The sequence below is a fragment of the Bradysia coprophila genome, unplaced genomic scaffold (genome assembly GCF_014529535.1).
Source record: "Bradysia coprophila strain Holo2 unplaced genomic scaffold, BU_Bcop_v1 contig_94, whole genome shotgun sequence".
In the NCBI taxonomy this organism is placed as follows: domain Eukaryota; kingdom Metazoa; phylum Arthropoda; class Insecta; order Diptera; family Sciaridae; genus Bradysia; species Bradysia coprophila.
In genome coordinates this window covers 10,435,637-10,722,483 of record NW_023504022.1, presented here as the reverse complement: position 1 = coordinate 10,722,483, position 286,847 = coordinate 10,435,637, and the positions used below count along the sequence as shown (strand labels likewise).

Below are 286,847 nucleotides of genomic sequence, written 5' to 3'. Positions count from 1 at the left end.
GTCTCACTATACTCAATCGATAGCTACTAGTGCTAGACATATAGTGACAAAAAATTGTATGAGTCCAAGCCTCCTGGCCCGAGATATAGCTTCTAGAATTTTTCATTCCATACAAAGGACTTTGTTCCAGAGCTACCAGATGTCAGCCTTGGACTCATGTCTCACTATACTCAATCGATAGCTGCTAGTGCTAGGTAAACACTGACAAAAAATTATATGAGTCCAAGCCTCCTAGCCCGAGATATAGCTTCTAGAACTTTTCATCCCATACAAAGGACTTTGTTCCAGAGCTACAAGATGTCAGCCTTGGACTCATGTCTCACTATACTCAATCGATAGCTACTAGTTCTCGGTAAACACTGACAAAAAATTATATGAGTCCAAGCCTCCTAGCCCGAGATATAGCTTCTAGAACTTTTCATCCCATACAGAGGACTTTGTTCCAGAGCTACCAGATGTCAGCCTTGGACTCATGTCTCACTATACTCAATCGATAGCTACTAGTTCTAGGTAAACACTGACAAAAAATTATATGAGTCCAAGCCTCCTAGCCCTAGATATAGCTTCTTGAATTTTTCATCCCATACAAAGGACTTTGTTCCAGAGCTACCAGATGTCAGCCTTGGACTCATGTCTCACTATACTCAATCGATAGCTACTAGTGCTAGGTAAACAGTGACAGAAAATTGTATGAGTCCAAGCCTCCTGGCCCGAGATATAGCTTCTAGAACTTTTCATCCCATACAAAGGACTTTGTTCCAGAGCTACCAGATGTCAGCCTTGGACTCATGTCTCACTATACTCAATCGATAGCTACTAGTTCTAGGTAAACACTGACAAAAAATTATATGAGTCCAAGCCTCCTAGCCCTAGATATAGCTTCTTGAATTTTTCATCCCATACAAAGGACTTTGTTCCAGAGCTACCAGATGTCAGCCTTGGACTCATGTCTCACTATGCTCAATCGATAGCTACTAGTACTAGGCAAATGCTGACAAAATATTATATGAGTCCAGGACTCCTGGCAAGAGATATGGCTTCTAGAATTTTCATACCATATAAAGGACTTTGTTCCAGAGCTACCAGAAGTCTCCTGGCCAGAGATATAAACTATTCGGTTTATGCATTTGTCTCTGTCGAAAATACTTAGGTGAAGGCAATGAATGGATTTTTAATTATTATCCTAACGACAAAAATGCTTGTCTCTGAAATATTCGCCAAAATCGTTAGTGTTGAATGTCTTATGCATTCCCCAATTTTAGTCATGTTCACTGAATTTCATTTATGGAATTAACATTATAAATTTACCGATTATCAGTCGATATTTATCGATTATCCATAATACATTCGGTTGATATTTATAATAATCGGTTCTACGGAAATAGTTGATATTTTATCAAACGAATGAATTATCAAACATGCTTCTTACATACACTCAGTACATACTTTTGGTTCTAGACGAGGATGCAGTCTTTTGTTACAAAAAGAACAAAAAAAAATATCTACAAACGTTTCCCCATCACCCTAGAGGTAGTTCGACGACGCGTTTTTTTTAAGGAGGTTTCCCCAGTAGGCCTAAATCCTCCTTTTTTCCTGTTACCGATGGCATTTCATCTGTTATGTGGTAAACTCAAGCATATGTCTGATTATTAAGTTTCTTAGTCGTTACATATGTTACATAAAAAGAATTTATTGTGTAGCTGTTCAGGAGCTATTTCCTCTCCCAAGCACTGAAGGTGAGTAAGTCGTGAACAAGAGCCATTATCACACTTCACCCACGCTTGTGCATTTTTCTGAATTAATATACCACAAATTACACATCTATTTCTCATTTGAGCAGAAGATCTGAGAACATAGTGCTGTAGGTGTTCGCGGAATGCGTTTGGACAAAATTCTTCTGAAATGTTACAAACGGATACTGTTTTAAGAAATTCTTTAGCACAATAAATAACAACAACACCACAGTTAAATCCACCTTTTTGAAGTGGATAACTAAAGTTTTTTATTGTCCACCCATCATTCGGGAGACTACATTTAGGATATGATGCATTATGTCTGATAATAAAATCTTTAAATGCATTCAAATAAACTTCTGTTACAGGTGGGCTCAATGGATCCATGTAACTGAAGGTCTTCTTCATTACATCAATAATGAGCAACGTGTAATGATCTCTATGTAATAGAGCTGCAACCAAAACTTTTTTCTCAATCTTAGGCAATCGCAAATTTCTCGTGTTGGGAAAACATAAAAGATTCGCTCGTGACACTTCAAATTGAATACTTTTATTCGTCTCTTCCGATTCAGATTCTAAAGTTTTGAAAATGTATTCTATCAAAGCGTCGCTAAGCCATTGTCCATCTGAGATTGTGATGTAATCATCCCTGCGAACAATATATTTGTCGAAAAAAGCAACTGTGAAGGGATACTTTAAATTCATATAAATCTCTGGATTAGCCCTTAAACAATTTTTAGATTTATTTGTCTGTTGCGGCTTTTTTCCAGTTTTTTTTGACGTCGGAGCACTTTTCTGAAATCCTTTGCTTTTGCATTTTCGCAGGTATTGATAATCAAAGTAAGTGTGGCGAGATTTCGAGACATTTCCTTTCCAACTTTCATGAGGGTCAGGGTCGTCTAAATCAATATCGTTGATTTTTCGACGTTTTGGCGTAGACTCGTTTATGTCGTCACATTTCCGGAATTTCGGAGTAGTTTGTGGAATGACAGTGTCATCAATTTTTCGGCGCTTTGGGGTTGCTACGTCGTAATTTTGACGACGCTTTAGCGATACACGGCCTAACTTTTCTTTTTCTGTTTGGTATCTATCAATACATTCTCGTAATTTTTCGGCATCATTCTTGATATCGGCAGGAAGTGAATCAACGAAATCTTCAAATTCTTTCGTCGTATTCATTTCCTCATCAATAGTTTCTAGCTTATCGCAAAAGGGAATTCTGTTCTTTGCTTTCATTTTTCTGCTTATTTTTTCTTTTCTGATACTTTTCAATATTTTGTCATCATCAAGTTGAAAATCCTTTTTTTGCTTTGGTGTACACATCCGCTTCCGAGGTGCGTTCATTTCATACTCAATAACAATTTCATCAACGAATTCACGCATTTCTTGGAGAAATCTACCGCATTTCAGCGGTGGATTTCCTAGACGCCTCGCTGCATCATGCATTCGTTTCTTTACAATTTTAAATGACACTTCTGCCCGACCATTGCTTTTTCTATTTTTAACTACAAGACAAGTCCATAATGGTAAAATGGGTATATACTTTTTCATCATAATCTCAGCGAAGCCAATTGAATAAAATTCATTCAACTCATTGGAACCATTTTCTTTTAAAAATTCCTTGTCTTTATCGTATTCTAGCTCTAAGATCCGTGATTTACATACGATGAACACACATGTCCTTAATCGTTGTTAGAAAATATCTGAAAGAACTAAAGTCGAACTTAAAGCCAAAAATTTTGATGAATTGGTATTTCGCAATTCGTAAATGTATACATTTAGATCAGTAGATGCCCTGATAGATATGATACAACAATAATTACAATAATACTCCACATGCCGTATCAACAAGCCTAGGGTACGTTTTTCTGGTATGAAGTGAAAATCAATCCAATTTTTGTGGATTTTCTTCAACGATGTTTTTAATGTCTGTGTGGCTTAATTGTAAGCAAAATTGACCTTTCAAAAAATCTTTGTCAATGTAAGAAAATATTTGTCACACTTTGTTCATTCCTTCAGAGCACGATGCCTTGAGTGATTCTCAACTGACTTCCAAAATTTTTCTCTTATTTAATGAGAATTGATGTGTATAGTTTGACATGGGTCTAAGGCTTCCTTCTGGAACAAAGTCCGTTGTAGGGGAGAAAACATTCTAGAAGCTATAACTCTGGCCAGGAGTCTTGGACTTATATAATTTGTCAATGCCTAGCACTATCGAATGAGTATAGTGAGACATGGGTCCAAGGCTGACATCTGGTAGCTCTGGAACAAAGTCCTTTGTATGGGATGAAAAATTCTAGAAGCTATATCTCGGGCTAGGAGGCTTGGACTCATATAATTTTTTGTCAGTGTTTACCTAGCACTAGTAGCTATCGATTGAGCATAGTGAGACATGGGTCCAAGGCTGACATCTGGTAGCTCTGGAACAAAGTCCTTTGTAAGGGATGAAAAGTTCTAGAAGCTATATCTCGGGCTAGGAGGCTTGGACTCATATAATTTTTTGTCAATATTTGCCTAGCACTAGTAGCAATCGATTGAGTATAGTGAGACATGAGTCCAAAGCTGACATCTGGTAGCTCTGGAACAAAGTCCTTTGTATGGGATGAAAAATTCTAGAAGCTATATCTCGGGCTAGGAGGCTTGGACTCATATAATTTTTTGTCAGTGTTTACCTAGAACTAGTAGCTATCGATTGAGTATAGTGAGACATGAGTCCAAGGCTGACATCTGGTAGATCTGGAACAAAGTCCTTTGTATGGGATGAAAAGTTCTAGAAGCTATATCTCGGGCTAGGAGGCTTGGACTCATATAATTTTTTGTCAGTGTTTACCGAGAACTAGTAGCTATCGATTGAGTATAGTGAGACATGAGTCCAAGGCTGACATCTTGTAGCTCTGGAACAAAGTCCTTTGTATGGGATGAAAAGTTCTAGAAGCTATATCTCGGGCTAGGAGGCTTGGACTCATATAATTTTTTGTCAGTGTTTACCTAGCACTAGCAGCTATCGATTGAGTATAGTGAGACATGAGTCCAAGGCTGACATCTGGTAGCTCTGGAACAAAGTCCTTTGTATGGAATGAAAAATTCTAGAAGCTATATCTCGGGCCAGGAGGCTTGGACTCATACAATTTTTTGTCAGTATATGCCTAGCACTAGTAGCTATCGATTGAGTATAGTGAGACATGAGTCCAAGGCTGACTTCTGGTAGCTCTGGACCTAAGTCCTTTGTATGGAATGAAAAATTCTAGAAGCTATATCTCGGGCTAGGAGGCTTGGACTCATATAATTTTTTGTCAGTGTTTACCTAGAACTAGTAGCTATCGATTGAGTATAGTGAGACATGAGTCCAAGGCTGACATCTGGTAGCTCTGGAACAAAGTCCTTTGTATGGGATGAAAAATTTTAGAAGCTTTATCTCGGGCCAGGAGGCTTGGAGTCATACAATTTTTTGTCGGTGTTTACCTAGCACTAGTAGCTATCGATTGAGTATAGTGAGACATGAGTCCAAGGCTGACATCTGGTAGCTCTGGAACAAAGTCCTTTGTATGGGATGAAAAATTCTAGAAGCTATATCTCGGGCTAGGAGGCTTGGACTCATATAATTTTTTGTCAGTGTTTACCTAGAACTAGTAGCTATCGATTGAGTATAGTGAGACATGAGTCCAAGGCTGACATCTGGTAGCTCTGAAACAAAGTCCTTTGTATGGGATGAAAAGTTCTAGAAGCTATATCTCGGGCTAGAAGGCTTGGACTCATATAATTTTTTGTCAGTGTTTACCTAGCACTAGCAGCTATCGATTGAGTATAGTAAGACATGAGTCCAAGGCAGACATCTGGTAGCTCTGGAACAAAGTCCTTTGTATGGAATGAAAAATTCTAGAAGCTATATCTCGGACCAGGAGGCTTGGACTCATACAATTTTTTGTCAGTATATGCCTAGCACTAGTAGCTATCGATTGAGTATAGTGATACATGAGTCCATGGCTGACTTCTGGTAGCTCTGGACCTAAGTCCTTTGTATGGAATGAAAAATTCTAGAAGCTATATCTCGGGCCAGGAGTCTTGTTCCCATGAGGTATTTTGGATTTTGAAGTCTTAATTTACAAGCTTTCAAAATATTATAAGAAGACGTCGCTCCGAGGCTTCCTTCTCATCCAAAACCAATAAAAGTAATTGGTACAATCAATGAGCCCAGATAAATACTATTCGACAATTACCGTACTTCATGTAAGAACGATTTAGCTCACATGAATTGTCATGAGCTGATGTGTGAGAGGGCCCGTGTTCGATCCCAGAGATGTGCGGTTTTTTATTTCAGAAATTCGACTCTCTCTCAAGAGAGAGCTTAGGATGCGTTCACTTTTCATGTGCTGGTTTCTCTCATGTGCTGGCGTACCAGTAATGTTTCTACAGCAAATTTTGTTGATAACTCAACAGTTTAATTAAAATTATGTTTTGTTTCGGACCGAAAATACAAATCTTCCGCAGTATTTGGCATAAAAAATAGTATGCATCACTCGGGGCAAAAGTAAAAAAATTCAAATCGTGTGATTGCCGCCCTTGCCTGCGGCGCGGGCTGCAAACTTCACACGTTTGAATTTTTTTTACTTTCGCCCCTTGTTATGCAATAGTTATTTGTGTATCTGTTTTGGACGATTGTTTTTAGGCAATTTCGCTTGTTGTAGCCCGAACGAAGTGAGGGCTACATGCGAAAGTGCCTAAAATCAATCGTCCAAAACAGATACTCAAAAAAATTTTCATGTAAGGGGTCGAAAACCTGAGAAAAATATCGAAACTCCCTCATTTTCGGCCCCGACACATGAAAATAGTAATTTCGTATGTGTGTTTAACTCTAGGCTATACTGTAAAAAAAATCTTATTGCCCTTGTCTTGTCAAGCAAATTACTATTGCCGAAAAATGAAAACAAATAATTTCTAATGGATTGATAACATGTGTTTCAGTCTTATGCAAATTAAGGCAGAATTTTTCTGAATATGGCCTTAGCATTTTGCATAACAATAGACAGCAAGCCTTAAAACATAAAGAATTTATTTGTTTCTGAGCGTTTCGAGTTTTTTTTGGGTTAAAGGTGTAAAATATCGAGTCCCAGACATGAATTTTAGTCTTGCAAGAATTTGTACTTGTAACAAGAGCTTTGGACTGATTGACAACAATCTAATCTCAATTGTTACCTCTTCAACCAAATGTATGGTTATGGCTGGTCATATCAATTTTGCCCTCGATTTTATATATTTCATATTATATAGGTCGTTCTATTGATATAACACAGCTAATCTATAACGTAATAATTATCCTCAATATTACCCAAAACGAACTCATATGAACCATTTCGGTATCAAAATTCTTTGCAATTTTCAGATCACTCCGTAGATATCGTCAACATATTTTGGTGTAAAAATGTTCCATCTGAGCGCGACGGCTTTTCTGCTCTTGTTTTTCAATGGAGTTGTGAATGCAATTCCCCCGAAACCGAACATAGTGATGATTGTTTCGGATGACATGGTAAATTGCGATGAAATAAAATTTAACTAAAATCGATGAAACATTCAGTATCATTCAAGGGTTTCAACGACATTGGATTTCACGGTTCAGACCAGATACCTACACCGAATATTGATGCGCTAGCCGCCTATGGAATAAATTTGAATCGATACTATGTCTCACCGATGTGCACCCCATCTCGAGCATCTTTGATGACCGGAAAATGTAAATAATTTTTTCTACGGTTCACTAAATCATTAAACAAGGCAAACATATCACTGGTTACGGTTCTCAAATCTGCTACTTCAGTTTGAGCATTTTTCTAGTTTTTTACTTCATTAGATCTACCACTTGTTTTACCATATAACACCAAATTAGTCAGAGCTAGTTGCTTACTTTTGTCGTAGCTAAATAGAGTACTGAATTTGTACAGTGCATAATGCAATTTTCCATGTTTGCTATGGATAGAAACGGTTCTTATGGCAACTGTGAAAGATGCCCCCGCTGTTTCTATAATGAACTACCTAGTTTATACCTATAGGGTCTGGTTCTCACTCTTACTGTCTGATCTTATCTACCTACCTACCCCTAATTTCTAAACCACATTTACTGTAATTCAGTAATTGCTTTTAGACTCATCCAGCGTTGGAATGCAAAACTATGTTATCGTATCCGAGCAGCCTTACGGCTTAGGACTGAGCGAGAAAATAATGCCAGAATACCTGAAAGAAGCAGGATATAAAACACACATTGTCGGCAAGTGGCATCTTGGTTTCTATAAGAAGGAGTACACTCCAACACTACGAGGATTTGACTCCCACATTGGATACTTGGGACCATACATCGACTATTACAATCACAGTTTAGATAGACCGGTACAGAGTGTTGCGAAAAGCACAGAGAATCTTGAGCTAATAACCATTCTTTTACAGAATCTCCCGGACTTCGAAAGTGGCTATGATATGAGAAAAAACTTAGATCTGTACCGTGAAAGTCTTGGAACATATGCAACCGATCTGTTTACTCAAGAATCGATAAAAATCATCCAAAATCACAGTCGAGAAGATCCACTATTCTTGTACATTCCACACCTAGCTCCACATTCAGCAAACGGATACGATCCGCTGCAAGCTCCGCAAGAGATAATCAACAAATTCGCACATATAAAAGATGAGAAAAGAAGAACGTATGCAGCCATGGTATGTAACGCAATGAATGTAGTCCGATTCATTCCACAATTGAAAATCTCTTATCTTCTCTGTACAAGGTTTCAGCTTTGGACGACAGTATAGGAAATGTGGTTAATGCATTGAAAGAGAACCAAATGTTGGACAATTCCGTTATTTTGTTCTTCTGTGATAATGGCGCCACTATCGAAATTGAGCACAGCAATGGAGGCTCCAATAGTCCATTAAAAGGGGTAATTTAGCATTCGGCCATGAGAAAAGAAATTTTCATTTGTTCTCACTAACAGCAAAAACAATCACCATGGGAAGGTGCAGTGCGTTCAGCCGGTGTCATTTGGAGTCCCCTGTTAGAAAATAGAGAACGAACTTCTACGCAACTGTTCCATATTTCGGATTGGTTGCCGACTTTCGGTAAATTTTTGGTCTGCGTCCAGCGAATTTCAGATAATTTTTCTATTTTACGTAGCTTCATTGGCCGGCGTAACTATCGACGAAACTGACCGCCTTGATGGTAAAAATATTTGGCCAGCCCTTTCCTACAACCTGAATAGTCCCCGACAAGATGCCTTATGTCATCTTGATGACACCGATGGATACCAATCGTACATCAATGGCGACTTCAAATATGTTAACGGCACTACGTACAATGGAATTTATGATCATTGGATGGACTATGTCGATGAAACGGAAAAGCACAGTTCGTTCAACAATTACGGCGAATCAATTATGAACTCAACCGTTGGCCGGGCGCTTTCCAATTTTGCGACAAGTAATCTGAACGCTTTGACCATTGAAAAACACCGGCAAAGCTCAATCATTACATGTAACAATGTACCGATCCCGACTGACAAACAGTACCAATGTCGTCCGTTGGAGGCACCCTGTTTATTTAACATTGTTAACGATCCGTGTGAACGTAGAAATATCGCGCCGTTGCGACCAGTCACTTTGAGGATGATGCAGAATGAAATAGATAAATTGCGGCTGAAAGCTCTGCCGATTCGAAATAAGCCAGGTGATGAACGCAGCAATCCGGCATACTTTGAGAATACGTGGACGTGGTGGTATGATGAATTAGGTATTCCAGACTATGAGGAAAGTGACGCAGCGGTAAAGACAACATATAGTAACATTCTAATCACTGCAATTTTGAATGTTTTATGTGCTGTCGTTCAACATTTGTAGACTATTGTTAGGTTATATACTGTGATGTAAGCATGCTAACTCAACGATTTAAGAGCAAAGAGTAGATTCGATTCAATAGGACCTTTGAGTCATGTTACGTTTTATATAACAAAATGAATCTTTGTGCCAATGACAGATTTTCTTTATCAATCTGCTGAAAATTTTCCATTGATATCAGTTATATAGGGTAGATAAGCAATCTCGAAGAATGTTTTTCTACCCTATATTATATCAATGAAATATTCAGATCAAGAGAGTCGATACTGGTGGCATCATCTGATATTGACAGCAACGACACAAATAAGCGATGACTCTTGGAGTAATATGGCTCTGTATAGCGAAATGTATGTTTCAAAGAAATGAAGTAATAGTTGTTTGTTCAACGAGGGAAGAAAAGTTGGAAATTTCATGTCGACGGTGGCTAGAGCGTAGCGAGTGCCACAAGTCAACTGAGAAAATGCAATTTATAACTTTTTTTCCGATGTAAACACAACGGTTTTCACAACAAAAGCTACCAAAGTTTCAGCAAAAGGGAGAAAATTACTATTTTCTCTCCTGTGTTGTGAAAAAGAATTTGTATCAAACACTAGACGATACTTTGAACGAAAGAATTAACAAGCAAATTCAGTGACTATGAAATGAACGAAAAGTGTGGTTCTTTGAGCTTCCTTTTAAAATCAAAGTTTCAAGTTTTGTCTTCTTTTTATCTTGCTATTCTCAAACTATTATTGGCTCATTTTTGCTCTTAAATCGTTTACAGTTGAGTTCATACAGAGGGATTCTTTTGAAAAACAGCATACCGAAATCGGACGCATTTTCCAGTGGACTTTTTTATATGTGCTTAGAAAGGTATTCGACCCTAGAAGCCAAAACCACTTTCAAAAAAATTCTTCGAAGTTTGTGTGGCTGGTGAAAGGTGACCAAAAACCGAAAACTTGCACTTTTCTTACGAAAATTTCTCCAGTTACACGAGCCGAACAGGGTCGTGTGGGGTGTCATTAGAAAGGTAATCACATGTACTATTGAGCCGAATAGGGACTTATTGTGTTTAAAATTCATCGACACTGAAATATGTGCAGTTGAAGTTTTCAACCGAAGACTTACACTGTTCTTACTGAAATTTCTCGAGGTACACAAAACGTACATGGTCGTGTGGAGTATCATTTGAAAGGTAATTTAATGTGCTTTTGGTCCAAATAGGGTCCTATGACGTTTGGTTGCACCTATGATGAAATATGTACACTTAAACATTTCAACTTCTATTTCATCGTAGATGCATCCAAACCACATAAGAGCCTATTTGGCCCAAAAGCACATAAAATTACCTCTCAAATGATACCCGACACCACCATGTACGTTTTTTGTGTACATCAAGAAATTTCAGTAAGAACAGTGTAAGTCTTCGGTTGAAAACTTCAACCCTGTACGGCTCGTGTACCCGGAGAAATTTTTGTAAGAAAAGTGCAAGTTTTCGGTTTTTGATCACCTTTCACCAGCCACACAAACTTCGAAGAATTTTTTTGAAAGTGGTTTTGGCTTCTAGGCTCGAATACCTTTCTAGGCACAGATAAAAAAATCCACTGAAAAATGCGTCCGATTTCGGTAGGCTGTTTTTCAAAAGAATCCCTTACAACGTTTTGTCCCGTTGAATGTAGTCACTCAATGTAATAGCCATTTCTGCTACTAGAACGGCTACATCGAGTTTCAAGTTCTAGCAGTAGTATAGGGATATATAAATCAATTTTCGTCAGCGATCTTCCATTCCCATCCATTAAACTTTACATATATCCAAGAATGTGATCGTCCCATTTTTTGCCTAACAAACAATTGCTGTGATAATTAATATGGATTAATCTAATTCGCAAAATGTTGATCTGCAATGTCTTAAAAGTTAATAAAAACATTTTGAAATATTTTCTGTTTTATTGGATGATCCATGAAAATATTGTTCTTATGAAGTAACAAAAGATCGATTTGCTGACAGCGTCAATCAGTGACTGTACTGAGAAATATTGCTCAAATTCAATTGCTCTCAATTGGTGTATACGTCACTGATTGCATCAAACGGCTATGTCATCTGTTAACGGCAGAGAAAACATAAATCTGCAATCACAGGTGAGGATGTCTTGTTAGCGCAATGTATTAAAAACAATGATAAATAATGCAAAATAAGTAATAGATTCGATAATTATGTTGGTGATGTGCTTATGATTGCCGTCAGTAGTGCTGATTTTAAAGAGTTTAATTTCTAAAATTCAAAAAAATCAAAAATTCACGAAAAAAATCTAATTCACTAAAATAGACCTGGTTGAACATTGACTTCTGAGTGCACATTATGGAATAAAAAATAATAATAATTCTATTAACAACCATTCAGCTTTGTCATCTGTTTTACATATAGAGGACAAAATTAAGCGCTAAACTGTGTGTAGTTTGATCTTATATATAGCAAAGTGTATATTTAAACATTTGAAGTAAAAGATTCTTCTTCAATGTAGGAATTATTAGGAATTTAACTTTCCTGAAATAGGCAAATCATCGATATCCTGTAACTACACACCCCTCGAATCCATCGTATACAACGAAAAAAATACTGATTCTATCAATTAGATGAATTATATGAATGAGCTATCTGCATTGATTTAAAATAGGAGACGAGTTCCGGCATATGTGCCTCGTTGTACCCTTGTATCGTCAAGAAACAGAATCACCCAATAATTACCATACACACTCTCTGATGATAACGAACACGCTTTGCACACATTGATAAAAAGCGCTCTTAATTAATTCATTGTTTTTTTATCGTCTGCCATTCATAGAACTGCTATAAACTATATTGCTGTTAAACAATTTCATAAAAGCAAATTAACGAATTTCAACTAAAATTTCAACTGAGCATAACTTCAGTACACTAGTGTTTATTTACACCTGTTACTGTATTGCCGTGTTAGACTTGATTTCCACTCACGAAAAAAGCATTCCCTTTTTCTCCGTTTACACTTTAATTTATACTATTGATTAAACAGAAAAGAGGCGTGTCTCTTAGCTAAACGGAGACAAAACAGAGTGGCTTTTTTGTAAGTTGAAATCAAACCTTAATTGAAAACATCGTTTCACAAGTGTCACTTTGCTTTTAAAGAGCTTACGAGAGTAGGGATGGGAGGCGTTCAAAATTATCGATAATATCAATCGAAAGAAATTATCGATAATCGATTAATCATATCGTTATCGATAATTTAATAATTATCGATAATTATCAAAATATCGAAATTCGATAATTATCAAAATGTCGATATTTTGATATTTATCCGAAAATTCATGATAATATACCGATATATCGGAATATATCGATAAATATCGGATTTTCGGACCGAAATATCGATATATCGAATTATCGATATCTTGATAATTATCAAAATATCAATAATTATCGATTATCGATATTTTTTTGATAATTTTCGATAAAAAAAGTCGATAATTATCGATTATCGATAATTGATGATTATCGATAATCATTATCATTATCGCCCATGCCTATACGAGAGCTTTAAGCTTCTTTTATATCCCACCAATATATTCTATTTTTCCAATGAAATTCAAAATAAGCTCAAAGCTTTCAAAAGCTCTCTAAAGCGAACGGACAATCTGATACGATGGTTTGGCTTAACAAGGCAGAGGATGACTGAGGAATCCATCTTCTCCCATATAAAATCAAACAAAGCACCATGCTACAACTTCCATACATCATTCTAAACCACTCATAGGAAATAATCGAAAATAACAATCGGAAATAACAATAGATGCCAAGGTGGAACAGAAATACAACTATTTACTGCTAGTGACGTTGTATGCAGCTTCAGCCGAGTAACAGTTGGTTAAAAAGTGGGATACGGTGCTTTGGTGATACAATATCGGTTGAATAAATTTAGTTTCAAATAAACATTTGGCTTGATCGGTTCACATTCCATACGAGTGAAGCAATCTTCTAGATTTTCATAAATGTGTTGATAACTGTGGCGATTAAAACGGATTTTTTTTAACAATTTATTGACACTATCGCCTAAGCGTTCAAAATCTTCTAAATAAAGTCGAACCTTTCAAATTTCACTGAATCGCAAGGCTTGATTTCAACTTACCAAAAAAGTATTCCGTGTGAGAGACAAAAGAGAGACAAAACTTAAACGCAAATGTGGAACTTTGCCCTTACAAAATCCAATCCACTCGGAAGGCTTTATCCCGAGCTTTCATGTATCCCATCGCTTTGTTGCTTGTTTAATATTGCAATTCGAAGTTTTGCTCGCAAAGTGACATTGCACTTAATTGTTATTATCAAAGAACATTAATAGGAATTCATCGCTAATTTTTGTTTTCGCAATCGATAACAGATGAATAGCCGTTTCTAAATTATCGAAAGACTAAAATTTCGTAGACTGGCTGGTTTTCAAATGTTAGTTGCTGTAGTGTCATTTAAGGCTAATTTCAAAATTTCAATATTTTAATAAAATGGTTATTAGACTGTTTGTTATATTTGCACGCGTTAACTTCGTATTTTCGACCGATACCATCTGCGCAAATATTTGAAAATCTTGTACGTCATCCGTTTTACTAAAAATTTTGTTGTCTAGGATGCTCTAACCGGAAATGAGTATTAAAAATCATTGTTGGATTCACGATTATTGTTGGCGTATTATGACGAAAACCGCCGAAGCCAAATATGGTGATGATTGTAGCAGACGATCTAGTAAACATCGATGTAAATTAAGACGGAAACATTGGTAACGGCACGGCAGAGTAAAAGTAAACCTGGCAGGAGCGGTTCATTATTGAAAAGTCAAATGAGGGACCTAATACACTGTACGAAAATGAACTCAAATGAACACTGACATAAGTTGAAAAATTTAATTCGCAAAAAACATAGGGCTACTAGATTATTCAGGTCCCTAGTCAAACAAGCGCTCCTGCCTGGGTTACTTTTACTCTGCCGTGGTAACGGTATAAGAATGTTTTAGGGTTTCGATGATATCAGCTTCCATGGGTCCGATCGAATACCCACACCCAATATCGATGCATTGGTCGCTTACGGTATCCACTTGAATCGATATTATGTCGCACCCATGTGTTCCCCATCGAGGTCATCATTGATGACTGGAAAATGTAACTATCGATTCGTGGAAGAACAGATTTCATTTTGAATCGAATATTTCAGATGCGTTCAATATAGGAATGCAGAGATTTGTTATAACTCCTACACAACCGTTTGGCTTAGGGCTGTGGGAGAAAATATTGCCTGAATATTTGAAGGAGGCAGGATATGCTACACATGTAGTAGGCAAATGGCATCTCGGTTTTTACAAGAAGGAATACACCCCAACGTTTAGAGGTTTCGATTCGCATATCGGATATTTCAAGGGAATGATCGACTTCTGCAATCACAGTTTACAATATGATAATATGTCAGATTGACTCTATCACCCAGCAGCTGAGTTATATTTCTTCGATGTGGACAATTACACGCGATTAAATGTCAATAACTGTATCAGTCAATCTGTTTTAAAAATCGGACCGGAATTAAATGAAATAAATTAGTAGAATTTTGGTTGCCATACTCAAGGTAAATAAACATACTGAAGGTAACGCAAATCCGCAAGAATACACGGGCCCCCACTTTCGGGTGAATAAAACTTATATTTACTTTAAATAACTTTAAATAACTCAATACTAAACAACGCAGTTCCAACAACATTATTATGTTAAACGTCACGGTTGCAACATAACAAATCTTATATTCACCGGAAACTTGGAGTCTTCTTGCTATTCCCTGAGGGTTTGCGTTACCTTCAGCATGTATATATATATACCTTGCGCAACGCTACATGGTCTCATACAATTTTAACATGGAACTAGCTCAAACGCAAGTGCTTTCATCCTTCGTTTTTCATCTACATGTCGTATATATCAATCAAAATCAAATCAATGAACATAAACTCATAAATGAAAAGACTGGCCCGAAATTCTTGTAGGTCAGAGTAGCCGTACTATACCTTATCATTTTAGTGCGAACCATTTTCCACATCGGTGAACTTGTGCAAAATGAATGCACAATCAAAATTATAAAGTCATAAAAATTATTACAGTTTAGTTTAGCAACTGTGACGATGAAGTTATCAACAAAGGTTATGGGGTGTCTGGTGTTTCTGTTCTATATCGAATACATAAATTCGGATCAGGTTAGGCTAGAGAAGACAAAACTATTTTAGCTATAAACACTCTTTGATGTTTTTCAGTTTATGTCCGTCATCCTTCAAAGGTGTTACGGATCTTGCAATGAAAAGTATTGCATCATTTCGGCTCGTTGCCGTCCGCTAAATCGTACATCAAAATGGAAATCGATAGATATTTACATACATCCAGGACTCATATTGGGACCGCCAATCAATGCAATTTCAAATCTTTTTCGTTGAGGGTATTCACGGTTGCGAATTTATGCTCGAGTACATCTAGTATATTTGTGCATATCCCGTCTATCGAGTATAAATCGTTTAACGACAACTGTCGGACGGGATGTCTAAGTGGTTACGAACTAGCCTTCCACCAAGATGATCCGGGTCTCTGTGGTGAGATTGCAATTTTACATTTGAAATTTTATTCTTTACAACTTCACCACGACCAAAAATTACAAAAATGTATTAGTTTCACCACAGAAACTGAGCGTCGAACGCGCATCTGATCCGCGCCACTTCCTCTGGTTATGTACTTTGGGTTCGAAACCCGTGTCGGACAATATCACACGGAGCTTTTCTAACGATTATATCGCATTGGAAGCGTCCTAAAGTTCACGAGATACGTTATACTCGATATACTGGATTATATACTCGAGCATTACTTTTTATCCGTGAATACCCTTAATGAATCGAATTAATTAACACAAATATTTAATTACAGATCGAAACAATTGGATATAAGAAGTTTAGAACCGTATACCGGCAGAGTATGGTGAAATTTACAACAGAGTTGTGTTCTATACTTAACAGAACAAGCCATCCATATTTCAGTAGATTTTGGGGGGACAGGATCAGTCATATTAGCGGAAATTTGCGTGATCCGTGTCCGTTTGTCGTGAGACTTTAAATAAAAACTTACAGCAACTTATATAGCAAGTAAAATATACATATTTTTCAGGGTCATCGCTTTATGAAACCGTACATTTCCTCATACGATCATTTTCCGTTAGTACCAGTAGGAGAGTGGAAAGTAGAGTACGTTATATCAAAAAAAATAAACAATTCGAATGAATTTCTTGTGTCATGGACCGAATTTTATGAAGTTAAACCTACGAGTGCTGTAGAGTTCTAAAAAAATATATCAAAATCTTATTTTTCGCAATTCCGGTCCATAATCTTCCATTTAATGTCGTTTTGAAGGTATTTATTTTACTGTATTCCCGGACACAGTGCAATATGAACTTTTTTTCGCACGCTAAAGAGAACCTATTACCTTCAACGAAGGCTAAATTTTTATAAATAAAAATCTTGCATTGACCAGAAATCGAACCTTCGACACCAATAGTATTTTTCGTACCAAGTCAGGAAATGACGATTTTTTCAGCACCAGTCCTAAGTTTCGTGTGCTGAAAAAATCCATTTCCTGTCGAGGTACGAACAACGTTTTGTGCATCGGACAACTGAAATAGACAAAACAATTTACTTGAAAACATACATACATAGAAAAATTCATGTAATTCTTTTCCCGCACTATAAATCGTAAAGAAATGAAGTTTTTTTCCCGCACGATATATAGTTCGGGAAAAACTGACATTTCCTAATGAAAAATCATGGCAAAATAGGTCGTATTTCAGTTGTCGGATGCACAAAAGAATTTTGGAACAAAATGTAGTACATGTTTTGTATTGGAAAGGTGATTATGCCCCGAAATTGCGAAAAACGTTGTATCTACCACGGTAGGTATGCCGGTATTTTTTCGCACACGACGTCTCGGCTTCGCCTCGGGTCGACAATCGACATCTAGTGCGAAAAAATACCTTCATACCTACCATGGTAGATAATAAATATTATGCACGTATGCCAAAGCGGTCGAGGCTTGCCGAGACGGCTTGTCATATGTGCATATTCTTTTTTATCGCATAAGCGAAAACGAGACAACAAGATATGCGAATGACACTTTGACAATTTACAGAAGTATAATGTTTGTTTATATATCCTAGGTGAATAATTTTTTCGGGGAATCACGCCGCGTATGCGATAAATAACTATTATACAACAAACATTTCAAATCAATATATATATATATATACATCTCTATTCGAAATAATATAAAAGATTTCTTCCAAATTATTCTGAAATGTTGTATCGCTTCGGACTTTCCCCGAAAGATGTCGGAATCAATTTTTATACATTAAGGGACTGTAAAGATGATATGAGAAATTGGTTTGGTTCGTAGAACGTTTGCTTCATAAGCAAGAGGTCCATGGTTCAAATCTCGTTGGGCGCATAAAACAAAAGTTTTATTTCGAAGTTCTCAATTTCTCATATCATCTTTGCAGTCTCATGTATACAAATTTCTTCAAATTTCGCTGTGCTGTCAAAGGTCCCCATTACACTTGCAGCGTTTGTTCGTTGGAAGACAATGCTCAACCGTTGTTTCAAGTATTGCTTTGACCTTTTTACCTTAAGTACAATATTTTTGTTATTTTGGAACAGTGGTACAGGACATGTTGGATATCTGTGCTTGCCCCGTATCTCCTTTACAATACCTATCCAATGAGCCCACACACATGTATGTCCATAGCCTGTAGCGGCAGTAAATCACGGACAAAAAACACCCTTTTTCGACTTTTGGTGGAAGTTCCCCAGCCAATAAAAGAATATTAAAATTAAACGACTGCAATTTTCGACTATTTCGGCCAAGGTCTATCTGGGCATGGAAACAAAGCGTTGCTAGAAAATAGCTCCGACGGAGCCTGATCCACTTTCAAAAAAATCCCTCCGTCTACATATTTACTCCTGATTTAATAGTATCAAAGTTGAAAAAGTCTGGCAAAAAAAGGACTTCCATGAACTTCTTATACTCCGGAAAACTTGGTTTTTATCGAATTTCTGTATTTGTTGGTTTTGTTGTATTCTAAAGGACCTTAACTTAAATATTACAAGTAACAGAGGAGTACCGACACTTTCTGAAACTCAAACATTTTCTAAAAAATCGTCTTGAGCGTAGGACTTTGGACATTTAAAAAAAAATATTGGTCCTAAATTATCTTGGGACTAAGCTCAGCTGGCTTGGATCAGCTGGGTCCAGAAGCACGACTTGTAATTTTTCAAAAACCGATCGACCCTAATGGTCAGGATAGAAAATTCTTATGGTACCAGCCAACGCACTTCAAGCAAGAGTGGTACTCTAAATAGGGTACTGAAACTTGACAGTGCTCCATACAAAATTTTACACTGTAAACAGAGTGGGGATAAAATTTCATACAAAATAGTACTCTATTTATCAGGTGTCAATCGAAGCACTTTTGCTTGGAGTGCATTGTACCAGTATATTATGTATGCTTTCCTAAGCTTTTTTTTAAGTTAAAACGAAATTTAATAAACACATTTGGTTTCGAAAAAACGTTTACTCATTTTCTTAGAAAACAAAAATACAGTAAAAAGCTATGATATGATTTATATGTCTCTTTGTATAGTGCCGACAGTTATATCTCTATAATATAAAAACTCGAAGCTTAAAAGCTAAATTTCATATATTTTGTTTTGTACGGCTGCACATATACAACTAATTTGGACGGATTATAGTAAATTTGTGTAGTAGAGTAGTGTTTCTCGTTAGACCAGCAAAGCAAATTTTTAAATTTTTCTCGTCGAAAGAAATTCTTAAAAATTTCCTATTCAATAAATGTGCGATTGTCTTTACAAATCGTTAAAATGGATTCAATGATTTTAAGATGATCATCGCGCCTAATTTTAATTAAAATTATTTATAAAATTACAAAAATCTAATGAGAATTTGAATATAATAATATGGTTGAAAGGATTGGATCTAATTACAATTAATGACAAAAGAAATGGTCCAAAAAAAAAACGAAAAATTCAAATTGTTAAAAAAACACTTTGTGCGAACCTAAACCTAACCAGCACGGCTACTCTATCATTTTGAACAACGAACACGAGAATATCATTCCAAATATTATTAATACTGCCACAGCGATGCCAGTGCCACCGATTATAGCCGCATGATCCTTAACAAAATCGGTCGTTACCTTACTGCAACCGTTCGCATACAGTGTCAGCGGAGACGGAGCATCGATGCAGGGTTTCCGTTGGCCGCCATAAGTGACCTGGCAGCAAGACTCCGGCACCAAACCATTCCAATCCCTCCAGCCGTCGATACCGCAACATTTGAGTCTCGTTTGTGTCTGATCCCAGGCCTGTGTAACTGCACGTCGATTGCCGTATAATTTCAGCGATGAATGCATTTCCTGGCGCATGGTCATTTGGACTTTTTCGCGGAAAACAACACCTAATATGCCACCGATTAACATCGTTACGAATATGATGAACATGATGATGAAATACTGAAAATTTATGTTTGCATTTAGTATGGGCCCATCAATGGAGTTTGTTTTTCAAATGTACCGTTAACAGCATGCACTTGACTTCTTTCGCTGCACCAATGCAACCGAAGAATGAAACCATGCACACCAACGCAGACGTTACAATCAGAACGTATGTTGCACCAGCGAATAGATTTGTACCCAGCAATTCATTCATAAAATTTTTGTCGACCACTGTCCAAATGCCCAGTCCGAACATAATAGCGCCACCAACCTATGGAAAATGGAATGATTATAGCAAAAACGTTTGTCAGGGTCTGACATGCTTAGACTTACGAAAATGATGAAATTTGCAATGAACATGCTGTACTTTATGCATTGGCCGCAGCCATCCATTCTGCCTCCGAAACCCATCTGGAAAGTGAAAAAAAAATGTTGTTATGACAACCGTAATATTCAAAATTACCAAAAAGTCTATATTTAAAATGAGATTCTTGAACTAAGGAACAACGTTAAGTAATGGAAAACTGTACCAAATCTCAGTTCCTGATATTATGTAGAACGTTATTTCATCTGTTAATGCCATCAACAATAAATAGCTATTTTCATAATAAGGTAGTAAATGGGATTGTTTTGCGCACTAGATGTGAGATTGCCGATACGAGCGAAGCGAGTTCGGCAATACATCGTGTGCCCAAAACCCCCATTTACTACCGTGTTAGGAACAAGGTTTTATCTCCTGTAATGTCATAATCACCATAAAAAACAAATTTAAAAAATCAAACCGAAACATAAACACGCCATTACGCCGTCACTCATTCATATTCCCCACAAATAAAACACACATCTAGTATACTGTCAAGAATTTGTCAATTTTCAGTGAATAAATGAGAAATTATCGAAGTTTTCCGTGAATAAATGAGAAATTATCGAAGTTAGCCGTGCGCAAATGAGAAATTATCGAAATTTTCAGTTAATAAACGTACGTTCTGTGAATGACGTGTTTAAATCTAGCCCATTTTGATTCTAAAAGTGACACTCAAATTGTGAATATTATGACATTACAGGAGATAAAATAAAATTAGTGAGGCGCTGCAGCTAATGTCGTCTGTTATAACATATTGTATGTTTAAATTAATGAAGTGATAGATTCCATTTACGGCCCCATGCGAAAGCTGACCATAACATAGCAGTTGTGAAGAATATTTTCGGTTAATTTTAAGTGAATTCCTTTATAGATAGGTAATCCATTAATTCATTAATGTTTACAAAAAGTTACGAAAAAAACGGAAAAGCTGAGAAAAGCCTACAAAACGTCTAACATTCTCAGTTTTTTGCTACAGTCGGCGACTTTGAAATAAGTGACGTATTCTGTTTCAGTTGTTTTTCAGCTGATTTACTCATACTAACAATATATGTACTGGTGGTGAAATAGTTACAATCACGCGCATGGTAGTGGAAAAACCGTTTAAAGACATAGTAACACTTTAGATTGTATGAGTGTATCAGTTGAGAAACAGGTGAAACGAATTGGATCATATATTTCAAAGTAATAGTAAAACAATAAATTTGTGTTCATAGCCTGAAGATGATCATCGTTAACTTTAGATGAACTAAACAATCTAATGCCATGGATGAAAACATAAACTAAATGTTTCATGTGTTATCGACAGCGACGGCAAAATGAACGAATTGGACTGACCGGTCATATAAATATAAAGTAGAATGAATGTTAAAACTAACGAAGTAACAGATTTTTTAACGGATGATTGAAGTCTATTCAAAGTTAATGCGAAGAAGAAAAATCGGAGGTGCTTAACCATCCCACGTCAGTATAATAATTAATCGATAGTTAATAATGAGGCCGTATGTCATAATACACATCGTCAGCTACAGAGGCATCTAAAGTTAGCAAATTTTGCACATTATGATGCTGAGTGGCATTACATTAGGAGAAAGTAATATTCCCTCAGAAAATTAGTTCTAGTTTCTACTGCTGACCATGGTCAGCAATGACAAAATCGGAAAAATAATTTGTATGGAAATCGAGATGATGTTACTGTACTAATGACACAAATTTTAATAGCAATTATACGAACAAGTTTTAATTAACTTATTTACTGACTCAAATGGAAATTTTACGTTAAACTTTATCATCCTTTGTCCGCATATTATGAGCAAATAAATAGCCGCCTACACCTCCATGGATTTTATTTGTTTTTCGTTTCTTTTTATCTTTTATGAGAACATAGCGAGACCACGAGACGTACCAAACAACATCATTCACATTGCAACAATTACAATAATTGTTACGACGCTATAAGTAATATTACTTTCACTTCATATCGCATCTGTAGCCCGTAAGTAACACTAGAATCAAAGTATATTATATAGAGGTTACAACGGACGTGGTGCTGAATATATTCGTGTGTGTACAATAAGCCACACGCCAAATATCATAAGTTGTTGTATATGGTTGTGGCTATTCGTTGTTTTGCCGGTAATATGATATTTTGTTGTAAAGCCATTTTACTTATTGAGGGCAAACAAATGATGGGTGATCTGGAAAAAGTTTCGCTTTCGCACTCGTTACACATATTTATTTTGGTAAAAAAGTAAATTCTGTTTGCTCTTTGAAATAAACGGCAAAAATATCGTAGGTAAAGAGGTACTCTTCGTGTTAAATATGATGGCCAATGCTAATTAACATTTCACAGACCAATTAGCGAGTTTATTACTTCTCAAGGCGTCCCTCAATCGAAATTAAGTTTTAATGAAGGATCTGATCGGATCGAGGATCGGATTCAATTGATGTCTGGTATTAGGAAAATTCGGGTAAATATGTAGAGAAATATGTCGATTTGAGAACCTTACAAAAAATTGCTAGCAAATTGTGCAAAAATCAATTGTTCGTGACAAAAACAATTCCGTCGTGTCGATCAAACCAATACCAACACCATTTTCCAGCAAGCGTAAACAACAATAATGCGAATTGTGGAAATAAAATTTTAATTTATGGATTTTATATGTAAGAAATATTTATGTTACATAACCTTGTGCGGAATATTACTTGCTTTAAAGTACACTTAAGTTTATAGCTACAATTTTTGTGTTTGTGTCATACATTTTTTCAAGCATTTTATGAGCATTGAAGATTGAAATTGATGCTAAGCTCGGTTATATGTATTGTCAATTTTGCATTATGACAAAAAACATAAACGTCTGTTTACATGATTGCCTGAGTGGAACGAAGGTAACGCATTGTAATATTTAAACGAAGAAGAAGTAGAAAACGAAAGTCTTAGAGAACATCTTTTGGTTGGGTTCGCATGCATTGCATATGGAACATCTGAAAACGGATGGGAATGGATTTACATTCTTACAGAACCTTAATGATTCTATCTGTACTTATATTCTCACAGCTAATTAATTGTAAGCTACATAATCGTTCAATTTGCGGCTCAGTTATGAGACAATAATAGATTACGTAGTGATTTGAGAATGTTTGTTTTGACGAGTGTGGCGTTTGCAGTTCGAGTCGAAGGCGAGTGATACAACCTCACTAATCAAGAAAACTATATCTAAACCATTACAACAAATTTTAGTGTTTATGTAAATGTGAAGGATTATGAATCATCTCTTATCGATGACGACGACAAAAGTGAACGAAGAGTTATATGCCAAATGTTATATGTATGTTAAAACGAATGAAGTAAAAGATTCAGTTCCAAATAATAAAGAAATAGAAATAAAACAACTGAAGTAAATAAGAGAATGATTATTTTTCGGGGACACAGTCTAACGATTTTCCAGAGGAGGGAACGACTTGGTTAAATCGTGGGACAGCATTAATAAGCTTTTTCTCTGCACTTTCCGAACATTTATTTGTTAATCTGCACTGGTATTCACTTCACATTTACCCAGACCTGTGAGAATCTTTCGGTTGGCATTGATTTTCACCACGAGTCCTTTCTTCCTCGGATTTTTCAAGAGAGAAGATGAAGATTTCCAAAAATAGCGTTCTCATCTTCAACATGTGTTGGTAAGTTGTCATCGGTCAGCGAACAAAAAGAGAAATCTTTTCTTTGCGAATTTAATTTTGGTTAAAATATCTTCTGTGTGAATCGGTAAATACCGACTTTTCTGCTCGTTTCGATCAGGTCACTAGAACAAAAAACCATTACGTACGGCTATCATCTGCTATCGTTAACGATTGCAGGAATAACCGACAAGCTCTAACCAATGCCATAATATATAGAAAAGAGCATGTTCTCAAAACAAACGAAGTAAAAGATTTGAAATCAATTACTTGAAAATACTTGAATCAAATGAAGTAATAGATCTGATTAGTAAAAACTGCTGATATGCTTGTCGTTTGTGAAATATTGAAAACCACGCCAAAATACTTTTCATTTTGAAACCTAAAATGATTGTCGTGTGGAGGTGATGTTTTAGTAGATCCCAGAAACTTTGATGCAATTTTATTAAACACAAACCAAACTTGATTGAAATTTAACGAGATTTAATGAAATTTAGTGAAAATCTTCGAAATTTATCGAAATTCAGCGAAAACTTATTGAAATTCAGCAAAATTTAGTGAGATTTAGCGAAAGTTACTTAAAATAATATTTGTGAAACCTATTTCTATGATTCGGTTCTATGTCGTGTGACAAAATTGCAGTTCTTATTATCCAAACTATAATTGTGTTAATCACAAAACAAAAATGCAAAATCAAATAAATTTTACTTCCGATCCAGTTACTATTAGATCGTTTTTCACTTTGTACGAATGCATGTTTTGCTTCCTTTTAATTTATTTGCATAAATGGCACAGTTTTTCACTTAAAATTTACCAGTTATCTGACTTATATTATCTCGTTTGACTAACTGAATCAACAAAATTGTTGATTCCAAAAGTGTTTCAAGTTGACCGATCGACGTCCGTTAAACAACTGAATTATGTGTGTGTTGTCCTTTTCATTAATTTACCTGGTTTACGTTTGAAAAAGGTACGGCACATCAGTCATTGTAAATAAAATATTCAGAAAAATTACAAAACAAAGTCAAGTTCTGTCTTTTTTGCGTCGTGAATTTATTTTTTATTATCCAATTACATAAAGCAATTATATGCATAGAGACACATCTATACAGGTCTGTGGATACATAAAACAATACCATGTTTATCATCCGAATTTCGAAGAATATCCAGCGGCAGCGCATTTAGTTATTCTTTAAATTGTTAAATTTTCCATTTTATACGAATAAAAAAGCAAAAAAAAATTTTCAACAGAGCTCTACATTGTTAAAATATTAAAATGAAAAGTCTCATTTCGTCTACATATATATATTGATATGATGTTGATATGCGACACTCATATGTGAGTATAGAGGCAATTGAAGCCTCCCATATAATGAGATGATATAATGCTGTTTCGAGTAAACGAAATGCCTAGTAGTATAAATTACAAATTTTAAGTGTATGTTATGTCTGAGAAGTCTCTAAATTTAAGTGTTCGTTCATGAAATTTCACTAGTTTCATCAATGAACGTGTTAATTTGTTGTTTTTCATTTTTTTCCTCTATTGTAGTTGTGCCTATTGTCATGTGCGTAATATTTAAATCATTGAACGTATTTCATAAGTCCAAAACATTTTTGGTTTAATTAGGCAAACACAATTTTATTTTTGTGTGTGGATACGATCGTTATAGCGCACTTTCTTTCGTATTACATCAATTGTTCGACGAGATAATGTAACGGAATTGTTTCCATGAACAAATTCATCGAAATTGTTTTCCTGGTTTCATGAAACTATGACAGACATTTCAGCAATTAGATTGGGAACCCAACCGGATGGTGGAACTGTAGACACCAAAACCACACTTTTATTTAACCGACGAACTTATTCGCGCATTAAATTCCTAGATCAAGTAAATTCTAATTTTTGTTTCAAAATCAGACCATAATTGCTCGCCAGATTCATACTTTATACGAACAACAAGTGTTACTGCACGTTAACAATTTGACATTGAATTATTTTCAAGTAGAGAAGTTAATTTACTATTAAAAAAGCGAATTAAGATTGATCGTACTGAGTGAACATAACAATAACATTCGCTCTTGCACATGTGGTAATTAATTGGGTCACGGTTGGACGTTCTCGTACAAACGGCATTAACACTTGAAATATTTGCAAAAATAACATCAACTCTTCATTCGTATATTTATAGCGTTTAAAAACATTCTCGTTGTTTGCGCAGATTGAGAAACATCAGTGGAATTCGATTAAGGACTCTCGTATAGTTTCTCATGTCGCACCTAAAATCAAAAATTTAAATTTCTTCATTTGATTTAGAAAATTACAAACGACCGTTTGCCAGTACGTCTGGATTGGTAACTATATCATGATCTGATAAGACCAAGAGAAGTAAAAGATTTTGACTCCAGTTTGTTGAAAATGTTTCGATTAAAAGAAGTAATAGATTCGGCAAATACACCAGCAATAAACTCGTTGTATGTAAAAGATTCACTAAACTAGAAACCATTTACCACCGCACTGTTCCTAGCATGAACACTGAATTGACAAGTGTGACAGGTGCCAATTTTGGAGGCTTTAATGATAAGACCTATCGCCTAGGATTGCTTGTATCGTATGTTTTAACTCATATAAAGAAAACAAGTCATTTATCTCTACAAAATAATATGTTGATGCTACGAGCGGTGCTGTGATTCTACAGTTTTGCACCCTTTGCACACGTAAAAGGTACCTCTTTTTCGTGTCTCAGCTCCCTGATGTCTATCATTTGATGCCATAAATAACATACGAAAGGAGAGAAATAGTAGAAACGGAGATTAAAAAAGCAAGAACAGCTTAGATACGAAAGTCACAGTAGATACGTTGTTTTAAAACTAAAAAAAAAACTATTCACAGTGTTCAGTACTGCCTATTGTGTATTCGAAGTGTCACTAGTTGAGTTCCATTATGACAACAAAAATCGTTGATGTGTAAAGACAAATTCTATTACATTTTGAATTAAAAATGCAAAACTAAATTCCGCACTAATTGCATAAAACAATCTAACGATGACTGAGTTAACTCATTGAGTCGAAGAGCGTGCATTCTCAATTATTTTAATTTAAAAAAAAATTCACGGCGGTTTTCGCATACAATTTAGGAAGATTTACAAGGACTTTCAATTAAGTTGTTAATTCATCATCATCAGTTACATTTTCCGGTCTATCGTTTCTAATCGCGTCGCGGAGGGAGATTTGAGTGAATTGATGTTGTTCTAAGTTTTGGAAAGTGAAAAACATTTGTTGTACGACGTTTGTTTTTGAGCGTTGACGAGGGTGTATCAGCCCTAGTATATATTAAGTCGTTACACATCGTAGAAGTTCCCAATCTGTGTCAGTATGAAGATACTGGAGCCAAATGAAGAATTTAGTTGAAATTGAAATTATTAGAAGATCTGACATGTCTGACAAGTTTCTACGAATTTTCAACTTGTCACACATTCTTCCTTTGGATCTATTACTTCATTATCAGTGGTCCTATCCACGACCCGATGATGGGCGATAAAGTGCGCTGGCTGGCTCTTAGCCTATAAATATTTCTTGGTCAGACATTATTCGGTGAACGTTTTTCTTTCTATCACAGTGATTTTTCTGATAAATCATTTCGTAGCATGGTTGATGTAGAAGCGATAACAACAATTTGCCATAATTCAAACTTACAAAACTTAAAAAAACTTATGAAAGAAGAGACGAGCAAAATTGAATTTTATTTGAAATTAAAAAAATTTCTAATTTGCGTTGAGAGAGGAAGACTTCCGTACAAGCAATTAACACAAGCCGACATGTCTTCAGAAAATTAATTAATCATTTGTTTTGTTTCATACAAAAGAGAAAAACAACTCAAGCAGCATTTTATGCACAAAACTAATTTTTTGTTTAAAACAAAAATGACCAAAGAAAACCTAATTATGGAATCTTTTTATGCTTGCTTAACCGCATACAAAAATTTTGGCTGGTGATCAGTATAATACGCTGACGCTGCATATGGTTTTGGATATATAACAAATGTGCAATCATAAATAAGATCTTGACTAAGACAAACGAATTTAAAATTAATAAAATCTAATGAGTGGGCAACAAAGGCATATGTGTTTTTTGGGTTATGAGTTAGTTGCTGGTAATAAAAACAAGCGCGGAGAGCTAAATACTTTGCTGACCAATTAATTTTTAGGAAACAGCTAGTCATCTGTTATCGACGACAATGACGATAAAAATAGGGATGGCATCAAGCTAATGCACTAGTCCCACTGAACTGAACAGATACAATGTTGATAGAACGTTAATATTTACTTAAGAAGACTTTAATTTAGTTCAGATCGAACCTTTAGACTAAACTGTACTTTTTACAGAGATAAATTTTGATTTGAAATATAAACGATAGAATGTTGTCTGGATGCCCCAGATTGTATATGTATCGTGGTTATCTTGATGTTCTTGTTCATAAGTCAATAAATACACGAGAAATTTTGCTTTGATGATTTTTAACGTCATATCATTGCTCCTAACACTCACATACATTCGGAGGTTGTTAGGTTGTCAGTAGGCACTTAGTTACCACTGTAAAGTTTGTAAATATAGATGACTTGTTTACGTTGTGTGAGTTAAAACGTACAATACAAACAATATTAAGCGGCAGCTCTTATCACTAAAGCTTCCATATTTGACGCTTTCTACAGCAGCGTAAACAACATTAATTGTCGATCTCGTCAACGTGAAATTGCTAGAACGCACCCCTGAGACAACTGCAACCATTTACTGATAGATTATGTCACCTGTTATCGATAGCGATGACAAAAATAAACGATTAGCTCTGACCGATGAGGTCATATATTGTAAAATGTATGTTACGGTTAATGAAGTAACAGAATTTGGTTGAGTACGATGAAAACACTTTCATCAAAAGAAGTAACAGACTTGATAATTATACTGGTGGTATCTCGTCTGTGAATGGTTAGCCGTATATAACTGCAATGATAAGAAGCATTTCATCAATCTCCATCAATCCGGTGTCTGAATCAAAGTTTTCAAGAATTTCCGAAAACTCTGCTTAACTGCTTCACTTGATGAACACTAACTAGCACTTAAGTTAAAATTACTGTTAATAATGACAGACTTCTCCCGAAGCAAAGTTTCTAATTTGATGCTGAGAGCAATCATTAGTTTTTTGAATATTAATTAAAAGCTGCGCCTTCAAAGGATGTGTCATTTCGGATAGAGAAATCGACAAAACTTTTGCGCTAATTACATGTTATTGAGAATTGAAATAAGAATTCTATTCGTCAATTTTGCTACGAAACTAGAACTTTATGATTATCTGATTATCAATTAGTCTTCATAGTTTCATATGATGAACAATCAACAGAGCCTATTCGTGCTGCTTTCAATTTTACATGAGAACAAGGTAATTAAATCTGTAATTAACAAGTACGAATCGATAATTATCTGTATTTTCAACATTTTTTGAGCACAGTTCCATTTTACGTAATATTAATTACAGAATTTCATAATAAGTTCAACAGGTAATTACATATCTACCGATTAGAATTTGATGTTCCTTATGAGGATAAGTGCCTTCAGATTGTGTAGCTTTACTACTGACAGCATTGATAATCACACAAAACGTTCAAGTTAAACATTAGATGGAATAACGAATCTGAATTGCCGCTAACATAAATTTAATTTTTTTAAATTTAGTTTCGTCGCTTACTTCATATACGCTGTATACTAACACAGATCACACACTACATTATATGTATACCCGATGTGGTAATTAGAATCATTAAGTCATGAACTTGAATACGCAGCGTTGATTAAGTACTTACTGTCAAGGGAGCAGAATGTAATGTGAAACGTATTTATCAGAGCCAGAGTGATACTTATTTAGTACGCAATTATGAATATAACGAAACGTAATGAGTGGTCGAAAAGTATTCTTAATTTAAAAAACAAAATGAGGATGTTTGAGGAGCGTCAGTCGTTTTTTTTTCTTGTCACGACATAATTAGCTAAATTACTTAATCCGTTTCTTTACGCTGAATGGTAAATGGTTTGTCATGGTGTAGAGTGGTATGACATAACCACTGATAAACGGGACAGGGATGTCAGCAATAAATTTACCACCATGCGAAAGTTGACCATTACATCGCAATTTGCACCCTGCGAAAATGATGAGGAAATCAACTTTAGCAGGCAGGGGCAGTAAACCAGAATATATTAGATATATTGTGTTTTTAAGCAGCAAGTAACTGTCTTCTCGACAAGTTTCGCCCTCGGTTCGGATGTATAAACTTGTCGCAAAGATGACTTTGCTTTTATCATAAAATTGTTACCTCATGTAAAACAACTTCTTTCGCAGCACCCAATGTAACCTACTACCATTTTTTGTTTTATATATTAAAACTAAAGCTGTTTGTATTACAGCCTGATCCTGCTCCTAATCATATTGTGTGATGGTGTGTTTTAGTACAGAAAGATCTATGATCCAACCATAATTTCAATCAAAACATAGCGCTGCGTCCAGCATTAACTCTCGTATGTCAGACGGCAAAAAACCTCCAAGTTTTTATACATGTATGTGTGTGCGTATACACTTGCATGCACTGACAAAAAAGAGTTGAAAATCTTACCTGTTGTAGGTAACTTTGTCTCCAGGTAATCTATTTTATCTGCTACAGCCGTATTTTTCATATGTGAAACTACAGTTGTGACAGCTATTGTAGATTACCTGGAGACAAAGTTACCAGCAACAGGTAAGATTTTCAACTCTATTTTGTCAGTTTGCGTTGTGTGTTCTAACTCACCCTAAGAAAGCATCACTCCTGTCTTAACGAAAGAAACGCAAAACTTATTTTGATACCGTCAGCCTCCAAATATTCTCTATGTTAATGCTAGACACAAAACAATGTTCAAACACACACTTGCACTATAATGGCTAGTCATCTGTCATTATCGACAACTATGACAGAAATGAACGACGACGACATGTATTGTTTTATGTATTCAAAGTTTGTTTAAACAAATGAAGTAAAAGATTCTACCGAAAAAGGTTGAAAGAATGAAAGGATACAATTCGTCTACGGAAATCTAAGGAAAAATTACAAATTTCTTTTACAATTGATTGATGACTGTTAAAGGTGGATTCTTTTGAAATCGGGCACATATTCTAGAAATGTTTTCTTCGTATTTCTAGATAAGTATTGAGCAGTGGTAGCCGAGATTATGCACTTTTCTACATGCTTGGTTGAGGTGTCATTAGTAAGGTAATTGCATGTACTTTCGGGTAAATCGGGTCGAGTCTTATTGGGTTTAAAAATCATACACACTGAGATATGTTCAAAAATGGGTAAAAATTTGATGATTTCAGTGAAATGATAGAGGTCTCTTTCCATCCGGAACACAACGAGAACATCAAGAAATTGTTTTCACTGATCGCTACTGGTCTGTATACAAGCATCAAGGAATTAAAAACAAATGTTTATGCTTGGAGCTCAATGCCTTATCGAGACACACAACGAAAACGTTTCTAGTATGTGCCCGAAATCAACAAAGTCAGTAGATACAACTAATTGACATTTATTCTCTACCCGTTTCCCTCAAATGTAAGGATATGTGCCGCACAATAATTTGATTGTTTCAATGCAAACGAATTATCATAAAACAAGCACTCAGCCAACTAATGAATGTGAGAAAAAATGGCTTTGTAATGACATTCTTGGAAGAATTATGACAACAATCTTCTGAAACATCAACGTCTGAATGGTGAATGCTTTCAAATGTTTGTGTTGGTGATTTGTCACATTCTATTGAGTGAACGAACTCTTTGGACGACAAAGTAAATACAAAACTTGCTAATTTTTCAAAGTTAAATTGTAAACCAAAAGCTCAAATTAACTCAATTAATGCTTCCGTTAACTTCATATATAAACGACATTGCATGGGTAGCAGTTTCATTCAAAACTTACTTTGCATGCGACTAAACTTTCCATCGAAGTTAGTATAACTTTCATAAATTTCCTATTCGTTTTTATTTTCTATTTATAAAATATATAATCGGTATCAAAAGGGACTGGTGTATAATGCTACTACCCCCCTGTCGAAAGGTAAGGTCAACCAACTCTATATAATGTGATTGAAAACGGACACAAACAATAAACGTTCTCTGGTTCTTTGTATAAACAACTCCCCAAAATATTCTAATAAAAATCGGAAATTATATTTGACTAGGTCGTAGATATTTTGAGTAACGCCACAAGGTGCACGATGCATGTAAGTATCCGTAATTGAAAAACGATTCTCATGAAATTTCATACAAATTCGAAGAACCGTCTATCGTCTAATTACAATTCAATATACCGATATATATATGGGTGTATACAATCGGTCGCTAAGAAACAAACAGTGAGTGTAGTAATTGGTGTGTATTCTTTTCCGACTGGTTATTTATGCTGATTAAAGAAAATGACTTTGATATGAAACAAAGGATTCAGTGGTAATGTAGGTGATGATGTCACCGCAGGTATTTTTGTACTCCTTAATCGGCAACACATCGAGAAGTAAAACATTTGAGCGGGAAGTAACCATCATATGAAAGATATTGTTGGTATACAAACCGAAGAAATTGTGTTCATGAACAGAATAAATGAAAGTAGCCACCACCTTTGAAGAGTGTTAGGAACAGGTGTCTTTCGAGCAAAACCAATGGAAACTGCCGACATTATTAGCACAGTTCGTATTGAATTTGACCCGGGAAAAAAACACTCGAAAGGAATGTTATAAGAATATAGCAGAGACAGACCAAGCCTAAATGTTACGTAAATGTATGAGTAGAGTGTAGCCGATGGGGAACTGTAACATGACGCCATGCTAAAGATATTTTCGTTGAAACATAATTTTAAATTAAAATCTACCGTCGAAGTCACATCTTCAGGTGATTCCAATGAAAACGATGATTTGTGTTTGGTATACGTCGATGCCATTCACAATATTATTGCCATCAATGTTTTTGAATTAATTTCAAAATAAATACGTTCTGGTAAACGTAATTCGATGTAATGACTTCGTCTGATCGAGAGAGAAATGTCTGACATAAAATACATAAGTAGCGATCGAACATTAAAATTATATTCGAAAAACCTGTTCTTATAAGACGTTAAAGTTTTGGTCTCTGTGTGCATAACGAAAGAAATTTGAAATATAAAAAAAATGTCTGGAAAAGTTGTATGGTGTTCGTCTTACATTTTTGCCACCTACGTCCTATATGTCTTTGCAACCAAGGATGGGAAGTTGTCTTCACTGATTTTACTATTACGAACAAATTTTATTTATTTACAATTTTGTGTAACTCCACTCGCACTAAACCACTGTCGAACGATATGAACGAATATTATTAGATCACTAATGCGAACGCCAGAAAACATACAAATTGTATCGAACAACCAGGTAACAAAAACCGATGCAATCGCTTTTGAAGTCGAATCGTGTCTGTTTACATTTCAAAACCGAAAAAACGTTGAAACTATAGAGAGGGCTACAACACAAGTTTTGTGTATTATATGGTTATACGTTGTTATGTCGTTGTGAAGGTGAAAATACGATTAAAAACACCAACACAATACAACATCGTGTATCTATATATCACAAGTGTTATACTCAAAACCTTGTCGCAATGAGCGAATGATCATTTAATAACAACTTTGTTAAAATGGTATGTGCAAGAAAACTTCCATAGCTTTAAATGTATACGCGGATAGTTAGCGATGTTGTTTGTTTCTTATTCCGCGTGTATCCAATTTTGTTATTCTTTTAACTTAATTACATTCAACGTGAACGTTGCCGGACACACGCATACATTCGATTATAATTTGTGTACGGTGGTATCGGTTTGTTGACGCCCCGCATTAGCGTGTATGGATACAATAGCGAATTTTCGGCAGAAGAATGATAACTTTTGGTTGTGCTAAAGTTCTTAAAAGTTAGATACTTGCATACAATGGCCCTCGATTTAGATTGAAACGATCAACAAATTATAGACAATCAACCAGAGTTGAATCTTTTGCACATAGACCAAATTTAAGACTGTTTTACCCCACTCAGTGGCTTTCCCACTACTGTAAAGTGCACTTTACGGTAGAACAAGCAAACTTTAAGTAGCTCTATACATAAAACTATTTATGCTACTATAACCTCAAAACGGTATCTCAGTTATCGAGGCAGGGTAAGCACTAGGAATGCGACATGCTAATAGTTACAAAATCTGTTACTTCTTTTGTTAAAAGTACTTTCAACAGATTGATACTAGTATATTATGGCCCATGTTATAACTTTGACGGCATCAAAAACACTTAAAAAAGTGAACGCAACGACTGCTTGATGAACACTTCAAAACCTCAGATAGTTACAATTATTGTAGGTGATGTCATATATAACCGATTCTTCGCTTCCCTCTATATGTAGGTCTGTTCCAAGGCCATACGAATTTTCAAATTTCATCCATAGACAACATAACCTAAACAATTTCTCATGAAAAATGAGCTGCCGAAATTAGCGCGAAGCAGCTTCAATACGTAAAATGTTTTGAAACATTCACTATAAGTATACGGCGTCTCAAAATTTTGCAAAAAACAAAGGTTATGTCGTCTATATTGTGCAAGTTATAGGATAATAATAATGACGTCACTTACTTCTGATAGTGAACGTGTTTTGTATTTTTGATTCAAAACAGAAACGTTTGGTTTTACTTTCTGCTTCACTTTCTTGATAATAAAGTTTACCCACCCTAACGTAGAACGCATATAAATTGAAAAACTGCCACACATTGACGTCACTGATGAGTTCCCCAATGTGTTTATCTTCACGGTGTCTTTAGGTACACTAGGGATAACGTTACTTGGAAAAACTTATTTTCACGGTTGCTAGGAATCTCGCACCGCGTCATTCACAATGATTCACATTTTGACACATTTTGTATAAGAAAGATGTCACTTTGTGAATTATTGTGAATGACGCGACGCGAGATTCCTTAACACCGAATTAGTCTAATAGCCTTGCGCTGTTGGTTCTACTGTTGCATTTAGTCCGTTGCCAAGTTGTAACATTAAAAAGCCAATCTATATGTCTCAGATTTACGGACCTTTGCAAGACGTTATGTAAACATTTGTCCTTAATATGGTGTTTCTGTTCATGGTGTATTTTTCGAAACGTTACTACGTTTCGTTTACAATTTCTTGTGTTACCTTACTATTATTGGTGTAAGCTCGAAATAAAAGCTTTTCTAAAACTTTTAAATGGAGATGCCATCCGTTCATGTAAACTTAATCAAAGCACAGAACATATTGAAAATGCGATGATGAACATCCGTTATCGACAACAACCACAAAATAAGCAATAAGCTTGGTAAATGCGGTCTTATATAGCAAAGTAGATGTTAAGTAGAATAAACTTAAAGATTTTGTGTAAATTTTATTAAATATCACACACAAGATATAAGATTCAATAATCAATAGCAGTACCGTCTGAGAAAACAATTTAATATTCGAACAAAACAAAAACAAATAGATGCAAGACAGTTCTGATTATCGAACTGAATCATTTCAAATTAACCTGTTCAAAATTCTTGGCTTCGGTGAAAGGTTTCAAAGGGCAAATTGTTTTAAGATCACAAAAATTAAATATTTCTGTTGAAGTTAGTGAAAAATCTGTATTCCTAACGCTTTAGGTCTGCAGATTCTGACGTATCTACGAGTTATTTGTATCGTTTGGTGCTGGTCATTTGTTATAGATAGCGAAAATAAACAAAATATATATAAGTTCTGGCATCTATTGTAAGACTAATGAAGCACAGCTCTGCTTCTAGCATTTAAATTCGCTTAATTGTAGGTAAATATGGGAAAATGTTTTCCCAAAAGTTGTCCCCTGCTTTTTGCCTATAATAAGTAAAGTTTCTGAGAGAGAAAACGTTTCCAGCTAGATTATATACAATTTCAGAATATAGTTGAAGGTAAGGACTGTAGTCTTACACTTGTTAGAAAAACATTTTCTCACCGACAGCATTCTTGATTTGATCTGATCATGGTGCATTGACCACGTTTATAGTCATCTACATAACAAGGTAAAAGTGAAAAGTCAAGGTTATCTATGAAATTTGGTTGAAACGAGGCAAAGGCGGTGTCAATACTCACACGTAAATGTGACTTTTCATTTTACTTCATTTTTAATCAACGATTTTCGACATGCAAGCATGAGAAACTATATGAGGGTGGTAGCTTGTGCAGCACTGGGTGATCGTTCAAATTGACTTTCGAAATATCTAAAAAAAGAAACTTTTCTGACAGAGTGTACGTGATGCAACAATGTGCACTTTCAAAGCTTAATTTGGAGATAATTCTTATCTGTAACGTTTTCCTGTCCCGTGTGATCATTTTGGAAATTAGCTCATTTGTAGAATTTCCTATCCTTGGATATGGACACCTTTGACGAATTGACTGTCCTTGGATGTTTTTGTGATTAATAAAAATATTGTGACTGTTACGAACAATATTCCAGAGAAATTATTCATGGAATCCAATGACAGATGTGCATCAAATATTAATATTAAAATAATTAAAATAAATATTTCATCGATTCGTCGTAAATAGAATTATTTATTTAATTAATAAAACATCGCCAGAAAGGCACGAATAGAATCGACTTTTTGTTTATTTTCAATTAATTTATAGCTTCAACTACACCATTTTATGTTTTCTATCGACATTTAATTAGAAATGATAAATGGATCGTGGAATCAAAAAAATATCGGTAATATCACTATCGCTCATACGTTGATCAAGGAACTCGATTTATGATCGAATTAACAATCATGTAAATTTTACATCACAGTTTTTGTCTCATATGGGTTTACCTACGTCAATTTCAATTAGTCAATTTTTATACGCTTATTACAATAAAATATTGTTACGAATACGAATTAAGATAAAAAAAATTGATTCGTTGGGCTGTGACCACATGTTCAAACACTGACCAGACCAGGATCTTGTTTTTGACATCAACTATACCAAAATGTAAACAATATGTTTGTAACCTCTACTCTAAATATAAAATTCTTATTATGTAAACATTTTTTATAAATTGGTCCAACGCACTGCTAGCATGAGCGGCCATAGTGACAGCTGCCATTTTGTATGAAATTTTTGTTACAAAATATTTTACAGTGCTAAAATTTGTATAATACACTGTCCAATTTCAGTACTCTATTTAGAGTACCAATCTTGCTTGAAGTGCGTTGATTGGTTCAATATGTTGGTTGAACAAAAAATGTGAGTCTAACTACTTACTGCATCGTAACTTTTTCGTTTGCGGCTAGTTTTGAGTACCGCGCACTTGACGGGGTATCGTCAGCAGTGAAGGGTGATGCTCCACCAAACCATATAAACCTGAACCGGAAAATTTAAATGCAATTTAGATTAGGTCTCTTACTTCAGATTCAGCACCAGACATGACTCGAAGTTACCATCGATAATCTAATCATAAATTAATCTTTGGATTTAAAGAGATCAACAATTTGATAAAAAAAATCTTTTACTTCTTTTTTTAAACAATAACTTTTACCATAAAAGAACTCATTGACAGAGCATGTCGCTTTTTTTTATTGTCGCTATAAATAACAGATGACACACCTGTGGAGTGGACTCTGATCCATTGTGTTTGTGGAGATGTGAAACATATGGTGTTTAAGTCTCCCTAATCATTTCTCTTCAAGATGAGATAGTACCCTTTTATATCGAGGATGTTTGAACTTTATCTTGTAATTTATTGTGGGTTTGATGCTCGTAATACAAAGAATTTTTTTTATTTTGTTTAATCTTTCGTTGCTCATGTCATTTTGACAAATTAATATTGTACGATCACTTATGGTAATACGAAAATCGTACAGAATGAAAAATTAGTGATCAAAACAAAAACAACTGGAACATCTGCTGTTCCAACATATTTAGCTTAAATTTATTACTGTGGAATGCACAAAGAATGTTTTTAGTTGACGCTTGCTATAACCAAGTGATAAATACATAATGAAGAAGTGCATCTTATGGTGTGTTACTAAGAAATGCAATCCTCGTGTGATTTCATTTTTTCCCAAACGACCGTTCTAATTGAAGTGCGAAAGACGAACAATTTAGTTTTTCATTCTCATTTTTTGCTAATGGCTTTGGTTTGTTCTTTTTCTGTTTCGATTCGAAAAAGGAAACATTTATCATTTCACTTAGCTGGCAAATGGTGTTGATAGAGACGTTTGTTTAATGAAGAGTTCATTTGCAGCTTTTTATAATAAAAAAATTGTGGTAGGTTCTTAAGAGGTTGTGGGAAACAACCTTGATTTTTAAGATTAAATCAATGTTTCGAAAAATTTAAATATTTAAATAGGAGACTACGCTGTCTTACTTCACACCAGTGCCTATATTCGTGAAAATATGTTCACGAATTTTCTCAAATTTTCACAAAAAACTTTTTGCGAAAATTCACGAAAATTTGAGAAATTCGTGAAAATTCGTGAAAATATTTCTGCTTCACACTCACCAGGGTCCAATTTTGTAAGGAAAATTTTAAAGTGGTTTTCAGATTTCAGAGCTATAGTAGACCATATCCACCTTATAACACAGACATCTCTTAAAAATCATAGGTCTTACAGGACTCCCCGCAGAATTAGGCCGACCTATTAGAGGTTTTAGAGAAAAGATGAAAAGGAGAAAATAAGGAATTCTGATCCTGAAATTAAGGAGAAAAATGGGATCTTCCGAACCAAATTTTTGAAGTAAAAAAGCATTTAAAGAAGACGAATTCTTGACTTCATTGAGTTCAGATTCCAAAGTGTATTGCGTGCGCAGCTCCAGTTTGTTTATTACAATTCGAAGGAGCTACAATCAAAATGTAGGGGAAGTGTAAATTCTACTCTCAGCTTTGATGATGTTCACTTAGGATAATAATATTGAAGGGAATGGGGAAACAACGCACTTCAAACATGAGTGGTTAATGGAAAACTGATACTGGACAGTGTATCGAACAAATTTTGGCACTGTAAAAAAATAGATTCAGTCGACAATCGGTTCAAATCTGTCAAGTTTACACTGTGGAGACAATAAGTATGTGATCTAATTATCTTGAATATGGTGATGCATAGGGTAATCTGGGGGAACAGTCACTTAAAAAATTGAGGTAATAGTCAAACTGGTGGAATGTCTGTCACTTAGAACAAAGTCGAATAAATTTTTAAATTATTTTAGATTCTCCTCTTGTTAATTTATCAGTTTCAACGTGCGTCTTGCTACAACGGAACACATAATAAGTCAGAGTTGGGCTCTTATTTTTGTCATCGAAGTCAATAACAGATGAGGCAGCAGTCTGCAAAAAGTGATGTGCGATGCATTGCTTCTTTTATTTCTGTTACTTCTTCTGTCTTAGATGCAAAATCTCCTACTTCATTTGTATTCTGCTATTCAACAACATGTCATCGCTCATTTTTGTTGTAGTTGTCGCTAACAGACGAAATCATTATTTGCTCTCTAAGCGTCCCTTTTTCTTTACTAGCATAATAAAACAAGTTCTTTTTGTGGTAAAAATAGTCTTTTTCCTTTACCCTCGATCATATTCCAGCGCCTTGGAACCTTATGGTCCGATCGGTCTCTATGAAGATGTGGCACTGGTTTGCTTTACTTCTAAAAGCGTGAATAAGATCTTCCCTTTAGACTTGAAAATGTTGAAAATGTTCCTTAATTTCCAATTAGATCACATTCGATAAGTGTCTATTTAAATCTCATTTTGTCGTTGTGTTATCCAGCGATATTCGTAGTTTTTAGTAGGTGACCGTCCGTCGTACATTTTCGTTTTGTCTACCAACGAAGTAACATGATTGTACGAACAATCTGAATGATAACATTATCTCCCATAAAAATGAATAAAGTTCTTTCATCGTCGAAAAATCATTATCAATTTTATGTAGCAACGACATCTACGTAACAGCGAGCCGATCAAAATTCGATGTATAAACGTTGTTGTTATTGTATATCGAAACCGTTCATATAACCATCCACATATACTATACAAGACTTCTTGCAAATATATTTTAAAAAGAAAAAAAAATTGTATTTGTATTTATATTCTCTATATGTATATATTAAACAAAAACTACGTCAACCAACCACTTTTAGTAATGGCAAAATCATATACACTTATTTATGCGCGAGAGACTACTTTCAAAAACTTGTTTGTTGACTTGAATGTTAAAATCATTCGGTTTTATTCACGAGTTGAAAGTTGTAGAGAACGGTTCATTTTATACATGTCTTACACATTTCAATGAATTTTCCAAAGTACAATCATTTTTGAGTGAACTGCGCGCATGAAAGAATTTTCCTACGATTTCTTTGGTTGTTGTTGTTTCGCGGAAAATTATGATCAATTGCATTCGATTGAATCGAAGGATTTTACTCAAAATTTAGATTTAATTTTGTGACCGAATTGTGAACAAAAAGGAAACGAAAAAAAACTTTTTATCAGTGCAAGATCGGACAATCTGTGCAAATATCATCAACTTATTAGGATTTTAAACACAAGAGAAAAGATAAAATGGAATACGACAACAAGACATTTATTGCAAGAGAAACGGTGAGTTTTTTTTTAAGCCAAGGAATTTATTTCGTTTAACGCAGCTTTTTTACGCGAAATCCAGTGGATTATTTTTCACATAATTGAACTGAACACTAGCGGAAAAGTGGATACTGACTAATTTTCTGATTTGAAATTTGTTGTGGGATGAAATTGTTTCCACAAAAATGTCATCTAACAAATGAACATCTAGATTCTAGTGCAACTATAATTAAAATCTAGATTCTCATTTGTTAAACGAAATTTTTGTGGAACCAATTTCAAACCACAACAAAATCCAAATCAAATATTGTCTGCATCCATTATTCTGCGAGTGTAAGCGATATTGTGTGCTAGAATTTCAATAAACATTTCATGATTTCTTCTTTCTCTCTCTCACTCTCCCATACTCAAACTCGATTCTATATTGCATTTAGCACCTTAAACGATTTATTATCGTTAATTTTGCTAAAAGAAGATGTTTACTTTAGTCATGCGCACTTTTCTTATTCTGATCTCATCCACGTCGAGATTTTGTAGATTTTCTTTTCGCAGAATGTATTTTTGTTTGCATTGTACATATTCGATTCGTGATAAATGAAATATGATTATTGATCCAATACCAGTAGTATATAAGTTGAATATTATATTCCTCAATTATATAAGCTATATTTACGATATCATACACACTGGAACATAATCTACTTCCACGAACATATTCATGCATAGAGAATAATCTACTTCAAATAATAATTATTTTGTGTATGTAATACTGTTTGATTAACGCGCTGGTGTACGCAGTGAAGTGATGCTGAAACGAACACGTACATAACATTCGATTTAATATTATAATAGCCACACCATTTTTATCGATAAAATGTGTATTTTTAATTCAAAATCATTTTCGAGATCAAAGTCAAAATGCCGATATCATGGCTTAATTATATTTGTTATTTGCACAGATTATTTTGTAGAAAATAGAAAAAAAATCAGCAAATTCAAATTGGTTTTTTTTCTTCACTCTGTTCTGTTCTTTCGATCATCTAGCTTTTGTGTTAATCAACTGCTACACGTTTATATAATTCAAAAAGCATTTAATTTTCGGGGAGCTAAACTGGTTTCCAGACGATTCAATTTACTTTTTTTTCGTAATCTGAAAACTTATTTTTGGTTCAGCTAATTTGATTAGATCGAATTAAATTATATTTATTGTCTTACAGTGAATTAAATTCCGAGAACATTTTTCGGTTTCGGATTATGCAAAACAAGAAAATCGGAACAACCTCCCTCCTCTATTTGCCATATTCGTTACAGTATCCGATGTAAAGCTCAATCAGATTCGGTAATTTAAATGATTGACCACAACATTTATAGTTGCGCGGTTTGATCAATTTGTTGTCACTTTTAATCGGTTCCAATTAGTTTTGTAGCGAATTGGAATCTAATACGACAACCAACTTATATCAAACCCAAAAATGTGTCCTATCTATTTTCTAAGGCTAATCATTTCTGCTTTAAACATGGACGCACTGGCTACACAAAGTTACTTTGAAGTTTGAATTAATAAAATTTGTGAAAAGTCTTTCATTCATATGAAAAATTGAAAGGCTCTTCTGGTATCGCCCATGGTGCCAGTCCAGGCCTGGCTTTGGACCAACTTGCTCTTATTAACAATAATACAACAAATTTATCAATGCAGAGCAAATGTTCAAAGTTCACTGTCCGAAGTAGCTGTCATGTCATTTATTATCGACAACGACAATAAAAATAGTCGAATTGCTCTCACTGACAGGTATATAGAAAAACATGCGACAGACCTAATGAAGTACAAGATTTCGGAATTAATGTGTTTTTGTTTGAGGTTTCTGAAGTAATAGATTTTCCACCAATCTTTAAGAAAAACTTTGATCGATAGCAGAGTAGACTCATTAATTCTATTGATGAGATGTGCAACAACAACAAAAAACATGACCTCAAAACAATTCTTAAAAAAATCCGAGAACCAAATTCAAATATTAAATTGAGAATTTTTCAAAATTTAAACAAACCAAGCTATACAGTAGCCGCAATAGAGATGCGTCAGTAAAACTAGTGACACTCCGCTTTCTACATAAAGACCTTGTCGTAGGATGTGAATTATCTTGTGCCTTAAAAGTGGGTTGTCACCACGTCTTTCAAACCTCAAGTACTTCGAAAATTCATCCTATTTTTGTAGAAAAGGCGGTCTGATGACTCAGTGAACTGGCTCAGCACATGTCATCTGTTATTGGCCGTAACAATAAACATAAGCGATGAATTGTGTAGCCTAATGTGTTACATAGCAAAATAAACGTCAAAACTTTTGAAGTAAAAGATTTCCAAATAGTTGAAAATTCTTCCATTAAAAGATCTAATAGATTGGGTAATTATTGCGAAAGTAAGCTTTTGAAAGGCTTGAAAGGTTGGAAAGACAACTAACTAACTAATTATGGTTCAGAACAGTAATTATTATAGATGAAACCAATTAAGAAATCGATAAAATTCGTATCTCTGATTTAGATTTTTATCATCGCTACTGTTTAATAAAAATGTATCCAATGTACAGGTGCATTCATACTGGCACGTACACACCAGTTGAAATGATTTAGCTTCTTAATATACCTATACGAATTAAAAGATTTGTTATGCCTTGGTGACTACACTCTCGAGAAATTTTAGAAAGCGAATAACCACGTTTTTTGTCCATTGAGCAATCCCTTTTCCACCGCATGCATGAAAAATGAATGTGTTTGATTTATATGTTTCATATTGGTCATTATTAGTAAGAAGAAAGAAACAAAAAAGTACGAAACTAATGGAGAAACGATGATAATTTGTATAAAACTAAAAATAAAATGACATGAGCAAGCACCATGCATTACGCGACATTTTATGCAATCAATGAGTTAAAATAAATAAATTCTGAACGACCTTCCGTTCGGGTGATCTGTCTTGACTTTAATATTTAGTTTTATAACAGTGACGTCAATCGATATGGTAAAAGAGATTTTTTCTCATTTATTTCGCTTTGCATTGGGAAAATTCCTGCGATTATGATTCATGCGTTGTGGCATAATGAATTTGATTGACTGAAAATTGTAAATGGTAAAAAAATGCGGTTTCGTAATATCCATGAGGCAGCTGTATAACTTTGAACGGAATTATTTGTCCGAATAGCGAGTGAGTTACCGGAGATTGGGTTTATTTTACATTGTAACATTTTTATTACTCGGAATTTATATTTCGATTTCGTTTTGGGTTTTTTCGAACAATTTTTTTTATGGCTCAAGATTAATAGATTGCCATTAGTCGGTGTGGATGAAATTGTGTGTTTCATTTGTACAAACACAAAATCTCATTTTTAAAAATGCTTTCTTATAAAGACGCGACGGGCGATACACCTTCGTCGAGTTTAATTATAGGATCGACATCAACTTTACGTTAGCTTCGAAACAAAAAATTATTCACAGAAAATCAATTGATAAATTTTATCGAGAGGATCACTTCACAATTTCGGAGATATTCGAACACCATTTACTGTACATCTTTCATCATAATTTATTTTTAAATTTCATTTTGGATAAAAAAGTTCGATTTATCATTGTAAATAGAATGTTGTTTGACGTAAATGTTTATTTATTATTTGGAAATAGTGAGATTAACATTCGTGTCTGAGTATTTTGCGAGTCAGATAATTAGAGTGAATTTACACGCTTTACACATTTGGAGTATTAATCTTTCACAGACGAGCATACCACCAATAAATATCGATAACTGTCCCACAGATTGTCTAGTACTTCATTTGTTATAACACGGATTTTGCTATTATAAGACTACATAAACATGAACAAATTCCTTATTTTTATCATCACTGTCGTTAACAGATGAGATAGACGTTTGAGAAAGAAAGCGTGTTATTCCTGTTTCATATTTCTCAATACTGAATCCTACCGAGCCTAGATTGCAACAAATTTTTTCGGAACATTGGGATCACTAAGATGAAATCATTCAATTCTAGAACTCATTTTAGAACAAAGTTTTTTTTTTGAAAAACGTTGTACAGTCGTTGCGGCAATTCTGAAATAAGTGATTGAATTCATGCAAACCAAAGAGTTTATACGGCTGAGACATTTGAACGCATGAACGTGGTACTGGTCAAACCGTATAAAGACGTAACAGAAGCTTTATATGACCACCTGAAAAACAACTGAAACGAATTAAATAACTCATTTCACAGTCGCCGACTTTAAAATGCTCAAAACGAGCTTTAATTTTTCACCAATATCCCAGACATCAAGACCTTGAGAAGTCAATGTGAAGAATGTCTTTTGTCCAAAAATTAGTTAGATTCTTTTCTTTTCCTTACGTCACGTTTTGAGTGATATCAATGGGCCCAAAATTGGAGAAATCATAATTCTTGTGGGAATTTTACCGGACCGAGACGAAAATGTATCATTATATGTCCGATTGATGAGTACTCTACACTCCGAAAAAAGTGAGGTAATGATTAAGGCTTGCTGGTTGTTAAGTTCCTCAATTGCACACACTGGCGATAAATTGAAAACTTAGTCTTAACGTGGACTAATTGAGCAAACAAACAAATCAAAAAACTAGAGTGATGAACACATCAGATACACCAACTCGTTGCAATTCCGAATCTGACCTGATTTCCCTCTGACCATGCAGGCAATATATATTCGCATTAGGGCGTCCGCAAGAGCTATCGATAATAATTAACGTTCAGTTATTTAATGTTGCAAATCTTTTTACTTCGCATTTTGAGACCCTCCCACTGGCAGAACAAGATTTCGAATATTTTTTTTCTCGTAAGAGAACTACGTATATAATTCTGTTAAGCATTAGACTTATGAGACAACAGCATGTACATGTAAATGGTACATTTGATACAATCCCAACTCAGATGTTAATCTTTTTACAGAATTTATTGATCCAATTTACCGAAAGCAATCACGTTAGAGGTAGACCTGTACATATTTTCAACGAAATGATTTTTTTGCTTATTAGTTCGACATAACCATATAGATCTGCGAAATAACAAGAAAATATGTTTCGAACAAAAATCAAGATCAGGAAATCAATTCATCATAATTTTCAACTCATATGCTACAACAGAGTGATATGTATCAAAGAATTGATACCGGTCGGGTTCGATAGGACCTTGATACACATACAAACGTATATGGTATGTTTACAACGAAAAAAAGCAGCAGAAAACAACGCAGAAAAAAAGTGGTTAAAGAATGTGACCAAACGTCTTAAAAATATAAATTATTGTTAATGTTGTTAAGAGTGTGTACATTAATAAAGCGCAAACATTTTTGCCTCGCCCAAGAATAAATAATCAGAAAACTGTGTGTTTGTTTAAATCTTACAGCTTTAATACTTATATTACGGCTGTGTTGCGGCCGAGGAATTGTATTTTAGTTAGTTTTGCGTCAATATATTCTAAATTGAAATAGACTAAAGTTTGCAGTAGAATTGTATATATGAATGTATAGACAGACAAAATAGCGATTACTCTAAAAACGCAATATTTATGAAGAACATAAAGAAAGAAGCTAAACCGCAGTCACTGATGATGAAAACTTTCACATTTAACCAAATAAACAGCCGCAACCAAACGTATTGAAATGAAAACCAAATATGTGTGGAGGCTTGGTATACGATTTATTACCCACTGTTTAAATACCCTCAATGCTCATTTATAAGAAATTGGTTGGATTTGTTGTTCAAGTGGAAAAGATAATTTTTTTCGGTAAATTGAGACTGATGTTGTCTTTTGATTTTGCTTATTTTGTATAACTCCGAAAAAGTTCCGAAAAATTCCGAATTCCGATTTTTTTTTTTGGAACTTCTCTCAAAACTTCTTCAGAACTTTTCGGAATATTTCGGAGTTTTCAATTAAAATTTTCAATGATAAGCCTTGGATTGACTCGAAGTTTGAGCGACAAGTCTTTAGTTTTCCTTTTTATGTCATCGATAAAAAAGCTCTCCGAACAATGAAACATTTCTTGTTCAATCATCCCACCGACTGCGATCGGGTACAAAGTAATTATTTTTTGAGATTTTGTTTGGTGATCATACACTCACCAGCCCAGCCTATCATCACGCGTATAATGTTTATATATACTTTCTAAGTGATTTTGGTGCTGCAAAACTTTTATGGATTTCATACATTGCGAGAGTGTATTTTACATAACGGTTGATTTTTTCCGTCGATAGTTGTTTATTGCTTCGGCTCAAAATGTAAGTAGCTCTCTTTTCATGCACAATGAATGGAATATGAAAATTCAACATTGAAGACGTTTTCGAACGACCTTGCGCATTTATCGTTATTATTGTTTATTAATCGGGTAAAATGATATTCAAATTAGGCACAGTCTTATGTTTCTTCAAGACGCGTTGTTTTATTGCTCCTTCTATTTTAAATATGGTAACCGGCGATATTGTTGATTCAATTCAATTTCTTTTCAGTAAAATTCAAACGAATTTTGTTTTTTCTGCCAAACCATTCATTTCGCATTTCTACACAGCGAATTCGAATGGACTTATTCATAGAGTTATTGTTAGATGTGAAGAGTGTATTGATTTAATAAATTGTTTTGCCGTTTCGCGTATTTGAACTCGACTTTCGCTGATACATTTTTCATGACTGATTGACCATAATTGTACACTCCAAAAATTGTCCACCGAAGTTATTCATTCGCCGGTTTAATCAAGTTGCTGAATTTGCTAAATTTCATTCTAAATTGCAAATGGGAATTGCATTGGTGGGAGCGAGATGAAAATATGTGTCTCTAGTGCCGGACTGGCTCAAAAAAGCCCTTCGGGCGTTGTATGAAGAAAATTTTCATCAGACCCTTCGTTGCCATTTCTTCATACAAAAATTAAAAGGCCCTTCCAATGGGTCAGAAATTAAGTTTCGGGGTCTCAGCTCGGGTCTCAGTGACTCAAATCTTGAGAATTCCTTGATTTTTTACAGTTGAAAAATTATTTTATTTCACCTTGTAAATAATGCAGTATGTAATGTAAACGGGCTGTTAGCAGAGAGATGATGTTGCTTCCACCCGCTGGATAGAAAGCAACGCCATCTGTTACCAATTCTTTAAATGTCAGTCAACGGATTATAAATTTAATATCATATTTTTCAATCGGGTTGTATTGTTGGAATGTAGAATTGGATTTTTTCTGAAAGGTCTGTTACGTTAAGGCTTTCTTCGAAATTACAAGTTCTAATATCATATGTTACTGACAGCGACGACAACAAACAAACGATGAACCCTCGCTAATGTGATGTTATAGCAAAATATCTGATAAAACCAATGAAGTAACAGATTTTCAAATCTCTACAAAATTCTTCAAAGGAATAGATCAAAAGAAGTAACTGACTCGACAATTCTATTGGTAGTATGTCTTTACCGTCTGTGCAAAGATCACAGCGATCACAGCAATTGTTGCGAGAACTATTCATCAATTATATTTATTGAAAAAAAAAACCAGAGAATTAAGTAATTTTTAACACATTTACTTTTTGACACATTCAAAAAGTGTTTGCTAATCTTCAATTTCTTGCAAATAATATTGAAATGGTTATGTGTGCAAAACAAACAATGGAATATTTTTAATTAACAAACAAATAAAATTATTGCAAAGCAAGATGAGCTCACTGTAATATTGTGAGTTGTAATTATATTGTTAAAACAATACCTTGGTGTGGGAGGCTGAACGCTAATTGATTTCCATGTATTTAATAATCCAAATCAAATGGAATTTCTTATAGCAAATAATCGACATGAATTTGTATAATTCAAAAGACTTGGAGATACTTAACACATATTAGATGTATAACGTTTGCAGTTTTATGGGAGTAGAATCCATATTTCCAGTATGTCGATTGTAGTGTAGCTGTATTATGGATTTGAGATCCTCCGCATTAGTAAAACATAATAAAAATTTGCACGACATCAATTTCGGATAGCTTCCAGGTTGACTTATATGAAGCAAAAATTATATCATTTACCAACTAGTCACATTATGTCGATTATTACGCCTCCAATGTTAAGAAAATATGAAAGATTTCTACTTCATATGGTCAACAAAACTTTGAAGTTAACATAGCAAGTAGCTGAAAGCTGATAGTGAAAGTAGCATTGTTCCGTCAAATTTTGTTTCTTTCTTTCTTGTGAAATCCGTGGTATCATAGAACCATGGACCTTTAAAATTCTTAGAAGTTATTTGAAGAAGAAGGTTCGTTGTCTAAATCTGTTTTACTAGAACTTTCTTTGCATATTACAAGCGGCTTTCTCAACTGTTATCGACGGTGACAACTATTCAGAATTTTTATAAATTTTTAGAAATTTTAGAATTTTTAAGAATTTAAGAATTGAATTTTTGATTGAAATTCCTAAAAATTCTTAAAAGTTTTTGAATTCCTAAAAAATTCCGAATAATTGAAAGTCCCGGTTAAATAAGCGACTAGATCCTACTAGTTAGGAATTGCAATCGGAAAATGTGTGTTTAACCTACTGAAGTAAAAGATTTTGTGTTAATTGCTTGACGAAAAAAAATTCCATCAAAAGACTGCATAATTAATGATGACAGTCTGCAAAAAGTTTAAAATCTAATTGTACGGACATTACCGCAACATAACTTCCGCAATTTTTGTTTTTAACTTAAACCGATACACTTCGAGCACATGAATAACATTTATGTGGTTTAAAACTCAATATCCATTTGCCACACCGAACATAATAATAATTCCAGTGCGAATATAATTCAAAAGACGTCATCATGTTGGTTATGTTCAGATTTTTTTTTGTATTCTCGACCGTAATTCTATATAACCAAATTAGTTAGGCTTCATCTTTTGCTTGTTAATTTTATAAATCTTTTTGCGTATAGTCGAACCACAAATTTGTAATATTCATCCGCTGGTACCTTATTATAAACTCTATTTATATATCGGCGATCGAACATCTTATGTAATAAGAATTCGGTGAGAAGTGAAATAAAGAGAAGTAAAAAAAAAAACATTTTTTCGTAATTTATTCTTATGCTCAACGCTATAAAATACACTTTACGCCATAGTTTAGGAATTTCCTTGGTGGGGATATGACAATGTGATTTTTTTCCCATTTCGCGTTTCTGTTTTTGTTTAGAACTTTTCAATAACAAATTGGCAAAATACGGTGCGTTTATGTTTCAATTTCATTTTTTCGCATTCGATTGCCGGTGCTGGTATGGTTTCGTTAAAGGTGTTTCGCAAACAATTGACAAACATTTTTTTTTAACTTCTTGTGAATGTTAATTTCTAAGTACATAGTGACGGTTTCAGTGATATATTGCACGGATTTGATTATCCGAATTGTATACTTTACCCGATTGGAATGCTTGATCAATATAAATAATTTGTGAAAAGTTCTTTTGATCCGTTAGAATGGGTAAGCGTTCAATTGTGATTTATTTTCTTCGATTAATTAACTTTTTAGTAATAACTAGCATATTGCAACAAAATCGTTAAATCTATTACTTCATTTGTGTTTGATACGAAATCTGTTACATTCCTTCAAAATTTATAGCTTTGATCAGTTACACAACATCTCCTTCTATCTGTTGGATTAATTTGATTGACATGGAGACAACAACGGTCAAAGTGAGTATAACTGTACATCGTTGTATAACTGGTCAAAGTTGTAAACGTGGTCAAAGATGGTATAATTGGTCAAAATGGGTAGAACTGGTCAAAGTTGATATGAACTGGTCAAAATTGGTGCAACTGATCTAAGGTATAAATTTTGATGATTCCGCTATGTAAACGCACACCATAGCTAGCCAGAGTCCAGCGCTTCATTCTTATCGTCTATGTCAGCAGATGACTAGCTGTTTCTGAAAGGTTACGCATTTCCAATACTAATGCCGTTATACCTTCACGATCGAGTTGAGCACAAACTCATTTGTACATTAACGCGATATTTTTTAGTGCAAAAATTTAATTCTACATTCAAATAAACAAACTATTTTCCAAATGAAATAAATTTATGAGCAGCAGTGGTATGCGCGTGTGATTTAGCACGGAAAGATCAGTCAATTACTTTTAATTATAAGTCGCGAATTTACGATTAACGTTAATTGTAATCGAACACAAAATACAAGTAAAGTTGATCGTAACTTTCAAGCTATAAACCTAGCTATATAGATGTTGTAGCCAACTTCAAGAGATATTTTAAAACTTTAAAGCTTGATAAGGCGGTTACAGTGTTTCTCTCAATCGCCAAAATTAAACAGTAAAATGTAGGCAGCTTACAAGCAATGGTAAAATCTCAAAGTCTTCAATCCATGTTGATCGCTAGTCGAGCGCTTAAATGGATTCAAATAACCATACTCGGTCTTATAATTAATTGCATTTTGTTGTTAAGAAAAAATTTATTTCGCGTGTTGTGTATTTATGTGTAACAATGCGGTAGTAAAACATACACAACAAGAAAAAAAAAACAAATTAAATTGCCAAGGTTGCGGTAAAGTTTTTTCTTCTTCTTCGTCTCTTTTTCTACACTTCTAGGCCCCAGGTCAATGTATTTTTATTTAGTTACGTCTATGCCGTGTATGTATAGCATTCCAATTTTATTTGTTGTTCATTATTGCTATAGTTTTCAGTTTTAATTATATCGATGACGATATTTTGTTTACGACTTTATCAGCCAGTTATTAATTAAGGTATATGGCATTTTTACTGGTTAATATCTTGATTGCTTACGAGCTGGTGCGTTTTCGTATTCGGAAGGGTATAATTGGAAATTTTAATTTAGATTACAAGTTGCGCCTCATACATGTTTCACCTAAAGCTCTTCAGTAAGAATAATAATTCCTGCATTGGCTTGTTGATATAAAGGTTGAAATTCGAGTTAAAAGTGTTCCTGTTCGGTAGGAGGTTTCACATAACCTTTATATAACACTGAGCAGATATATTGTTTGATTTGCGATCACAAATGAAAAGAATGACAATGTTCGTTCGTTACTACGTCACAAATAGTCATTAACAGTACTCGACCGAATCTTTTTAGAATTAAAATTTAACTCCCTCAGGGATTACTTGAACTTTTCCCTAAATGAGTAGAGATATTAAATTTGAATTTTATTAATATTATTGTTTAATCCTACTTTTAATTCCTGAAGGACTTACAATCTCCTCGGACTTAAAAACTCCAATCCCATATCACAGTTCAATGTAGCAGTCACAAATCGGTGGATTTTCGGCCTGATTGTAAGTCACGAAGAAACCAATTTCTATGACGTCAGGACCCCAAGCGGTTCCTGTTTTGATTTATATGTGAAGTACATTGGTGCGAGCGAGACAAATAGTTTTGTCTCACTTGCACCAGAAGGTTTGTTCTTTCTGATTACAATTTGAAAGAAAATCCGTGAATAGGTTCTCGAACTCATAACTAACACGTCACAAGTGTCGAGTAGTATAGCTATTGTTGCATGTATCGTAATTTTTACATTTTTCTCAAATAATTATTCTTCGAAAAATTATTTGGGAAAACAGCCAGGAAATTGTGTGTGGGTGAAGGATCTCGACAATATTCGATTTATTACTAAAATATTTTGACAAAATCAGTCAGTAGATTACTGAACGTCATGGAAAGCCATTGAGTAGAATTACAGATGGATTATCCACGACATTCAATTGGGTCGTTTGAAGTTGAATTCGAAAACTGATTAAACGTGTACTGCATAGATAAAACGTTAATTAGATTAGCTTGATCAAAAGGCTTAGCATTTTCATTTATCTTATCAATGCCAATGACTATGGAATATTTGATTAAATAACTAGAACAATCTGAAGTAAGTTTGATTATTAGCTGATGTCACCGATAAACCGTAACTATTTGCGTCGATGCATGCACCACATGTCGATACGTAAAGGCATTTTGAATGAAAAAAACGTTTTATTCCTGAATTTTACCCATTCAGTTGTGAATTTTGAAATCAAATTGACGTGCTTGCAGAATAAAATATCAAATGTGCGTTGCACAGTCGAGGGCTTTCACTGAAAGTATAATTAGAAACTCTTTTTTCTACGGAGTTTGTATTTCTGGTTCGTCTATCGATAAATGATTATTAATTTATGTCTAACAGTGTTGCTTCAGCAATTATCGTGTATTCCTCTTGGTGGGTTACTCGTCTTGCATGCATAATTTGTGTCTATCTAAAGCAGTAACAATTTATGGTACCTTTCGAACGTGACTTTGCTTATCTTGCTCTTGTCACACGTTATCTTTTTATATTATATATTTAAAGCAATGCGTTCAGATTATTCACACTCACTTATCATCAAGAATTTGATAGAGTAAAATTGTTGGATAGAAACGTTTGAAGAGTTTTTTTTTTAAATTTTACAATTATACAATGGAGGATACCAAAGTCGATCTTAGTGCTTCAGATATCATTTATGTATAAAAAAAGTAATTTTTGAATAACTCACCGCCTCAAAACTAATTTCTGTTCTTTTTCTCTCATTTCAGATGCCACAAATCGTACCAGCCGGACTATATTCACCTGACACATATTCAGTTTATGCGGAAAACTTCGATCTGTCTCTACTTCCCACCGACGGCGAAGTACCACTAAGTCCACAGTCTCAACTGTCCGATCAACCGACTCTCCAGTCACATGATTACATTCCAGCCACAATTTTCCACGATCCACCGATAAAACTTGAAAAACCAAATTGGTCCAATCTACCATTCACATCCGATCCGCCAACATTTCAGTACAATAATCAATTGGCACCGCCGAAACCGTTTATAACTGTTTTTCCGCCGTCGCCCACCCCATCCATCGACTACACCCAAACGCAATTCAATATCAAGCAGGAATACATGGACCTATTGCCACCATCGCCGCCAGATTCGAATTGTGCACCCTCACCACGCAGCGACATCAAGAGCGAGAACGAATTCGACACGGAAACGTGCATTGATATCGATTCGTTGTTACAGCGATCGTTTGAAGCATTCGAACCGAAGAAACAGGACCATCAGCTGTTAAGGGAATATTTGTTGGATACAAGTTTTCAGCGTAAACACAACTTAAAACCGTTGGAACTGGATTCGTTGTTTGGTGGGTGGGGTAATCGGGGCGATATTGAACCCGTTATATCGTTGGCACTGGAGCATGCCAAGAAGGATGTTGAGCAAACGTGCGCAACGCTTAATATTTCGCCGGGTAAGTGAATACTTTTTTCGTTTGCTTTTATTCAAAAATCCACATCAATTTTCAATGTGCTCCGACAGTATCGGGTGCAATGAATTTCATAACATTTTTCTATCAAATGAACTTGAAAGGTTATCACTTTTCGTCTCGTCATTTTCTTCATACACCAGTTTTCAGCGATAACAAATTAAATAAAATTTATTAAAAAAATTGTAAAATCAAATTCCGTAAAATATTTCTCGTCATAATCTGTCTCGGGGTCTCGGGTCTCCGTTGTGAGCTAGCGGCAAAATGTTAAAATATGGTATCAGTCACCAGTGTAAGCAAAATGATATTTATTCTCAAGTTGCTGGTTGATTTGTTTCATTGTGAAATTGTGATGCGAAATTGCGACGAGCTGCTGACATGTGAATCCAATCAAGATATAATTTTTGATTACACATCGTATTAACTGAAAATGTACACAAACGACACAAGCGCGCGCGATAAGAGATAACAGTGAATTTGTGTATGGAAAACGAGGTTTTTAATTTTGGTCTTACGTTCTGTTTCAGGGACTTTTTTCGGAAATTGATTTCCTAAATGAGCTAAGACTTTCTAAAACTTGTTTTGATTTTTCAAAATTTGCTAAAAATTTGAAAAATTTGAGCAAATTTTGGAAAATGTCAGGAAAATCTTTACCAAATTTTGAAAAAACTTTTAAAAATTTTGGAAAATCTTAGCAAATTTTGGAAAATTTTGAACAAAACTGTTTATTCGTGTGCAAAGCGAAAAAGATAAGAGGACCGTAAAATAGAGACTAATAGACTAATGCGAAAGGTGACCAATCCCTGTTCGATTCTCTCTTCTTGTCTCGATTACTTAGTCATTACTATTAGGTATCTGAGCCATCGGTATTTTCCTCGCTAATGTTAAACAGTCCAGAACTTTGTCAGCTTTATCAATAATTCTTATTAACACTTATACCATTGGCGACGTTCGTATATCTTGCCTTTAAATCTCAAAGGTTTTTTTAGAAATAAATTCAACTCGTGATAATAATCAGCGACAATAGATTGTATAAAATACAAACAAGACGAATGACTTGCTTAAAAGAGAATTTTTTTTCTTATTAAATAAATCCCATTTCATATTTTCGTGAATGATTTACTGTTTGGCCGGAGTGAATAAAGTAATATAACACTTGGGTGGATTTTAAGTGACGTTGAACCGAAAAACGTTTCGTATTCTTTACATCATTATTTTCAGTTGACAAAAATATGGTAATCAGAGTTTATATTAAACGTGTTACGAATTTGTTTAATAATTTTATTATGCGAATTGTATCTCAACGATGCCAGAGATTAGAACATTTTTATTTACTTCTAGAGATCCGGGTACTTTTTTCCAACTCTTCTCTATCTCTGTCTCCTTCCCTCACTCAACTTCACTAGTTAATAAGAAATATCAATTTACGATTTCGTTGAATAGACGACAACTTTATTTATGTAAATTAACCATTAAATTCTGTCAATTGATTTATTCAATTAACTGTAAACGTTTCTATACTCAGATCCTCAACAGTGGACCACGGCACAGGTGCAATCATGGCTTCAATTGACAATCAAGCAATTTAAATTGACATCAGTTCCCGAAATGGATACTCTGTTCCCTGAAGACGGTGCTGCATTGCTAGATTTAACCGATGAGGAATTTGTGAAGCGATTACCACAGGTGAGCAATTAATAAATGCATTCAAAACATTGTCTGGTAGTGTATAGGACGAAACGTTGGCAATAAAAACTGCCCTCTCTTTCCATTGTTGTAGCGTAAACGGAGTGCTTAATCCTGACTCCCTTTAGACACCACAATCATGTAAAGATAGAGATGGAGGGCAGTCTTCATTGTCTCTTTTTTAAACGGTCAGTAAACGGAGTGAACTTCGGTTTAAGCTTGAGTTGTCATGGGCGTCGCTCTTTGTAAGCAAAGCTCAGAGCGCTGCTATTTTTTTAGTTTTACCAGTTCTCTCACAAAAATTCATTTTGATTCACCGACTTTAGTATTAAGCCTGGTTTCCACTTACCAGACATGTACATTGTACTCCATGTGAAGGTTAAATTGAATTTTTTTCAATTTGTGTTTCGTTTATTTGACGGCTCTCACATGGAGTACTTTTTGTCAAGTGGAAATCATGCTTAAGTGCCAGGTAATCTGACTCATGTTTTCAAAACGGCTTAAAAGCCTCTACGCCTATGACATTCATAAATTACGTATACCAACTTTTCAGTGCTGTCAGCAAAATTCTATCCTAAATAACTCGAAGAATACTCGAGATATTAAAACTATGTTCTGCCCCCCCCCCCCCCCTAGAACATAATTTTAAATTAGCAGAACGCGTATTTTTCGAGTTGTTTAAGATTTAATGTTGATGACAGCACTGAAAAAGCGTGACGTAATTTATGAACGATCTTATACACCGATCGAGCTCTTCGTTTACGTGAACATAAGTAGAAGAGTTTTCATTTCTTAAACGAATTGTGAAGTGAATAGACAGCTAAACGGCGTAAATGCACAGAGCTCAAGTGTTTTTGGGGATAAATATTCTCTCTAGCGAGAAAGCATTGACGCAGGTCTTTATCGTCCTGAAGGTGTATACGACAAGATTGTGCTAAGCCCTGTGCTAAACACCAATCTGCTGAAAATATTTCCGTCGAATGAAGCTATAGATTGGACAAGCATACTATTTGCGCAAGTGATGCGTAACTATCACATTGAATTTACAATAAATTGGTTTATAATCACATTCTTAACTGACGTCATTATTTAAAAATTTTCGCATGAAAGTAGGCCTGTCACTTTCACCTCGCCTACAAGAGTTGAGTTACGAAAACATGTAAAACAAACAAAAAAAAGCCATCGAATCCAATTAATTTATTCACCACCATAAAAGTAATATTTTTCCAGCAAATGAATTACGAATGACGTGCATGAAGATAGATCAAACATCAAAACCAAATGTTTTTTTTTTTGTAACGTGACAAAATTTCAATAAATAATTAAAAAATGTAAATTGGTATTAATGGTCATGGATAATGATAGTAAAAATGATTTAACTCGCAATAACCACTCCACAACGCCTGTCTGTCGTAGGTAAAATTTCAAACAAGATCTATGATTGATACACATAAAATAACAAAGAAGTGTGAGGGTCTTTTGGATCACGATTATAAATTGATTTGAATAATTATAATGAGACGTGGTAATTATTAAAACTATAATCGTACTTCGAATGAAAAGGTGCGCATAAATGATTAAAAAAAAAGAAATGAAATCTAGTTTTCGTACGACATTCAGTAAATTGTGGAAAGTCACTTAAAGGAACCTTTAAGAAAGACATCGATCACCCGTGAAAAACTTTTCTTTCTTTTTTAAACAAAATGGATTCCTTGATCAAGACGAACGTCGAACCTTGTCTATGGATTGTTTAAGTTCAATTATTCAACTTAAAATTTAAGAAGTGAGTTCGTGTAGATCAATCAAACCCACGAGCTGGACACTCTATGAATCTATGCATTTAAAAAATGAGGAATAGCGTGAATAGTGTCAGGCCAGTGAGCAAACCTTTAGACTAAAATAGACTGGCCACGACAATACGTAAACGTAAAACTAAACCTAAAGTATCTATTTAGTCTAAGAATCAAACAATCCTCCTAATTAGCTCTAGTGACTCTAACAAAGTCTTGCAAAACAAAACAAAACAAAATTCTCATCTACAATTCTATCAAACGCCAAACAGAAAGTCAACATTACTAATCCAAATGCTTTTCTCTACCTATTTTAGGGAGGTGGTACTCTACATGCCCAACTGGAAGTGTGGAAGGCGGCCTGTTGTGACACAACACAGAGTTTCGAAAGCCAACCATCACCGTCCGCTGCAACCACCACTACAACAACAACAACGGCATGTAGTCAAGCAAGTAATCCATGGAGTCCAGTCGAAGAATGTCCCAGTGTTGAGGCCAGCGATGGTAATTACAATTTTGTTTTTCCCATACTAACCACAGTAATAATTTGGTTAATTTTCCACAAAATTCGGTCTAATATAGAGAATTTTAAGAACTCTTATCAAACGGAATGTTTTTATTATAACTGTTGCATTTTCTCATCTCGGCCACAATGACCATAAACATAAGTGATGAATTCTGTCTCTCTAGGTCTTTTCTTATTTATAACACAATACGTAATGTTAGTAAAGCAAAAAGATTTCAGATCAAATTCTAGACGATAATTAATACAATAGAAGCCACAGATCAATGATTATATCGTGATAGCTATTTCTTATCACAAAGAGTGTTATGATTTCGGTTGAATTTCTGTCATGTGGTGACCTCTCCCGATGATAAAATAGAAAGATGCATTCTAAATCGAAAATTAATATTTTTTATGTTGATAAGAAGTTGAAATGAAAGTCCAAAGTTAAGTTGAAATTTTTCTACTTGTCACACTTGTTCTTGGAACACACCTATTAATGAAATGGCAAATTGATAGGTCATCTGTTATCGATGTATCGACGACTTGAACTCGGGTTCTAATAATGGGGTATTTCATAACTTATATGTTGAAATGAATGAGGAAACACATTTCTATCAACCAGTTGTTTTCTAATTTTGTAAAATTTATTTTCCAAAATCTGCTAATTTAAACAAATTTTGGAAAATTTTTAGCAAATATTAGAAAATGAGTTTTTCAAAAATATGCGCCCTGAGTGATAAAATCTGCTTGCCAGTCTGATTTAAAAGGTTTAAACCCCAAAAAAAATATGCAAAAATCACTTAATAACCAAAAAACCTATTAATGAGAGAAACAAAATCATAAACTCTCGACTTCAATCCAGGCTCCGTAAATAATTGTACATACGAAATACATACAGCCAGCCATATAATACATATTTGTTAGCATGGATTTTGCGTTAAAAGTTTTTAATAAAATAATTTAACACAATACCGTACGGCCTTGGAAAGTTGAAAACTTGTTTTTTCAATATTTTTTTTTGTTCATTCTGCTTCTCTTATTTAAAACTTTTATGTATTTGATTTCTTCGACGGTTAATTTTTGTATAAATTTAAATTTATTTATTTTCAGTATCTTACATTCGCAATGCTATTATTACATTATATGTGGTCGAAGCGAATGGAACGATATATTTTATGTATTTATTTGACAATACATATGTGTGCTGTACGTTTATTATCGTTTTGAAAAGACTTAAATGTCTCGTAAAAATGATAGCAGGTTTTTAGCAAATTCCTTATTATAATTATGGTCGATGCCGATACTTATTTAACTAACTAGTTCGTTGTTTTGTCTATTGAGCTATGCAATGGAGCTGCTACGGGCTGAGCTGTGTAACAGAACATGAATTTTCATGAAATATATTGAAAATTATCCGAAATAATATTAACCGTAGGTACGGTTCGATATGCAAACTGCATGAAAAGGTTCGGTGAAATTATGCTTTACGAATTCAATTTCGTTGTATATTCAATAATTTCGATGGGGAACCCTTCCAATAGTTATATCTGTAGCCGCTTTGACTTTGTTCGTTAAGAGGATAATTTGAAGTTGAATTTGCCAACTTTTATCAGCTTTTGATAAATTTTGTTTTTGTTTATTTAGAAATCAAATTTCGAAATTGAGGAAAGTCTGTCAAGTGTAAGTTAGATAAAAATCAGCAAAATATTAGGGGGAAACAATAAAAAAAAATTTATTAAGGCCTCCTTCGCGTCGCTAGGTATAGTTGAAGTCCAAGTAGAACTTATGATCGAAACTATCAGCAGAGTCGTTTCTTAGAATTTTTTCATGGAAGCTTTTTCCGAACTAAAAGCTTTTTTTCATGTTGTGCTCAAAGCATCTACAGCCAAGCTTTGTCAAACGGAAAACGACCTTTTCGGTATATAAAATTGCAAATTTTTGACAGCCGCGTCGAGGAGTCGCTCCTGACAATTCTGTTGTACTGCCTTTGGTATAGTCATTAAACGAGCTTTAGTGCTCTCAAAGATGCTACGACTTGTATTTCGACACATAATATGTATAAGCCAAAGGTCTCTGAACCTCTCAGCCTCTCAAAACTTGATAGAGGGTTTTTGTAGCCGCGATATGAAGATATTCGTTAGTGGAGACATGCCTCGTCTCTGTACGAAAGAGAAATGAAAAGGCATGATTTCAATAAGACCCCAAATTTGTTCTATATACGTGCTTTGAAGTCCTAGAAATTGGTCTTGCTTAACGGCATCAAAATTTGTTAGCATCAAAATTCCTTGCTATTTCATCAGTAGAAATTGAACAACACGAAAGAGTGTTGTCTATCATCCAACATTTTTAGATTACCCACATTGCACTGTTGTCCAGCATGAGGTGATCTTTTATGGTCACCCTAATGCTAACAACACCTTGTAATAAGCTACGTCATACCAATCAAATCCACTGTGGTAATCTATATATTTTTCACAGTAAACATTATTGTCGCGCATGCATGTCTAAAAACCTACAACTCGGCTTTCTAAAAATGAATTCTCTTTTTTATCATTTTTTTTCATTATTTATTGTTAGATAAAGACTAAACGAAACATTTGATACAGTTTTCGTTAATAAATTGGGAAATGCCAAACAAATTAGACGATAAATCGAACAATGCCTCTGATTACTATCTCCTAATTTATCAGCATGATCTTAAACTAAGCCCAGAAAAAAATCTACGAGCAATCAATATGTATGGGCGTGTGTACTGTCTGTAATATATAACACATCATCTTGACCATATACCATTCAATAATTTGAATATTTTCGTCTTTTTCAATTTTTAAATTTCACTTTCTTCGTTGACCTAATTTCCGACGAAAGAAATATATAAGAAATGACGCAGTCCATCATAATTCTGATTTGAAATGACACAAAATTGCGAAATTATAAGAAATTTCTGGTGAAAAAGAAATATGAAGAAGAAAAAAAACTGAGATAAAAGTGGCTCTAAAATGGTGTTATACGAAGATGATGATCGGTTATGGTATTGGTTATGGTTCGCTTAAGGAATTTAAGTAACGGGTTTGTCGTTCACTTCGGTACGATTCTACATCGATGCTTTATGTTGCGAATTTCTGAGAATAGTTTCTTATTGATCTTGTTTAAAATAACAAAAAATATATTTCCAATTTTAACTCTAGAAAAATTACACAGAACAAGTAGCAGTAAGACTGATGCTGTGTCATCTGCTATCAACGATAAAAAAAAACAATGAACCCGGGTTAATGCGATTTTATATATAGCAAAATGTATGTAACAACAATTGAAGTAATAGACTTTGCATTAATTTCTCGCAAACACGTTTTGATCAAACGAAGTAATAGATTCGATAATTACACTGGTGATAATGTTGAGGCTTGTGAAAGGTTATAAAGTCAGAAAAATTATTAAATTCACGAAGTAAAACCAATTCGCCATAAAAAAAAGTGAAAAATCGAAAAACTTCCAGCAATAACGATACTAACACAACACCGTCTGACTCATAACTATTTTTGGGAAGACAATTTCTCTTTTTACCAATCAACCTTCACCACATTTTCCACTTAATTTTTTCCAGACGAAGACGAAGAAATGCCCATTTCACCTCCACCAGCTGCCACCCCGTCGCCATCCACATCGACGACATCTCAAAATCCACCAGTAAAGACCGGTCGTCAAGGCGGATCACACATTCACCTATGGCAATTCCTGAAAGAATTACTCGCCTCACCGCAACTCCACGGCACCGCCATCCGATGGCTGGATCGATCGAAAGGTGTGTTCAAAATCGAGGATTCGGTGCGTGTTGCACGGTTGTGGGGTCGTCGGAAAAATCGACCGGCGATGAATTATGATAAATTATCGCGATCGATTCGACAGTACTACAAGAAGGGTATAATGCAGAAGACGGAACGATCACAGCGATTGGTGTATCAGTTTTGTCATCCGTATTGTTTGTAAAGTTCGGTCTTGAGTCGACAAAATTCAATCAAGACAAACACAAAAAACGTTAATTTATTTACAATTTTTAATATTTATTTAGTTGAGCTTAAGTTTCTACTATAAATCATCATGTATGTGCGTGTGAATGGAACGAATTGTGAGTTGATGATGCGCATCAATCAAATAATATTTAATTTTACAAATTTAAGCCAAAAAAATCTTCCTTTAATAAACGGCTTGTCATCTGTTATTGAAAATGACGACAAAAGTGAGAGATTAGCTGTGACAGGTGTACAGGGGGGCGATACTTTAAAAGACGTTAGACGTAACAGATTTAATTCGCTATGTGGTGATTTACTTGCCGTTTATAAAAGGATAAAAAATGAATAAATTCAATTAATCAATAAATGTAAGAAAATCGCTCTCTCGTGTTGCTTCACTATGGGTCATGTGATTCGGGCATGCAACACATCAAGATGCGAAATATTAACTCAATATTTAAACAAAAGAAAAAAAAACATTTTCATTAGAAAAGCAAAAAAAAAAATATTTTCAAAAAATCAACTTTTAAAAATCCACCATTCCATCCAATTGACCGCACGGTCAATTGCAAGAAAGTATTTTAGAGAAGGTAATTTTTCTAAAATTTATTTTTCTTGTGGGGGGTTTGACTACTTGAATGCGAAATTTGTAATTTTTAATTTTTTTATTTTTAAAAAGAATTCTGACATTTGCAAGAATACTCTCGAAAAACTCTAGTTGTTTAAGATTTATATTTACCAACGGTAGTAATTTGGTTGCAGACATTTGTAGGAGTGTTATGACTTCTGCGCTAAAAAAATGGCTCCCAAATAAGCTGTTGGTGATTTTCGGTCCCATATATCTATGATATATTTAAGTAAAGTTCTATGAACGTTATTAGCTTACTAGGAATTGTGTAAATTCAATTAATTTTGGAAGGTCAATTTTCATATTAATTTCGGTGTATAAATTTGTCTAAAGTCTAAATGTTTTAGCTTTGGCATTGTTTTAGTGATGTAAACGAGATGGGAGAGGTGAATTAGTTTTTAAGGGAAAGATTCTAAAAATATATTTTATTGGAAAATTAGAAAATATTTTACATTGAGGTGAGGGGTTAATTTAAATACAAAAATTGTGAAAGTTAAAGGGGTCATCTTATAAAAAATGATTTTATTTTTAATATTTAGTCCATTAAAATTGCAATTTCTTCAACAATTTTATCTACTTATTGTCCTTTAACACGCACTAAAATTGAAAAGTTTTCATCTAGGAATAAGAGCTCATTTCTAGGCGAATTCTTTCTTTTGGTTGTAAAAAAATATTTATTTTTAAGATGAAAACTAAAAACGCCCAGCGCAATATTTCAATTATTTTAACAATTTTTAAGAATTTTTTTAAATTTTATTTACTCTTAGAGTTGATAGAGGTTGTGGTTACACTTTTATTTTATTTATCTTTTTTGTGATGTAAGTGCCTTAATAAATAAAATAAAAAATTATTGAAAGGACACACATAATTATTTACAAAAATTAAACTTTTAGTCGTTAAGCAAAACAAAATCATGTAATTATCAAAAACATTGTAAATAAAAATAGATTTAACCGTTAAAAATGCTGTGTTTGGCTTTACTCTACTCCTGCATCTCTAATGATTATCTTAAGCTCAACTTTTGGTTTGGGGCCATTCAAATTGGGTATCGGGGAATCTGGCACATCTGGTACAGAAAGAATGCACTAAACTACGTAAAAGGTGAACTCGCACACAAAAGTTTATTGCTGCAAAAGCTTTTTAGCCATGTCGTGGACTTAATGACTCCTTTTACAAAATTTTGGTATCGAATATTTGTGTGCGAGTTCACCTTTTACGTAGTTGAAAAAAGCGTTGTTTTAGCATCGTGTGCCAAATTACCCCACGCCTCAAATTGTGCGCACGCTCCGTGCCTCGAAAATTCTTATGATTCCTGTTTCATACAACTTTTTATGCAATTTAATGAGCAATCAAGCAGTTTGCTTTGAACCAAAGGGCAAATTGATTCGAAAGGAAATACTTCCTTTGAGAACACTCCAATCTTACCCCGTTCTGAGAGTGCTTAAGGAACAAAGGTCTACAAGATCTACAAGATCTGGTACCTCTAGTGTCTTTCGTTTGATTTTGTTTCATCGAAGCAAGAGCCAACAAACCGTAAGGAATCGAATCACATCCTCAAGATTTCAACCTGCAGTTGGAGAAAAACACTCCCCTCGGTTGCAGTTTCCGACTCCTTTGATAGTATTATTGCATATTGTCAAAGAAATAGAAGCAGGGCCTATTTTCAGGAATTCAACAATTATGATCTTTGGTAAATAGAGCGTGAATTTGAGCAATATTTTGATGGACGATTTTGTTGAAAATATCTTAAAGGACCGACTTGCCGGCGATACCATCGCTGATTTTGGCCACAGTTCCCACAATCTATGTTTCTCCTAAGATAGGTGTTGAACTGCCTGAACAGAAACGAGCCGAGAAGCCAACAAGAAATTTTTCCATAAACGACAAATTCACATTCCAATTAATAAAGATTGGTCTACATTCACAAATTGAACATTTTACAAACATTGAACAATCATTGAATCTGCTACTTCTTTTCTTTAAGGTATCGTTTGCTAATATTTGTCGTAGCTGACGATAACAGCTGATTGTAGATGACTAGAGACAAATAGGGACAAGAAAGTGTATAATTCATTCTACCAAATGCAATACAATGCACAAGCACATAATATCCGAGGCATGAAACTGTCAAGAAATGCAAAAATATTGAAGCATGAGCTCCGACACACATTACATAAGCATCTGATGGTATTCCGGTCAAATTCAATAACATTAGCTTGTATTGGAAAAGGAATAGAAATTTAAAATAATTCTCGTCTAACAGTGGATTCCTGCAATCACTGAATACTTAAATTAATCTAACTGTTCAGACTCTGCTTCATATTTTAATAGTTTTCAAAGAATTGATAGAAAATCCTTTACTTCATTAGTTTTAACATTTTTAACATGATTACTCTACTCGAAGCTCTTCGCTTATTATCTTCTTTGTAATCGTAGTCCGATTACTTCAACAGGGTTTTACAAATTACCATTGATGATGATGGTGACATCTGCTCAAGGAATCTGCAGTCTTTGATTATATAATTCGTAAGTTTTCGCATGAGAAAGCTTACCATTCTTTAAGTGTGATAATTTTCCGTGAAAGATGCTTTAAACTCAAAGCCGACTCAAAGTGGTGGAATATAGTCAAGTATGTGCATCTACAATTGTTTTTCTGAATGTTTCAACAAACATGAATGACAATCTCTAGGCGTTGGGTCACTCCTTCCCGAACTGTAATTCCCTGAACTGAGACATAAAGGAACCAAACCTTTAGCACCATGTCGAGCATATTAAGATCTAAGTAATGTTCAAGTAATTCTAATCACTTACCCTCGCCATGGCGATGTTATTTGTAGGTTCTTACATTTTCACATTCAATTTTTCGCGCTTCCTAAAAATACGTTTACACTAATTTTGTTCTTCGTTGTCGCTACGTTGGCACGCCTGCTTCCAATGTAAACATTCACCCGTCTATTCTCAAACGTCAGTTTTAGCGTGCCTTTTTTTGTTTATTTCGGTGTTTTTATTTACTTTCCACATTAAATTAGTGATTATTATTGAAATTAGCGCAACTTTTCATTTACAATTATCGGTTCAATTAGCATTAGTGTTTCGCACAGTGAACGCACAATATTTCGTCAATATTAAATGGCACATTTCGGGATTATTTGATAAATTTCTCTTATCTGTTTCGTTCGTGTGACGTAATTTTATATGGTGGCCTTTGGCAATAATCGTACAGGTGGTTTGTTATTTTAATAGAAATCAGATTGAAATCGCCCAAATTGAGCGTTTGTGTGCTAGTGCCCGTTTTGTTATGGGAAGAATAGACTCGTCTGAGGGAGCACAAAAAATGAATACATTAACTCCGATTGACTCACAAGCAAGTAAAATGTTGGAAGCTGCACTGCAACAAATGGATGGTATTATATCGGGTAAGTGAATATATGTGATTTTCCGCAGATGATTCAACATCAACAACAACACAGTGTTACGATCATATCTTTTCTTTAACTGTAACTGCTGTAATTGTCGATGATTATTATATTATTCATTTGTAGTCAAGTTGAAATATACGAATTCGGCATAATCAACTGCAAAGTGTCTGTTCCAAGAATGTGATTTGACTTTAGTTCCTCTTTTGTATGAAAAATGATTTTTTCAAACCCGAAAATAGCTTCAAGATAGTATGTATTCAGGCCGACCAAAAAGTCACATTCCGAACAGAATATAACAACAAATTAAACTGAGCATTATGATGTCACTTGTCTAACATTTTCGAGTTGATTATCTTATGCAAAGTTGACACAACTGAGGCGAAAAAGTAAACTTGACAGAACTCACACGAAAAAGTGAGCAAAAAAGCTGCTGTTCTGGTTTCTAATCTAGTGAGCGAACGATACATTTTTGCATACATTTTTTCTTACTACCAGTAATTCTAGGGCATGGTCGCACTTCGAGAACTTCGACATATTTCTGGATTGACCAATTTTCATAAAAAAAATTTCCCTGATTGGTACGATTATCACCTTTCACAATTGTGGGAACTTATTTTTTTCGAACACTTGAAAAACCATTCCCTGGCCTCAAAAGTGACACTTTTTCCGCAATATCTTTGGAAAACAAACAAAATTTCTGTTTGCAGTTAAAGTTCTCAGTAAAATTCTTTCGAAACCTTTCAAGACTCTGCTGAACACGTTGCCGGTTACTGCGACTTGTCAACTTTAGGCACACCGGAAAGTGCTAAGGGAGTCGAAGAATATCTCCAAATAAATTTCTAAAAATCAAAAATTTGACTTTTGATTTTTAGAAATTTATTTGGAGATATTCCTCGACTCTCTTAGCACTTTCCGGTGTACCTAAAGTGCTTGCTCGAGCATTATCCCCTACGTGTTAGTGAAAATCTACCGTACATAAAAACCTCAGAGAGGCGAATTTGTGAGAGAAAATATATGAAATTCTCTCGCAAATTCGCCTCTTTAAGGCTTTTATGCGACGGTAGAAATGTGGTAAATTTCAAGAATACAGCAAATTTTCCATCAGATTTCATGTTTTTTCAGTGTCAAACTAAGCTCAGTACAATCGAGATCCATACCAGCGATAAAGCATAACATGAACATGTATAACGTGTCTGCCTTTTCGTTACCTCCGATTCCGGTGCTCGTAGCGCCTTCAGGGCTGATTGACTGTCTGAACATATGCATACGCGCCCATCTTTGGAGTTTTAATTTAACAGAATGCAGTCTCATACCGTTGGTATAAAAGACTGTTCCATGATCGGGTGGACAAGCACCACTTGGCCAGACTTCTCTGTATGGTGTGACGACTTCAAAATTCTTGTGTAAAATCCTTTGTAATTTTATCAAATAGCATAGATAGAATGTGAAGGGACTGTGATGCATCAAACTAGGGCTTGGTATGTTCAGTCAGTCTAACGATACAGCGTTCTTAAGATACAATTCTATCGACGACATTGACCGCCTCAGTTTGTGTTAGAAAATGCAAGGGCAAGGGAGACAGGTTCAGTAAAACTTCTGATGCGTCTGTTGGTGTTGATTTCCAAGCGCTTGTAATCGATCTGCATGCTAGTCTTTGGAATGTCTTTAGCATTATCTATGTTTCCATATGTGGTTCGAAACAAAGGAGACTCAAATGGGTTTAATGACCGTTGTCTAAATCTAAAGCATTACCTTAGGAGATAAGCCCTATTTTGTACTGTACGCTCTACAACATTGTCACACCATTGCAATACTTTTGTCGTTTCTAGCAGGTTAAATCAAAAAGTAAACGTTAAATCGGATGTTCGCCCACAAACCCACTTCGCTCATCACTTCTTTCCATGATATTATCTCACTTGTTTCTTTCCATGACATTATCTCACTTATTTTTCTTAAAGAAGTTACATGCCGCACTGCAACATGTATATGGAGTATAAATAGAAGTACTTGGAACCAGATTTACTCGAGTCGTTTCTCACCGTTGAATAGTCTTCTTATGAAACTCTCAACGAGATTCTTCAAACGGTAAACTTATTAAGTAATTTAAACGATTCTGTCACAATTTCCTGCGAAAATGTAACGAACCAAAGAGATAAGAAAAACATTTTTAGGTCTTTTTTCCATAGGAAAAAAAGACCTATTGTGGGCACTTCATCTGTCCGTCCGTCCGTCCGTCCGTCCGTCCGTCTGTCCGTCCGTCCGTCCGTCCGTCTGTCCGTCCGTCCGTCCGTCCGTCCGTCCGTCCGTCCGTCCGTCCGTCCGTCTGTCCGTCCGTCCGTCTGTGTCACAAATAAAATGTGATTGATAAAAGTTAAAATTGCAATGCTACTATGAACAAACCAACACCAGGCAAATCAATTATTATTTGTTATCTGGTAACCAATCGCTCATAGCAGATATAGCAATTTGAAAGTTTGGTAGTTGTTGGTAGTTGGACCCCCAAAATATTTGCAGCAAAGATGTTTACCGTTTGAGAGCTACGCACCGAATGACGAAATTATTCTGCCTGCTTGCCTTTTTATAACTCAAATATTTGGTAGTTGACTACCACGTTGGTAAATTGCAATGCTACTATGAGCAAACCAACACCAGGCAAATCAATTATTATTTGTTATCTGGTAACCGATCGCTCATAGCAGACATCGCAATTTGAAAGTTTGGTAGTTGTTGGTAGTTGGACCCCCAAAATATTTAGTAGCAAAGATGTTTCTTCCTCGAAAGATGCACACCGACTGATGAAATTATTCTGCCTGCTGGTCTATTTGTAAATCGAGTATTTGGTAGTTGACTACCAAAGTGGTAGTTGACTACCAAAGTGGTAGTTGACTACCAAAGTGGTAGTTGACTACCAAAGTGGTAGTTGACTACCAAAGTGGTAGTTGACTACCAAAGTGGTAGTTGACTACCAAACTCATACGGAGGTTGTAGAGATGTTTAATGTTTGAAAGCTGCACACCGACTGATGATATTAATCGGCTCGCTTGCTTATTTATAAATCGAAAATTTGCTAGTTGAATACCGAAGTGGTACTTGAATAAATACCAAGCTGGCAATAAACAGAAATCATACTTAATGCTCTTAATCTATACTTAATGCGAGACCCGACCTATTTTCATAATTTATTGCTCGAAAGTAGTGACATTTAGTCTTTAGGAAAGTTTCGATTAGGGATAGGTGGTTGGGAATGATGGTTAGATTCAAAAACGATGGTGAGATTCAAAAACGATGGTGAGGTTCAAAAAGAAAAAGAAAAAAGACTCACTAGGCGTTAGCCGGTACTATTCTTGTTCTACCTTAACTACCTCATAAAACTCCTACGTTTCGCTCCACTCAACTGTAGATTATAAAAATCTTTCTGCAAAATATTTTCCTGAGTATTTCCTCGAGAATCAATTAGCGCGGAAAGGACGTGTAATGATTGCTTTCATTATGCACATTTGAGAAAATTTCATATTTTTTACATTATCCAGCACAGATGTAGTCGTCGGTTTGTGAATTGGATACAACGTTGCACATTGATTCATTTATTTTGGCATTTCTTTTTCTCTCCCGTATGGGGATTTAATTTGAAACGACTGTGTGCATGAATCTAGTTAATTATTGAACAGAACATAATAGCCGTCGTACATAAACATCTGTTTTACGGTTGCAAAATCACATGCGGGCACATTATAGCACACAACATACCATTCCAACAGACAAACAAAACAATGTCGAGTAAATCTCTGTCTGTTAACCTGTTCCATTCCCACCATGCATCATAATCGTATATGTTGACAAGCACATTGGACATTGTCAGTGTAATTTTATGAAATGGAACTCTATTCACCAGTCCCCACCGTCATTATTTTCGAAATATATATTTCCAAACACACCAGCAAGTTAATTGAATTTCGGCGAATTTTGCATGTTAAAAACTACATTTCAACAAAAATTTAATTAACCAAAAATCTGTTGTCATATCAATCAATCCACGGATCCCTTTAAATCATATTTAAAATACCTGCACAAACACAGATTGATGGGGACACATTAAAGGGTATATCGTAGGCAAACTGGCGCAGCACATAGTTTCAATCAATTTTCGTGTGGCATATTTTCAATATCTTAAACCCTTTTATTGCACCCTCCGCTTTATTTCACTCATAGCAAAGTCGTGGCTCTGGCTGACTGGTAATCAAAACAAGTACATTGCGGGGTTGGTTAAATAAATGGATGGAAAAAGGAAAAAAAGAAATTCGCTGAATCCATTCACTGGAATTTATGTGAAATTATTCCAATGAGTTGGAACTGTGGGTGGCTTACTGTATCGTATTTGTTAAAAGTGAATTCACAGTGGGGCGAGAATTTAATTTCCTCAAATTTAGCCAATTCCAAATGTTCAAATTTTAGCCGATATGCTATTGTTTGAGAATAAAAGCTATATGTCTGAGGGAGCTGCGGGAATGGACCAAGAAAACCACCTCACGAATCGTCAGTGAAATAGATATAGTTCGTCTACCGATTTTTGCGAATGAGGCTCGTTAGAAAGACATCGTAAGGTAAGGGTGGAAATGGATAAAGCTTGAAGAGAAGCTAAATCGAAAATATGACGAAATTATCATTATTTTACCCAGTTTTACACAGAGGCGTTACAGACAGCGTTACACAAATGTATGACAATTCGTATTTGCTTGATGCTAGTGCAAACATGCACTTGCTTAGCTTGTTTTAATTAAGTCTACATAAGACATTCAAATATAGCTCTGCTACGAGAATAGTCTTCGGATACTATACAAATACATTCTTTTCGATGAAAGAGGACCATCACACACAACACACAAATAAAATACCTTTCACGTTCATCTCCACTGGAGACTCTACTGTACACTTGAAGGAATTATAATGAATTACGAAAATATTAAAATAATGGTCTAAAAAGTGGGTCATTCCCGCGGCTCCCTGTGAAACGGCTAGTTTTGGTATGTACATAAAATGTAGGCAAAAATGTGATATTTTAGGTTATTCGAGCAAAAGGTTACAAAGAGTTACATTAATGCGATGTATTTGTTTTGCGTTCAGTTGTGTGATTGTTTGTACAAAGAATACGAAGAATGAATTTTTAAAGGGAATGTTTCCATGCCCGTCCATCCACCTTGTTACACTGTAACATTTCAATTTTACAAATCTCGATCCAGATTTCAATTAGTTCAAAGGAATTCAAAGTATAAAAAAGTTTGCAATTCAATGGGAACAATTTGTTGCAAGAATGTGGGTTAGAAACACAACATTTAAAGTTGAAAATATAACTTTTGTGTTAAGAGGTAAATGATATTTTCTATCTGCCAGGAAGACTTTATATTTAAATATGAAAATGAGCCCGCAGGCATCAAGCTTTGAAAAACATTTATTTAAATTGAGGTGAAACAATAATAAACTTTAATATATGGAGAAGTTGGAATTTATTTTCTTTTTTCGCATCCGGCGCTAAAACTTTATTGAAAGCGTCAACAGTATTGTTTTCTTCCGAAGTAGGTGACTGTTGGAGTTATTTATTATCACAAAGTTTTCGAATGGAAAAAAAAATCGGCCTTTGTGTTGAAGCAGTTTATAGTGCATCTATAGCGAAAGCCAGGCTTTTCCAGTATGAAGTGTCGGTGGTAGTGGTTTATGTTTTGTTAACCGGAAGCTGGATCTGAGAGTTGCTCCATTTTAAATTTGCTTATGTCTCAATAAAAACGTTCATATCGATATCAACCTGGGTTGTTATTCATGCTCCGTTGATGTTATTTTTAACTCAAACACTGTCTTTATATCGTCCACTGTGCTGGTATTAGCTCAGGGGAAATAACACCCAAAAAGTTTTTATACACCACAGAGCCCAGAGGGTATGTTCCCTTTACAAAAAACAGCAAAATTTTAATTTGTGTGGCTCACATACTAACTCTTGTACACATAGACTGTACATATAAGTAATACGTCTTAGTCGTACAATTTACGTATGAGCTAAGGTGTTGTCGTCGTTAGTGAGCAATATTCTTCTTGAAGTCACAGATAAAAAAAGCTCGAATTAAGTCAAATTCAGGTTTTCCAAAATTTACTTGACGCTTTGTAGAGGAAGACTCATTTATAGTCCAAAGTAGGTATTGTAGTCGGTTTTAAGGTCTTTCCATTACACATGTCGGGGCTTCAGTAGGATACGTATTTAATTCTAAGGCTCTAAGAAAATGAAATTCAGGCTCGACCTACACTCTTTCACTAGTCAATTCAGTCAGTTTTGGAAGAGGCATTTTTTAAGGCTTCAAATCCTTTATCAATTTTTTGGACGTTGCCGTAAACACTTCTTAGAAACATGTTACGTAGACTTTAAAAAGTTTTTTTTTATGGTATTGGACGTATACATACATATCGAATTAGTTACGTACGACGGAAAGGCCTTCATCTGTAAATTAGATATTTATAGAGAAGAGCATTAGAACGGGTAGAATCCTAACTCGAACGTGATTTCGAATATAACCTGAACTTGGCATGAACTTTTTCACTGTCAAGTTTGACCCGAAACTGACTTGAACCTGAAACGTGCAGGTTAGTTCAGGTCAAGGACGGATAGTCCGAATTTTTTCCTTGAAAATCTATGATTTCTGGTGAAAAAAGCACGCGTTACCTGATCCGATCTGAAAATTTCAGGTTCAGATCATGTTCACTAGGGGTGGTCGATTTTGTGGGATCGGAAATGGACCCCTCTAGAAAAAATTCTAGTGGCCCATAGGTACCAAAAAGCCACATACAAACTTTTTTCTTCATCATCTCCGGGTTGCGAAAAATCAAAATTTGAAAATTTTCGAGTAGCCGATTTTTTCCCATTCTAAAAACCACCACGACCAGGTTGTACTTTTTTTTCAACCTTAAAACATCATTTTATCTTTCTATGAGGTCCACTCTAACATATAAAAAAGAAAACAATTGAAAACGTTTGCTGGCCGAGTTTTTGTGAGTCATCAAGTTTCGCCGAAGTCCGATTTTCCACAATTTTCAATATGAAAAACAAGTTTTTTTTTTGGCCGAAATATTTATAAACTTGTCTTGCGATAGCTCATTGGAAAGGTATTTCCATAGCGGACGCAGAAATAGAAACATTACCGGGAAAAAAATTAAATTATTTTGAGTTATACCTGTTACAAAGCTTAAAAACAGGCTAAATTTATCAGCAAGGAGAAAATTGACTTTTTAATACAGCAACTTAATGCGATTTTTTGACAGAAATTCATAAATTAGTAGCGAAAAATACGTTTGTAACCAAAAGAGTGTAAAAATAGGCAATTTAGAAAATCCAATTTTCTCCTTGCTGATAAATTTAGCCTGTTTAGACCCGTACGAAGTACTGGGGTCTTATAGGTTTACGCATACGTTTGTAACACGTCGAATTGGACTCCCTGAGTAAGGGGAAACCTATTGTGGTTGTCCAGAGATGCCAAATCAGCAAGAAAAAAAATGTCCGTCTGTCCGTCCGTCCGTCCGTCTGTCTGTCTGCACGATAACTTGAGTAAAACGCATCCGATTTTGAAAATTCTTTTTTTCCCCGTTTGGTAATGTCAAAAGACAGGCTAAGTTCGAAGATGAGGGATTTTGGATCGACCCCTCCTGAGCTGGGGCCCAATAAGTGCTTTACGGTTTTTCGAAGATATCTCCGGACATTTAAACGCTATACTCGTAAATGATACATCGAATGAAAGATATTTACAATATCGATCGACAAAAAAAAAGTTTATGGAAATCGGATGACCGACTCGTGAGTTAGACCCCTTGGTGTGGAACAGGCACAGGGCGGCAAGCAGTTTTTGCTTGTAGGTCGACCACATTTGAACATATTTCGTCTGTTTTAGCTTTATTAGATAGGTTTAATTGTATATGATAACAAGGCAAAGAGTGGATAATGTAAGTGATTTACAAGGAAGAATAGTTTTTCAGCAGAGAAGAAAATAAAGTAAGAGAAATGAAGAGTTTCACATTAAAGGCTTTTGATACGAATAGGTGTTTCGTACGGGTCGGCGTTAGCTATGTTTTTAGGCTTTGTAACAGGTATAACTCAAAATAATTTAAATTTATTTCAGGTAATGTTTCTATTTCTGCTTCCGCTATGGAAATACCTTTCCGATGAGCTATCGCAAGACAAGTTTATAAATATTTCGGCCAAAAAAAAGGTTTTTTTCATATTGAAAATTGTGGAAAATCGGACTTCGGCGAAACTTGATGACTCACAAAAACTCGGCCAGCAAACGTTTTCAATTTTTTTCTTTTTTATATGTTAGAGTGGACCTCATAGAAAGATAAAATGATGCTTTAAGGTTCAAAAAAAAAGGACAACCTGGTCGTGGTGGTTTTTAGAATGGGAAAAAATCGGCTACTCGAAAATTTTCAAATTTTGATTTTTCGCAACCCGGAGATGATGAAGAAAAAAGTTTGTTTGTGGCTTTTTGGTACCTATGGGCCACTAGAATTTTTTCTAGAGGGGCCCATTTCCGATCCCACAAAATCGACCACCCCTAATGTTCACTTCAAACCCGAAATTCAAAATTGAGATTCGGGTCAGACGCGCGTTGAACCAACTCAGGTTTCGATCGGATGGTTCGGATGAACCCGAAATCAAAAATGTAAGGTCATCAACCCAAAATGTCATTTCAGGTTCGGGTTGAAATACCGTCTGGCTTAATCTGAATTGAAACAGGTCAACTCGAAGCCGATTCAAATCATTAGACGGCATCCTTGTATTTATTTACTAGTTAAATATTAGAGCAGCACACAAAATGTTGAAGATCGTGCTGAGTACTTCTCTTCAATAATTTCACTCGGTGCTTTGAGCATTAAATCATAAATCAGGATAACGAGCATGCAACGTCTTCCATTTTAAATTCTGATTTATGTTCGTTTACAGCCACGACATTTTTTCTTCTTCCACTTTTTTACGTTCCGATAAGTACACTTAAGATTCCTAAATTACGCAACCCTTATGCGTGAGAATACGTGACAATTGTTACAAATTCTGTCACATTCATAACAACAAAGATCAACAGGTTTATCGTTTCGATAAAAGTAAATATTTGTGCCGTTTCATGAAAAGTTCAGTGTAACATTCGTCGAACAGTCGTACGGTACGAATACCTGAAATGTTTTCAAAGTTTAAATATTTAATTTCAAAATCAACACATTCCAAACAATCCAATCCATGCATATATATAAAGCCTGTGCACATTGTGTCGTACACAACCTATAAATACAAATTAATATCGCTTCACATTTGTGAATGGCAAAACAACATATTTATATTTTCGACTTTCCAATCCAATATTGTAATTCAACGAAGCTTCTTGCTGTTTGCATCGCATACACACAGGATAATAATCGCACATCATCCCCATTTATCAAACATAGGCATTTTCGCTTCATTCCACAGAAAATCAAATTCATATTATGTTGTTGCTGCTCTGCCTGCATCGTACCAAACCACCCAACAACATTATTGTTTTCCCTTTTCCATCCAACGCATACAATAGCCGGTATGATTATCTCTCTCTAACCCTGTTGCCTACATTTATCTTTGTTGAGCTTTTGTGCCATACACACATTTCGTTGAAAAGCCGCATGCCTTTGGGGTTGGGAATTTAGTCGGATTCGTTTCAGTTGTTTAGTTTAGTCCCGACGGTCATACAAACTGCCTGTGTCTCGTATATCACACAAACGACAAGTGTTTGATGAAATTAAAGCGATCGGTTTTTTAGAATTGAGTAAAAACCAGCATCAGTAACAACAACAACAACAATACACCGCAGCCACAAATTAAATTTTAGCGATACCAACTGGATGCATGGTATTTGAAATTAACAAAGAGTGAATATTGTGGAGTTTGTAGTACTCCCCTTGTCAATGACTTTGTGTAGTGATTGTGGGTATGTGTAGGAGAAATATGAAGTAAATATTGGGGGGACATGATATTTAAAATGATGTGTGTTGTGATGATGATATGGTGTACTTATGTGTCGCACAGGAATATATTAACAAAAAAATTTCGAATAGTTAACGGTGCTTACGTATGCTGAATATGAATAAGGATCGCTATAATACATACGGTTCAAGAGGAGTTCAGTGAATTTCAATACACAGTCGACTGCTGTGAATACATATGTTAATGCCGGGATACGGGAAATATACTGTGTACAGCCTTCCGTCGCAATTAAATGATAATGTTAATCATTGCCAGTGTATTTATTCAGCTTCAACGATAAAATTGAATGCGGAATTTACAGAGCCAACCATTTTCTTTACTAATTAAATTTGACTGGAACTGTTCCGTACGAATGCAGTTTTTGTACGATATAGTCTTTCATCGCAACCTCTCCGGAATGATTATGTATTTGCACAACAATTGAGTCTTAAATACATTTCTCTTGGCGACATAATACGTTTGAATGGCATGTAGTGCGAGAATGTGATAAGAGGTTTTTCGTTTTCGGCAAGTACATTCTGTGTCTGTTATTGAAGGTCCGATGCCACACACTGTTCAAACAGCATGGAAAAAGGGGTTTCATTCGCATTTATTTTGGGTCAAGTACATTTTCGTCAAATTTTATTTAAATTAATTTCCTATTTACATTTGGTGGGGAACGTAGTGCGAAGTTAATTTATAAAATGGTTTCGGTTAAACTGGCCCAAATTTATTTACTTTGTGGTAAATGTGTTGAATGTAGTGTTCTCCGAAGTACTATGCTGATGAACAGCATACAAATGGAGGACAATTTTTACAACGATTGGGGGTGGTGATGGTCGTCGTCCAACAAACAATATCATCGTTGAGCGAGATTTGTTTTCTTTTCTTTTTTGAATTGTCATTTTGTTGTTCAGAGCTTGTACTTATATGGTTCTTCGTTCTCCATCTGATACGACTATTGTTATATTATCTTCAAAGTGGTGTGGTGTTGCGTCATTGGTTGATTAATATTGCGATTTCTCACAGTTGAATTATTCAACTTGAATAACAGAAAATCTTTTATGGATTCCACATTTGCAAAATAAATGGTTCGTCCAGATAAAATAGAAAACTTGAGTACATCTTGTCCGATCTGGGTCATAATCGTTTCGCTGAAATCAGAGGTTTATATCTAGAATGTTAAAAGTAGGAATGGAACAAGCTGATCAAAAGGTAGTGACGTTTTTCATAGATTTTGTCCGGTTATGTCTCCAGAATTCAAATTTACATAAAATAGGGATGAGCGAGACTCTCAGAAGTTAACCCTACAGTAACGGCTAATCATCTTGTCCGATCTTCGTCAATATAGTTTCGCTGAAATCAGAATAGTAAAAAATGGAAATTTACCAACTTCATCAAAAGTTGTGGCTTCTCATAAATTTTCTCAGTTTTCTCTGCGGAGCTTTAAATGTGCGATGCCTAATGTTAAAGACAAGTTTTACAAATATCCCTTATTTCACTCAATTTTGATAAATTTCACTTAAAACCAAGTGACTATTTGCTCCTGGGTGCAAAACACGATAAAACACTATCTGCACCCACAAAACCTAGCAACAGTTCATTTTTCTTTGTACATTTTTTAAATTACTTACGATTGGGTGTACAGAAACAACCTGAATCTTCCGTGTACAAATCGGCCCAACAATTTCGCATTAAATTAGGAAGAAATTGATTTTTCCCTCTACAAGTTAGCCTGACAATTAAGTGTTACATCACAGGTAAATGGGTTGTTCCTTCCACAAATTTTTCCGTCAATTTTTTTGTTAAATTAGAGACAAGTTGCTTTTTCCTTCCACAAATTGGCCATTAAATCAATTCTGTACCTAACGTGAATAACCTTAGCCAGCATAATATTTGTTATGTAAAGTGACTATTTGCCTCTGTAAGCCTAAATCCTATCCGGGTGCATTGAGCCTCTTAGAAGTTTATTTTGCAGCAACGGCTATGTGGGTGAAGCTCAACACAAGAATATTGCATTGAGATCATCTGAAGAATATTCCTGAGATAATCTTAAGAGGCATCGATGCTTTGCTGAAAAGCCAAGTGAAAACTTTTGGGCATTTTTTGAAAACTGGATTTTAGTTTACTTTTTTCCCTTAGGGACGGAAATTCCATTTTCCCTCTCTAGTAAAGGAAAACTAATTTTTATTTAAAGCTTACACATTCGTAGTCGTCATTGTGGTAGTAAATTTTTCGAAAAAGATTCTGATGAAAAGATATCATCAAAAATGAAATACGAGGCACACAAATGTAGGCTACAATTTTAGCTAAGTACCGGTGCCTCTTAAGATATTTAGAAACATTATCTCAAAATTTACTCGTAATGCTCGCATAGCGTACAAATTTCAAAATAGCCTCAGTTCGTTTCTTCTCTCTCAACCATATGCTTTTTTCCGAGAGATATCAAAACAAATGGATGAATTTTCTAGTATGACTAAGAGACTATCATCTGTTATCGACAGCAAAGATAAATCAAAGTGATATGCTTAATGTTGTCTTATATAGCAAAATGGATGCTAAAACAAATGAAGTAATAGATTTTTTTAACGTAAATTAGTCTTTAAATATGCGAAAAAAAGGCTGCTCACAATGACGCAGCCCGTTAAAAAAAGATCTTTTCAAAAATCAAAGGTTACAACATATAAAAATCAGATTTTGTTTCAAATACAACGCAGTACAAAATTAGAAGATTCATTGATTAGATCGTAAAGCTACTGTCAACCAAAATTCGCTTGACTTTCAGTTTTTTGAATGAACTTTATCGTTCAACTCTGTAAATTCATGAGTAAAATTCCCTGCGAAAAGACTTCTCATGACTGTACCATGTCTAATTTGAATAAGTCTTTTTTTTCTGCCACCAAAAGTCTAATTCCATTTTGCTGGGAATTTCCTCAATTCCTTTTTGTGCCCCTACCACTTATAAGTGAATAATAATGGAATCTCTATTACACGATACTTGAAATCAACTCAATAATGCTCTCCAACCGAAAACCTTTATTTAATAATAATAGACATTCATTATTCCGTTTAGTACATACGTATACATTCCCGTATTAAGAAAATGAGAAACTCCAATTATTGAGAAGACAACCATTTCGTACGAAAGTTTTTGAAGATTTCACATCTAACTTTGTGGATGTTCGAACATGGGACGCATGTTTAACGACTAATATATAAATTTATAAATTTGAAGAAGCGAGAAAAACTTTTACAATGAAAATTATGAACGATTCTAGGTATTAGGGAATTTAAATGCCCTCATTGTGCGTTGTATTATGATCACGAAACGTGAGACAAAACCTATGTTTTTCACTTCAAAACGACATCATGTTATGGACAAGGTCTTCCAGTTTCCGCAAACGTAAAGATATGAAAGTATAATTTATGCGAATTATTTTATGTTAAATCATCCTGATTGGCATTCAGATAGATGAAAAACTTTGTCAGATGAGAAAAAAATTCTTTTCCGTTGTGTTACCACCAGTCATAAATATTAAATTTAAGCTTCTTTGATAGGTTAGTTGAGAACTTTTGTGGTATTTATGTTAATTATTATGTGGCTACTTCGAGCTGTGTACCACAACAACAAATGGAAAGAACGAATTCATCACATGAATACGCCATTCCATGAAAATTGAATGTCTGACGAAGATTTACTTTGCTCTGATGGACACTAAAATCTATTTTTGGTTTTAGCCTCCTTCAGCATTATTCCACAATATAACGTATTCTGCCAGGCCCGGACTGACCATACATGGCTTCTTGTAAAATCACAAGTGTTCTTTTCTGAATTCATGCAATTTGCTGTATATTTGCGCCTTTCAGATGTGCCTTTTGGCGCCTTCTCTTCAAAACAAGCTCATTTTGCTACATTCTTAAGTGCTTCATTTCACAAGAGCGCCTTTCCGTAGCCAGTCCGGCCCTGTATTCTGCACTAATGTTCTAGTTTCGCACACTCCTAACGCTTTCACCTCCGACTCAACTTCATCCTTCAATCTCGTTTATGGTTTTCCTGATTTGCGGTTACCATCGAGATTTGTATTTAACAGTTTCAGGAGCACTTCTTCGTACATGACAGAGACATCTTAATCTATTGTCAATCTTCGTCAATTAATTGATTGGTTGATCGAATGATTTTTCTTTCAGACACGATCAGTGTCTGTTCACCTCGTTAAACCAAGCTTCTGATCCATATTGGATGTATTAGCGATCTGTGTTGTTCATACTTACGGTTGCGGTTGAATGATTTTAGCACTAATAGCTTTTGTAGACTGTAGTTGCTCGTGTTCCAAGCGTTGCCCAGCGATTCAAGGTAACTAAAGCTATCCACAGTGTTGAAGTTTTTTCCATACACCTCCAGGCTGTTAGATTGCATCAGACAGCGAAGGTGTCATTTATTTTGTCGTTTTCTCACTCATCTTAGGACCGAACTCATCACAGTGCCCTTAAATGTGCGTGAAATTCTCTTTAACCTGTTACAGACGGCAAACATATGACGAGTATTATTATCGGGTTTATTACTTCCATCGATCAAAGTATTTTTAATCGGTTGATGTGAAATCTATTACCTCCATTTTTTTAACATGTAATTTACTATATAAAAGACTTTATTACCGAGAGCTTGTCATTAGTTTTGTCGTCGTTATCGATAACAGATGAACAGGCGTATGTGACAGATTAACGAAACAATTCCGTCCAATTAAGTCTAGGTCGTCAGTGTAGCCGAATAATTGACTCAACGTTTGAAGAGAAGCGGGGCCGGACTGGCTACTGAAAGGCGCTCTTGTAAAATGTAGCAAAAAGTATTTGATGTTAAGAAAAGGCGCCAAATGGCACCGATGAAAGGCGCCAATATAGCAAATTGAATAAATTCAGAAAAGCGCACTTTTGACTTTCTAATTCGCCATGTATGGCCAGTCCGGACCTGAAGAGAAGATTGAACCGCTGGTTTCCACGTTAAGACATCGTTTCTGTCTGAAGAAGAGCTGAACGGAATATCTAAATATTCAATTTCAATCAACGGGGCCTCTTAATTAAATTTTGATTCAATAAAACCACATTTTCTTACTGCAAACAACGAACAAGTTTGATAATTTTATTCCTCATTAATTTACATGTACCCCTTTCTACATGATGTTACAGTCGTGAGCTTATAATAAAGTAAATTCATCGCGTAATATTTACGACAGTAAAATTCGTGTTTCTCATCATGAATATGCATTGTAACGTAGCCCACTAAATATGCCATGAATTTATGCTAAAGCTATTTACCATTACACTGCTCCTATTTGTGCATAAATATTTTTGTTCGACTAAGTGAATTACTAACTGAACTACCTTGTACATGTACACTCTGTGGATCTTTCCAGCACAACGTCTGTTTACTTGCATGAAGTTACCAAGATTTTCTTTTATTTATAAAAGGAATATCAGGGCGAAGGCAGTCACAACTATCAATGAAGTAAAAGATGGTGTAGGAAGCACTAGGCGATACTAATAAAGAAACAGATTGAATGATTTTATGGCGATACGGTTTAATGTTTCCAAAAAGTTAAACCAGCCGTAAAGACACACATACGTAGGATATTTTTTGCTTGCGCTAGAACAGAACGATTTACATGTACTGGAGCATGGAACGATATAATGAAATTATTCCACTAAAATACCCTTGGCTTTGTCTATATATGGATACGTCTATAAATCTAACATCGGTGTGAAGCTACACATTTTTCCATTTTATTCAGATATCAAACCATAGCTTTACTTCGACAATAAGTGCAAAAAAAAACAAAATTTTTAATTAACTTTTGTGCTACAAATCAAATGAGTTCAACTGTGAAATCGATTCGAAAAAAGCCACAACTCAAATGAAATTAAATTTAAAAATTAAATTCAAAAGCATAATCGGTACGGTAACAAGAAACCATTTATTTGAAATATATTTCAAGTGTATTGAGTTGTTTATCATATGACACGTTGGTGGTGGTTTCGAGCTTGTAACAGTTCTAGCCGTGAAAACGGTGAGGTGCCTTCAACTACACAATCAAATGGAAAAAATCACTGTAAGAATATTGAGACCTTAGACAATGATTGCCTACATATGTAGGAGAGGAAAAGTGTAGAAGTTGAGTTCTTGGTGCGAAATTTGTTGATCCGAGTCGAGGACAAGGTCAACTTGATCCGAGTCGAGGACAAGGTCAACAAATCACACAAAGACACAACTCTTCATTTGTATTCCCAGTGTATACTAAAGATGGCCGAAATTGTTCTTTAAAGATGAAAAGTACTCTTTTTGGCCGTCTAGTATGTAATTGTATATTACATTGGATGCGGCGAAAGTAATTCATTACATGACTTAATAGGTTTGTGATAAATGGAAACTTACCAGTCTGTTGTTTGAGCAACACAATTCGGTAACTGTCTTCTCGATAAGTGTAGAGTATAATAAAGTGTCGAAAAACAGTTACCGAAGCAAGTTCCTCAAGTGAGTTTGCGACTATCACAAGGTTGTTTTCGAGTGTATGCTGCATCCAATGTTTTCCGGTTTATTGACTGCCCCATGCGAAAGTTGACTACCACACATGAATTCACGTAAAACTAACTGTTCTTCTCGTAATAAAACGTTTTCGCTAGGAATAAACTACTCTCTAATGGACAACTTTCGCAGGGAGGCGGCAATAAAATGTATTTTGAGTTTTAAACGATTCCAAAGCAGAAAATATTCAAATTTTGTCGTGGCCTTGACTTTTTTTCATAATTTTGCCAGTCATTACCAGTTTTAATTTTCATTATTTACCTCAATAAATCTTCACTTACGATCCATTATCTTCAATTTATTTCAGGTGCTTCAAACCGTAACACATCACCGGATGGTCAAACGTCGTTATCACAATCAAATGTTTTAGCCGCCGCGCAAACACTAGCAATGATTTTACAACAGAGTGGTAATATGGCACCGTCGCCAGATCCGATAACAGCTAGTATCATAAATACATGGCTCGAAACACATTTACCGGTAAGTTTAAATTACAATCTTTCTTGTCGTCCTTGCTATCTTCGACTAGAATTAACATGTAATTCATTAACGTAATTTAAGTCAATCTAAATTGCGATCAGACTTTGTTTTCATATTTTGTTCAGTATTATGAAAAATTACTTGAAATTATTTACCTGAATTTATTTATTTTATTTTTTATACAGGGATAAAAGACAGAACACATTACCCTCTACTCTCACATTTGTCTTATATATTGGTTGCGTGCTCGCTTTTAATAAGTTACTATGATACGATGATTTATGATTCTGTAACTAACGTCGATAGAAACATCACGTTATTATACGTGTCACCGTCACCTGTCAATATTCATTTCATCCATGTCTCTAAGAATCTGTGAAATTATTTCCAATTGAAATAGTTATTTATCTACCAAGTTTTGAACGAAAGTATTTATCACTCGGCATCGCCTCGAGTTGACAATATAACATCTAGTGTTATAAAATGACCTTCATTCGAAAATTGGTTGATCGTCGCGTACACGTTTTAATACGAACGTTTCCCTCATGAATTTTTGAAACATTTGATGGCGAAATGTTGGCTGATTCTCTAATCAAAAAATGGAAATTATATTTAGGCTGAGCAACATCAACACGGCATGTTGTACATGCTGTTGCTTCATCGATGTTTTGTTATACAAAGGAATATTGACCAGAGCTCGTCGTTTATTTTTGTCGTTTCGATGAAACTGTAAATTGTTACTGGTGTTTTGGTGTTATGGAGGAAATGGAAATAAAATAGACATCAATTTCAGGCCATGGCAATGGGACCAACGGGTGGTATTGGTTCCCCTCTATTTACTAAATGTCCCAACTTTTCTTAAACATTTGTCTAGACACTCCAATTACGTGTCTATTGCTTTCGATTAAATAAGTAGTTTTAGCAGGGACTCTTTTTGAATTTTTTTTAGAGATTTTCAAGAAGTTTTAAAGAATTTTTTGAAATTTTAATTTGGGAAATCGACTTCTCAAAATGGTCTCTGAATTGAAAGTATTTTTTTACTGAAAATTGCCGAAATTCACCGAAAATTTCCGAAATTTTACCGAAAACCTTTTTCGGTAAATTTTGCTCAATTCAGCAATTTTTCTTAAATTTCGATAGTTTTCAGTAAGTAAAATTCTTAATAATTGGCCCTGGTTGTAGTATGGTTGAGATGAAATGTTCCTTCCTTCCTAATTCATTTTTATGAAACGATGATCGTGGTGTAATAACACCATGATTAATTGAAATATAAGTTAAACGAATGTCTGTCTTATTTTAACTTCCCCCATTTTCATACACCCACACATCTACCAGTTACATTATTGTCGACTTTACAGCGATATTTAATGTGTTTTGATTGAGAAGCAACAAGAAAATACAATTTTAGGCGAAGCATTGTACACATATAAAAATACGACTGTATGTCGTTAGACCGACGATTTATATATATGTGAAAAGAATATCCCACTTATTTACCACTGTACTGCAATATGCCGAGATACAGACGTAAATATTTTTATTTTTATTTTTGGGGGAGAAAATTTCTTCGTTTTTTTTATTTCATTTCATTTCTGATACGTTTCGTTCTTGTTCATTTTAACGTTAAATCCTACCGTCAGGATTCAAATGTTTTTAGTGAATTGTCGCAGTACGTCGTGATCGGAATAAGTATTTTTGATAAACTCATTCTCTTCTTATACATTATACGGCGAATGTGAATTGAATAACACAATTTTGTTGTTGTTGTTGTTGTTGTCATTTGAGCAAACGGAAGAATCGGGATAAATATTTCGTGACTGTTATGTGGAATAAAAACAAATTTTTCGACTTGTGCCTTGATTTTGAACACATCTGAATGACATGACGATATAAAAAATTCATCTTTTTGATAATTTACAAAATAAACGTATGTGCCGTAAGATTGTGTCTTCCGACAAGAGAGAACGAATTTTAATTGAATATATCGCGATACGCTTGTTATTTTGTAATAGCGCAAATAGTTAACGAATGTGTAAGTTCAGGTATAGGTCTTAATAAAAGCAAGTGGCGAGATGAAATCATTATAGAACGTTGCTGTTGTCATTAACCTGAAGCCAGTTGTTCATTGCCATTCGGAGGTTTTTCAGAATATTTTAGGGATTTTAAGAATTTTTAACAATTTTTAGGATTTTAAGTTCTTGAAATCTTTAAAAATTTCTAAAATTCCGAAAAATTGGTCCATTTTGTCTCGTACATACATCCTTGCTGCCACTGCTCTTTGATGATTGTTTGGCTTATCAAAATGCAAGACATAAACCAAAAGAAGTAGTAGATTCAATGATTAAATTGCAATACGCCTGACATTACCTAAAAGTTAGTAGATCGTCTAACATCTAACTAAAAACATGAATTTAAATTGCAATTATGTTTCTGTTTCTACATTCTGTCACACGGCATTAAAGTGATTAAAGTAAGAAAGCAGCGAAGGTTCAACAATTTCTTGTTTAACCCTAATTTCCGCAACGTGTAGCGGAAGTTTATCTGGCAGTGTTCCACATACATTGTAATTTTCATAAACTTCCTAAATTTGGGACAACATATTTTCGTCCAAATTAACCTTCATCATTCCTGTTCGTTGGTTAGGAAAAGGATCAAAGCAATTTTTTCCTAGCATAGGTGTTTCTGTGCTTTCAGTGTTTGTGTATGTTACCTTTGTGTGCACATCGTTAAAACCGATAAATTTGAAAACATTTTTGTCGATTTTCCCGGTAGTGAAAACTGTCGTGAAACAAAATTGTGCCAAGCAATAAATGCTTCGTCTTCAAGTCCATACATAGACATAATCAACATACATATCGGATCGCATGTGGTTGTGGTGGTTTGTAATTGAAACTCTCATACGTCTTCCATACGAACAATGTTCTCGCCATTGTTAAAAAGCTGTTTTCCATATGCACTCCATCCGTTGCTATATGACGAACAAAATGGTGAAAATAAAATGTCATCAACTCTGAACAATAAAAGTAACCGTAATGGCATTGCTTTCGAGACGAATAATTGTAAAAGATATTTACCACCGCCATGCGAACCGCCACCACCCACACCATTATCGAATGCACGTAGAGTTGCTGAAATTGAGTATGCTGTTCCGTTTCTCAGACGGTATGAGAATGATTGCAGAAAAGCTGATGTCGTGATGTATGAAAATTCAATGAATGTCAGTGGAACAATATCACTGCATGATGTTCAGTTGATGGAGTCTGGCTTGTCACCGTGTCATCTCGCCGAGGTAAAATGAAAACTTGTGCTTTGTTTGATGCATTTTAGGATTTTTGTGGGTTTTGATTTTCGGTTATTCAGTTCCCGGTCCTTGTCCAGCTCCAGCTAACTAGCCATATTAATATTTGCACAGCATTTTCGAAAATTGCATGTTCAACGTCACTAAAATTTATAATAGAATCATCGTGTGTTTGTATTTCGTTAATGGGTCCTTTGAAATGAGGAATGCTATAAACGACAGACTTGTGTAGAGTAATAGTAGATAATTGTGCAGAACAGAACATGAATAATTTTGTTAAGGGCAAATGCAGGAAAATTTTACTTTCTATGATGTTCGTAACAAGATACTATTACAAAGGCACTGAATTTACTGTTATAGCATTTGAAAACTAATGAATTTTCACTGTTCTGTCTGTTAACGACCGATGTTTTATTGTCTTCTGTAGCCAAAGTTAAAAGGAATGTTAAAATAACCGAAGTAAAAGACTTCGCATAAATCTGTTGAAATATTTGTCTGTACTCTGTGAAAGGCTAAGACACCACTGGACAGATTAATTTCAGAGCTGCCAGAGATTTTTAAAAAGCGGAATGCGTCTAACTTTCAAGCGAGAAGTGAAAATTCAAAATATCAAATTCAGAACACACAAGTGTGAATGTACTAGTTTTCCCGCTTAGTTAGCACCACATCTTTCACAATTGCCAGTGAGAAAACGGCAACTTGAACACTTACCACCTTTTCCACAAAAGGTAAAAAATTCGAAAAAATCAACAAAATTTTCGCACGCTAAGTGCGGGTTGAAAAAACGAGTTTTCTGACTTGATGCGCTGAATAGATTCTCGCATTACTGAATCACATAAAATATTCGTTTATTTCACTGTCGTTATCCTTGGCTTTTGTACATATAAACAAATAATGAAATTTTTATGCGGATATGCTCAAGAATCATATTTTTCATAACACTCATCATCCCTCCAGTCAGTATATAAGGCTTCGTTTCGTGACTTACATTTTATGGACTCTTGGTAACTACTATCATAAATTCCAACAACCTTTGGTGTCTATGTCTATTATATTGGGAATTCACGAAAGTTTACTTGATAATAAAGTAAATTAAACTTTTGGATTATTCATCCTTGTTCATATCCTGATTACATCCAAGTCCAATACAAATGTGATTTTCTAATTTTACATTGAAATTTACAATGTAAATGATACAAATCTGATGAGCGTATAAAATCGTTTTAATAGAGTCATTCCCAAATCATTTCAGCCCAACACCGACTGTATTATGTTTACCATTGTTCCATCATACTATCACAACCCGCAGTAGCCAGGATCGTTCCAGTCGAACAATATGTTATCTGGCATTTTCCTTTTCCACTCTTTTTTGCCATTCAGTAATCGTGTACACTTACAATACACAGCTTTTAACCGTCCCTGAGGAGTACACAGTATTTACTTCTATTATCTGTTACACGACATAAAATGTTTTCCGATAAAAAGCTGATGGTTGACAAGGGGGTTTGTAAAATGGTTTGTATTTTCGTGACTCCAACCTTTTTCAGTCGCTTTTTTCTTGGCATCTGCAGTGCAGAGCGTTTGTTAAAACCAGTGAAGTAAACGATCAGTGTCTATCTAACAAATAGCTATTTCACGACAGTTCTATTTTCATTGTTTTGACAGTGGGAAAATAGACGTTTTCTCCCCCGAACTGTCACCTTTGCTTTTGTTTTGAAAAATTGTGTCGTGGAGAAAACCGGTTAATCAGACCTCGCACATATGGCACATATGACAAACGTTATTGGTTCACCTCAAGAAGAAAATAGGAAACTCCAACTTAACCGATTCGCAGTTCTCGCTCCGCTCTGACTGCGAAACTTTGCTCTTGTTAGAATTTCCCATTTTCTTCTCCTCGGTAAACCAATAACTATTGCATCAAACATACGCTAGCCGTTTACCCAAAATGGTAATTTTAATTCACCGTAAAGTCCACACCGATTGTGATTGTAAGACACAAGCCCGTTGGATTATAGTCTTGGATTTTATGACTATCCTAAATATCTGCCCTAAAACCGTTATTGTGTCATCTTAAATTACATTCCATTTTTTTGCTGATAATTCCAGGAATTCTTTTGTTAAACAATGCAATTAATCATCATTATTCATGTCAGGGAAAAATGTTGTGGATGTACGAATTTCGCTATTTATCTAATCTCCGGTCTGAAAATAATAATACAAAAAAATTTGAATGCGGGATACCAGAACTCAATTATCTTCCATTGTGTTTTCGTGAACGAATAATTTTAATTAAAGAAACCTAATTGAAAAGGGATTTGACTGATTGTAAAGAATTATTAGTCAACGAAAGTCATTACAGAAATTTATTCGTTTTGTTTAGACACGACAACTTTGTATGTAAAATATCCGTGTGTCAACTAAAGGTGCTTTTACCGAATCAAAATTTCTCTCCATGAGAACTCTTTTTCATGACGATAGCCCGCAGTGTGTTTTAAGATTGACACTGATTGCATCCTCCACTTAATTAGCGTAATTTAATAGCGAGAAAGAATGAGGCTTTTCATCGTTTAAACAGTTGATTTTCGTCAGCTCATTGCATGATTGAGGCTGATTCCACCTCACCATCCTAACATATTTTTGTGTTTCTTTTGTTTGATTTTACTTTGACTTTAGTTTGTTTGCAATGGGTTGTACCTTCTTCTATTTTACCTGAGACATACAACCAACGATATGAACGAACATATTTTTTGAAAACAGAATCGTTACTCAGAACCACCACAGGAAGTTCTTTTCACAATTCACGCAACTGTTCAAAACTACCATTACGGGTTGACTGTAGCTCGGAAAGTATATTCTTAAATCTTTTTACACCCGGATTAAATTCTGCAACAATATTGCATGATTGTGCAGTAAAAACACAATTTTAACACGCGCTGTTACTCGCTCACATCAGTCCATGACTTGGGAGGGAAACATTATTAATTCAGCACTTCATTGTTTTCTCTTTCCCGAAAATGCACTGAAAAATATTGTACTGTACATGGCACATTATAAATGTGTAATGCATTTGCTGCAACATCACTCGGAGCTTGTTATCATGATATTTGATTGTAAAACATGTTGGTTTTAACATTGATACACAACACTGTAGACATAAACGGATGCTTTTTGTTTTTGTTGTTGATGCAATTTATGTACCGAACACCTTATTTCCGTGTGTTATGCGATCGCAAAAATTTCAATTGATACAATAAATTTCGAAGGGATTAAGCATTCACTGTACTAAAAAAGTCCATTGCTTTAGTTCAAATTTACCGCCCTTATTACGAAATTATGCACCTGGTGCAGGGGCTCTAAATCTGGTCATTTAATTTTTAATTAAAATTTATTTTTGGATGTTTAGAGCTTAGAAGTTTATGAAAGAAAATTTATTTTGTAATAAGCTGAAGCAGTGTGCAAATGCACTGTATTATGCGAATACCGTTGTACGTACATACATATGCTGCATCCAATTATTTTGCTATGTAAGGCTTTATTACACTAACAACGTTCCATTGAATAAACCGTATGCAATGTGGTTCAAGCTCGGGATATTATGAAAACTTTGAAGAGAGACCAAATACTTAAAGTTAAAGCGAAGCTTTCAATGATTTTAAAATTTGTTTTCCTGAAACTCCCATATATCCATTGTTGGTTCTATCCTGTGAACGCATGATATCAGGAAATTATAATTACAGTTTTCTGGCTTGTTTGATTGATTTATACAACACTATCATTCTTATGCTTTCAAGGTTTTCACCGGTTTTCGATTTTTCATTAATAACAGACTCGTTGAAGTACTAGATTTGGCTTTTGCACAATTGAAATGTATGATTAGACGTCATTCAAATTATGCATACATCTAAGGGGAGCGCTGGACTAATGTTTGGTCTTTAGTAAAAAATGTTTTTAAAAAATCGAGTGAAGAAACTCGATTGTGTTGTTTGAAACTCGTCTATAAAATTAACTTTTTCACTTTTCTCTGCTGTCAGTGGCTGATTACAGCAAAACATTCACATATATCTGGTATTTATTATCTACCACAATCATTTTGTTCCGTATAAACTACTCATACAACATGTGCTTATGTTATTGCTAATATTAGCCGTATCTCAGTCATGTTATCGAACAAAATTTTATTTCCATTTTTTTCTTTGCCAAAAATCATTTTCCATATAAATTCGAAATTCGTCGATAAAAGTATATTACCCGAATCAATTTCCCTCGTATACACTTCCAATCAAAAGTATATTCGTGTTCGCCTTTTTTTTCAAAAGTTTATTAAATTTACGATTTTCCTTCGTTTTATTTCTAAAAACGAAAGGCGATATCGGGCTGGTTCTAATTTAGTGCTCGAAATAAAATTGATGAAAATGATATTCTAAATCATAATTTAATTAAATTTAATTGGCAGTAGGAACGGGAAATGTTTTCACAATCGTTTAGGTTTTCTGCTTTGCTTCAACATTTTCTTCCGTTGCTGTTTCGTTAAATGCCAATGGCTTACATTTTCCACGCACTCAGGCTGAACGTAGATAATGAAGTCGCGTGCCGTACGCATATTTTAATGTCAACCCCGAAAACGTATTCGTAAATTTGTCATTTAATTAAAGTTTTTAACCTTTCACAGAGGGCAATTATATTATAAGCAGCATCATTTTCAGTTCTACTACGTCTTTTGATTAAACGAGTTTTCATCGATTGATGGGAAATCTTTTACTTCATTTATTTTGACATGCAGTTTGCAATATAAGGGTACATTAGTCAATGCATGTCGTTTATCTTCGTCATTGTTGTCCATAACAGATGAAGTAGAAGTCCACAAATTAGAATGAATTTATTTGCATGAAAACGATATCTTAAATAGGCTTTACAATGCGTAAGTTAAAGTGACAGCTCAAGCGCTGGCATAACAACATGTGTGCTCGATAAAGTAGTTCTAACATAATGACATGTGCGATTGATCAAGCAGTTCACAATATAAAGTGGGGATGCCGCCACAAGTTCAAGTAGCTCCGAAATGGCACCGGATATGATTATCCTTACTATAATGAAGAGACTATTGGCACGGGGTGCTATTAGCCACAGTGTTATAAAGCGACCATTGGCACCCGGTGCCATTAACCACAGTATAATAAAGAGACTGTTTTCTCTTCCTTTTAACAAAACCAACGCATTCCAATCCAGATCAGATTTTTTAGCGGTCCAATTGTCGCTTATTTTGTAAATGGAACGATGGAACGCAGTGGCGTTATACCAACATTGAAATAGTTATTTTCCTAACTAGTGTCAGTGATTTCGTCGCGTTTCGATTGTTGTTTTTTATGCGTTGCCACATTTCGTTGACAAATTCAAACTTCCTTACGAAGGCTACGAAGATGGATTTGTCAAAAGAGACTTCACTTAGCACAAATTAAAGTCCTTTATACAGTCGACGTAAGTGAAATTTAGACGTGAATTTCCTTCATCTGTTTTTCAGCTGATATTCTCATACAATCAAAACTGCTCATACGTGTATATACGTACCATTAACACGCGAGTGCGTGTATTCACTCGTATAAAGATGTATCAGCAGTTTTGTTGTATGAATGCACCAGCTGAAGCAAATTTACGTCTAAATTTCTCTGTTATTTGGCATTACAATGTGTTCAACTAAGAGAAACTTAATTGTAAAACCCACCGGAACCCCGGTGCTGCTATCTACATACACATACGAAACGAGGCAATCTTAGTCTATAATTTTCTTAAATCTCCCCGCTTCCGGTGCTAGTAATAAAATTGAAACTAAAAGATTCGATTTCATTCATTGAATACCTTCCTCTATATGTATGTGTGCTGTGCTGAGATTAATATATATTTTCACTGATACTTGCTCAGAAACTAATTTGGTAACGAACCATTCTTTATTACATGACCTTTTCGTTAATTAACTGAGCACTCTATTTATCAACCTATGAACTTCTTACACAAAGAGCCGTCAATTTCTATTTTTGAAATTTGAATTCTTGTGATTTATTGTGCGCACATGTCTATTACATTTTCGGTGGTATTAGTATGCGTGCAGATAGATGTATAGAAGACTTTCAACTAAAATTAGCCTAAAAAAGGATGTACATAAAAGACTGCCACTTTGTTATTATGTGTGGAAATCTCTTCAGCCAGCGTTTATTATTATTTACTTTAAGTTCATTTACACGTACACAAATGGGAAATGAAGTCTCTCAATTTTCTTGTGTAGAGTTTGTGTACGTTCACTATGTCTCGTGAACCCAACCAGTGTATTACACAGAGATGAAAAGAGCTACATTATGTCTTGGAGGGAAACGTTTTGTGAATTCATGATAGACACATAGGGAAAACAAGAAATCTTTGTAAGAATAATGTTTACACATGGTGTGAAAACAGTCTTTTCTGTATGAAAGGATTTTGTAGCCAAACAATGAGCACAATTATTTATTGTGCATTGCACAATTAAATGGCGGCTTTAATGTATTCATGCTGTAAATGTTGTTCTATTAAATTGAATTAATATTCCCGCATAATTTAAACGCGAAATTCTCGTCTCCATCCACCGCGAGAATTCCCTCTTCGAAGTTTGCCTTCTCATGTAATTATAAAATGAAATTTATTAGCGAAAATATTTAAATACAAAATAATTGCATGCCGTAACTCCAAAAATTTTATTTGAACAAGACTTGTGCACACAGTATAACCACTGGTACATACTCAACATGCTACCTCACATACTTGTGCAAAGTCCACCGCATATAATATAATCTATATAATAACAACCAGTGTATAAACCCAATGAAATATGTGTTTCCTTTTATTCATGGCATCTATGGGATAAGGATGACTCTTTAGTATTAGAACGGCTAGCATATGACGATGTAGCGATTAAATCCCTTACTTCCTTTGTTCAAAATTTTGGCAAGTGATTGATACAAAATCTATTACTTCACTCATTTTAACATACCACTGACTATTTTTGACCTAGTTAACCGGAGGTCATCGCTTATTTCTGACGCTACTGTCGATAGCAGATGATTATACGTTTCTCTTTTGCATGGTTTTGTTTGCGACGGTTGTACTTTACTGTTCATGTATACATGTCCAAACTCTCTGTTTTGTGTACGTACTAGTACTACATAAATGCGACGTAAAACATTTTCAAATGGGAAAAAGTTCAACACAAAATGTTACAAATCCTTTTGTAGTTTAAAATTAAAAATTCTTTTATTTCTCCAACAATGAAAATTAGTTTAAGAATTTTCAAATGAAAATGTTTTGACACAGCAGTTTTTCATGCTGAACATAATCTGGCTGTAATTGGATAAGCAGATGGAAAACGTGAAACGTAAAAAACGTAATCCTCAGTTTCCATTTTGATTACCAGTAAGACGTGTATGACATGTCTAAAATGATTTCTTTGCATAATTACTGTATGCATTCTGTCGTTAATGTGACACTTTGAGCAATTTATTAATGACGATAGATGATCTCCTTCATTAGTTTATATTTTACATTCGCCGCTGTAGACCTTTCATTGACGGAAAAATGAGATAAAGTAATTCCAAGAACTTTGCCATGGGGTGTGATACACCAATAATTTAATTCTTACGTAGCATCAGGGATCTTTTTTTGGGAAAACGTTTTTCGTTTTTTTACAACATTTTACTAATTTCTCGGGATAAAAGGAAAATTTTTTAAGAAAAGTGGGACAATTTATGAGAATTTGGGAAAAAATTAGAAAAGATTTCCGAAAGTAGTTCCTGCGTAGCATCTACAGATTTCATATGCTTTCTGTCACACGAAATTGCGATTTGATCAAAATGTGAAAGACAAATACTTGTTTTTGTGCGCAAAGATGGCAGTAGCGGCAGAGAATATTTCAGTCGCTTAAAATCGTAGAAAATTCACGAAGCGAACTAATTTTCATGAAAAATTAAAATTTTCATTGAAAGGTCTATCATACGCGACATGTCAATTTTCTGCCTGTCAAGCACATGACTGACGGAGTTACGTTCTATCTTTCCACAAAAGTGGTCCAGGTTCGATTCCAGTGTCAGACAATTCCACTTACACATGTAATTTGTGTAGCGATGATATTGCATTAATAACGTCGTAACGTTCACTCAAACTTCATAATTTCATAGCTCGTACGATGTACTCCAAATACGATGAATTTGTGTGAATATGTCTAGCCTACATTTAGGCTACATATCAATTAAAACATTAGCATACTTCAAGGCGCGGTTCAGAAGACTCGTTTTGCTGGTTGTCCAGACTGCACTTGTTACTGCGGTATTAATATTGCCCGAAAAAGGCTCTTAACAAATCAAATCAAATCAGATTTTTCAAAAACTTTTTGTGCTGACATAATTTTGGAGTTAGAACAAAATATCCTTTGCGAAATTAAAAACCAATTACTCAAGTATCGATCCATCAACAGATGAGAAAGTACACGTACTTTCCAGATCAATAAATTATCTTTAGTTTGGGCTCCAGTGATTTGTAATTCAAAGTAACATTTCACTGATTGCAGGCGTGTCAAATCTTCTTTTACTGTCAGCTCAATTTCTTTTTCTTTATAACAAAAATAGAAACGGAAAGTGTATCGAAATCTTGTACTTCATTATTCTTATCATAGTCATTCCACTATATATAAAAAAAACACTAGCCAGAGCTCATCGATTATTCTTGTTTTAGTTGTCGATAGCAGATGAGTAGCCGATTCTATAAGGTTAAACGATGGCTATATTTCCAAATTAACAACGGGGTTATACTCATTTCCTTAACAGAATTTGGTTCATCGTTTATTTATATATAAAATTCACATACCATGGGCGTTTCTATATTCGAATTTAAACCGAATGAAATGAGAAAAAGGAGCAAAAAACATATAACATAACAACATATAAAAGACTACATAGACGCAGAGGGAAAATGGAATCTATAAATAAAATTACAACATTTTATTATTAAATGATATGGATGATGTTTTCCGTGTTTCAGCAACACTTTCTCTCTGTCAATGTTTATTTTCTGTGTTTCTCATTATGTTTTGTGTATGTTTTATAAATCTCATCCATGCACTTAGTTTTATAGTTTTTCTATCATGAATTTTCACACATCGTTAATGCCATGTATTATACAGCATAATGTGCTATACGGGCTATGAGTGGGTACATCATATGTATCAATTTTCCTTGTAGATTCTAAATTTTTCAGCTATATTTTTGTCGACAGAAAATTAGCGATAATTGCAGGATGATTCGTTCTCATGAGGTAAAATATCATGCAAATATTCAATCCAGTTGAGTTAGTAAAAAAATGGAGGTTGTCTGTTGTCATATAGATTTGGTCTGATAGGCGAAGCTTAAAAGTCGAAAAAGCTAGTTCTTCTAGCCAGTCGTAAGTTTACCTTGGAAGATCAAACTTTTCATCTGCTGGATTTCTCAAACTGGACGTAGTTTTATGAAAATACCCCACATAAAGAATGAAAATTACACTTTCAATGAGATCTACCAAAAAACGTACCTTATTCTACCGATACTTTGAGATGAGTGGTATTTTGGAGGTTATTGATATAAAGCTTACTTCAGCTTACTTCAGCTTCTTTCAGTGCAAACTATGTAGCTTTAACAATTCCCGAAGTGTCTTACATCATCTTCTAAAGTTCATTGACCTTTCAAAATTTTGTTTAAATATTTAAGAGGGATAGATACGAAGCTGAAATTAGAGTCTACATTTGGGCGTTTTCTATTGTGTTTTCGCTGTTTTTTTTTTTTACAAAAATCGTTTTTAAATAATTTTAGACCACAATAACCACCACAATTGTGTTAGCTGTCAACAGTTTGCCTAAATTTGCATAAACTGCTGAGTTTCTCAGCGATGGCCAAACTGTTACAACCAAACATGTTTTATTGAAAGCTAACCCATCTGTGGTGCTTGTTGTCGTCTTATATTTTTCAAAAAGATATCTCCGAAAGTACGGTGCTTAATAAAACGCCTTAATGTTTCTACAAGGTAGTAATTCCTCTTAAGATGCATACATATGCTTAGCTAATGTTACAGCCTACAATTGTGTGTTTCGTATTTGATTTTCGACGCTATCTTTTCATCAGTATCGTTATTGAAAAATGTGCGATCACAATAACGACCACGAGTGTAAACAAAAAAAAATAGACTTGGTTGCAGCAGTTTGACCAACTCTGAAAAATATCTGTTCTGTATTCCACCTATTCCACCTTATCAAGTCACCTCTTGGAATGAAATTGATCGAAGTAGACAAAACTTTGATATAAATACGAGGTGCTTGTAAGAAGTAAAATCAGAATAAACATGAACGTTGAACGGGCAACATGCCCTAAATGAAGTGTTTTTCTCAAACGTAGACGGTGGTATGATCCTAACTGTAGCCAGTTAGAATTATGGTTTATTGCCGTAGCCATTCCATCGCTGAAGAAGTGTAGCTGGCCGACCGATTTTTAAAATTTCGAATAATATCAGCACTTAAACTTTCCTAAACTGCACAGTTTTCTCATATCTGGTCAAACTGCTACAACCAAGTCTAATTTTAAGTTGAAAGCTAACACATTTATGGTCGTGATTGCGGTCTTAGATTTTTGAAAAAAGATTCTGGTGAAAAAACGTTCAAATGTATGCTGTTCTGCAAAACATCGATGCCTCTTAAGATTTTTGGGCAATATTTGATTGATTAACGTCTTCTAACGTCTTGTATTGGTATAAATGTCTTGCTTCTGGCAACAAATACATCTCTCAATTATTCGCAAGATAATTTCCTGTTGCGTTCAAGCACAAACCGTTAGGCTCTTTACAATTTTCGATGCGTAAATTTCTTGTTTTTCAGGCATTGTATTGAAATTGCAATAAACTAGTGTACATCGACACACTATTTACTATATCTATTGAAGCCGTCGCTTGTAATTAAGTTTTTACTGTCGAAACTACGATCGATTAAAGTAGTGTAACGTCTTAGAAGGTATACTACTGGCTTCCATTACAACCGTCAACTTCATTCTGCCTGTTACGAAACTAACTTTGTCCCTACATATCGTTCGCGCATAGTATTTCGTACAAAAAAGAACGTTATGCTTTGCTCCGCATATATACTCTTAATATACATACTTACACAGCGCACCACACTTAGCCTCTACCAACATGAATAATCCAGAGTTAAAACAGTATAAAATCGACAACGAAAGTCTTGAAACGAAATACGGGTGTGAATTTGTTGTTCTACTGAACAATATTTTTCTTCCTATGGAACATGTGTGTACGCGAGTGATTTGATTTGTAGTTTATAATTAATAGATGCTGTTGAATAGCCGAAAAGTTATTTTTAAGGGCCTTCGTGATGTTGATGGAATATTTATGGATTGTTAGAAATTAGTTTAATCTCTGATCGTTTTTCGGTTTTATCTTCTGAAAATAATTTCTTAGTTAAGAGCAGCATTTCCGCTTTTTAAGAGACTTTGAGAGGCTGAGTTGTGTAACAAAAAACCTTTCTTGTATGCTCGTTAATATTTTATGGTAAACCTTTTAGAAACGGCTAGTCATCCGATGTCGATGAGAACGACAACCGACAATAATAGGAGATGAACTCCTGGTTAGTGTTCTTGTACACGGAAAAGCTATTCAAGTTAAAGATGTTGTAACAAGTTCATGAAACTGCAGTTAACAAGAAAAGTCATAGATTCAGTTATTACATCGTGATACGCTTGCTGATTTCTAAAAGGTTATGAAGAAAGTATTTCTTCAAAATTGATTTGCATGAGCATGCTGGTTACAAAATGTTAATTTTAAGCAATTATTGCTAGTCAGTAACATTTATGTCAAGATAAATTTGAATACGTATCTGATCTAACGTTAATAAAGTGCAGACAAAGAACTTGTTTTCACTGCTGAAATTATCTTTTTTTCGTGATGTGCTAATTTGAGTGCTTTGTTGAATTTCTTTTGTACTAAAATTCTAACGTACGCCACTTACGCATTGTTTGCTTTACGACTCTGATAATTAAAAAACGAAATTTGGAATTTTACGCTTATCTCATTTTATAGTCTGACGATTATTATGTAATCTTGTGGCCATAATCTTAATAGTTTTATCTAAAAGAAACTATCATTAATCTCTTAATAAACGAGATTCTGTTTAATTAACAAAAAATCGACGACTGCAATTGGAATATCGCGCCTCCAATGTGGCTTTTGAAATGTTTCAAATAAATTCACTCAGCCTAACAAGTTGCATACCAATTGTAATTGAATTGAATGTGCAGCCGGCATGTTTGTACACTTATCTGTAGCTGAACAATAAATTAATTTCATTGACAAGAACCGTATTGAAACACTTTGTTGATGGTGGTTCATTAATGAATTTGTTTGTTGAAAATTGAGATTATCTTATTCTCTTAAATTAACTTAGCGCAATGAATAATCTGAGCCTAATGAACCATTGGCAGTATGGGTGAAGTAAATTATTTTTCAAATCGTTACTATGACTTGATCTGGGAACATTGGATCGATTAAAGATCTAGAGAGCGAAGAAATTTTTATGATTTGTTTGTGATCATTTGTTATCGACAACAACGAGGAAAGAGTAATTAGTCTGGCTATTTCATTCATATTAGAATGGATGTTGTAACTAATGAAGTAAAAGATTTTTCATAATCCAGGCGAGAAAATAGTCATTTCTTACTTTGGGAGCCTTTTTTTCTCTCTGCTGACTAATGACAACACCATCGAAATGAAATTTTCACCTTTTTTCGCTTAGTGAACAAATAACTATTTCATACAAGTGTGCGGTATGACTAACCTTATTTTCTACACTCTCCACGCAAATGGCCATGAGAAAATGTCGTTTTGTTGACGCTTTATCTGATGACAGTTCGGGGAGGAAATGTCCATTTTATACCGTCGTGTCTTGACAGTGACAGAGAAAATCTTCTACCCCAAACTCACACCTCCGGCTTTGTTTTGAAAAACTGTGTAACAAATTGATGTTGTTGTTTCGTGGAGAAGAACGGTTAATCATGCACAAATGAGAAACGTTGTGTTCACATCTGGAAGAAAATAGGAAATTTCAAGTGGAGCGATTCGCGGTCCTCGCTTTGCTCTGCCCGCAAAACTCGCTATTGGTGGAATGTCATATTTTTTCCCTTCGGTAAACAAACCAGCAGGTATGCTATTTTGCTCGTTAAGCCCTAGGGAAGTAAAAATTGCCGCGAATGTCATCAGGTAATGAATCATTTCACTTTGTGGAATTATTTGGAACGTTGCCGGGCAGCAATAATTGGCCAAATAAAAAGTTCCAAACGAGGACGTAATGAACTATTGTATCAAGTTCAAGGCGATACTTTAAACAATAGTTATTTGTTTATCGAGGCGAGAAAAGAGGAAATTCCAACAAGAGCGACTCTAGAAGTACCGTACGTCTATACTTCTCAGAAGTTGCAATAAAACAACCAAAATACTTCCTTCAACCCTCGAAAATTTTACCTCATTTTCGACGCAGAACACTCTGCCAGCATTCTGTTCAATCCGCCAAAAGTAATACAATTTAATTGAAAACAGAATTTAAATTGATCCATGAGAAAATGCTTGTTGTCTGTATATTTTGCTAATACATGCGATGCGTAAAATTTAATTTTAGAATGTCTGTTTTTCACGAGAGAGAACATTTTCTTTCGAAAGTCCGATGCTATTACAATTTGTGTGTATTTAAAATTTAATAAACAACATTTATAATCCAATTTCAAACTGTTAGGTTAATTCTGGTGTATGTACGCGGGTAAACTGTTTTTTTTTATTTTAGAAAGGCCAATTTGTGGATTAATTGCGGAGCGGAGGTTATCTGATACTTTTCTGTTTGAGTAAAGTTTTCGAATTGAAATCATTTCCATCGCAAAATGATTGTGAAAATGAAATCAGAGATGTCTTTGTGACAATTGGTGTTTTTTATTAAAACTTACATGCTCAACGCTAATACTTTATGCAATATCAATTTACACATCCAACCTACACTATTTTATACTTCGGTAACCACATAATGCTTTCAAACAATCCATTAGATAATTCAATTCGATTAAATAAAATTATGTCGAACCTATAGATCTATAAATGATGATCTAACCACAACGCACAAATTTTCAAGTTTTTTTTAACTTCATAATAAATTGGTAAATTAAACTTTCAATGGGTCTTCAGATTTAACAAACACATTTTGCTATGAACGAGATACACTACCCACAGCTCATCTGTTCATCGCTAATTTTTGTCGTCTTATCGCTTATTCTGTTTCCTTTTTGTGACGGCAATCGTATCACCCAATCATCAAAACTCTTACAAAAGAAACTGCTATCCAATCCATAGGTCATGGCTTGTTTTTGGTGTTGCTGTTTCTCTTGCTTCTCTAGAATATTGGAATAATAAACTCGATTTTACATCACTTATAAAGAGAGTCACGAGTGACGACTATTCGCATGTCTTTATATCACATTTTCAACCATATCTTGCATCTCCACAGCACGCATGACACACTTTATAAACGATCCCTTAACTTTAGATCACCTGTTTTCAATTTGGCTAAAAATAACATGAAATAACGGATTAAAAGTGGTGACTCCTTTCTCAATAAGATCCGGTTGATTTCGGTCACATTGTCGTTACTCACTGTTGAAACCTGGCTAAGGGACTAGTCATTTTAAAGTTACTAGGCTGGTATCACTGTTGTAAATTTAAGTCAATCTACATCAGTGTTCTTGTCAATCCATATTTTTTTCACTAACTTCTACGTTGCACGATGTTTAGATCATCCTCAAGCCTGAACGGTTGACTATTCGTTCCTTTCGTAACTCCTGCCGGTCGTCAATCAATTTTATAGCAATGAAAGTTGCCTCAGGCCTCAGTACTGTTTGCAATGGATTTCTTTGTAAGGTTGTCTTATATTGGCTACTCTAAGTCATCGTAAACACATCTACAAAAACGTTTACCTCATTCGATACAGAATATTTGACTTCGCTTAAAGTTTTTCTGCATCAGAGATCTCTAACAAGTACTTTCGTACTTCGTTGTCGACAACAGATGATATAGAAGTTTCCAAAAGCTTTACAATAAAGCCCAAGACAACGTATTACGTGAACTCAAATATGAAGTTATGCGATGTTATTTAAACGTACCGTATAACCGCAAATTAATAGACAAAATATTCGGAACACATTCTTCAAAAATATTTTCAATCTCCTCTCAGCTAATTTTACAATAAAGGTACGAGACACAGCAGAATTTCGGGATGGAATTGTTTGATAGCATTTAAATATGCACTAAACTCTCCAGGGGAATAAAAATACGTTAAAACTCGTGGAAGTAAAAGTCCGCATACATGGGAAATTTAATCAATTTCGTAAGAATTTTAATATATTCAGAGTGGATGGAATATACAAAATGTTACAATGAAATTTGCAAATTGATTACGAGTTTGTTAGTAGTTTCATCCGTAATTTCTTTCTAATTAGATTTATTTGAAATGCTCTGCGATACAGTTTGAAATTCGTAATTGAATGACAGCTTATCCTCGGTTTCTCTATCGATTTCTGGAGCTGGATTTCTGCATCATATCTGGGACATGAATATTTCAATTTGAATGTAACTATGCAATTAGCTAAAACAACTATGCTGTTCCAATAGTCAGAAAATCCAATGTAGGAACCAGTGCCTCCATTTCCATGGGTAACTCCAGGGTTAGTTGCGTTACAAATTTCGTCATTTCTGAGGCATAAAGTGAGCTATGTTTTGCGGTAACAAATCAGTCTATAAATTTTCTAATACTCAGGAGACCCAGTGCTTTCATGCCAACAAGAACTGGAATTTTTAGCCTGCGAAGTGTGACTTGTGTGATTGAAGAAGTCGGCAGTTAGTTGCGTTACACGTTTGTGACTTTTCGAAATATTTTCACCAAATGAAAACTGATTTCGGTAAACTTATTTTTAGCCCCGTACGAAGTACTGGGGGCTTATAAGATTAATATGCCGTTTGTAACACGTCGAATTGGAAGCAGACAGTAAGGGCAAAGCATTTTTCAGTCTTTCGACGATATCTACCGAAATACGCACGCAATGGCTGCTTGTGATATATCAAATGAAAGGTATTGACGAGTAGAACAAAGTTGCTGAACATTGTTTTTGGGTAAGATGCAACGCGGGCTTGTTGGGAGGGCTCAAAGGTCGTTACTCGGCCCTAAGTGTTTTTTGCACATAAAGCGAGTAAATCTCATCCGATTTTGCTAGTTTTTGTTTCATTTGAGAGATAATTGAATACCCAATAGAAAGTTGGCAAAAAATTTTGGGTTTCTAAAATAATGTCGTAAATTGTTGGTTTTATTTGAGAGGTACTTCGTACGGGCTTTCGTAATTGCGCTATGCGCAATTTTAAAAATGAACACTTTCAGTAAATTTGACCATGCCCAACTTGACTTGCATTTTGGTAACAGACGCATTAGAGGGTTGTAGACGTATTAGGGTTGCGGGCGTATTACGGCTACGGACGTATTATGGTTACGGACGAAATAGGATTACGGGTCGTACGGGGCTAAGTCGCAGCAAACGCTCCGGCTGTTCTGATGCCTTGTTTTTCTGAAAGCTATGGTCAAGACGCGCAATTTAAGTCCAATATGATTGGTTGGTAGCTCAAAATTTGTGGGAGATATGTCTATAAAAGTGATATTTTTCGGTGGTAATTAATAGCCAGAATTTTTTTTTCGAAATTGGTGGCCCCACAGAAAATGTTGCTTTCGCTTAAAAACGGTTAAAAAAATGGTTACAAAATTTTTCGAGATAACCTAGACGAGTCATAATTCGAGGATGACACTTATCACCACTGGGAAGCTGATTTCACCTACTTCACTCACCCAACTAACCTGATCGAGCCAAAGCTATTTTTCTCGTGAAATCATATGCTGTAGCTTTCGTTCGAATGACACCGATCTTCAGCTTTTATGTGTAAAAATGTAATTTTGGCAACGTTTGCGTCGAGGTGATTTGACCTTACAAGCAGAATGAACCAAAAATCTTCTAAAAATTTAATTTCGTGTCATTTGGTGCAATTATGGACTTATAGCGTTCGTTTCTATAGGGAAACAAGTTTACAGAAATCATTTGAGATTTATTGAGAATATCTTGGAAAGTCGAATACAAACAAACACTTTTTGGTCATACCTCCCCAAGACGTTATGCCAATGACCTCATATTGGTTTCAAACTACGCGTATTGTCAATAGCTTTCAGCAGAAAAAAAGTTTAGTAAAATCGGTTCAGGTTTCGTGAAATAAACTAGAATTTTCTAAAATTTGCTAAAAACAAGCATACACTTTTATGGTGGTATCTCCCCGAGATTTTCGGCCACCGACCTAATATGAGGCTAATATATAACGACGCGGCTGGTCAACTGCTTTCAAAGAAAAAAAAAGTTTACTGAAATCGGTTTTCATTTGGTGAAGATATTTCGAAAAGTCTGGAGTTACCCATTTTGGCAAAAGGGTAATTGCCCTTTCCCCCATAAAAATTTGGCGCTCGACTCTGCGAATGAAGTTTTTTAATGTGTATAATTGCCGTCTATTTAAAGTCAGGGTCTGATGACAGAAAATCTGTTCTGCATTTGTCAAATCGTATAAATAAAGAAAATGTCCGTAACGCTTGTTATCATGATAACTTGATTAACTTAAGAAAATACCTTAGAATAGTACGGATGAACTTTTACACCTTTATTTTCCTCATGTTTAGGCCCTAAACATTACGGAATAAATGTAAAGAAAGTCGCTACTCTTATGCATGTGGGATTGGAACGAATAGAGCGAATGGAACGAAGAAAACTCACGATCCAATATACAGTTAGAGGCAGTGCAATTTCAGCATGAATTCGTTTCAGCTGTTTTTCAGGTGATCCTCACAAACTGTTTATACGTCTTTATGGTTTCACCACTACAACCACCCGCGTGTGTGAAGCAGCTTCCACCGTATAAACAGTTTTCATTGTATTTGTGGATCAGCTGCAAAACAGCTGAAGCAAATTCATACTGAAATTGTACTGCCTTTGACTGTAATTTTTTAATATTCATCAAAAATCTATTGAAACATTTTTCAGTCTAGCTTTATGTAACATATGTAACAACTCGTGTAGCGTATGTAAAAATGTGTTTGATTGCTTAATTGAAATGCTCTAAAATGTAATTAAATTTATTTGCACGACTAACCCACAGCACAAAGGCCCTGCATCATTCAAATAGTTATACCTTTTCAAATTGTAATTACTTTAACGTATAATTGAAAAGTTTATGTTTTACTTCGAAAGCAGATTTCTGTAAAGAATTAGTCTCAATGATACCATGAAAAAAGAATTGCTCTGAAACTCCGCAAAAAAAAACTTAAACCGAAATTGTGAAAAGTCATGCAAGAATAGCGTTCTAGTGATGTTGTAAAATTGAAAAGAAGAGAAACAAGGTACTCGTCGTTCGTGTTGTATATAAAATCAATAAACACAAAATTTTGCTATTTGTAGTTCGATAATTTTATTTACTAAACGTAAACCAGATGAAAAATTCAGTGCCTGGAAGTAGTTGAAATTTGTTAAGTGAAAATACATGCTAAGAGAGTTTGTTCTCCATCATACTTTTCCATATAATATAGCTAATAAATCAATATCGGAATAGTAGTGCTGTTAAAACGAATAAAACCAATTCGATATTCTCAGTTCCAAGTTGCATATATACTAAGCGATATAAACGATAAATCTAAAAAATAAAATTGTTCGATGCGATAAAAGTTTATGTGAAAAAGAAGAAAAACCATGAGAGAACTACCGAGGACTACATTAAAAATGGTGCAAAAAAATCTGATCCCCGATGGGAATCGGAAAAAACCTCCCATTTCGAATGTGAGTCCACCGAAAGACATTGCAACCAGAACGGCACGCGAGTCCGTTACAAGTGATTTGAGTTCGTCGCGGCCGAACAGCACAGCCTCGGAGGGTGGCTGCTCGTCGGACGATGAAAATAATGATGGGACAACCGAATGCAGTGAGTCCGGCCATGAATCCAGTTCGGATGATTTTGGTGGCGAAAATCGAACCGCTCTGGATCCGATATCCGAAGAGGCGTCGCTGGCTAAGCGATCTGAAGATGATGGTTATTTTTGTTTGTTTTTTACAGTTTAATTTTTGAGAGATAGAACATTCGTTGAAATGATGGTTTATACTCACTGAAGTCGCGACTCTGTAGAATGCGAGGGGTTCCTCACCGGTCGAAACATTGTGCCAAAAATTATCTATTTTCGAAGAATTTGGTAATTACCTTTTTTATGGCAATTTCTTGTCAATTGCACCAGACGTGTGACACCAATTACCCAAGTGAATTACCCCTCGGTTAAATGTTTTCGAATGAAAATATCAATTGAAACTTTTGTTATGGGAAAATTTCCTTCTTATTAAATACAATGAGTGAATTAAGCAATTATACAATCCACGAAACATAAATCATACGAAAGATTATTGCAATTAACGACGAGACTCGAATTAATTTAATAAAATTTCATTGCCATGCACCCATATAAGGAAGCCATTTATGTAAGCCATTGATAGAAGAGAAATTCAAGAAATTCTTCAAAGTGAAATGCCGCCCGCTCATCAAAACAATTTCATTCGGCAAACTTCAACAGTAAAATTAGATTTGTTTTCGATCAAATAAGCACACTTGCCAGAGCCACAGAATTTATGATGTAGACTCAAAAGGGACTCTCTGTTGAAGACAAAACATGCTTTCGTTATGCCATTGCATACATCTGGAGGAGATTTTTATTACATAAGTTCGTTAACAACACTTACGAAGTTTTGAGGTATTCAATGCTTTTCTGGTGTATAAACACAAACGTCTTATTGATCTGAAAAAGATTATCGAGATTAAAATTCGCTTGGTGTTGGTATAGTAGTTGGTTCGACTTAATAATACCCAAGCATAGTACTGAGACGGTATTTCTGTGTGATTATGATTCATATCACGATGTAATCATCTGCTGTCGACAGCAACAACGAAAATAAGCCATGAGTGTTAAGTGTTCGTTCCGTTCGTTCATAATTTAAATGTAAATGAAAGTCCACCGGAAAAAAGCCAACAAAAGTTCTTTTAGATGCTTTGGTGTTCCCTAAAGTCGAAAGTAGCTTATTACACACCTACAGAAAACAATAAAATTACAAAATTCGGGATAAAAAATGAAAAGTCACGTTTTCGTGTAATTGTTGACTTCGGCTTCGCCTCAGATAAAAAACTTCACACGAAAATTGGACTTTTCAACTTTTTATTCCTTGTCATAGAAGTAACTATTGTGTATTCAGAAGACAGTCCCGAAGCACAACCAACTGGCTTTAAAATAATTGTCGCCAAAACATTGGTTCATAGACGAACGTATCGAAGTGAACTGGAAAAAATTATTTTCTCTTATCTAACATGTTGTGACTTATAACCGCCTGCCCTTATTATTACAAGGAAGAGCATGTTATATAGAATTTTCGCAGAGAAAAGCCCATTTACAGATGGAATTGGAATAATAACGAAAAGAAAAATCAATTTCCCATTTCTATCGCAAATATAGCATTTGAATGTGACGTAGGTACACCGGTTTTGGTTTGAGTAATACGAAGAAAAAAAACCATCTGCGGAAAAATATTTGAAAATATGAAAAATGCGAACGATATTTTCGTTCTTTAGAAATACACTTTGATTACTTTCTCGTCTCTCGCTGAATTTATTGACTTTCCAATTATTACTTCGGCTTGACTGACTGCCATTTACAATCGATTATAACTGAAATTTGAAAGTCCTGCTTATGGAATACTCTAGCAAGTAATTGTTAATGCTAATAAGATCCCATTTGATTTGAGAGAAACTTTAATTGCATTCAAAATTAATACAGCAGGATAGGAAGTGTTATTATAGCATAATCATTCTCCGATATTTTCTTGATTTTTCACACATTTTCCTAGAATTTTCGATATTCTCCTTAATTTTCAAAAAAAATGTGAAAATTTTAAAAATGTAGGAAAATTTAAGAAAATTTAGGAAACCTGAACATGACATTACTTTGCAGGTCGACTGTTTCAGGTTCAAGTTCATGTTAAAATTGACCTGTTCCAAGTCTTACTTTCTATAACTGATACTTTACCGATATGAAATGATATGTAAAGTGTAATAGTTGTCACTTCTACCGGGAATGATAGTAGGAAAACGAAAAATATTTTTCAAAAATTTAGTTCGTCGCAAAGGAAAATTTGCATACGCGTGAGAATACTTGCATTAGGAAGAGATGAATGGATTAGTGGATTCTTACATGTGTACACTCTAAGTTCTGCTTTCTGTAAAGTGGGAGAACGGTGGGTACAATAGTTATTCTCTATTCTCGTCGAAACGATCTTTGGACGGTTGATTTGGTAGAATGAATGTGATTTGATGACTTTTGTTGTTTATTTTCTGATGAAAGCATCAGCTCAGATCACCACTATCATTATGAAATCTATTACTTCATAGCGTTGAAATTTCTCTTGTCGAAATCGAATTAAATTTTTGCCATTTCAAAATGACGGAAATCGAACTAGTGACGGGGAACGGGCTTACGACAAGAATCCAGTGAATCTCAAACGCGATGGAATGATTATGGGTTTTTTCCAATTACGTTGAAGGTGATAACACTTGCTACTTTATTGGTCAAATTTTGCCGTTTCATGATTCAAGTGCGCTTCACTTTAAAGTATCTTTTGAATCTGTACCACTTGAAATGCTGTAAATATTCTGATTGAATATGAATTTTACGGATAAAATAGTGTAAATCATTTCAGCAGACTTCAAATGCGAAATTCGGAAAAATAACGAAAAAATGTTTGGATTTCCGAGAGAAAGCGCGTATAAGAACCACACCAACTGTTTTAACCGTTTTTTGTACATTAGATCAAAAGACGATACCAACATTCTATATCCCCTAATTTACCGCTAAACGGCATTATTCCATCAACAGTTGTTTCAGTTTGAATCAATTTAGTACATGGAACATCCGAGGGCATATCAGCGAAAATAATAAAGCTTATCGACTCAAAATAGACTGTTTGTATGTACTCATATGCCGTTGCTAAGATTTTCTTTTTTTGGAATTGTGCCAATGATGAAACAATATTGTTTTTTCTGTCTTTTATTTTCTCTTCGGTTGAGTGATGTAATTGTTTCGCATACTCGTAGATCAGTGTGCTATTATATGGAAGGAAAATGGGAAACAATAACATCAACAATCTGAAACAAGTGGCACATATATCAATCAGCCTTTTTTTTCATTTAATTGACAAGCTTGCCGAAACATAATTAAGGATAATCACTATGGGTTTGTAGTGTGCACCGTGTTTGTTCGTTCAATTAGAGATATTTTAATCAAATAAATCAATACGGTTCGATTGATCTGTTTTTATCTAGAAATCAAGTAGTTGAAAAAAAAGAGTGGAGGGTTGATGTGTCCCACCTTGAAACAGTTTGGTACGGTTTGACCTGACTTAAAACCCGAGGTTTAAGAGCTGAATTTCTTCTCTTCAACTTCAAGTAACATTTTAGCAATCCTGTCATTTGTACACAAATGTTGGCGTTTTATAGGTTTCGGTACCCTGAGTTCGAAACACCAATCCATTCGTCCCAATGGCGTCTGTGGTGCCGCTGCAGTGGCTTCACAATTACTTTTTAAAGTAATGTGAACAGGACAGTGTTGTTGGTGCAGGAGTTCCTTCGGGTGTCATGAGTTCAAATAGCCACTTTATAGGTCCTCACTACATGTTGTTGGAGATCAACCTGAGAGACATGCTTCACAAAAAACTGTCCCTGTTTCTACGCTTCAGCGGAACCACAGACATCTTTGGGACCAAGGGATGCGTTGGGTAGGTCTCCGTGTCACTACTTTCTAAAGTTTTAAATCGTTGCCTAGTGCTACCTAAACCGCAACTGACGAATTTCAGGTGTCAGGTAATATCAGGTCATGTCTATTACACTGTTCTAAGTCTCACTCCTAATTATATCTAAAACCGAAAAGCAATTAACTTGTAGTGGGTTTTTGGTTGACCGATCATTGCTAAGAATGCACAACAGGATGTGGGTACAAAAGGAAAAATAAACACAAAAGATGATGAAACTTATGGTCATCAGAGCGGTAAATTTAAATCTGAAAATTTATGCTTCTCGTTCTATTTCAGTAAAGAAAAAAAAAGTCCGATTCGTTTTCTTTAATTATAGTGAAAGCACGTGCTATTGTAGTCGCGTTAGATTTTGTTTATTTAGAAAAAGAAGAGGCGATTAAACCGAAAATTAAGTGCGGAAATAGAACTTTCACATTCGATATTATTGGGTAATATATCGTGGTAATTATACGAAATTAACAAAAGTATTCGCCTCGTTCGCTCAAACCGAATACCGTATACGATTACCTATAAACTGTTTACAGAAATTTCAGTTTTTGTTTAAAATTCTTATTTCCTAATTAACAAGCCATCCAATATATCCAATGCACAACCATTTTCACCTATCGTGAAATTTATCGTTGCAACACATTTTTACTCTCAAGCAGCGTAAACAAGAACTTTATATATCCATTTGTCGGCTATATTTCCCTGACTAATCAGGAAATTAGTTCAATTACATTTTAGAGTTCATCGTTCGTTTAGTGTCGTAATATAAGAAAAACATGAACGCTACACTATGCTGTCTATGGTCGCATCGATATGTATACAAACATTGCTTGTATACTATATGAATGATGCGACACTGCATTCAATTTTCTTTTAAATTAAATGAGTACATGACCCTTTATTGGATGCCCAACAGCGAGGCAGCATGGTGTGAAAGGTTAGTGAAATGGGATTACTATAAAATCTTTTCATTTCATAGTGACTGTAAAACCGTACATGGACAAGGCCAATAGGTTAAATCATTTTGTGTAGTTCAACTAACACTACATGGGCATGAACAAGGCCATTGAGGAAAATTAAACTTTTTTGTTTGGTGACAATTCTGCCAAGACTTTTTGTTGTAAGAACACTCTAATCTGGCGTCACGTCTGTTACACACTGACTCCTACACACCGCAAGAGATGTGATGTGATGACACTGTTATTATTGGTATATGCAGCGAATCGTCACCGTCTATAATATAAAGTTGATCGTTTGTTTGTATGTCTCTCTATAGGAGCTCAGACTTAAATTCCTAGACACTTGAAACTCCAATAAATGTAATCTGTCAGGTATGGTCTAATGTCACATTGAAGGACTTTGAAAGAGGATTCAAACAAACTCGTTTGACATAAATTAACGCATTCATTTGAAGATAAATCGACCGATTTTGAAGAACCGATCATACCTGCTCATTTACTTCTATTTTTTAGAATTAAATTATTTTAATAGTTTGAAATTATAGTAATTCCGAGCGAAGCCGGGGGTACTCCACTAGTAACCATATAAACAAATAATCCACCCATTCAACTAATTTTTCTTTCTTTTTTTGATCACACGTTAAAACAATATGTGAGTACAGTGAGGATCTAATTCTGTAATGAAAACTGAACAATTTTCCCCGAACACATTTAAAAAACTTTTATGAGATGAGATGGTGTGTTTTGTTATTAATATACCGTCGTCTTTTTCGTGTATATTATTATGATGTGATGCTGCCATATGGCTTTTTTTTCTTCATCTGTGATTCCCGTCCACACATTGAATTCTAATAAAATTTCAGTCGACAAAAATTTTTAGTTCAAAGAATTTGATTTTGTTGAGACTGTGTCTGATGCTCTCGATTTTCTATTATTTTATTTACTCGTTCGGAAAGGATCCGTTTGTGATAAATTACACTTGAAGTAAACCAGACGTTCACAAAAGAAAATGTGGAAAAACTAATTTTCATTGTACATGCAAAATGCATTTCCTTTCTGTGCAATAGTGAACGAAAAAAAAACCTCAGTCCCAGAGTTTATAATTATATTCGAAAGAAGAGTAGTGTTTCTCGAAAATAGATTTTCCCCATTCAAGTGTATGAATTATATGTGTGGCATTATAGCGAAAAAAAAAATTGTGTACGAGAAACGTTGATATTTTCCTCCGTAAATATATTTATCATCTGAGGAAACATTAATTCGATTGTTCTAAATAAAAAAAAATATTATTTTTCTCGTTTGTAGTTAGAAAATAATTTTCAAATTTATGGTTTACGTACAATAGAACAGCGTGTGTGGTTTTTCTTCAGATATTATAAATGGATTCTGCCGAAAGTGACAGTTTAAAATATTGTTAGAGAGAAATGTATAATTGAATTGGTTGTCCCATATAGTGTTTCATCAAAATAATGGCTCTGGCGATTACGTTTCTTTCGTTTCGGTGAACTGGTGTAGGAATTTTCTTTTCGTTTATTGTAGATTACATTGGATGCTGCGAAAGTAGTTCATTACATGAAGAAATAATTTTGTGAAAAAATAAAACTCTCAAGTGTGTTTTCTGAGCAACAAGTTTCGGCTTTAATGCCTGTCCCATGCAAAAGATTATTGCAAAGAAATGCACATAAAAGTAGCCCAAATATTCATCATGTAATGGATCATTTTCGCATTGCGGAAACTGCTATGTAATGGTCAACTTTCGCAGTGGATAGGCGATAAAATAAGCTACCTTTTAGAAACACGGTCTTATCATTAAGTCTATTACTTAAAGCATTTTCGTATAATTTGATTCAAAATCTTTTACCTCATTTGTTGTAACAGTCATTCATTTTACTGTAAGTATAAGAACACATTAACGCTACGTCAGCGCATTTCTTCGTTCCTTGCTGTTGATAACAGATGGATTTTTGTTCCGAAGGTGTACGCTGTTCAAAGGTTGTTACTCTGGGGATTCTGACGTTTATTTTTGATTCACAAAAATTCGTGTCAGGAACAGGACACGCGTTGATTATTAAACACACGAAATTAAAATATTGTTTTTTTTACTGTTATAATCGTCCCGTTTAGCTCCTTCGGGTATTTTTTTTTAAATAAACCTTTATTCATCGTTCCTATTAATTTCTGAGTGGAACACAACATAGTCTAGTACAAAAATGAACTTCATTATGTTTACTGTCTACTATCATTCGATGGCAAACTCTATAACGAAAATAGGAAAATTCCCCTGATAGAAGTAGTTACATCAGGGAGTAGGTAACAACGGATCTTTGATCTGGGTTACTGCGTTTCTCCTAATTTATAATCGAATTAGAGATGTGCGGGCCGCCCGAAACTTTCGGGCGGGCCAACTTATTATCCGGCCCGATCGGGCTTGGACCGGTCGGATCTTAAAACCGATCGGGCCGGTTCGGAAAAATCAGAAATTAGATTTGGCCCGCCCGAAATATATTTTTCTTTTAAAAATCGACTCAATTACATGTGATTTTGTGTCTTAGTAAATTGTGGTATGGCAAATGTAGCAATTACTGATCATTAAGTAGCGTCCTACTTGCCATAGACACGTCAGTTTTTCACGTTCTCTTGTGAATAAAAACGTTTTATAGCTAAAAGTTTTGATTTTAGAACGAATTTTTTTTCTCGGACGGCCCGAAAAAAGCCCGGGCCCAATCCGGCCCGACATCGTTTGGATCGGGCTTTAAAAATGAATTTCGGACTGGGCTTCGGGCCGGACGGGCTTCAAAAAAACGTCGGCCCGCACATCTCTAAATCGAATCTAATGTAACCCCAGAAGATAAAAGGCAACCCTCTCAGAGCGGCTTAAAATGTAACTCTATTACCAGACCTAATACTCTTCCTTTTGTCTACTCTCTTACTTTCACAAAATACTGTAAGCGATTCACATTATTGATTCCGTAGAAGAAGCTTGCAGACAATCACAATAAATAAGGAATTCATTGGCTCATGAGGGAGGACTTTGAAAATAGATTTCTTGGTAGCTTGTCAGTCTAAACGGAAAAAGTGACAGGTTAGCAGACGGCGTAGGTACCTCCATCCATCAAAAAAGAGTACACCAACATTCATGGATTAAAATATCCAACAAATGTTACAAACGAAACGCCAAACTTACATAACACTTTACTCCGTAAGAGTTGTCATAACATAAATAAAAACACGAAACGGAAGAAACTCTATCCACCAGAGCCATTGATACAAATTTCTGTAGGAAATGTTCGGAACAATTCTTTGTATACATTATCCGTGTCCGTGCTATAAATACATTTCTCATTTGTAAATAAAAGAAAAACCGTGTCTCTCATCAGCCGAAATGCGTCCGAAATAACGCAACCGAAAGAATATTTTGTTATAAAACACAATCTCTGAAAATACAATGACTGAGTGCAACGAATTGTGTCGCGAAGAACGAAGTTTTTCTAGTGATGACACCGAGTTCATGGACCTACCATTACCGCCGACGCCAGTACGCGCGGTTGAAATTAGTAACTTGGACGTACATCCATCGGTAGCTGCATGTTTGTACAATCGGATGGAGGAGTTCGATGATGATGCACCTTGTCAATCATCCGAATCTTGTTCATCCAGTCCAACGTTAAACGAAAACAGTAAATGGTCAACGTCTGATGAAGAATCGTCGTTCTATCGTGAACGATCGTCACTGTTCCATCAGTCGGAATTCTCGAGTCCGGATCGTAAAAAAAGTAAATTTTTTCGTTTGATTGGTTTTTTTTGTTGTTACACATTAAATTTGCAATGATTTACGTGCTGAAATATTTATACGGCACCTGATGTCGTAAGACTCCATGAGTATAAACCGAAATTTCCATTTCTCAATATCAAATTGATTTTATTGATTGTTAATGTGTTTGACTGAACACTGAACCCAAAATAGTTGACTCTCAGTGGTGATGAATAATATATCGGCGGATATCCACGCTACATATATATACTACATGATGGGTTGCATTTAGAGAAATGAAATCTCAATGCATTGGAATGAAAATTTTATTCAAAATGTTACGCTTGAATGAAGAAAAATATTTATAAGCCCGCGGGAGTTGAGCTTTAATTCCCGATTCGTTTAGTTTACTGCTCCAAGTCTTTTGTTTAATAGAACCACAGTCCTTAGATGCTCGGGCTAAAGTTCTAAGTTGTTGAAAAACAAAAACAAAAAAAATTCTCATGTCTACTATCTACGGTGATTGCTGTGCATGGACATTTTTCTCTGTACACCAGACGAGAATGTAGAAAATGAATGCGAAAAGAACGAAGAAAACAAGAAATCTCCCACTGCTAATTTTATATGGAACAGTCAGTGGTGTATGCTGTAAATGCTGTTCGAATGGCTTTTTCAAACGCTATTATTGTTTACTGTAAAGACATGTCATCACTTCGCCAAGAAGGCTTGATGGGGTAGTCCCATTTTTATCGTATTAAAGAATAGATAGTTGCGGGAGACATATTTCTATGTAATTGGTGTCCGGCAAGTAATGTGATCGGAGTTTATCTCAGAAATTTCGGTATTTCATAAATATTATTGGTGCAGAGAATTAGACTTGCTTTTGAGCCTGCTCTGAGCGACACAAACTGTTGTGTACATTGGCCGAAATTTATTAACTTCACTGTGTGAAGTTCACGCACACTAAGCCTACACATTCGATTTTTTTTAGTACAGCGGACGTCAGTGAAATTTATATAGGTTATTGCTTCAGGTGTTTATCAGCTGGTCCATTCTTACAAACAAATCTTTATAAACATTATCACACTGATTCGCTGATATCGAAAACTAAGTCAGGATCCGTGCATTGTCCAAGAAAAACTGTAATTTCGTGTTCGTGTTGAGTAGAGGAACCTACCCTCAAAGATACATTCATCGTGTCACTAGCCATACATGTGTTTGGTATCGTTTGAAAGATGAGTCCAGCAGAAGAACCGTAACAAGTTCGCCGAAGTAGCCAAGAATTTCCTTTATTTTCAACTGATCAATCAGTGTAGGTGAATTTTAAACCCTATCTGCCTCGAAAGAACCTTTCCAACGACGCGACACCTAGCATGGCTGTGAGTGCTCGTTTTCTGTTTTATGATCATGTCCCACTAGCCAAACAAACGTCAAAGAATTTTTCCGACGATGGTTTAGGCTTCAAGGGACCAATACCACTAAGGACACACATAAAAAAGTCCGATGGAAAATGCGTCCAACTTCGGTAGGTACGTTTTCAAAAGAATCCCTCGTAGCTGCAGTAAATTCCTATCTAGCAGTTTTAGAATCATTTTCTTGATGAAAATACCATTTATAAAAAAAAATAAAAATGATTCTTGAAAATTGGACATTTCCTGCAACTCCTAGATGAAACATTATCTTATACACCTTTACACATTCATTCAACGTTTTTCTTAAAGTGTATTTTCGCACAACTACATGTCCTACATCTCATGTTAGAAATTCAGAATTGAATTCATTTTCAAAGACAAACAAGTCGGGTTTCGTCTTTAAAATTTATGAAGAACTGGCTGTATGTTCTGAAATGATTTTTTTTTGTAATGACGAACAGTTCGACTCTGTTTGAAATTTTAATTAAACTCTAAACGAACGCAAATGGCTAATCTAAATCATTTAATTGATTTACGAATTCAAATTACTCTCTCTCCATCTCTTTTTCTACACTGAATCTAATTGATATTCATACTTTCCACAACATTAATTGTGGATTTCTTTTAAACGTAACAGTCGAAGCATGTTGTTATCTGTCGTCATCAATAATTATAATTATAACTTTTTGAGTGAAGCATTTGCTGGTTCTTTTTTTCGAAATGTTTGAATCGTTAGTTTTGAGCGATACCAATTCAGTAAACATTGTTTCTCGGACACATTCAGATGATTTTCTACTTTTCAACATAATTCCAATTTTTGTTTAAAGTTCTGGAAACCGTTTTTATGTCAGTGATAATAATCGTATATGTGTTTCACTGACATCATTCGTTACAATTTCATCAGAAAGTTCTACAATCCGCAATGTGTATCCCCTTGGTCATATGAGGCATAACTATATGAATACATCGTGGCAATGTAAAGTGTTTCGTGAGTGGCACGACACAATTTTAAAAAATTTTAAAAGTTTTTTCAACGAAGAATAAATCCAAACCTAATTTAGTGTTCAGTTCAGTCACATGCGTCTCTAAAATCTCTAACAAAACATCTCCGAATTTACAAATCCAAAATGCATTTACTAGATGAATCAACCTGTTGTGACGAAGACTTTACTTGGGTCCGTTCCGATCCTCCCATCGAATCGAGATCGTTACCAACTGATCACGTTATCAATTCACCAATAACAAATAACTCCGCCAAACCTCCAAGACCGGCCGGAAGTCTAGACCGGCGGCGAACATCGCATACAAATCGGCAAGAACGCGACAATAAAAGTCGTAGCGCACATTCCCTCAAGGAAAGGTCCGTGTCCAGTGAATTCAAGGACGCGTCCAACGAAAAAGGTGCGTTGTTTTTGTGCAATGTGTTCCATCGAATTGTTTCTCGAAACATGTTCGCACAATAACCGACATTCTGCTTTCATTTGAGAATGAACCAAACCCTTTCGATTCGTACACTGACTCTAAAAACTTAAAGGTCATCATCATGATTCCAACCATCATCACCACAGCAGAGCATCGCCCGGTTTCTGGGAACCACCACCGCCGCCACAGATTCCATATTCGCATTATGATGCTCCACACTATTACAACAATTATCACGGAGCTAGTCGCGAAGAGTTACGTATGATTGAGTATCACCGACGACAGCAGCACGATATGTATCGCTATGGAAGTAACTTAACGTTGAGTGCTTCGCAAGAAATCTACAACACTGGTGGCTGTTGTAATGCAAGATATCATGCTTTACCGCCACCGCCGTGCTGTTGTGATCATCGTTCATTCCCATGGAATGGAAATCAGGTCGGCAGGCAAACTATAAATTTTGCGTTATTTTTGTACAGTTTGAAGTTTCAAATATAAAACTTTCTAACGGCCATGCGAATGTTTTCCATACTAAAACCCATAACAACAAACCAGAAAATTGCTCAAATTTCAATGTTGAACAGCCATTTTGATGGATTGAAATGATTTAACGGAATTTCTATTTTTTGTTACAGCGTCAGGACACCGACGAACGGTTGCGACGGCTGCAGACGGATAAAGAATCCATGGCTTTACAGGTCCAGGTACTTACAGAACAAGTTTCAGCTCAAAGCGATAAGATTGCCGACTTGGAACGCATTATCTTGGACAAGACACAACAATTGAGTCAAAGCGAGGACTTACTGCAAAGAGTAAGTATTTCTTCAATTTCATATTTTTAGCCCAATACGAATTACTAGAGTCAAAAGGTATAGTATGACGCTTGTGGCATCACAGACAGTAATAATTGAAATTTACAAAGCGGGCAAGTGTTTGCCTATGCCTAGAGAGATACCTAATCAACAAGAAAACTATTCTTCGATTCGTCCATAAAGAGCGTTACCCGATTTTAATTTTTTCCATGAATGGTAATCTAATTGTGGGCCGAATAGATCTGGATATATGTTTGAAAACGTGTCGTTCTGGGGGTTTTAAGTTACAGGAAATATCAATCAAATTTTAGTCACAATTTTCGTCAGCTGAATTTCAACTGATTCACTCCTACAAAGGAAACTGGCTATGCATGTTCATACGGTTCTACCACTAGAATCGGAAAAAAAACCCAGTAAATCAGCTGAAGCAAACTTAGGCCGAAATTTGCTTTACATATTCTGTGTGAGTTCTCGCTGATGTTGAAAGTAATGAAGTAATAGATTTCGTATCGGACTCTGGGCAGTAATGGTTAACAACAGAAGTAATAGATTCCATTTTCAATTATGTTGTTTCTGAGGAGTGATTTTATTTCCCACAACTGCAGTTTTTTACATACAAGAAGGGTTATCTGGTACCAGGATAAAACATTGGGAGAAATTGTGAAATTTACGAGTGTTATCCTAAAAGAAACACTGTTAGCCATCTGCTAACGCTTATAAATAGTTGAATTTCCCTGAATTTCGCTTACACAAATGAAGGTTCAGATTTCTAGTGAAATATTTGAGCTAATACTAGCCCTGACTGAATGCATCAAACTCAAGGAGATTCTTTACACAAGTGAAATAATAGATTTAAGATTTAAGTTTTCCTTTCAATCTAAAAATGGAGAACAGGTTATGATTGGCACAACACCTTTTTTATTCGATTTAGTATTAGATTTATGCTTGAGTTATGCTACCACTGACTAAAAAAATGGTAAAATTTCTCAACCAGGAAATGCTCTCTCGTTCGTCTTTGGAAACGCAAAAATTGGAACTAATGTCTGCGATGAGCGAACTAAAGTTGCTACATGCGTCACTGGAACGCGAAAATCTAGAGCTACGTGCAAGCAATCTGAACAACAATTCAATTCCACCCCGACGACCGCCTGTACCAGGCCGAATCAGTGGCACAACATCACTAAACTCGACGCCAATCCACGGTAGCCACAACAGTTTACAGAATTCAACGCCAATTCCATTGACACCCAAGGTACGAAGTGTATTACAGTTGTGCACATATCTCAATTTACTGATTCACTCATCCTCCTACAGACACCACCTGCCTCGTATCGTCGGCAAGTCGACTTACATTACAGCAGTCTACCGCGTCAGGCATATCCCAGTTCGGTTACCGTTCCGACAAATTCAACGAGCGGTTCGACTCCAACCGTTTCCGGCAATCAAGTGGTGGACAGCAATGCGAATCCGAAACAGCGAGTTGCTTTTGGTAATCATTTCAATCTTTCATCATCAGCATCAAATGTGTACCACCACCAACTGGTCCTTTACCAGCATCCAAAAACACAACTGTTGAAGGGTTTGCAAAACCAAAGAGGCTTTTCGGTGCCCAATTTAGGTTCATTTTTGGCATACATTTTGTTCGTTGTTCGTTTTGTTGTGGATGGCTGTTCGATATTTCCTTTTAGTTCGCATTTTTTGCCTACACAAACTTACAAACAATTAACGCCTAATGTCTACTGTTATCGACAACGACGACAGAAATTAAAAAACGCTCGCTCTGACTACAAAATCTATCAATATAATGCTTAGATCGAAAGCAGTAACTCAATCACCTTATACTGTTGATATGTTTGAATGCTTTTCGTCTGTAAAAGGTTTATGTTACACACACAACCCGTTGTCATTCTCAGAGCAAAAACAAAAAACAAAACTAACAAACAAGCAACACTACATCCTCACAACAACTCTTAATTTTCATACTATTCCCTTTGATACTCACCCGTCATACTGTAACGTTTGTCAGTCTGCTTTATGTTGCCACTCATTTGTAACGTCGCACTAACAAAATATAATCTTCGTCTCCACTCCAGCCGAATCGGAAAAAATAATTGAAGACACCATGGACCATCACCAACGTAGCTTTACACCTCAACCATCGCCTTCGCCATCAATGAGCCAGAAGAATCGTGGACTGCGCAGTATTTTCGGTAAAATAAAACGCAGCAACAGCGGCAACCTAGAAGATCTACCCGGTGACGGTGAATTCCGTCGTGGTGGAATTCGTGCCACAGCTGGTGCTCGATTGGGTTGGAACAATAGCCTACCGAAACCGGACAAACCATTTGCGGAATGGGATATCGATGCGGTGTGCGGTTGGCTGGATGAAATGGGATTGGGTTGCTACGAAGATGAGGCCAGGAAATGGCTAAAGAAAGGAGCTAAAGACTTGGTCAGTGCATCGCCGGTGGATATTGAGAAAGAGCTGAACGTGAAGACGCCATTGCACCGGAAAAAGATTAATTTGGCCGTAATAGACATCACTGGCGCTGACAATGACGAACTGTTTGTTAATGCCGGAAAGTTGGATCCGATTTGGGTGGGCAAATTTGCACCTGCTCATTCGTACCCGTACTAACTCGATTCTGATTTATTCGTAGATTATGCGATGGTTGGATGATGTTGGTCTTCCTCAACATAAAGATGTATTCTCAACAGCTCGGGTCGATGGCCGAATGTTACACCGTCTGACAATGGACGATTTGGTAAATCTGCATGTGACATCTTCCCTGCATGCAGCGAGTCTTCGTCGTGGCATTCAAGTTATGCGCGAAAATAATTGGAATCCGGAATGTTTGATCAGACGATCCGGTACGGACGATGATCAAGCGAAACAGGTTCAATTGTGGACCGCACATCGTGTAATGGAATGGCTTCGATTGGTCGATTTGGCGGAATATGCACCGAATTTACGTGGTGCCGGCGTTCATGGTGCACTAATGATGTACGAACCACGGTTCACGTCGGAATTGCTGGCGGATTTGCTAAGCATTCCACCGAGCAAAACATTGTTGCGCCGTCACTTGGGCACACATTTCAAGGAATTGTTGGGACGAGATGTAATTCAGTTGAAACGGGAAGCGGAGACGACGTTAGGCTTTCAGCCACTAACTCTTGTTGCCAAAATTAAGGTTTGTTGGGGAGCTGGTTGTGCCTATTAATGCGAGGAAATAATTTTTTCTGCGTATTTCAGACGCCGAAGAAATCGCAATTTTCGTTGAAGCGTAAGAAGAGTACAAAAGGTGGCGACGAATGGAGTGATTTCGTTTGTCCAATGGGACCGTCAGGTGAAAAAACTCTTCAAACCACTTCTAACACTAACGTAAGTTTACTAATCAACCACTAATCAACTAATTTGAACCTTCGAACCTTTCAGTTTGGTTGTCCTTTACGGGACTTTTAACTTTTCTAAATTTAACTAAATTGACTAAATGGCGCTTGACGAGAACTTTATAAACAAGAGAGAATGCAATCATCTCCAAAATGCCAGTTCAATGATACCTATACTCTGAAACGTATACTGGTCATTGAATTGTTAACATTTTCCCCACTAGCCTTTGATTGACGGGTCAAAAAACATTCGAAATTTCCATGCAAATTGACATGCCGATGGAATGACCTTTTGACTCTGACACACCAGCACGAGAGCATGAGTAACAAACATGTCCAATTCTTCCAATTCACAGATGACGAATCAAACAGTTCTGGAAGCCGTGGCCGCGTCCGAGGTTGCCTCTCAGCCGAATAGCAGCGACTCGCCAACATCTTCACGCAGTTCAACCTCCTAGCAGAGGCTGAGCTCGTGCACACCATCGCCGAAAAAGAATCCCCTCAAACCGTACATCCCTCCACCCATCCAGATCATTTCCCATAATCCAGCCACCTCATTAACGGCTCCACGAACACCACCAATTGTGCCCGTACAACGTTCAGCTTCATTTAACGCCACCTGCACCGTTCCGATTAAAATCACCGCTTCGCCAAAAGTACGGAATTCGGCATCGTTCAGCAACTGCTCAATCATTTCGAAAGTCGTCAAGAACACGGTCATCACCAATTCACTGTCGTCGGATAAAGGTCGGATGTGGAACTTTGGCGGATCGTCGAAAATTGTTGAATCGTACGGTAGTGGCGTTACCACTATCCATGAACCACCATTATCCATGCCTCAGAAGGGTGAAAACAAGTGCATTGACTATTTCGTTTGAACAAAATGTTTAAGAAATCTTTTATTGTGAACGGGTGGGTTAGATTAGTGCAAATTTATTGTGTGTTGTTGCTTCTGTAAGTTTTTTCATTTTTACTTTTTCTTAAGTTCCTTTTATTTGAATTCAAAATAAGCTTTTCGTTCTCAATTTTTTCGTGACCATAACATACCGTACCTTCACCACTACTTTTGTAAATGGAGATCAAACTAAACTACTTACCAGTAAGCTACAAAATAAAACATTGACAAACCAAAAGCATTTGTTCGTTTGTTATTCTGGGGACGGAAAAGAGCACTTTTCGTCCCACATTTGTCAAAGATTTACGCTTTCGTAACAAAACGTTTCGCACATAAATATTCATAGACCGAAAGAATCTAAAGATTCTCGAAGGTCTGTTTCGATTTTTGTCTTTTACGAATGAAATGTTTGCAGCCCACTAGCGACGAAGAAGAGCAACTCTGTCTAAATTTAGCTGGTCCATTCATACAATCACACTGTTTAATCACTACCACACGTGTACGTGTGATTATTAAGCCTGTGTAAAGGTGTATAAGCGAAGCATAAGCGAGGTAATGCAAATTTCCGGCGGATCACAAAAAATACGGAATCCAAGTTTCGGGTGAATTTAAGTGCAGCCCGAGACCAGTTAAATTCAACTGACTAAAAAGTGCTCTTCTTAAACAATCTATTGAAATAGTAAGTGCTGCATTCAAATTTACCCGAAACTTGGGTTCTGTAGTTTATACAGAGTGTTGAATCAACACTGTTGATGGAGAGCGATCAATTAAATTGAACTGGCAACGAGGACAATGTCAAAAATTTATTAATTTGAGTAAATATAAAATTCAAACTTCGAATTTAACGAAGTACAATTTTGGTTGTGTTTCGTATCTCATTTTTGCATTGCCCTCGAGGTCAGTTAGGTTTAACTGAGCCGAAATCTTTATGTGTTAATACTGTATAATTTACGTGCGAGCAGTCTTTCTGTATGGATGGATTAGCTATTAAAAAATGTGAAGCCAAATTAGACATAAATTTGGTTGACCGTAACTGTATTTTAACCAAAGACAATAAGCAAATAGTTTCAGTTTCCGTGACAGTTTATTTTATTGAATGTCCTTGAAAAAACTCAAAAAAAACTTTGTCTCTAAACAAATAAATTCAAAATTTAGAACAGAACACACACATAGATCAATGTGATTCTATACAGCAAAATGTGTGATAAAACTAATGAAGTAAAAGATTCTCTGTTGAAAATACTTAGACTGAAAGAAGCAAATATGGATAATTGACTCAACGTCTGTAAACCGTTATTCGAATGAACTGCCACGCCTTTTTTTTCGGGTTTATCAAGTAACAATTTTTTTAAATCAATTTTTCTACACAATTTTTCTAACTGTCCAGTGACTGACCAATATAATAATAAAAAAATGTTTCTGTAAAATCTATCACCTCACTACAAATATACAATCAGTATAAAGAAAATATGAAGAATTTACTAAATAAATAAGTGAACAACCTTTTAGAAACGGCAGACCATCTGTTTTCGTCGACGACAACACTAAATTTGTGATAAATTTATCAATTTGTGACACTACTCGATAATTTGAACAAATGAGTTAACAGATGTGCGTATTAAATTGCCGTTTTTGAAAGGTTAACCTTTATAATCAATGAATTTATCGTACATTTATCAATAATATTTAACCAGAAATAGGGAAAAGAAACAAAATCTAAATTTATTTGTTATGATTGGGTAGTTTAGGGTTATAAAAAAACAACCTTTGTGAAACGGCTAATCTGTTATCGACATCAATCGACTGCCGGTTAACGTGGTCCGAAATACCGAAATTTATGTTCAAACGAATAAAGTAAAAGATTTTGTATCAAACTCTAGGCGTGATACTTTGAACAAAAGAAGAAATAGATTCAATGATTATGTAATGGCAATACGTTTGCCCCGTTTCTAAAAGGTAAAAAAAGTTAAAAAATTAAATGAGAAATGTTATCAAATTAAAATGAAGTTATTCAGACTATTTATATTGAATAGAAACTAAGTTATTTTATTGTTACTATAAAAAAAGTTGAACGGGGGTATTAACCAAAATAATGATTCAAAAAGTATTGCAAAAAAAATGTTTTATTGAACATCGTACACGATAATCTACTAAATTAATAATTTAAATAACAAAAAAAAATAAAATAAAGAAATTTGATTGGTTAGAAGCGTAGAGCTAATTTATCACTTAAGTTTAAAAAAGAAATAAAATTAAAAAAAAATTGTCGGGGTAAACATTGGATTTACTAAACGCAAAAAAAAAATAAAATAAAATAAAACAAGCAACACAAAACGAATATAAAAAATTGAATGAAATGGATGAAATAAAATTAATGATAAAAACGTTTGATGTTGTTTTTTATTTGATAAAACCAGTTTCACTGAACGAAGCATCCACAAAACACGGTGGTCCTCAACGAAGATAAAATGTACCCACAAAATGACTTCTGATCCGAGTTCTGGGACCTAAATTATTGTTGGCAAAATGTTCGCAAAAGTGTTGAGGTGATGACTCTGTGGATACTCGAGTTGATTGCATAGATATGCGTACCTAAAGCTTAAATTTTGTAGAGGTGATTTAAATAGCAAAATTAATATGCTACAACCTAATCTAGTTTCTAACACATTCGTGATCATTATTGTGGTCGTACACTTTTCGAAAATGATTCTGATGAAAAGATCATCAAAAATGAAATACGAGACACGCAAATGTAGGCTACAATTTTAGCTTAGTACCGATGTCTTTTAAGAGTGATATAGCCAAAACATCGATCAAAATCAGACATTTTGGGACAAGTGGTCACAGATATTATTGACTTATAGCTCATTCGATTTGTTGAACTTTTGCAAGTAAAACGTAGGACTACGTTTGGTGAACTTTATTTTGTTGTGGACGCTCGAGGTCATGAAGTAAGGGTCTGCCAAAAGGGGCCCAAAATCGTTTTCTCGCGATTAGTCGAGTAAAACAATTTTGTGAAAAAACTTTTGGCTTTAGGCTTGTAGGCCTTGAAGAGACGCACATTTTTAGTATACACACCACCAGGTGCATGTTGACCTGTTGGTGATATCAATCATTTTGGGTGAAAAAATAGGTGCTTTTCCCAAGTCCCTGACCGGCTGCAGTGACATAAGTCCGAGACATGGTATGTATGGTGAGAGAGCCTTTGTAGCACCATAACGTGTAAAAAGAACCTTGGATAAGTTTCATTGCAAAGGGTTGGAACGACTTTAGCGGAAGTCCACCCCAAGTCGACGAAATTTTATTGCTTTCTTTCGTTTGCTTTTCGTTTTTTTGAGGTTTTTTGTGCGGCTATTCATTACTTATTGCTGACAAGAGTGTTATCAACTAAAATAAATAATTTTTCGATGTATTCACGTGGTTCTTATACTCTTGGAACTCAAATTTCAATCTATTTGGACTGTTTTCTCTATAAAAGTGGGGTATGAAGCATTTTTGGACTCTTTTGTGGCTATTCAATATTTATTTTCAATAAAATTGTTATCTGAAGTGAACTAAACTAAAGTAAAGAGTTACTTGATATATCCACGTTGGCTACGTACACTAGTTTTTTCCTAAAATTGTTTTACTCGACTAATCGCGAGAAAACTATTTTGGGCCCCTTTTGGCAGACCCTTACTTCATGACCTCGAGCGTCGCCAACAAAATATATGACATCAAACCACGTTTTACTCGCAACAGTTCAACGAATCGAATGAGCGATAAGTCAATAATATCTGTGACCACTTGTCCCAAAGTTGTTCGAAGATTTCGCGATATCACTCTTAACGAAATTTTCATAAACTGCTCAGTTTTCTCAGAGCTGATCAAAAGATATCATCAAAAATTAAACTAAAATCAAGAACTTAAAAAACGCCCAAATGTATGCTTTTCAGCAAATCACCGATGCCTCTTAAATGTTTAGAGCAGTTAACAAGACACCCAAAAAGGACGAAATGTTTACAACTAAAACTATACCACTCTACTCCTACTACACATTTCCTTCAGTTTACATTAGTTTTCGTTGTCATCAAGTATAATAATTAAGTAATTAGCTGCCGGCAATAAAACATAATTGTAGATAATAAAGGTCTGAATTATATTGACGTTAAGTGAGCCCGTCGCGGAGTGAAATTAACATAATTTTTTCACCTCTTAGAAATAGATTTCTGTGAAGAATTGATACCAAATCCACTTCAATATTTTTGTCAATATTTTTGTCAAACCTTTTGTTATATTAGCAGGAGCTCTTCATTTATTCTTGACGCCGCTGTCGATAGCAGATGACTTGCCATTTCTGTTTGACGTGTTTGTAACATGTTCTCATAATTGTAATATTGCATGCTTGCTTAGCTTATTGGAATTCGGCATGAGGGGTATCACATGTTTAAGTAAGAAGCCTATGAAAAAAGGAAGAATCTCAACGCCAAAACCTGAAAGCTTGTACCATCTATACACGATAGGTGTAACACAAACTTTCATCATTGATTTTTCGCATTCTATTACTTCTTAACGGTCTTAACCTGTTACAGACGGCAAGCATACGACCAGTATATTATTATCGGGTCTATTACTGCCATCGATCAAAGTATTTTTAATCGGTTGATTTCAAATCTTGTACTTCAATTTTTTTAACATTCATTTTACTATATAAAGGACCATATTACACTGAGCTTGTCATTATTTTTGTCGTCGTTACCGATAACAGATGAATGAATTTCAACTGATTTATTTATGATCGTTCTTAATTCACTAATTTTAACACGCATTTAAAGATATAAGAGGCGTTTCTCATTGAAATCCTTTACACTCACCAACACGTTAAGTTCCTTAGGTACTGTTCACAAATGACGACACACCGTTAGGTGGAAGGGCATTCAATTAAACGTGACGGTTTAACAAATTTGGGTCATTTTTGACTTCTTTTTTGTGTGTGTCGACTTGGAAAGCTTGTCGAAAATTCGGTACGATAGCGTGACGTCATTTGTGAAAGACCCCTTAACAATGTCAACAGAACATTTAATTGATATTTATTTAATGAATATTATACTCAATCATTTGTTCAATCAATGTTCAGTTACGTTTTGTCTTCACACCCGTCAATCAACCATCATGCCGGATATAGTGAACGAAAGACTATTGAAAAATCTATTAGTTCTATTAAAACTAAATGGTTTCTCGCCCTTTGAGTTTTCTTTCGAGAAAGGCGTAATTTTATCCGCTCGTACACCGCGAAAGCTGTTTATTTATTCGATTTTCGTGAGCTTCGTCGTTAATATCGTTCTCATATTGGCCATAGTCTATTCTATCTACTGTTATTATCAGATATTTCGCAACGATTCGACCGTATTTCTCACGATCGTCTTCGAATATTGTTTTGCTTTAGCGAAAGGAATGGTTTTGTTTGCGTTGCATAACATTCATCGCGATAAAATTGCAAAATTGATCAATGAAGCGACGAGAATGAATCAAATTGTCCGAACGTTTACGCAGTCTGCGACAGTGCTGCATAGCAGAGCCACAAACATTATCCAAATAAAATTAATTTCGATTTTCATTCAAATTACCGTCCAACTAATCGGACTGTATCCCCAGCCATTCTTGGACTGGGCAATATTGTCATACCTTCAAACGCTTATAATGCTTGCTAGTGCCATCTATATTTTTGGCCTGATGCTTTTGAGTTTGAATTTCATTATTTGCATCAATGCAAAGCTAGAACTTTTAGGTGAAGGTCGGTCAAATAACGAAAAAGCGGATGAACATTATATTGACGAAGTGTCTGTGCTGCTCAACGAATTGTATATATTCACTATAACACACAATCGACTGTATGGTGTACATATCACACTAACTTTGATTGGATCGATGGCATTAATTCTGTGCACAGTTAAGTGTAAAAATAAACAAATTTTCAACAATAGGACTGCTCCAGGAGCTAAACATGCTATGTGCAGTTACCAACTTTCCATGCTGTTGTTTGATTTATTCCGTTAAAAACGAGACCTAATACGAGTAGTTAAGTACATAAACGAGAGATGTTACATTAGCGAATTATAAGAAAAATTAAATTTTGGTTTCAAATGGGCTGACGATGTCAATCAAATTTTTTTAATTTGATAAACTAACACCAAAGAACTCGAAAGTCTATTCAAAGCGAAGCCGAATGAATTAAAATTTAATTTTTCTTATACCTCACTGATGTGACATGTCCTGATTCTGCATTTAACTATTCATATAAAAGTTGCTGCTTCTAAAATACCTTTGGAGCTTTAGGCATCAACCCAATCCGAATCTGTCCATTTCAAACTTTTCTCTTCATCAAATTTCAGCTCTTCTACGCAATTAACTCGATAATTGAAGTGATTTTGTTGTTAGACACAGTGGAAAAGGCTATCGATGAACACATCAACACCACGACTAATATTGTATTTCATGTTATTGAAATTGGCAGTATTGTACTTATCGCTGATGCCATATCGAAAGAAGTAAGTTAAAATACAATCTTCGTTGAAAGTGAATTGAAGCAAAATTATTTCGATAACCAGTGTAAATATGAGTCTAGTAGCACAACACGCTCATTTCACGATTAATTTAGAATGGGTGAGTTAAATAGAGTCTGCGATGGTTCAGGAATCGAGGTTAAAGGGTTATATAAAAAATCTAACCTTCACCAGATACAAATAAAAGGCTGTAATATGTTGTTGATTGATGTCTTACGACAGTTTTTTAGTGAAATTTAAGCTAGATTAACGCTGAATTGACATAGCTATCGTAGATGTTGTGCTAATCTAGTGTAAATTTCACTGCAGTCAGTGTTGGCGAAGTTTCGCTAAACCTAAATTTAAAGTTTCAGGAGATGCAGTCTCTCTTACTTAAACGTACCAAGTTGGACTCTAAGACATCCAAAAAGAGTGTAAGTAATATTTATTATGATTTATTATGATTAAGTACGTCTTGATTTCCACTTACGAAAATAGCACACCGATTACTCTTTAAACAATAAAAAAAGAGGTTTAGCTGAACGGAGGTAAATCGGATTAGTTTTTTTTGTGTGAAAATCAAGCCTTAGCTGATCAAGTTTGGTTAAATTAGATGAGAACGTTGTGCGCAGTCGCTTAACTTACAGATCTTTTGGAAATGGTTTAAATGAGAAACGAAGCATTCTTGAAAATGATTTCCTGTCGCCCAAGAGGGAGACATAGAGAGACATTTTGCACTCAAAAGAAAATCCTGCTTTGTTAAGAAAATCCTGCTTTGTTAAGAAAATCCTCAATTAGTGGAAAATCACCAAAAAAAATCCTTAAAATTAAAAAAAATCCTTTATGATAAAAAAAAGCTTTGGAAATCAAATACAATTTGTAAAAATTGTGTAAACACCCTTTATCAGTTTTACTATTCAAACTATTACTTCATTACTTTGATCGAAGATTTTCATAGATTGATTTTAGAACTCTTTTACTTCATTTGTTTCGAAAATGCTTTTTACTATATATGACCTCTTGTCGTTTATTATTGCTGTCGTTGTCGATAACAGATGATAGACGTCTGTAACAGGTTAATATCCTTCGAAAATAAAATGAAAGCAAAATAAAATGACGAGTCTGGTTTATTTTGACAATCCACGCCATTAGTCGTATAAATTTACACGTCAGAGAGAGCTTTTTTCTCCTTTGTTACGATCTGTCAGTTTTTCTATTTTGCGATTTAGTATGGAAATGAAAACTAAAATTGAGATATCTTTGCTGTTTTAAGTGATTTTTCATATTTTTTTGGACCAAAATGTTTTAAAATGTGTTTGGAATCGATTGGCATTAACAGGTTCTGTGAAAATATTTTTTTCTATTTTATTATTTTATAATGTCAATCGATTCCAAACACACTTTAAAACATTTTGGTCCAAAAAAATATGAAAAATCACTTAAAACAGCAAAGATATCTCAATTTTAGTTTTCATTTCCATACTAAATCGCAAAATAGAAAAACCGACAGATCGTAACAAAGGAGAAAAAAGCTCTATCTGACGTGTAAATTTATACGACTAATGGCGTGGATTGAATTTCAATTGTCAAAAGCCAGACTCGATCATTTTATTTTGCTTTTGCTTTAACAAAAAAATGCTTGAAAATCAAATGCAGACCCTTTGAGAATGTTCTTTTAAAACATCCTTTTGCACTCAAAATACACCATTATCTGTCCTCCGCTGTCGCCTATATTCACATTATACACGTCGTGAATCAACATATTCCTATTAAATTCCTATTAATTGCAGATCGAGAGAATTGCGGTTCAAATGAGTCAATTGAATTTAAACATAAGCATTTGTGGGATGTCGTCAGTTCGAAAGCCAGTGATGATAGCGGTAATTTTTCGCGTACTATATGGAAACATTTTGAAAGCCTTGCTTAGATATGGGTGATTTCAGATTTGCAGCACGGTGTTGTCTTACCTGACAATATTGGTTCAATTTAAATTGAATCAAGTGTGAGTGTCCGAACAATTTTGAATGATCAAATGAAAGAAACTCACGCAACGAGAATGCGAAAATGCTGACCACTTGATGTTCACAGAGACTTAGATGACAAGAATTATAATGAGATGTAAGATTATATGATAAAAACATTTTTCCTTTGTTTATTTCTGAAAGGTTAATTGTTTCTTGAAGTAAATTCTAACTCTTGATTTACATAGCAATGTAAATTTACGAAAAAAATTCTTTTACATGCTTTTGTTTTCCCTAGGATCGAAAGTGGCTTATCCACGTTAGGGAAAACAAGAAAATTAATTTAGGTTTCAAAAGCATGTAAAATCGTTTTCGTGTGTTTATTGACCTCGGCTTCGCCTCGGTGCAACAAAATTCACACGAAAACTCTACTTTTCGACTTTTTATCCCTTGTTATGTAAATAACTATTGTTTTCAGATCTTCTCGCAACGTCATAAAATGTCCAATTTATAAGTTCGTCATTTTATGAAAATTCGAAAATAGCTGAAAACAAAAGAAACGATCATAAATTCACATAAATCACCTCAGGAATATTCATGCTACACTATTTACACTACACTTAGTGTGACTCGCTTTATACTCGGATTTACTGTTTATACGCACGCATATAATAAGACAACTGGCGTAATATGCGCAAGGCATAAATTTCTTGCTAATTATTTTGAGGTGAGTGTAAGTGGACACATTTTCGATTTACATTAACCCGTCAGCATTTAACGGAGCTGATTAATTTAACTATATTGTAAAATTCGGTTAAATTTATCGATCGTTAAATTTATTGTTCCTCCGACACTAGGTACTTTTTTGATCGAATAAATTTAACTGACAGAGCATCTTTTGATTGTGATAGTCACGTTGTTAAATTTAGCAGCCCTGACAGGAATTGAGCTATTGAATAAAAAGTTCAAATGTTCCTTCCATGCATTTCTTGTCCCTTCTTGGAGGTCTGTGTTTCTATGTGACGATCGCAGAGACGATGGCCGAAAATAGGAGAAATAAATGCGGTTTTGCAGTATTCTTCTTCGTTTGCAGTTTCACTTTAGTAAGCTTTGTATGAGCTGATGAAGTAAAAGATTTCAGATCAATCTCTTGAAAATGTTCAGATCATAAGAAGTAACAGACTCGATTATTATACTGGGACAACAATTTCGTACAGAGGATAAACTTTCATTTATTCCTAGGCCACGTCCGCCATCGACATGAGTTGTAAACGAATAACGGTTTATACCGTTGCGGGAGAGAATGATAACAAATACACTGACGAAAGGTGCATTTTTAAATCTTAAATTTTTAAAGAAAGGTGGGATGTCCTAACAAGGCAACAATAAACAACCAGCTTTATTAACTTGAACGGGTGTACTACATTGCATTCTTCTCTACAAAAAACCAATTTTGAACTGTACTAACTGAACCATAATCCCACTGCACTAATCGGAGATCATCGCCCATTATTGTCGGTGGTGTTGAAAAAAATTGTTTGAGACGGAGCAATAAAATCTTATTTTAATGACAAAATCTTAAAATTTCGAACGAAGATTTTATTTTGTTAAAGCGGAACAACCAACTTCTACAACGACCAACCATCATAGCTAACATTTTTGCAATTACATAAAGAAGATTCAAAAAAATCTAATTATAGAAAATCATAAAACAGAAGCATAAAAATACGATCCACACGACTGTAATATTTTGAATGAACAAGTCTTTCGCTTTCAAGTTCATCGTTTTCTAAAACAATTAAAATAAATTCATATGGCCAATTCCGACAGACGGTAAGTAAATCAAATCGTATCAGTAGTTACCGATATCATTTTTGCCTCGTCTTTCCAATAATAATTTTACTCCCGATCTATACAAATAGTTTACTTCGGATCGGATGATATGACTAGTGTCAGGTAAATGGATTCATCGATTAAAATCTGCTGAGCGATAACGTTTCATAAAAGCTTCATTGTTGAAGAGTCTCACTTTTCAACATTCAACCGTCTACAGACTATCAGCAATCTTTTACTTCACTTGTTTTGTCATAGATTTAGATACCTAGCTGATCGCTAATTGTTTTTCGTGATCATCTATAGACTACAGAAGATGACAAAGGAAAATGTTTGTGCCAAGGATTGGAATTAGTCATATATTCAACATGTGTGCCACTGCCACTCTACCATGTGCCACGTGCGGGTCATTTATAAAACTAAAATTTCGCTCAACGAGACCATTATTCAATTCATCGTTTCATCAGTCTTCAGTTGTTTTAGACACTTCACGGATTAGCACCGCGAAACCGGAGCAAATAGTGCGAACGATTTTTCTGCATGTGATGTTCGTTTGTAGGGAAAAATGTGAGTAACACAAATCATTAGCTGAACAACTAAAGCTGATTGATTACGTCAGTTTTACAAGGGAATATATAAGATGATTAATGAAAAATCGCGACAAAAACTAGTACAACAAAGATTTTTGCTAAACAATGTATCCCTAGAGGGGAGATACGGTTAGCGGCAGTGATATAACAACTTGGATAGTGAAATTAAATTTTGTCTCAGTAATACTCACTGTGTAGACGTCGTAAATCTGAATCAAGCCACAATATCAATGCCAATTCTAAAGACATAACAGAATAAAATGTTGTGACTGAAATAAGGACCTTTTCAGAAATTATTTCAAAAAAGAAATTGATTTGTGGAGCCGAAAGAATTAATTCGACCTAAATTTCAAATGCATAAGGTTTGGTGATTTCTTCGGACTGGGCTGGTTTCGGAAGCACATCACATCTTTCACATCATAAATTTCTTTAATTTAACCGTTTAGACACGGCATATTAGACGTAACGCGATGCAATCATTGAATCTATTACTTCTTTTCAGTTTCATCATTCGGCTTGACATACATTTCGGGACGTTAAATGAAGAATTTTGAATAACCGAATGAGTGAACAAACGAACTGAAAAATAAATTTCAACCATAGATATACATACCTAGAGTACTCATCTCTTCGTGTCGTGTGAAAGAAACCAAATTGAAATTTTGCTCTTGTTTGACAGTATAACAAATTTGCCTTAAGTGCGTTTCCCGTTGCCATTTTGCAGCTTCTTTTTTAAGAATCGGACGATTAAACTTTGCGTTAATTAGATCTTCACACTTTCTACTTTGAATTTACAGAGCACGTGAGTTCTTTCATTTACGATAGTGATTTCGGAGTGCAATTTCAATGTGCACGAAGCCCCCAAACGATAGAAACGGCACTGGGCAAAATATTTTTAATCAACAAAAAAAAACCAGGGCTTAGCGCATAGGCATAGTCAGACATAATAATATACTCCTACCATACCGGCGGCTTATTCTACAGCGCTTGCGCAGGAATGATAAAAGAATGATAATTGGGTTCGACGAAATTAATAATAATTCGGAGAATGTTTAACTAATTCATACGGAACGACACTTAGAAATTGAACACAAAACTAACAACCGGCATGAAAATACTGTTCGATTGTATACAAAAATAACTTTTTCGACTGAACATTTTCCAACAGATTTTCAAAATCATTGGCCTGTTGATAATTTTGTTCGTTTTCTTTATTTCGATTGCAGAAGTTAAATTCGGAACACCAGAAACTTTGATTGTACAGAGTCTACAATTTACGACAATGGAGAATTTATGGAGAAAAGAGGAAAATTTCTCTCGATCTGTGTACGTTGATCTCTTTCAATTTTTTCTCGAAGAAAATGCACCAACACCTGATGATCATTTAAAATTGAAACCGAATCAAAAGAACAATCAACGATCAACGGAACTACGCAATGCTGGAAATGAGAAATTTTTGGCGGGAAATTTGCTTGACGCTATGCGCTATTACAATCAATCGGTATGCTACGCAGAGATTGGCTCGGAAAATATTCCCCTGGCCTATGTAAATCTGTCGGCCTGTTTCGGCCGTTTACAGATGCACGATAAAGCGCTTCGTGGCATAGAATTGGCAAAGCAAGCAAACCTACCGGTTCGAATGCGATTGAAAGTGGAACAACTCGAGAAGAAATCGCAAAAAATGATAGATTCTATTGAAAGGCGGCCAAATTATTCGCCCAAATTAAGCTACGAGGCCAACGCAAATTACACATCCATTGCTAATGTATTGGAAATCAAACAAAACGATGTATTCGGTCGACATATCGTTGCCAAATGTGATATTCCCGTCGGAAAAATCGTTTTGTTGGAAGAATGTTTTGTTGCATGCACCGACCAAGGTCATGATATGTGCTACACATGCTATCGGCAAATGGATAACTTTATCCCATGTCCAAATTGTGTCGATGTTTTATTCTGTAGTACGGACTGTATGAACCGGAACACAATGCATAAATGGGAATGTGGAAAGGGGTCTATTACAGACCATATCATATGCAAGCTAACGGTTGAAGCAATTTTGGTTGCCATTGACACCTTTTCAGGTGTTGAGAATTTGATGGATTTTATCGACAAAAATTTGTGCGGAGACAATTCAGACCAACTACCAACCTCCGTGCACGACGCTGAGTCCAAGTTTCAATTTTATCTAAAATTGACGAAAACCGGAATGTTTCATGATCTACTACTGTTGGACGTTCATATGGTCTATAACAGTATTCTGAGCGTTAGTAAAATTGCCGAGTTATTCGATTCGGAAGACAAGCAACGATTTCTCATGCACTTAGTTGCACACATTTACTATGTGAATCGAGCCAACGCAATCGGAAGTGAAAACATCCGGAAGGTGATCAACATATTTTCAATGATAAACCATTCATGCGCCCCGAACCTGTACACGCGCTATACGGGCAAAGTTCATCACTGCATTACAATCCGTCCGGTGAAAAAGGGCGAGCAATTGTTCATCAATTACTTGGGAACCCAGAAGCAAACATTGAGTCAACGCCAGGCTGAACTTAAGTCCAAATGGAATTTTCTATGTAACTGCGACAAATGTGAACCACTCGGTGAATCGATTGATCGTGAGACGATGGTTGGTGATCCAGCGTATTCGTTTATAACCGAAAATTGTAAAGAAACGGACAAAGCGTCCGTCGTATTCGATGAAAGTGAAAACTTTTTAAATAAATATGCGCATACGTGGTCGGAGGAAGTTGAGGCAGTGCAGGAAATTTACAAATCTGCACTGATTTTAGAACATTTCAAAAATACGTTACAAGCATAACTCGATGAGTGTCCATGTTTTATAGTATAATGCCTTTCACAGACGGCTAGAACATCTGTTGATGATAGCAAATAAGCCATGAGCTGTGTGGATATGCTCAAAGCAAAAAGAATGGCGGAACTTATGAAGTAGAAGATTTTTGTCATCACGTCCATATATCCTATTTTCTAAATGTTGAGTCTATTTCCTTGCCTCATTTTCTCAAAACCGAACATTTTGACGTAATTGTGAAAGAAGTAATAGATTCAATTACCATTATAGCCGTCTGCGAAATGTTAAATTTTATACATTCGATTTCTTGGCTGTAAAAAGTCCGATTATGACGGATCAAGCGATGAAAAGACGCCTAGTTTATATATGTGAATAAAATAATCTTAATAATTGCAAATGCTAGGTTTGTATTTGTTGTTAATGTCATCTGATATATGCAGCGACGAAACAAAAAAAAAAGAAAAATCTGTCTGGTCGCACATGAAAATTTATGTTGAAAGAAATGAAGTCATAGAACAAATGAAGAAAACGCTCACCTTGGTTCGGTAAACTTAATAGAAGAAGTGTATCGTTTCCATCATTTGTGAAATAACACTTGCTTCCACATTTTTATTTTGACTAGTTGGATTATATCCTTAGAGACGTATATCCAAGGAAAGACCAAAACAATTTAACTAAGTCAATGTGATTCCTGTGAAAAACTTTGACGGATGTAAAACCTATTTATATATGTAAGGTGGCCGGTACATTTTAGGGAATTGTTTGAGTTGTAGCCCGAAAGAAGTAAGGGCGACAAGCGAAAGTGCCTAAAATCAACCGTCCACAACAGATACATACGTACTTGCAAATGATATATTTATGTAACCGAGTCATAAATACTTGTTTAGACACTAGATGTGTATATTGTGCTGCAGGTCAAGTGTTGAGAAATAATATATTTCAAAATACCCCAATACACACGAGATCTGTGTGCACGCGCGGGCGAAGCCCAAGCGAAAACACACATCGAGTGTGTATTGGGGGATTTTGAAAGATATTTTTAGTAATAGTGAGAGTATTTTGGTGCATTCATTCCCAACAGTTACTTTCCTTCTCGACCGTTTACTTTCCCTACCGACCGATTCATATCATAGCTCACCAATACACTCTCACGTATACAGAAAAATGCTTTTATCAATGCTGCGTGAATAACCTTATCTTTTCCACTCAAAATTTCGAACTTTCGCTCTTGCTGCAATTTCCTATTTTCTTCCCTTCGTAAACAAATAACCATTTTAACCACACGATGTGTGCTATCACATCTAGCAGGGCTAACTTTTTAGAAACTTTTTGTAAAAATCAAAAAATTTGGAAAACCTATTTGTCGAAGTTCTTGATTTTCTTGAATTTCCAGATTTTCTCGATTGAGGGAAATTTTGAGAAAATCAAAAAAAAGTCTTTTCAAAACTAAAAATATGCCTCGATATCTAGTGCCTAAAACTTCATATTTTGCCAAGTGAGATCACCAAGCAAAATGCATGTGAAACAATTGCCTCAGTGTTGCTCTAATTATGCCTCCGGGAAATGTGTTTTCACGCTCATGTCGATGAAATATTAATGCCTCATTTCCAGAGTTTGCAATTCCAGAGTCACACCCATCGCTCTCTGAGCAGTTAAACTTAGTTACTAATAATTCTCGTACTTCTTTAGTTCAAACGCGTATACGATTTGTTATATAAGAAAATACTAAGCTGACTTCCTACTGTTAAGTTTATCCATAGAGTTACACTCGAGAGGTTGCTAATCGGCATCCAAAAATTACATCAATACCGGCACAGGGGTTCGCGTAGTGTTGCCCAAAAATTGGATTTTTGTGAAAATAGTGTTCACAGAGTTGAGCTGTCGCTACATCCAATACTTGCTCATGAAGATGTAACACTTCGGTTGCTAGAATCTCGCGCCGCGTCATTCACAATAATTCACATTTTGACACATTTTGTATAAGGAAGATGTCACTTTGTGAGTTATTGTGAATGACGCGGCGCGAGATTCCCTAACACCAACACTTCCGCAGTGACTAAAGATATTTCATAGCGAATTGACAAATTTTCAAAGTTTCTAAAGTTTCTAAAAAGTTTCTACTGATGTGGTAGCAGAGACGATTTTGTAAAGAGACCTTTTCCTATATCAGCAACAAACAATATTTAAATTCCCCGCCTTGGATGGTTTCGAAACGTTCGAACAAAATCGTTATCAGTGACAAGAAACTTTTCTCTCCGTAATGTGAACGATGTGTCTCTCCCTTTCTTATTATTATTTGTTTATTATTCTGATAAGGCAGCACTAACTTGTTGCATTCCATTCTATTCGTTCTGTCAGGTTTTATTTGTGAAAAAGTGATCGAGAAAAACACACACAAAACCGTCTCGTAATTGTCTTACATAAACAATAAATTGTGCGAGTCGTATCTCTAGAGATAAGCCGATATTGTACGAGATAAGCTTCCATCTGTCTCAGCAATAGAGTTAAAATTAGTGCAATCATCGTCAACCTTACCGTGGTCATTCTTACTAGTCAATTAACTCAATTAACCTAACGACAATGTCATCCAACAAATTCTTATTTGCCATTGATCGTGGCGGCACATTCACTGATGTACTATGTGTTTGTCCGAATGGAAAAATTCGCACACTGAAGTTACTATCTGAGGACCCGGACAGATATCCCGATGCGCCTAGAGAAGGAATTCGACGAATATTGGCATCGGTAAGTTTCGGTTTCTATATTCCCTATGTTGCTCAGCATCAGCAGCTATTCAAGTGCGCATTTCGTTAAGGAATTGCAAAACAACTCAACGGTCCACGATTTGGTCGAAACCGATCGGATCGGATGGATTCGTATGGGAACGACTGTTGCTACTAATGCATTGTTGGAGCGTGCTGGTGATCCGGTTGCATTGGTTGTGAATAAAGGTTTCAAGGATCTGTTGTACATTGGCAATCAAGCTCGTCCCAAGATATTTGACTTGGATATCAAAAAACCGTCGAATCTGTACAAGCATGTCGTCGAAGCGGATTGCAGAATAGTACCGGCCCAGGAAAATGTATGCATGTTAGGTAAGCTGACACTTGTCCTTATCGACAGTTTGACCCTTTGAACCACGAAATGTTGAAATTTCCTCAATTCAGAACGCCAGTGGAACGTCCTCACTGGTGTATCGAACTCCAAATACCTAGAAATGCGTCCAGTTGATCCGGTCACGATCAAGCAACAATTGCTGGACGTATTTCAAAAAGGAATAACTTCATTGGCAGTGGTGCTGAACCATAGTTACGCCTGTCCGGATCATGAAATTCAAATAGGTGAAATTGCTAGCAGCATTGGCTTCAGTCACATCACCCTATCCCATCAGGCAATGCCGATGTTACGAGTTGTGGCTAGAGGTTATACAGCTTGCGCTGAGGCGTATTTAACACCACACGTCGAACGGTATTTAGCGAGTTTTACGGCTGGATTTCAGAACAAATTGGCCGGAGTCGATGTTCTTTTCATGCAAAGCGACGGTGGTCTGACGAAAATGGAAAGTTTTCGAGGAGCCAGGGCAATATTGAGTGGACCGGCTGGAGGAGTAGTCGGGTAGATATATTTACGCGACAGTCGCACTGTGACGATCTTCTAACTTTCATTCCAATTTCCGCATCAAAGTTATGCCATTACCGGCCGGCAAGAGACCGACATGCCGATTATTGGATTCGATATGGGTGGCACATCGACCGATGTTAGTCGATATGCGGATAAATACGAACATGTTGTGGAGAGTACTACTGCAGGTGTGACGATCCAGGCTCCGCAGTTGGACATCAACACTGTTGCTGGTGAGAAGTTGTTCAACTTCTGGATATTTAGCAGGAGTGACATCACATTTCTAAATTCATTTTACTTCAACAGCTGGCGGAGGATCCATGCTATTTTTTCGCAGTGGTCTTTTTGTGGTTGGGCCAGGTAGGACTTTCTTTCTCAATTTGCAGTCGAACTTTTATGTTCAAATTGATTTCAAAAAGAATCGGCTGGAGCCCATCCTGGACCAACGTGCTACAAAAAAGGAGGACCACTAACAGTAACCGATGCAAATTTAATACTCGGTCGTTTACTGCCCGATTATTTCCCGAAAATTTTTGGCGTAACCGAAAAGGAGCCATTGGACTTGGCAGCAACGCGAGTAAAATTTGAGTCACTGAGGAATGACATCAACAAATATTTGATTGAAAGCGGGGAACGTGAGGTAATTTGATTGTGAAAGTGGACGAACCGAATGTTTGTGTCAATCAACTAGGCTTTCACTTTCTAGAATGAACTCTCGTTGGAAGAAGTAGCGGTGGGTTTCATACGAGTGGCTAACGAAGCAATGTGTCGACCGATAAGAGCGTTAACCCAGAGCAGAGGATATGATACATCTCGTCATGCACTGGCATGTTTTGGGGGTGCTGGAGGACAGCACGCATGCCAAATCGCAAGAGAATTGGGAATGTCCAAAGTATTGGTGCACAAATATGCTGGTTGGTGCAGATGTATGATGAGCGATTCGTCAATTCTCTGAATCATTTCCTTTGCAGGTATTTTGTCTGCATACGGTATGGCTCTGGCTGATGTGGTACACGAATCACAAGAGCCATGTGGTCTGGCATTGACCGAAGGGAATGCATCGACTATTGCAAGCAGATTGGATTTTCTCTGCAAACAATCTCGTGACAAACTCACCACACAGGGTTTTGACAATGAGCATATTGTACTCGAACCATATCTGCATCTACGCTACGAAGGAACCGATTGTGCGTTAATGTGTACGCCTTCGTTAACCGTCGGAGCTGATGCACTATGCGTTTCAATTGGTTCCTATGGCGATTTTTATTCAACTTTCGTGGAGCGATACCGGAACGAGTTTGGATTTGTTATTGCTGGGAGATCTGTGGTTGTTGATGACATTAGAGTTCGCGGATCAGGCAAAACAGCAACACCAAGTGAGGTCGATGCTGAAACGGCAAGTGGCGATGCTGTACCGGAAACACAGACACGCGTTTATTTCGATGGTGGTTATCAAAACACGCCCGTTTACTTGTGCTCTAAACTAGGAGCAGGTCACAACATTCATGGACCAGCCATTTTAATCGACAATCTTTCCACGATTTTGATCGAACCGAATTCCAGTTGTCTGGTCACCAAAAAGGGAGATTTGGTTATAACTGTTGGATCTGGTCATCGGTTGGAAATAGACGATCGATTGGATGCGGTGCAGTTAAGCATTTTCAGTCATCGGTTTATGAGCATTGCCGAGCAAATGGGACGAATCCTGCAACGAACGTCCATTTCAACTAACATCAAAGAACGTCTCGATTTTTCCTGTGCATTATTCGGTCCGGATGGTGGCCTGGTTTCAAATGCACCGCACATTCCAGTTCATTTAGGAGCTATGCAAGAAACGGTACAATTTCAGCTGAAATTCAGGGGAGACAGTTTAAAGCCTGGTGATGTATTATTGTCGAATCATCCTCAGGCAGGTGGTTCACATTTGCCTGATTTAACAGTCATTACACCAGTCTTTCACAAGTGAGTATTTCACCTAGAAGATACCAAGTTGGAGGTTATCGAACGATTCGCAATTTTTATTCGCAGGCATACCGAGAAGCCAGTTTTCTTCGTTGCCTCTCGAGGTCATCATGCTGATATCGGAGGAATATCGCCCGGTAATTACGAAAACACAGAGAGAGTAGGGAACGTTGTCGATGAATTTTTAAATTGCAGGTTCCATGCCGCCGCATTCAACGTCTTTGCTACAAGAAGGTGCAGCATTTAAATCTTTCTTGCTGGTGGAATCGGGCACCTTTCGAGAAACCGAAATTACGAAAGAGCTAACAACTCCAACCGATGCGGCTGGAGCGACGGGAACGCGTAATCTAGCGGACAATCTATCGGATTTGAAAGCTCAAGTGGCAGCCAATCAAAAAGGTATCCAATTGGTGTCAGAACTGATTGACACATACGGATTGAAAGTGGTGCAGGCGTACATGGACTACATTCAGAAGAATGCGGAAGTGGCAGTTCGAGATATGCTTAAAGAAATTGCAAAGGCGACTAGGAAGAGGTATGGCCAATTATTGTGGTTGGATTTGATGGACGTAATTGCACCGCCCTCTGTTTTATAGAACTGGTCAGTCGATACTACACGCACAACAGTTCATGGACGATGGTTCTCCCATCAAACTCAAAATTACGATCGATGAAACCGTTGGCTCAGCTCTATGCGACTTTACGGGCAGTGGTTGCGAAGTATGGGGCAATTGTAATGCACCACGTGCCATAACGATGTCAGCATTAATTTACTGTCTAAGGTGCATGGTCGGACATGACGTTCCACTAAATCAAGTAAATTGCAACTAGACAAGTGTCTCGACCGAGGTCTTGACTCACACTGACACAGTCATCTTCAATACAAATTTTTTGCTCTCAGGGTTGCCTAGCTCCGATCCAAGTCATCATTCCGACCAATTCACTTCTAGATCCATCTGAAAATGCGGCTGTAGTTGGGGGAAATGTCTTAACGTAAGTCTAAATGCACAGACGTCGTATTGGCTGTACCCTAATTTGTTCTTCCATTCAAACAGATCACAGCGTGTGGTCGACACCATCTTGGAAGCATTTCAAGTTTGCGCCGCTTCACAAGGATGTATGAACAACATCACCATTGGAGATTCACAATTTGGATATTACGAAACAGTGGCTGGCGGTAGTGGAGCGGTCAGTTGTGATTTTATTCGATTTTCGTTTTCACAACGATTTCAACCTTTCACATTCGTTGTAGGGTCCGACATGGCATGGTACTAGCGGAGTGCACACTCACATGACCAATACTCGAATAACCGATCCTGAAATATTAGAATTGCGATACCCCATGATTCTGAACAAATTTTGTTTGAGGGACGACAATTCCGGTGGCAAAGGTTTGTTTAGAAAACAATTCGTCGCAAGGTTTCAATAATAAGATCTTGCAAACCATTCAGGTCAATTCAATGGCGGCGAAGGTGTTCACAGAGAACTGTTGTTCCGGAAACCGGTTACCGTGTCTGTGTTAACCGAGCGTCGTGTCTTACAAGCTTATGGGATGGCTGGTGGACAGTCAGGAAAATGTGGCCTGAATTTATTGATCAAAAGGGACGGTCGTGTGATCAATCTTGGCGGAAAGACGGCTATGGACGTACAGGCCGGCGATATGTTTTCTATGAAGACGCCTGGAGGTGGCGGTTATGGTAATGAAGACAATGATGATAGAACTCATAAGGAGGAAAATCCAGCACGAACGTTTGCCGAACGGGGTAGTGTGTTCGAATATAGGAGTGCACAGGAGTCCGTTTAATTTACAGTTTGAATTTTGTTATTGTCGGGTCGGGTTTATTTAACTGGAAATGTTTCTGTTCCGGAAATTATCGCTTACCGCTTTAGTTGGCTCGCCAGTATGGAAATTTTTAACTCTAAATTCTAATTGTTGTGAACGTCAACATTTCCATTCATCTGCTACCGATAGCTATCGATCTAACTAATGCGGTTTTATAAAAGAAAAAGCATGTTCAAATATGTTACAAATGAAGTAAAAGATTTGAAATCAATCTATTTTCTTTTACTTTTTTATATCAATACCCTGTGCTTGAAAATGGTTTTTTAGTCTAATAGCCTCGCGATGTGGGTGAGTTCTGGTGTTGCATTTAGTCCGTTGCAAAAGCGTAACGTTAGAAAACCGGGCGCTGCCACTTACATAATGAGTTCTTTCAGAACCTTGGTGATTGGCCTGTGTCCCAATTTTACTGACTCGTTTTTTCTTCTTTTTTTTAACACATCTCTGACTATCTTCGTATACGGCAAGTAGTATGGACAGGCAACGTACTCCGTTGATCTCGTTGATAGTTTGTTTCCATCATTTCCATCAAGACGTTTCAATTGTTCGTCTATGATATTCCCAAAAACGCCGATGGATAACTGCTATTCTCAAAAATAGTTGTACTCTTAAGCCGCAATAGTCCTTAAGGTCAACATTGCTAGCTCAGTAACTACGTCTTTCTTCACTCTTTCTGGGTGGTTCGAGTGGAATTTCAAAATTTGAAACGAAAAGTACGAGCGTTTGCACCACTTATTCACTATTGAGCCATCCTCAGCTATCCTCTTGAATCTACAATTAGAATTTTCGGTATTTTTATCGTTACTCTTTAGCAACGGACGATTACAGTAGATATGAGGAAAGTCTTCAAATGTGCGAAATTCTGAGTGTTAAGATGTAAATTTGGAATGTAGAGTGATTTTGAAGGTTTGATTTGAAATGAAAAATTGGTGCCAGGGTGGGAGATGAACCCACAATCTTCACCTTTCCGGGGCAATGCTCTTACCACGTGAGCTACTCGTCACACTTTTCATTTCAAATTATGTTGAGTCATATTGTTTTCAATGCAATTCAAAGTGTTACCTTGCTTGTAATTTGGAGTCTTTTGACCTACTTCACGGCGTACGAAGCGTATTAAAAAGTTCAATGTCTTGTCTAATGTCCAGTTGTCGTCTGTCTTGTTCACCTTTGTGTTTCATTCCCATTAATCAGAATTATGTTTGTGACTATCCAGTCAAATGCTATCTTCATGACGCTTCACTAGTTCAAATTGCGTTCATGTTAGCAATGTTAGCATGTCTTGCAAAAGATGCAGTAGAGCAACTGATGATAGTCAAACCACGCTGACCTAGGGCCACTACTGTAATCTGAGGCCGAAACAGCATTTCTTTGATGCAACGCACATCAACTTGTTGCTCAATTCGATTTGTTATATATGAGAGAGTACTAAGCTGACTTCCGTAAAATTTGTCCATAAAGTTACACTCGAGAGGTTGCTAATCTGCATCCAAAAATTACATGAATACCGGTGCCCAGACAGATATGTTTAAAATAGCAGCGCCATACATCTCGAGTGTATTTCTATGAGTTTATCAATCCAAACTTCTTTCGGGACTCATATTCGCACCCTTCCGTAATGACGTATATTACACGGGAAGTTTGGAATGTACTACATATGTCAGTGCTCGTTACATCTGGCATATCAGATGTCATATACCCGGTACACCTTTACCCATCAATAAAACAAGGCATCAGAACAGTCGGAGCGTTTGCTGCGACTTAGCCCCGTACGACCCGTAATCCTATTTCGTCCGTAACCATAATACGTCCGTAGCTGTAATACGCCCGGAACCCTAATACGTCTACAACCCTCTAATGCGTCTGTTACCAAAATGCAAGTCAAGTTGGGCATGGTCAAATTTACTGAAAGTGTTCATTTTTTAAATTGCGCATAGCGCAATTACGAAAGCCCGTACGAAGTACCTCTCAAATAAAACCAACAATTTACGACATTATTTTAGAAACCCAAATTTTTTGCCAACTTTCTATTGGGTATTCAATTATCTCTCAAATGAAACAAAAAAATTGGAAATCGGATGAGATTTACTCGATTTATGTGCAAAAAACACTTAGGGCCGAGTAGCGGCCTTAGTCCAAGGGCCCAAATTTGAAACTTTTTTTGCCATCATTCTATTCGGCATTCAATTATCTCTCAAATGGAACAAAATCTAGCAAAATCGGATGAGATTTACTCGATTTATGTGCAAAAAACACTTAGGGCCGAGTAGCGGCCTTACTCCAAGGGCCCAAATTTGAAACTTTTTTTTGCCATCATTCTATTCGGCATTCAATTATCTCTCAAATGGAACAAAATCTAGCAAAATCGGATGAGATTTACTCGATTTATGTGCAAAAAACACTTAGGGCCGAGTAGCGACCTTAGTCCAAGGGCCCAAATTTGAAACTTTTTTTGCCATCATTCTATTCGGCATTCAATTATCTCTCAAATGGAACAAAAACTAGCAAAATCGGATGAGATTTACTCGATTTATGTGCAAAAAACACTTAGGGCCGAGTAGCGGCCTTAGTCCAAGGGCCCAAATTTGAAACTTTTTTTCCACGTTATTTTCGGTATTCAATTACCTTCCACAAAAAACTAAATCTAGCAAAATCGGATGAGATTTACTCGATTTATGTGCAAAAAACACTTAGGGCCGAGTAGCGGCCTTAGTCCAAGGGCCCAAATTTGAAACTTTTTTTGCCATCATTCTATTCGGCATTCAATTACCTTCCATAAAAAACTAAATCTAGCAAGATCGGATGAGATTTACTCGATTTATGTGCAAAAAACACTTAGGGCCGAGTAACGACCTTTGAGCCCTCCCAACAAGCCCGCGTTGCATCTTACCCAAAAACAATGTTCAGCAACTTTGTTCTACTCGTCAATACCTTTCATTTGATATATCACAAGCAGCTATTACGTGCGTATTTCGGTAGATATCGTCGAAAGACTGAAAAACACCTATAGGGCCCTAGCTCTGGAAGGGCCGACCATACCATGCCCATTTTCGAACTTGACCTTACTTTTGTCGATACCAATCGGGGAAAAAAAGAATTTTGAAAAAAGGTTGTGATTTGCTCAAGCTAGAGGGGTCACAGACGGACAGACGGACGGACGGACGGACATTTTTTTTATTGCGGATTCGTCATCTATGAACACAACCAAATGCTTTGCCCTTACTGTCTGCTTCCAATTCGACGTGTTACAAACGGCATATTAATCTTATAAGCCCCCAGTACTTCGTACGGGGCTAAAAACCTAAGAGAAAAGAAATCGACCTTTACAAAACTGAGTGATGCATATCGGAATAATTTCATCGAACGAAAAAATCCAATTCATTTCGTCCGGGCAATTAAAAGCCTTCACTTTTTTTAAAATTGTTTGATCGGTGCAAGCCTTGGTGAGGACATCCATTTCCGGTATAGTTTACTGCTCCATTAAATAAAAGTTGATTTTTAACGCAAAAATCCATTACCTGCTTATGAAACATAGGTACAATTTAAAAGATTAATTTTATTCCATATACGTACAGAGGTAAACACCACGTATAAGATCAAAACAATAAACAAAAAATTTCCATACCATAAAAATGGTTAACAACAAAAAAAAACTGCTAAACTCAAGGAGACAAGAAATTATTCAAATTCATTCATAGAGCCTGATGCTACGCTCAAATGATCTCTCACGCTCTGTACCTCTCCAACCATCTATCTCTCTTTCCCCCAACATTTCCCTCTCATTCTACACATTATTAATTTGCGTTGAGTTAATGAATCAAATGTAAAAAAAATCACAACAAATACGACACGAACTTAGTCTGAATGTTTCAATATACTCGATTTCATTCCGAGAGCAATGGTGACTAATCACAACGTCATAATCCACACATGCTACAGTTCTAATGTTTTTAATTGAATTTCAAGTTTTTCTACGAAAAAAGGCGATGAATCATTGAAGGCATAATATAGCATGTTTTCCTTGCATTATAACGATTTGTTTGTTGACGCGACTTATTTCATATGTTCACCTCTTAACACCGACAGTCGTACATACTATATAGCCGTTATAACGATAAGTTCGGTTTTTTCGATTGTTTGGAGCCGAGTGGTTGATGCATAATCTTTTACTTCATTCGCTTTAACATACACATTTGATATAATAAGACTAAAGAGAACAGTGCTCATCGCAAGATGTCTTCTTGATAGTAAAACGTATGCTTAATATGTATGGGGAAAAATGGCACACGCTTTGGTCTGAACCCTATCCTCCAAAGACAAGCGTGCAAACCATTTGAATGACCCTTTACCGACAAAGACGGGAATACAAAATCAATGCACACCGTCTCGTAATTTACATGAGCGCTATAATATCACCGGTAGAGTATAACTCCATGGTTTCAGTTAATGAACATTAATTGCTCATTGAAACATGCGGCAATAGTATGGTACCGTTTAATTGTCACAATGATTCAATCGACGTATATATCAACTGTTGTATAAAGCGTATAATATACGAGAGCATGCACTTCAGACTGAAAATTTTATGACTATACACATCTCTGAGGATGGACGATTAATAAATTCTCGCGAAAGCTCTCCATTTTTAACGGTTTGCCCATGTAGTCATCGCAAGAAACACATAACAGTGTTGAATGGAAGAAAAGTCGCCAAGCAGAATTCAATCAGTCTGTAACCATCGTAGCCTTAACACCACATATATTTCGTTGCGTTGGTCATTTCATTCGAATAAAAATAGAATTATGAGTTTTTGGAGTTTTGTTTAAAAATTGTTTACACTTGTGCGGTTGCGAATCAATCAAATCATAAATAAGCAAAAATATTGTCGTGACGAACTATACTCAGTTTAGTGTGCTCATTATCAACACACACCTTACTTATCTATTGTTTTTCGAGCGGTTTTAACACGGTTTTTATTCCGCATAAGTAAAGATAAGATTAACAAAAACGACAAATACAATTGTTAGCCCTAGATTTACATTTAAATGGACTTGTGTGTTTAAGTCAATACCATCAAGTGAACCGAGTGCATTCCAAAGTTTTAATTAAATAATATTATAAAAGATGGATTTACAAGCTCCACTTCCTCCACCACCACCACCCCCAACAAATGGAATGCTATTTTCGAATTCGATAAATCACCATCAACACCAGTCACCGATAAATTTAAACACCACCCGAAATATGAGCGATCGAAGTCAATTATTGATTGACATTGAAAGGGGAACGACTTTGAAGAAAGTGTCCGAATCACAGAATGGATTGAACAGTCGCTACATGAATCAAATCAAGCAGGTGAGTGATTCTGTTTTTACAGAAGAATTTATTTAACTTGTAAGCGGTCAGCACGCGTTGATTTGAATTTATTATTTGAAAAATTGTTTTCATTGAGAAAAATGATCTCATCCTCTTGGTTCTTTGTTCGTTTACAATTTGTTTTGTTATTCAGCTAGGCTTGAGGTGATGTGATTTTAGAAATAGTTAATTGATGGGAATTCGCAATCGCAATAGTAAACTTTCATGGACAAGTTTTCTACAATTGCTTAGAATTCTAAATTCTTTGTCGCCTGCATTACATACACAGCGATAGAACTTTATAGTGAACAATCGAAGTAAAAGATTTAGCTACTGTCTGTCAATGTCAATTCGATAATAGTAATTGTGATATATTTGCCATTATGAGTAGTACTCTCACTGTAAAATATTTTCACGTAAAACAGAGTACTATCTGCAGTTGACCACTATGATAACTTTTGCATGAAGTGCGTTGTTGCCATCCATGAAATTTTGGACTCATACATACCAAAAGTTTAGTAGTTGAGTTTACCAGCAAGATATTAAATCTTTTGATGCATTGGAGAGTCATAGCACTGTTCCTGTAGTTCTTATTAATATATCCTCCGAATTTGACGCTTGTTAATTTAGTGTTAATGCAAGGAGCAGTGCTCTCGGCAGTGCTACGCTAGAGTTCATCGCTTGCCGATGACTTTCGTTTATTTGTAATCACCCGATCTACCTTCAGCAATTCAAATTTTTAATTGGTTTTTATTGCACATAATCAAACTAAAAAATTTATTGGTTTCCAATTGCGCCGATTTTTGTGTATTTTTCCTCCGTCAATCCTTATCAATAGTACCGATTACAATCAATTGACGATGTACTATCACTCACAATTTTAAGGAAATAAATTTGCACGTGACGAAACAACCGAATGACGCAAATGTATCCAAACTATACTTCGACTTCGAATGACTGGCACATAACTTAATCTATTATAAACATTTGTTATCGACACTAAAAAAAAAATAAGCCATGACCTCCCTGGTGTTATCTTATATAGCAAAATGAATGTTAAAGCAGATGAAGTAATAGATTTTATATCAACATTTTAGTTGGTTCTTTAAATAAAGGGTTATAACATAGCACTGAACAGTGATATGGTTACAACCAACGTACTTCAAGCAGCAAAAATTATTATAGTCAACAGCTGCCAGATAGAGTACCATTTGGGCTCGATACATAACTTTCAAATGTGAAAAATGAAGAGCGCTGGCTATTAGCCGGTGGCTAATGTTCGCTTATATAGCCAAATATATATGATAAACACATTGAAGTGATAGATTTTCTATAACACACTAGAATATACTTTCCACAAATGAAGTAACAGATTTAACGATTTATTATGTTGTGCTACGCTTGCCGTTTCTAAACGATCCAACTTAAAATATGAAAGAATTAAATTTCTTTGTCTTTTTTTACAGATTTCCTCATCGAACGAATGCAATGGCATTGACAACAATAATTATAGCGAAGGTAAAAAAATCTTTCTTATTTCCTACATATTCAGCACTTTAATGCATTTATACACTGTAACATCACGTTTCGGATTTGTATTTTTTTTTTAAATTTTGTTTATTTGTTATATGCCTTCATCGTCTGAAAATGTTAAAGAGAAGAAAAAAATATTTCGATCTTCTTACGACACTCTTTACCTTCGTTGAATGGGCATTCTTTTTGAGAAAAACTTTTTTTTTGACTGGACAGTTATTATATTAGCGCAACCAACAGCCAAATTGGTTTGGTTTATTGGAATGTGATGTTGTTGTAAATGAAAGATTAAAATCGGTTTATAATGTCGTAATGGGTGAGAAAAATGTTGGTTGCATTTTTTCGGATGACTCATTTGGTTAAATTTTATCGGCTTTGTGGCTGATTTACTGCATTTTATTGGGATTAATTGACCATGTCAGAATGACCGTTAAATACATTTTTTAAAGTTATGTAATGCAATAGAGAGTGAGACATGATTTATGATTTTGCTTTTCTTGTGTGAAATTCCTGGAAAAAAATGTAACTGAGAAGTTGACTCTTACGATGGGATGGGATAAAGTGGGTCAACATACCACAGTTTCATCGTACATAAACCGCCAATAGACCTGCTGTTTATTCTAACGAATTCTACAAGATGCAACACAGCGAGTTATAGGTACATCCAAGTGCAAAGAATTTAAAATATATTTTGCAAGCAACTACCGGTCAGGATATCAGTGATCCTCTTATCGTTGGGTTTTAAAAGTGAACAGAAACACCTTGATGGGAAGGTCATTGGGTTACACTCACCTCAAAATACTTAGCAAAATGATCTTGTATCAGTTATAGGAATGGCTAGATCAAGGACTCAAATATTGTGCTGGAAATATTTTCACTATTCTTTGTGTCGCAGCTGATGTAACGTCCTCAACACTCGTTTCCAAATTACTATCATTGTTCTAACAAAGAATTTTCTCTTTTCAGATGCGATAAATCCAATCAAAAATCAACTCCAAGCAGAGCTCTCCTCAACATTGCATCGTCGTCAGACTGGTGGCAATAAAAAACCGAATTTCATTGCTCCGAAAAACACGACAATTAATGCGATCAATAACCAGTTGCGTGAATTGCAAAATAATGCTCAAAATCAACCTATCACAAATGGTAAAACTGCCACTGATGCTAAGCAGACTAAACCATCTACTGACGATAAGGATAAGGAGGAGAAGCCGAAATTATTGATTTCTCATGGCAAGCCAAATTTTAAAATTTCATCAAATGGGTCGAACTCCAAAAAGTTACTGGAGAAAGACGAGAATGTCTCCGGTAATGAACTGATTGGAACACTACGACGAAGGCTAAAGTCGGTGGAGGCTTTAGATGAAATCGAACCAGCTGAAAGATCAAATGATAAATCAGTCAACGAACCGAAATTTGTGCCGGAACCAAAGGTGGTTGTAGCGGAGCCAACAAAAATCGTTCGGCAGCCACAAAAAATTGTTCAAGAACAAACGAATGTATTCAATAGTGTACCCAAGTCGCCAATCGCTCCTCCTCTATTCTATAAAGCATCAGTTAAGAATTTTAGTACAGTCACAAGCAATACATCAGCAACTGATGGTAACAGCGAAATCAAACGAACAATCAGACGACTGAAGTCTGTGGAGTTGTTGGAACAAACTGAGAAATCCACCGACGACAAAACTGAATTGAATGACATTCAGAGGCGAATACAGAATTTGAAAAATGTCGAAATCCACAAAATCAACAGCTCATCAAATGGATTCACCAGCGAAGTGCGCACAGACGAACACCATAGAATCGAGTCAATTTCCGTGCGATCAACAACCGAAACAGATTGCTTTCAATCGTCTCCAATACTACCACGACGCGCTCAACTATTCAAGCAACAGCAAAATCTAGAGAACTCAAAGATTACTTCACCGACGATCCATCACATCAACCATGGAAATTCCAATTACAAGGTGAAGCCGATCACTTCATTTGCTCGCGATTTGCAATTGGAACCAAATCGCTATCCGGATACAGTGGCCGTTACCAAGACCGCAGAACCGGAACCGGTATTTTTTTCGGATATTAAATTTATCATTAATTCGAATGGTGAAGTTGTACGGTCGTAAAGCAATGCGTGTACTTGATCGACCGTTTTGTTCATATATTGCCATAATTCACAACCTTTCACAGACGGCTGCATCATCTGTTAACGATTCTGGATGACAAAACATTTAAGCAAAAGAATTAATGGGCTCGATGTATGTGTACCGATGCTCTTGCCGTCCGTGAAAGGTTAAAAATGTTTTTCGTTAAGATCGGACGCTAAGATTTTAATTTGTCAATAAAGTTTATCAAATTCAAATTATTTGTTTCATTTTCTCCACAAAGCCATTAAATTCCGTCATGATCGATGATTAAGTAAGTGGTCAGCGTTATTAACCACATCGTCTCAATAATTTCCAGATGTGAGTCACATCACTCTTTATGCAAAAAACTAAAGTTTCTTTGTGGCATTAATGTTTGTAAACATTGACTCATTGGTACATGAGCTGAGCTTATCCTGGTAATTGATTCGCTGAATGTGAAAAACAACAAAGATTTTGACCGTACAGTGCTATATTTACAGTTCAATCGACCAGTCAAGGACTGTTTATTCGAAAGCGAGTGCGGAAAGTTTATTCATTCGAAAGTGATCATATCACTCGTATCTGTCTTAGGAAACAAAACAGAGGCAAGGCGGATTGGTTTTTTTTCGAATGAGAGACCACCTCAATACGTTGTACCGTAGCACTGAACAAAACAGTAGACCAGCTCTTTTTAACGGAAAACTGACCACTCTTCTCATAATAAAATTGCGACGCAATAACATTATTCCAACCTAGCTTGGTTCAGTGTTATATCCGTTCGTTTCAGGTGAGATGAGACAAGCCGTTTCTGAATGGCTAATCATCTGCTATCTAAATAAACAACAAAATATAAGCGATGACCTAGAGGCCGTGTAGTCTTAATATAAGAAAATGTACGCGTTAACAAATGAAGTACAAGATTGTGCATCAACCACTAGGATGACACTTCGAAAAAACGAAGTAACAGGTAACAGTAACAGTAACACGATTATATGGCGATGCTCTTGCCGTTTCTGAATGGAATACATGAAACTATTGATGGCATAACGGTCGTTTCATAGTGAAAAGTTCGTAGAACATTCTTGTGATATACTGTCCACTTCGAACATTTCTTCTGTTAACAACATTGATGACGAAATAAAAGCTATTTTGGCAAAGTCTACAAGTCTGGATTGGCTACCCAAAGGCCCTTCGGGCTTTGAAGGATGAAAACTTTTAAGAAAACCTTTCTTTCATACAAAAAATCAAAGGACCCGTAGGACATCGTAGGAATCACCTATAGGCAATAAAATAGTTTCATCACCTATAGGGTAAGTCTAAGCCTGAGAGTCTATGCTGAAACTAAAATAAGGTAAATGAATTACCAATGTATTGACTGGTCTTGACTCCTGTGATTCCTGTGAAGTGTTGGCTCACCATGCAGCATCTTTGTTCCGATAAACGCCTTCTTTTTTTGTAACAGAGCTTATCTTGCGTTCAGTTTACATGCAATGTCAGTGTGAGAGTTCAACTGTAACAGTCATTAGTCAGTTCCGCGAAAGACATTGGCAACTGTGAATACTATTCAATAGTGGGAGTAGTATGGACTCCAATTGTCGGTCTTTTAGTTAACGATATTCACACAACATTTTAATTAAAAACTTTACTACGCCGGGTTTTTGCCAAAAAAACACTGTTTACACGACCCTCTGGCATCTTTTTTGACCTTGACACCGAAAATAGAAATCCCTTGTCATCGAAATGGCTATCGCGATATCACTGTCTAAAATGAAAAGGATGCGCAACACTGACCTGTATTTACATTCGAATTTTATTCAAATCTTGAACATTATTACGGTCTCTACAGAACTTCATTCACAATTTGGTCTAATTATGGCCGGCAATAAACTTTGACAAAAAGTCTGTCGGCTTGGGCTCTTCGGACTCGTTCCAAAATCTCATAATGTGCCCCTTTTGCTTCCAAATTTCGACAGTTTCTTTCAGTTCCATTTGGCCTTTGATCACCAGCATATCCGAAACACGGATGTCGGTGACATTCTTGTGTTTCAGAAATTCTTGACGTAATTTTGCACGGCACTGATCGATATTTTTCGGGATGTCATAATCCATAACTGCAAAAGATGAGAGAAAACGATCCCAATTTTAGTTCAAAAATAAATCCGAAAACAAAAACAATATTGAGCCAAGAGTTTTGCTGCTGCTTTCGATGACATAACAAATCGGAAAGGGAATTTTGAAAACGCAATTAACTTACCAATGTAGGGGATTTGACGGTACCATGCCTTGTATAAATTGAGAACTCTTCGGCGTGCCTCGTTTTGATCTACAGACAGAATAGGGCGAACTTGCTGAAGACTCCTTTTTACAGCCTCACGACCAGCCATTTCGATACAATTTTTACGAAATTTTTCAGCTGAAGGAAAAACAAACCTCCGATAAAGTATCTATGTGTGTTTTGACAGTTACTGACATTTCGAAACTTGAAGTTGCACTAATTTTCAGTGAAGAAGTTTCATGATTTGTTATCTGTTATCGAAAGCGACAAAAATGGGCGGTAAACTCTTGTAAAAGTTATGTTACTTTATTATTTTAATTTATTTTATCTACCTAGGTGAAATAATAGCAGTGAAAAAGTGCTATTATTTCGCGGTCGGTAGATAAAATAGCGTATTCACCTCTGTCCGAATGTTTATTTAGACACTTGGGGTTATACCATTCGCCTTCGGCTCATGCAATAACTCCCCAAGTGACTAAATAAACATATGGACAGAGGTGAATAATCTACTGTTATCTACCTAGGGTAAATAATAGCAGTGAAAAAGTCGAGTGATGTTGTGACAGAAAATTACTTCACTAGAGTTCTAAATCAGAAATTACTTGTTAGCTGTCATTCATGTTGTTGTCTTGTTTTCTCTTATGCAATAAAGCATTGTATTTCATATGTAGTGGGATTCTCGCTGTCGCTCCAGGATCCCACTCCATATGAAATAAAGTACTAATAACTAGGTCCCACATGTTGGGTGGGTCAGATCCCTTGACTGTTTGTCTGAGCTTCTCAATAGTATTTTTATTGGCAAAGATTTATTGATTTATTTCAATGAAATGTAATTTTGTATGTTGATGGCCACAAAAACGCATTTAGAAGAAGAACTACTAGAACGGTCTAATAAATCTCTCATTAATGATTTAATTCTGTTTAGTTTCACTGAAAATCTTCAAAACTTTATATATAAAATGCCCCGGTAAAAAATGACGTATGTTTTCAATAAAATTTAAACTCGTGTGAATTCGAGACAGCTGACTATCATTCGTGATAGCTGACTATCATTCGTGATAGCTTACTATCATTCGTTAGAGCTGACTATCATCATTCGTTAGAGCTGACTATCATTCGTGAGAGCTGACTATCATTCGTGATAGCCAACTATCATTCGTGATAGCCAACTATCATTCGTGATAGCCAACTATCATTCGTGATAGCCAATTATCATTCGTGATAGCCAACTATCATTCGTGATATCCAACTACTCATTCAACGCGTCTCTTAACATCACATTGCAATGTGTATTAAAATACAGCCTTCTTGATCGTTCAAATGAATTTCTGTATACACAAGAATTTTGGTACAAAATGTAGGACATGTTTTGCATTGGAAAGGTGATTATGACCCGAAATTGCGAAAAACGTTGTATCTACCTCGGTAGATATGCCGGTATTTTCTCGCACACAACGAAAAAATAACTTCATACCTACCTTGGTAGATAAATAACTATTATGCAACTCAGCATCATAATATGTAAAATTAGCAAACTTTAGATGGCTTTGTGGTATTAAACGTTGTATGAATCTCAAAGTACAAAGTTGCCTGCGGCCTCGTGTCATAATTACACATCTTGAGCCTAATAAAGTACTTCGCACTCGTTGTCATAAATCAATGAAAGTAAATAGATAGGTATGGCCAAACGTTCATAGCCGGAGCACATGCGGATTTGCATGGCGCCACCTCAAACGAACTCATTTCTAGTGCAAATTTCCACTCGAAATGAGTTCGTTTGAGGTGGCGCCATGCAAATCCGTATGTGCTCCGACTTATATGGACTGCTACTTATCTACTTTCATTGGTCATAAATAACTATTTCGCCACTAGTTGCGAAAAGAGTTTTCGCAAGTATTTCGCAACTAGTTGCGAAAAGAGTTCGCAACAAGTGAAAAGAAGAACCACATTACGGTATGAAAAAGTTCACTTTTCGCAGCACCGTTGCAGAAATATTTAATTGACTACTTTAAATTCTGTATCTGTATAGAGTGTTTAAGTAAGAGAGATGGCGACCTATACTTACATCTAGGGTCCGTTGCCAGATTCTTATCTATTATTATGTATTATTATGACATGTCAGCAGACCCCGAGTAGATTTTCCATCTCGATCTACTTCCGTATTGCGCCGCAAAACAAATCTTACAAATACGAACCCGGATCGATCCCGTCATTTGCAGCTACCACAAGCCTATTTGTTAAATCGCACGCATACTAAAAGTTTCTCGCCAGAAGCGACATTCGCGGAGAGTGAGAGAAGAAATGCATCCATTGTTTGCTAATTTTTTTTTCTGTCGACATTTTCTATTGTGATTTTTTGCTAAACAGGTAATTTTGTAAAGTGTATCCGTTGTCTCAGCACATATTCTGTGTAAATTGCTCAACATGGCACACATCACAGGGGTCAAAATAACCAATTTTATTAACATCGGAAAGACAGCTACTTTCAAAGAATTTGATCAACAAAACGTTCTAGCTGGACTGTTCGTAGGATGTAAGTTTTTTTTAAGTTTTTGAAGAGATTTCTGTAAATGTACGAAAATCGAACAAAGGGCACGAAAAAAATGGTGTCGTCACCAAACGAAGTAAACGCATTGTGCCACCGCCGTCGATAACAAAACATGTGCTTTCTAAGCAGAGTTTTTGTTATTTCAGTTAAAAAAAGTGTCGCCAAGGCGATCTTCTTTGGACTAGGTGCTTCAATGGAACAACTTTCACTTACTCATTATGATGATCTCAAAATGGCTGCTGGCCTTACTACGGTAGTAGAGCTCACCTTGAAACACAACGAGAAGGATTACATCTTTCAACGAAAGCTATTGAACCAAAACAAACAAGAGTTTGTGTACAATAGTATGTCCGTTGACGAAGATGTGTATCACGCCGAGTTAAAAATGATTGACTTCGATATGAGCAAGCAGATGCTGTTCTGTGACAGTTCAAACGTCCTTTGCAGTATGCTAGCAACACGACCACTCGGTAAGTGTTGTATTGCTGCTTATATAATGAACCTGTGTCAGAAATAGTACTTTGTATCGACAGATTTGATGAGTACCATCACCGGTTTGAAAATGCAAACAAATTCTGCGGTTAAGCACTTCCGTGGAATCAACGAATCGAAGAAGACTTTGGATCGTTTGAAAAAGTATGACAGTTGGTTGATCAACGGCATAAAGAAACTGAATGACGCATTACCGGAATTTCAAGAGTCACACGTAAGCTGTGATTCAGTGTGTGCGAACGGGAGAGTTTTTTTTGCTAACGAAACTCATTTTAGCCTGCTGAATTTTCCGCCTTCACAATTTCCAATTTGAAGCGTGAAGAAAAAGAAAGAGTGGCAAGGAAAGCCGAATTGGTGGCTTTGCAAGCTGAGTCAGATGCATTGAACGGGGTCATTCAGAGCTTAAGGGCGACAATTGAACGAGAAAGCGAACTTCGCAATCAAAAAACCGGAGAAAATTGGGATATGTTTCAGGTGAGTGTAGCATTGCATTGTCTGTAGCAAAGAATTTTAGTGTTTCGTGAACTAAACATTGAAGTTATTAACCTTTTTCAACCGGTACCCTTGGTCTGTTACTCTTTTTTTCAAAAAGTTTTCATACGTTTGATGCAGAATCTTTTACTTCATTAGTCTTGACAGACATTTCGACATAGCAACTCAACACTTATCTTTGCAAGGTTCTGACCAGGTTAAGACACTTGCAAAGGCGGGTGGAAACACAAATTTTGACAAATTGAACTAGCTCATTAAATTTGTGAGGTGGGGAATTATAGTTCAAGTATAAGTTCCACCGTGAGTTTCGTTTGACAGGGCTGGATAAATACTCATATTGCCTCATGTAAATGATTTGCAATACGATATGCTATAATAAGACAAACCCAGTTCGCGATCATTATTCATAATTAGCGTCTATTGTCAATAACAGATGATCAGCAGTTTATACATCGATTTGTCTTTCTTCTTCCAAAGTCTATTTTGATCATGGGGTTTGTCTTTCTTCTTCCAAAGTCTATTTTGATCATGGGGTTTACGTTCGAATATTTATAACTTAAAAATTTCATCGTTGCCTTGTTATTCAATAAAGATAATCGGCTGTACAAATATTGTTTTGCCCGGATTTCAACGGTTTCTTCAATTAACATTTTTCCGACTGAATCCTTGCACAAGTGGCCTAATGTCTCAAAGGCTAAACTTGACTCTTTGATTTTCGTATAATGGCTGTGTTCACGATTAACGCCGAGACACCGAGCAACACAAACTCAAATGTCTTGATCGTTCATCGCCGTACCAATGTTGCTTGATGGAATAACGTGAAGCCATCCACCTGACTCTGGTTCTTGCAGGGTATTGAAACGGGAGATATTTCATCACTTTGTCTATCTTCTAGAAACGGTGAAATGTCGATTGTCTGAACAGTAACGATTTCCATAGAATTAATTTTTTTTACAACAATAATTTCCTCGAAGGTAATTTACTGGAATCGAAGGTACTTATGCGAATCTGCTATTTCTCGATTTTTGCAACCTATTGAGAGGCGTTGAGAGGTGAGTTCTCGATGGTAATGAAATTGTCCTAGTTTTTTCATAAAGTAGGAATTCGCATGACTTACAAATCATCCACAGCCCCACAAGTCATCGTCTTAATTACACTGAGAAAAACGTTGACAGTTCTGTCCCCAGGTAATGTAATTTTTCATATAAAAATCACATTACCTGTGTCAGGTAATGCTGTTTTTGTATGAGAAATTACATTACCTGGGGAGAGATTATCTGTCACAGGTAATAATCTGAAAACTTTTTCGTCAGTGTTGGGACACTCCGATTATTCTGATACTCTTTTATAGCTAAAAACTTACAAACAAAACTAACCGGTACGTATCGTACCATATATCCGCGGATACAGCTTCATTTCCATGTAGGATTCGTCTGCTAATTAAATTTTAAATTCATTGCTAAATGATTTGATAACCATCTCTGTATAGAAATGATCATTCAATATTGAATTTCGCTTCTAAATATCTTTGTCCGAGAGTCCCAGAAACGATCATCAGTAAGCTCATATCATAGTTCATTAACTACTGTTGAATGTTGATTTAAGATCGATATCGCCAAAACTTGAACCAATTTCAAAACAACGGCTCAGCGATTCGGGCAAGCTATAGCTCGTTTGAATCGTCTTTCAATTCTGAGAAATAGGGATCTTTTACTTTTTCTGTTAGTTTCCCATTTTCGGAGTGAACACGTGAAAGTAATAGCATGTCAATTGGTCGTGAAAACAGTTTTTCGGTGATAGCTCGAGATAGAAATCTTTCTAAAATGTGAAATGTTGTAGGAATATAGGCCTATGGCAGACCTTCAAAACGAGTATAATCATCGGTAAGTACAGCCACCCGTTCTGGACTTATGACTCAAAAAATGGTGAATGTTTGGACAGTGCTGCTGGCTTGCAACAGAACTTTTCCGCGGAACTGACTATAGGGTGTTGTAGCTGGACTTACCCTCTTTCGTTCCACGTATAATACACCCCAGAAAAATTGTGTTGCGAGCCACAAAGTTAGTCGAAGTAAAATGTCGCTCCAGGAGACCCATATTTTTCAGTGTTTTCAACTTGTTTTTGGTCTTCAAACAGGCTGGAGAGATGGGAATGAAATAAACTAAATCAAAATTACATGTTTAGCTCGAAATAGTTTTGAACCGAGCGATCATGGGCCTTGAAGATGTTGCTTTCCTCCTACTTCGTAGTAGCTGGAAAACATCATTTATTTGACTTCATAAAAATATCAGGAACTCAATTGCTTTCACCGAATATGGGCTTATTGTAAAGCAGAGGTGCGCATCGTTCATTTACAGTCAATAAATGGTCAACCAAGATGTAATTTGTACTTCACAAGAGGTCACAACCGTTCCCAGCTATGGAAAATGTGTAAAAAATCCAGTTTTTTCACAAACATACTTTTTTCTGTGGAGATTTTAACTGCTTTTAGTTAAGGTCTTAAGCTATGTATTCTTAAAACAATTTTTTGTGTCAAAAAACTGGATTTTTTACACATTTTCCATAGCTGGGAACGGTTGTGACCTCTTATGAAGTACAAATTACATCTTGGTTGACCATTTATTGACTGTAAATGAACGATGCGCATCTTTGCTTGATAATAAACCTATATTCGTAGCAAAAAATTGAGTTTCTGTTCATTTTGTGAAGTTAAAGAAATGAGGTTTTCCACCTACTACGAAGTAGGAGGAAAGCAACATCTTCAAGGCCCATGATCGCTCGGTTCAAAACTATTTCGAGCTAAACATGTAATTTTGATTTAGTTTATTTCATTCCCATCTCTCCAGCCTGTTTGAAGACCAAAAACAAGTTGAAAACACTGAAAAATATGGGTCTACTGGAGCGGCATTTTACTTCGACTAACTTTGTGGCTCGCAACACAATTTTTCTGGGGTGTATTATACGTGGAACGAAAGAGGGTAAGTCCAGCTACAACACCCTATAGTCAGTTCCGCGGAAAAGTTCTGTTGCAAGCCAGCAGCACTGTCCAAACATTCACCATTTTTTGAGTCATAAGTCCAGAACGGGTGGCTGTACTTACCGATGATTATACTCGTTTTGAAGGTCTGCCAGAGGCCTATATTCCTACAACATTTCACATTTTAGAAAGATTTCTATCTCGAGCTATCACCGAAAAACTGTTTTCACGACCAATTGACATGCTATTACTTTCACGTGTTCACTCCGAAAATGGGAAACTAACAGAAAAAGTAAAAGATCCCTATTTCTCAGAATTGAAAGACGATTCAAACGAGCTGTAGCTTGCCCGGATCGCCGAACCATGGTATTCATTTTCACCAAAATTGGTTCAAGTTTTGGCGATATCACTCTTAATTCAAAGAGAATTGAGTGACAAAGTCATTCGTTCCAGTAATTATAGGCTACGATAATAAAAGTCCTTATACAGTGAACTTCACAATTATGCCCATTTTATAACCATACGGACATGCTACCCAATATAAATTTAAAGAAAAAAAAATCTTTTCCCATTTTTTTTTCAAACAAAATCAGAAAAATCTTTAACTATTCTCAAATCACTGTTTACAATCTTTTTATTTGACACTCGAGGTTCTCATAAAATTAGTATCATCAATTATCGCACAATATCTTCTGTTTTCTTATAAATTCATAAAATCTGTTTGAAAATGTTCACTAGCGATGGCAGATTCCTTAAACATCAAGAAAATCACGCCGAAAAAGAAAATCTGCCTAAAACTATCCGAAAGAAAAAAGAAACCAAAATGTTTCTCTGTATTCATTGCCCAAAGTTAGGTTCTCTCCTAAAATTTTTTTTATTTGATTTGGATGTCGAAAATTATTTTCAGTGTTTTCATACAGCCTGTGACAGTCAAAAAAGTGCATTTTTATTCTATACGTGTTTCATCGAATTCAGCTGTTTTGCCATTGTAATTTGTATTGTTAAAACAGTTGAAATCGATAAACACGAAAATCATAAAAATGCACTTTTTTGACTGTCCTTGGCTGTATTCTATCATACATCAAAATTTTGCTTATTTGTTTTCCAATTGTAAAAAGTATTGGTAAAGTTAGCAGAATTACCAACGTTTGTCAACATTCCATGTAAATTGTAACAGCTTCTAGTGAATAATTAAGATGGCGCGCTGATCGCATGTTGACGATCGTTGGTAATTCTGTAAATTTTACCAATACTTTTTACAATTAAAGGATAAATAAGCAAAATTTTGATGTATGATAGAATATAAAAGCGCTTACAATAATATTCCACATCAAAATAAAAACTTTTTAGGGAGAACCTAATTCTGTTACCAGAAATTTGCTTGCCCTGGCAAATAAAAATCTAGCGCCAATTTTGTTCTGTTTTTTGGTGTTTTGTTTCCTGTTTTGTTAGACAGTTTCTTCGCATGAGTGAAAGGAGGTAGTACGGACTAGAGTCACAGAATCTGCACTGATGATAACAAGAAAAAAAGAAAAGTCCAGCATAACTACCGATCTACATCAGAATTATTGTCGAAACCTTGGTTCGAAATATCAGTAAAATATGTTTGAGACAAGTGGGAAAATCAACATTGTGTAAACGACAAAAAAAGAGACTTATTTAGTTATTATTAATCAATCTTAATTATAAAAAAATGAGTTTCTATCTCAGAAGTATTGATTTTTTAACTTGCTTCAAAAAACTCTAATTTTACCAAATTTCGGGTCACTGTAAAGATTTTAAGTCGAACAAAGTTACATTTTTTCCTGATTCACAAGACAATATTTAAGGTCACATGTTTTTAGAGCTCACTTTGAATTTCACAATGATCATGCAAAACGAAATTCGGAAATATTTTTCAACTTTTTTCATACTTTCATCGGACTTGTAATAGCTTAATAGCTATTTTGCTAACTATTGCGTAAATGGAAATTTTGCACAATAGATGTGAAAATTGTCAGTCCGAGGCGAAGCCGAGGTTGACAACACATCGTATGCGCAAAATAGGCACGAGTTAGCAACAAGATTTTATGTACGGAAGCACTGAAGTACATAAAGTATTTTTTGGTGATAGTATTAAAATATTAGGGTATGTGTTCATGATAAAAAAATCGACAGATCTTCTGCTTTTGTTGAAAAAAGTTTGTATTTTTATGGTTTTAGCCAAAACACCTTTAAAGTGAATTTTTTGGGCTCAAGTTTTGCGCCAGGCTTTTTAAAACCCGACTTTGTCAATATTACTTGAGAGTATATGAATACAAAATATACAACATAAAAATAAGACTTGGAAGAATTTGTAAAAATTTAGGTGACATACTGCCCATACTGCCATGGCTATAAAAAGTTTAAATTTCATTAAAATATTGATAACGAAATCTCTCTAGAGTGATCTAAATTTGGCGCGATATTTTCGATTTCAAATTTTCCTATGTAATTTTAGAGTCATTTTTTTGCTCATAATTTTTTCCAGCGCCCCAATTTTTCCAGCACCCAGGACAAAGTCCCGAATTGCCCATGGCATAATCCGCCACTGGCCGTAACCATTGTATTCGTCACGAATTGACTCATAAGTAAAATGATAGCATGTGTACCTTACCATAAAAATTGTCGTAAAATACCATCGATTTTAGGCAATTGCCCGAAGACAATTAAAAGTTACCATAACAGAAAATCGTTGTTGCCGAAAACTATAAAATTCAGAAAATTATTTATGAATACCGGTATTTTCGGTATTTTGAAACGTTATTAAAATGGAGAATTTTGTTACGGAGAAAAGACTTAAGTAAAAATTAATTGAAGCTTATATGTTAAAGAGTGGGCATTAATAATGAGCATCCTCCAGAAAACAACCGAAAATGTTGTTTCAAAAATAAAACAAATACGTTCGTTCTATATTAAAGATAATACTCAGAAAAATTCAGAACTAAGAAATGAAGAAATACCAAATAAATCGACAAACTGTAAAGCCTTAGACCAAAGACCGGCTGAATTACCTAATATATTGCGTCACGATAAAACTAAAATATCGCAAGTTAAATAGTGAGGATCGAGGAGTAGTGGAATAGTGAAGCAAAACTTTACAAATTCGCTCATTACCTTCAAATATAGGGTTTCGGACGACATCCTTTTGACTTCCGTAAATTCGAATCCATTTTTAAGAGCGCTCACCCCTTGTCAAATTTTTAGCCTACATTTGTGCGCAAAAATATTCGTTTTTTGAAAGGAAAATTTGGTAACACCGTTTTTGTCGGTGGAAATGTTGCCAGTTTTAATTCTTTGGTCAAACCTTTTCGTGCGTTGATCTGACTTAATTTTACATATTTATTGATGCAAATAACGTTCGCAGGCACACCATTTAATTTCAAGGCAAACGATTCGCCAACAGTAAATAGTTCATTGACTATAGCGCTATTTAGTCTGCTTCACCTTCGTAAAATACCTTAAGTTGATCAGCTATAGCTTTGGATTTCTTTTTACTATACTTAATGCTGAAGTTTTACTTTTGTTTAACGCACACGTTGTATCAGCTCCAGAAAACGCATGAAGGAACAGAATGTTTTTGGTAGACTCACCCAATGATCGTTGAATCATGATTTGTTAAATCAACAAGAAAAATAGGTCTGAAGAAATGCCAAGAAATATCGCCGAAGTGAGGGAAAAACAGCATACCGAAATCGGAGGCATTTTCCAGTGGACTTTTTTATATATGCCTAGAAAGGTATTCAACCCTAGACGCCGAAAAAATTCTTTTAAGCTTGTGAGGCTGGTGAAAGGTTATCAAAAAACCGAAAACTTGCACTTTTCTTACACAAATTTCTGCATTTACACGAGCCGTACAGAAAACTTCAACTGCACTTTGTGGATTAATTTTAATCCCAATAACTCCCTATTTATTGAGCCGAGTACATGGGATTACCTTTCTAATGACACCCCACACGGCACTGTACGGCTCGTGTAACTGGAGAAATTTTTGTGAGAAAAGTGTAAGTTTTCGGTTTTTCAAGACCTATCGCTGGTACCTTTCCTTGTAAAGGCTATGCCTTTTTCGACTAAATTTTGCCTCCTGGTGCCCTTCACGCCTTTCTGCAGTCAGTTAGACACTGCCTTGAGCTCATTCTATTACTACTTGCAACCAAATCCATCTGTTCCGTTTTTAATTCAACAGCAAATTGAGCAACCAGAAGACGTGTCTGAGCTCTTACAAAATTGTAAATTGGTACTTGGCACACGTAAGATGATTCTTGAACGTTCGTTGGCGCAAGTACAGGAGCGTCTCAAAACGACTGAACGGCTATTAACAGAGCTCGAGGTAACAACGGGATGGACGGTTTAAACAGTTTAAATTTAATCAAAAAAATCTTTTCTTTTGGCAGCGACTGAAAAACGAATCCGAACGGAATATAACATTCATGAAGGATGCATCTGGAACGCATCGGAAAAGTCGAATGATACCCAGGGACAATTTGCTCAAACTCTATCCCATATTCCACGGTAGCGAGGAATTGGATATGGACAAACTCGAACTAAAATTGATAGTGAAAAAGGGAGAGTTGACAAAGATGAAGAACGAGCACGAAATTTTTCATTTTTTTGAACAAGTTTTACCGCAGCGCAAAATAAAGGAAATGGCAGAGCCGGAAAACATTGAAGAAATACTTGCCGAGTGCAATGCGGCCGTAAAAGACATTTTCCATCCGAAGGCGTACATGCCATCGAATGAAAAACTGAAATTGACGAAGCTAAGTTCGTTGATTCCCAGCAGCAAAGGCTTCTTGTTACATGGAACATTCCGTGCGATTGATGAACAGCACCAGGCGTTCATCGAAAATATTTTAGAGGATTATTCGTCTGTGATCGTATTGTTTAAAGACACGGCCGCATCCATTTATGATATTCTGAAAAAGGAGTATGCGGAATGGTACCCGAATGTGACATTTTTGGTGCTCAGTGAGTTACCAGAACCGAGAAGCAGAGTAGGGTATGTGGCACCACAGGACCATTGGTTGAACTACTGTACATTTACTCACACACATATCGATGATAAGAACCGTCGCAAGCTGATGTTCTACTTGGGTAAACAGCTTGAGATCTACCGCGTCGAATCCGTTTACGAAGTCAAGGAAGCATTCCGACATGCAACCAAGAAATATGTATGTATCATAGTCTAGGCCTACTAGCCGAATTAATGGTGGACAGTTAGTACTTGCACGACCTGAGCATGTAAAGTTTAATGGAGAATACCAATAGTCATGCGAAAACTTGACGTTTCCACTTTTCCTCATAAAAAACAGCCGACCGAATTCGTACGCATTTTCCAATAGAATTTTTGCCCAGAAAGGTATTCGATCCTAGAAGCCAAAAACACTTTCAAAAAAAATTCTTCGAAGCTTGGGTGGCTCGGAGATGTTCAAAAATCAAAAACATGCATTTCTTACAGAAATTTCTCCAGCTACACGAACCGTAAAATTTCGTGTGCAGTGTCATTAGAAAGGTAATTTTATGTTGTTTCAGGGCAAGTATGGTGTTATGGGTGTTTGGAAACATTTACGATGAAATATGAGCACTTAAACATTTCAATTTCTCATATTACATCGTCGACGCTTCCAAACCTCCATAATACCTTACTTGCCCTGAAACAACATAAAATTACCTTTCTAATGACACCCCACACGACCATATTCGGCCCGTGTAACTGGAGAAATTTCTATAGGTTTTCAGTCATTTTTCGTTTGAAAACTACAACTGCACATATGTCAGTTTGGATGAATTTTACTATAAACCCACTAAGACCCTTTTTGCCCCGGAAGTATATAACCTTTCTAATAACACCTCACACGACCTTGTACGGCTCGTGTTTCTGTAAGATATCTGTAAGAAAAGTGCATGCTTTCGGTTTTTGATCAGCTCCGACCAGCCATACAAGCTTCGAGGAATTGGAAAATGCGTCCGATTTCAGTCGGCTGTTTTTCAAAAGAACACCTCTAAAATTCCTTATCGTTGCTAAAGGTCGCTTCCGTGGATGGTCGTTTCATATACACACGTCACTCCTTTGGATTTGATATAATAAAATATATCAGACCGGGAAAGACACCGGAAGGTATGGAATTCGGTGAGTCATGCCAACGCCTGGAAGATTCAATCCGTAAGCTCAGTGAACTTACGCTCACATTTATGGAAACAGAGGTGAGTTGGAAGCTAAACCACCGACGAATAAGACGTTTTCGTAAGCAATGAAAAATAATCGTAAATTGTAGAATGTACCACGCCAGCCACCAGTGTCCAACACCGCCGCTCTCGAAGCAGAAGTGGATAAACTCGAACAAGAGTTTGCCGAAAAACTGCGACGCAAGAACGATCAACTGGAAGCTCTGCACCGTCACATAAATGAACCGTACGAGGCGCCGGACGTACAAAATTATGCTGATGCTCTGGTGGAAGAACAACACAGACTGGACTCTATTAATGGACGCATAACTGAAGGTATGCAAAGGTGGAGATTTTGGGCTGTTTAAATTGTTCATATTATCCTTGTTAGCCCAAGGTGAAATTGCACGGCACAGAACAGAAATCACGTCTTTGTTAGCGAAAATAGATGGACTGAGAAAAGACATCGATTTGAAAGGAAAAATTGCTGTGAATGAACAGGATATTGGTAAACACAACAAAACCATCAAAGAGGTATGTAGTAGCGAAATGGCACGATAATTCGAAAAAAAACAAGAGTGTTTGTGTGTGTAAGGGTTCTGCTGCGTTCTGTTGGAGCAAACGGTTTTCCAAACTCCTGTCGCGTACCAAATATTGCAATATTGGTCCAATTGAAAAACTAGTTACTGTTCCGGACTCCTGAGGTCATGTGCTGTACGCTAACACATTATTTGACTAAAATCCTCCGAGAAAAACTTAATATTGTTTCTCTTGATATTACATTGGATCTGTTGTAACGACATTATATTCGCGACATAGCGAAGCCTTTTTCTATTGATAAGGTAAAAGAATAGTAGACGATAAAAAATGACTGCCGTGGTACCGTTCCAGATGCTGTTCCAGCTGTAGAGCTCCCAGAAAGAAGGAACAAATCTGCATTTTCGCACCAACTTTTTTCCAAGACTTCTATAGACTTACAGCACAAAAGTACTGGGTTCATTTATATGTGGAACGAAGCTGCAGTGAAGGCGGACTCTCCAAACATTCACTATATTTTTAGTCATAACTCTCGTGTATCTACTCACACCAAGCAGTACGTGTACTCTACCTGTAGGTCTTGCCAAGGTCGACATTCGTACAACATTACATCAATTTAAAATAATCTTTTCTTGAGTTATTGCCGAAAAACTGTTTTCTGTACCCTCTGACATGTCTTTACTTTTGAACGCTGTTCACAGGAAATATTTCTTTTTCGAAAGATGCGTGTTTTATAGATTTGAAAGACGAATCCATCTAGCTATCACTCAGTAAAATCGGAGACCGCTTGTACCCCAATGTTCTGAAGTCTTGGCGCTCTTAAGAGCAGAGATATGTTTGGTGGATCTGGTAAGAACAGCTGTAGCACTTGGAATGAGTGAATTGACCGTATGAATGTTCTATTTTGATTTGTTTTAATCTTTCCTGTACCTCAAATGGGTTTCTTAGCTGTCCTAAGATTAAAAGAAATAACTGACTCCTTAAATATTTGAAAAAAAAAAATTGCAGAGCGAACAGCAAATGACAAAGCTGAACATGAGTGTTGCGCGACTTCAATTGAAAATTACAAATTTGCTACAAGAAGTAGCATCACTCAAATACAAGACCATAAAAACGGTCCTACAAGCTCATCAGGCAAACATAGATTGGACGACTGTCGATTGCATCACGGAGCCACGGACACTTTGGCAAGACATCCAAAATGGGATCTACATAGACCCGTAAGTCACACCCAATGGTTCGCATGGAATTTTATTGTCAAATTTTCTTCTTCTCCGTATGAAATAGACTGGTGATGCAGATCAACTTCAGTGATATGGACGACATTTTCGATCGAGACGTTTTTTATGCGTCTAGCGGATGGTATGCGGTAAGTACTACCAGCGCTCAAGAATTTATGTGTTTGTCACCACTCTCCATGATTTAATGAGTTGGTTTCTATTTCTGCAAAGGTACGAGATATATGTCAACAAAGGGCAACGGAAATGAATGTGACATATAGTGCCGCCAAAGCAAAATTACAAAATTGCGAACAACGGTTTAACCGCCTGCGAGCCATCATCATCAATCAATGTAATCATTTCAGCATCCTAATCAACACAATATTGAATGATATTGGTAGAGAAATCCATCCAAACGACAACATTGTTTATGAGATCAACTTCGATTTTGACGCGATGCTCAATAACAATTCCGCGACATTTAAAATAAAAATCGACGGTGACGTCATTGGTTTCAAAGCTTTGAGTAAAGCGGATCGATTGCGAACATCTTGGCTGCTTTTCGCCGCTTTGAACGAGTATTCGAAGGCGCCATTCGCATTCATTGACTTGGAACAGATGGACGACGAGGGTGCAAAATTGATTTATCCCATCATCCGACGAATGTCAGAGAAATGTCAGCTATTCATAGATGTGTCTTCAACGCGTGACAGTACCCTGGCAAATGTGCATTACGGGTTGAATCCGAATGTGAGTTGTTGCGAAATTGGCTCATGGATTTCACAATTCATAAAATTTCTTTCATAATTTTAGGACGGTTATAGCGATGATGGTCAGCGATTGACGAAAGTTATACGACACGACAGCACTAAATATGTATATGTTGATGTTGAAGGCAACGTCGACCAACGTGATGGAACCGTCGACCAACGTGATGGAACCGTCGACCAACGTGATGGAACCGTCGACCAACGTGATGAAACCGTCGACCAACGTGATGGAACCGTCGACCAACGTGATGGAAGCGTCGACCAACGTGATGGAAGCGTCGACCAACGTGATGGAAGCGTCGACCAACGTGATGGATACGTCGACCAACGTGATGGAACCGTCGACCAACGTGATGGAACGTCGACGAACTCAGATTAATACATTTATAATCGATAATTCGATTAACTTAAATTTGAACACGTTGTTCCCAACTTGAATTTTGACGATTAATATTCATCTTAATTTCTAAACTTTTTGTACGTAGGATGCTGTAAGCTTCTACATCGTAAATGTTAATAAATGTTTCTCAAGTGAGAATTATGAGAGTTATGCATCTGATTCCCAGTAATCTGTATTTCACGTAAGATGGGTTATAGGCTTGTTACCTAGGTAATAGCAACAGCTCAATAACTAAAACTAAGGATCTTTGGCAGTCGTTTTATCCTCACTTAATCGCAACAGTATGACGGCTAAACTTTCAGATTTTCCTTTATGCCTGTGAATTTTTGCCACTTTGGGCTTTGTGTGAGAGTTTTTTGCACCACCATTCTATTCGGTGTTCGATTACCTTTCAAATGAAACAAAAATCAGGGAAAACAGCGGCCTCAGTCCAAGACCTAAATTTAAACTTTTTTCAACCAAACTCTATTCGGCCTTCGATTACCTTCTAAATAAAACAAAAATTAGGAAAAAAAGCGGCATTTGTCAATTAATATTTGGACCTTTTCCAATACCAAACGTGTGCGCCTTGACAATCGGTGCATGCCTGGGTGATTCCGGTAAGTTCAATGTTTTATATTGATTGATACAATGCTAAGATATTTACAAAGTTATTGAATAGTTATTTATGCAACACGTTGCGCAATGGGATTGTTTTTGTCACTACATGTGAAGTCTCGTTTCACTCGTTTGATAACTTTACATCTAGTGACGAAAACAACCACAATTCCAATCGTATCATTTTCAGGAGCACCATTGGTCTGCAACGGAAAACTTGCTGGCCTTTACTCAAGGACTAGTCCATGTGCGTTTGGGGTACCCGATCTTTATGCAAGCGTTGATGCTGTTCGAACTTTGATCTAAGCCAAGTAACGCGCGATTCAACGAGAGCTCGAATAAATCGAATAAAGAATTGAGATACACTCAAAGAGTTAAAGCAAGCTTGTACATTAAGATTGTTCGATGTAGATTATGTCAAACCTGTTGACGGCCGAGCTTTTTCAAAACAATAAATTTTCAGTTTTTCGTTGGAAAAATCAAAACGTTTAAATTTTCTTCTATATTGTATCATGACAATGGGCGAAAGTAGAAAAAAATTCGCTGCCCGCCCTCGTAATGCATACTATTTTTTCAACGAAAAAACGTGTGAAACCCAAGCCAATGTCTAGCCTGATACTAATGTAGTGTTTGTCAATTAGCCAAGTTGCAAAGGATGTGGAAGCAGAAGGAGTACAAGAATTTAGATGAAAAGACAATACAGTTTGTTCATTTCATTTTTACACAGTTTCTAAAGATTGTCGATATGTCAGAGTTTTTAATGTACCCAGTCAATTAAGTTCTTCCCAAATTGCGCAATATTTGAATTCGCGATAGAAATTTTAAATTTTGCGCCAAAAATTCATAATTTGGGAAGAACTTAATTGACTGGGTACATTAAAAACTCTGACATATCTAAAACTGTGTAAAAATGACATGAACAAACTGTAGTCCATGAATTGATTTGAAAAGCCGTACAATTCACACCGTAAGTGCGGTCGAAATTCAAAATCTTTCTCACGCCAGCCTTTCTAACGCAGCGTCATTTTCAATAAGGAAGCGTTGAAATGTATTTTTCGGTTCACTTTTTCATCGACTGGTTCACTTAAAATTCAAATTTTAGGAACACTTACGGCGTGAATTAATAATTCGGTAACAGTAAGTAAATCTGCTGCAGTATACGTTTGCGTCACAATTCACCTCTAGCCTTCGGTGAAACCAGAAGATGAAGTTTCACTTCACAGTCGGAAAGACAACAAGTATCGATTCGCTGAACGGTTCTGATCTTTACTATTTTACAGGGTTGGAAATGGAATCGCTTCTAAATTATTTACGGAAATGTTGGAAACTTTCGCCCCAATTGAAGAAAGTTTGTTTTGGTGCAAAAAGGATGCCCTGGTTATCACCTTATAGAAAGTAAAGCACAACATCGATTTAAAAAATCATCATTATCAGTGTTTGAATTGGTTCGAATTATTTGAGAGATGTTCTTGATTATACGGATTCACAGAGAGCAAGCATTTCTTGATTACTATCAATGAAACGACTTTGACAAAGCCGAACGAGATGCAGTCATCTTGTATCGTAGAAAATCGTCAGAGGGAGAAACTTTTCAAGATGCTGTACTGAACAAAATATTCTGTTCCGATTCACACGAGTCTTTAAAACAAAACAAAAAAGTTCGCGCACATTCACTATTCAGTTTGACTGTGCAAAAGTGTTTGTGGGGTCGAGACAAAACACAAATATTGTTGCATACAAGCGTCTCTTTATTTTTAATCGATTCTAGGTGAAAAAGATCGTCATTAATTGAAATTTATATTGTAGTTGTTAAAATGGTGAGATTGCTTGAAAAATTAAGTTGATTGAAACTTAGCCTCTAAAATGTTTAGTTTTATTTATACCACCAACTTAGTGTTAACTTTTCGTACAATTCGGTACCTGATACGAAGTACTTTATAAATAAAACTAAAAAATAGTCTACATGTAATGGAACATTTTCGCAGAGAGCAAATTGCTATGTAATGGTCAACTTTCGCATGGGTAGTAAAATAAATAAAAAATCTTTTGATTTTCTTTCCTTAATAAAATGTTTATTATACTTGCCTTGCACGTATTATTCATACTTTACACATTACACTAGACTTTATACTTTTTTCTAAATTAAAATTAAATGTAAATTAAAAAGAAAAACATGAAAATAAAACTGTTTTGTGTATGACTAGTATTATTATTGTCGCAGATAAAATGTTTTCTTTTTTTTGCGTTAATTAATTTTTGTTCTTAAACTAAATTAAATTTAAATCCGATTTTCATTTCATTTGATTACTTTAATTTTAAATTTAATTTTTAAAAATTATTACAGTAGAAAGTAAAAGTTTTATTTCAAGATAGAAGAAAATCATAACTTAACCGCATCATACAACAAACAAACCAAAAAAAAAAAATCAGAATAATAAAGGCTGATATTGCAGATTAGCGTTGGGACTCAAAACAACACTCGACTTTATTCACATTTAGACTTTTGTTTAATTCTTATCCTGCAAAACAAGGAGATAAAAAAAAATTGTAAATTTTATCAATATCCCTTCTCAGAATTACTGGTTTTAGTTAATTTATGTACACACGTGAATAGGATGTGTTGTTAGTATCGGAGAACAAAACAAATCATCTGAAGTTGAAGTTGAATTACCCTTTTACAGACCGGCTAAATCATCTGTTAACTTTAACTGCGAAAAAAGAAAGCAATTAGCTCTAGCTAACGTGGATTTAAAAAAAATTGATGATCAAACTACAGGGAATGTCAGTTAAATTTTGACACGAATTTTCATCACCTGTTTTTCAGCTGGTCCTATCACACAAACAAAACCGCTCGTAAGTCTTAATTCAGGTGAAATAGTTACACTCGCGTGCATGGTACACAGTTCAAAAACCGCATACAAACAGTTTTGTTTGTGTAATGAACAAGCTGAAAAACATAGCGGAAGCAAATCCATGTCCTAATTTCACTGACGTTCAGTGTATTAACATTTCACAAACGGCAGGCACGAGTGATATATATCAAATCTGTTACTTCCGTCGATCTAAGTTTAACACACATTTTGACCACGACAGTGTCATCCGTGCATTTGTATTTGTGATTCCCCTAAGTATACAGAAGCCAGAGTTCATTACTTATTTTTATCGTCACCGATGCCAACAGATAACGTAGCCGTTTTTTTTATAGTTACAGGTGCAGCTTACTCATATTCCGAACAGCCTCTCGACAACGATAGAAACAAAACAACCAGAAATTTGTATTCCTTTTTCGAGTTAACATTTTTTTTATTTCCGTAACTTTATCCTTTTTATTTACAATTGTTCAACCAACTTAATATTGTCCTATACAGAGGATGATTAATTTACTCTAATTGCAAATTTCTTTACTGCATTTTCATCAAATCTATTACTTCGTTCGTTTTACATGTTCGTACTGGCGTCACACAATGTCACATCGTTTTTTTTCTAAGTTATAGTAACATTATCACAACAATCCAAACGCTCAAATACGTATGTAGACTCCTAAAGGCGAACGATGTGGTTTAAAGATACTGAGAAATTTGAGACTGTCTTTCTTGGCATAACTTAGTCTTGACGGTGAGCATATCTGAAAATCAATTTTGAATTCACCGAATGGACGTGAAAAAGTCACTGCCTAGTATAACCTCAAGATTTATCATATAAGGGACTCGTTGATTATGTTCTCTTTCAAGGAAAATAGATTCAGAAATGACCATTGGGCTAGATTGTGGGATGCTCCTCAAAAAAGAAGCAGAAACGCAGATCGAAGATCCCTTGTTTGCAGATCTCTGTCCTTGCTTTGTCAGAGAAATTATCCGGTTTTCATTTAGAAGTCATTAAAGCATCTAAAAATGATCTTGAAGTTCAAAATACCCTTTGAAACCTAAGGCTGGTGTTAAACGGACAAACCCTAAGAATATCTAGTAAATGTCTAAGATATTTATCACTCATTGGGCTGAGTCTGAAGATAGACCTAGAACTTTAAACGGTTACAGAGGACTAAGCCATTTACTATCCATAGCTATTACAAAATTCGTGCTGTAATGAAGCGATGAAGTGAGAAATTTAGACCGTAAAGAAGATACAGACGGATGGTTAGGAATTGTAACTTAAAACATCGCACGGATTATGTACTCGATCTAAAATATGAAATGGGGAAGAAATGATGTTGAGCTATTGTCACTCCCTTTGCAATCCCCCTCTCAACAACGGTACTAAAAATTCAATCAACAATTTACTCTTGCTCCTTGCCCCGTTCCCTTTCCATATGGCTCTAAAACTTTAGTTTGAGTCTAACATATACATTATGATGTGACATCGACCCATTGACGAATGTAAACATTTATTGTTCCTAATTAGCAATACGTAGTCGTATTATTATTTGTATTGGCACCATCGTCACCTAATTCCACATAATACTTTTGTTGCTTAACTGGCGGACTCGGCGCTTGAGGTTTACGTATTACTTCTGTTAATTGTGCATCAAAGGTAGCGTATACAAAAAGGAATGAGTTGATTAGCGATAATTCAAAAGGAAATTGAACAAAAAAAAATTCATCAACAACAAAAGATAAAAGTCTACTGAAATCAAAGCACTGCTAGAATGGGTCAAGAAATTGGCTGAAAGTGCTACCTACGGCTAGGATGGACTGAATAGATTTTTAGTGAAGCTTTTTTTTAATGCGAAAACTAAATATTTCATGATTATACAGAATGTCTCCTAAAAAATCTACTAAATCAATCTTGGTCGTAAGCTAACCATCGAATTCTTGCAGATGGAACAAATTTAAATAAATTAAAAGAAAAAAAAAATCACCAAGCCATAATCACCAATCAATTTTTTGTCGCAATTCCCCGACTTTTTTAACTGTTTAGAAACGACAACAAATCATCAATCTACTACTTCTTTTGTGATCTCCTATTGTTTAATACAAAATCTATGACTTCAATACGTTTATCATAAATTTCGCTATAAGTGAACTCCGGCAACAATGACAACAATAAATGTCAACTACCATATAGGTTTGTTCAAAGGTCATTTCGAAATGTCAAATTTCATCCACAGAAGGCAACTTAACCTCAACTTTCAGGCTGACGAAAATTTTAACGAAAAATTTACAAAGAAATTTGTTGACGTTTAGGTTATGTTCACCTCTGCGGATGAAATCGTCGGCGTTCGTGTTGTCAAAGTTCGGGTTTACAGTTATTTGGAACAAACCTACAAGATCACCATTAGCAATATTTAAGATAACAAATGGAGATACTGAAAATTGCCCCATAAAATGTAGACTGGTGAAATATGGCAAGATAATGAAGCTTCTAAAAATACTTCCTGCGAAATAAGAAGTTGCACACTAGTAATTGCCGTATATTAAGCAACGAAATGCGTTGGAAAAATCAGGATTTACTTAGGTACAAAAAATTAAAAGATCGATTCTGTGTTTCCCGGACTGCGCTCGTAAGTTGTTAGCTTAATCGTCTTTAAATTTACTTGATCGTTGCTACCACTTTTTAAGTTTTCGAACATTTTGCCGTCGAAGTCATTCTTTTCCTAACGATCATTTGCTATGCTTTTGAATGAAGTTGTTCAACATAAAACAGTAGGATTTTGTCCGTTATCATAGTTTTAAGATTTTTGTTTCTTTCAAACAAATAAAGAAGCTTAAAAAAAATTAAAAGATCGAAGGAATAAGTGAAGGTAAAGAATGGTGAAAATTTTCACCACAAAGTCAGACACAAAACTGGTGAATCATTGATAGATTTCATATTCAGCGAGACCACAACTAACCGTATGTTGTGTAAGGTAGCAAAGGAAAATTATCTAGCAAAACTTTTCTAGTGTTCAGAGGTAGAAATGATTAAATCATGTACTGTGTAGTCGTGAGCAAAACAATTCGGAAATAACTTCAAGTCGAAACAGTAATGATCGTACTGAAGTGCTAGATTCGGATCTCATACTTTATTTTTATCACTTCGTTTCCGCATAGTCATCCGTTTTCCGATCGGAAAATTTTGTCTAAATTTTGTCTAAATTTTGTCTAATTTAGGACTTACGAGGGAAAATTAAAATTGAGGAAAGACCAGTCGAATAAAATTGGGTTTTGGATATCCGAAAAGAACCCTTGTTTTCGACGCTTAGTCGAAAATTAGTCTCTTACTTGGGTTGTAAAGTTCTAACATAAAGGCCACGGTTGGTTTGAAACGAGATTAAATAGGGAACGCCGACCACCAATAATTTTTTTTTCATATTATTAATCAGTGATGGACAAGAACATCACACAGGAAAAAATCAAACCGATCGGCTGGGCCGTTTCTGAGAACCAGCAGCTGTGTCGTCCACGGCCTGTAGAGTAGCGGTTAGTTGTGACTTATATTGGGATCGGTAGCAGGACTAATTCTAAGACTTTTTATTTAAAAAAAATTCACCTTGGAACATCTGGTTGGGCAGCTGTAGCCCCAAGTAGTCGAAAAATCACGATTTTCAATCGACGATATCTTCGAAAGGAAGCAACCGTGGAAGTTTCGGATTGTTGATATGGATAGAGGGTTACAAGCCCTATCCACCACTAGTAACTGATTTTTTAGATGTTGTCTATAATGGCCCATTTTCGACCATCTTTTTTTTTGCTACCATCGGCGAACTTTGAACACTGCTGGAACGCTTCCAACGTACTTTTTTTAATCAAAATATGTACAGTTGCTTAGCCCTAAGCTTAAGCTTTGTAACATTACCAAGCATGATACTCATCGGTCGCGACGCGTACCGTTTTTGTTAGATTTTTTGTAGCGAGGTCGCTCTACGACGAAATTTACGAACGAATCTTAGATTTCGAAATTGTAACACAGCTACTTCGTGTCCTTTGTTCTTGAATGATTTTTTCGTGGTAATAGACAACAGGTGAGTGTCGAAGAAGTCAAATATGACTGATTTTGGTGTAGGTGTCACTATTGGGCTTATGCGGGAATTCTGATTTCTTCTAAAATTCAATTATTATTGAAGCTATTGTATTTAAAACGGTTGCTAAATCATTATTGGCTCACTAAAAAAGATTTAACAACCAAAACCTAGAAAATTTTTGAATTTTAGAAGAAATCAGAATTCCCGCATAAGCCCAATAGTGACACCTACGACCTACACCAAAATCAGTCATATTTGACTTCTTCGACGCTCACCTGTTGTCTATTACCACGAAAAAATCATTCAAGAACAAAGGACACGAAGTAGCTGTGTTACAATTTCGAAATTTAAGATTCGTTCGTAAATTTCGTCGTAGAGCGACCTCGCTACAAAAAATCTAACAAAAACGGTACGCGTCGCGACCGATGAGTATCATGCTTGGTAATGTTACAAAGCTTAAGCTTAGGGCTAAGCAACTGTACATATTTTGATTAAAAAAAGTACGTTGGAAGCGTTCCAGCAGTGTTCAAAGTTCGCCGATGGTAGCAAAAAAAAAGATGGTCGAAAATGGGCCATTATAGACAACATCTAAAAAATCAGTTACTAGTGGTGGATAGGGCTTGTAACCCTCTATCCATATCAACAATCCGAAACTTCCACGGTTGCTTCCTTTCGAAGATATCGTCGATTGAAAATCGTGATTTTTCGACTACTTGGGGCTACAGCTGCCCAACCAGATGTTCCAAGGTGAATTTTTTTAAATAAAAAGTCTTAGAATTAGTCCTGCTACCGATCCCAATATAAGTCACAACTAACCGCTACTCTACAGGCCGTGGACGACACAGCTGCTGGTTCTCAGAAACGGCCCAGCCGATCGGTTTGATTTTTTCCTGTGTGATGTTCTTGTCCATCACTGATTAATAATATGAAAAAAAATTATTGGTGGTCGGCGTTCCCTATTTAATCTCGTTTCAAACCAACCGTGAGGCGTTTGCAATTACAAATTAAATTTTCTACTCAAAATCCTACTACATTCTACCGAAATCATAAGTCGTTGGCTGCACAATTGTCATTTCATTAACAAGTAAGCTGCAGCTAACTTTTCATCATGCAACAATTTTTTTAGAACTTAACCAACCATCCAAATGACATTTTAGTAAAACAAATAAATGAAAAATTTTATTCACAAAGAGAACAAAAAAAAAGTTAAAAGAAAAACGCACAGACGCGTCGTTGATACAATTACAATCCATGCAACAACAAAAAAAATGGTCAATTTCTATCAAAAGTCATACATACCGTTAACCGATTTAACATTACGACTAGGATATGATTTGGGAAGATTGGTAAACGGTCCGGGTGGTCGAAATTCGGTCACGTTGTGGAAATTTTGCGAAAATTTCTTTTCCAAATCAATGATCAATCGATTCACTTGTTTCGTTGTTGTTACTGTTGCTGTTACCGTTGGTGATTGCATGGTGACCGTTTGATGTGACACGGACGAGGTGCGTATGGATGAGTGCCGTTGCGGTGGTACTGGTGCTGGAGCCGTTAGTGACTGTAGTACGAAATAGAAAGACTTGTTTCAATGAAAGCAAAAAAAAACGTTTTTATCAGACACACGGCTACCGTTATCACATTATCCATGTTAAGTCGAGAATTATCAGGCAAAAAACAAAATTGATTAAACACTCACATTGCTATTCTGTCGCACTGGTGGCGGCGGTGCTGGACACGTTCGATGCGGTGGCAATGGCGGTGCACTTTTTTCACTTTGCATTCCTAAATTATTATTGCTAATACTGTTCGCCGTATTGTGCATGCTAGAAACATCGTTCACCGAACTGGAACCGACCTGGTGCTTCATTTGCTTTTTCAGTGTCGATGCATTCGATGATACGTTCGTCGCCGAACCGAAATTCGAATTACTATTCACAGCATTTGGCGGTAGACTTAATGGTAAATTTGTTAGGTTCGTATTGGAAATACTACGAATCGGCGTGGGTGGTGGAGGCGGTTTGATGTTCGGAGGTCGAGGCGGTGCAACTGTTGGTCGTCCTGGATTGGAAAAATATGAATTTCAAATGCAAAAAACCAATTTCAGTTGCCGTTGTATTGCGTACCTATTGGTGCTGTCGGTGCAGGTCGATTAATCGAGTCTTGCGACTGAAATTGTTGCGGAGCGCCGCGCATTGTGCCGAAATGTTGAGTTGTTGGGAATACTGGTCCACCGCTGGTTGTAACTGGCGGAGATCTGTCGAAAAATTGGAGAATGCATTAATTGGATTGGAGTTTTAAGTTTTACACGAGGCAGCATGCACACAAATAGAAATCTATTTTTGAAAACATTCTGCAGACAGTTCCGGCCTTGATTCCAAAGGCACAGGTGGGTTATTCAATAAATTGGATTCGATTTAATCTGTTTCAATTCTGGTTCGTCCGAACTGGATTTTAACCCGAGCCTGAACTAAGATTTCGAGTTTGACCCGAACTTGACCCGATTCGGAAATTTTCGATTTCGGTTTCGACTCGAGACCGACGCGAATCTGACTTGGTTCGATTCAAGTATGACTTTCGTTCGTTACTTTCGGGGTTGATCCGAGCCTGACCAGAACCTGAAATTTCCGACTGATCAGGTCGGGCTCGGGTAACCAGAGATTCTTACTCCAGAAATTTCAGTTGCAGTTCAAACCTGAAAGTTAAGTTTCGGGTCGAACCGATTCAGGTTCGAGTGGAATCCGAAATAGATAATTTCAGGTTCAGGTCAAGTTCTGGTCGATCATGAAATCTTAGTTAAGGTTCTGATCGAAATCAGGTTCGGGTTTCGGTCAGACCGAACTCAAATCTTTCTAAACAAAACTTGAGAATGACGAAAAAGGCGCCATAGATGTTAGATAGGTAAATCGGGCTTAAGAGCGCATTTGTGTTTCTCCATCTAATCCCATATGGCCCGGCCGGCACTGTCTGCATATAATGAGTTTTGGAGGCAAGTAAAAACTTTAGTGGAACTGGAATTCCTTGCAGAGTTCTGTCGATAAAAGATGATAAGCTAAGCCAACAATTAATGCAAATCTATGCGAACGACTACAGAACGCAAAACCGTCAATTCAATTACCTTGGACTTTTCATACTGTGATGTCTAGCCACTGTTGGTCGTCCTGTTCCATTACTACCGTTAGTGCTACCGTTGTTACCACCTTTAGCAGCGATAATTTGCTGTATGCCTGGAGGCTTTGGCGCACAATTGGGTTTACCATGATTCGGTACTGGCTTCGTACTATTACTGTTACTATTAAGGCTGCTGATGCTACTATTGCTCTCTCGGTCATTAGTCGTTGTCGTTTGGGACATATTACTAAACAACGACGATTTATTGGGTGCAACTACTGTATTCGAATTAAGCGATATGCCATTTGTTGTAGGACTCAGCGATGTTGAATGGCTGTATGAGGAGGACATTTACAAATTTGATTGATTGATAAGCAAAATTCGACAAAAATGACTTATGGGTGGCGGCTATAGCAAGGGCTTTTCTAAATAATATATTGCAGCGAATTGCCGTGACGTTAGCTCACCTATTTGTCTGTTTTTTGAATAATGCACTAGAATTTGATTCGTTCGAATGTTGCTGTTGTGTGATTGGCGGCGGCGGTACGGCTGGTGGACTACTTTTCCCTTTTGGTGCTGAATCAACTGGATATTGCTTTTGTGCCGGAGGTTGAGGCGGTGGACCTCGATTTGTTCTTAGATTTGCCTCGGTTGCATTAGCTGACTGTTCTTGTTGTTGTTTCTTCTGCTTTTTGAGCGTCAAATGTTTAGTCAGCTCGGCATTAAAATCTAAGGCAGGTCCATTGGAATTGTAGTTTGTTTGTTGTGTTGTTTCTGTTGGTTCGCTTGGTGGCGATCGGTTCGTTGGCGTTGTACTCAGACCTATTCAAAATAAAAAGGAAATTATCATCATCAGTCGGTTACTCGTTAAGATTAGAAAACGAAATGAAAGAGTCACAAAAGAAGGGATTGCTTTCACAGAATGTATGCAGAAATCGGTTCTGTTACTTCGTTCTTTCAATAGATTGATCCGAAATCTTTTACTTCATTTTTTTAACATAGAGTTCGCCCTGTATAAGAGCACATCAGTCAAAGCTTGTCGTTTATTTCTCGCGACGTTATCGATAACAGATGAATCAACTGCAGTATACCCTCATTTGCTCATTATTGCTGTCTGTTCAAATTTCTAAGGGTTTACACAAATGATATCACGCCATAAGGAAGGTGATGTGTAACGGAAAATGTGACGGTTCTAACACATTTGGGTGAATTTTGACCCTTTTCTAGTCACTCGTGTCCTAAAAATTCAATAGAACATCGTGACGTCATTTATGTACCAATACAAAAACGTTCTCATGTTTCCGATTTCGTTTCTCGACTTTCATCTCTATAATGAGTTATTACCTTGATGTTCCAATACAATTTGTTCATCCAAATCTTCACATATCGTTTGCCTTGCAGTACTGCTGTCACTATTTTCCCCGAGTACTGAAAACGATATTTGGCTTCTGAAATCATTGCACTCCTCCTCCAGTGACGAGATCTTCTTCTTTTGCAGTGAAGCTTCATTTTTCAAACGACTATACTTTCTCGCGAATTTAGCAATTTTGCCTTTACATTGTAAAATTTCAATTTTGTAGTCCCAACACTCCTCTTCACATTTCTTCTCCTTCTCCTTGTGTAACGAAATCACATTTTCCAATTCCTTAATTCTATCCTTGTTCAACAAATCTTCGTTCTTGCAATCGATGCACTTATGTATCAAATCTACAATTTGGTCCTCCTGGCATGCATTTTCTCTTTTCAGCTCACTACATTCGTTACACAATTCTGAAATGTTATTGCGTTGAACAGAAACCGTTTCTCTCAGATTGCTGCATTCAATCTCTAACAAATCGATCGTTGATACTTTATCTAACACTTCACTTTGTACGATTCTGCAACCTTCACAATGATTGTATTCGAATTCTACGTGTAATTTGATAAGTCTGTTTGATTCCGTTGGCAAGCGACATGCTGGACAGGTGTGTGAAGTTTGTAGCCATACTTCCAGGCAATTTTTATGAAAACAGTGTCCACATTGAATAGCCACAAATTCATCACTTTTTGCAGCATCTCCCACTCCCATACAAATCAGACACTTTATCATGGCTTTCCAAAATATATGAGGAAACTTCTATTACATTTTGAGAATTTGTTGTCCCAAACCAAAATGTTGCTGTTGATTTCAGCACAGAAATGATTTTAATTTTGTTTTCACTCCATCGAAAGATTATATTGTCGGATATCGATAAGGCTTTATCATTGACACGAATAAACTGTGAAACCAATACCAATTGGTGAAACAGTTGAACTTTCATGATTTACGAAGTAAGCAATTGACTATGTGCAAAATACACCCTTCCCTTCAACCTTTCAGAAACTTCTTTTATCGACAGAAACAACGGAAAAAAGCAATGAACTCCGGTCAGGCCCTAACTGACCATACTATATTCGGGCGATTCTTAAAGTGACTTTATAGCCTTTGATGGGCATTTTCGAGCCAGTGCGGCTCTGTCCTCTGGTTAACTTGTATTGTATATGAAACATGTGTTAAACAAATGAAGTAACAGATTTTGTATCAAACGCAAGGCGAAGTTGTAGATGAAATGATGATATGGCGAAACTGTCTGTTAAATAAAATCGCTTATCAATCTCGTGATTAGGATGGGCGCTCGCGCCAGTCTCCGACCAATAGTCGGACACCTACTATTCTTTCTGTTTGATAAATAAAAGAACAATAGTTGTCCGACTACTGGTCATGGAGACTGGTGCCGCCGCCTTATTTGCATTTTTTTGAGGATAGTATCTCATGGCAATAAAATTCTTAAAAATTTCTTTGTTCAGTTCTCATCTTTTTCGGTTATTTAAAGCGACAAATATTCTGACTCAGTCCCTGCGAAATTGCACTGAACTGAATTTCATCCACAATAAATTACTTATTCAAATACTTATAAATTGTCATAATTGATGTTACTAGCTGAGTGCTAGTGCTATCAATATTTATAGTGATGCCTATTCCGTTCTGCGTATGACATACGATGCACTTTAGTCGTAAATTTTCAACTCATTTAATGCAATGAGCACACATACACACTCGAATGAATCACTCGTGCACTTCTGAAAATATTGGGTAATAATGGCTCGGAATTTTACAGGCTATTTGCAAATTATAAAATCCCGTGAAAATCCTTCAAATAAATCGTTTTCGTTTGTGATAAAATCCTCTTTCAAAGACTTCTATTATATGCTCAGCTCATTTCTCTGATTCATTTTTCAGATACAAATTTTGACTTTCAATTTATGTTAGCTAGGCACTTGTTAGTTCATAAAACATGTCAAGTGCTTTTGCAGTGAATGTTTCAGTGTCGAGCAATTATTACCCAATATTTTCAAAAGTGCTCGAATGATTCATTCGAGAATTTAAGTGCGCTCTCGGATTGAGTTGAAAATTTACGACTAAAGTGCATGTTATACGCGCAGTGTGTATGGGTCGGATGTGGTACTATGTATAAAGTGATAGCACTCAGCTAGTACAACATCGGTTATGGCAAGTCGTTTGTATTTTAGTAAATAATTTATTACTTTTAACATATCTACGTCGGTGTCAGTGCACATACGATGCAGATGAGTCATAATATTTGTAGCTTCAGACATAACTAGCGATCTATTTGTATCAAAGAAGAGATGAGTTCTCTGAAAATGTCTTAAATCTAGTGCAGATAGTAGATTTTGCATCAAACGGTGTGATTGTGAACAGACGACGTAATAGATTTAATGATAGTGCACAATTGCCAATTGTAAGTGAAAGAATTGTAATGAATGTGTTAGGATAAAGGATAAGCCAAAAAAAAACACTCACCTCGTCCACCAACCGGTTTTAGTGTTGGCATTTTTGACATTCCTTCAAAAATGCCACCAAGCTTAGCATTCCCTCCGTTCGTCATGCTACCATTATTCGATGGAGCTTTGACGGTGGTCGACTGACTGACATTACCCGCAACTTTCCCCGATATAATCGGTGCACTTTTGTCCACTGTAACCGTTTTCTTCAATTTGGCACCCATTTGAATGCTTTGCAATAGAGCAGCTCTCGTATCACCGCCGCCGCCACTCGAACCACCCAATTTGAAACCGCCCATTGGTGGCGGTGGTGGTCCAGGCGGTGGAGGTGGACCTGGTGGTGGTGGAGGTGGAACACCCATTTCGTTCAATAAAAACTGAAAAATAAAAATGAAAAAAAAAATTAAAAAAATGAAGAAAAAGAAACGAAATTAAAAACACGAGCAATTGTTTTTCAGTTGAAACGCAAATATATTTTTAATGTTATATTCCACTTATTAGTCATTGTGATGTGACAACAAAGGTCTTAGAACTTGAATGTCGTTATTGATAAGATATAGTCGGCTATTTTGCGTGGAATTAGTTTACTTATGAATCGATAAGTAATATGAGGTAGACGAACAATTTTATTGATAAAATTTTATTGAGTTTTTTCCGAATGTCTATTTACTTTCGTATTTTGTACACAGCATTTAGGATTACATCATTACATCACATATTTAGAGGAATCCAATGGTTTTTTGTTTTGAAAATAATTGGAAGTTAAATACGAAGGTGTGGGTCGGTGCAGATAGCAAATGAATAATCAATTCATTTACAAGGTATTTTGACTGACGCACAATTTTCTTCAACAAAAAGTCTTATTCACAGAAGAAAAAAAATTGCTGATATGCATATTACCTGGTGGGAAGATGCAAATAGCGTAAAAATTCTGAAGGTGCTCAGATTAAGAAACAATTTGAATAGAAAAAAGTATTGTTGTGCTCGTCTTCAAATCTACAAACTTTTACAGAGCTGTGTAGAATGTATAGATAATGTTTAATGTATATAAGTAATGAATAAAAATCGTAAATTTGAAAGGTTGATTAGACTACCACCTGACACTTTGGAATTGAAAAATCAGAGTTTGACATTTGTCCAATTTTTCGGTCAAAATTTTGCATGTTTATTATACATTTTTAACTGGACTGTGTACTCAAATCAAGAGACTTAATTTAAATCGCATTACCTGTTATAATCACCTCTTATCGATAACAACGAATTAAATAAGCAATGACCTACGGCTAAATTAGTCTTATATATCACAAAATGGATTTTAAAACAAATGAAGTAGAAGATTTTGTATCAATCCCTTGGCGCCTTTGAACGTCAGAAGCAACAGATTTGATGTCACTACGATACCCAAAAAATGACCTTCGTGGTACAGCCTCAATTTAACTGTAAATCAAGAACAGAACCATTCTGACAAGTATCTGAGATATTACCTTTAAGTCAGACAAGCTTCAAAATTCGCAAAAAAAAAATCCGAAAATTAGATTCAAATCGGTGCCGAATAATGAAATATTTTTCTTGCTTATAAATAAAATCTGCTATCGCTTAAGGCATCTGTTAACAAAGACATAATCTATTTAGCACTGATAACAAACATGATAAGACAAACCTGTGCGAATAGATACAGGTAATGCAGATAAAAACTGAAATATTTGTTGTCATTCAAGCTCATAATAGAAACATTCCTCCTTAGCCGAACAAATGAAAACATAATAAATAGTTTCAGTTCAGAAAAGCAAATAAAAAAAGACGTTCGCTCATCCGAAATGTTGTATTTCCAATTTTACTTGGACATTTTTATTAACCTGGTGTGTACACTGGTATTGGTGTTGTTTTTGTTTCGCATGCTTTTCAACTCACAGAGCCCATATAACTTCAAATGATGATTTTATTTGCACATTCAATTTAATTGACCGTATTTGCTATCACAGACATATGTGCTTTTTCAGTTGAAATGAAGAAAAAAAATGTATCTTCCGTCAACAAACACAGCATACCACTTGATGATTTCTTTTTGAAACTCTCTTAGACCATTGAAGAATTTTTAATTATTTTTTTTTTTTAGAAAACGATGCACTTAAGCAGATATGATAGGAAGCGAATGAAAAATTGGAACTTGTTAAATTTGTGGATGACAAAATAGCGAAATGTACACCTATAACGTAGGCCTGGCTTATACACCTCTTATCTTTTGCATTAAATTTAAACCTTTTAAGTCGATCAATTTCCATATCATTTTAACTTTAAACAAATTAGGTCGGTTCGTCCAACGTAATTGATTTCTATTGCGACATATCGTTTTTTTGTCACTATAGCTGATTTTGTTTAAGTTAACTGTTAAACTCTGACCTTAAACTAATGAATTGATATTTAAGTCAGGCTGGTGTTGAAACCAAAAGTTGTAGTTACTGTTGTTGTACAGAGGACTATGAAAGAAGAAAATCTTTCTTAACTTGGGTTTTTACCGAATAAAAGAAATTTTGCTTTGTATGGCTAAATGAAATCGAAGCAAATCGAGAATTAGCGCAGAAAAATTCGTTTCCGGTCGATGCCCAAAAGTGAGTTCAATGATCATTTACATAACTGGCAAAAAAAGGGAGAAAAAGGGTGAACAGGTATCTGTCTTTGTGATGATAAGTTGCACTAGCTATTTAGTCAAATAGAAGATTGTTGCACTCTGAGTATCGCCTAGTGTTTGGTACAAAATCTATTACTTCATTGGTTTTAACATCCATTATGTAAGACTATATTAACTAAGTCGCTTATTTTAGTCGTTGCAGTGGACAAAAGATGACTACACTGTTACAACAGATGTAGTTGTAGCTGGGTATTTGTCAACAGCGATTTGTTGGCAAATTCAACGTTAATTTGGAAAGGTACGAAATTATACCTAAACAAAATCAATTTTGGCTGAAATAATTATCTGACATTAAATCCAAAATGTTGTCGAAAAAATGTCACTTCCATTTGCTTTACTTGAACGAGCTGACTAAAATCATAAACATTTATGCTTGCAATAATTCATAAACATTATACCAGAACATACAAGCCACAAGAAGGCAAAATATACATTCTTCCTATAAAACCAATTTCCGATTGTCTGCTTTATTAATAGACACAAAACATCACCCATAAAATATCAGCCATTGCCTTATTTATTCCGCTATGAAAATGAAATTCTATGGAACAATAAAAAGAAACAGCGAAAACTCAATTTGGTGAACACACAATGACTTAATAAGCTCGTTAAATAACCGAAACACGCATTTCCGAGCTTTTATCATGTGTCAATCAAAACACGGCGATTTTAGTCGTTTAGCTAAAAGTTAAAGTGATGGTAAAGTTTGGTCTGATGGTTGCTATTTAACATAGGATATACGCGGTGAACGTGGTGTGCATGAGTTTAATAACTCAATTAACGTTGAATCATTTATGGTGTTAGTTGGATATTCAAAAAAATCATTGACGATTGTTCGATATAAAGATTGAAACAGGTGGTACAAATTGTTTGCAATTAACAGATAATTGTTTCTAATTATAGGTAACCATTTTAGGAACGACAAAATAATTAAATTTGTTTCTTCGTTTAAGTAAAATATCTTTTAGTATTTGATACAAAATCTAATCCTTCAATATTTGGTCTAACATTTGACTGGAGCTCATCACCTATTCTTGTCATCGTTGTCGCTGTACATAATGAATGACCTTTGGCGTATAGTTACATATAGTCCCGAAAAGGGCTAACTAATTCCAGAAGACAATGTGTTTTATGAGGGATGATAAGTCTTAGTAAAAGTTTGTAAAAGAAACCGTGTCGAGAAGGGATAAATACTTTATGAAAAAATTGGATTGTGGACTGTTGGCAATCAACGCAACACCTCCAAGAGAAATCATTTTTATAGAACCATTTCCCTAACAGTCATTGCGCGTCGAGAATTATTTTTGTCTGACATTTTTTATGATTCATCAATAACCTTAACTTCCAGGGCCGGACTGGCTACCAAAAGGAGCATCGGTCGAAATGGCTGAAAAAGGCTCAGAGGCACCTAAATAATTTTTATTGATCTGAGGAGCGCCAAAAAGCAAAAGGCGATCGCCCAGCATAGCCAGTCCGGGCTTGATAACTTCAGAGTAACTCATCTAGCGTTATAAGTAATAAAATGCAGAGCTTTCCAGAACGGGTATTATCGAAAGACCAACCGATGGAAAATGTAGATCAAATGACTTATGAACAAATGGTCGAAAATGTGCCATCATAGCTTCACTGTGAATCGTCAATTAGAAAAATGTCGCAACCAAAAATAAGTCACAAAGTCTCACGATTGTTTAGAGATTCTTTATATCTCACTAGATTCGCAATTGAATTTTAAGTTTGGGTGGTCTTTAAGATTTGAACGATAAGCCCACAAAAATGTAAAAACAATTGTGGATTTTGAATTCCTAACAATTAATATGCTTTTCAGCCTAATCGAATTTTTCCAAGAGACCCCAAAGGATTCCTTGTTAAAATCTTATAGACCTTACCCCACGAGTTCAAAAACACCATAGAGACTAACTACATTTTTCGAAATTCTCCAAAATTTTCGGAAAAATATTGGTCCTCATGAATACGAAAAATGTAACAAATTTTCGGGAAGAGTCGCAGAATAGTTCCTGCTCAGTATTACATAAATCACTCAACTGAGCGTAAGAGAATTTTACAAAAAAAAAACACATTTTCCGATGCTTCATTCCATCTAAATCACCTCATATTCATCTACATCCTAAAATTAATTTTTCAATTGACCATAGCCCTCAAAACACTCAATTCAAATCACATTTATTTATACATAAAAATTGAGGCATTGACCCGCATCCACAGATGACTCGCAACTACCCAAAAATTTCGTATTTTCGCATTGAACATGAACATGCCGTATTCTCGCCGATCATGCCGTTTGTTGTGGCATGTGGCAAGACCCGAATCAAGACCAAATGACCAATTGAATCAAGAAGTAAGAAACATACGGTATTTATAGACAGCGCGTTAAGCTTTGATGACGACACAAAACAAAAAAAAATTATTTTTATTTTGAAGAACTTGGCAAAGAGTACTGTTAGGGGTTATAAGTTTAATGTTGAAATATTTACAATGGCACGAACCTTGAAAAGTGATTACCAGTATGAATGTTATGTGCAGTAATGCTGAATGTATCAGAGAATCGGCAGACATAATGTGACCCATATTGTTGATGTATGTAAAAAAAAAACTGATGATGTACGTACTTTATCACAGATGAGAGAAGTCAACGTTTGAAGAAAAAAAACGGCTGTTCGTTTGAGAATGTACAATTAGTTGTGATATTATGACGAGTGTAAATAAATATTGTTTTTAATGTTTTTATGGTCGGAAGTGGTACATTACAAGTATTTGATTGCGTTGCATGCATTTTCTTTCTTTCTTTTTATGAAAAAATCATTCCGTTGAATTGAAAAATGGAGCAAAGATGTGCGAGAGAAAAAGAAACTTTTTTTTTCTTTTCTGTTGTTTTAACATTTTGATAAATTTATTTTTGCACTTCCTTTCGCCGTTGATACATTGTTGCAAAACACATGAAATTGATATGTGAAAATAGTTCACCGAATCGTCGTATCGCATCTCTCCGCTGCATGCAACTTAAACGTCTCAGTTCGCACAACAGCATAGGTATAATATACCGACGACTGTTTCGTTTTGTTGTTGTTGTTTTTTTTATACAAAAATTGAAAGTTCTAAAAATCGTAGAGTTATTTTTAGAAAGATTTGATCAGCCGTGTAGGAGACAATTTGCATGCATTCGAAGATGTTTGATATTTTCAGCATCGAAAATTTATAAGAATTGAATTAAATTGGAATGAAACAATCCCAAGCCATGAGAATCCGTTTGAAGATTGAAATAGAATCATACAACATCGAACGAGTGCGAGTCGCGGCTCCAATCAACCCAAAACCTACTCAATAATTATACTCGATCGTCCCGGGAGGTAAATAACGTAAATATAAACCATAATTGTTCAGATTGGTCGATTTAAAGTGCGAGACACAACGAAACGAACAATTAAATTATTATCACACACCATACCATGCTGTTTATACCCATGGAAAGAATGATATTGAGAACCGTATGGTGATTTTCATATGCTATGTTCGATGCATGCACAGATGAAAATGCGAATAGAGAACGTGTAGATGCTGCGGACGTGAGTCCCGTAAGAAACATAGCTTATTATTCGGAATTTTAATTCAGAAAAATTCAGAAAAAAATTCAGAAAAATTCAGAATTTTTTTTTCTAAGCATAAGCTATGGTACGACACCGTATACCTATTGCGTACGTAACGCTACGTCCATAACTCTACTTGCTGCGTAGTCAAAGCGTGAAACAAAAGTTTTTTGCAGAAAGTATTAATCTTAGAAATTTTGCATACAGTCAGAGGCAGTGAAATTTCAGCATGCATTTGCTTCAGCTGTTTTTCAGCTGATCCACACAAACAATCAAATCTGTTCATATGTCTTGATAGTATTTTACCACTGCCACGGGCGTGCGTGTAGCAGCTTCAACCGTATAAACAAGCATAAACAGTTTTGATTGGATGTGTAGATCAGTTGAAAAACAGCTAGAGGAAATTCATGTTACGAAAGCCCGTGTACCATGGCTTTTTTGGGATTTTTTATTCTCAAAAATTCTGAAAATTTCAATTTTTGAATTTTTTCGGAACTTTTCAGATTTAAAATTCCTAAAAGCAAGCCCTCTTCGAAACAGTTCACTTATATGCACTTGGGACCCCAGAGGAGCGCCCTTACATTTTTCACTCTTCGTTTGATCATCATACAAAACAGAATTTAGCGAGATTCGATGTGACGTACTCGATTTATGTGCAAAAAAAACTCTTAAGACCGCGAATGAAGTAATTCCAGAAAGTCAAATTTAAAACTTCTTGAACAACATTCTGTTCGGTATTTAAATAGAACAAAAACTAGGAAAATCAGTTGAAATTTACTCGATTTATTGCTAAAAAAAACGCTTAGGGACGAGTAGCCTCATCTAAGCCCCTAACTCAGGATTTTAATAAACTTCTTTTCGTGAATTGGCATCGTTTCATTTACATTTATTTTACCGAAAACCTTAAAATAATGAAACGGCACTACGTTAGGAAGGACCGACACAAATATGCCCATCTTCGAACTTAAACCCGCAATTATGATTACCTATCAGGGAAAATTAAATTCACTCAATGTATACCCTACACAGACAGACACGTACACGCAGAGTAAAATGGCTTTGCCCTTACCATCTTCTTTGAATTCCATGTGTTATACAAACGGCATATTAATCCTAATAGCCCCGAGTACTTCGTACGGGACTAACAATCTGTTAACGAAGCTGTGGTGCTTTTAATAAAACGAACAATTTATTGAACATTTTATGATAGTTATGTCATCATTTGGTTGGATAGTGAGAAGTGAGACTGATGTTCCTTTGTTGACCTATTGTAAACGGCAAGCGTTCATTAAATCTGTTCTTTTGTTTGAATTATCTTCTGCTATCTTCATTTGGCTTAGATTCTCTTATATAAGAGGATATTAGCTGGAGGTCTTTATTGGCCAGATAGACTCATAACCACGAGGTTAGTCTTATCTGGTACATTTCTCAGCAACAAAATTTCACATGTTGGAGATGTTACCAGGCTATTTTTGCAATAGAACTGCACTGCTGTTTTAAATTACACATTAGGTAGACTATATGAGTCACTCTGCGAGAATTGTGTATCAATACATTGTGTGGCTTATTTATACTGATACTTCGCATAACATTTTGCTAAACAGCAGCGTCTGTCTGTCGAACCAAATATGTCGACTTTGTGTAAATACAAAACATATGGCTACCTTATGCTTATCCAAATGAATATAATTATGCAATTTTCGCAGTTCGTTCCACATTAAATCGGTAAGGGGTAGCTGAGGAACTAGTTCTCTAATAAACATTTGACTTGTGTCTTAGGTGACCTTTGAGAATTATTTGTAGAGACATTCTGTTTCCATAGTCATCGGACATTGATGGCAATTACAAGAGTTAAGTAAAACTAATGAAGTAAAAGATTTGATATTGAAAGGGATAAAAGTAACCAAAGAAATATTCAAAGGACCGCGAAAGCTCTAGACAATGTCAATTATATTCGTTTGGTTGTTGAGGTTTGAAGAATGTTCTTTATTCATGAAATTTTGTTATAAATTTGGGCGTAATTGATTATTTTGAATAAGTTTTGGAAGTGAAAGGCTTGATAATGGTCATATTGTAGACCGAAACTTTAGTATACCGGCTGTAAGGCCGAAAACATCCAACCAATTTTGAGCTGTCGGAATCAACGGTTGTGCTGCGTTTTCCAAGGCTAAAAAATGCAAAGTTGCTCTTGTGTTTTCGGCTTAAGGTAGAGCTGTGCCAACTGAGGGTTTTTGGAATCCGATCGAAACTGGCCTGTCGGCTTTGAAGCACTTTCGATCCGATCACTAGCGTGGGGCTGATATCCGTGATAGTTTCCGAAAATATGATTATCCGATAGACAAAACCAACATTCTCATACACACTTCCTACAGTTTACGAAAATTGGTACGAAATTTAGAACGAATACTAAGTTAGTCAGGTCACTGCGAGGGGTACCGTACTTCTCGGACTAAATCGTATTAGATTAATGGTCCAAGAGGACTAATCTCATTTAATTCCATACGATTTAGTCCTAGAAGTTCGTCATCCCTCGTGTCGCCGTTGTTTTTAGTTGGAAAATTGGTGAAAACACCATTCAGTGAATCAAAGAAATAAGTGAATCTGTGGATATGGTAAAGAAGACAAATGGGCAGGTTGAGGTTAGTATAGAGTAAAAGTAGTTCCGACAGTGCTGGTTGCATTGAAAGTGTTACCAACATTTTTGTCATGAATTTTGAGTTGGATAAGTGTGTAACTCGTTGGACGAATGAAAAACCATTTAAATCGTTACAATAGCCTCCTATCAATTTTGTTTAATTTAGTTCGCTCGTCATAACTTTCAATGTTTCCATAAAAAACGAGCTGATAAGACACTGGCAGTAATCTCCACATAAAGTGGATTGATTGCTCAGTTGGAAAAACATCAGGTTCTTGGAATAAACGATTCGTAAGACACGTCGAATGAAACATAACTTTCGATCGCTTCTCGTGTCATGTCATCCTTTTATAGATTCCGTAATCGACAATTATATCAGAAAGAAGAAGAAAAAAAATCACCTCCAAGACCTCAATGTGTCTTTTGTATCGACTTTATGAATCATTCGTATAATCGAACGCACCATTAGTCACAATAAATAAATTTACGTTTTGATGTAAAATGTAAATAAATTTTTCCATGTTAAATAAATGTATTAAGACTAAATTGTTCGGAATCTTTTGCAAAAGGTTACAAAACTCAATGAATTTTAATCAGATAAAAAAACCGCGTTTAAAAGACTGAAACAGCAAGAGAGTGTGCTGTGAATATTGTTTTTTTTTTTTAACAAGAGATCCACACACAACGAATACTAATAATAAAATCACTATCGTAACCTTGACGCGCTAAAATGTTTATGATTTCAATTAAAAACATTTCTGACTGGAAAAAGGGACCCGTAGCCTCCACTTAAAAGACAATTAAAGTGAAATTAAGTGGAGAATAATCTGCCAGCAGGTACGCAATTTATAGATAGCGATAAGACCCATTGTAAGGTTCACTCTGATTGAGAAATTTTCATTGAATGAAGAGCAAAAAATGAATCAAAAGACGAAGAAAAAAAACATTTCTTGATGAATAGCGAATTGTGTGGTGTTACTAAATTTCGTCAAGGTGTTTGTGTTGTGTTGTGTATATCATTTTTTTTTGCTCACTCGTCGAGCAACCTAAATTAACAATTTTTGCACAACCAACTCTACAAAAAAAATGTTGTCAATATTGTCGAATTGATACGTACGTTTTTCGATTAATTTTTAAAATCCTTTAGCCGAATCCAACGAAAGTCGATGTTCCGGAATGTGTATGGATGTAAAGTTTACTTCGCACTTTTTCAACAATATTCGCACTGCCACATTATCACAAATTCTCAAAACATTAAGATATTTCCACATGAAAATAATTTGAGCACTGCACAGTGTGTGTATCGCACGTTCGTCGAATATTGTTTTTTTTCTGTTTTGTGTTCGGATCAATTTATATCACAGTTTTCGGTCGAAAATTCCCTTTTCTTGGACACAAACGCTAGGGCAAGAAACTTTTTTTTGTTATTTTTTATTACACTTTTCTGATCACATCACATATTTCTTTGATTATCGAACTTGTCGTCACAATAATACACGAACGAATGTCTCTTTTCGATCTCGCGTATATTCAATATTTTTGACGAATCACTAACTTTTTCGTTAATGTGGCACGAATGAGATGGGAATGCGTTCACAACGATTTTGAATATGGTGCGAACGGTGCGATCTAAAATAGTCGTTTACAGCAAGGTTCTGAAAGAACTTTGGTTTTACAGCGAGGTATTTTTATCGTTGCGAATTGGCAACGGACTATTAGAATATCATATGAGTGAGTGTTACATAGAAAGCGAATGATGAAAAATCATCTTGCCCAGCCACGGGCAATTTTTTTTGGAAAATCGGTCTCGTGTGGTTTCTAAGCTAGGGATTTTTGTTGGATGTTTCGGAGTTGTGAATTTCAACAACAAAGCTATTTACGTATCTGTTGTGGACGGTAGACTTTAGGGAAGCAATTTGTACCTGAAACGACAAACAAAAATGACTAAAATCGACCATCCACAATACGTACAAAATTTTTCATGTAAAAAGGTGAAATCACCTATTTGAATATTTTATCTCTTTTGGTCCAAGCATATTTTGCAAAAGTTCAAAATCTTTTACTTCATTAGTTTTAACATTCATTTTGCAATTATAAAAGGACATTGACAGAGTTGAGACCGTGAAAATAAAAGGTAACACACCGTACACATGCATACCAACTGTGTGGAATTAGACATTTCGAATATCGAAACCATCGAAACTCAAAATTTCACGATTTTCTAAAATTGTCAATCTTGTGTCAAACCTTTTGAATAAATAAACAAAAATACGGAGACTTGAAGACCAGTCTGGAAAAATGTTATCTTCTATGCTAAAGGAGCATCAATCTAGGCAAGCAATTCGTAAAGAACAACAAGGTACGCGACCCTTAATTAAGATGGCTTTCAGTAAAAGAATTAAAATAAGAATAAAATTACGTCAAGTGCTAATGGAGAAAGGAGAAAATTTGGATTTTTTTTCATTTTGAGTAAAATGACCAGTGGTGACCGAACCTTGAGTTGTCTTTCGATCTGATTGTCATTTCGGTGTATGTTGTATTCGTTGAGTCACTCTGAAATGCATTTCCGATTATAGTATTTAATCGTCAAGGAAATATTTGTGCATCATCGCTACAATCCCGTAATCTGCAGTCGTACTACAGAATGCCCGATGCAGAATGCCCGTTGAGTAACCTTTGTATTTTGATGAATAAGTAGCTTCAAGCAGTCTGTATCCGATTTGATTCATTTGTTTAAATTCATCGTAACCCCATCTGTAAACGACCATTAAACTGTGCTTTCCCCATTTCAGAACAAAAACGAAAAGAAGCGATTGCATCATCGAATGAACTAACCCAGGCGCTCGTTGATCATTTAAATGTTGGGTAATTTGATTGCCTAATTAATGACGTTTTCTCTTCTATTACTAAAAAATTCCTTTCACCTTAGAGTCGCCCAGGCCTACCTCAATCAGAAGCGATTAGATGCCGAAGCTAAACAATTACAAGTTGGAGCAACAAACTTTGCAAAACAATCCAAGCAATGGCTCGAGCTAATCGATGGTTTTAGTAGTGCATTGAAGGAACTGGGAGATGTGGAAAACTGGGCTCAGAGCATCGAAAATGATATGCGAACTATAACTGGAACACTTGAGTTGGCTTATAAGACTGCTAGAGATAATCCGAGCTAAGTGTTAAGCATTCCCATACAGAACGCTTACGAAATTAGGCTTTGTATGAATGAGTTAGAGTTGTTGTAAAATTTAATTATTTCTTTTCTAAATAAATGTATTCCATTGCATCCAAACGTTCAAAGTTTTTTTCGCTTTCATACGACTGTCGAAACATCTTATTTGCTACATTCCAGATCCGATAGCCACTAAAAGGCTAAAATCGATTATACTAGATACTAGATTCGATAGCCACTGTGACTCGACCTACGTATGCTGCGATCTCGATCGTGCCTAAATGTTTAAAAATGTTCTAAGAAATAAACGTTTCTACGCGATAGGTCATGGAAGCTCGTGGTGCTTTTTCTTCTGTTAGGAAGCAGTGGTCTAATTTTAGTTTGAAAAACTGATGATTTTAACGTTTCAAGGCAAATAAGGATGAGATTCGAATAGTATACAAGAATCCATCGGAATTTTCAACGCATGCATTGAACTGGTACTTTAAATTAATCAAAAGTAAGACCAAATTGGAAAATCATCGAGAAGGCGAGAATCTAAGAGAGGAAACCGTATCAAAAAGTGATCTTCCTCAAGTGCTTATTGAACGGTGTTCAATGAACGCTAGTAAATATTCGAAATTTCGGATTCAAATAGTTTTGGTAGCGAAAAATTTTTATTAGCGTAAAACCACATAAAGCAGTGCATGTATGAGCTAGCTGGAAAGTCAGTTGAGGACTGTTGTTGGGAAAACGATTTCCCATAATTTCCAACACTTTCACATTTCCTAAAAAATAGTTTGTTTTGGAAATTCAAGGAACTTATGGGAAGTTCTAGGAAAAAGGAAAAAAATATCAAGAAAATATTCGAAAGTGTTTTCCCAACAATATTCCCTGGTTAAAATGAAGGTCTTGACTCAAGTGATTTCCTAAGAAGAATTGTTGCGATTTATGGTTTGGTCAAAGACTAAAATGTCGGAAACTATTCCCGAGAAAATAGGAAAATCTTTCATTTCCAAGTAAATCGCAAAATAAATTAAGTTTTAATAAATCTCAAAGAGTACGGAAGCCAGAGATGAACCGGTTATCCGAAAAACTGGAATTTTCGGTTCGGTTTGAAACGAACCATAAACTTCGGTTCCGTTTAGACCAAACCGAAACATCCGGTTTTCCCGTAAAACAATATGAAATGCAGCCAGATTCGTCAAAATTGGTTGATTTGATTATAAACTCACCAAAAACAAGTAAACGAAGCAATAGTGTGAGAAATCATGTTCGAGAGATTTTCTGATTTCAGTACAATTCGTATACAATTGCCTCGTTTACTTATTTTCGGTGAGTTTATAATCAAATCAATCAATTTTGACGAGTCTGGCTGCATTTCATATTGTTTTACGGGAAAACCGGATGTTTCGGTTCGGTTTGAACCGAACCGGAATATTCGGTTTGGTCTAAACCGAACCGAAGTTTCCGGTTTTTTTGGATAACCGGCTCACCTCTGTACGGAACCCCTTTGTTTATTAAATTAAAAAAATAATTGAAAGGTTCGTTGGCGCAGTGGCATACAATTTGCAAATTCGAACGTTTCGCTTGTCTCATGCTACCCGTTAATAAAACATAAATTTTTAGATTTCAATTTTGCATTTGACACCAGAACTTTCGTCTTGATACTAATTTGGGTTTGGGAAAATACACGGACAATCACTGTGATGCAACTTTCTTCAGCTGGTCCACTGATACAACCACATTTTCAACTACCAGGCGCTATCACTTTTAAGCCTAAGGAATTTTTCCTTGTCCAAAATGGAAGACTTTACTGTTTATAGCTTCATTTGGATCAATTTCATTAATTTTAATGGTAAATACATATAGACGTTAGCGCTTAAGAAGTTGGTGAAACAGTTTTTCGTATCAAGCAGCTTAATTATATCGCTTAGGTTTGAAATCGTGTTCCTCTGCTCACTGGACATCGGGCATTGACTCCATATTCGAATAGAAAACTCAGATGTTTCGATTTTTCAAAAAAATACTCGCAGATTTTATTGCAATCATCTCTCTATTTTAGTGTTCATTTTAACTTCTTTTTTTTTGATCGAATCGATCCTATAATTTAGTTGTGTGTTTCATTTCATTAAATTAAAACTAAAAATTTTTTATTTATTTTTAATGTGCTAGAATATTACAAACGAAAATCAGTTCCAAAAAAAATTAAAATAAACATTTTGTTAGGGTGGTGAGTGTCCAAAACGAAATTATTCATTTTTAATTATTATTAAGTTTCTCTTATCCAACGTAATGCAAATTCAATCACAATTTTTTGTAAATATTTTTTCAGTTGAACGCTCAAAACAAAACCAAAAACACGTCTTAAGCTAAGTACCATTTCGGATGGTTTTACCATCATTTTTTTTTTGTTTAAATTAGTAAATTTCGTGTCATTCAATGCCATGCTTTGGGTGTTGTGTGGCCGTTATTTTAAATATTTTTGTTAAATAAAAAAAAACAAATTTTCATTTTTTGTGGTAACATCGGAAAGTCTGTAATTTTTAAAGTACTTAATGTCCTTATCATAGAAAAAGGCTGGTCAAAAAAGCATGGCAATTCATAAACGAAAAAAAAAGATCTTAAAACAATAAAGATTCAACACAATTCCACAAATGTCCCGGGATTAATATACTACCATTCAGATAATACCAACACATCGGTAAGGCAAACGAACAAAAGAGATCAATGTGGTCCGTTTCGTTTTTTTTTTTGTGTGCTTTGAACAAATCAAAACCTTAAAAATTAGCAAAGAAAAAGAAAAGAAGAAAAAGTTTTCAAGGAAAAATGGGAAAATTATTTCCGTTCACGTGAATACGAGCGTGATCTGCTGTAGCGTCGACGACGCTCTCGATAGGGTGACGGTGACCGGCGACGACCGTCACTGCGATCTCTTTCATAGTGCGACCGAGTCGAACGACCTTTGTAAATGCCTGGCGTTGGTTCGTGCGGCCGCAACGTTATTGAATAGTCAACCCGAATGCGACGATTATCGATTTCCATGCCAGTGCAGTGGTCTCTGGCAACGGTTGCATCTTCGGTGCGATCAAAGTAGACGAAACAAAAGCCACGGGAACGGCCAGTCTGGAAATTTGTTAAAAAACAACAATTAGAACGGTTGAGGCATTGCAGTTCATGGAAGGTGGAAGTAGTTTGCGTGGAGGACATTAAATTAATGAACGATCCGAACGATCAATTTCCCACAGTTGTTTTGACCTAACGACAGTTGAGTTAGTTGTCACCGTAACATACTGTAACATGGTAGTGCTAACATTACAACGCTCTTCGTATGGCAACCGTACTTCGACGACTTTCAACTGAATACGCGCATTGCACGTCTTATGCTTAACTAGGACCGACACTGGAAACATGTTACATATACATCAGACCTAACAGGCGCTCGGCTACGTGGTCCTTCCTAAGAATGTAGGGCCTGAAAGCGGGACTCTGGACAATCGTCGTAATGCGAATTCTGAGTTCGTTTGACTCACAAAATCGATCGAGAAATAAGGTTCTTAAGGCAATTATGATAAGGCTCAAAATTACTTAAATGTCTCATCGAGAAGTAAACACAAAACTTCCAGTAGTACAGTGAGGATGATAGAACGAAAAGCATCGGAAACCGCTAGTTTTAACTTGATTAAAAGAAAACACTTCTTGCATGTCTGCCGGTGGCAAACTAACCGCCTGATCGTTCAAAATCTAGTTTGTTTTGTGAGGCCTTTAATGAGATTCCAAGGCTACAGGGAATCTCGTTCTAATTCTCTCAAATGGTCTTCAATCTAGCCACGTTGCACTTTACGAGATAATTTTATGCTTTCAACTATTCGTACTGTGCTGTGGCTATCAGTAATTAAATGAAAAATTTTGATTAACTCACCGACGCATCGACCACAACCTGAACGTGCTCGATCGATCCGTACTTTGAAAATATCTGTATGATTTGATCTTTCGTGGTGTAGACACTCAGACCAAACACTCCAAGGCAACGGCTTTTCTTCGGTTTTTCCTATTAAAAAAAAAGTGGAAATCAAAATAGTTGCACTCTCGCCGTGTGTACCAAATCCTTACACTTACCCGGGTACCCACATGTCTCCAGCGATCGTTGTACGGGCTTCTGGAGTAAGATCGGCGACGATCACTGCGACGCTTATGCGGCGAGAACGACCTTTTGTTGTGAAAGAAAAGATTTTTGTTTTTGGTTTATTCGTTGGCTACGTTTTACGGAATTATGATCGAAGAATGGCGTCGATGGTTCGCAATGCGTTCATTTCGTTTCGGTATGTTTGGTTTTGTTTTGTGCTTGATTGGAGTATAATTCGTTGGATTTGGATCCCCCGTCAAGAACAATAGAGCGCAAACATATTCTTCGATCAACTAATCAGGTCGCGGTTAGATTGCTGAATGTCAATTCACAAAAGATAGATTCTTGAGGGAAATGTGTGTAATTTGAGTCGATTTTTGTTGTCGAATGATTTTGGTAAAGTTGAACTATTTTTCAAGTTGACTTTTTTATATATTGATTGAAGTGTTTCCCGTGTGTTTGAAAAGTTTTTTTTTTCTTTGGACATTTCTTCCTTCAGAGCAGAAAAAAAGAGATAAGAAAAAAAATCGTTACATCTATATATACGCTTCACAGCTGATGGGAATGAAAAAATAATTTTCAAATTTTATGTGTGCTTTCACTAAACAATGCTTTCGGAGTCGTAACTTACCGAGATCGGCTCCGCTCATATCTGCTTGATCTGTGACCGTGTCGACCCATAGATCGTGAACGCGATCGATCATACGACATTTTTCGCTTCTTTCGAAGTGTCACTTCTCGAGAACCGCTGCGGCTGTCGCTGGAAAAATACATTTTGCCTTACTATGATTGTCGATTGTGGAGTTTTAAAGAAATATTGTCACTGGAGCTCTAGTTTCAAAGACTCTGAATGGAGAAAGATTCGAATCACGGGTGTGACACTATTCACGCTATTCACATATATTTTATGTCGAAGTGTCTGGGGATGATTCGAATGCTCTCGAGACTAACAAAGTTAAAATTCAACTGTGTCATAAACCTCGACGCCTAGACGTCAGTTTGACTTGAAAGTACAGGTCAGCCTGACTTGGTCAGGTGATAGAAAAACGACGAGTACACGTATTGTCAGGCCCGAACTAGACCTAAGGGCATTTTGATTTTACAAATTTTCTTCATGCAGCACCTGAAGGATTTATCGAACTAGTTGCTCAGGCCCGAGAAAGACTAACGGCATTCGGGCGAGAAGGGCATTCTTCTTCTTTCATATGATTGAAGGGCAATGAAGGACTTTTTACTAATTTTCTTCATACAACGCCCGAAGAGCTTTATCGAGCTTGTCGAATCCCTGTTCGTAGAAAAAGAACTTCATCTGTGTTGAAGCTCCGATTACAGTCAAATCATGTCAGCCTTCAGGTAATTCAAAATTGATGGTTTCATATGAGGCACAGGTAAACCTGATATCTGTTCCGAGTTCTAAGGCAGTGCTCAGTCAACTCTTATTAATCAATTATATGTTTCGAAGTTGGTTGCTAAGGTTAATATTTATGATGCATCCAAGTGAAATTGAAATGCAATTTTTGTTCAGCCAGAAGAGCCGTTGAGCATCATCCAATCAATAAGACCGTCTATCCGACTTGCAACGGCATATAAGTAGTGGATTTGTGTCGTTGCATCAGATTAAACATTTAAATTTAGAAAACCAGTGGCCGTCGACGCCGAAACGGAAGATTGGCATTGGAATTGTGATGATTAACAAAGTACTAGAGTAACGGTACCGGTTACGAGATCCCTTTATTTCTATTACGAGCCCCTGCTTTGTCTCTTTCTCATGCACAGAGCTGTACCGTTCGCTTTTCTCTTTCAGGGCTCGTGGTTCCGTTACCCTAGTCGCTATCAACGAATGGAAACGCAAAGCGTACGTTAGAAACGTTGAAAATTGCATAATCAGACTGTCGAATGTACTAGAATAACATTGAACCTCACCCGTAACGTTTCACATCATTATTGGCTAGAACAAAATGTACTGTCTGTTTAAACGTCCGGATGCATTATTAGCTTTGTGAACAGTATTTATGTAAAAATATGTGACTCAGAGTGCAAATCAAGTCACCATAAAAAGGTACCCACCCCAACTGAATTAATGTTACTTACTCATCTCTGTACTTCCTGCCGACGGATGGTGGCGACGGAGGTTCAATAGGTCTTTTGTGAACTTCATAACTCCGACTTCTCGAACGAGACATCTAAAACAAAAAAAAACAAATTTATCGAATTTGTACCGCTAACACCACGCGAACAAAAAATGGTAATTACAAGCAAACTCATTATTTAAATCTAGAAGATTGGTTTTCTGAAAATAAACACCAGCTTGAGTTTCGGCCACTTATCACTTTCAAGCGTGGCTTTCGTTTGATCAATGAAAAAAACAAATTTAAACAAAGGATGAACAAAAGCCGTGTTGCTATGGTTTTTCATAAAACAACCCGATGTCTATGATTGCATTATTTTCGAATTATAATTTGAATTTGAGAATTATATTTATAGGTTGACAGGCTTGACAAAAAAAAAGAATTGAAGGAACGATCTGGTTTATGCTTACCATTCGAGACATTTGATTCGCATTCGATTAATGACACTGGAGATGTATTTATAGCGGTTTCTAGCTCGCCGTTGCAATCACAATTGTGCAATAGCAGAGCTTCACGGCATTTCTAAAGCAAAGTTTTGAGTTTGTATTATTGGTCAGACGAAATTCGTAGAAACATTTGTTCTTTGACATAAATGAAAAATCAATGTGACCAACATAACAGTTCGTTAATTTTGGAACGTATTTAGGTGGGGTACACTATGTGTTAGAGGACTTTCAGAACAATAAAGAGAGTGACGCAAAACGGATGAGATTTTAGTAATATCTATCCTGTTAAACAGGACCTGTTTAGCATTCTGCGAAGATCGTTGCTGCAATTTCCATGACGAAAATAGATTCGTCTTAAAACGTCATTGTAACTACGGTTGAAAAACCACCGAATGCTAATTAGCAACATATGTCCCGTCCCACTCATAGAGTTCGAAGGCTGTAAGCAGCTTTGATAGAATTCCACTCATATAGCTTCATTCTTAGAGTTCCAATGATAAAGTTCCACTTCACTGATAGAGTTCAACTCCACTGATAGAGTTCCACCCCACTTATAGAGCTCGGCTACATTCATAAAGTTCAGCTCCATCCATAGAGTTCAACTCCATCATTAATAGAGTTCAACTCCATCATTCATAGAGTTCAACTCCATCATTCATTGAGTTCAACTCCACTGATAGAGTTCAACTCCATTCATAGAGTTCCATTTCACTAATAGACTGTTATGATCAGAGCGAGAAAACCGAAGACTTGGGGTACTTGTCAAGGTATTTGATTCTCTTTCAACGTGTTATGCTTGATTTCATCTTACTCCGTTTACGCTCCGTTTACTCTTTAACCAATAAAAAAGAGGCGTGGTTTAGCTAAACGGGGCGTAAACAGCGTAAGAGTAAATCAAGCATTACGTTGAGAGCGAGAGGACCAAAGACCAGTTTATTATAACTTGCCTTTGGGTAATTGTAAAAATGTCTCTCTCTCTTTCTTTCATCATAGTACTGTATAGAGTCCGACTCCATTCATAGATTGTCTAAGAAACTCTCGACTGATCGCATTAGATCGTTGTATTTGAGTTACAATATAGGGTTGAAAAGATATACAAACTCCAGGGAGAGCTGAATTTTTTCGGGCCGATCTATTTCGTTGAAGCTCAACCCTTTTATGACAGCTTTCAATTTGTCTTCAATGTTTTCAATGAAAGTGGAAAGTGTTTCCACTTTCATTGCTTGCTTTTGCATGGTCACCCTATTCTTCATTGCTGGTCACACTTTTCGTATTATCAGTGAATGTCAAATATTTATAATTTGCCAAAAAAAACAGTAAATAACAAGTTTGTTATCGTAAATCTTTTGTCTCGAATGCACCACAATTACAGCGAAACGAGAGATTATCTAGGGCAACGGAATAAAATGTTAAAATCGAGACTGAAAGTGTTGTCCGAATAGTACGAAAATCGTATCCAAATGGAAGTGAACCCTTTGAGTATAATATTGGTGAAGTCCGACTCTAAAGGGGACAGACTGCTGTTTCGCTATCCATTTACCATCAAAAGCAATGAATCGAACCAGAAGAAGAAACGTCATCCGTACTCGCTAGTCACACAAGAGGACATTCTGCAGAGTCCACTGCCACAAACATCGAACATCCATCAAGGTATACCAGATTGTAAATCCTTTATCAAGTGATAGCACAGCAAGTTCCTGAACCTTTTTTTTAACAGGTCAATTGTCCGGATTTACGGATGAAGTACTCTCAACGCTATTCGCAGTCAAACCGGAATTATGTAACCAGAAATTCGAGCTAAAGGTTGTAAATTTATGTCGGTTTTTCTCGTCAATTTGACACTGTAGTCGAACACCATCTAATTTCATAAAAACAGGTTAACGACGTTCGATTTGTGGCTCATCCGACATACATGCAATCGATTTTGATAAACATTGTTTTTGCTCTTCACGCCCAGGCAAGCTATTCGATAGTGAAATGTTACTACGAACTGAGTAAGCGACTGGGTCACGCTCTGGTCTACGAAGAGAGTCGTGTTGGCTATTTATCCGACGAAATGAAATTGATGGCGAAAATTCATGACGAAATAGCCACGACCAGTGCGGAAAATGAACTTACCTTTCCTGTTCAGAGTTTATCGGCATTCGATTTGATTTTGGAGCAGTCGTCGTTAGCACAGTGTCTGAAATCGGTACGATATTTTGATGATCAATAAAAATCCGAAATCTTTAATCTTCCATTCCGGCTGTAGATATACCATGACCTATGCACAACCGGCCTTCTTAACACGACAATCAATCAATGGGTCACACTCTCGTTCTGTCTACCTCACAAAGCGCATCAAGCTCACAAGAAGGGAATCATTGTTGAACCTGAAAAAATAGATCGCTGCTTGCAATCGCTGAAACCATACCACGGGATGCTGTTACTGGTTGATCTAACCGAACTGTTAGATTGTGTACCGCCGTCGGGTGCAAGAATGTTACTCCAATTGATCAACGCATACAATCCGCTGAAAACGTTACAAAATATGGCAAACGAAGCCGACCTGGCTATCAATCACGTTTACGAACTGGTCGGGCATCTGGTGTACTGGGCTAAGGCAACGATAATTTATCCGCTGTGCGAAACCAATGTGTATGACGTGACGTAATTCAGGCTTATACAGTGCGGTCTAAAGAGCAAATTTCTTCTTTCCAGATATGTAATAGCTCCAGACGCAGCTTTACATACCCAGTCACCGTTGGTTGAAAAATTTTCCATCAAATTTCCCGGAATGTCGTTGTTTGAAGTGATCAGTGATTTTTCCTTACCCACGTCCATCGGGCATTTAACAACACCTCTGCAACATCCGACTAGACAAGGAACTCTGGCTCAAATGGTCCTATGGATGTTACAACACCATTTGTTGATGCAGTTGCATACGTACGTTCAATTTATGCCTACCGATGAAGGATCCAATGGATTTTATGACTACAGTGAACATAACAACGAAATCGACGATGCTGATGGCGACAATGTTACAGGACAATTGGATAGTGAAAGCTCTGTGTCGCAGGACGATGATTTGTAAGAGGGTTGGACATAGTGTAGAGGTTTCTGGTTATAAAACGATCTTCTTTCAGACATGCCGGTTCACTACTGAGTATGTCCAGTCAACCGATTCCAATGGTGCCGAATACGAGCCGTCGTTCCATCACTGACGAGCATTTCTCCGAAATGGCAGATTCAACCATATCGGACAATATTGTGGTGAAACGGAGTTCGAGTGTGAAATCCCACTACAGTTCCGGTTCGTTGAGCACGGAAAATGGTAACAGTCTACAGGACAGTCTGGCATCCATTGAGGATGAAGAGAAAATTAAGGAGCTACTGATGGCATTCCAAGAGCCCGAACGTTCAGCTATTAGAGATCTTCCAGCCGCGTCGAGTCCGGAGGACCTAAATCTGATGGTTCGACTGTATCAGGCCGGTGAGTTTTGATATTTTTGTTGCAACGCATCAACTAAAATGATTTCGTTGTAGGGTACTTTAAGGGCGAACATCATCTGGAGGAAATTATGTATTTCGAAAATCTTCGCCGATCTCAACTGTTGCAACTGCTGGACAAATTTCGCGATGTGTTGATCATCTATGAAACGGAAGATCCGGCAATTGCAACTCTATACACACAAACTTGAATCCAGGACTGGTGTTCCAGTTTACTGGAACTGTCGTTCATGTAACTGCTGTTTACCGCATCCGAAGGATGCAACCAATAAAACGTCTTTTGAGTTTCGTTTAACAATTCAGTGTTTTATTGTGCGAAGATGTGCTCGAAATTTTGAAATTTAATGGAAAACAAAGTGCAGTTCCGCCTATTCTCACTCACTGTCATTAACGCCTTAACTTCCGCTACTCCTCGAAATCGGGAACGCCCTCGAACGTACAACCAGATCTTTGAATAATTTGTCTCGCCGCCCAGATGCCGCAACGTACACACGTGTCCAACGGCTTCTTCTGAATTAATTGCGCCAAAAATCCACCAACAAACGCATCGCCAGCCCCATTCGTGTCGATGATTTTATCCTCTTGCAACTTCTCCACAGGTATCTCGGTGATTTTATTATTTTCAGCTAATAGCACAGCATCACTGCCCTGTGTTATCACAACAACACGCGCACGCTTCTCGTTCTGTTTCGGTAATGCGCACATTTTCAACGCAATTTCCTTCAGATCTGTTGTGCCAAAGTTTTGCTCACTGGCAAATGTCGTTGCTTCCACTTCGTTACCGAATAGAATATCTACGTAAGGCATAGCGTCCATCAGGGGCTCTTTGAAAAATTGCGATAAAAACGGTGCGCTCAGATTCATCATAAACAAATTATTTCGGGACAGAGCGTGCTTAGCGACAGCCTGTATGCTCGGTGGACTGACGGTTAGGAAGAAGCCCTGGAAATTAGAAAAATTTGGGTTAATGGCCTCTTTTGCATAGCCGACGATAATGCGAACATCCATCCTTGACAGTCCATGTTTTTTAAACATTTTAACTGAGGCGATAGTTTCTTACATGATATGGGATGACTCGTGTCGTGTACGTGACCTTTCGAATCATTTTTTTAATTGACGAAATAACAGAGTAGATAATGACAGTCCAAACCCCATTTCGGTAAGAAATTATCTCTCGAAATTGAGGAATTTCGGGTAATTCCAAAACAGGAAATTTTTTAGGAAGAATGACCAGGGGTCGATGTCACTTACCGAAATATAGAAATATTCCGCATTGTCCAGATGCTTTCGATTCTCTGGCAAATTGATGTGATCTATGGTAAAGCAATTCGCGGCAGCTAAGTTTGCACATAAACTTCGATGATGGCCCGTTATCAATACGCCACATGTACCTGCGAAGGATGATTTTTCAAATTAAAAATTTCTTTCGCTGAAAAATGCCAAGACTGGTACCGGTTGGCTCGTTTTCGTTAAATTGATAGCGAACGTTCACGCCGTCAGAGCGAGCCTCGTCTTCCAAAATTTTCGAGTATTTATCGCGACCAACGCAACCAAAGAAAACCTGTGAAGTTTAAAGGAAACATAAGAATATCCTTCCATGCTTCATCGACTCAGTTCAGGTCTTACCGCAACGTTCGGTTTTTGAAGCACCCACTGTGCAACTCGGAGAGAATTTTGCACTGATCCGCCAGCGGTGAAATTTGCATCGAATTTCTCAACTAGTTCTTTGTACCTTTAATTGCAACAATCCAAAATGATTTTATTTGAATAAATGAGGGACTGAGAACGGGGGCTTTCAAACTGAACCGCTGATCCTCAAGGAGTCTCTGATGTTCCTGGTAAACGAATACCAAAGCTTTTCTGAAGAAAATCTGAATCATCGACCGATTCGTTTTTCTGAATATTTGAAAGCCCACCGAATCTCGGCAACCTCTGCACCCCATCACACTTACAGTGGTTTATGCTTTTCCTCTGCTAGAATCGCATTATTCGGTTGCATATCATATTTCGCTAAGAATTCTGCGTCCACTGTCGACGATATATCCAACAGCGGATTTCCGCATCCCAACAGCAGTCCTTCCCTGTAACCGAGCAAAATTATTGAAATTATTAAAGAAAACGATTTGTCCGAGTGAATGTGAGTCCAATAACCTTGTAGCCATAATCGTTACTTAACAAACAAAAACTTTACAGGTCGAAGTGGAAGCGTTAAACCTTTGCTGGATCGTGCTACAGCAGTATACAGACTGTTTTCGAAAATTTGTTCCACCAACGCAAAGACTGTTGTTATCAAAAATTTCTGTTTACTTTAACTGGTTGACCTCTTTATCTCAGATTTTTTTTCGCATCTTCATCTAAAATTCAGTGCTAATCTTATTATGAACGGAATCTCATTTACTCTATACAGAAAACAGACAATGTGAACTGTTGGCATGGACTGTTTGCTTGCTCAACAAACAATCTGCTTTATGGTTATTATGGTAATGTTAACGTATCGAATATATGCATACTCATTGCCTTTAAACTACTGATTATAGGTAGACAGACGAAAAAACCACTACTTTCATGGGTAGAAACATGTAAATAGTAGAAACTATTTTTAAACCGACTTAATGAGATCGTCACAATGTGTGTGAAAAATGGCGCACCTTATATTTTCCATAATTGATATTGGATCGTCTGTTACGACTTAAACTATTTATTGAACGGTTGCAGTTATGGTCTATGGGATTTTATTGATAAAAATCGAGTTTCCCATTCACCTGGTGTGAAATCTGAGACACAACTGTCAAACGAACGTGACTGCTACAATGATTTCTCTGTCTGTTTTCTTTCATATTTTGCTATCCCTTTTTCGCATCGGTTGGAATGGGTGTGTTTGATTATTTGAAATCGTAAAACGCTATTATTCAATCTGGATGTTTGATTCAACCAGTTTAAAATGAAGAGGTACGGAAATTTGGTTGCCCATAGACTTTGTGAACGTCGGTATATATTGTTCATCACTTGGCCGCATTTAAGTACAGTGATGCGGTCTGTACACATATGACTTACATACATCTACACATAGGGTGTAAAAGTATTTTGCTTTTTAAAACACGTAGGGGATAATCGAGCAGGCACTTTAGGCACTCCGGAAAGTGCTATGGGAGTCGAGGGAGTCACATTTTTGATTTTTAGAAATTTATTTGGAGGTATTTCTCGACTCCCTTAGCAATTTCCGGTGTGCCTAAAGTTGACAAGTCGGAAACCGGCAACGTGTTAAGGCCAGTGGGTAGGTTCGATGGTGAATGGACTCCTGATCACGAAAATAACAGAAAAAACATAGCTACCGCCGACCCGTACGAAACACCTATTCGTGTCAAAAGCCTTTGAAATCACTTACATTATCCACTCTTTGCCTTGTTATCATATACAAATAAATTGCCGGAGGCAATATAGACAGCCCCGTACGAAGACAAATTTCATAAATTCCTATTTAAACAGCTATATACCGCTATATTTAACTATATTTCACTATAAATAAACATTTCACAGAGGAATATGCTATTATATAGCTCTATATGCCTGTATATAGCTCAATATAGCTGTATATAGGTATATATAGATGTACGTATATGAAATCCCTGAAACCCCACACACATAACAAATTATTTCCATGTTAACAGAAACTCTCTAAGTACCATTTTTCCCAAGATATATCACTTTTAATAAAATCCAATATGGCCGCCGGCAGCCATTTTGTTAGGAGACCGGAAATAGTACCGATGCTTTACATTCGTTAATACCTTTCAAACAAAAAAAAATTCATGAAATTCGGTCAAAATTTACTCGAGATATTGTCAAAATACACCACGTTCACTGTACTTCCGAGTAGCCAGATAAGAGCTCACTTCAAGAGACCTAGCTCACGCTCCGGAGAACATAATTTCATGAACTTTTTTTCCCTGATTGGTACGGTCAATACCTATCTAATAAAGCTAAAACAGACGAAATATGTTCAAATGTGGCCGACCTACAAGCAAAAACTGCTTGCCGCCCTGTGCCTGTTTCACACCAAGGGGTCTAACTCACGAGTCGGTCATCCGATTTCCATAAACTTTTTTTTTGTCGATCGGTATTGTAAATACCTTTTATTTGACGTATCACTTACAAGTTTAACGTTTAAATGTCCGGAGATATCTTCGAAAAACCGTAAAGCACTTATTGGGCCACAGCTCGGGAGGGGTCGATCCAAAATCACTCATCTTCGAACTTAGCCTGTCTTTTGACATTACCAAACGGGAAAAAAAAGAATTTTCAAAATCGGATGCGTTTTACTCAAGTTATCGTGCAGACAGACAGACAGACGGACAGACGGACAGACAGACGGACATTTTTTTTTCGTGGATTTGGCATCTCTAGACAACCACAATAGGTTTCCCCTTACTCAGGGAGTCCAATTCGACGTGTTACAAACGTATGCGTAAACCTATAAGACCCCAGTACTTCGTACGGGTCTAAAAATGAAATTCGAAACTGAAAGCCGAAGTTTGAAGATCCCATGCGCACCTCGCTGAAAACCGAATTTTTGGTCTTAAAGTCATAGTGAGCTCAGTTCTGCCGACAGTGTGGAAAAAATTTGTTAATTCCTCGTAGAGACCGTTGGTTCAATTTGGCATAAAAAAATTGACTCACCGATAAAAAATTACAAAAAGTGCTTCCGAACATGACTTTTTCAGATTTTTTTTGGATTTAAAGCTTTCCAAAATCTGTGACAGTCGTGTCGTAGCTCATTTTAGGGAGAATTTCAAGAAAAAAAATGTCGTCTTGATGATTTTTCGATTATCTAAAAGATACGACAGTTAAAGTGACCCCAAATGTCGGATATTTCTTCCCAGGATTGCTGCATTGTTAATGCTAACAATACTAAGAACAATTTGGAACCGTTTTTGCATAAATTCTGTAACAAATTACAAAAAATATGGTTCTTTCAGTACCATTTTTTACACACTAGAAGGTGAAACTTAACGTCGAGTCTATATTCGTTTGCAAGATCTTGAAATTCCCTCTAAAATGACCTACGACACGACTGTATTGCTTTCCCGCCACATATTTTATAAAGCTTTAAGCCCAAAATATTTCTGAAAAAGTCATGGCCACTTTTTGCAATTTTTCATCGGTTAGCCGAATTTAAATTTAAAGTATGCCAAATTAAAGCCACAGTCTCTACGAGCAATTAACATATATACTTAACAATTTTTTTTCTACATAGTCGGCAGAACTGATCTCACTATGGCTTTAAGACTAAAAATCAAAATACTTTTTTTACTAGTGAGTATAGAAGCGCCAATTTTAAGGAAATTAAATTTCCAAAAATTCTTAAATTTTTCCATCACTTTTCGTCATTTTATCTAAAAACACAACAATGTTGTTTTTACCACCTTTTTAGTTGCTTTTCATGTCTTTGAGCTTAACTGATTACTTTGGAATGAGATCTAACAGAAAACAAAATTTAGAAATTTTAAGAATTTTTGTGAAATTTTGGAAATTAAATTCCCTAAAACAGGCCCTGAGTATACTTGACTAAATTCGCAGTCTTATGCGTTGAAGTGGTAGATGACAATCATATCCACGATTCCAAAAGAACATGTTCTGACTCCTCAGAGTTGATCACGAAGCTAGCGGCGCCGCACTTCTTGGACTAAATGAACTAAATTGTTTGTCAGTTTACACTTATAGTAAAGTCATTTAGTTCAAGAAATGCGGCAAATCCTTGCTTCGTCACGAAGGTGGGGGCACCCAAATTTGAAATTTCTCTATGGCGCCAAATCGGTCTACGTAAATTTATATGACAATTTCAACTGAAGACTACATGGTTTTGAATGCATGCTACACTCTCGGTTTTACTTCTATATACCAAATGAATAGACAATTCCAATGCTGAATGCTGTCTTTGGTCGTTCTGATTCTTGATATCATATAGCGAGATGGTCCTTCCAAACTTCTCGAGACTATAACAATAGCGTAGCTAGATCTGTGCTAAATATCCGAAGTAAACCACTCTACACAACCATTTTATTATAATTCGCTAGGGGTCGCTGTGCTGTTGTTCTTAGAAGTGAGGTTTTTGATACTAATATATTCCTCAATGTACAACAGAATGCAAAGACGTTGTAAAAGAACAGTCAAATGAGTCTAACCGAGAATTAAAACGTATTAATAAAAAAACGAGTTTTCGCAACAAAAAAAAACCCAAACAAGACATCATCATAACTTTCCCGGGTGAAAAAAAAAGTGGTCTCTGAGACCTATTTTAGACCGGTTCGCATGTATGGCAGTGAGACTACGTATTTTTGACCTTTGAGACCGAAAATTCATCGAGATTGTTCATCGGAATTCATCCGAGAATGGTGAGACGTCTCATTCGAGAATGGTTTTGAATTTGCGAGACGTCCTGAAACTAAGTGAGTGGTCTCATTTTGGATTTGCTAGACCTGGTGAGACTGACTGAGTGGTCTCGTTTCGGATTTGCTAGACCTGGTGAGACTGACTGAGTGGTCTCGTTTTGGATTTGCTAGACCTGGTGAGACTGACTGAGTGGTCTCGTTTTGGATTTGCTAGACCTGGTGAGACTGACTGAGTGGTCTCGTTTTGGATTTGCTAGACCTGGTGAGACTGACTGAGTGGTCTCGTTTTGGATTTGCTAGACCTGGTGAGACTGACTGAGTGGTCTCGTTTTGGATTTGCTAGACCTGGTGAGACTGACTGAGTGGTCTCGTTTCGGATTTGCTAGACCTGGTGAGACTGACTGAGTGGTCTCGTTTTGGATTTGCTAGACTGGTGAGACTGACTGAGTGGTCTCATTTTGGATTTGCTAGACCTGGTGAGACTGACTGAGTGGTCTCGTTTTGGATTTGCTAGACCTGGTGAAACTGACTGAGTGGTCTCGTTTTGGATTTGCTAGACCTGGTGAGACTGACTGAGTGGTCTCGTTTTGGATTTGCTAGACCTGGTGAGACTGACTGAGTGGTCTCGTTTTGGATTTGCTAGACTGGTGAGACTGACTGAGTGGTCTCATTTTGGATTTGCTAGACCTGGTGAGACTGACTGAGTGGTCTCGTTTTGGATTTGCTAGACCTGGTGAGACTGACTGACTGGTCTCATTGCGAATTGCTATTTTAAAGACAGGAAAAAAAAAAGATTTTTTTAGACTGTTTGAAACGTCTCTCATATTCGAGCTTTTTTAGACTGTTTGAGACGTCTCTCATATTCGAGCTTTTTTTAGACTGTTTGAGACTTCTCTCATATTCGAGTTTTTTTAGACTGTTTGAGACGTCTCTCATTTTTCGAGTTTTTTGTTCGTATACTTCTTTATTGAGTCAACAGATGGCCACCACTTTTCATTTTTTTTTATAATTCGCTATTGTAAATGTAGAGAAGTGTTAGTAAATTTTATGAATTTATGAATTTTATTTTTACCTTTTTTTTTATTTCGTGATGTTTTTTCCGGTCACCCATCCAAGTACTAACCGCGACCAATGATGCTTAACTTTCCAGTGCGGACCGCCAACGACCTTACGCTTGCTGCTAAATCTGACATATGTACTGGTAGTTCTATTTTTGAACCGTTGTTACAAATGCTGAGACTGGATGAAAGGTCTCATTGTAGTTAGGTTTCCAGATCGCTTTAGACTAAGTGCGTAGTCTCATCGCTAATAAATATGGGTGGACAGTGCGAGACCGGTTGAAACGTCTCTTTGGTAGAAAATATTGTTTCGGATTTTTGAGACCGGCGGAGACGTCTTTTTAGTAGAAAATATTATTTCGGATTTTTGAGACCGGTTGAGACGTCTCTTTTTCAGAAAATGTTTTTTTTCACTTCTGAGACCGGTAGAGACGTCTCTTTGCTAGAATAATTTTTGTTGGACTTCTGAGACCGGTTGAGACGTCTCATTTTCAGAAAATATTTTTTTCCGTTCTGAGACTGGTGGAGACGTCCCTTTAGTAGAAAATATTATTTCGGATTTTTGAGACCGGTTGAAACGTCTCTTTAGTAGAAAATATTATTTCGGATTTTTGAGACCGGTTGAAACGTCTCTTCGGCAGAAAATATTATTTCGGATTTTTGAGACCGGTTGAGACGTCTCTTTTTCAGAAAATATTTTTTTTTTCACTTCTGAGACCGGTAGAGACGTCTCTTTGCTAGAATAATTTTTGTTGGACTTCTGAGACCGGTTGAGACGTCTCATTTTCAGAAAATATTTTTTTCCGTCCTGAGACTGGTGGAGACGTCCCTTTAGTAGAAAATATTATTTCGGATTTTTGAGACCGGTTGAAACGTCTCTTTGGCAGAAAATATTATTTCGGATTTTTGAGACCGGTTGAGACGTCTCTTTTTCAGAAAATGTTTTTTTTCACTTCTGAGACCGGTAGAGACGTCTCTTTGCTAGAATAATTTTTGTTGGACTTCTGAGACCGGTTGAGACGTCTCATTTTCAGAAAATATTTTTTTCCGTTCTGAGACTGGTGGAGACGTCTCTTTAGTAGAAAATATTATTTCGGATTTTTGAGACCGGTTGAGACATCTCTTTAGTAGAAAATATTATTTCGGATTTTTGAGACCGGTTGAAACGTCTCTTTGGCAGAAAATATTATTTCGGATGTTTGAGACCGGTTGAGACGTCTCATTTTCAGAAAATATTTTTTTCCGTTTCTGAGACCGGTAGAGACGTCTCTTTACTAGAAAAATTTTTGTTGGACTTCTGAGACCGGTTGAGACGTCTCTTTTTCGTGTGGTCTCACAATGGAAGAAATATTTTTTCAAACTAGTGAGACTGACTGAGTGGTCTCATGATGGAAGAAAGCAAAACTTTGCGTAAATTGAACAAAAATTATTTAGTTCGTTCGCTAAAGCTTGCACAGACTGAATGTCTCTGTTGTTATTTCTACACTGCACTTCGATTTCAAAACCCGAAGTACAATTTTCGTTTTTTTTTTGATTGAATGATTGTTTGTACGCACTAACACTCACAAAATTTAAAAAAAAAATTTCCATCGTGGACCACAAGTCTCACAGTTCTGAAGAAAATTTTTTAATCTTCACGCTATAAGCGCATTTCAGAATTTGAATGATGAACCAATGAATCAAAAAATAAATGACAATGAAGCGAGTAGATTAAATTCAACGATTTGATTTAGCTGTTGTGCGTTTCATTTTGAATTTACAGTGGACTTCACGTGAAACTTTCTTCCATCATGAGACCACTCAGTCAGTCTCACTAGTTTGAAAAAATTTCCATTGTGAGACCACACGAAAAAGAGACGTCTCTACCGGTCTCAGAAACGGAAAAAAATATTTTCTGAAAATGAGACGTCTCAGCCGGTCTCACAAGTCCAACAAAAATTATTCTAGCAAAGAGACGTCTCTACCGATCTCAGAAGTGAAAAAAAATATTTTCTGAAAATGAGACGTCTCAACCGGTCTCAAACATCCGAAATAATATTTTCTGCCAAAGAGACGTTTCAACCGATCTCAAAAATCCGAAATAATATTTTCTACTAAAGAGACGTCTCCACCTGTCTCAGAAACGGAAAAAAATATTTTCTGAAAATGAGACGTCTCAACCGGTCTCACAAGTCCAACAAAAATTATTCTAGCAAAGAGACGTCTCTACTGGTCTCAGAAACGGAAAAAAATATTTTCTGAAAATGAGACGTCTCAACCGGTCTCACAAGTCCAACAAAAATTATTCTAGCAAAGAGACGTCTCTACCGGTCTCAGAAACGGAAAAAAATATTTTCTGAAAATGAGACGTCTCAACCGGTCTCACAAGTCCAACAAAAATTATTCTAGCAAAGAGACGTCTCTACCGGTCTCAGAAACGGAAAAAAAATATTTTCTGAAAATGAGACGTCTCAACCGGTCTCACAAGTCCAACAAAAAATTTTCTAGTAAAGAGACGTCTCTACTGGTCTCAGAAACGGAAACAAATAATTTCTGAAAATGAGACGTCTCAACCGGTCTCAGAAGTCCAACAAAAATTTTTCTAGTAAAGAGACGTCTCTACCGGTCTCAGAAACGGAAAAAAAATATTTTCTGAAAATGAGACGTCTCAACCGGTCTCACAAGTCCAACAAAAATTATTCTAGCAAAGAGACGTCTCTACCGGTCTCAGAAACGGAAAAAAATATTTTCTGAAAATGAGACGTCTCAACCGGTCTCACAAGTCCAACAAAAATTATTCTAGCAAAGAGACGTCTCTACCGGTCTCAGAAACGGAAAAAAAATATTTTCTGAAAATGAGACGTCTCAACCGGTCTCACAAGTCCAACAAAAAATTTTCTAGTAAAGAGACGTCTCTACTGGTCTCAGAAACGGAAAAAAATAATTTCTGAAAATGAGACGTCTCAACCGGTCTCAGAAGTCCAACAAAAATTTTTCTAGTAAAGAGACGTCTCTACCGGTCTCAGAAACGGAAAAAAAATATTTTCTGAAAATGAGACGTCTCAACCGGTCTCACAAGTCCAACAAAAATTATTCTAGCAAAGAGACGTCTCTAGCGGTCTCAGAAACGGAAAAAAATATTTTCTGAAAATGAGACGTCTCAACCGGTCTCACAAGTCCAACAAAAATTATTCTAGCAAAGAGACGTCTCTACCGGTCTCAGAAACGGAAAAAAATATTTTCTGAAAATGAGACGTCTCAACCGGTCTCACAAGTCCAACAAGAATTATTCTAGCAATGAGACGTCTCAACCGGTCTCACAAGTCCAACAAAAATTATTCTAGCAAAGAGACGTCTCTACCGGTCTCAGAAACGGAAAAAAAAATCTGAAAATGAGACGTCTCAACCGGGCGCACAAGTCCAAGAAAAAACGAAATGAAAACATAACTACAATGAGACCACTTGTCCAGTCTCACAAGTCCAAAGAAATATTTTTTCCATCGTGAGACCACTCAGTCAGTCTCCACAATTCAAAAAAATATTTTCTGCCACAGACCACTCATTCAGTCTCGCACTGTTCACAAATAAACAGGGTTCCGGCATAACGTTATTTTTAACGTTATTTTTTGTTACGTGGACGTAACGTTACAAAAACGATTCAAATGTAACGTTATTATCGTAACGAAAAATTTAATGGTACATTTGTTACAGTTACACAATCTAAAACGGTTTTTGCTAACGAAATGTTTTTCGGTACATCTCGTAACGTTACAAGAAAACGAAAATTTTTCCGGTACATCTCGTAACGTTACAAGAAAACGAAAATTTTTCCGGTACATCTCGTAACGTTACAAGAAAACGTAACTTTTTCCGGTACATATCGTAACGTTAAAAGAAAACGAAATTCTTTCCGTTACATTCCGTAACGTTACCATGATACGGAATATTTTTCGATAAATGAAATAACGTTAAGACAATTAACTGTTCCAATACAGTATCTTGAAAATTAGAGTAAATTACAGTAATAGCCTGGTCTAAAGGGAGGTTCATACGAATATTTTCTATCGTAAATGTTTAAATGAAGTAATATAATTATAAAACGGAGCATTTATCATGAAATTTTTGTATTTTTATTGTTTACAGCTCCGGAAACCGCAACTTTTTTGACACTAATTTTTTTTTTTTTTCTGTAACGTTACAATCTTTCCAAAAACGATTTCGTTTCTCTTTGTAACGTTAAGCCATACCGCAAATAAATTCGTTTTACTTCGTAACGTTAAGGCATACCGGAAAAAATTTGGTTTTACTTCGTAACGTTAAGCCACACCGGAAAATATTTCGTTTCTCTTTGTAACGTTACGCTATACCGGAAAAAATTTCGTTTCTCTTTATAACGTTAAACCATACCGAAATAATTTTTCGTTACACCGATTTCGTTATGAACTGTACCGAAAAAGCAAAAGTTCTATTTCGAAACGGTACGAAGTGAAACTTTTATGATAAAGTTTTAACGTTAAGGAACCCTGCAAATAAATGTTAGCAAAAAGACTATTCGTTCAGTCTCAAACGATCTGGAGATATAACTGCTACGAGACCACTCATCCAGTCTCGTACAGATCACGCATAGATGTTAGAAAAGAGACTACTCGTTCCGTCTGAAGCGATCTGAAAACATATAAGCAATGAGACCACTCATTCAGCCTCACAAGGTCTGGCAAAGACATTTATCGAAAAGAGACTACTCGTTCAGCCTACAGCATTCTCATTCGTTCATCCAAAATGTATTTAGCACACAAAAAATATTTTGAGACCGAAATGAAAATTCCAGCAATTTTGAGACTGGAGTTAGACCGTTGAGAATACGTATTTCGTGGTCTCATGAGACCGACATTTTCACCCGGGTTGAGTCTGTGAAGTCTGTGATGCACATAGAGGTAGACTACCTAGAGGAGTTATGAACCGAAATTCATTGGAAAATTATATCACACATACCACTAAGCCGAAAACGTCAACTTTGCTTTATTTTGTAAAGGAATGCGGCATTAGACAAAAATTTAAGTACGTCATTCAATCACAGTGATATCAAATGTATTATCAGTGGGTGCAAGAATTCCCGTCACCCCTCATTTAAAATATTTGTTGCGCAATTGTTGGTTTTTCCTCACTTCGCGGAATCGCACACTCATTCGTTTTGCGTTAATCTCTTTTTATTTGCTCATATAAAAACAGCAAAGCTTGTTTAAACGATCGTTCATTTTATTGAGCGTCTTGTTTCTTATTCAATCGTTGATCGATTCTGGAAAATGAAATATTTTACCGGACAATTATTGGGATTAGGTGTCATTCTTGGAATAATGAGTCTCTCCGAACAAGTAAGAGGCAACAATTATCCTGAGGTGGTCACTAGTTTGGGTACTATAAAGGGAACGATGATGACCAGTTACCATGGTAAGTCGTTTTCAGCATTTCGTGGAATTCGCTATGCTCAACCGCCGGTGGCTGAATTAAGGTTTAAGGTGAGTTAAGTGACTTTCAACATTATCATTTGTAAAATATGTCGCAACAGGCATAGGCAGTCGTACTTATCTACTGCTTATTGTCATGTTAGCTATTCACGGCAGAGTAAAGTAGGTCAGTGCAGCTAATATGTTGATTCAACGCAGTTGATTCAGTGCTTTGGTTGATGATAAAACTTGGAAATTATAAGTAACTTCTTCATACAAAAAGTATAATGATTGAGCTTGATTCAAGTTATAATGATAAGTAAAAATTGCCATCTTTCCATTTATATTTATTGCATTTCAGCCACCCATGCCCGTCCATCCATGGACGGACACGTTTGACGCTACTGATGATGGTCCTATGTGTCCTCAGCCCTTTGCGAATCAAACTTTAATTGATGAGGACTGTTTGAGATTGAACATCTACACAAACAATTTGCCAGCGACTGACAAACTAAAGTCTGTTTTGGTATACTTACATCCTGGTGGATTTTGGGCTGTCGGAAGCAGTAGTCAGTATTTCGCTGGACCCAATTATCTGATGGATAATGATCTGGTATTTGTGTCGTTGAACTATCGACTGGGGTCGCTTGGATTCATGAGCACTGGAACAGCTGAGTCTCCGGGCAATAACGGATTAAAGGATCAAGTGATGGCGCTCAAATTTTTGCGGTCACACATTGAGAAGTTCGGTGGAAATCCAAATGATATAACTTTGATGGGATATAGTGCGGGCGCGATGAGTATCTCAATGCATTTGGTGTCACCGATGAGCGTAGGCCTTTTCCACAAGGCAATCGTGATGAGTTCGGCTGCTACTGGTCAATGGGAGAATCCTGTAGACCAATTACACCTGGCTAAGAAACAAGCTCGAATATTTAATTGTCCTGATGATAATGTGGATGATATGATTGAATGTTTGCGCAAGGTGAGGTCAAGTATTTAATTAAACTGATTGAACGATGTGATTCAATTATTTATTCTCTAGGTAGATGGAAACGAATTCGGAATTCGGCTAAAGGAGATGTTTGAAGTGTTTGATTACCAGCCTACATTGTTGTGGATTCCTGTAGTCGAACCTGATTTTGGGCAAGAACGATTCCTAGTTGAAGATCCAACATTGTCATTCTACGAGGGCAGATTCCAGAAGATTCCAATTATCAGCGGAATAATCAAACTGGAATTTGCGCAGTATGCAATCAGTGAGTCTATTTTACAGCTCTGAGCACATGCGTTAATTCCAATAAATATTGTTATCTTAGGTACTCTTACTAATACCGAAAGAAGAGAACAAATGGAAAGCAATTGGGAAACACTAGCACCAATATGTTTTCAGTACGAACGAGACACTGAAAGATCGAAGAATATAAGTCGAGCTTTGAGGAAAGCTTACCTTGACTTTCCCCTTACCGATGAAAGAGCTTTAGAAGGTTTGAATTTGGTACGATTTAAAGATCCGATTTTTTCTATTATCAGAGAGGGGGGATCAGTGGGACATAATAACTTTTTTTTTTTTTTGGTTTGAACTGAAGCTTTTCCCTGAGCTTTTCACATATTGTTGAATTTTATTTATATTTGAAAAGTTCGTGGAACATATTATTGTTCCATCCAGTTGCCAACATTTTATGTAAATTCCAGTTGTATGCTGATGGTCTGATCATATTCAGTGTGCTACGTTTCATTCGTTTAGCATCACGTCACACCCCTGTATATTCATACATGAATACCTACGTTGGAAATAGAAGTCATACGTACTACCCTGATGATAAGACTCCATATGGTAAAATCTATTTGTGTTCAGTGTCCACTTATTGGAATAACCATGTTTATTCCTAGGCCCTGTACACCATGACGATTTGATATACTTAATCACTGGCAAAGGGGTCGTCCCTGAATTTGATACCCTCGACAGCAAACAAGTTACTAAAGCCACTGGTCAGCATTCGTTCAAAATGGGTAATAAACTCTTTCTCCGTTAGAAATAAATCTAGGTTTTGTGCTACCGATTTACAAGGCATGAATCTTCGATTTAGGAACCCGAATGAGGGTGTTGGCAAGGATGTTTTAATGGATGTTGAATGGAAGCCTCGTACTGCCGATCGAGATTATTATTTGGAAATCGGCAAAGAGTTTCACATGAGGGAGAATTTGTTTACGGAGAGATTTGAGCTATGGGATCAACTGTTCCCTATAGAACGCCGTTTGAATCTGACGAAACCCGTTGAATGATGTTTATGAATTTTTTCGTAATTTTAGAAGAATAAATCAGAAATTTTGCTGCTTTCTGCAAAAAAATCTTTTAAGTCTTTTAGTAATAGATCGTTGTCAACGTCGTTTGATATGTCAAATGGCGGTCTCTTCCATTTCTTATTAAATCATCTCAACAATAATTATAATTTGAAAAAATGTAATTTTCAAATACTGAGGCTATCTGGATGAAATTGACAACTAAAATGAAAAATGAAAACCCATCGCTGACGACTCGCTTGACTAACAAATGTAACGAAGAACAAATTCCTTATATTACTAAATCAATTTATCCAATGTAGACACCGCCTGCCATCCCCATCTATGCAATCAGTTTTATAGGGTAGCGGTAAATACTTGATAGAAACTGTGTGGTGCATGTCTGAAAACCGGAAATTACAATTCCCTCCAAATCACTATTTGCGAAGAAATAGACCGAACTTGCCTGTTATAATTCCCCAAGAGATACACTAAAACAGGAGAATGGCGTCATAATCCGTTTTGTGTAGTGAAGTGTAACCAATTTCAATAAAATTGATGGAATGTGGTGAATATGATAGCATGAATGTTGGAAAAGTACACTGCAAACCGTAAGTGGTACAATGAAGCAAATTTACTTACTTTCACTTACTTACGTAACAGTCATCGTTATCTCAAGCACCATCTCTGATCCAAGAACCCCCAGGTGTTTCAATGCATAAAAGCACCCACATTATTCTGGTCTTCAGTTCCTCATCCAGATTGTTTGCGACATTGACAATGGACCCAAGATATTTGAAAGACTGAACAACATCAAAATTGTACTCATTCATTGTCATGTTTTGTCCAATCCCTGACTCCTGTCGAGTACGACGCACTTCGTTTGGAGAGGCGACATAACTACACGGTCAATATCGTCAGGAACGATATTGTCGTTTTCTAGACGATAGTATCGTCTAAAAAACGATACTATCGTTTTTTAGACGATACTATCGTCCAAAAAAACGATATTATCGTCCCAAAAATTTTCATCCAGGACGATAATAAATAAAATTATAAATTCTAAAATATTTTCAGTACGATATTATCGTTTTCTGGACGATATTATCGTTTAAAAAAACGATACTATTGTTTTTAAACGATAATATCGTTTTTTTGGACGATACTATCGTTTTTTAGATGATGCTATAGTCTAAAAAACGATATTATCGTTCAAAAAACGATAATATCGTTTTTTGACGATAATATCGTCCTGGATGAAAATATCCGCTGGACGATATTATCGCTATTTTCTATTTCTGAACAATTTTATCGTTATTGTAAACGATATTAGGTAACGTCAGATTTTTCGTCCATAAATGCCGAACCATAACGCTAACCCTAAATCCTGACCATAAAGGCAAATGTCAAACAATAAAGGCAAATGTAAAAACAATTAAATTTCGACTCGATGGATTCTGATCAAACAAAATGCCACTGTGTAGTGCATGATCTCAGGATTCCGACAAAGCCATTAGTTTCGGAAAAACGATAATATCGTTCCTGACGATATTGACGGTGTGGAAATGTCCCGCCACCACTTCGTTTTATTCCTTGTTTTATTCTCATTTATGATCTGATCAATCCAATTGGTCTCGCCTCCTCGTCCAATTGCCTCAAACTTTCTTTCACGCTCTTCCCAAGAGGTCAGTATCGACCGCAAAAGCTGTCAATTGTTTGGATGTGCTAAACATCAATTCGTTCCAATTAAATTGACAACGCTCTAGCTACTTTCTCCAATTCCAAATTAAAGAAAAGAGTAGACAAGCGATCGCCATACTTCGATCCAGCGTCGATATAAAAGTGGTCAGATAGCATGCTATGGATCAATATCCCCCACTTCGAGCTCCGATAATGTCGCCTTTAAAACCCTTATCAGAACTCTTCCGAGATAGAAAAGAAAGCATCTCTGTCCAGCGAATCATATACTTGTATAGGCCGAAAACACACGAGCAATTTTGCGTTGATGGGATAGATAATTATGTTGTGTTTTCCATTGTTTCGCCTGTGGTGCAATGGAAAACACAGCATAGTTGTCGATCCCATAAATGCAAAATTGCTCGTGTATTTTCGGCGCTGCACTTGTGTTCGTCCGAAAATTGGGCTACATGCGTCTTTGTTGATTTGCATTACCTTCAGTACCACTGAATCATTGGTTTATGCACTTTGGATACTCTTATGGTGATGAAATACATATGAAAGGAATGGAATGACTTGAACTAATGAAAATTTAAAACCTTCATTTGGTATTCCTTACTTGCCTCTTGTGCGTGCACATAGTGTCTTCATTTAGTTTTTGCTGAACTTGCTGTCTGGTCATCACTCTTTTATCTACCTTCTTTCGTTGAATTTAAGTAAAACTCCGTTCGATTAATTTAGAATTTTTATTCTAACAGACTGTTTAAATTACAGGTCAGGTTTCTAGTGTCACTAAAATTTGTTGTTCATTTTCTTCCCTTGCAATAACATTCAAATTGGGATAATATTTTCTCTCTGTTCTGTCGGTTATTTATCAAAGGAAACTTAACTTCGGAATAAGATTATTTTTCATATCATCACAATTGCATCATTCAAAAAATATACTTTGCCGTTGCGTCTAATAAGTTTTGTCGCAGTTTTTTCTTGTCTTTTCAATTGAATTTTTTTTATAAGCAAAAAGTTCTACCAATTCCCCAAAAACATTTATAATTTGTTTCGTTTCTTTTGTTGTATACAGTAATAGTAATAGAGCACATCATTAAATTTGAGAGAAGAAACACGAAAAATTGTTTACAATAAAAATGGCCCACCAAACAATTAAATTTTTAGCTCAGTTGGTGCATCATACGAATAATTATTCATAAATTTCTTAGTCAAAAATTTTTCACATTTTTCATTTTTTTTTGCTATTATTGTACATCTCAACCAAGTTAATTTTCCGCGTTGCAATTTTGTTTCTTTCTGTGTATGCTTTTCCGATAGTTTTTATCGTTCAATGGAAAAAGAAAAAAAAATGTGCCTGCATGATATATCAATAAACCGGAATTCTTACTTCTCTTATTCTAGCTCATCGTTAAGGTCACTGATAATAGCATCGCCAGAATTATGCTTTTCAGCTTCTTTGGTACTGTAAACTCGCATTTTCTGAATCAGTAAATTGAACACCTGCGCTGGTAGTGTCTGCTGGAGTATCTGTAACAGTTGCGTGGGCTGGCCGCACACCACAATTGCATTGGCTAAATGTTCGACACCCTGTTCGATGTCACCGGATGCGATCAATGCTTCGCCCATTTGAACCTCTTGCAGGAAGTATCTGGAAAATTAGAAATGGGAAATTGTTAGGTGGAGTAGCAGTACTAATGTCTGAAAAAGCAGAAATTTGGGAACGGAAAGGGGCAAGTTTTCCGTAAAATCGAAATCTATTAACCTTACACCAATCATATAGTTCGTCTAAGCTATTAACAGGTCTATTAGGTACGACTAATACGTTCGACACAGAATGTTATTCTAACTACATCATAAACCACAGCACAGCATTGACTTAGGCACTTTGTAGCCGCGATAAGAAGAAATTTGTTTTGCTAAAACTTCATGTTTGGCCACATTTTTGATCAATAGAGTGCCTTAACAAAGTGTAAAAACGAAGATTTGGGTCCACCATTTTGTAATTTGTTTATGGACGGCTGTATGTTTCGAAGATTAGTCTAAGTTGTTAGCTGGATACGATACGATCACGAACCATTCTTCTTATCGTAAACAGCGACGTTGTAAGATCAGAGAGCAGGGAACAAAGTATTCTGGGTTTTTGCTTCTTAATGTAGAATCTTCCCAAATCTCTAGTCTCTATCTAAGTTGATAAAAACAATCGGTTCGTGTCAGAGGCATACCGAGATTCTCGTTTAGAATCATGTTTTACGTCGTTTTATGTACTTTAAAAATAACTTGACTGATGGATGCTCTAACCTAATTCCACTAGTACGAGAATGGACGTAATGTTTTCTCTTGTAAGCTAAATCGAAATTTGCGGATAACCAGAAACCCATCACCGATGTGATCCTATCACCGATGTGATGTAATCCTAGAGAGATACACAGTAGAAATTCTCTTAGTATTTTGCATTTCTCAAATTTCTAAGCCTAAACAAGCTGGAGAAATTCAAGGCACACAATAGAAATCACATTATTGAAGTTCAATGTCCTCCTGAAGTCATGTGCTTTACGCTAACACTTTATTTGACTAAAATCCTCCGAGAAAAATTTAATAATTTTTCTCTTGATATTACTAGCATTCAATCTGTTTTAACGACATATATTCGCAACATAACGAACCGTTTTTCTATTGATAAGGTAAAAGAATAGTAGACGACAAAAAATGACTGCCGTAGTACCGTCCGGAACGGTTCCAGACGCTGTTCTAGCAGTGGGGCCCCCAGAAAGAAGGAAAAAAAATTACATTTTGGCATCAACTTTTTTTCCAAGCCTTCTGTAGGCTTGCAGGGAGATGCGGGAAATCAGAAACAAAACTACATTTTTTATTTACATCTTTAAAAAAAAAATTCTATTTAAAATCGCTTGATAAGATTTTAGTGTAGACAATTGAGTCGTACAACTTTACTATTGCATAGAAAAATAGGTCAGCATCCTCTAAATTTTTTTGTGTAACAGTAACTTATTAACCGTACGAAGAAACACCTTTGGATTTTTGGCTAAAACATGAAGAATCGATTTTTTTAACTGTGAAAATTCTATGTCTCCAGTTTCGTGGCTGATCACAATGTGAATGTGAGATACTCTCAGAGTTCTACAACAACCAAATGCAAAGTATACAGTAGAAGGTTCCAAAAATAACCAAATAAAATTGTACCAAGTCATACAAATCGAAACACTCCGATCCGAAACATGTTTCGAAGACTCTGCAGAATTCTTCGAATCTTGAGGACAGTGATACCGTACATCAAATGCAATGGAGGCGAACGGAAAATGAATTTTGCCTGGTTTATGGTCCTCATAGACAGAGGACCTCGGCATTGCACGATATTTGTTTCTAAATTTGGTCACCCATGTCAAAAATGGTCTAAAATATCAGTCGATACTGTCCAGAATCTGGAAATAATCTGCAATTCTGGAAAAATTGGTCACTTACATCAAACGCAATGGAGGCGAAACGAAATTTAATTTTGTCTGGTTTATGGCATACATAGACAGAGGACCTGGGCATTGCACGATATTTATTCCAAAACAGAGTCACCCATATCAAAAATAAGTCGAAATATTAGTTTAAAATCAGTCGATACCGTGCAATATTGCACGGTAACGACGGTTTACTTACCCATTTTTCACGCTATTTTTGATATGGGTGACCCTGTTTTGGAATAAATATCGTGCAATGCCCAGGTCCTCTGTCTATGAGGACCATAAACCAGGCAAAATTCATTTTCCGTTCGCCTCCATTGCATTTGATGTACGGTATCACTGTCCTCAAGATTCGAAGAATTCTGCAGAGTCTTCGAAACATGTTTCGGATCGGAGTGTTTCGATTTGTATGACTTGGTACAATTTTATTTGGTTATTTTTGGAACCTTCTACTGTATACTTTGCATTTGGTTGTTGTAGAACTCTGAGAGTATCTCACATTCACATTGTGATCAGCCACGAAACTGGAGACATAGAATTTTCACAGTTAAAAAAATCGATTCTTCATGTTTTAGCCAAAAATCCAAAGGTGTTTCTTCGTACGGTTAATAAGTTACTGTTACACAAAAAAATTTAGAGGATGCTGACCTATTTTTCTATGCAATAGTAAAGTTGTACGACTCAATTGTCTACACTAAAATCTTATCAAGCGATTTTAAATAGAAATTTTTTTTTAAAGATGTAAATAAAAAATGTAGTTTTGTTTCTGATTTCCCGCATCTCCCAGCACAAAAGTTCATTTATATGTGGAACGATAGTGGGTGAGGCCAGCTACAACACCCCATACTCAGTTCCGTGGAACACTGATGCTGTAGGGAAGGCGGACTCTCCGAACATCTGCTATATTTTTAGTCATAACTCTCGTGGATGTACTCGCACCAGCCAGTGCGTATACTCTACATACAGGTCTTTCCTCTTTCCAAGGCCGACATTCGTACAACATTAAAACTATTTTTTCTTGAGTTATGCCGAAAAACTGTTTTCGGTACCATCTGACATGTCTTTACTTTGGAACGCTTTTCACAGAAAATAAATTTTTTTTTGTCGAAAAAGTGAAAGATGCGTGTTTCCTAGAATTGAAAGATGAATCCAACGAGCTATCACTTATTAAAATCGGAGATGGAGATCGCTTGTTCCCCAATCGCCTGAAGGCTTGGCGATATCAACTCTTAAGACCGAATAGTTTGAGTGAACTGATTAGTAATGTTGGGTGATGTGTTCTGGACGAGATAAAAACCAATTTGATTTAGTATTAGAACCCACCGGAACGCGAAACTTGGTTTAAAAAGCAATGATTCGAGTGGGATAAGTTTTTAAAGTTTTAATAGTCCAGAGGCGAAATTGCGGATGGAAGAACCGCTATAAGACGAGTGCAAATAACGGGAAATATTTCTCCCGTAAGGCAAATACTATCATCTGAGCTCTCTACTGTAGGGCAAATGGCGTTGTTTGATGGAATTGTTTATTATCTTTTCTACCGTAAAACGTATCAAACCTTTGAGGCTTTGTGAGAGTATTTCATATATTTTCTCTCACAAATTCGCTTCTCTAAGGTTTTTATGCGTTGTACGGTAGTTTTGTTCTCTGCACTTGCCTTGCATATGAACTATGAAAGAAGGAACCGTTCACATGCTTGTATAAATCAATGGATTTTTCTTGCAATAAAATTAGGACCGACAGCAATGAAACGACATAATTACGAAAACAAAATCACAGTCATTTCGACAGCCCACTCATATTTGACAATAAATGAATAATGAAGTTCGATTACTCCACGCGTGTGGTTTACTATCACTGTGTACTATATTTACACAGTACTGTCATTGACGCCGCTTGTCTTTGATAAATGGTTGGTTTTTTGGTTATATAATGACAGTGTGTCGTATCGTATATCGCGTAAAACATAACCTCAATGGAAAAAGCGATTTAAGAGGAGAGATTCTTGTCACTGAAAGCCAGCGACCTTGAGTATTTCAACACCGATGGCATGTATTAATCGAACTGAACACAACTCACTTTTGCACAGCTTCATGGTCATTGAGATTTGGAATTTCACTTCGTGACCCTGAACCACCGATTTTGCGCTGGCGTCGTCTCCCTGAAAATTTAAATAAGAAAAAAATCAATTTTCTGCAAAACAAATACACATTCCGCCTAAGGTCAACAAATTTCATTCGAAACACATAGTATTTCACCGCAGTTGTCGCTAAATGACCATCAACAATATCGAAATGAAAAAAAAAACGAAATTGAAAACACTTTTCCATCGCAATGCACTTACTCTCACGAATTTTCTTCTTGTAATCGGGATCGCTACGCCGCTTCTTGTCGAAATATATGCAATAACCGAGGAATAGCGTACCAGCTACACCAGCCGCAATGCTCAAAGTTGTTTTATTTATTTCCATGTTGTTTGGGATATTGAAATGGATCTAAATAAAAAGGAATTGTGATTTTTACGAAAAAATCATTCGCACCGACCGCGACGAACGATTTTGACAGATTTCTTTTACGGGGTGTTTATGACAGAATTTATGATATAATTTCTTTGGCGTCAAGTTGCCCCAATTGTGTTCTGCTTTGAAAAGTGAACCGAGTGTACCGCCATTTTTTGAAAAACTGTTCTGTTTCCAAGACAAGAAACAAATTCACCAAAATCGAATTTGTATGACTTAGTGAATTTTGAGTGTTAAGCGTGGTGTGTCATCGTATCTGCATCTGCGTGACGTCCCCAAAGTTGAGAGCCTTCAAGAGATCTGGTGGTTACTCTGGTTCCTGCAGTTTCCTCAAGTGAGTCTGCTACAATTAACACAAAACGTTCACTTGTTTATTAGCGGGAAATTTGAAAGTGGAATGTTTTGAGTGTTAGTGCTGCCGACATAGAGTTACACTCGAGAGATGGCATGGCGGCGCTGCGCTGTCACTTTTAAACATGCCTGGGTGCCCATGTAATTTTTGAGTGCCGATTAGCGTCAGCGCCACCATACCACCTCTCGAGTTTAACTATGGTAGGGTGTGTCGATTTCAATTTTTTTTAGTCATTCCTGGTTCCGCCCTACCGCGATTCACCCTCGCACTAGCAATAATAATCAGCAATTTTTTTTTCATAAGTCAATAAAAGCTTGCACCGTCACTTTTTCAAAAATTTTCGAGCTACACGAGATACTTGGATTATGGGTCCGAACCAAAAAAAATCTACAGATGCTTTTGCAGAGTTTTCACTCTGTACGGCATCTAGAGGGTCTACTAGAACACACAAAAATTAAAAAAAGTTAAAAAAATGTTTTACCGTCATTTTGGTGTAGCACCAAGTTTCACTGAGGTGGAATTTTCAAGAAATGTGAAAAAATCATCTCTTCTGGGTAAATTTTATTCAAGCTATTGTTGTGATAGCTCATTTTGTAGGGTTTTCAATAGCGAATCTAGCAAGCGTACACTTTCGATAGGTTAAATCTAAAAATTTATTGGTTTCGCTGTTGGGCTCAAAAACGGGGCATTTTTGCGAGTGTTTTCGAAAATATAACAAATTGACTTCTCTTAAAAAACTAAGTTTTACTATTTTCAGCTTTTAAATGTGTTATTCATGATTAATAATCGAATTTCTGTCAAATTTTTTTATTTACTCGCTGCATTTAAAATGTTAATTGTCTCCATACTCGTAAAAATGCCCCGTTTTTGAGCCTTCCAACAGCGAAACCAATAAATTTTTAGATTTACCTATCGAAAGTGTACGCTTGCTAGATTTGCTATTGAAAACCCTACAAAATGAGCTATCACAACAATAGCTTGAATAAAATTTACCCAGAAGAGATGATTTTTTCACATACAAAATTCTTGAAAATTCCACCTCAGTGAAACTTGGTGCTACACCAAAATGACGGTAAAACATTTTTTTAACTTTTTTTAATTTTTGTATGTTCTAGTAGACCCTCTAGATGCCGTACAGAGTGAAAACTCTGCAAAAGCATCTGTAGATTTTTTTTGGTTCGGACCCACAATCCAAGTATCTCGTGTAGCTCGAAAATTTTTGAAAAAGTGACGGTGCAAGCTTATATTGACATATAAAAAAAATGCTGATTATTATTGCTTTTGATTATTATTGATTTTTCCATATAAAAATACGTGCCAAATTCAAAAAAACACCAGTAAACCACAAAACAGAAAATGGTCGGTTTTCAAATTTGCATCAGTGCAATTACTGTGAAATATTTTTTTTTCTAACATTCGATGACTTAATTCTGGGCATCGAAACGAGTTCAACGAGCTGTGAGACGTCAAGATCGGTTAGAAGTAAACCAGGGACAGGCAGATAAGTTTGGATCTGGACACTAACAACTTAATCGCATAGGTTGATGTCCCTAGTCTTGTGACATGTATGTACCAGTAGTCTGACACCTATTGTTCTTTCATACATAAAACAACTAAATAAAGTAAGAGACAAAAATAAGTGTTAAAAGTCTTTCGAAAGCTTTGTGCTTTTTCTGTATTCCACTTTTCATCTGAATATCGAATGATAAACCTCCTGAATATATTGTGGGAAACCTTAGACTAATCATACCTAGACTGTCTTATTTCAAATCTGGTACCTTTTAATAGTGCGTTGACTTCTTTCATCAACAATATATTCCAACACAGTCGATGGTAACGTATATAATTTCCAACACACTTATCCCATCTAAAAGGAAAAATATTACTTCCATTCTACGTCACGTTCACAATTCGTTGATTTGAACATGTTCAAACATGCTTGCATGCGCTAGTTGCTGTAGCTCGCTTTTATTTCGTTGAAATTGTGAGTAAGCTTCAACCGAATGAAAGTAGGTTTTTTTGTCAATACAACAGTAGGTACGCTACGCTTAAAGCATGTAAGAAATTTTTACGGAACACCCATACACGTTCACAATTCATTTTTATATCTACATATCATTCATTAGTCGGTTTTGTTCAACTCCATACTAGCTTCAATTGTAGCTACCATACTCAGTGCATTGCTATAGGTATACCGGTTGATTTTTCTGTTCAAGCAATCAGCTGATTGCGTATTTAATGACACAATACACGCTTACACTTCTAATAATATTTTTGGAATTGAATCATCATCACAACACACACATCATGTTGGGAGTTGTGTTATCGTGGTATGCAATGAAGAGATATAAACAAAACAGCGAAATCCGAATTTCGTCATTGAACTACTGTCTTCAAACCGGAGCAGAAGGGAATTTGTTAAATTATATTCAATATTTTGCATTTGTTACCGATAAAAAGGAAAAGCTAGTTTTAGTTAGTGTAAAACTGATACGTGAAAGTGTAACTGAAACACTTGCATTGAATAGGCGAATTGATAAAGATTTCAAGCGTAAAAAAGTGGGCGAGGTAGCATTACATTCTTTAAGCGGCAGTACCGAAGGTAAATATTAAGTCTAATTAAAGCGAAAAGCTAAAGGAAGTGCTTAGATGGTTCAGGTCGAAGGCCGCATTTACTTAGTGTTCGGTTCGGGATTACATTTAAGCAGATTTTTTACGTTTTTACATTACGTTAAGCAAATCAATTATGCTCGTGAGCTTAAGCAAAGTTTTTATTTCGAAAATTTTGTGATTTACACTCATTACAGTCAAATATTTAGCGTTTGACAATAGTGAAATAATAGCGGTGTTGATAGAAATTTCAATGTTTTTGTATTACGCAACTCAATGAACTTGAACCGTTCGAAGTTGTTTTATGTTTTGATATATTTCTAACATAACTACATTCGATAGCGATGTACATAAATATACCTTAGTCAAACTTATGCAGAAGTATCATAGTGTTGTGTGTCTCTTCGGGTCGTTCCCAGTGAAGAAGTTTGTTTTAATATTATACCAAAACTTTCGACAAATAAGAATAATGGTCTCAGGTACTATATAGTCAGTTTAAAGGAATAAGAATAACTTCAATGAAATTATAATAATTTTTGAATTATTTTTTCAAAATTAACCGTACGTAGGACCTCTAGTGTATGCAATTTTTTGTGCAGTCTATGCACACAAGTTTAACATTTTTTACCACTTTATAATAATTTTCTGTCTAACATGTTATTGCTTGTAGTCTTGCTCAGATCCATTCATTAATTCGTCTGTTCTTTATCGATGCCAACGCAAGTGAGCAACATTTATCTTTTAACATTCGTGAAAAGAGTTTATCGCAAATAGTTCTCCGGTGTGAACGATAAAACCATGTTGTAATCTGAAACGGCTTTACGAACGGTGTTTTCGGTTTCGTCATTTAAAAAAACAAATTTTTTCATGTCGTAAAATGGTATCGAAGACCTCACAATCTTTTGGTATAAATGTAATAGGATTTCGAAACTTTGACGATTGTACACGAATTAAGGATTTTAGGTGGTCGTCCCTATCGTCGGATTTTTTTTTGTATGAACCTGAACTACCAATGGACCTCATAAAATTCTTGACACCCCAAATGTTATATATAATTTGTGGACAATCACTTTCTTCCTATGCTTTTATCATTAGGATAGAAGCAATTCAAGGGATGTTTTCTCTAACCTGTCACATACAGCTATTCTTCTGTTATCGATAACGATGACTAAAAAAATGATCCTTTATATAGTATAATGCATGTTAAAAAAATTGAAGTAAAAGATTTGGAAATCAACCGATTTCCGTACATTACTTAACAATGTGGCAAGTGATGGAAATAGTATTTGTTGTGTGAAATCGAGGCGTAGCCGAGGTCGGTAACACAAAAAACTCATTTTCATAATTTTTCCTATTGCCAACCAAGTAAGATATTTTATTCAAAAACTTGAGGTAAAGTTTTGGCTCCGTGAAGTAAAGTTAACTTTTCCTCATGTTTTGGAATATATTTTTTTTGATCGGTGGAAGTAATAAACCCGATAATAATACTGGTCGCCGTCTGTAACAGGTTCGAATTTATAAGTATTTTGATCAATAATTCGGACAGAATAGCTCGGTGGCAAATGAATTCTTAGACTAGTTCAGTCACATTACATGAAATGGTTTGATTTTCAATTTTGAGTTTGAAAATAATGTCTCGAAGACTCATTTTTCGCGACAAATCCACACATCAACAGAATGTAAAGCAACTTCATTCTTCATTTTTCAGAACAAATGCAATCATGACCGCTCGTAGGAAATTAAGAAAACTGCAACCGAAGGATGTCAAAGATTCCAAACTAATAAAACGGACGCCACCATCCATCAAAAAATCGTTGAATGTAAGTGATTGACTAAGGCTGTTGCTTAATCCAGGTGTTATATGTGCAAGACAAACATTATTTTCAGAATGGGGCTGTTAAATCATCCAAAAATATGGCAACAGACTCTCGTCCTCGAGCAGGAAGTAAACGGAAGGCCGAAGTTCCTAATGATGATGAAGTTCATAACGGCAGGCGATATTCGAAAAGGCAAAGAGTCATAATCAATAATACTCAAAATTTGAAGCCCAACAAAAATGAAGTAGTGAAAGTATCTGTGAGGAAGACACCAAAAGTTAAACCACCGATTGAAAATCATTCGCCGAAAATAAGGAAACAGAGGGCAGGACCAGGAAGCAAGTTGAAAGTCTCACATGACTCAACAAAAAAGACTTTGAAATCAAACAAACCGACTGCGTCGAGGCTAAAGCGGAACTTAGTCGCTAAAAAATTGGTAACCCCTCCTCTACGGGAAAAGAAAAAGCCAACAACAAAAACTGCGAAAAAAGCAACGAAAGCCACCAGTCTACCCAAGAAGAAGAAGCTGGGAAAAAATGCATTGGTGCCGAGGGATTTCATAACTGAATACGAGAATGATCCAACATTCGAGACACGTGAATCAATTCCACACGTGTCCACAGTAGCCCATTCTCGGCTATTGATTCGAGCTATCATCCTAAACGATACGAAATTGTTGAAATCTTTGATCAGCGACAAAAAGTCAATTTGTTCGTTCACAATCCCACGCAGTTTAAGCATAAATCGGGACGCATTAAGCTACGCTATAGAGAAGCAGAACATAGAGGCCATCAAAATCCTCTTAGATAAAAAGCTATCGAAAGACTTGGCATCGTTTCCCGATGTTATAATTGCGGATGAAACTACAGGTCATAATTCGACTATGATGTTGGGTCACGCCTTACGCAAAGTGTGTGTCGGCCGAGGAGGTAAAGAAGGCAATAATGCTCTGCTAAAGGACATTTATAACTACAATCAAACACAATCAAATTACATAACAAATGAAATGGCGAGGGAATCTCTTGCTTTCGGACCCACCAAATCTTTCATACAAAAGTTGAGTGAATCATTTCCCGAACAACAGTCGAGCATTTACGGTAACTATTTATGTGGTATCATACATGCAATACGTGCCGGCCACAATCAATTGGCCGGTCAACTGGTTGAAGAAGCTCTCAATAAAGGTGGATATGGTTTCAATAATCTGCACAAGGAAGTTCTACTCAACACCAATCAACCACTGACTCCATTCAAATCGGTATCCGTTATCAAGAAAGTGCTCTACAACGATCGAGTTACACCATTGCATTGTGCAGCAGTCAATCCTAATGCGGATTACTTAAACGCACTGTTGAATTCTCGCCCCGACTACAGTATTCTCGACACGCAAAACTGGTCGGTTATCCATTATGCTGCCGTTTGTACTGGAACCGGCCCGCTAAAATTGCTGCTAGCTCGTGGAATTTCCACCTCACAAGTGAACAGAAACGGAGACACTCCACTGCATTTAGCCTCCACTCTTGGTCGAACCGAAAATGTGAAACTCATTCTACAGAACGAGGAGAAAGAGCAAGAAAATGATGACTTTGAAGACGTGGTCCCGAAAGACATCTCCGGATCCTTACTGAAACGAGCCAATAAAGTGGGACAAACACCGTTACATCGTGCGGCTGAAGCAGGGCATAGTGACATTGTATCGATTCTACTGGCGGCCGGTGCTGATCCCAGCAAATTTACTCCGGCTAGATACGATAAACTAACTCCATTCATGCTTGCCGCACGACAGGGACACGTAAATGTTTTGAAAACGTTCGTGGCGCATGGATACATGAAAGTCAACGCCGTTGATCACAAGGGACGATCCGCTTTAGCTCATGCTATAATCAACGGACAGGCGCATGTTGTGTCGTATCTGTTGCGAATCGGTGCGAACAATTTGAACAAAGACACTTCCGGTAACACTTTAGTGCATTATGCAGGTAAAATATTTGAATTTGGAAACGGGACGGTGTAGCTTGAAGTGTGAAACGTGTCTTTCTATTTCCCTACTTCATTTAGCTGCCTACGGCTGGTACTTTTGCCTTAAATTACTTCTGGAAAGTGGATGTCCTGTGAATGAACCAAATGATTGGAAAATGACACCGCTAGCCATCAGTTTTATGAAAGGCCACATGGGTCTGGTGGAATATATTTTGAAGCAGCAAGGCGCTGACATCGATTCCAGGGTAAATGATAATACAGGTACGTTGGACCTAATGCTCGGAATTGTTCGACCCGAATTTTCAGGTTGGACGCGAACCTATGAACCTGAAATTTTCACGATATATCAGGTCGGTTCCAGTGAAAATTTCAGGTTCAGGTCAAGGTAGAGTCAAATCCGAAAGTAATAGTTCAGGTTCAGGTCGAGACAATTCAGGTTCGGGTTGAACCCGAATTCGAACATTTTAGGTTCAGGTCAAGTTCGCACTGAACCTGAAATTATAATTCCGATCCGAATCTTGGTTGGATCGGCAATTATTAGAGTCTAGTGATTTCGTAACAAGAACCATTCTCAGGTTTCACATTGTTACTGCAAGCCGTCTGCTCGAAACCTTCCAAGGAATATTTGTCCAGACTCAACTTTTTGCTAGTGGATCAAAAGGCGAACTGTAACGCCGTCGATTTTGAAGGAAATAATGCGGTACGTTTGACTTACAAAGCAGGCAGAACCACTTTCTGAAACCCTCTCCCAATCGATTCTAAAAGTGAAATCTTTGTTCCAGTTCCATTATCTGGTAATAACAGAACACCGTGAAATGCCGAAAGTGGCCAACTACAAGAGCAGTGAGGTAAGAAGCCGGTGTATGATAAACATTCCATAGATTTTCGCACGATTTTTCATTCGCAGAGCCAGAAAATAATATTCCAGGCCACAAAGTTGTTGTGGAACCATCAGTGCAATCCCTACGCAAGAAACTCGAGTCAAGAGACAGCCATATCCCTAGCTGTGCAGTACGGTTGTTTTTCAATGCTGAACCATATGTATGATCTCTCGTCCGTCCTTCCAGAAGAGCCGAACACCGAAGGAGACAATTTGTTGCACCTGATGGTAAATCAAGCCCACAGTGAGGATTTAATTGAATTTTGCAAGAGATTGGCAAGAGATACATCGAAGATGGATATGCTCAAAAGGATGGCTGTTGCTTACAACATGAGTGGATACACACCACTGCTATGGCTTCTACATCGGGTCACTCAAAATCATTCAGCTACGAATATTGTCGACTTTATCGGATTCCTTGTTCACATGCTCGATTCGGATGTGGCAGCTGTTGATCTAGAAGAAAAGTCGGGACAATCTGTACTACATCTGGCAACGAGTGTTAGTTATGCGGAAGAAGCATTGAAAGTAATTCTAATGAAGAGAGTGCAGCTGGAAGTAGTGAATTATAATCTACAGACCCCGCTAACCTATGCCATTGTGAAAGGTAATGAAATGGCCGCTGCAGTTTTACTAAATCATGGAGCTGATGTAAATGTTAGGATGCCGAAGATGAACTCACTGTTGCTACTGCACACTGTCAGTCAGAATAAATCTTTTCATCTCGTCCCACTGATGATAGACAGGGGAGCAAATATCCATGAGGTCAACAAACACACCAGAAACTCAGTGTTGCACTATGTGTGCAGAAAACCACATCTTCCGTTTGCTGTCGAAAGTCTACGCAAGTTGGTTGAGAAGAATATTGATCTGGACGCTGTGAATAAGGTAGAGACGATAAAGTTAGTGTAAAATGATTTGAGTCTAAACGTTTTCTGTTTAAAGGACGGGCGCACCGCATTGCATTTAGCTGTGAATTTTCGAGCAGGAGAGACTGATGCCAGCTATGACATAGAAGACCTTCTCATCGAATCCAAGGCGAAATTGAATGTTCGTGACAATCGGGGAAGGATACCATTGCACATGGCATTCGTGAAAATTGGAAAGTATTCGGACGCTTCCTTCATGGATCCGATTGAACTTGTTACAACATTGGTTCGAGCCATGAAGCAAACGTTACCGAACTTTTCTGATGAAATTCGAGCAGCCGATGAATTCGGCATGACACCCTTGCATTATGCGGTGAGTTGATCAGAAATTTTAAAAATATGAAAAATGTTAAAAGTCCCTTGTCGTAGGCCTATCGAGGTGCAACCATTTCCTGTTCATATCTCCTAATGGAGATGCAAGACAGTATCGACATTTTCGATAGAAATGGCAACACTCCATTCGGTCTTGCCGTTCTGAATGGTCACGAGGGCTGTGCTCTGCAATTTCAACAGAAGGGAGCCAATTTCATCAATAACTTGAATACGAACCTAAAGCAATGCACCCTCAACGAAGGTAGTGACCCTAACGATGAATGGGTGTGGATAATTGATCGGAAGAGGAAGGAAGAAAATGATCGGAAGAAATTGGAAGTTGAAAACTATCCGATTTTGCAAGAAGTTGTCAGCAAAGACTGGCAAGGCATACTGCATCTAATGTTGGAGAAACTAAATAATTCGGGAGCCGGGGCTACTTTCCCAATTGCAGCAGCAATTAAGACAAACCGACTGAAATTGGCCAGAAAATTAGCAATGCGAGCCCGTCCAACAGAACTACAAGTGAACGACGATGGAGAAACACTTCTCCACACTCTGGCTAAAAATGTTGCAAGCACCGACGACTTTAACAATCGCACCTTAAGCGAACAAATTGTGAATGCCCTCATTGCTAAAGGAACTTCTCCCGACGCCCAGGACAAAAACCAATCCACAGCTCTGTTATGCGCAGCAGCCAAGAGGAACTTAATTGTCTGCAATTTGTTGGGTCAACTATCAATCAACCGAAATGACTTATCAGCCTTAACGCAAACCGATTCATTTGGTCGAAACGCGTTCACAGCGCTGTTTTGGAATATCGATGGCAGAACGGAATTCTCTGCCGGATTGCGAATGTGGGCTGAAGGTCTTCTGGAGCAAGGAGTGAACGGTAATGCTCTGTGTCGATATCCAATTGTCTATCCCGTTGTCTTCCCTGGAGTGAGATTTTTGCATTGTGAGACAAATGGAAGTGGCTCTAGTTACACACCTCTGATGATGGCTGTGATAGCAGGCAATTATACGATTGTTGAATGGTTGCTAACGATGGTAAATACACGGTTTATTGATGTAAACTACCAGGATGCTGATGGTCAGACGGCTCTAGTGCATGCAGTGAAAATGGTCAGTAAAATTTAGGGCGTGGGATGAAAGCAGAACCAGCACAGAAATTTAACTCAAATTTGTTTTCTATCTGCAGAATGACGTAAAAATGGTCCGACTTCTTATCAATCCGAACGAAGGTCGTCGAATCAAAGAATCTTCCGCTCATAAAGGTCGCCTTATTTTCAATTTATCGGACAAGAAAGGATGGACAGTGTTCGATCATCTAGTAGCCGTTCACGATGGCAACAACTTCCATTATGCCAATACTGACGAGCTAGTAAACGTTTTGTATGCTGCCGGCGCTAGCTTTAACGAAAAATCTAGGGATGGTGTCAGTCCGCTTGAAAGAGCGAAAACAATGAAACGATTTCATCTGGTGAAATGCATGGAGGAATTACTGAAAGTGTCGCCAGCCAAACGAACAACATTTATTGCACACGAGAATGGTGAGATTGCCGGATCGAACAGAAACGTGCCATGCTTCGCGGCCATCACTGACTATGAACGAGACTGTCAAATGGAAATGGACAATATTATGGAAGTGGAAGATGAAAGTGACGATGATGACTGCATCGAGCCAGATGATCGTCTAACCGATAACAATAAAAATTTCAAAGTTATGCTCGATGAGGACCAGCATGTCCCTTACAGTTGTTGCTTAACAAAAGTGGACATTTCGTATGGCATCTACGGCCTGTACAACTTTTATAAAATGCAACTGGTCAAGGAGGACAGAGGAAAAGAGTTAATCGTTTTGTTCACTTGTTGGGGCAGAGTTGGCGATGAAGGTCAATATCAACGAACACCATTCCCGTCTGTAGAACAGGCCGTCAAGGAGTTCAAAAAAATATTCCAGGCTAAAACGGGCAATGCATGGGACACTTTGAATGAGTTCACTCCAAAGCCCAACCGATATCGACTAGTAGAGATGCAAACGAAGAGAACTAAGTGGCCGGCCCATGTCAAGGTTGATTTTGATAAATTCCAACGGACGAATAACGTAAAGACGACAACTTTACCACTGTCATTGGTGAAGCTGATCGAAAATCTGGTCATGGCTCACAAGGTCGATGTTAAATTCGCTGATTTCGACGAGGAATTTCACAATAACATGCTCGGAAGGGTTTCTTTTGAAACGCTGAAAAAAGGATCGGATCTTCTGGAAAGAATTGAGGAATTGATCAGAAAGAGAGATGAATTGAAACAGAAGCACGACTACTCCGTGCTCAACGAAGCTAATTTCATGGAATCCGTTTTGAAACCTTGCGAGGAGTTTTACAGTTTGATCCCTGTGTACGGTTTCGCCACAGAAAAACTGAAACCGATGTTCACAATGGACGAGCTAAGAGAGAAGCAAAAGGCGATTAGTAAGCTAACTCACCTGGAATTTGCTATGAAACTTATTTTGGCGGCACAGTACAATCTGAACACAGTGAATCCATTCGAATACGTGTTTTGCTGCTTGAACACAAAAATTGATGCTCTCGTCCAAGACGACCAAGAAGCCCAACTCATTCTGCAGTATATTCGTAACACGTCCACCCATCCATCACAATACAATTCAAGTTCAGCGAAAGTGCGTCGGATTTTCCGGTTGGAAAGATCAGGTGAAGCAGACCGATTGAGAGATAGTGGAATCGGAAACAGGCATTTACTGTGGCACGGTACTAGCGCAGTAAATTTGCTGTCCATTCTGCATCGAGGATTGAAGGTGACACCTCTGGAAGCGAATTTAAGTGGATACTTGTTCGGAAAGGTAATTCGTCTCGCTTTTATCATTGAATCACTGAACCAACATGGGATGACCGAATGTGACGTTTTAGGGAATTTATTTCGCTGACATGTTCATGAAAAGCCAGAAATATTCGCACGGTTCGAATCCGAAATTCATGTTCCTTTGTGAAGTTGCTCTTGGAAGCAGTCATCCCGTTAAGTTACAGCATTGGAATATCGTCGACACGTCACCTCTACCAGCCAATTGTCACAGTTTGAAAACTGTTGACTCTAAATGGGAACCAGATCCTTCTACAACTGTGATATACAAAGGTTCGTCTCGGCTTTGCTACCATTGACACTCAAGTTTTCATGGGATTTTCAATAAACAAATTTTTTATAGGTCAAACGATGCCTCTCGGCCGTCCAGTGGAAACTGTTTTGCCAGCGAATGAGTACCATGGACTGGATCATAATGAATTCGTTGTTTTTAGAGAAGATCAAGTTCAGTTGCGCTATCTGGTGCAATATGACGATTAAATTGGTTTGAAAATGTTACGTTGAAGGTCGAAGAAAGTCAATTTTTTTAATAAAGAATCTTGGTCGTCAGTGACTGCGAGGACAGAGAAACTTTGTTTTCAGGAACAATTTGTACAAAATTTTAATGAAAATCGATGAAAAATGTTTGACAATACTTTGAACCTACTTCGTCGCATAGAATACAACTCAGATACTCGTAACGTTCCATTAGAGACGTCGACGACGAGTTATATAGGCATTGGATCATGGTTCCAATGTCACAGATTTCTCTTAGACAAAACATCGCAAAATATGAATTTCAATCCGGCCTTTAATGCCACCTCCAAACCTTACACTCATCAATTCAACATGTGCGATATTCGTTCCATGTTTATGGAATGAACCGAATGATTTGGTATGACATTTTTGTCCATCAACGCTCGATGCACATCCAAAATGGAGATTCGTTTCCTGCGGATCGGATACAGCTCTTCACACACAGACAGAAATGCTGAATTGTCCGAATTGCTTGGACGATGACATGCGACAATGTCCCGGTCGATTTCGATGGGCGCATCGTCGATTTTACTTCTAGCCAATGTGTTGCGCAATGTAATGTCTTTGGCTGGATGACCAATGTCGTAGAAGTAGGTACCGCCACAAGTGGTTCGACAACTTTTTTTCTTCAGAAGTATGGATGTGATGATGTTCTTGAGCAGCAACTGAGTGAAGCAAAAGAATTTTTTGGATCAGTGGACGAACAGTCCCGATGTTACAAACTCTCACCTGTACAGCCAGAACAATCAATTCGCAGCAACTGTCATCGGCGTTTACTAATCCTCCCGTTTCCCAAGCAGCTACCAACAGTCTGAAATAGGAAAACGTCACATCACACTTGTTGCATCTTGACCAGAAAGTCTATAGCACCGAACAGTACCTTCCCATGATTAAACCATTGTCCGGCAGAAATAATTCTTGCACTGCGAATCGTTGAGGTGGAATCGGTGGCGGACTCGAGCTCGAACCACCCGGAATTGTGGGCGGTCGTACGAATTCTGAACATTCATCCGGTAGATAATCGTAAATTTCCACCGGTTCGAATGTGGCCTGATCTGTGACACGGGAGCTGCGCTTTCGTTTCTTTCCGCTTTTATTAGGAAAGTGTGCCGAATTTGTTGGTGAAGACGTTTGTGGTTGATTGAGTGCGTCGACTTTGTTCAGAATTGCCAGGAAGAACTGGTTGTGTAGGTGGATTTGATGCGGACCTAGTAGCTTTCGCGAAGCAATATCAAACTCTTCTCTCGTGTACTTTCCTTTGAACCATAACTTTAAATTGTTTAAGTAAACCGGAGCACCGTCTACGAGTGCTGACATCAGTTTGGTCTTTGCCACAATCAATTTGTCTTCCATAGTTGCAGCCTAATAATTTCGTAAAATGTTACTCTCTGAATCCACTAGTTGTTGTTTAACAAGAAAAAACAACCGTTGACAGATGTCAGAGAGATGATAGGAGCAGAGTGCAAAAAAATGCGGCTCACGAGCTGCAGAGGACTTATTCAAAAGGACAAGTTGTACGTTGCGCTCGTCATATTTGGACTTTTCTAATCTATTTTCCGATAAGGTTCATGTTGTAGTGATGGAAATGAAAATGATGGAAATGTATAAGTGAAGAATTTTGAGTAGCCATATATTTAAGAGTCGATTTGCCAAAAGTTCGACCAAGTTGTATGAAACATGAAAATAAGCCATCGGCGATTTTTGGAGGCAATACAGTAATTGAATCAGGGGACCCTCCTGAGTCATTTGCAACAAAAAAAAATAATCCTCGAAGTAATTATGTTTTCACGCCAGAAATCATGAAGAAATGTACTGCACGAGGGTGACCAAAATAGTTTTGGTTGCATATCACCAACAATTTGTAACGCATTTATCTGAAATTATGGTGGTTGGCAGAGGTGTTGAGGACGCATATGTTGACTTTTAAAAAATCTCGAAATTTTTTCGTGTAATGTCCCTGACCGTGATTTGTGGTATTTTGACAATTTTTAACTTTGTACGTCGTTTTCTTGAAATCCTTTGACATCCAGAAGTAATGGTTAACTTTATTATAAAGATTGAACATTTGGCTTCGCAATTAATCAAAAATTAATCAATATTTAAAGAATTTCTTTAACTAAGTTTAATTTTTTAATTGGATCGAGATTTGCGTTATGGTGTCCGTGATTTGTGGTATTTTATATGAAATTCAACAGAGACCGATATTTGGAGGTATCTAAAGCGTCATACAAATTATACCGCAAATCAAGATCCAACATAACCGTGATTTGCGGTATATTTTATTTTACATGTAAATTTGCATAAGCAAATCACGATCAGGTTTTCGCATCCGCACATCACGGTCAGGGACCTTATGTGGTGCAGTAGCTATTTTAGGGAGAAAAAAATCTAACTTTTGGAGAGTGTTTAAAAAAAATTACAATGAGAGACTTGTAAGATATGGGTATCGTTGCGTAGGTAGTGACCTCTGCTATCCATGACACCATGAACCTACCGCGGCACGACTTTCGTTGAGCTTCAGTTTTGATTGAAGTGTACTAACACAAAAATTCTCTAGAATTCCAATTTTTTTTGCATCTATTTTAATTTTTCTGACGTATGAGACAATTTTAATTCAGGGCTGGAGTTACTGCCATCTTACGTTTCGGGAAATTTCGTTGAAGGCCTATAAAATTGGAGAAAAAAAACAAACTAATGCAATTGTGTCACAAGTTCCTCGGACATCTCCAGACTTCCCAGTATGGCCAGTGCGGCACTGTATCAAGTGTTTACTAGCATATTATAATCATATTTTCTACGTTGGCCGCTTTTACCGGAAGGATTTGGAAATATGTCAAAATTTTTCGTATTCGTGAACTTGTGAAACTTGTGTCATAAAACTCGTCTTAATTGTACTTCTTCGCATTCGCACATTGCAACAAATTATTTCTTTATGATCATATTTTATACGAATTCAAAGTCAAAGTTCTGCTCACTTCGGACGTGGTTTTTCTCGTCCTTTTAAGATCGTAATTTGGCTTTTGTTAAAAAAGTAAGCATGTCTGATGTGGACGAAACAGAACTTAACCTTACCGAAGACAAATTAATTGTTCTTGAAACCGCGAAAGCCTTTTACAACAAGGGTTTTTTGCGTTTCGGCGGTGGCATATGTATACGGAACCAGTATTGAAATTAGAAATAAAATATTTTCCAGTGTTACAGTGAACGACATCTCAAATGTCTCACTGTCAAATTTTTCTGAGAATTTTATTGTGTCATTGCAAATTCACAATGACATTCTCTGAAAAAAATGACAGTTACAGGCAGTGAAATTTCAGCATGAATTCGCTTCAACTATTTTTCATAATTGTGAGCAGTCTTTTTTGTCGCATTTAAAATAAATAATGTCAAGGGCGCTTCAGTCATATTTTTCAGCTGATCCACACAAACAATCGAAACTGTTTATGCTTGCTTACACGATTGAAGCTGCCCGTGGTAGTGGTAAAACCGTATAAAGACGTATAAACAGTTTGATTGTTTATGTGGATCAGCTGAAAAACAGCTGAAGCAAACTACCTCTGACTGAAAATTTATAAAAATCTTAAAAGAAATTGTCAAAAATGGGCCCTGGTTGAAATTGTTTAAAGATGATACTTCTGAAAGTGGTTTTCAGGCTTGAAAATAGGGTATAGTCCTCGAATACAGATTAAGTTAAGTCGCATATCTGTACTTCATAAATATAGAAACGAAATGACTTTGATGAGCATTATATAAATGAAAACGCTGGCTTTTTATTTCAAAATTGAAAAATCCTTAAATTTAGTCCGTTTGGCATCATACAAACGTGACATGGGCAATAATTATAAATTACAAAAAAAAGAAAAAAACTTTTCCAATTAACAAATTCCATTGAAAAATGTATTAAAATTGATACGATGCACCAAGTTCATGTACTTGTGCGTGGGATACCGACACGATTCAACATTGATCTGATTGAACAATTCCACCATCAAATCTTTGAAGTTTGTATCGAATTGCCGGATCGTATTAAAGTATTCTTCGGTCGGCTTAAAGCTTTTCTGTTTCTCAATGAACGCACTGAACTGTAGACACATTTTGAACAAATCGATAACCACTGGCAACGTTTCCGGTGTTTTCAGCAAACAGTTCACCATGCATTTGTCCACAAAATCGTTGTGATGTTCGATCACCTCGTCGACATTCTTAACGCTTTGCATTTTCTTCAGAAATTCGCCCCAGTACGGTTCGATCACTTCAACCATGAAATAATATTCCAAATTCTGTACGACATGTAACATACTCTGTCGCAACAGGAACGTCGATCGAAACATGGGACCGGATGACGGCGAATATTTTAAAATATTTTTGTTGCTCATCCACGCAGAACACAAACGACGTTCGACGTGTTTGCACTGGAACAACAGGCGGAACAGCATCTGGTATTGTGTTATGATTGAGTATGGTAATATCAACGACATGGGCCATTGAATATCGAACGAAAAGGCAATACTTTCGTAGCCCACCAGTTCTATGTTTTCGATTTCTTCCATTTGATTCGAACCGGCCAAATGGATGCGTGACATTATCTTTGTTAGTTCGGTGGTGCATAAATGGCACGTTAAGTAGTCCTTGTACGGATCATGTTTAGCGACAGATGTTCGTAGCGTTAAACCGAGCAAGTTGTCCAATTTTATCGGTTGGATTTTTTCCACATTCTTTTCCAGTTCTTCTTCGGCAGCATCCATGAATTGATTGATGAAATCGCCTTGTTGCAGCAAAAAGTACCGTTTGATCGACAGCAGATGACCGTGTAAGTCTTTTTCGTTGACCAGCAACGACAGCAATTTGTTTGATGCAAAGTGATACGCCCTCTCAATGAACGACTGATGATTGCGATGATTCAATGCGGAAAACTGTAGCTTCTTCTCGGTATGGCACTCGGTATCGGATTTGGAATTGCATTGCCGCATGACGTTCAAATATTTCCCGGTGCGTAGAATCTGTTCGCACATAGAGGACAGGAACGATGGCAATCGATCACGGCACAAGGAATATCGCTTCGACCAATACTGATCCGAATAAACGTCATCGATTTCGGCCAGCCCATCGACCTCATTATCCTCAATCATGAATTCCCGCTGCGGATCGATGATGACACCTAGAACATTTGTTTGTTAGGCAAACCTGTCCAGCAACCTTCAAACAACAAATTTTACCTTTAAGAATCCATCTCTCGAGCGTTTCAAAGTAGGGCACTGCAGCAGCTTCGACTAAATCAACGAGAATTTGTTGGCCGATTGCGTCCCCAGTGAAGAGTGACACCTTGTCACACAAAATACTCAACACTTTTGCACCAATGCTCTCCAATTTGGCAATATCGTTAACCACTTCAGCCAGTAGAGCCATCGCTCTCATTGATGGACGAAGGCAATGGTGTAACCGATTCAAATTCATTCTCACTATGTCGTCTTCAAGTTGTACCAGAGTGTGGAAATAATCGTAGGTAAGTGTGCGCAAAGTGGCGGCTAATGACTGCAATATCTGGCCTGAATCGCCCGACGAGACAATCAAGATGAAGCGCTGGACTTGCGAATAGTAATTGGCCAGTGGAAGAATATTCATTGCCATGTCCCGCAACGAAACGTTGATCTCTGCTGAAATGTTAAACGCAATCGTCGGTAGTGGCTCGCCGGTAGTGTGAATAGTTTCTGCTCTGATGAATGTGCCAGGAACGCCGATCAAGCAGTAAAGAATTTCTTTCAATAAAATTCTTTCTTGCTCAGCCAAGGGAGTAGCAAGCACACTGATAGTTTTACCATTCTGCGACACTGCTAAGTCGGTATCATCGAGCAACCAGAAATTCTTCTTGGCACTCGAACCGTGAAATATCGATGGAGAGGGCGGAGGATCCACAACCGAATTTTGCGCATATTTGCTCACACCGTCTATTGCAGCCTTAACCACTCGGTTTTTGATGTCAGCTACATTCAGAGCTGGAACGGCGACCGGATCATCACTAACTTTCGTTGAACTAAATTCCGGTGATAATACGGCCGATCTACGATCCTTCGATGCCGGTACACTGGACTTGGTGCCACCACTTTTACGAGTTTCAGGCGATGGTTCTTTGAACTGTGAGCCATTGCTGGAGCTTGTTTGATTGGATGGTCCTTGTGACTTTGAAGCAGCAATTTCCTCTTTGTAAAATCCAATAAGAAACTTTTCCAAGCACTCGTACGGATCATGTTGGTCAAAGTTGTTTGTAATTTCTTCGAACGGCTTCTTCGCCCTCGGATTGTTCTTAACCAAATTCTTCAGTATGGCCAGACACAATTTATTGTCGACTTTGTCGCGCGGTTTTCGGAATTCTTTCAAAATTTTATCCGTTGTAAAGGATCCCTTCATGCTCGACAATATGTTCTCGACCACCTCCCTTGACTTTCTGCTTTTAGAACTCATTTTCGGGCAAGACATTCAGTCTACCGCTTTCGAATTGGGCTCAAGATGACTGGCGCCAAATTAAATAAAATTAAACAAAAACGTAAAACAAAACAAAATAGGAAAACAGTAAAGGCCCTTTGAATGTTCCACTGCCCAATACTGCCAACTGTCAAACAATCAATCAGTGTTAACAAACCTTCATGGATTTCTGTACCAGATTCACGGTGTTCAAAGTTGCGATGTTGTTATCGTATAGAGTGTTATGATGAAAGAGAAAGAAATATTTTGACAAGTACCCCAAGACAACTTATAATAAACTGGTATTCGGTCCTCTCGCTCTCAACGTAACATGTTGAAAGAGAAGCAAATACTTTGACAAGTACCCCAAGGCAAGCTATAATTAACTAGTCTTCGGTTTTCTCGCTCTGATCATAACATTCTATTACTTATCATCGTGACTTATGTGTATATGAAGCCTTCCACCAAAATTATCCGAGTTCGATTTCCTCTTCAGACAATAGGTTTCCTCCATTGACGGTAAAAACGAATTTTGACAGGCCGAAAACAACCGACAGTCATCCACAGAAGCAAACATAAACAAATTTGTTCGTTAAAACTTCAAAGTGAGGTTGTGTTGTGATGGCACTGCCTTCGAATCGGTCTTTTGAGATACGAAATTTGAAAATCAAAATCATTTGTTAGGAAATTAAATTTTCGATCACATTGTCCATGAAAATATTGTTCGATGAAGGGACAGTAAAAAATTGAAATGTTTGTGGTGATGTTGAAATTGACATATTGACACATATTTTGAGACGATCACCAAAGAGTAGTTTAAACGTGATATCAAATTTGCTTGTCATAGATTCCTGTCCTCGATCCTCAGAATGATTATCTCATTTTAAGGCTACATTATTAGGTCATTGTCTCTAAACAGCCGTCTAATTATCTTTAGTCACTAGAACCACTGGTTTCATCCGACACAAACAAACCAGAGAAATCGTTCGGCATTACATGCAATCTCACCTCACATGAACGAAAATTTGAAAATAAAACCCTTGCGACCCAGGAAAAACTAATTAAAAAAATATTGTGCAGAACCTGGTGTCAGACAAAGAATTTAATTGACTAATAGAAGGAGGATATCGAACAAAAATTGCGAGATCAGCACCTGCTCGATACATTTTTGACGTTGGGCGATAAATCGGTAACAGCCTTTTTTACTATTTAGGTTGCCTAATCAAAGTATGGTCAAAGTATATAAACATACTGAAGGTAATGCAAATCCACCCTCAGTATGTTTATATACTTTGGCCTAGATATCCAAAACTGACTGCGTATACCGATCTATCTCCACCATTACTTCCAACGTCAAAATTGTCTCGAGCACCCAAATCTGGAACTACATCAAAATGGGAAATTAACTGGATTAATCGGTGATTAATCAGCGATCGATCCTGAAACATTCAAATTATAGACTGTTATGATCGGAGCGAGAAAACCGAAGACTAGTTATTATAACTTGCCTTGGGGTACTTGTCAAAGTATTTGCTTCTCTTTCAATGTGGTACGTTGAGAGCGAGAGGACAGAAAACCAGTTTATTTTAACTTGCCTTGGGGTACTTGTCAAAATATCTTCTTCTCTTTCATCATAACACTCTATTGTGACAAGCCAGATAAAATAAACGACTGGTCTTGACACTTCACACAACTGGGCAACACTGTCACCTGTCAATACTGTCACTGATAAATTTGTGCTCTCTGTCGAAAATATAAATTTTTTGTTGTTCGTGAAAAGTTGAGACAATTTTATGCTAATTCAATTATAAAATAAGCGTGAACCACCTAACCGAACCGATAGCATTAACACGTTCGTCTGTGTGAAATTGTGTGTTACAAAAGCTATGTCGTTCAAGAAAGATCTGCGGCTGTTAGCCAAACCATACTATTGGGTTAACATTTTGCTTAGCTTGTCCTATTTAGTGGCAAAACGGGCGCCGTACGTGTGTAAATACGTTTTTCCAACCGAAGATGGAATTTGTGAACTGGATAGTCGTGAAACGGAAATTCTATTTTTCTTAGTGATTGTCGTTGCGATTCGAACGCGTAAAACTGGGAGTGTTACAATGATCAATTACCTAACATCATCGTTCATTTACACAAAAATTGCCAATTTAATACTATGGTCGTATAGTGACGTCCGGTACGGTATTGGCTTTGCGGCCGTTTTTATACTATGTGCAACTGTTCTGCCAGAACCGACATATTCTGGTCCCGAAAATGTTGTCTACTTCCGCACACCGACTGGCTTAGAGGACGAAATGGATCGGGACAAGAGAGTTGTGTGGATTGTGACATTTTACACCGTCTGGAATCCGGCTTGCGTCAATTTTGCGCCGATATTCGCTCAACTATCATCCGAATACCATCTGCCGAATTTGAAATTCGGAAAAATGGACGTTGGTCGACATCCGGAAGCCGGCCAAAAATATCACGTATCGGACAGTTCGTTCAGTCGACAATTGCCAACGGTGATTCTGTTCAAAAATGGCAAGGAAATTATGCGAAGACCGTGTGCCGATTCGAAAGGGAAATTGATGAAGTTCTTCTTTTCCGAGGACAATATTCGGGCTGCGTTCGATTTCAATAATTTGTACAAAGAATGTAAGGAGAATCCGATTAAGACTGCTACGTCTGCCATTGAGAAGAAGAAAAATTAAAAAGGTTTGTCGTCGTGCCATGTCGGAGATTCGGTTTTGTTATTGTAAATTGTATTTACCAACGTACCAACGATGTGTTTCAAATTGATTGCACAATTTTGTTTTTATTACCGAGCTGTTCCATGTTCATTACTATTCAAGGAAAATAATCATTTTGTGCTTCTGGAGTGCATAACCGTGTTTTGTTATTTTATTTTTAGTTTTAATTTAAACCTTAGACCATTTTGGTAATAAAAAAATTCGATTTAATTAGCGGAAATGCGAAGGTGTTTCATTGTGTACGAATGTTTCTATATAAATACAAGAAAAAAGTGTCTTCAATTGGAGCATTTTGGTCGTGAAGAATAGCTACAATAAACTATGAAATACACACCGACCGGACACACACAATATATATTGCTCTGTATCGGTGTTAGAATTGTGTAATGTTTTCTGTTTGTGATGCGAATTCATGTCTCTGAAATTAGCTAACGTCTGCTACTTGATTTATCAAGATTTTTCCTGATTGGACTGAAAATTCTGTCTCGACATATTTTTTAGGTGAATGAAAATCTGACCTGCCTGAAGTAGTTGTAGTTGCAAAATTTAAAGAAAGAAAATTTTATTTAAGATTTTTTTCTTTTGAATATGGCTTCGCCGGAATCTGACACATATTCGAAAAAAAAATCTTTGTCTGGCTAGATAGGTGTTAAATTCCAGAGGCAAAACCATTCTTTAAAAAAAATCCATGTCATGATAGGTAAGGTACATCGTCTTGCGAGTTATCATTGCATGCAGTTTCGGTACAAATATAGTCTTATTACGTAAAAAATGCATCTTGATTAAAACAAGCGAAAAGAAGAAATCGATCTTTTCAAATACATAAATTACAATAAATAAAAATCGTCCAATCTATTCCTTCACAATGTTCCAAGAATGTATGCTGCGTTTTCCCTTGAAATTCTTTGCAATAAGTAAACCTTAAGCTTGTGCAGAACCAGCAACAGCTGAACTTCACCAACTGATCAACAAACACGCTCTACTTGTAGAATATTCAATCAAAACACATTCTAAACAACGAGTTTACTACAGTCATACGTGTATATAACGAATGTGTATGTAGCTTGCCTTTGAATTGTTTTTGTCGACCAGCTGGAGATATTCAGCTGTTGCTGAATCTGCACAAGCTTTACGTTTAATAACTGTATGAGTACTTGAATAAATGGGTAGAATTTTGAGGCTGCCTTCCGAGATGCAACGAAAATATCAAGAAACTGAAACATGCTTAGGTAGTGTCGCGATGAATGTACCTTTGAGGTGTAAAAAATTTGAGACTCAATTCCTCTACTCGAATATGGAAAAGGTTTGATCTCGTTTTGATCGGATTCTTTAAAATTGATTTTATGTACATGAATAAATTTCCATAAGGAAAAAGCAGGTTTTCGGTTTTTGAACGGTTCCTACGTTCCTAGTAGCTATACAAGAATTTCGAAGGAACCATTTTCAAATCTTCAGTCATCATCCCGAGTAAAAATAAAAGTCTCAAAAGTTCGAAAAGAGACGTCTCACTGTCTCAAATCCTTTGTATTGTGAGACGTGAGACGTGTCTTTTAAAACCTTTGAGACTTTTATTTATACTCGGCACACATTCCTTATAGAAAATTCAAAAACCATCCAAAGTATACTTATACTTATAAGTGAACTCTCAAACATGCCTGAATTTTACCATCACTTTCTGTTCTCTTCTCTAAAAAGTCAGTACATTGGGATGATATTTCATGCGATTTAAACGACACCAGAGGTTAGGATTTTTTTTGAGAATTTTTGATGGTTTTAGCGAATTTGGGAATTTAATTTTCTAAAATGGCCTCTCTTCCATATTTTTTTTTAAATCCATTCATTCATTCGGCTATGGCACTAATGGTTTCCTTTTAACACCAATTTGAAGAGAATTCCTACCAAATTTTGGAATATTTTAGTAATTCGGAAGTAAAACCTAAGTTTTACAATTAGGAATTCTATTTCTGATCTCGTTCTATACGGCATCATCAAAGCTTAGCGCTTTGATTAGAGCTAATCGCCAATCCTTGTCGTGTAATGTAGATGACTAGCCGGTTCTATAATATTTCAGTCTCACTCGATTTTCCCTATAAAATGTTGTGACTTATATCGATTAAAATTGCGCTGCACTGTAAACTGAAACTGATATCATCTACTAAGATATGGAGTGATGACGTTCATCCATTCACCAACACATTATAACTAGTTTCAATATCCAGATTTTACTTGATATTAATAAGTTTAGTGTGGTGATAAAGGGAGACTTTTATTTTAGTTTGCGTTTGGCCTCTAGGTTTATCGATGATGCGTTAACGTTGGTGATTTAGGAGAAATGTATCGACATATTGAACAGGATGATTTAAAGAAGAACACACTCAGTTAGAGTAAAACCAGTAAAACTATACAGGTTACCAATCAAGTTAAGTATTTTATAACCTATCATATGCGAAAATTTACCATTACTTGACACGTAGGGTCGGTCGATTTTTGAATATTTTCCATCCCAGCTTCTTGACCTAGCTGATCCGACTCAGCGAAGTCTAAAGAAAATTTTAAGACGAAAAAAAAGTATTTTCAAAAATGTTCTACGCTTTGCCCAAGACGATTTTTTGAAAATCTTCTAGTTTTTCGAGGTATCAACACTCTAAAAGCTTTATTGACTGTGCCAAAAAGTGAATTGTTTTTAAAACGGTCTTAGTATAAAATACAGGGTCTACTCTAATAAACAAACCCAAAAGACACATCCTTTTTGTGAGTAAAATACTTTTTCCGGGTAAAAAAGTTTCTCAGGTTTCCGATATTTTTATTTAAAAGAGGTTTCTTTTGCAAATTTTTCCACAAAATGAGTTTAAATTTTGTCGTACAATAGCTTATTGTTAAGCTACGTTGATAGGGAACCAAGAAGTAAAAAGATTTTGAGAAAAGTTTTAAATGCTGTCGAGTGATCGCTATAAGAATGACTAAAAATATTCAAAAATCGACTGACCCTACTTGACAGGTTGCCCCTGTGTAAAGGGATCCAAAAACACGAAGAATATTTTCGGAATTCATTTTAATAGTAAACTTTCGCATTGGGCAGGCAATAAACCGGAATACATTCTTTGGCCCAATTGTCGTTTCGATGTACAATTCTCTACGTACTTGACTTACTTATCATATCCTAGTCCTGTTATACAACGATACATGGTGAATGTAGTTTATGATAAGGCGATTTGAAGAAGTGTTTCAGTTGAGTTAGAAGTCATACAAATACGACAGTTTGACAGCTCAAACAAACTGATGGTCAGATTATCTGAATCTGATTGGAACTGAACCTGAATTCAAAATTTATATCTGATCTCTCATCTGACCTGAATTTATCTGAAATCTGAAAATCTGTAAAAGTTCAGGTAAATCAGTTCATATTTCAGGTATGTCTGGGATTTTGTCAGATACTTGAAACCTGACCGTTTTAAAATTGAGAATGTATGAAGAGCATGCTTTGTTCTGACACTGAATACTTATACCCCCAAGGCCCCCCCAAGACACTATAGTCAGAGGTGGTGAATCTGCTACAGAGATGCGTGTGGTAGTGGTGAAACCGTATTAGGACGAATAAACAGTTTTCATTGATTGTGTGGATCAGCTGAAAAACAGTTGAAGCAAATTCATGCTCAAATTTCACTACCTATCCAAATGTTATGGACCATGATTCAAAATGAGAAGTATTTTTATCGATAATTCTAAAAAAGAATTTGATATCCCAAATAAATAATTTTGATATCCTGCGTTTTCGGCAATTTTTATCCTCAAAAAATAATTTGATTGTCGAAAAAATAGATTTTGATATCTTGCCGCATGATGTCCAAAATAAATAAATTTGATATCCGAAACAAATAATTTTGATGTCTGAAACAAATAATTTTGATGTCTGAAACAAATAAATTTGGTGTCCGAAACAAATAAAGATAACCAGACAATATTTTTTTCACATTACAGATGAGAAAATGAGACCAAACCCCGAGGGGTCCCGCACTGAAAAGAGTTGCACAGAGTTACATTCTGAAAAAAAGAGTTGCAAAAGAGTTACACGCAAAAATAAAGAGTTGCAAAAGAGTTGCATGTGAAAAAATAGTTGCAAAAAGAGTTGCAAATCCAGTGCGGGACCCATCGCCAAAACCAAACCAAAGAAGTTACAAAGACTGACAGAACGTGGTCCTTAAATAATAAATTTAATATCATGGAAAAATAATTTTCATACACGCCTTTCGCACTCTCCTATTTTTATATGGAGAAATCAGAAACTTAAAACACAGAAACAGAAAATGTGATGGTTTTCAAAATTCCGTGTGCGTAACTGGAAACACTTACCAGGTGTCGGTAACTTAGGAGTTTTTTTTTCTCTCGTATCGTCTAATAATTAGTCTGTGTAAGTCTTCTCGCCGTAAAAGCGTTAAGTTCGTTCCTAGGGAATTCATCCTTTTACGAAATGTAACGTAAAGGAGTTTAGTTCGTCCCTACAGAATTCATCTTTTTACGAAATGAATACCAATTTTCATTGCACATAAAAAGCGTTTTAACACGCCGAGCGATCCGGCCCATTGCCCCGGAGCGAAGCGGAGGGCCGCAATGCGAGCCGGGCGCCGGAACGGTGTCGGTAACTTAGGAGTTAATTTTTTTTCTCTCGCATCGTCTAATAATTAGTCTGTGTAAGTCTTCTCGCCGTAAAAGCGTTAAGTTCGTTCCTAGGGAATTCATCCTTTTCCGAAATGTAACGTAAAGGAGTTTAGTTCGTCCCTACAGAATTCATCTTTTTTCGAAATGAATACCAATTTTCATTGCACATAAAAAGCGTTTTAACACGCCGAGCGATCCGGCCCATTGCCCCGGAGCGAAGCGAAGGAGTTAATTTTTTTTTCTCTCGCATCGTCTAATAAATAATTGGATTGTGTCATTTGTGTTATATAAAATTTAAATTTATAGAACCAAATTATAGACTGGCTCCCAGTTTCAAAAAAGCTCTTTGACGACAAAACTGGGGACTAATTTAGTCCGATGGCTGAAGTAACCACCGCCAATTTTCTCGCCAAAAAAAAGGAAAACGAAATGGCGAGAAATCTGGCGGCTACTTTAGTCTATATACTGCAAATAGCATTCTAATAGACACCTCTTCCTGATTATAAATTTCTATTTCGAGAATATCGAATTTATTTTTCCGCGTTACCATTTTCTTTTTTATGAATATAACACTTCCTTTTCCATGAAACCACTTTCTTTTTTTTGGGTTATCAAAATATCTTTTGGTGATATCACACTTCTTTTTCCGGGTCATCAATTCCTTTTTCGTAGATATCAGAATTCCTTTTGCTGGGTATCAATTTCGAATTTCGGTGAATCATAATCATTTTTGGGGATATCAATTTTGAGAGATCACATCACATTTTTCAAGATATCAAAATTATCTTTTTAAGGTATCAAAATTTATTTTTTTGTGTATCATGCCGGCAGGATATCAAAAATCTTTTTTCAAGATATCAAAAACATTTTTTGAAGATATCAAAATCTTTTTTCAGGATATCACTTTAATTCGATGCCATTCAAAATTGTAGAGAATTTCAAGATTCCCTTGAAGGAAGCGTAAAATTAAAAGTGAAAAAATGGGGCCACTGAAAATGGAAAATCGACTTTATTATTTTACTAAACACAAATCAAAACCCAAATGAAGAATGTACAGTGCACACAATAAAAAAAATCGTTTTTCTGGTTCTATGGAGGTGATACTTAACAGTCAGCTGCCCGTATACGCAATTCAGTTCTTCACTATTGTCAAATTCAACGCTTTGTACATGAACGTCAGGATATCAGTCGCTTCCTCGATCTTTTTCTTTGTCGGCTTACCAGCGCCGTGACCTGCCTTACTGTACACACGCATCAGTAGCGCATTCCGTTGATTTGCACATGTGGCGATTTCGTTGTGCAGAGCAGCGATGAATTTCAGCGAATGCAACGGACTGACACGATCATCATGGTCGGCTGTCAATATCAGCGTTGAAGGATACTGATTTTCCACTGCGAAAAGGAAATTTACATTTAAGCGAAATGATTCTCTCCGGTATCATCAGCTGAGAACGTACCACTAGTAGGTGCTCGAACGTTGTGTAGTGGCGAAAATTTCATCAAATTGTCAAAGTGGGCCTTCTCATCCGGATTACCGTAATCAGATATCCATGCATGGCCAATGGTAAATTTATGGAATCGCAGCATATCCATGACCCTAGTAAGCCCGAGTGAAGAACGAAAATTTAGTCGAACCAATGTCGCTGAGACAATTATACGACAATCACTTACCCCACTTGCGACACTGCCGCTCCAAACAGATCCGGTCTCTGATTTATGCAAGCTCCGACCAAGAGTCCTCCATTCGAGCCACCCTGAATGACAATTTTCTCCTTCTGCGTGTAATTCTGCTCAACCAAATACTTGGCGGCATATTGGAAGTCATCAAAGCAATTCTGTTTATTGAATAGTCGACCGCTGTTATGCCAAAACTGTCCGTACTCGCCTCCGCCACGGATGTTCGGATAGGCCAGTATGCCATCAAATGTGTCGATGAACATCAAACCCGTCAGACTGAATCGAAAATTGCGATCAGGTAAATTCGGAAGGAATGAAGTCTGAAGACATTACCTAAACGTTGGCAGTATGCTGATATTGAAACCGCCGTAACCGTATAACAAGCATGGACGTGGTGTTCCGGCACTTTCCTTCTTTTGTACAATAAACATTGGAATTTTTGTGCCATCTTTGCTGCTATAAAATACTTGGTTCACCGCAAACGATTCGCTGTTGAAGCCATCCAACGACAGATTGATCTCGCGGAACAGAGTCGGTGCAACGTTGGGAGCAGCGAAGTCGTAATGGTAAATTTTACCTAAATGGTGTTCGGGCAATTAGTTTGAGTTCGAGGTACAAAGCTGGTGGGAGTGACTAGACGCCGTGATGTTCGGATCGTATAACTTAGCGATGCTCGTCAAGGGCAACGACATTTTGTGTCCTTTAGTTGAAATAGTTTTGATCAGCAAACAACATCGATATCGCTACAGGTTTAAGTGAGATGCAATGAACCAAACCGGGTCGAGCATTTAATCACTTTACTTAGTCACTGGTGAAAGCTTTTCAATTAGAATTTTAGTTTCGAAATAGACGCAGATGCCAGTATTTACGCGCCACCTTAGGAATCAAGTCCTGTGAAGTCAGACGATTCCCGAAGGCCTTTTTGGATTTTTTAATGAAACTGTTTACTTTTGCGCCCTTTACAAATGAGTTGTAAGTATCTCCCGAGGTGCTTTTCCGGTCCTGTAAGGAATGCAATTGATTACCTGGTGTCAAAAACGACATGAAGCTGTAGAAAATTTCCGAATATTTTTTCTTTCCACTAAATCCAACAATAGTGCCAATATCCAACGGGAACGTCCGAACTAACTGTCCATCTGCCAACGAATGTACATGCAACACACTCTAAAAAATTCCAAGGCTTTTATGAATCATACATTGCCAAAATGATGAGCAGCGGAATTTACCTTAACATCCTGAATGTAACATAGGATGAGCTTGTCGTCGTTGACGCAAGCGGCCCAATCTAAAACATCTTTTTTGTGCTCCTGAAAACGAAGATGGTGAAGAGTTGAGTGACGTGAAAAATTGGTTAGTAAATTCAGTCAGATACGTACCGCAATCAAAGTCTCCCAATTGTCTTCCTCTGGCCGGTCCAGGTCAATGCAAATTAGGCGATAATTTGGGGCACCTTTGTCGGTACGGACAACAATTTTCGGTCCGGTATTGGTAATGTACTGCAACGTGGATTAGATTGAGTAAATCGGAATGATTCGAAGATGAGCTTAGACTCACCTCATAATCAGCTTCGAACTCTTCAACTATCCGAACGATATCGAGTTTTCCACGAATGTCGCCAGTTTTCTCCAGATCTACGTAGAAGAACAGATTCGTTCGACAACTGTTGCTGATTGAAAGGAACAGATACTTTCCGCAGTCGCTCACTTCAGATTGCCTGGAAAAATTAGAGGAAGAAAAATTCAATTTTGCGGTGAAAACAATACCAATGCTGCATTCCAAAATCGACTTACATTCTCCATTGAGGATGCTCTAAAAATTCCACCACCAGTACGTCATTTTCTTGCGGTTCGCCTATGCGATGGTAATACAATTTTTGATTTTCGTTTGCCGACGTCTCGGAACCATCAGTTTTTCCATCTTGTTCATAACGCTAACCAGCCAAACATAAATTGTGTTTAATGATTGCCACGCCCAAGAATTCTACTTCTTACCCCGTAGAAAAATCCTTTATCATCCTTCGTCCATGCCACTCCGGAGAATTTCACCTTTTCTAAACATTCATCGAAATCCCGTCCAGTCGCAACATCACGAATCTTAATCTTGATCCAATCCGAACCACTTTCACTCAGAGAGTAAGCGAAATATTGACCTTCATGGGAAAATGCTGTACCAGCAAGTGCTATCGTGCCATCAGTCGACAAAGTATTCGGATCTAAAAACACCACTGGCTCACTGGTTAATGTTTCCTGCTTGAAGAGAACGCTGCAACAAAAGAGAAGAAATGTCGTTGCAATTCAATCATCATTACTCCCGCGTGAATTTAGCTCACTTTTGATTTTGAAGTCCCGTATTCATGTAGTAATAGTAATAGTCTCCATGTCTCGCTGGTATTGTGAATTTCGGATAGTTCCACAGCTTTGTTAGTTTTTCGTTGATGGTAGTCCATTGATCGCAGCCTTCCAGATACGGTTGCGTGATTTTGTTCTGCGCCTCAACGAACTCCTGCGTTTCCACCGAATCGGGATCTTCCAACCAACGGTATGGATCATACACCTGCGTTAGGACGACAGGTTATATTTGCATCTATTTTTAATAAAATTGAAGGAGTGACCGATAATGTCGGGTCACCGGAGTTTTTATCAAGCCCGATCGGGATTTCCAATTCGTCGGGTCAAATTTTAACCTTTCGCGCGCTTTTTTAGTGGATTTGATTTCGGGAAGATTGGAATCGGTGTGGACTGGTTTCAGCGACTGGGATTCAAAAATTTGATTCAGGTGGAACTTTTGAGTTCAGTGATCAATGGTCATTCGTAACTTCAAACTTCAAACAATGGAAAGGACCACTACAGGACGTCATAAATAATTTCTATTCGGAAAATCACAATCAGTTTTGATATGCGACCGTGACCATCTCTAACTTTCCGGCATATGACAAGGTTTTTTTTACACAAGTGACACACTCGCATTTTATCTTATCAAATAGTAGAACGGAATTGGTATAAACATAAAAAACAAAATAAAAGATAAAATACGCGCAGCGCACACATGAGAAACCACATTAATGTAATAATAGACCGATCTGTAATCATAAAAGTGTTCCGAATGTGGTACAATATACTATGAACAACAGCCATTGATCAATTTTACGTGTAAAGTAAAATCGAAAGTTAACTTCAAAAACCATCCAAGGAATTTTTAGTCATGATTTTTGGTGCAGTTATTAACGCCAGTGCACGAATCTGTACTGTATAATTCGAACAAATGATCAAACAAATCGATAAGCCGATACCATTAAATGACTTAATATCCCAGTAGCTAACTGTACCCACAGAACCCGATGAACCCTTTGTACCCATAGAACCAACAGTATCCACTGTGCCCGCAGCACCCACTGACAGTCTACTACTTAGAAAATCGACATAATGTTCAAGCAACAACTGAATTCCTCACTTGCATAAAACCGCATTTCGTGTGAAACATGGAAATTTTCCACAAATGTTTTATTGGGGTCATCGTGGAAAACTAAGCCATATGGTACGCATAAATTGGTCTTTATAACAGAAAAACCACTGTCCAAAAAGTTCACATTTTCATTTCCCACATATTTTACCTTGGTGCCGTGATGGTCTTCCACGATACTTTCGTCTCGCCTAGCCTTCGGATATTGGAACAAATTGGTCATTTCGGTTGAAGAACCTTTGCAAAGTATTGATAAATTTAGGTTATACAATCGGTCCGAATGTTGGGCAAACACTGCACTTACAATTGATACGATTCTGGACACTACTAGAAAACAGTTTCTTGTGAATGAACGACGTTTTTGGCGGAATTGAATAATGTTGCTTCTGGTTGTAAACACACCGCAATGATAATCGAAAAATTATTTGGGTCGGTTTGAACAGGACTGTCATAATAAAAATTTACCGTTGCAAAGAAAAATAAACAACTGGCCTGGAGAAATATCCCGACCAGTGCTGTGAGTTTTTTCTAGCTTAGTGGATTTTCAATTTATTTTTGGCGATATAATGTAGGCTTTAGTCGTTGGACCCTTTGGACCAAGGTTTTATATGAGGATGTTACGCAGGTCATTTTGGCCGTTATCGCAGAACTCCGATGAACTGTGATATAATTTTCATAAGAAATGGTATGGAATTTCAGTTACGCGGAAACATACATCTTCTGATGATTCCGCAATCTCACCACGATAGGTGAATTTTCGTTTGAAAATACATCATATTAACAACAAGTGTGGTGTCATCCGTATATGTATCTGATCCAACCAATGAAAGTATAAACCAGGTATGGTCTGTTCATACAAACCGGATACATACAAAGTTTTACATACGACCATACCTTGTGTTTACGTTCATTGGATCCAACCTCTCTAAAGTTTACACTCCTGAGTCTGCGTAGCCTTCTCATATACAGCTTTGTCTTTGGGCATAGGAATCTCGAAGTGAGAATTCAAACAGAACAGAAACTCAGATAATCTGCAAATTAGAAGTCCCCTTTTACTTGCAATATTTCCTACCAAATTATTTGTTTTTTTACGTTTTTGAGCTCGAAAGACCCACTTGCAGTCTACGCCATTGCTGACTTTTGCGGTAGTCACGATAACATTTCCCACAATCTCAATGAGCAAAAGGGAACTGTTGGTAACAAATGTCCAGCAGCACTGTTCAAGAGGAGGTTTTTTTGAACTACTGTCTCTCTGTCATTCATGAATGTCACATTCAACAAACAAAAACAACTATGGCTGCATCGGTTGATGAAACTCCAATCGATCGTAAATTAGATGATATTTTCGAGGAAGCCTACAACTTGTACAATGGCTTCGACGACTGTGTCGATCCAACCAATAGTCCAGACTTCCAGGTAAGTGAGACAGTGCCTTGGCTCGCCATCAGAATGTGTATGACGCATCGCAGTCATAACCAAACTTTAATTTGTTTCAGCGAAAAATCAAGCAAAGTATTGGCTTATTCGAGGAAGCGACAAAATTGGTCAGTTTAACGGGACTGTTCAGTTCGAATGAAGAGTATGAGGAGATCGCTACGGATCATTTGAAGTACCTGCTTTTGCCGTATTTTCTAGGACAACTCACTCTAAAAATATGCTCAAGCGATCGCAGAAACATCGTAGAAGTGAGCGAAGTTTATTTTAGGTAACTGAAAAGTGGCATGCCCGTCGCCGTCAGTTTTTCTAAATTCATTCTGACACTGACGCGAATCGATTTCAGGGATTTTTTAAAACGTTGCATCGAATACGGATTAACCGCAACCAACACAGAGACCGCATTGGCACAAGTGGAACGTCAACCGAATAGCGAAGTGGCGGCCCTCATTGCAATGTCCAAGCAACGGAACACAAAAATCGAACAATATCGCATCAAGAAGGAGCTCGACGATCAAATCAAACAAATCAAAATTGTCATGGAGCGTGAACACATCGACGATGACTTGAAGCGCGATTTCTACATCAAATTGATCAAGTCCAGTATTATGAATTCCGTCGATGAAATATCCAGCGTCGAACAGGAAAAACAGATCTTGGATCACATGAGTAAGCTGAGGCATGATGATCCGGATAGCGACCAGCCGAAACCAGTACGAAGACCGACACAGCCGCTGCGACCGATTATTATCACAAAAGATGCCGTTCAGAAGGCAGTCTATGGATTGGGTTATCCCAGTATGCCGACAATGACCGTCGACGAATTTTATACGCAACGTGTGGCCGATGGTGTTTTTCCAGATCCAACGGTGGTAAGGGATCCGAATAGTCTGCAGCAGAGAGCGATGAGGGGCGAAACTACTGAATTGGATGAACAGGAAGAGGTTAAGAAGGTTCGTATACAATTTCTGTCATTTTTAAGTCTTTTGCACTCTCACCCAATGTTGTCATGCATGGAGCATCTTTTAGTGATGATCGTTAAATCGTTTCGCATTTCTTTGACAGGAACAAGACATTGAGAATGACGACGAGGAGTATTTGGCAAGGCAGCGAGCTATGGACGAATTCAAAGACGATGTGCGCAGAGGCGATGGTAATCGCTACAATCGATCTTAAGTGAAGTTTCATTTTGTATCTAAAGTTCTCATCATAATATAGTGTTTTGAAGAAGAAAAACGTTGTTGCGGTCTATTAACTTACGGTAGAATGTTTAGTCTCCGTTATTCGGCCACAACAGAAAGAATTTATTTATGCTACAAAGTGACAAGCACTGTTTTATATGCACTCCTTGTGTAGACTGGCTATTAGGACTTATGCAGTATAAAACACTGCTCCGTCGTTCACAACAACCACTGGATTCTTCAGGAGTACTCGACGAAACTTGAACAGTACCAGTGAACTCATCAATCATTTTCTGTCATTTCCTGACTCAGATGAAATTGGTCTTACTTGTTACAATGAATGGAAAAAAAGTCATTCTACTTAAAGCTCTATCGATCAAAATAAGATAAAAAAAACTTTTTGCGTGTGGGATAATATCGTCCTACACTCAAGGACAATCATAAACGTGATGTAATTTACTTTAGTGAACGTTAGAACGTTACAAATGCGATATTATCTCTTAAAACATTCAAATTACATGGGGAATTGTCTGAAAAAGGAATCGAACCCTTAATAACAGCTGAAGCAAATTGCATCACGTTGATGCTAAGAGAATTCTGATAAATCCTTATGCGAATTATAATGCCAGAAAAAGTTTTTTTTAAATCATTTTTAGTGAAAAAACACGAAAATTCGAACAGAAATACAGTATGTCATCAAAAAATTTTGTATTTCGATTCGAATTTTCGTGTTTAAAGTCACTGAAAACACGAAAATTCGAAAAATGATTTATAAAAAAAGTTTTAACTTTTTTCGGCATATGATACTAGACTTATTATAACAACGTTCTTCATCGATAAAAAATATAAAAAAAATTGTTTGGAACTTAATTGCATACGATTTGTGTGAGAAATTATGTTCGACCAGAACAACATAAATTAAAATTAGGATTTGCTTAGGTCGTTAAAACGTTCAATTAATTGGCCAAAATAAATGAATTAAATTAGAGGTTCAATCGAGCATAAGACCAAGAAGCGGAAACGTTACTCTCCAAGCGCGTAGTTCGCTCGCGTGTTCGAGCGAAGCGAGGGATACATTCTAAATTGTCAATTGTCCACACAAAACTTCACGAAATCAGAAACAAAAACAATAAGGCAGACATGTCACGTTAGCCCAATTTGTAATCGACCAATGGTACAAAAGTTTATTTTACCTGGAAAACATACTAATTCCAGGGGTGGCGTTATCTAATATGTAGAACAAACACCAAAACAAACAGAGCATAATTACTCTTCCCTTTCCCATGGATCGCGTGAAGCGAAATGCTGTTTCGACCTCCGGATACAGTGGCGTTTAGAGGTTAGCGTGGTCTAACCATCTTCAGTCGTTTCCACTGGTCCGTTATACGAGACAACAGTAATTTTCTTGCATACAGTTCAAAACAGTTAGACAGCACTATCGCGATCACAAAAGAAACAATTTTTTCGTCGCTCTAGTCTGTAAAACTCTAGATATTTTATTGCAGATCGTTATATAACTTGCTTTGGTCACGCTTTGAAAAGTTACTATTCACGAACAAGATATAATAATGAATAAGGTATAAAAACGGAAGAGCTTAAATCAAAAAAATGTTAATTTGAAAGTTCTAAATATCTGAAAATGTTTCGAGTATTACTGGTGTTATCAACAACTTACGTTGTCAACAGTCAACCATTTTGTCTTTTAAGCTATTATGAAAACGATGCTGGATTAACAAAAGTAATTTCATGTCTTAAAAATGGTTTTAATTTTTTTTAAACTAATTTCATTTGTTATCACTCAAAGGAATTGAATGGAACATATTACGTGATCTATACGACCACAATCGTTCTCAATTGCGAGAAAAGTACCTGGACAATTGGTGAGGATAACTCCTTGTCGGTTGATATTCAATCAACTGGCTGTTGTATGCAAATCCGAAACGTTGATTCCTCCAAAACGGCTCAATTTAGCTACACCGTCAGTCCTACAGCATCTGGGTGCGCATTAGCATCGCCCGAAAAAGCTACTATGAAAATAATAAAGAAAATAAGCTACCGTGGTGATGCATGCTTGATAATTGCCATATGTAGAGCGTCTCGGCAAGGGCTGCTGGTAATGTGTCGCAGTCAAACTCACCCGAGTACATTGCTAGATTTCATAGATGACACACTTTCCTCATTATTTGGACTCCTATTGGTTCCGCAACTGCATAAAGTGAATCAAATTGGTTGCTTACGAAATAACGCTTGCGTAAAGTAGAATGACGCACTTTGTGTTTGATATATCATGAATAAAACCGTTAAGATGGCATACTACTTATTGAGAGCCATCTGTTGAAAAGCTTCATGTAAACAGCGTCCTTTGTATAAAATAGACCTCAATTTGTGTAATCATTATTGAACGGAATTCACATTGAGACATGTGTTGGACTGCAAAATATTTAAGTTTGGATCTTTCATCACCAAATTGCAGAAAAAAAATGTTTAAAATAATTTATGAAACGAATGATAATAACGTTTTAAAACAGCTCTACATTGAGCACAAAAGATGTAGAATTTCACATTATTTACACATATAGATGCTTTGGGACCATTATTTTATTATTGAAATCGATATTCCATAGTGGAATTTAATTAAAAACGCTTCTAATTAATTAAAAATAGTAAAGAAAACCCGAAATGATTGAAGAACTGACATTTTTTCATTTCTGGAGCTTTCATTTTGAGAGTATTATGAATCCACGCCATTAGTCTTATAAAATACGTCAGAGAGAGCTTTTTTATCCTTTGTTACGATCTGTCAGTTTTTTTATTTTGCGATTTACTACGAAAATGAAAACTAAAATTGCTGTTTTAAGTGGTTTTTCATATTTTTTGGACCAAAATGTTTTAAAATGTGTTTGGTATCGATTGGCATTAACAGATTGTGCGAAAATATTTTTTTCTATTTTATTATTTTGTAAATTATAATCGATTCCAAACATATTTTAAAACCTTTTGGTCCAAAGCCGGGAATGGAATGAATTTATTCACTGGAAGCTGCGGGAATTTGCTCATAGATAGGCCTCACAGATAAATGGAATTTTTGGCTAATACTTAAAACATATAATTCCAGTCATTGAAAGTGTATTTAAAATTCCACGAATCAATGCTAACTTTTTGCATTATTGTTCTTTGAAGAACGAATTAAGTACAATGACGCTCTTAACGATAAATCGAAAAATTAGAACGAAGTTCTGTGAGATATGAAATCTCAATATTCCCATCTGCGTAACAAGCGCCTTTTGCAATTAAACCAAAAAATTCATTTTATTATACGAGCCTATCACGCAATTTTTTTCGTTTTAATAATTTAAAATTAAACCTTTCCAGCTACCAGTCTAAATAAAAAAGACAAAATTTCGATTCTGTGAACAATAATCATTCAAAATCAAAATTATACACAAAAATGTGCGCCAACAATGCGAATTGAATGATTAAAGTGTGCGCACTCCAAACGTTTCAGATGTATGCATTGCACAGTGCTTTCTACCAATGAAAGTAGATAAGTAGGTATGGCCAGTCCATACAAGTCGGAGCACATACGGATTTGCATGGCGCCACCTCAAACGAACTCATTTCTAGTGGAAATTTGCACTAGAAATGAGTTCGTTTGAGGTGGCGCCATGCAAATCCGTATGTGCTCCGGCTAGAACAAATTTGAACGTTTGGCCATACCTATCCATTTACTTTCATTGCTTTCTACGGCAATAAGATAGCCGTGCCTTTTTGCCCACAAATGTTCTCAGTGATATTTTGACCAAAATATCCGATTAATCTTCACCAAACTTTAGAGAATGAAAGTTCCACACGACTTTTAGCGGTACTCCCCAAAAAAAGTTCAAAAAGTTTTGTTTTTGTTCCCGTACGGACTCTCTCAAAAGGGCATTTGGGGTGCTATATAGCACCCCAAATGCCCTTTTGAGAGAGTTCGTTTTCATAGTAAATATTAACTTTTTGATTTGTTTTTTGGGAATATCGTTAAAAGTCGTGGGGAACTTTCATTCTCTAAAGTTTGGTGAAGATATTTCGGACATTTTGGTCAAAATATCACTCAGAACATTTGTGGGCAAAAAGGCACGGCTATCTTATTGCCGTAAAAATCACTGTGCAATGCATACATCTGAAACGTTTGGAATGCGCACACTTTAATCATTCAATTCAATTTTATTTAGACTGGTAGCTGGTAGGTTTAATTTTAAATTATTAAAACGAAAAAAATTGCGTGATAGGCTCGTATAATAAAATGAATTTTTTGGTTTAATTGCAAAAGGCGCTTGTTACGCAGATGGGAATATTGAGATTTCATATCTCACAGAACTTCGTTCTAATTTTTCGATTTATCGTTAAGAGCGTCATTGTACTTAATTCGTTCTTCAAAGAACAATAATGCAAAAAGTTAGCATTGATTCGTGGAATTTTAAATACACTTTCAATGACTGGAATTATATGTTTTAAGTATTAGCCAAAAATTCCATTTATCTGTGAGGCCTATCTATGAGCAAATTCCCGCAGCTTCCTGAACATACACAGTATATATAGGGATTGTCAGAGGCAACTCGATGCGATCCAATTCATTGGCATACTGTGATCACCACAATGTCAAAAGTAAGGGGACCCATAACGTCAAAAGAAGCAAAGTTGACGTTTTCGTGTTAGATGTGTGTGTGATACAATTTTTCAATGAATTTTGGGACATAATTCCTCTACGAGTCTATCTCTATGTGTTCACCTCGGAGAGAAATAGGATTTTCCACCTTTTAAATCATTTGAATATCAATGTGTCTTTTCATTTAGCTACACAGCTATCGTCTAGCTTTCCGGTATAAGCCCGTTATGCACAGTTGTAATCGTCAAATTTTAAATTCGGGTGCACTTATGGCGTCAATTCTCGAGCGTGGGGCGTTCGTACTATTTGAATGTGCACGTAAAGCCTCTAATTTTTGATACATGTATGACCTCATACTATATAAGGATACAATAACATGTATTGTGGGTTAAACTCTTACACCGAAGATGTCTGACTCCAGTTATTCAATTTGGCGCCTTTTCAGGGCACGCCTTAGTTCTACGAGCCCGATGGGTCTCTTAAAAGCCAGACGGGCACTGCCCTTAACATATGATTACAAATTAATTTGAAATACTCGTAAAATCAGTTGCTTGAAATGAGTGGCTCCTCGTTTCTCGGTGCAGTCAGTAGTGGATCTTATGAACTGACAGCACCAAAAAAAAAGTGCTTGAAGAGTCGATTTACAGTTCATGTAGCATAAACATTACTATTATTCTACCGTCACAAACATTTCGTTTTGAATTCAATATTTCCGGCGCCATTATTTTACCAAATAAAGAGCTGACAGCACTGCCAAAAAGTCAAAACATCCAAAAACACATCATTGTTTTAACAAGTTTGCATCTTTCAAGAAAAGGGTGACATTCGCGCTGCTAGTTTCGTAAACAAAATGCATTGATAGGACCGTCAAACTGTCCCAAATTACCAAATTGGACTTTCGTTGCCCGTCTATAACCCATTGCAATAATGTCCATAACAACCAGTTTTGTGATAGCCGGCTTAATTCGCTTCCTCTTAATCATATCGAAATACGCCCAAATAATTCAAAATCGTATCGAAATTTCAACTCCACTAAACTCATGGAAACGAGGTAAGCGGCCGTACCGAAAGATATCCATAAATATTGATTTCATTGAATTTTAATCAACCATAATTGCGTTACAGTGAGTGAAGGTGCATTCATGTACAATGCGAACATAAATCCATACACCGGTGACATGTACCATGAAAATCCATTGATTTTGGTGGCCACAAACTTCTTGATCAATAAAACACCGCTGGTGATTCCATATCTTATCATAGCGTTGGATTTGGCTGCTGGTTGGTTACTGTATAAGATGGCTGAGCGATTTATTCACGAAATGGTGAGTTTTAGTGCTTTAAGATGGAAATCCTGTCCTGTAGGTTTAGTCAGTATAAAAGCCTTACGGAGGCAGAGTTACCAAAAAGATGTCTAAAGATATCGTGCGAATTATCCGACCACATTACCGATTTGTTCTGAGGTAGGGCATAAAGGGTTCACAGCGCTAAAAATTGATTGTCTTACAGTCTTTTCCTCTGACGCCAAAAGTCGTATTCCCAATTTATCTATAAGTTGAAAGAGGTATGTCATCTCATGTAAAGCTTCAATCTCACTTTCCTGTAACTCTTCCCTTTTCTCACACAAAAATGAATGATAAACTCAATGGACAATCGTTCACAATCGTACTGGTCAAATAGCAACGATATTGAGACCGGAATGTAGAAGAGCGGTTGGCCTATTGAGGCTACAATGTCAACACACTTTCAGAGACTATGCAGACAACGGAAGCTAAATATTTTGGTGCAATTCTTTACAGTACGACGACGAACGAAGTAAACTCAGCAAATTTGCAAAGGATTCGGAGCCACTACACATCAAAACAACCGATCTAACCGAAATCCCGGTCTACGTGGCCATGGCCTATCTATTCAATCCGTACAGTGTCCTGAACTGTGTCGGCTTGACGACAACGGTGTGGAGTAATTTTCTGCTAGCCGGATTCTTCTACTGTTTGTCGCGTAAGAACACCGTTTTCAGTTGTCTATTCTTGTCGCTGGAGACGCAGAGAAATTTTTACCCCTTCGTGTTAATCGTACCTGCCATGCTGATTTTGAGCAGAAGCGGCGACAAACTTAATAAAGCCAAAATGGTTCAGGTGCTAGTCATTTACTTGATCACATTCGTCGGCCTAAACTTTGGAGCATTTTACTTAATTCAAGACTGGAATTTCTTGAACGCAACGTTTGGATTCATGTAAGCTTCTATCGCAACAAGCAGTAATCGTAACTTGAGTCAATGAATTATTCGGTTTTGTTTTCTGTAGATTCTATCACACCGACCTCACACCGAACATCGGTTTGTTTTGGTATTTCTTCACCGAAATGTTCGAACACTTCCGAACGTTGTTCCTGTATACATTCCAAATGAACGCAACCGTACTGTACCTATTCCCATTGACGATAAAGCTACACAAGAAACCACTTTTATTGGCCACTATCTTGACGGCATTGATAACCATCTTCCGTTCATATCCGTGCATTGGTGACGTTGCGTTCTACATGTCTTTGTTCCCGTTGTGGAAGTCGTCGGCGAGATGTAAGTTTATTTTTTAAATATTTTATTTGAGATATTTACTGGCTGCTAATAGAGTAAGCAGGACCGGACTGGCCTAGAATATCTCTTCGTGCGTTGTATGAAGAAAAATGCATTCCTACAAAAATTAAAAAGCACTTTGGGGCCAGCCTCTGGCCTGAGAGTAACGCACCCAGAGGCAAGCACTTAGAAAGTTATACTTTTGTGGAATGGTTCGCCTTGAACGTATATAGCGACCTTTATAGACATTGCTTTCAAACGAAAATAGCAAGACTCAACGCACTTGACAAACTTATGAATGGTCAAAATTCAAAAGAACCAAAATCCGGTTGCGCGACAATGGTTGACCGATACAAACGCAGGTTACAACTCAACTTCAAGATTACTGAAACAATCGTATCAAAAATTGAAGCCGGTATCTTAGAGTAGGTACTTCAGCAAATCAATAAAACTCTAACTTAGCGTGCGTCTGGCACCTTATGCACTCACCGATAACTGTGATACCCGAAATACTAAATTTAGACCGAAAGGATAGTACGCAAGGCTCATAAATTTCTTGCTTCCCGCGATATTGAATAAAATTTATTGGTCGATGTTGGTCTCTAAACGGTTGTCCGAAATTATATCAATACATCTACTGGTCCCCCCGGTATATAGATAGAAGACCTCTCCTTCGACGTTTCAACCTTTGTTTCGTATTAGCGAGTAACGAACGAAGTCTGTAGCGACTAGTTCGGTCATAAGACTACCACGGCCCTAGGGCACTGAGCAATGTACAATGGATCACGAAATTGAAATAAATCAAAATACTTGGCCTGCCTGATATATCTAGGAGCTCTAGGGCAATTGCCTGTTTGACTCTTTGATGAGACAGCACTGGTGGCGGGAGGTGTGGCTCTGTAGCTCCATTTGCCAGAGAAAAATCGCCGTAAATATTCCTAATAAAATTTATTCAATATTTCCAGTCATGGCCAACAACTTCATCGTGTTCTGTTTTCTTCTAATCACATCCGCACTCGGTCCGATCGTTTGGTATCTATGGATCTACTGTAATTCGGCCAATGCCAATTTCTATTTTGGAGCTACATTGGCATTCGCTAGTGCTCAAGTGAGTGGGATCAATTCGAGGATCAATTGCAGGCACTTATGTCGTAAAATTTAAATTTCCTTTATTTTCCAGATATTTCTAGTCACCGATCTACTATTCGCCTCGAACAAACGAGAATTTTGTCTGCGTGAAGGACTGAGTGTCATAAGTAAAATTGCGTTGGAATAGAAAGTGTTTCTCGTCTTTTGGAATAAACCTTTTCAAAATCGAAATTCGTTTCATTGTTTGAGCAATCGCCCATTGTCACGCAGCCAATATCAATCCTAATCATTCGATCATCCAATCCTACGTATTAATAAATTTACGGCTGGAATTATTTGGAAATATAATCTTTCTCTTCAATAGATAAGCGAATCAACATTTCATAAATAGGTGCGCGATTGAGAAATTTGTACGATAGTCAAGGAAATTACGTGCGAGATTGTACAGATTGCATCGTTTTCTGAGAATCAGTCTAAAATTTTCCTGTTACTGCGATAATCGAAGTGTCCAATATGTTATCGATGGCAACGACGAAAATAAACGGACCTACGGCTAATTATAGTACAACGAATGCACCACTCGATATATTTTCAGCTAAGGAAGCAACAGAAATAATGAATCGAGTGCGATACTGTTTTCCATGACCTTGACCTTGATCGAAAAGTCAATGTTTTTGCCTAATGTCCAGTCTTTGCGATCTAGCCACGCACTTCAAGCAAAAGTGATCACAGTCGACAGCTGTCAAATAGAGTAGTATTTTGTATGAAATGGTTTTTTACAGTGTTTTACAGTGACACACTGTCAATGTTCAATATTTAGAGTACTACTCATGCTTGAAGTGCGTTGGATCTAGGCACCATTTCACTTTCGTAGGGCATTCGACATTTTTAACGCTACGTTTTGGCGACACACCATTAGAGTAAACTATACACTGTGATTGATAGAATGTAATTTAGTAGTGGACACGAAATTTAAATAGAAAATTTAATGCGATTCGAGACTGGTGAGGTTCTACCCTACTAAGCTATCGCGCACACTTTGATATTCAAATTCTGTAGCGTTTACATTGTCAGGCAGCAAAGGAAGTGACAGACATAATAATTACAATGTGACATGGTTGTCGCTTCTAAGGTTAGCAGAAAAACATTTCACTGTCAAATTGATACCAAAACATAGGTGAATGTAATAATGAAAATTTTATGTCACCAGGGACAAAATTCGATGGCTCTGGGTGATCGTGGGCGCGTTTCTGGTAACAGAGTATAACAGATAACAATTAAAAACTCTTAGGAATTTGAATTAAACATGCTTTAGCCTGTCGCAATTTTTCCTTCTAGCAGTTCTCCACTTCTAACAGCAACAACAGTTATTTGTTTACCGATGGAAGAAAATATAAGATTACAAGAAGAACCCCTCGAGATTCGGAATATCCTGTTTCTCAACACAGGCGAAAAACTAGTCATTTTCTACCCTCCTTTGAAATTCAGGAAGCTGTTGTGAAAAACGTTGTGCTTACATCGGGAGAAAAGTTGGAAATTGCATTTTCTCGAGTGACTTGTGGCCAGACCGTAGCGATAACACACTCGAAATGCAATTTACAACTTTTATTCTCTCTTTGAACAAATTATTTCACAATTTTGTAGAACACAAATGTCACGGTTCGGTGGAGAAAATTTAAATTTTCTCCACTATCAAAAGGAGAGGGTAGAAAATCGAAATTTTTGGCCTCGAACTGTCATCAGACAAATTGTCAACCAAATATCATTTCCTCATGACCTTTTGACTGGAAAAATAAAGGTACATCGCACATATGATCCAAAAGCTCTAAAGCTTTCACTTTGATACACTTTTCGCAAACGCATCGGTTAAACTTTGAACACAGCGCGATTTTCTATAGCAATACCACTATTGTTGTCATCATTCCGTTCAAAGTCCCACATTAAGAATCACTTTTGTGATAACAATCATAATCGCCAGTCAACGAAAACTGATAACTTTAAGTTCGGACAAACTAAAAATGCACTTTACGATTTCATTACCGAAATGTGGCCTGTAATTTTATCGTATTTTTTTGAACAACTTACGGAAAACACTTCTGTCACAGTTATGATAGTATGGTCGATAGAAATAGATTTTGTAAACATTTTGCAGACGGCATGCATATCACCAGTATAGACATCGAGTCTGTTACCACCTTTAATCGAAATATTTCAACAGAATGATACAAAATCTTTTACTTCATTAGCACATCCGCCAAGTTTTTGCTCTCGCCATCGTTAGCAGATGATATAGCCGTTTGTAAAATGTTAAAAAGCAGATCGCTGCTGATGAATATATGGTTGATGCACTTGAGGTGGTCGGTTGTCAATTTGGGTTGTAACGACAACTTCTTCGTACTTAGGTGGTAAGTCATCAGCTTTGATTTAAAGAAAGAGAAAAACTTGTGAGCGTCTTGTTTTCTGTGGGAGAAATATAAGATTCAACTGTGTCTGTAGAGTACTTACCTGGACGCATAATTACGCCATTCGAATACTGGTTGCTTACTGGTACACATCGGTTGTTTTGAATGGTGTAGACATATTGATGTTGTGAAACTTTCAGAGAAATAGATATCAATTTTTAAGGAAAATACTTTGGGGAATCAGGTGATTTAAGCTATATTTAGCGAGCAGGTACGTGGATCCACGAAAAAAGCTTATCCCACAAAATATCGTAGTTAGTCAAACCTTCGTATATTAGAATATTTTACGAATTCTCCTTTAAGAAACAGCAAGAGTTGGCCGTATAACGTTCTGAATCTGTTACATCTTTTGTTTCATACACATTTTTACCACAAATTACTATTTACTGTCGCTGTTATCAATGATCACGATGACTAGAGACTAACCGTTACCATTCTCTCCGTAAAAACGTTCCTAATATTTCACAGACATAATAAGATAAACTATGAACTTCGGCTAGTGTGGTCTTAGAGACCATGTCATTCTACGGGGCTATGTGATTACAGAACACTAGCCATACATCGAAACACAATAATTCGCAGAGTCTTTCCAAACACACACAAAAGCAAAATTACCGATCTGAGACTGTAAATCATGTTCAGCTACAACAGCAGCTCGTCGCGCTCTGGCTCGCCGATGAAATGATTCCTTTCCATGGTAAATGGTAAGCGATAAATATTTAGTTAAGCCTAATCGATGTGTATACTCACCAAGATCGATAATAATATTGCGAAACTAACAAAAATCCTGTGAAATTGCAAAAAAAGGAATTCTGGAGTTAAGGTTAAGGTGCAGTAATTTTTGCGATTTGCTATGAAAATATACCCACCATATATACGCCCACCATTCCATGGTTAAAATGAAAGATTTTTTCCTATGCAAAGAACTTAGTATACTGTTGAATTGTATAATTGACAAGATTGTTCTGTATCGAATGTGATAGAGTTATCAATAGACCGAAAGAGTAACTACGATATTCATTCCATTATCTTTAGCAATCGCCATACGAACTTTTATTATCGAAAAAGGAACAATACACAAAAAAAATGTTATAAATAACGTCGTTTGATTAGAAATTGTAGTGCAGTGGTACGTGTGGTACAGAAATTTAAACGATGAAACCTAGGCAATCTACTTTTGTGGCTAAGACCTACAGACGACTTCAAACCTCATTTCAAAATAATTGGAACAGGTAAGGTTTGACTTGACCTGAAATGGCAAAACCTGAATAAAATCAGGTCAGGTTAAGGTTGATCCTGAAAAAACCTGGACCCGAAATTTTTATTTCAGGTCATTCTGGTTCAGATTGCAGAGTTTCAGGTTGACATGAAAATGATCTGAACCTGAAAGGAAGAAGTCTGATTTAAACAGGTCTGGTTCATGTTGCACCTGAAAATTAATATTCAGGTTAGGATTCCAAGCTAACTTTCTATTTGAACGGAGCTAAACGCTAGACTACTGCTATCGACATTGGTTGATAAGATTGCGATTGCCATTATATCAGACGATAAGCAATAAATAAACATACGGACATTAATTACGCTAAAATATGCTTATTGGTACTTGAAACGTGGAAAAATGCATACCTACACACTAGCAAATTTGTATACAGGAAAACTCGAAAAGATTTAGTGTTCCACAATTTTAGTTGTTATTTTTGTTAAGTATACAGACTACATTGTCAAGGTAATTTTCAAGATATGATTTCGTTTTTCAAACTCATACACTTACCAGGGCTAGTAGTAATTTCGCGCCATATGGGCGCGAAATTACACTATTAAAGTAGGAATCTCGCGCCACGCGAAATTCCTACTTTATTAGTGTAATTTCGCGCCCATAAGGAATTTCTTGCTGGTAGGAATCTCGCAACGTCTCAGTTGCGATGCAGGCATCCTAACATTTTGTAAAAGGAAAATCCACTTTTTCTGAGTAAGGATACCGATATCCTTGATGCAAAATATGTGTATCTCAGTTGGGATACCGGTATCCTAACGTTTTGTAAAAGGAAAATCCACACGTTCTATGTCGGGATACCGGTATCCTTGATACAAAATACGTGTATCTCAGCTGGGATACCGGTATCCTAACGTTTTGTAAAAGGAAAATTCACACTTTCTAAGGATACCGGTATCCCTGATACAAAGCTCTATGGTGTTAGAATAAAATTCGCATCTCCAAATTTATGTGCCTGATACTCAACTGAATCTACCGCCAATTTATCGTCAGGTACTCGTAAAAATTCTCTAAATCAAGTTAGCAATCGAAATATGGGCGCGAAATTCCACTATAATATGTGTTATCTCGCGCGGCGCGAAATTACTCGTTACCCTTACCAGAGCGGAGGTGGAAATACGACGTTTCGGTGGGTTTTGAGTTTCTATATAATTCTCACAATGCAGTGTCAAATATATGTCCAATGTCATTAATTTTTGGTAGACACAGCACTGCTACTAGCATGAACACTAAATTGACAAGTGTCAAATTTGGAGGCTTTATTGATACGAGCTTCCGCTTATGATTGATTGTTTGTATTGTATGTTTTAGCTCATACAACGAAAGCAAGTCATCTATCTGTACAACAGAAACGCAGTGCCTACTGTGATTTCATCTGCCTCCAAATATTTTCTATGTTCATGCTAGAAGCAGGGCTGTGTTGCTAGGTGAAGTCATTCTTCACCAAGCAATCTGCCTAACCTTTCTATATAAAATTCTTAAATTTGTGAAAAGCTCAAAAACTTGTTGCAACGTTAAAATCACAAAAATCGAACCCCACTAGAAACCGGTGTCGATCCACTTGTCAACAGACAACACATGAACAAATTCCTTAATTCGACGAGTACTTAAAAATCTATTTATTTTTCGGTTCAAATAACTAATACCGGGTTTATGCAACGACATCTCTTCGCGAAGTAGCAACGTGTATTTCTATCAGTACGTAGAAGAAGAGAAGGCTATAGAGAAGAAGGTTCCAAGGTGTATGGAGGAATAAATACTGCTGTCTCATCCCTTTTAGAATCAGGTCCATTTTTCATAAATCAAATTAGGGACCTTCAGCTCTGTCTGGAAATCTCTCACACGCTAAAAAAGACTTTTAGTCCTAGGTACGAAATGTTATATTCTTGTGGATCCTCGATCGGCTTAAAACAGTTTATTTTGTGCATTAAAAATTGTATATATATATATAATATTCTACTTAATCGCTCAAATTTTATTGTCTTGATTATCAAGCGTTGCGTCGCAATTTTTCGTTTGACCACAATTAATAAGATTATCGTCACTCAGCGGAAAGCAGAGAATAACCATTCAGCGCCAGCGTCAGCATCGGCATACGCATAGCCGTGCACTGCTAGCATGGAGCTAGATGTTTTAAATGTCGAAGCAAGGACTACTATTGGTCCATTCATTTGTTGAAATTTACTAAAATTCGTTGAAATTGAATGAAAATTGCCCCCAAAAAAAATCTGACGGTAAATTTAGCAAATTTTCAGTACGACTCGGTAAATTTTGGTTAATTTAAATAAATTTTGTAAATGAATGTTGCCAATAATGGGCCCTGCGTCGAAGTAACGATGAGTAGAAAGTTGATAGCTCCATTACAGATTTTGTTAATTTTTTTCAATTCAAAGAGTCTGCAAGAGTGTGTTGCCCCCGACCATTGTTCCGTTCACACTGAAAAATTTGACAAAAAAAAATTTCCGCACGAACTTTTTGACTTTTCCCCCTTTGCTCCTACTACCCCCAAAATATTTTATTCGTAATCTGGGAGTCCATACGAGTTCAACGAGCTATCACACGCCTCATAAGGTTTAGATTTGGCCGAGATATTAAATTTCAAAACTTGGAAATTTGTATGAAGAAATGGAGTTTCATACATTTTGAAATTGATGAATTTTACCAACCTTTGTTACTCTGTTACTTGGTCACTTTGTTACAACGAAACTTTTTAATTTACCGGTGGATTTGGCTGAAATTTTCAATGTAGGATAAGGACGTAATTAAGAAACTAATTTGAAGGATTTTTTATGAAAGCTTATAATTTTGGAGCTATGAGCGTTTTAAGGTATTGAGCTATGGGGCCTATAATTCAAAAAAATATGGCAGATAGAAAGTTCGTTTAAAAGACAAATTTATAGAGTTTCACATTCTAGTCGACACGTGTCTCATTGTTTTCCTAAAAGGTCGTCTATTTGGAAGCTATGAGCGTCTTAAGTGCGAGCTATGTCAGCCATAACTCGGAAAATACGGCAGATGGAAACCTCGTGTAAAAGACAAAGTTATAGAGTTTTAGATTCTAGTCGATGCGTGTTTCATTGTTTCACTAATAAGTCGCTTATTTGGGAGCTATGAGCGTTGAAGTGCGTCAAATTTTCGATTTTTATCAAAGTTTTGATTTTCATCAAATTTTCGAATTTCGTAAAATTTTCGATTTTCGTCAAATAAAAGCTCTGTAAGAAGAATATTTTTGTTCAAACTGCACAATATGATTGTCTATTATCTGCGACCAAATTCTAAAAAATCACACGCATATCTTTTTGCGTGTCGAATCTGTAAGCGTCACCTACACCGATATCAGTTCTTTTGTAAGTAGATAACAGGACTTGCATCACACTTCCACTGTAAGTGGTTTTGGGCGATTTTGATATACCAGAAAACTGACCTGATCTACCTGAACTTTTACTGATTTTCAGATTTCAAGTAAATTCAGGGCAGTTCAGTTCAGACTGATAAACTTTGCCTTTAAAATCGTTATAATTTTCGAGAGCTTTTAGTACTGACTGTCCCCAGTGAAGCTTTAAACTTTCTCCGTTTTTTTTTTCAAGCGAATGCTTTTTCGTTCACCATTTTCATTCAAAACACGACGCCCAATTTGGCTTTTAATTTTCATTTATTAAACAATCGCAATTTTATCTAAATCTAGAATGTTTTAATGAAATTTATGCTATCCGGTTATGCTAGGGAATAAACAAGGTATAAATTAACAAAAAAAAAAACAAAAAAGAAATCTTTTAAACCTCATCACAACAACCAATAATATGAACTGAACCACAAAAAAAAATAATTCAACTCAACACTAATAGAGCCATAGAACATAAACCAAGTGAACGGAATGCCACCACTATTCCATAAACCAAGAAAAGAATTTTTTTAAATTAGTTAATTGACATCGCTGTCGCTGAGAACCGTTTCCCCATTGTTGCTACTGTAGTGATTGTATGACGATTTCTTCTTATCGTGCTTCAGCTTATGCTTCTTACGATAAGACTTGCGTGACGCATGTACATCGGTCATTTGTGGAGAGATTTTCGAGCGAACATGTTGCGGCTCAGCGTCTTTGCACTTCGATTCGTTCGCCAATCCGCCGTCCTCGTACATCCGTTTACCTGTGTCATTGGCGTCGGCATTCTTCACACCATCGCTTCGGTACGAATCAACGAATTCGTCCAGTTGAGTCTGTGATGCCTGATATTTACCTACACGTCGAAAATGTTAGTATTGAGAACCTTTGCACAAAGCTACGAAGAACACATACCTTCAGGACCGAAGAGTCCATTCGTCGTTATGCCACTGCAATGTCGCTTATCCTTTTTGCTGATGATTTCTGCATTCGATGGAGTCGTCGAATTTGTTAGTTTAGGCGTTAGATCCATTCGATTTCTGCGCCGTCGCTCACGAGCAATTATGTCAATGCGTGGAATAACATCTTGTACCTCGGTCGATCCGGTGGAGTGAACATCTTCATCTTCGAACGAAACACTTTTCGCAACTTTTTGATGAACAGCCGTCGGTGGTTTATCGTTGACAGTTTTCGGTGGTTTATCATTGACATGTTCCACGGGTTGGTCCGGCAATTTGTTTGTCAGAGCCGTGTCATCGATCAACTGTATTTCATCGACATCAATTTCATTGGCCAATTCGGACGAAGTCTCCATTAATTCTTCGCCAGTTCCCTTTAATATGATTTCCGGTCCACCGTCGTAGGTATCGTAGAAGAATTTCCACAGACGTGAGTTTATCTGAGCATAGTCTGAACCGTGACGCGATTGCCGTTGTGTATCATCGGACTGAGTCACGTCATTCGTTATTTTACCAGGTAGAGTAGTCGTTTCACCATTGACAAATCGCTGCCACTTCTTCAGCCACACCAACGATATTGCGTAAATGGTTGGCGTTTCCACATCTTTCTGCATTTGAAAAATGTCGAGCTCAATTTTCTGTCGACGCGACAACATTTCCAGGGCTCTGTGACAAATTTCACATTCGTACAACTGATTGCATACCGGTCCACCGCCGAATTTCCTGAACAAAAAGTCCCACAACACTTGAGGAAGTGGCACAACCAGATGACTCTTAATCGGTGCTTTGTACGGAGAAAATGCACCATGTTGGCACAGAAACTCGTAATTATCAATCGGACCCGGTTCGGCGAATGTGTGAAGTTTGTTGAACCACTGCTTCGAAACATAGAACCGAATATCGGCTGCAGCCATTTCCAAATTAGCATCGCCCAATTTGATGACCTGAGCTCGTATGACATCCATTTGGGGATTGATTTTCCGGTAAAACAGCACGTACGCTTCACAGTTCTTTACTACTTCTTCGCTGACTTCGGTTACCAATTGGTCATCGTATTCGTACCATCTGCCGTTCGATTCGTGTTTGGCAAAGCTGGTGTAGTGGCCGCCACCCACAGTTCCGTGATGACATATCACTGCTGTTAAATTGTACTTGGATATCTCCGACTTACAGTCTAATGGTAATGAAAGAAATCGACAAAGAGATTAGAATGCAGTCACAGCAAGTAATGCAAGTAATGTCACGTTACCTTTATGCAAGAATGCGCTCATATCCAGATCGTGTAACGGAAAATGCACAATACTGGTAATCTTTGAACTGTAGGATAGGTCATGCCGAAATCGCTTTAAATGAACACACAGCATTTCTGGTAGCTGTAGCACTCGTGAATATTTGATGCCGTTTCGCAGTTTGTTGCATTTCTCGCAGCTGAAATTTGAACAAAATCAAAAAAACGGTCCGAATCTCGGGTCGTTGAACGTGTTTTCATGTCACAAATAGAAAGGGGCTCCGAACGGTCCGATAAACGAAAGGACTTATCGGGGAACGGAATCCAATGACACCAGAGTTTTGGTGGACATACATACCTGTACATGTTGTCGCCCTTTAACTCATCAGCACTGAAAAATGCTGCCATGCAATTATGAAGCGACACAGCCGGTCCCCAAATCCACGATTGCAACTTTCGATACAACCAGTTCCACCACCCTTCTGGCGTGACTTGATTAAACTGTAAACAAATGACACCATCATTACCAGACATACAAAACTGGGTTCACAAACATCGTCTACTTACTGCATCTGTACATGTTATACCGATCGGCTGATGCAGAATAACACTTTGCGACTGTTGTTGTAAGACGCTCAGATGGTCTTTGCCGGGTATTGGTAACGATAAATCTTGGAATGTTTCTTCCCGAGTTGACACTCTATCACAGGTCAAACACTGCACCGACGACAGTAGTTTTCCATCGAATACATCACTTATAATTGACCGATGTGGTAATTTTGCTGGTAAATTGGCACTGGTATCTTTTGAACCGGCTGGTGACATTGAACTTGTCACCGAACTGGAACGGCTTGTATTAATTGCTGATTGATTAGATTTAGTTTGTCTTTGGTTAGTTAGAATGGCGGTGGGACTAGAGGGTCGAAAATATCGTTGCGGTGACGATGAATAAATAGATCTCTTGATGGATGCCTCGTCAGATAGGCTGGATTGTTCCGATACTCCACTGTCGCATGTTTCATATTCTGCTTCAGATAGAGACGGTGACGAGCACGATACATCGTCATCGTCGACAGTTCGGAATGATTCGCTGTCGATTTGACTGATGGTTGTTTTTGGAAATAGCAGGTCCGAATTTGGTGGATACTGAACGACCTCTTTCAGTTCCTCGTGCAATTGGTCCATGAAGCACCTGTTTGAATTGTTCGTTTTAATCAATCAAATGATCAGGCGGTTAACGAGATGAACAAATCACCTGAGAAATTCTTGAGTGTCATGTTGATGGTAGCCCCTAAACATTGGATGTACATTGCGAATACAATTCAAAATACTGCTCGGTACAATATAGCCTGGTGGAGGAATACATTAAAGCAAGACGATTCAGATGGTACAATGTTATTACACTCACCGTTAGTTCGTTTACTTCTGCTCCACATATCACGCATAAGTCGATAATAGCTTTGCGCTAGTACAGCTTTCCGTTGATTTGTTTGTTGCATCATCATTTCGTTGGTTATCTCGATGATATTGCCGCATCCCAGAAAAAATCCCGTCAACGCCGGCGTATTGCTGAGAGCTTGCAAGGCAGCATTCATATAGCAAGTGTTCGCAATATTTTGTAATCCAATCAGACCACTTCCGTAATTTCGTCGACCGCTGCCATCGTCATCATCACTACTATCACCCGAATCGCCGCGATCGTATACGTTCACTCTCTCCGAATATCGACTGGCATCACTGGAATCGTTGCTAATCAAAGAATTTCGTCGATCGCGCAAAAACACCTCCTTTTCGCAGATGTAGCACCAGATTCTTCCAGACGATAAATTCATGTGCACACAATGGGTGGTTAGAGCTTTGAAGTGTTTGGTGCTGTGATCATTATACTGTTCGGAGCAACCGGTTTGAAGGCAATTTTTGTACAGACAAATCCAAAGATTTTGTCCCCTGGTATCGCAACGAGAACATGGCTGTCCCTGGAATGAAAGAATAATTGTTGTGATATGTAGGTTGTATTTTAAGGAGCTTGCATGACAAAAGTCGTCAAGTTCCAATTTTAATTTAAAAAAAATTTATGGCAAATGTCAGCCACAACCGAATGTGGTATTGTGGTGCATTTCACTAAAATAAATAGGGATTTTAACAGAATGGGCCTGGTGATAAGGCTAAGGTGCCTGAAAAGTCAATTTTGCAATTATTTTGCTGGTATACACACTATCAGGACCGGACTGTGTACCAAAAGGTCCATCAGCCGATGTATGTACACTTATTTCGAAAAGCCCGACAAATGCAAACGTTCATATAAAAATCTATAGACCATGTATAACCAGTTAGCAAGGTTGCACTAGCGTCGCTAGTCATTAGCAACGCTACTAGCGTCGCTACTAGCGCCGCCAATAGCGACGCTTATTTTCAAAAAATGTCGCTAATAGCGTTAGCGCTCGCTAGAATATCATTAGCGAAATTTTTTTCGCTGACCGCTAATCACTTCGCTAATGAAAAATAGAACATTCTAGGTATTGAACAATTTAATATTGAATTATTAGAATTGTTATTTGCCTAACTAGAAGTGAAGCGTTGAAAAATCGAGTTATGAAATGTACTTCACATTCAAAGTCCGTTGAAAGTTTATGAAATTTCATGTATTAGACCAACTCCAACTCGCAATCGTGTAAAATACTTTTCATGCTTTGGATTAACAAAATTCACATGAAATCTTGACTTTCTAATTGTTCATCACTAGTATGCAATAGCTACTTGCTACTATACTCAATCTTTTGCAACTCCCGTAAAAGGGTAAACTTCAACATAAATCTTCAACATAATCATAAATTCTAATAAACTTTCCTCAAAAAACGATTGAACAAAATGCAATCAAAGTTCATCAAAAACAATATTTAAAAAATTATTGAGATTTCATCATGTTCATCATGATCAAAAATGTTAAAAAAAAATTTAAATTAAGAAATCGTCTTATTCATGAGATTTTTTAGCGAAACATTAGCGATCGCTATTAGCGGCCGCTACTAGCGCGCTAACTTTTTTTCTGTTAGCGAATAAGTTTAGCGACGCAAACATTTTTCGAAATTAGCGTTAGCGTTAGCGTCGCTAATAAAAATCGTTAGCGATCGCAACCTTGCCAGTTAGGTCCTGCATGCGATACTACTTGGAAGGATAAGGTTTTGCTTTTGTAGACCTTACGACTTGAGACAAAATACTTTGACGTGACCTGAAAGATTTTTGACTCTGATACTGGTTACAGTGGCGGCAATTGCGGTTGGTCGGATTTCGGCGTAAAACAAAATTCTAAAAATCAACGATAGAAGTTTAGATTTTTTTTGGAGGTCATTACTCTTTAATAGTAATCGAGGGAGCCGAAATTCGGCAAGCCGCAATTATATTCAGTGTGAGGTCTGCTTTAGGATACCTGAACTTGCATTGAAAACATTTTAACAATCGAGAGAGAGAGAGAGAGAGGCTGTCTATCATGTGACAAATTCAAATCAACAATAAAAGAAACTTGTTGACATTGTTGAAAAGCGGAGGAGACCAAGAGAGAACATTGAATTCATGCCGGGCTGGCCCTAATGGGCATTCGAGGGATTACCGAAGGGCTTATTATTTTTTGTCTAAATGAAAGACAATGAAAAGCATTTTACACGTTTTCTTGATACCAACGCCCGAAGAGCCACTTTGATCCAGTGCGTCCTTGATTGAATTCAGTGAAAATTTAATGCTAGTAATTTTTTGCTTTGACTCGGTTCATAATAATTCTCCGTGACAAATCTTACATTTGTAGCAACAGTGTAAGTTCACCTACGTATGAAAGCAAGCATTTGTTAGTAATTTTCCTCATATAAGGAATGCATATTCAACGGAATTTTTTGTAATTCGATTGACGCGATCAGAACTGTTAAACCTGTGCGAAGTATTGGTGGTATGTTGTCTGGTGTATAGAATGTAGAGGTCGTTGGGCAATTAACATTTTTTTTACAGGTATGAGTATTCCTTAACCTTATAGAAACAGCTGGTCATCTGCTATCGCCAACGACGACAAATATAAATGATCAGCTCTGGCTGATGTACTCTTATGTAGCGAAAATTCACGATAAAAATATAGAAGTGACAGATTTTGTATTAACACTAGGCGATACTTTATACAATTGAAGTAACAAATTTGATGATTTTAATGCGATACAATTGCCGTTGCTTAAAGGGTAAATAATTTTAAATAGACTCGCGATCAGTCGATTTTCGTCTGATTGTGAATAGTGGAAAAATGATTTAAGGCGGGAATGACTCGGCATTTTTGACTACAACATTCGTGCTTTCGTGCGCCATAAGGTGTTTTAAGAAATAGAGAAGCAGGGAAAATTAGCGATGAAACCAACCAGTTTAGCAATGTTTAGGTATATATTACGAGCCGCCCATCGCCTGCATCATTATAAATTGTAGTCTTTATCGTTAGTTCAGTCATAGTATACTACTGATTACTGAAAGTCAATAAATGTGTAAATAATTCATTGAGCGATTACTATCACGCATGCAGGAAACAAATAATTATTTCATTAATTCCTATAACGTTGTAGTGCAGCGATACGCCGACCTTGGCACACTTCCTTACTTGCGATTAACAATAAAGAAAGTAAAAACAGCCGAAGAAAAAAAAACAAAAGTTAAAAACAAAAAGAACGAAATCGAATTCTCATAAACACATGAGAGGCTGTGTGTGATGACGACGGGAGTATTTTATCTGTTTCTTCTTTCGTATTGGTCTAACGTAAACAAATTATGTAAAAGAAGAAATGAAATGTCTCTCACATAACGGACACACCACACTCATCATTCATATTGAATGACCCGACTTACCTGTTTCTGTGTGCTGAGTTCCGATATCGAAAGTGGTGACACAAATTCCAAATGTGGACACTTTACATTCCTAGCCATTGTTTTGGTTATGTAAACTGTTTACGATGGACATTTAACATTTAAATAAGAAAAAAGAAATAGGAAAGAACAAGAAAATCAACTCTCGACTCTTGTTTATAAACAAAATATCGCTGCCGTTGCGATGAATCAGCACAATATAATCGACACTAAATTTGATTGCACAATTAAATGGGAAACGAAAAGTTAACAAATTTCTCGTAAAAACACACAGTACGTCAGGTGTGTTATATACAGTTGAATCGAATACACTTTATTTAATTAAACGATGGGCGAAGGCAGCAGAAAAAAAAACACATTTCCACGATCTTCACAGGCACGTTACTTTGATTGAATGGTTTCGATTTTTCATAACTTTTATTGAATTGAAACGATGCACACGTTTTGTCAATCGTTTAATGCGTTCAAATGCACTAATTGATCGATGAAAATTGGAATTTTTTGCGAACGTGAAAACATTTCATTTCTGCAAAGCCAATGGTCGATGATGATACTGTCATTTTTATGTCATTGCACAATTTCAGCGCTGTGATGTTGTAGGCCGTGTACGATTTGATTGTT

The 286,847-nt window shown here is 36.5% G+C and overlaps 25 protein-coding genes and 1 long non-coding RNA gene across 49 annotated transcripts; 15 read left to right on the top strand and 11 right to left on the bottom strand.

Moving 5' to 3' along the window:
* The first annotated feature begins 7,092 nt into the window (after positions 1-7,092).
* On the top strand, positions 7,093-9,687 carry LOC119084778 (arylsulfatase B-like). Of its 2 annotated transcripts, XM_037194841.1 has the most exons (7): positions 7,094-7,257; positions 7,317-7,461; positions 7,870-8,111; positions 8,169-8,435; positions 8,504-8,656; positions 8,711-8,834; positions 8,890-9,687. In XM_037194841.1, the coding sequence occupies exons 1-7, from the start codon at positions 7,153-7,155 to the stop codon at positions 9,606-9,608; spliced, it is 1,755 nt and encodes a 584-aa protein (XP_037050736.1). In that variant the 5' UTR covers positions 7,094-7,152; the 3' UTR covers positions 9,609-9,687. The 2 variants fall into 2 exon arrangements, with proteins under 2 accessions (XP_037050735.1, XP_037050736.1); XM_037194840.1 differs by having other exon boundaries at positions 7,093-7,257; positions 7,870-8,435.
* Positions 9,688-14,230: 4,543 nt separating this feature from the next.
* On the top strand, positions 14,231-15,044 carry LOC119084779. The gene is made up of 3 exons (XR_005089144.1): positions 14,231-14,349; positions 14,618-14,762; positions 14,815-15,044. It is a non-coding gene; the product is annotated as an uncharacterized LOC119084779 (long non-coding RNA).
* A 4,175-nt stretch (positions 15,045-19,219) lies between these two features.
* Positions 19,220-33,944, bottom strand: LOC119085559 (tetraspanin-11). 3 transcript variants are annotated; one of them, XM_037195987.1, is made up of 4 exons: positions 33,482-33,944; positions 20,512-20,589; positions 20,258-20,449; positions 19,220-20,196 (listed from the first exon to the last, which is right to left on the bottom strand). In XM_037195987.1, the coding sequence occupies exons 2-4, from the start codon at positions 20,587-20,589 to the stop codon at positions 19,762-19,764; spliced, it is 705 nt and encodes a 234-aa protein (XP_037051882.1). In that variant the 5' UTR covers positions 33,482-33,944; the 3' UTR covers positions 19,220-19,761. The 3 variants fall into 3 exon arrangements, with proteins under 3 accessions (XP_037051882.1, XP_037051883.1, XP_037051881.1); XM_037195988.1 differs by lacking the exon at positions 33,482-33,944 and adding an exon at positions 25,029-25,047; XM_037195986.1 differs by lacking the exon at positions 33,482-33,944 and adding an exon at positions 24,923-24,980.
* Positions 33,945-40,525: 6,581 nt separating this feature from the next.
* LOC119085558 (DNA-binding protein D-ETS-4) lies at positions 40,526-63,616 on the top strand. Of its 3 annotated transcripts, none has more exons than XM_037195984.1 (5): positions 40,526-40,900; positions 53,443-54,145; positions 55,686-55,846; positions 57,954-58,140; positions 61,749-63,616. In XM_037195984.1, exons 1-5 carry the CDS (start codon positions 40,862-40,864, stop codon positions 62,129-62,131), a joined length of 1,473 nt encoding a protein of 490 aa, XP_037051879.1. In that variant the 5' UTR covers positions 40,526-40,861; the 3' UTR covers positions 62,132-63,616. The 3 variants fall into 3 exon arrangements, with proteins under 3 accessions (XP_037051879.1, XP_037051880.1, XP_037051877.1); XM_037195985.1 differs by lacking the exon at positions 40,526-40,900 and adding an exon at positions 52,908-53,089; XM_037195982.1 differs by lacking the exon at positions 40,526-40,900 and adding an exon at positions 53,231-53,371.
* A 2,125-nt stretch (positions 63,617-65,741) lies between these two features.
* On the top strand, positions 65,742-124,367 carry LOC119085556 (liprin-beta-1). 8 transcript variants are annotated; one of them, XM_037195971.1, is made up of 11 exons: positions 97,851-97,908; positions 104,982-105,810; positions 116,870-117,130; positions 117,264-117,589; positions 117,787-117,963; positions 118,958-119,215; positions 119,278-119,581; positions 120,057-120,562; positions 120,624-121,154; positions 121,217-121,345; positions 121,710-124,367. In XM_037195971.1, exons 2-11 carry the CDS (start codon positions 105,474-105,476, stop codon positions 121,809-121,811), a joined length of 2,931 nt encoding a protein of 976 aa, XP_037051866.1. In that variant the 5' UTR covers positions 97,851-97,908; positions 104,982-105,473; the 3' UTR covers positions 121,812-124,367. The 8 variants fall into 8 exon arrangements, with proteins under 8 accessions (XP_037051874.1, XP_037051871.1, XP_037051873.1 ...); XM_037195974.1 differs by lacking the exon at positions 97,851-97,908 and having other exon boundaries at positions 104,985-105,810; positions 121,217-121,310; XM_037195975.1 differs by lacking the exon at positions 97,851-97,908 and having other exon boundaries at positions 104,993-105,810; positions 119,278-119,452.
* Positions 124,368-132,982: 8,615 nt separating this feature from the next.
* LOC119085527 lies at positions 132,983-136,373 on the top strand. The gene is made up of 2 exons (XM_037195943.1): positions 132,983-133,130; positions 134,380-136,373. The coding sequence occupies exon 2, from the start codon at positions 134,436-134,438 to the stop codon at positions 135,978-135,980; it is 1,545 nt and encodes a 514-aa protein (XP_037051838.1). The 5' UTR covers positions 132,983-133,130; positions 134,380-134,435; the 3' UTR covers positions 135,981-136,373.
* Positions 136,374-138,262: 1,889 nt separating this feature from the next.
* Positions 138,263-143,579, top strand: LOC119085557 (5-oxoprolinase). Of its 2 annotated transcripts, XM_037195981.1 has the most exons (16): positions 138,263-138,472; positions 138,522-138,716; positions 138,787-139,066; positions 139,139-139,586; positions 139,656-139,825; positions 139,899-139,952; positions 140,012-140,232; positions 140,299-140,506; positions 140,564-141,554; positions 141,621-141,691; positions 141,750-142,089; positions 142,151-142,370; positions 142,456-142,547; positions 142,610-142,742; positions 142,807-142,945; positions 143,006-143,392. In XM_037195981.1, the coding sequence occupies exons 2-16, from the start codon at positions 138,552-138,554 to the stop codon at positions 143,356-143,358; spliced, it is 3,885 nt and encodes a 1,294-aa protein (XP_037051876.1). In that variant the 5' UTR covers positions 138,263-138,472; positions 138,522-138,551; the 3' UTR covers positions 143,359-143,392. The 2 variants fall into 2 exon arrangements, with proteins under 2 accessions (XP_037051876.1, XP_037051875.1); XM_037195980.1 differs by having other exon boundaries at positions 138,296-138,716; positions 143,006-143,579.
* Positions 143,580-148,008: 4,429 nt separating this feature from the next.
* On the top strand, positions 148,009-152,633 carry LOC119085544. Its single transcript, XM_037195963.1, has 3 exons — positions 148,009-148,746; positions 150,213-150,264; positions 151,246-152,633. Exons 1-3 carry the CDS (start codon positions 148,516-148,518, stop codon positions 152,400-152,402), a joined length of 1,440 nt encoding a protein of 479 aa, XP_037051858.1. The 5' UTR covers positions 148,009-148,515; the 3' UTR covers positions 152,403-152,633.
* Positions 152,634-154,189: 1,556 nt separating this feature from the next.
* LOC119085543 (NADH dehydrogenase [ubiquinone] 1 alpha subcomplex subunit 6) lies at positions 154,190-154,874 on the bottom strand. Its single transcript, XM_037195961.1, has 2 exons — positions 154,657-154,874; positions 154,190-154,513 (listed from the first exon to the last, which is right to left on the bottom strand). Exons 1-2 carry the CDS (start codon positions 154,784-154,786, stop codon positions 154,269-154,271), a joined length of 375 nt encoding a protein of 124 aa, XP_037051856.1. The 5' UTR covers positions 154,787-154,874; the 3' UTR covers positions 154,190-154,268.
* Positions 154,875-156,836: 1,962 nt separating this feature from the next.
* Positions 156,837-170,419, top strand: LOC119085541. Its single transcript, XM_037195954.1, has 13 exons — positions 156,837-157,210; positions 157,372-157,695; positions 157,759-157,931; positions 157,994-158,191; positions 165,391-165,534; positions 165,599-166,375; positions 167,232-167,408; positions 167,480-167,705; positions 167,761-167,903; positions 168,915-169,126; positions 169,194-169,275; positions 169,358-169,876; positions 169,940-170,419. The coding sequence occupies exons 1-13, from the start codon at positions 157,102-157,104 to the stop codon at positions 170,273-170,275; spliced, it is 3,420 nt and encodes a 1,139-aa protein (XP_037051849.1). The 5' UTR covers positions 156,837-157,101; the 3' UTR covers positions 170,276-170,419.
* Positions 170,420-172,943: 2,524 nt separating this feature from the next.
* Positions 172,944-195,203, bottom strand: LOC119085542 (WAS/WASL-interacting protein family member 2). 6 transcript variants are annotated; one of them, XM_037195960.1, is made up of 8 exons: positions 194,804-195,192; positions 184,780-185,137; positions 181,406-181,760; positions 180,946-181,272; positions 179,954-180,084; positions 179,527-179,888; positions 179,130-179,388; positions 172,953-173,412 (listed from the first exon to the last, which is right to left on the bottom strand). In XM_037195960.1, exons 2-8 carry the CDS (start codon positions 185,120-185,122, stop codon positions 173,408-173,410), a joined length of 1,782 nt encoding a protein of 593 aa, XP_037051855.1. In that variant the 5' UTR covers positions 185,123-185,137; positions 194,804-195,192; the 3' UTR covers positions 172,953-173,407. The 6 variants fall into 6 exon arrangements, with proteins under 6 accessions (XP_037051851.1, XP_037051855.1, XP_037051853.1 ...); XM_037195958.1 differs by lacking the exon at positions 172,953-173,412 and adding an exon at positions 173,419-175,400 and having other exon boundaries at positions 194,804-195,203; XM_037195956.1 differs by lacking the exons at positions 184,780-185,137; positions 194,804-195,192 and adding an exon at positions 182,283-183,092 and having other exon boundaries at positions 172,944-173,412.
* A 691-nt stretch (positions 195,204-195,894) lies between these two features.
* On the top strand, positions 195,895-196,966 carry LOC119085498 (biogenesis of lysosome-related organelles complex 1 subunit 1). Its single transcript, XM_037195913.1, has 3 exons — positions 195,895-196,045; positions 196,479-196,551; positions 196,616-196,966. The coding sequence occupies exons 1-3, from the start codon at positions 195,985-195,987 to the stop codon at positions 196,854-196,856; spliced, it is 375 nt and encodes a 124-aa protein (XP_037051808.1). The 5' UTR covers positions 195,895-195,984; the 3' UTR covers positions 196,857-196,966.
* Positions 196,967-198,915: 1,949 nt separating this feature from the next.
* Positions 198,916-203,686, bottom strand: LOC119085561 (transformer-2 protein homolog alpha). Of its 4 annotated transcripts, none has more exons than XM_037195990.1 (6): positions 203,497-203,686; positions 203,049-203,140; positions 201,589-201,717; positions 200,945-201,041; positions 200,754-200,882; positions 198,916-199,957 (listed from the first exon to the last, which is right to left on the bottom strand). In XM_037195990.1, the coding sequence occupies exons 1-6, from the start codon at positions 203,506-203,508 to the stop codon at positions 199,670-199,672; spliced, it is 747 nt and encodes a 248-aa protein (XP_037051885.1). In that variant the 5' UTR covers positions 203,509-203,686; the 3' UTR covers positions 198,916-199,669. The 4 variants fall into 4 exon arrangements, with proteins under 4 accessions (XP_037051885.1, XP_037051888.1, XP_037051887.1 ...); XM_037195993.1 differs by having other exon boundaries at positions 200,951-201,041; positions 203,497-203,684; XM_037195992.1 differs by lacking the exon at positions 203,497-203,686 and adding an exon at positions 203,211-203,363.
* Positions 203,687-204,797: 1,111 nt separating this feature from the next.
* LOC119085466 (GATOR complex protein NPRL3) lies at positions 204,798-207,319 on the top strand. The gene is made up of 7 exons (XM_037195883.1): positions 204,798-205,182; positions 205,250-205,335; positions 205,409-205,723; positions 205,784-206,169; positions 206,233-206,601; positions 206,658-207,004; positions 207,058-207,319. The coding sequence occupies exons 1-7, from the start codon at positions 204,993-204,995 to the stop codon at positions 207,210-207,212; spliced, it is 1,848 nt and encodes a 615-aa protein (XP_037051778.1). The 5' UTR covers positions 204,798-204,992; the 3' UTR covers positions 207,213-207,319.
* LOC119085468 (adenosine kinase) lies at positions 207,307-209,824 on the bottom strand. 2 transcript variants are annotated; one of them, XM_037195884.1, is made up of 6 exons: positions 209,670-209,824; positions 208,974-209,102; positions 208,648-208,753; positions 208,474-208,582; positions 208,273-208,412; positions 207,307-207,963 (listed from the first exon to the last, which is right to left on the bottom strand). In XM_037195884.1, exons 1-6 carry the CDS (start codon positions 209,681-209,683, stop codon positions 207,427-207,429), a joined length of 1,035 nt encoding a protein of 344 aa, XP_037051779.1. In that variant the 5' UTR covers positions 209,684-209,824; the 3' UTR covers positions 207,307-207,426. The 2 variants fall into 2 exon arrangements, with proteins under 2 accessions (XP_037051779.1, XP_037051780.1); XM_037195885.1 differs by lacking the exon at positions 209,670-209,824 and adding an exon at positions 209,173-209,630.
* A 9,845-nt stretch (positions 209,825-219,669) lies between these two features.
* LOC119085405 (esterase FE4-like) lies at positions 219,670-222,243 on the top strand. Its single transcript, XM_037195811.1, has 7 exons — positions 219,670-219,963; positions 220,253-220,876; positions 220,937-221,150; positions 221,211-221,389; positions 221,587-221,728; positions 221,785-221,904; positions 221,982-222,243. The coding sequence occupies exons 1-7, from the start codon at positions 219,751-219,753 to the stop codon at positions 222,014-222,016; spliced, it is 1,527 nt and encodes a 508-aa protein (XP_037051706.1). The 5' UTR covers positions 219,670-219,750; the 3' UTR covers positions 222,017-222,243.
* Positions 222,244-224,881: 2,638 nt separating this feature from the next.
* LOC119085447 (mitochondrial import receptor subunit TOM20 homolog) lies at positions 224,882-229,911 on the bottom strand. Its single transcript, XM_037195868.1, has 3 exons — positions 229,666-229,911; positions 229,401-229,482; positions 224,882-225,505 (listed from the first exon to the last, which is right to left on the bottom strand). The coding sequence occupies exons 1-3, from the start codon at positions 229,790-229,792 to the stop codon at positions 225,250-225,252; spliced, it is 465 nt and encodes a 154-aa protein (XP_037051763.1). The 5' UTR covers positions 229,793-229,911; the 3' UTR covers positions 224,882-225,249.
* Positions 229,912-232,566: 2,655 nt separating this feature from the next.
* Positions 232,567-242,170, top strand: LOC119085384 (poly [ADP-ribose] polymerase tankyrase-like). The gene is made up of 12 exons (XM_037195776.1): positions 232,567-232,794; positions 234,511-234,622; positions 234,690-236,598; positions 236,678-236,860; positions 237,175-237,299; positions 237,382-237,447; positions 237,507-238,367; positions 238,425-238,721; positions 238,778-239,845; positions 239,922-241,583; positions 241,651-241,873; positions 241,944-242,170. The coding sequence occupies exons 2-12, from the start codon at positions 234,524-234,526 to the stop codon at positions 242,078-242,080; spliced, it is 6,630 nt and encodes a 2,209-aa protein (XP_037051671.1). The 5' UTR covers positions 232,567-232,794; positions 234,511-234,523; the 3' UTR covers positions 242,081-242,170.
* Positions 242,171-242,376: 206 nt separating this feature from the next.
* LOC119085434 (transcriptional adapter 1-like) lies at positions 242,377-243,544 on the bottom strand. Its single transcript, XM_037195850.1, has 3 exons — positions 242,997-243,544; positions 242,846-242,927; positions 242,377-242,781 (listed from the first exon to the last, which is right to left on the bottom strand). Exons 1-3 carry the CDS (start codon positions 243,467-243,469, stop codon positions 242,419-242,421), a joined length of 918 nt encoding a protein of 305 aa, XP_037051745.1. The 5' UTR covers positions 243,470-243,544; the 3' UTR covers positions 242,377-242,418.
* A 2,340-nt stretch (positions 243,545-245,884) lies between these two features.
* Positions 245,885-248,793, bottom strand: LOC119085389 (gamma-tubulin complex component 2 homolog). Its single transcript, XM_037195783.1, has 2 exons — positions 247,333-248,793; positions 245,885-247,274 (listed from the first exon to the last, which is right to left on the bottom strand). Exons 1-2 carry the CDS (start codon positions 248,588-248,590, stop codon positions 245,992-245,994), a joined length of 2,541 nt encoding a protein of 846 aa, XP_037051678.1. The 5' UTR covers positions 248,591-248,793; the 3' UTR covers positions 245,885-245,991.
* Positions 248,794-250,292: 1,499 nt separating this feature from the next.
* Positions 250,293-251,536, top strand: LOC119085440 (thioredoxin-related transmembrane protein 2 homolog). The gene has a single exon (XM_037195858.1). The coding sequence runs from the start codon at positions 250,462-250,464 to the stop codon at positions 251,275-251,277; it is 816 nt and encodes a 271-aa protein (XP_037051753.1). The 5' UTR covers positions 250,293-250,461; the 3' UTR covers positions 251,278-251,536.
* Positions 251,537-256,962: 5,426 nt separating this feature from the next.
* On the bottom strand, positions 256,963-261,618 carry LOC119085395 (prolyl endopeptidase-like). The gene is made up of 13 exons (XM_037195794.1): positions 261,413-261,618; positions 261,260-261,345; positions 259,979-260,202; positions 259,641-259,911; positions 259,440-259,579; positions 259,204-259,363; positions 259,026-259,145; positions 258,876-258,956; positions 258,675-258,813; positions 257,983-258,226; positions 257,644-257,925; positions 257,430-257,569; positions 256,963-257,364 (listed from the first exon to the last, which is right to left on the bottom strand). Exons 1-13 carry the CDS (start codon positions 261,558-261,560, stop codon positions 257,105-257,107), a joined length of 2,295 nt encoding a protein of 764 aa, XP_037051689.1. The 5' UTR covers positions 261,561-261,618; the 3' UTR covers positions 256,963-257,104.
* Positions 261,619-262,364: 746 nt separating this feature from the next.
* LOC119085427 (immunoglobulin-binding protein 1b) lies at positions 262,365-263,778 on the top strand. The gene is made up of 4 exons (XM_037195842.1): positions 262,365-262,524; positions 262,605-262,813; positions 262,889-263,495; positions 263,608-263,778. The coding sequence occupies exons 1-4, from the start codon at positions 262,402-262,404 to the stop codon at positions 263,716-263,718; spliced, it is 1,050 nt and encodes a 349-aa protein (XP_037051737.1). The 5' UTR covers positions 262,365-262,401; the 3' UTR covers positions 263,719-263,778.
* A 5,344-nt stretch (positions 263,779-269,122) lies between these two features.
* Positions 269,123-272,266, top strand: LOC119085411 (phosphatidylinositol glycan anchor biosynthesis class U protein). Its single transcript, XM_037195820.1, has 6 exons — positions 269,123-269,422; positions 269,497-269,696; positions 270,171-270,607; positions 270,678-270,949; positions 271,912-272,054; positions 272,127-272,266. Exons 1-6 carry the CDS (start codon positions 269,299-269,301, stop codon positions 272,220-272,222), a joined length of 1,272 nt encoding a protein of 423 aa, XP_037051715.1. The 5' UTR covers positions 269,123-269,298; the 3' UTR covers positions 272,223-272,266.
* Positions 272,267-274,066: 1,800 nt separating this feature from the next.
* LOC119085456 lies at positions 274,067-275,523 on the bottom strand. 2 transcript variants are annotated; one of them, XM_037195880.1, is made up of 5 exons: positions 275,367-275,523; positions 275,248-275,284; positions 275,113-275,185; positions 274,541-274,630; positions 274,067-274,452 (listed from the first exon to the last, which is right to left on the bottom strand). In XM_037195880.1, exons 1-5 carry the CDS (start codon positions 275,387-275,389, stop codon positions 274,343-274,345), a joined length of 333 nt encoding a protein of 110 aa, XP_037051775.1. In that variant the 5' UTR covers positions 275,390-275,523; the 3' UTR covers positions 274,067-274,342. The 2 variants fall into 2 exon arrangements, with proteins under 2 accessions (XP_037051775.1, XP_037051774.1); XM_037195879.1 differs by having other exon boundaries at positions 274,067-274,456; positions 274,542-274,630; positions 275,367-275,522.
* Positions 275,524-279,440: 3,917 nt separating this feature from the next.
* Positions 279,441-286,802, bottom strand: LOC119085388 (ubiquitin carboxyl-terminal hydrolase 20). The gene is made up of 8 exons (XM_037195782.1): positions 286,209-286,802; positions 282,748-283,315; positions 282,595-282,688; positions 281,907-282,531; positions 281,698-281,840; positions 281,361-281,539; positions 280,068-281,285; positions 279,441-280,008 (listed from the first exon to the last, which is right to left on the bottom strand). The coding sequence occupies exons 1-8, from the start codon at positions 286,284-286,286 to the stop codon at positions 279,692-279,694; spliced, it is 3,222 nt and encodes a 1,073-aa protein (XP_037051677.1). The 5' UTR covers positions 286,287-286,802; the 3' UTR covers positions 279,441-279,691.
* Between the last annotated feature and the right edge of the window lie 45 nt (positions 286,803-286,847).

Coding starts and splice junctions, on each gene's coding strand:
- LOC119084778 (XM_037194840.1), top strand. CDS start 7,153: ATGTTCCATCTGAGCGCGACGGCTTTTCTGCTCTTGTTTTTCAATGGA. Junction 7,462..7,869: donor ATCTTTGATGACCGGAAAAT/GTAAATAATTTT, acceptor AATTGCTTTTAG/ACTCATCCAGCGTTGGAATG. Junction 8,835..8,889: donor GGATTGGTTGCCGACTTTCG/GTAAATTTTTGG, acceptor TATTTTACGTAG/CTTCATTGGCCGGCGTAACT.
- LOC119085559 (XM_037195986.1), bottom strand. CDS start 24,970: ATGCATTCGTACAAAGTGAAAAACGATCTAATAGTAACTGGATCGGAA. Junction 20,590..24,922: donor TAATAGTAACTGGATCGGAA/GTAAAATTTATT, acceptor TTCACTTTCCAG/ATGGGTTTCGGAGGCAGAAT. Junction 20,450..20,511: donor TTGCAAATTTCATCATTTTC/GTAAGTCTAAGC, acceptor CATTTTCCATAG/GTTGGTGGCGCTATTATGTT.
- LOC119085558 (XM_037195982.1), top strand. CDS start 53,327: ATGGAGGATACCAAAGTCGATCTTAGTGCTTCAGATATCATTTAT. Junction 53,372..53,442: donor GTGCTTCAGATATCATTTAT/GTATAAAAAAAG, acceptor CTCTCATTTCAG/ATGCCACAAATCGTACCAGC. Junction 58,141..61,748: donor CAGTGTTGAGGCCAGCGATG/GTAATTACAATT, acceptor AATTTTTTCCAG/ACGAAGACGAAGAAATGCCC.
- LOC119085556 (XM_037195971.1), top strand. CDS start 105,474: ATGAGAGAACTACCGAGGACTACATTAAAAATGGTGCAAAAAAATCTG. Junction 105,811..116,869: donor TAAGCGATCTGAAGATGATG/GTTATTTTTGTT, acceptor TGCATTTACTAG/ATGAATCAACCTGTTGTGAC. Junction 117,964..118,957: donor GCGAGGACTTACTGCAAAGA/GTAAGTATTTCT, acceptor TTTCTCAACCAG/GAAATGCTCTCTCGTTCGTC.
- LOC119085527 (XM_037195943.1), top strand. CDS start 134,436: ATGGAGAATTTATGGAGAAAAGAGGAAAATTTCTCTCGATCTGTGTAC.
- LOC119085557 (XM_037195980.1), top strand. CDS start 138,552: ATGTCATCCAACAAATTCTTATTTGCCATTGATCGTGGCGGCACATTC. Junction 139,953..140,011: donor TCTTTTTGTGGTTGGGCCAG/GTAGGACTTTCT, acceptor GATTTCAAAAAG/AATCGGCTGGAGCCCATCCT. Junction 141,692..141,749: donor TATCGGAGGAATATCGCCCG/GTAATTACGAAA, acceptor TTTAAATTGCAG/GTTCCATGCCGCCGCATTCA.
- LOC119085544 (XM_037195963.1), top strand. CDS start 148,516: ATGGATTTACAAGCTCCACTTCCTCCACCACCACCACCCCCAACAAAT. Junction 148,747..150,212: donor ACATGAATCAAATCAAGCAG/GTGAGTGATTCT, acceptor CTTTTTTTACAG/ATTTCCTCATCGAACGAATG. Junction 150,265..151,245: donor CAACAATAATTATAGCGAAG/GTAAAAAAATCT, acceptor TTCTCTTTTCAG/ATGCGATAAATCCAATCAAA.
- LOC119085543 (XM_037195961.1), bottom strand. CDS start 154,786: ATGGCTGGTCGTGAGGCTGTAAAAAGGAGTCTTCAGCAAGTTCGCCCT. Junction 154,514..154,656: donor CCGTCAAATCCCCTACATTG/GTAAGTTAATTG, acceptor CATCTTTTGCAG/TTATGGATTATGACATCCCG.
- LOC119085541 (XM_037195954.1), top strand. CDS start 157,102: ATGGCACACATCACAGGGGTCAAAATAACCAATTTTATTAACATCGGA. Junction 167,409..167,479: donor TCACATTTATGGAAACAGAG/GTGAGTTGGAAG, acceptor CGTAAATTGTAG/AATGTACCACGCCAGCCACC. Junction 167,904..168,914: donor ACAACAAAACCATCAAAGAG/GTATGTAGTAGC, acceptor AAAAAATTGCAG/AGCGAACAGCAAATGACAAA.
- LOC119085542 (XM_037195955.1), bottom strand. CDS start 183,027: ATGATAAAGTGTCTGATTTGTATGGGAGTGGGAGATGCTGCAAAAAGT. Junction 181,273..181,405: donor TTCAAAAAACAGACAAATAG/GTGAGCTAACGT, acceptor CTCCTCATACAG/CCATTCAACATCGCTGAGTC. Junction 179,889..179,953: donor TGCACCGACAGCACCAATAG/GTACGCAATACA, acceptor TTTCCAATCCAG/GACGACCAACAGTTGCACCG.
- LOC119085498 (XM_037195913.1), top strand. CDS start 195,985: ATGTTATCTTCTATGCTAAAGGAGCATCAATCTAGGCAAGCAATTCGT. Junction 196,046..196,478: donor AATTCGTAAAGAACAACAAG/GTACGCGACCCT, acceptor TCCCCATTTCAG/AACAAAAACGAAAAGAAGCG. Junction 196,552..196,615: donor GTTGATCATTTAAATGTTGG/GTAATTTGATTG, acceptor CTTTCACCTTAG/AGTCGCCCAGGCCTACCTCA.
- LOC119085561 (XM_037195990.1), bottom strand. Junction 201,718..203,048: donor GGCAGGAAGTACAGAGATGA/GTAAGTAACATT, acceptor GTATTTTTCCAG/CGACAGCCGCAGCGGTTCTC. Junction 200,883..200,944: donor ATGTGGGTACCCGGGTAAGT/GTAAGGATTTGG, acceptor TTTTTTTAATAG/GAAAAACCGAAGAAAAGCCG.
- LOC119085466 (XM_037195883.1), top strand. CDS start 204,993: ATGGAAGTGAACCCTTTGAGTATAATATTGGTGAAGTCCGACTCTAAA. Junction 205,183..205,249: donor AACATCGAACATCCATCAAG/GTATACCAGATT, acceptor TTTTTTTAACAG/GTCAATTGTCCGGATTTACG. Junction 206,170..206,232: donor CCGCTGTGCGAAACCAATGT/GTATGACGTGAC, acceptor TCTTCTTTCCAG/ATATGTAATAGCTCCAGACG.
- LOC119085468 (XM_037195884.1), bottom strand. Junction 208,754..208,973: donor GAGGAAAAGCATAAACCACT/GTAAGTGTGATG, acceptor TTGCAATTAAAG/GTACAAAGAACTAGTTGAGA. Junction 208,413..208,473: donor TAACGAAAACGAGCCAACCG/GTACCAGTCTTG, acceptor CATCCTTCGCAG/GTACATGTGGCGTATTGATA.
- LOC119085405 (XM_037195811.1), top strand. CDS start 219,751: ATGAAATATTTTACCGGACAATTATTGGGATTAGGTGTCATTCTTGGA. Junction 221,151..221,210: donor ATTTGCGCAGTATGCAATCA/GTGAGTCTATTT, acceptor TTGTTATCTTAG/GTACTCTTACTAATACCGAA. Junction 221,905..221,981: donor TCAGCATTCGTTCAAAATGG/GTAATAAACTCT, acceptor TCTTCGATTTAG/GAACCCGAATGAGGGTGTTG.
- LOC119085447 (XM_037195868.1), bottom strand. CDS start 229,792: ATGGAAATAAATAAAACAACTTTGAGCATTGCGGCTGGTGTAGCTGGT. Junction 229,483..229,665: donor CAAGAAGAAAATTCGTGAGA/GTAAGTGCATTG, acceptor TTAAATTTTCAG/GGAGACGACGCCAGCGCAAA. Junction 225,506..229,400: donor GACCATGAAGCTGTGCAAAA/GTGAGTTGTGTT, acceptor CTAATTTTCCAG/ATACTTCCTGCAAGAGGTTC.
- LOC119085384 (XM_037195776.1), top strand. CDS start 234,524: ATGACCGCTCGTAGGAAATTAAGAAAACTGCAACCGAAGGATGTCAAA. Junction 239,846..239,921: donor TAGTGCATGCAGTGAAAATG/GTCAGTAAAATT, acceptor TTCTATCTGCAG/AATGACGTAAAAATGGTCCG. Junction 241,874..241,943: donor TACAACTGTGATATACAAAG/GTTCGTCTCGGC, acceptor AATTTTTTATAG/GTCAAACGATGCCTCTCGGC.
- LOC119085434 (XM_037195850.1), bottom strand. CDS start 243,469: ATGGAAGACAAATTGATTGTGGCAAAGACCAAACTGATGTCAGCACTC. Junction 242,928..242,996: donor AATGGTTTAATCATGGGAAG/GTACTGTTCGGT, acceptor TTCCTATTTCAG/ACTGTTGGTAGCTGCTTGGG. Junction 242,782..242,845: donor TGATTGTTCTGGCTGTACAG/GTGAGAGTTTGT, acceptor TGCTTCACTCAG/TTGCTGCTCAAGAACATCAT.
- LOC119085389 (XM_037195783.1), bottom strand. CDS start 248,590: ATGTCTTGCCCGAAAATGAGTTCTAAAAGCAGAAAGTCAAGGGAGGTG. Junction 247,275..247,332: donor CGAGAGATGGATTCTTAAAG/GTAAAATTTGTT, acceptor CAAATGTTCTAG/GTGTCATCATCGATCCGCAG.
- LOC119085440 (XM_037195858.1), top strand. CDS start 250,462: ATGTCGTTCAAGAAAGATCTGCGGCTGTTAGCCAAACCATACTATTGG.
- LOC119085395 (XM_037195794.1), bottom strand. CDS start 261,560: ATGACAGTCCTGTTCAAACCGACCCAAATAATTTTTCGATTATCATTG. Junction 260,203..261,259: donor AAGACCATCACGGCACCAAG/GTAAAATATGTG, acceptor GTCCTAACGCAG/GTGTATGATCCATACCGTTG. Junction 259,580..259,640: donor ATAAAGGATTTTTCTACGGG/GTAAGAAGTAGA, acceptor TTGGCTGGTTAG/CGTTATGAACAAGATGGAAA.
- LOC119085427 (XM_037195842.1), top strand. CDS start 262,402: ATGGCTGCATCGGTTGATGAAACTCCAATCGATCGTAAATTAGATGAT. Junction 262,814..262,888: donor GTGAGCGAAGTTTATTTTAG/GTAACTGAAAAG, acceptor AATCGATTTCAG/GGATTTTTTAAAACGTTGCA. Junction 263,496..263,607: donor AACAGGAAGAGGTTAAGAAG/GTTCGTATACAA, acceptor TTTCTTTGACAG/GAACAAGACATTGAGAATGA.
- LOC119085411 (XM_037195820.1), top strand. CDS start 269,299: ATGTCCATAACAACCAGTTTTGTGATAGCCGGCTTAATTCGCTTCCTC. Junction 270,950..271,911: donor GTGGAAGTCGTCGGCGAGAT/GTAAGTTTATTT, acceptor CAATATTTCCAG/TCATGGCCAACAACTTCATC. Junction 272,055..272,126: donor TGGCATTCGCTAGTGCTCAA/GTGAGTGGGATC, acceptor TTTATTTTCCAG/ATATTTCTAGTCACCGATCT.
- LOC119085456 (XM_037195879.1), bottom strand. CDS start 275,389: ATGGAATGGTGGGCGTATATATG. Junction 275,186..275,247: donor CAATATTATTATCGATCTTG/GTGAGTATACAC, acceptor TACCATGGAAAG/GAATCATTTCATCGGCGAGC. Junction 274,457..274,541: donor ATGGCGTAATTATGCGTCCA/GGTAAGTACTCT, acceptor TTTCTTTAAATC/AAAGCTGATGACTTACCACC.
- LOC119085388 (XM_037195782.1), bottom strand. CDS start 286,286: ATGGCTAGGAATGTAAAGTGTCCACATTTGGAATTTGTGTCACCACTT. Junction 283,316..286,208: donor AACTCAGCACACAGAAACAG/GTAAGTCGGGTC, acceptor CTTTCATTCCAG/GGACAGCCATGTTCTCGTTG. Junction 281,841..281,906: donor GTATAACATGTACAGATGCA/GTAAGTAGACGA, acceptor ATTTGTTTACAG/TTTAATCAAGTCACGCCAGA.